The sequence below is a fragment of the Scophthalmus maximus genome, chromosome 11 (genome assembly GCF_022379125.1).
Source record: "Scophthalmus maximus strain ysfricsl-2021 chromosome 11, ASM2237912v1, whole genome shotgun sequence".
NCBI classification, from domain to species: Eukaryota; Metazoa; Chordata; class Actinopteri; order Pleuronectiformes; family Scophthalmidae; genus Scophthalmus; species Scophthalmus maximus.
The window spans coordinates 5,107,136-5,362,545 of NC_061525.1; the positions used below are offsets into that span (position 1 = coordinate 5,107,136).

General features: G+C 44.0%; 11 protein-coding genes, 1 long non-coding RNA gene and 3 other non-coding genes across 41 annotated transcripts; 6 read left to right on the forward strand and 9 right to left on the reverse strand.

The window, feature by feature from the left end:
- Nucleotides 1-15,978: 15,978 nt before the first annotated feature.
- LOC118295771 (SPARC-related modular calcium-binding protein 1-like) lies at nucleotides 15,979-32,130 on the reverse strand. Of its 2 annotated transcripts, none has more exons than XM_035621752.2 (11): nucleotides 31,740-32,130; nucleotides 24,627-24,801; nucleotides 24,022-24,255; nucleotides 23,602-23,637; nucleotides 23,358-23,405; nucleotides 22,964-23,023; nucleotides 22,671-22,863; nucleotides 21,872-21,951; nucleotides 21,594-21,687; nucleotides 19,805-20,166; nucleotides 15,979-16,873 (listed from the first exon to the last, which is right to left on the reverse strand). In XM_035621752.2, exons 1-10 carry the CDS (start codon nucleotides 31,815-31,817, stop codon nucleotides 19,806-19,808), a joined length of 1,359 nt encoding a protein of 452 aa, XP_035477645.2. In that variant the 5' UTR covers nucleotides 31,818-32,130; the 3' UTR covers nucleotides 15,979-16,873; nucleotide 19,805. The 2 variants fall into 2 exon arrangements, with proteins under 2 accessions (XP_035477645.2, XP_035477646.2); XM_035621753.2 differs by having other exon boundaries at nucleotides 31,606-31,744.
- An 848-nt stretch (nucleotides 32,131-32,978) lies between these two features.
- On the reverse strand, nucleotides 32,979-87,626 carry actn4 (actinin, alpha 4). 2 transcript variants are annotated; one of them, XM_035621750.2, is made up of 22 exons: nucleotides 87,226-87,626; nucleotides 54,252-54,366; nucleotides 53,401-53,520; nucleotides 51,589-51,675; nucleotides 50,252-50,339; nucleotides 49,244-49,322; nucleotides 48,916-48,997; nucleotides 44,948-45,033; nucleotides 43,351-43,443; nucleotides 43,018-43,143; nucleotides 42,757-42,861; nucleotides 42,470-42,617; nucleotides 41,949-42,099; nucleotides 41,670-41,778; nucleotides 41,286-41,426; nucleotides 40,937-41,119; nucleotides 40,480-40,614; nucleotides 39,939-40,118; nucleotides 39,595-39,741; nucleotides 37,909-37,989; nucleotides 35,618-35,776; nucleotides 32,979-35,166 (listed from the first exon to the last, which is right to left on the reverse strand). In XM_035621750.2, exons 1-22 carry the CDS (start codon nucleotides 87,349-87,351, stop codon nucleotides 35,008-35,010), a joined length of 2,700 nt encoding a protein of 899 aa, XP_035477643.1. In that variant the 5' UTR covers nucleotides 87,352-87,626; the 3' UTR covers nucleotides 32,979-35,007. The 2 variants fall into 2 exon arrangements, with proteins under 2 accessions (XP_035477643.1, XP_035477644.1); XM_035621751.2 differs by lacking the exon at nucleotides 44,948-45,033 and adding an exon at nucleotides 46,989-47,074.
- Nucleotides 87,627-90,143: 2,517 nt separating this feature from the next.
- On the reverse strand, nucleotides 90,144-108,579 carry zgc:85932 (uncharacterized protein LOC405875 homolog). Its single transcript, XM_035623706.2, has 20 exons — nucleotides 108,264-108,579; nucleotides 105,170-105,239; nucleotides 103,638-103,756; nucleotides 103,381-103,514; nucleotides 101,673-101,844; nucleotides 101,417-101,488; nucleotides 100,972-101,063; nucleotides 100,410-100,484; nucleotides 99,902-100,062; nucleotides 99,228-99,379; nucleotides 97,929-98,137; nucleotides 97,767-97,812; nucleotides 96,658-96,732; nucleotides 96,214-96,274; nucleotides 95,351-95,415; nucleotides 94,899-94,967; nucleotides 93,209-93,287; nucleotides 91,855-91,971; nucleotides 90,927-90,985; nucleotides 90,144-90,841 (listed from the first exon to the last, which is right to left on the reverse strand). Exons 1-20 carry the CDS (start codon nucleotides 108,510-108,512, stop codon nucleotides 90,815-90,817), a joined length of 2,103 nt encoding a protein of 700 aa, XP_035479599.2. The 5' UTR covers nucleotides 108,513-108,579; the 3' UTR covers nucleotides 90,144-90,814.
- trnak-uuu lies at nucleotides 94,590-94,662 on the forward strand. The gene has a single exon. It is a non-coding gene; the product is annotated as a tRNA-Lys (tRNA).
- On the forward strand, nucleotides 97,067-97,139 carry trnak-uuu. Its single transcript has one exon. It is a non-coding gene; the product is annotated as a tRNA-Lys (tRNA).
- trnak-uuu lies at nucleotides 98,950-99,022 on the reverse strand. Its single transcript has one exon. It is a non-coding gene; the product is annotated as a tRNA-Lys (tRNA).
- A 1,431-nt stretch (nucleotides 108,580-110,010) lies between the features above and the next one.
- eif3k (eukaryotic translation initiation factor 3, subunit K) lies at nucleotides 110,011-113,736 on the reverse strand. 2 transcript variants are annotated; one of them, XM_035623726.2, is made up of 8 exons: nucleotides 113,550-113,736; nucleotides 112,800-112,898; nucleotides 112,558-112,678; nucleotides 112,006-112,080; nucleotides 111,412-111,478; nucleotides 111,130-111,207; nucleotides 110,411-110,536; nucleotides 110,011-110,155 (listed from the first exon to the last, which is right to left on the reverse strand). In XM_035623726.2, the coding sequence occupies exons 1-8, from the start codon at nucleotides 113,609-113,611 to the stop codon at nucleotides 110,124-110,126; spliced, it is 660 nt and encodes a 219-aa protein (XP_035479619.1). In that variant the 5' UTR covers nucleotides 113,612-113,736; the 3' UTR covers nucleotides 110,011-110,123. The 2 variants fall into 2 exon arrangements, with proteins under 2 accessions (XP_035479619.1, XP_035479618.1); XM_035623725.2 differs by having other exon boundaries at nucleotides 112,006-112,083; nucleotides 113,550-113,735.
- Nucleotides 113,737-113,763: 27 nt separating this feature from the next.
- LOC118299737 (CSC1-like protein 2) lies at nucleotides 113,764-123,427 on the forward strand. 8 transcript variants are annotated; one of them, XM_047335784.1, is made up of 24 exons: nucleotides 113,764-113,870; nucleotides 113,947-114,022; nucleotides 115,495-115,652; nucleotides 115,769-115,848; nucleotides 115,919-115,997; nucleotides 116,455-116,492; nucleotides 116,640-116,782; nucleotides 116,923-116,974; nucleotides 117,093-117,207; nucleotides 117,433-117,503; nucleotides 117,645-117,725; nucleotides 118,231-118,348; nucleotides 118,526-118,659; nucleotides 118,958-119,101; nucleotides 119,662-119,815; nucleotides 119,913-120,019; nucleotides 120,157-120,243; nucleotides 120,432-120,560; nucleotides 120,823-120,985; nucleotides 121,351-121,456; nucleotides 121,629-121,796; nucleotides 122,240-122,352; nucleotides 122,443-122,493; nucleotides 123,064-123,427. In XM_047335784.1, exons 3-24 carry the CDS (start codon nucleotides 115,515-115,517, stop codon nucleotides 123,235-123,237), a joined length of 2,445 nt encoding a protein of 814 aa, XP_047191740.1. In that variant the 5' UTR covers nucleotides 113,764-113,870; nucleotides 113,947-114,022; nucleotides 115,495-115,514; the 3' UTR covers nucleotides 123,238-123,427. The 8 variants fall into 8 exon arrangements, with proteins under 8 accessions (XP_047191740.1, XP_047191741.1, XP_047191739.1 ...); XM_047335785.1 differs by having other exon boundaries at nucleotides 113,768-113,818; XM_047335783.1 differs by lacking the exon at nucleotides 113,764-113,870 and having other exon boundaries at nucleotides 113,888-114,022.
- Nucleotides 123,428-124,211: 784 nt separating this feature from the next.
- LOC118299748 lies at nucleotides 124,212-125,865 on the reverse strand. Its single transcript, XR_004789935.2, has 3 exons — nucleotides 125,210-125,865; nucleotides 125,038-125,111; nucleotides 124,212-124,833 (listed from the first exon to the last, which is right to left on the reverse strand). It is a non-coding gene; the product is annotated as an uncharacterized LOC118299748 (long non-coding RNA).
- Nucleotides 125,866-125,962: 97 nt separating this feature from the next.
- On the forward strand, nucleotides 125,963-150,269 carry LOC118299736 (mitogen-activated protein kinase kinase kinase kinase 5). Its single transcript, XM_035623703.2, has 32 exons — nucleotides 125,963-126,313; nucleotides 135,440-135,497; nucleotides 136,209-136,299; nucleotides 136,393-136,457; nucleotides 136,613-136,668; nucleotides 136,990-137,037; nucleotides 137,546-137,588; nucleotides 138,007-138,079; nucleotides 138,341-138,472; nucleotides 139,570-139,632; nucleotides 140,006-140,087; nucleotides 140,639-140,755; nucleotides 140,995-141,076; nucleotides 141,569-141,627; nucleotides 142,351-142,397; nucleotides 142,494-142,538; nucleotides 142,793-142,813; nucleotides 142,907-142,946; nucleotides 143,504-143,654; nucleotides 143,895-143,995; nucleotides 144,310-144,354; nucleotides 145,553-145,631; nucleotides 145,749-145,825; nucleotides 146,109-146,169; nucleotides 146,668-146,770; nucleotides 146,903-146,961; nucleotides 147,182-147,282; nucleotides 147,809-147,986; nucleotides 148,191-148,259; nucleotides 148,958-149,050; nucleotides 149,134-149,260; nucleotides 149,686-150,269. The coding sequence occupies exons 1-32, from the start codon at nucleotides 126,209-126,211 to the stop codon at nucleotides 149,780-149,782; spliced, it is 2,568 nt and encodes an 855-aa protein (XP_035479596.2). The 5' UTR covers nucleotides 125,963-126,208; the 3' UTR covers nucleotides 149,783-150,269.
- A 166-nt stretch (nucleotides 150,270-150,435) lies between these two features.
- zmp:0000000529 (WD repeat-containing protein 20) lies at nucleotides 150,436-161,910 on the forward strand. The gene is made up of 5 exons (XM_035623705.2): nucleotides 150,436-151,016; nucleotides 151,128-151,598; nucleotides 153,908-154,090; nucleotides 154,798-156,207; nucleotides 156,802-161,910. The coding sequence occupies exons 1-5, from the start codon at nucleotides 150,795-150,797 to the stop codon at nucleotides 156,847-156,849; spliced, it is 2,334 nt and encodes a 777-aa protein (XP_035479598.2). The 5' UTR covers nucleotides 150,436-150,794; the 3' UTR covers nucleotides 156,850-161,910.
- Nucleotides 161,911-162,894: 984 nt separating this feature from the next.
- Nucleotides 162,895-178,436, forward strand: hif1al (hypoxia inducible factor 1 subunit alpha, like). Of its 2 annotated transcripts, XM_035623708.2 has the most exons (16): nucleotides 162,930-163,038; nucleotides 163,267-163,302; nucleotides 169,374-169,561; nucleotides 170,496-170,692; nucleotides 171,523-171,607; nucleotides 171,994-172,109; nucleotides 172,336-172,520; nucleotides 172,662-172,768; nucleotides 173,204-173,351; nucleotides 173,653-173,921; nucleotides 174,370-174,536; nucleotides 174,632-174,727; nucleotides 175,053-175,207; nucleotides 175,912-176,020; nucleotides 176,540-176,663; nucleotides 177,140-178,436. In XM_035623708.2, exons 1-16 carry the CDS (start codon nucleotides 163,004-163,006, stop codon nucleotides 177,205-177,207), a joined length of 2,085 nt encoding a protein of 694 aa, XP_035479601.1. In that variant the 5' UTR covers nucleotides 162,930-163,003; the 3' UTR covers nucleotides 177,208-178,436. The 2 variants fall into 2 exon arrangements, with proteins under 2 accessions (XP_035479602.1, XP_035479601.1); XM_035623709.2 differs by lacking the exon at nucleotides 163,267-163,302 and having other exon boundaries at nucleotides 162,895-163,038.
- Nucleotides 178,437-179,979: 1,543 nt separating this feature from the next.
- On the reverse strand, nucleotides 179,980-190,092 carry zgc:152863 (uncharacterized protein LOC562658 homolog). 6 transcript variants are annotated; one of them, XM_035623723.2, is made up of 5 exons: nucleotides 189,686-190,092; nucleotides 185,250-185,368; nucleotides 184,072-184,272; nucleotides 181,640-181,784; nucleotides 179,980-181,482 (listed from the first exon to the last, which is right to left on the reverse strand). In XM_035623723.2, exons 2-5 carry the CDS (start codon nucleotides 185,353-185,355, stop codon nucleotides 181,140-181,142), a joined length of 795 nt encoding a protein of 264 aa, XP_035479616.1. In that variant the 5' UTR covers nucleotides 185,356-185,368; nucleotides 189,686-190,092; the 3' UTR covers nucleotides 179,980-181,139. The 6 variants fall into 6 exon arrangements, with proteins under 6 accessions (XP_035479616.1, XP_035479613.1, XP_035479612.1 ...); XM_035623720.2 differs by lacking the exon at nucleotides 189,686-190,092 and adding an exon at nucleotides 187,655-187,860 and having other exon boundaries at nucleotides 179,980-181,479; XM_035623719.2 differs by lacking the exon at nucleotides 189,686-190,092 and adding an exon at nucleotides 187,655-187,860.
- A 2,791-nt stretch (nucleotides 190,093-192,883) lies between these two features.
- On the reverse strand, nucleotides 192,884-226,596 carry pak4 (p21 protein (Cdc42/Rac)-activated kinase 4). Of its 8 annotated transcripts, none has more exons than XM_035623712.2 (12): nucleotides 226,428-226,596; nucleotides 225,681-225,781; nucleotides 204,801-205,037; nucleotides 204,276-204,496; nucleotides 203,848-204,049; nucleotides 203,280-203,513; nucleotides 202,132-202,590; nucleotides 201,625-201,758; nucleotides 200,990-201,116; nucleotides 198,037-198,162; nucleotides 197,796-197,930; nucleotides 192,884-197,576 (listed from the first exon to the last, which is right to left on the reverse strand). In XM_035623712.2, the coding sequence occupies exons 3-12, from the start codon at nucleotides 204,999-205,001 to the stop codon at nucleotides 197,421-197,423; spliced, it is 1,995 nt and encodes a 664-aa protein (XP_035479605.2). In that variant the 5' UTR covers nucleotides 205,002-205,037; nucleotides 225,681-225,781; nucleotides 226,428-226,596; the 3' UTR covers nucleotides 192,884-197,420. The 8 variants fall into 8 exon arrangements, with proteins under 8 accessions (XP_035479605.2, XP_035479604.2, XP_035479607.2 ...); XM_035623711.2 differs by adding an exon at nucleotides 224,850-224,950 and having other exon boundaries at nucleotides 225,681-226,596; XM_035623714.2 differs by having other exon boundaries at nucleotides 226,555-226,572.
- A 6,710-nt stretch (nucleotides 226,597-233,306) lies between these two features.
- On the reverse strand, nucleotides 233,307-252,768 carry ccdc9 (coiled-coil domain containing 9). 4 transcript variants are annotated; one of them, XR_004789934.2, is made up of 16 exons: nucleotides 252,648-252,768; nucleotides 251,582-251,634; nucleotides 251,172-251,276; nucleotides 250,860-251,009; nucleotides 249,592-250,233; nucleotides 249,048-249,131; nucleotides 248,537-248,701; nucleotides 248,223-248,404; nucleotides 247,557-247,618; nucleotides 243,217-243,337; nucleotides 242,680-242,809; nucleotides 241,493-242,018; nucleotides 240,330-240,506; nucleotides 239,717-239,869; nucleotides 235,803-239,396; nucleotides 233,307-235,692 (listed from the first exon to the last, which is right to left on the reverse strand). XR_004789934.2 is itself a non-coding variant. In XM_035623702.2 (15 exons), the coding sequence occupies exons 2-15, from the start codon at nucleotides 251,582-251,584 to the stop codon at nucleotides 235,688-235,690; spliced, it is 2,508 nt and encodes an 835-aa protein (XP_035479595.2). In that variant the 5' UTR covers nucleotides 251,585-251,634; nucleotides 252,648-252,763; the 3' UTR covers nucleotides 233,307-235,687. The 4 variants fall into 4 exon arrangements, 1 of the variants encoding a protein (XP_035479595.2); XR_004789932.2 differs by having other exon boundaries at nucleotides 239,717-239,872; nucleotides 252,648-252,765; XR_004789933.2 differs by having other exon boundaries at nucleotides 239,717-239,872; nucleotides 252,598-252,700.
- Between the last annotated feature and the right edge of the window lie 2,642 nt (nucleotides 252,769-255,410).

Genomic DNA, 255,410 nt, shown 5'->3' on the forward strand with positions numbered 1-255,410 from the left:
AGTAATAATTTTCTGAATTGTTTTCCCTTATAGCCAAGGCTTCCAAGAACAGCTTTCAAGAGGAGAAAATCTTCATCATTGTTGTTTGGTGTGTCATTGTATGAATGTCTGTGAGATTCAATTTCCGTTAAGTTTTTTCTTTTGTCTTTTTGGTCTTATAACTATTTATACATTCATGTGATATCACTGTACCATACATATTACATACCTAACTTGACTGTACATTATAGGGTTGAGGTATGACAAGCATTATTACAGGAGGTGACGCAGGTGGACCAAAAATTGGAAAAAATGGCTAAGAGTTCAGAGAGGGTTAATACTTCCTAAGACTGTAGAAATACAATGAAGTACCATGTCACAGGACAGATTAAATGCATTCACAATGCTGTTGATTGAAAAGTGACCGACACATGACATTCAATAAAAGCGTAAAGTGTGTAAATTTGGCTGTAATGAATGGTGTCAAAACAGAATTCACCCAAAAAATCGGTATGTGGTCCACATTAATAAAGCTGATTTTAATAAAGCTGTGATCGAAACATTTCCGAATCTGAAAGATCATCGTGCCAAGTTCCAGGTGAGGTGACAGGATGAAACTGTCACATGACAGATAGTAGTAGGCCTATTTCATTTACTGCTGTATTTGCTCATGCACTTTATCTGTTTCAGCTCCCAAAAACATGTCATATTTATTTTATTTTCTTAATTGTCTTTTATCTTGGAATTATATTGACTTCTGCGGCATTGGGTTTGCTGCTAGCTGGTATGTTTATGTACTGTCTATTAATAAGTATGTGTAAAATAATAATATGAAAAGTGGCCGTGTCTAGCAATTGAGTGCCCGGAGCCAGTGTCTGCCCCACTAGAATTTATGACCACAGGTCGCTACTGCTCACCGCTGTGCTTTTAATGTGTCTGCGGTTTAATGTATGTAGCTGCTGAAATCTGTTGATTTTAACGATACTAAGACATATAACAAATAAGAAGTGGACTCTCTGTTGTTGGTGGTGTACCTTGAATAGACTGACTTTATCCCCAATTGTCGGTCCAGCTCGTGTATGTAAGAAAATGTGCACAGTTCAACATACATGTGTCTTTAACATCAAGTCTGAGCAGCGAGGTAAGTGAGCAAAGAAACAAAGAGATCTGCTCATATCTGCAGCACACCTGGCAATCCAAGCTCCTGTGGACTCGCATAGTTAGAAAACACTGCCGCAGGTCCTCTGCAACCAATGCTCCCATTCAAACGTATATATAGAACTGCACTGACAGCACAGTGACACAGACACAAAAACAAAGAGGAGGCATGCACACAAACACAAACACAATCAAAGATCCCAAAATAAAATGCTTCAAAACACAATGAGAAAGCTTGACACACATAGACAGAGTCATGAAGAGACAGGCAGACACAGCCCTGCGCCCACACACACACACACACACACACACACACACACTCACAGTTTCAGGGGAGCAGAGTGGAGCAGGAGAAGGAGAAGGAAAGGAAACCTGGAAACCCAACACATCCGTGACAAGTAACCAATAAACATGAGCTTGCAGATTGGTCCAACAAAAAAAATAACCGGTCTGCAGCCTCTTAAACATCTTATCTAATTCATTGTCAGAATGCCACCTTTCCTTTTGGCATACTATCGTAATCCATCGAAGATCCATCAAATTTCTAACAGCACCAACCTCAGAGTGTAAAACTGCCTCAAGACCTTACAATGCACTTCAAGTGCAGCCATGGCTGCTTGATGCAGGCTGTGAGAGAACTGGAGGAGAAGAAACTCCAAACTTCTCTTCATCAGAATGTCAATAAACTGTCATGACTCTCCATACATCAAGCTGATGATAATGCACAGAGAATCCATCAGCTTGATGAACAGAAGAGACATTGATATAACAGGGAGGCAGAACTGAATTGAAAGGCTTGAGTATTCTAAGTTCAATAATATGCAAATGAAATGAATGACTGTGAAAGCTAACTTATTCATTATCACCACACGTTGATCGAGGTGATTGGTCTCACAACTAACGCCTAGCGAAAAAAATCAGTAATGAATTTGCTTGTTCACTTGCTACTGCTACCTCTTCACGCATCAGGCAAGACTGAAGTCATTTTCCAATTTGCGAGCACAGTTTGCAGTTTGCACACACATCTGCATGTGTGTGTTAATACACACAAAATATCATAACTGATCTCAGAACAGTGGAAGCTCCAACCACCAGAGAGCTCTGCATGGTGCTTAAATCTAAATTAAATCAGCCTTGCTTTTTAATTTAGATGCCAGGAGGCCATTTTCCTATTACACCTCAGCGATTGTGCCTTTCTTCCCATCTTTCCTCTGTCACACACAACAGAACATGCACACGGCACTCTGGGAAAACAAATTAAAGCTTAATAAGGGGTCTTGCCAGCAACCGCCTTGTGAGTGGGCGCGACACAGCCGGAGATCTGGCTAGACGGACACAGAAAGGGGAATAAAGACACGGACGGAACTAGAGCAAAAATAAACAGAACATCAGCTCTGTTTATGTGAAGACATACAGCTGTAATATAGATGGAAACATGCTGAGATGTTGACAGAGGGACTCGGGAGGAAGAGTGGAGGAGAAAGTGGAAGTTAAAGGGGCGAGAAATCATTTCTAGCATCCGTCAGAAGTCTTGAGATTGACCCTCCTGCCGTGGCTCCGTGATGAGCTGACTGTGGAGGGCTCTGTGCGTCACGGCTTCATCAGAAGGAAAATCGCTGTCATTGTTTTTTTTCCGGCTGGGATTCCGGCATGTTGGCCGCCCCCTGAGCAATGAGCACACAAAGGCCTCCGAATCAGGTCCACTTGACTGAAGGCTCCCAGCTCAAACAGCCAGTCAACTAAAGCCAGAAAGACCCGGTTGATGGTTAAATCGAGCAGAAGGCGCCGCTCTCTCAAACCAAACTGAGCCTCAGTTTCTTACAATGGCAAATGGTGAAAAAGGGTAGGGTGAAGAATCGGTGGAGAAATGACTTGTGACTTTTTGGAAGGCAGCGAATGCAGAGTAACAGGGATTATGGGATATGGGATTTAAAATTGGCATACACCAGTTTATCATACAGCTGGGAGGAGATTAGTTCCTTCTCTTATGCTCATTGTTAAGGTTAATCTAAAACTGAAATTTGGTGCATTGTCGCCCACTGCAGCTGTTATGAAAAAGTAAGTAAAAAAATAAAAATCGTACATTTTGGACAGACCTATAACCAGTGAGAGCAACGGCTCACGTGACGCGTGCTGAGCGACGCAAACATGTCGACAGACCAGAGCTGTTGATTCCACAATGTCCGTGAACCAATGTTGTCGTTTCTGTGGGAGAAATTTACCGACGAGATAGGGGATTGAAATGCTCGTTCATCAGCGGCTGCCATCTTGGTCGTTTGTGTCAGAAAAATATGCATTATAACTATCCAAAAAGAACATGCTGATCTTAAAGAGAACAGTCTGTATCTTGTATCTTGTATACAGACGTGATCTTTGTATGTCTTGTTGTCCACTATTGAGGTGGAAGCCCCTCAGGGTATGCATGACTCTGCAATAAGACCCATGACCGCCATATGACTGTCTGTGTAGACAACTGTTGTTTGTATGACTTTATCTGTAAACAAGTACCAACCAGATATACGTTGTAAAGGGGAACCGCCCATCATGCTTAAATACCCTTGTATCTCCTGTATTCGTCGGACTACCTCGATACTCAGACACTGTGCTGTTGTGTTGACTTGTCCCCTTGCAGCAAGTATATATTAAATGCCTAAAAACCGAATTCAACTTTCTGTGTTCATCGGATTATCCTAACAGTTTGCAAGAGTTGCTCCTCTCCGCGTCGTGGTATGGACCCCACCCATTATCAGATCAACGGTTGTGATTGGTCCGGCAAGATTTCTGCTGGTTGGAAATCACTTCCCAACGGAGGGGATCCAGATCGTATTCTGGCAGAGCAAAGGGAATAAGCTCCGAGAATTTGTCTGGGGCCCAGGCTACTGTTTGGCACATTTGCTGACTGAATCGATGCTCCCTTTTTTTTCCTTTTTTTTATGTCTGGTGGAGCAGTCCGAGTCACAGCCACATTAGTCTGATTCATCCATTCTTTTTCAAATTTGCTTATCTTGTGCCAGGACAATGGCACGCTGGAGCCCATTCAAGCGCACATGAGGGAAGGGGCCGGGACAGGCTGCCAGTTTACTGCAGGTCACATTCAGACAGACAGACGGCAGCTGTAGCAGATTCAACAATGACCGCAGTCCTGTGTGGACAAACCAATCCTATTTCAAACCTTCCAGAAGTTGAAAAGTGAATCGATTCTTTGCATTTTCACTTTTAAAATTTCACTGCATGAACAAAAAAATCCCCCCCACAAAATAGGGAAACAGTTTTACTTGACGGGGATGACTCTGATTTGAACAGATGCCAAAAAGGCAGTGCTGCACTGACAGAACAAAAAGACTGACAAGGAAAAAATAACCCACAGACAAAGAAATGTACACATCTTCACAATGTTGATCAATGATTCACAACATGCAGGTCAAGACCCTGAAGGATCACAGTGAAATATATATATATATATATATATATTATTCTGCTGCACTTTTTCTCTTATCTTTGTGTTTTACTGAGTGTGTATAGTATATTTATTTGATGAAGTTCTTCATGTGAGGAATGAGTGTGACAATATCTGAAAAGCGTTGGTCATGGCAATTGCTCACAGCAAAATGGTTTATTGATTTTGAGCGTTGGTCGTGTTTGGGTTTCCAAACGAGCTGCTCTGACTCAGACTCAGCTCTGTTCGGGCAGAGACAGTTAATGTCGGGTCCATAAACTCAGATTCCAGTTGTAGGAAGAGACAGAAGAAGAGGAGGAGAAAGGAGATAAGTCAAGTGAGGAGAGGAAGGCAAACGAACAAAGGAAATGAGGAGCTAGACGGTAGATGAAGGAGACGAGGTGAGAGCCGGCGACAACGATGAGAGGGAGCTTACACAACGGGCCCATGTTAGTGAGATGTCAAGACAGGTAAAAACTGGAAAAGCCCTGAGAAGCAAATGGATTCAAGGAAATTGCAGTGAGTGCGAGAAAAATTTATAATGAGGCCGAGGAAGGAGAGAGGAAATCAGGAAGAGCGTGTGCCGTGAATGGAAATGCGAGGAGGAAGAGTTGACGGCAGGAGGAGGTGAAATTGTGCTGCGAGGAAGAGACGACGACAAGACAATGAGGGTGAGCAGGAGAGCCGTGCAGGGACGTTCCAGTGTTTTTCTCCCCCTGGTTTGCACCAGTGTGGACCCCTGGATGTGTCAATGTTTAGGTAATGTGTGACTCACACCTTTCAGGACACATTAATATGACAGGCCGATGACAAGAAGGAATAAAACAACATGCATCGTCATTCTCCCAAAATACTCAGCAGCATGGCTACATGAAGCGGATTTAAAAAAATGAAATGACCATAACAGTTGTGTTGAATGTGTTATTTTTTTTAGTAGCAGAAACAAGAAAATGACCTGGAGATTATGAAAGATTAACACCAACAGCCACTGAAAGTCACCAGCCTGCAGCAGTGGCTCTCTCCATAGTCTGCAGGCAGGAATCAGGAGTATTATACAAAGGCTAAATAAGCACTGACTCTTCTGTCTGACTGTGGTGCATGAACCAAGATGGAGAGCCCCGGAGCTCCCTGTGAGGGCCTTTGACGTTCCTTAGTGTTCACACGTACGGGATCAGCAGCTGAGTCAAGTATGCATGTAAAGTTTGCACAACTGAATGAACCTTGTCGTAAGTCACTACCTGCACAACTTAAAGCTACATCCTCAAAAGAGTTTGCGATACAATTTGAGGTTGTCATTTACTGTATGTCACTATGTCATATAGAAGCTGAGGGTGAAAGCTTTGGCAGCCTTGGACTTTTAAAGGAGGTGAATGTGGCCATTTCCTGGAGGCAGTAGGTACCAGCTCCACAAAAATCCACAGAAATCCACAGAAATAGCAGCAAATAAGATAAGTTTGTTCAGTACACTGTACAGTTTGTGTGGCATCAGTGCGACAAATGGGAATCACCAGTCAGTCTTTAAATCTGCACTTGCTCCGTTTGCACTGAGCGACATGACGAGCTGAGGAGGAGAGATGCAGCAGACGTTTTAACAGTAATGACCGTAGTGGAGGGCAGCTAAGTGTGTGTGTGTGTGTGTGTGTGTGTGCGTGCATTTGCGTGAATTCATATTGACACATGAACTTGTAAAAACTCCACCTGGCTAAAAAAAAGTAAAAGAACAGCGCAGCAGTGAGATGAAAATCAGGGCTGGAGTCGGAGAACATCAGGCCTTTTAAAAGGCCTGTTCATACATCCGCAGTCATCAGAGTAAGGTGAAGGGATGTGGAAAAGGATGTTATGCTGCTCCTCTGTGCCCAGCAGCGACAAGATAGATCAGTCACAATACACACAACCACAGAGGGAATCTCCAGGATGGCCTCTTGCAGTCATCGGCCCTGAGTGACGACTCCGTCACTCCGGAGATCTATTACAGATAACTTGCCAACTTTGATTTGTGTGGCACTTGTCCAGCTTCACTTTTGTTGGGGCCATCAGCTGATCTGCGCCACCGGGCCGTGTGCTCAGTTCTATCACGCTCTTCCTTCAGGTGCCAGCCACCCTGCAAAGTCGTACTTTTCTGCACCATCCAACACCTCCACAGCTTGTACACCACACTCTCATAATGCTGTTGATGATGATCAACACACTTCACTGTTTATTTTGGTCAGAGACACATTTACCAGTTATAGCAAACGGTTGATCAGGGAGCTGTGTGCTTCGGAGAGAACTAATCCTCCAAATCAAATTAAAAACTGCTTTATGAGCATTAAGCAGGGGATCACATTACAAGCCCCAAAGCAACGGGGCTTGTGATGCGGCGTGTTTAATCTATGCAACGAAACATTTTGAAATTTCCCTTCAACACTGGCAACATCCCCTTCTCGTCCGAGACGTGACCCAGTATTATTGATGAGTCTCTGGTCGACACACAGCAAAGCACAAAATGTATCTCGATACACTATATCAAATATATGTGAAATGTAGCCTGTCAAAAAATATAATGTTTCAATACCATCCAGGCCTTATATCCCAATTCTATTGTGATATGAATGAGCATTAAAAAGTTAGAGTGTTTTTGAGTGTTATGAGCTAATTAGAAAATATGAGCAACTAGAAGAAATGAAACAACTTCATACCATCTACTCAATCCATGCAGGAGGGACCTACTCAAATTTGGACATGAGGATCGAGCAAAGTTAATACGTCAAAAAATGAGAAATAAGCTCAACCGCCGTGTTTTAATTTAATGAGCATACGTGGATTCAGCAGCACGGTATCCAACGGAGCAGCGCAACAGCATCTGCAAGCACGCAGGGCCACATGGTTCATTCTCCCAATATCAGTGGTACATGACAATATCAGTGGTACATGACAATATCAGCGGTACATGAATAAGAGCATGTTTAATTTCCCCGTGTGAGTTGCGTGCACCCAGATTTCCTCGTTTATTAACTGCCAGAAGCCCGTCTCCATCCAGTCCTGTGTGAACGGACATACCGCAGTCCTCCTCTTCTTCCCCCCGTTTTTCTCCGGTCTTGTAGCACCGATTTCGATTTTTTTTTCTTCCACCTTTCTGCTGCATAGACAGTCAAGTTTTATTAGGAGACCGTCTCCCCAGCAGTGGATTATTGGATTGTTCCTTTTTAAGTGCTCAGCCTGCATGGAGTTTCTTTTATGTTGAAGGGGCAGTAGGCGATTTAGGAGAGAAAGTTTGTTTCTCTCTTTGTTGTTTTTGTGATTTGACTGCTCTGGCCGGGCCGGGAACCCCTGACCACCACCCGCTAGCACGGCTCTTAGGTGTCGACGTGTTATACAAACTGCACTCGCAGTGTTGAGTGGCGTGGTCCGCACCATTTTTCAATTTACCAGGACTGAGCTGAAAACCCGTAAAACGTGTATTGCTTTAGAATCGCCTACTGCCCCTTTAACTTTAGATTTGATAAATCATCTAATTAGTCTATGCTATTAGAGGACATCAAACTTTATGAGTGTCATTGTTTCAGCTGCTGGGAGCTCCATAGCCTAATAAGATTCCTGTGGTTTAATTGCTTGTTTCATTTCCATCCATTTGGATTGCATAGACATAGACAAACTCATAAACTTAATGTGCTCATCAGTCAGTCAAACATAAATGAAGAAGAAAGTTGATTGCATAAACCTGTTTATTAAACCCTAATAACCAGGTATATTCAGTATAAATAAAATGCATTTTAAACACTGCATGACTGCATGCTGAGTCAGCCTGGGTTTAACTGGGTAATCTTGTCTTGAGAGTTTGACAAGCTTCCGTCTGAACCAGTAATTCTTAATCCTAGTTGTTTCTGCGAGCATCACTAGTGCAGACACATGTCGATGTGAGCGTCAGACAGCCGGGACGCTCAGCAGCTCCTCCGGGTTATCTCCCCTTTTTCCTCCTGTTTCAGTGAGTGAATGCCGGGGAGTCACGGGTTTTTTCCACTCACACGTGAAACATCTCTGCAGTTGTGTGGGTTGTGTCTGTTCGCATGCACCTTGTTATTGACACTGTCGAGTTTTTTCAGACAGAGTATTGTCATGGACAGAAGGAGCCCGGCTACAGTGTCAACTCCTTGCTCACGGACACTCCGGCGCTGCCCAGGCTTTGTTTGTGTCGAGATTGCTTGGACTTGTCTCCGTCTCAGTCGGATTGACTCAACAGCTTCCTGCCTGGCAAAAACTTACTCTGGCAAACGGGGACTTGATTGCTGGTGGATGTCGCAAAAACCACGAGTATTTAAGCGGCACTGAACTTTGAGTGATTTCTGGTTTTGGACGTGACAACTTCCTGACTGTTAAGCAAGCACCATCTCTTTAAGAAGCAAATTGTCTGAGACATGACAAAAAAACCCACTCTACCTCTCAGGGGCTCCAAAATTAATTTGAATTTGCTCTGCCAGACACGTTAACGTCTCAAAGTTTAGTTACACCATTACGTTGCTGGATTCATAAATGACAGATGTAGGTACAAAGTCCTGCGTCTGGCTCCGACCCCCTGTGCTGCCGCTGAGGTCCTGTGGAGTCTCCATCGGTTCAGTTTGTACAGTGCTGCGAGGGGGAGCGCCGATGCCTTCACACTCCGCCGTTAGTCATATGGACGCAGACACTGGTGTCGGGCCCGAGCCCCGGTGGGAAAGAGAGGGCCGGTTGTCCTGGAAACTCCCGGTCACGCTGATCCGCTGAGAGCAGACGAGGTGAGGGCGTGATGCTGACATGCAGAAAAGCAGCAGTGGATTTCTGATTCCTAGAAGGATGTGTAGCACGTCAAACTGAAAAGACCTTTCCGATGCTAAAGAGAATCTAATCTTGCTCTCATTGTGAACATTTTGTCCACTGGTATCGGTACAGTTCCGTCAAATGAATAATCTAAGTAGAAATGTACCAGTTAAGTGGTAGTTCTGGTGCATTCCCTTACAGAATGTATCAATTTGGTGAGTAGGATGGACAGAAATATATAAACCATCTAACAATAACTGTGTTTTTCTATTCGCGATGGGAAAGGTGCCACAGGGGAAGGTTCGCTGGCAGAGGCTTAACGCGGAGCCAATCCCGACCATTACCACTCACTGATGACACAGCAGAACTCTGTCGCCTCATAAAACAAGGCTAGAATAGGTCACCAATTATTCCCACAGATATGAGCACGTCTTTCCTCAGGACGTTTCCCGCTCTTTATGGCCCTCCAGTCTCACCGTCCACATCGATCTACTTATAATTGCTGAAGACCGGTTCCTGCCGACTGGGAATTCTACCGCTGCATTTTCTCACCGTTGAGAGGTTGCCAATATATTACTGCAGCTGCAAACCGAGCCTAACTCTTATTTACCGTTGCGAGGAAGCGTGCAGCACTGGGTTTGCAATGAAACAGTAACAATTTTGAATAGCCTCGTGTATACATTAAACCTCGTCACATGATGCTTTGGATTTGAAAGATTAAAAAGGGAAACTTGAACTCAACAAAAAAAATATCACACTCCCAGCTCATTCCAACTTAACAACTGCAACAACAACAACACCATGTTTCGTAGTTATTCTGAGACACTGTCGTTTTCTCATAGTTGAAAGCTACTTAAGGGCAGCAACACCCGCCGGCGGTGTCACAGCACCCAGGCCCATTGTCATCTTTGTGAGAACACACACACACACACACACACACACACTGACAGCATCGGGACCAACAGACCTCTGCTCTGCTGTTAAATGGCCATTTTATCACATTCCCCTCCTTGAAACCACACCTTGAAATGGTAAATGTGTGTTATTAAGATTTTACATTGACTACTGTATAGCGTGATGTTCCAAGTTTGGACGTGTTAGGTTCACATGCCCTCATTCATGGCATGCCTTTGCTTCAAGCAGAAGATTAAAGTGAACAGGTCAAGGCCACGGGACAGATATCCCCAATGCTAGGAGAGAGTAATATCTCCTGGGTGATGGATGTCTGTCTGGGGAGACTAGTTTCAACCTTCTAGGGTGTAATCTAAATGTGTGTGAGTTCATGGTGCGGTCCCTGTCCTTGGTCGAACCCCCTCGCAGCATGCGGAGAGGGTATCGAAGCAGTGCTGCAATCTGATCCACGCGTCTGAATTCAATCTTCGTCCTCGAGAATCAACTCTGACCAACAATGTGCTGTATTACCATATTTATATAGCACTCTTCTAATCTCGTCAACCACCCAAAGCACTTTACATCACATGTCACGTTCAACAAAATAACCAGGCACATTCATAAACGCTTCTATTGTCTACCACACATCATCCATACATTGCCAGCACAGACGTTGGCGTCATATTTCAGGTTAAGTGTCTTGCCCGAGGACACTTCATTAGCAGACCGGGGGAGCTGGGGATCCAACCATTGATTTATCTGGTGAATGGACGACCCGCTCTACCTGCCGAGCTACAGCCACCCTTCCTCTGTCTTTACAGTCTATGAGCATATATACAAGGAAGAGAGCGTCGTTCGACTTGTGTCATTCTGATGAAGTATTATTGGTGTGCACCATTGTGTGTTCATGTATATGTGCACTCAGCATGTTGTTTTATTTTTTTTTTACGATATGATCATTAGACCATGCGGTTTTTGCATCTTGGTTCTGTGGCCTTGTGAACATAAGATACAGCGAGGGGGGTCAGAAAATGGCACGTATGGATTTTACCGGATGAATTATAGAGTAATCCCAGCATGCAAATGACCTGAGTGTGTGTGTGTCTGTCTTTGGCAGATTTATGCCTTTGTGTCACCTGCAGGTAATATCCTTGTTGTTAGTCATGGGCTCAGTGGACCACTTTCCTTTCACTCAGGTCTGTCGCCCTGGGACACACACACACACCCACGCACGCGCGCACACACACACACACACACACACACACACTCTCTCTCTCTCATAGCAACATCCAACCACAGTAACAATTTCAAACCTATACATTAAAATGCTCCAGCTCATCTATTATTCATTTCTATTTCATGTCATTTACACAATCCTTGTCAACCCCCCCTCTGCCTCTTGCGCCAGGGGCCTCTGACTCTGCCCACTTCCATCTTCTGAGTAGTTTGTATGATTATAAAATCTATACCCGGGTTTTTGTGAAATTCATCATCAGCATGCTGTGCCTCCCCGTCTGTTCCGCCGTGGCTGGTGTTACGAGGGTGTGTCTGGGGAGCAATGCAATGTGTGTGTGTGTGTGTGTGTGTGTGTGTGTGTGTGTGTGACACTGCAGGAGGTTTCCTGGCCTGCTGGTGGTGCTGCCCTCCTTGCTGTTGCCTCAGGGCGACAGCACCATCTGCTGGCCACAGATATATGACCATGGCCGACAGGGTGTGGTCAGCACATCAGGGACAGACAGTGGACAGATGTTTTTCAGGATAAAAAAAAAAGAGAAAGAGAATATATTTTACTGAAAAAATATATTCACCAGGCTTCACTTTGTGCATAGATAATAGGGAAAAAAGCAATACACAATTAAGCCAAGAGGCTTTGGGGAGATGTGGTATGGACATTTGCTTAGTTGCATTGTAATGAGTTGGAAAAAAAGACTTCAATAGCTCCTCACCACCGTGTGTTTGAATCAACGTTTTTGAATGTGTGTCGCTACCTGTCGAATGAAATCAGAATGCCAGGATCGACCTCATAGGCAAATGATTATAATGTACACCAACATGGGCAAATAAGCCCTCAAGCAACCAGACCTCGATTCCACTCGCGACTGGCAGACCATTCACTGCATGTCGTCCTCTTCCTCTCCCCCTTCGATTCCGGTCTCTGTCTACTGTCACGGTCTAACACAGGCAAAAAGCCCAGAATGTTCTCCAAAAAAACGTCATCAGAATTCCTAAAAAGGCCAACAATCAGAAAACAGGCAGCCACTAGCTTTTGTTCTGTAGACGGGACAGTTACTGCAAATTTTCAAAACTAAAAAAAAGTGTTTTCTGATTCACACTAGATAACTGAGGTTGAAGTTAACAGTGAGACACTCCCTGTGTTGATTTAGGACTCGAGCAGTGTATAAAACGGACCTTGTCTGTATCTCTGTAAAACCCAAACCAGGTTCTTTTTGGCACAGCCAGCTCATGCTGACTGTTGGACCTCACGCAGCTCATGCTCATGGGAGACAATGGACACGGTGAACAGGTTTGATCGGGTTTCTCACGCCTCTGCCTCACACCAGAGATCTGGCTGCCTCACATCCTGCTTTACCAAAACCGCAACTTGGTTTGGCTTTAGAAACTAACATTCATCTTTAATTGAGAAATGAACATTGCTGATTGATCAATTCATTAGTTGCTTAGGCTTTATTTATTTAATTATTTTGTGCACAGGAAAGGAAATGCGTCCTTGTCATCAGCCTGAGGAGCAAACAGACTAAAAAGAGCAACACATTCCCACTTGCAAAGACTAGACCGACCTGATTTAGAGTGACACATTTGTCTGTGTGCTCACATCAAGTAACAGAGAAAAATCATCACGAGGAGAACACAGACATCAGAAAAATGAGTTTCATCTCTCGTCTACAACATCACACACTGGCCCGGCTAGTAACCAGGAGGGTTCTTTGCAGTTCAATGATGTCACATCGTGGACTTCTTGGCTTTTCTCTTTTCTCTTCTCTGTCTCTTTGAATCATTGTCATCTTGTCACGTGCAGAGTGCAGAGGCCAGAGACAGACTTTGACATCCACACCCAACGCTCCTCTCTATTCTGTTCCCACGGGGTGTCCCGGAGCTCAGCACGGGGCAGTTGGTCAGAGCCATGCAAAGGGAAAGAAAAGGGTCTGGGAGCTTTTCATGGAAACTGACCAATGACCCTGTAGGATGAGTGTCCCTCATGCTTTTGTTATTCATCGATCTGGATCATTGTACCCCTGATGTTACATCGATTTTTACAAAACAGTCACATTGTGATGCCATTTACCGTTAGAAAAATTTGAAAAAAAAAAAAAAGATTATACACTGAGCTTGAAAAGCTATCGTGATAAAAACCAACCAGGACGCTGTAACGTTGAAACTGAAAACATTGGGAATTTCATCTACAAAATGCAGAACTGTGGAAAGATTCACTGCAAACTGAGACATATGAGATTTTTGAAGCGATTCAGCAGCTACTCAACATCCTAATATTGGGCAATATAATGTATGCCTCTGATATACTGCGTGATGAACATATGGCAACGATTCTTTTCTGCATGTGCTAATTGATGTTTTCCTCATTTACTGCAGATTCATGTGGAATTTCCAGGAGGGAAATCCTTTCCATAATTGTACAGCAATTATATCAGCATCTGGTCAGACAATATACACACCAAGCCACAAGGAAACTCTGTTTCGCTGTCTCGACCCAGCCATGAATATTGAGCCTCATTTTCCATACAGATCTAGATTGCTGACTAGAATTAAAACGTTTCAATTCAAGCCACCTCAGCTTCAGACGCTGCTCACCACACAACACCACAAAGAGCTGACCAAGATTCAGCCGACAAAGACGACCGACACAGGTCGACGGCCTTCTGCAAGCACCCTGGTTGGGCTGATTGTCCTCTCTACATTGCCGTTAGGTGATATTCTTTGATCTTGTGCGCACAAGGTCAGAAAAGATCTGTAGGCTTTCCCTCAGTTCTCACTTAATCAAATAAATGGATAAAAACTACATCAAAATGATAAAAACATAGTGTCAAGTACAGTAAGTTAGCTCATTTTGAGCCGTTAAATAGTTCCAAGCATAGAATTGACTTACTTGGCAAATGGTGTCTAATTCCTGAAATGCATCAATATCAATATAAAACAGTGAGCAGATTATTTATAGTTTGTTTGGACACATACATGTGTCCTCTGTGTTCGCTAGACACCAGGAGGGAGGGAGATTGGAGGGCGACGCCAGAGAAGCACCAATTTCCTGATCTGATACTTATATATATATATATATATATATATATATATATATATATATATACTGCATATATTTTTTTTTCTTTCTTTTTAATTAAAAAGATATGTATCAGCAGTCAGACAGAGCCCTCTCTGAGTTCTATCTAGTGCCCGTGCCAGGTCACGGCAGCAGCTGCCTCAGTCATCCTTCCACCATTAACCAATAACCAGATCAACAGGAAACAATAGAGGAACAGCAGGCCCCATAACAGTTTCCAGTGTGATTCTTCTTCCTCAGTGGAGTCCAGACTGAGCCCGAAGGGCCGACATGACACTGTGGCCCAACAGGCAGCAGTTTTCAATCGCGACTAATGGCAAATCTCTTCTGTCACACAGCCACATCGGCACCCCGAGGGCGGCACAACAAGTGCTTCGCCTGCAAAGGTCAAAGGTCAACGCCGTGCTGCGTAGCGGGCCCTGGAAACTAACCAAAGGACAAAAATGAGAGCATGTTTGACTGTGCATCAAATAAACTCCTGTTTAATGATACCACAGCTTCCCGGACTCTCTCCAAGTGAACGACATCCCACGATGAGCCGGTGTGTGATGTTGTAATGGGCTCCGTAGAGATGAAACGCTGGCGAGCACAGAACTCTCACATTTACTGATGTCTGTGTTCTCCTCATGATGATTTTATTTGTTACTTGCTGTGGGCACACAAATAAATGTGTCATTCTAAATCAGGTCAGTTTTTGTAAGTGGGAATGTGTTGCTCTTTTTATTCTGTTTGCTCATCAGGCTGATAAGAAGGATGACTTCTCTTTCCTGTGCACAAAAAACTAACCCAAACAACAACACAAATCCCTAATGATTACTTAAATTATTGATTAATCCATCCGTCTATTATTTTTTTCCAAATAAAAGACTAATGTTTGTTTGCTTTTGGGTAAAGCAGGATGTGAAGCAGTGAGACTAAAGACTCTAAAGTCTGGCAGGAGCGTGAGAATCCCGATCAAACCAGTTCACCACGTCTGTTGTCTCATCGGAGCTGTTGCTAAAGCCTCCGAGTTCACCCACTCCCACTGTGTTGGACTTGTTCCCCACAGTAATAATCCCAGTTCTTCATATATTGCACCAACCATCAACACAACAACCCCAAACCTAATTGATCCTAAAGTGCTACATGTTTGTATCCAGCATAAACAATCTGAGAAAAAGTATTCAAGTATCTATATTGAAAAGGTGCTGAGATTTCGTAATGAGATGAAAATAAAACCTTAACTAAAAACAACCCAACAGGAGTTTGCAGATGGAAACAATGTACATGTTCATTTGCAAATAGAGAGGGAGGTCGGCGCACGTGACAACCAGCTGCCGTCCTGAGACCATAAAATCTATGGGGGGGACTCCATTCGCATCCACTGATTGTTACTGGCACTCAAACAAACATGGACAAACAATATTCACAATATCGCTGTTGAGATTAATGAAAATGAGACACCACGTTTTTTTTATTTGAAATTTAACCTACAAAAATCAGGAAGTTGCATCATTGTTCTTTGAGGCTCATGGTCTCTTGGAAAAGTGCCGCAGACTGAAACTTTCCTAAATGTAACGTAGAAAACAAATGATCAAGAAGTGTACGCAGGTATGTTACTTCACTGTACTTAAAATATGTGTTTTAAATATTAGAAAGCAATTTAGTCACAGGGAAGGAAGTAAGGATGAAGAGAAGGAGGAGGGAAATGAGGCTAGGGAGGAAGGACAACAGTGAGGGGATCTAACAATAAGAAGCAACCTAGAGGAGGCAAGAAACAAAGGAAAGGAGGAAAGGATCAAGGAGAAGAGAGATTATGGGAATGTGGGAGAGAATATGCAGAAGCATGCAAGGGAGTCAAGGAAATGGCGAGGCAGGGGAAGACACATTGTTGCCAGTACGATAAGAGATGATGTTTGAGTTGCAAGAACACACACAAACAGACAAATCTCATGCTGTTGAATGTGTGCAATAAATACTTGTAAGTAATGTTACATTCAATGTTGACGTGGAGTGATCACACGGATTATATCATAGATACAAAAACACAGTTTTCACTCGCGCAGCCATGTGGAGGATGAGAATGGTCCGACAGTGAAACTGATTAGGAGACGATGAATATTAGATCTGGAGGAGGCGTAATGAGAATGAGAATGAGGATGATGGATGGCGGCAATGTTTTGTCTTTTAATCAGAGAAAATGTGGGGATGTGAGTAATGACGTCTCCGGGATTTTTATGAATGAATGAACAAACGGAGCCCTTAACAAAAATGCCAGTGGAGTGGTAGAGGAGAGGAAACAAGTTGGCCTTTGGCATCGGGTGATTTCTCTCCGTGGCTTTGACCTCGAAGGAAAAGAAGAAGAGAAGAGAAAGACAATTAATGGTGAGACATATATTAAAAACTACCAAGGGGTTACAATAAATCCAAAACTACAGTCCCATTTACTAGGATCAACCAGATCCTTTTCGAGCGGTCGCGTCTCTGCTCTCTCTCCCAGACACACGTTAGCTTCCCTCTTCAGTCTCTGCATCATCAGCAGCTCCTCGCCCCTCGTCCGCCCTGTCGGCCTCGTCCCTGTCCGTTCCGTCAGCCACCAATCAAGTTCCTACTCCTCTGGAGAGCTCCTTCTCTCCGCTCCACCTCGCTGCTCTAAATTGACGGTAGGTGCGAGTGTGAGAGTGAACGGTTGTGTGTCGGGACTGGCTCCAGCCCCCTACCTGCGGTGACCCTTAATGGATAAAGCGGTAGAGATAATGGATGGATAATTCAACTGGAAACTATCTAATCGTTTGCCAGTGCAAAAAACTCAAGACTGCTTTGGTGTTAAAGACGATCCTGAATTACAGTCAGTTAAAATCCTGGATGATAAACTGTGCCGGCATCAGTCGTGCGCATCAAAGTAAGATTTTTTACCTTGAAAATAATAATTTGAGAAATAAAATCTAAACACAACGTCAATTAATTAAGTCCTTCTTTTATTTTAGTTTTAGGCCATTACATTTTTACTACGCAATGGCTGAGATGAACAGAACAAGAATAGACCAGAACCAAAGTTCTATGGACATAATCCAAAATATATAGTTTCCTCGAGGACATTTAGCGTCAGTCTTTAACTCAGTGTTTAACTCAGTCTCACACTCTGTGTCACGTCACCAGTCTTCACTCATCACATCGCAAGTAAACATTGTGACGTCCTTTCTGCTGCTGTTTCACTGTCATACATTTGATAACTGAAGTGTGATTTCAGCTATGATGATCACGGCTTTACAGAATGCAGCTTTTGTAATTGTTGTACTTGTAATCTACTTTTGTGATCAAAATGTGAACTTTTCAGCACTTCGCACGAAACGTAAATCCAAAATAACTGAGAGTACCATGACCCACATTGTGTTAATGTTCTCTGTAATATGTCTGCGCTCTCCTGCATACAGTATGACACTGTACAGTCTTTGCTGGTGAATTGGATCTGTATAGTGAGGCTCTATACGTTCTCTGTATAACCAGATATTTTGTTTTTGTGCAGCTCAACAGAAATGTCAGGAATATTCACGCAGAGAAAGACTCCTTGTCAGTCGTCCGCGGCCGTCTGATTAGCGCGCCGGTGTCACGGCTGAGTTGTGACCGATGGCTCGCTGACAAGCGGGCCGTTTCACCGCTGCCCACGCTTGTTTGGATTTCACGGAGGTACGTAAACACGCGGACACTGGCGGGTGTCATTTGCTTGGCCGCCGGCCCGAAGCGGCTCGGCCTCTCCAGGGAGCGACGGGGGCAACAAGCCCGGGGAGGAGAAAAAGACGCCTTTACCTCGCGCAGCGAACCAAGGAGCCACGGTAACACTGTGATGAGGAGCGGGCTGCCTGAGTGTGTGTGTGTGTGTGTGTGTGTGTGTGTGTGTGTGTTTACTCGGGGCATTACACAGACTTGTATTAATTTTCTGGAGACTTACTCGAAACATAACAAATGACCCAAAAATCCGCTTTTTCCCCCAAACGGAGACAGTTTTTCTCTCCAGATGAACAAGATGTCCACAGTTCACTGGTCTTGAGTCTGACATTTGTCCCCGAAGGTGTCAAAGACCCCCACCACCCACACATACACATTTTTCTCTCTATAGTTATGAGGATACCAATGACGTGAGGCATTCCCTACCAACTGAAAGGCTAACCAATCACCCAATCCAACCATGACGCTCAAACCAAATCTTAACCCCCAAGGAGCAGTTTAAAATTACAAGGACCGGATGAAATGTCCTCACAATGATGTTTTTGAACCAAAATATGTCCAAATAAACAGGGGGGGGGGGGGGGGCTGCCATTTAAGTAAATCTGAATCTATGAATCTGAATTCTACTTTCATCACTGTCAACAGCTCAGTATTAGCAACACAACAGAAATACAGAAGACATATGCGGCATTCGATGGAAAAGGACAAATATCAAAAATAAAATGTTATCCTAGACTGAGAGACTCCTAGAGTGTAAAGGCTGAACCAGTGGCGGGGGCTGCAAATGAACTGCCCTGAAATAAGACAGCTGGAAGACTAAAGGATGAATTTTTGGTATTCATAAATGCATTCAACATGAAAATTACGATTAAACTTCCTCAATGTCGCCTTTACACACATCTTGATGCTGATTCACACACACCAACTGAGTTGTCTGTATCCTGAGCACGTGTGCGCTCTGAGCAGCAGCTGGAGGCGGAGCGGGGACTTGGTCGTGCATCGATCCTCCAGCTGGTGCTCCTGCTCCGACTGTGGTTAACTGGTTGACTGGCCCAGAACAGGAGGCATATATTCACAGTATTTCACAGTAGTATTTCAATCGGGTCTTGGCTTGGGTTTGAAAATTTTTTCTGTACATTAGGATCTATGGCAGCTATTGCCTGAGCGAGTGTTCGGTAATTACATTTGAAAGATGTACAGCTGTAACTTGATTGTCGATGAAATTACATTAGGGAACACATTTGTCCTGATTATATTCTTGTGTTCCCTATAATAAATTTAATATAGAAAATATTGTACTTTTTCGCACATGCAGTATAATTACAGTTTAAGATTTTGTGATTTTCCTTGCACCAACTGAATAAACCTTGTCAATCTCATTCAGCCTTCAACCACCACACACACACACACACACACACACACACACACACACACACACACACACACACACACACACACACACACACACACACACACACACACACACACACACACACACACACACACACACACACACACACACACACACACACACACACACTCCGACTCACTTCAGAGGCCCAAGCAGACCCTCAGCTCGTCCAGCGTCAGGCCCCGGTCTCCGTCCCTGTCACAGTACTGGGCGAACTTCTTGGCGCACCGCCGCGGCTTCAGCCTCCGTCGCAGGAACTGGCGGAGGGGCCGGGCCTCGCGTTCGCTCAGCGTCCCGCTGGAGTCCACGTCCAGCTGACTGAAATGCCACCGCAACACCTCCTCTGGGCCGGGCGACTCTACGGCCTCCGGAGCAGCCGAGGGAGCGACGTTTACAGGTGAGGAGGAGGAGGAGGAGGAGGAGGAGGAGGAGGAAGGAGTGGTGGAGGCTGGAGTGTATAAAAGTGACGAGGGATTATTGGATGGAGGAGTGTTTGCAGCCCTGGTGGAAAGAGAGGTGTGAGAGACTTCAGTGACAACTCTTCTTGAGAAGCTAACAGGCATGAATTTACTTTCTTCTTTCAAACCGTATTCAAAGAAACTCAAAATTATATATTAATAAACAGTATGTACATCTAAAAACTAAAACATAATTCAACAGTTTTCACTCTGTTAGTAGGAGTAAACATCATAAACTGATGGAAAGAATTGTTACAAAACCTATATGCATTCACTCTTTTCAGCATTATCTGTATCATCAGAGTCTCAGGTCACTTTAAGTGGATTAGTATTCACGCCACGGCAGGCGTCGTCCACACAGGACGAGAGGTTGATGTCTCCAGACGCCCCTAATCCCATTTCTGTGGCTCCTGTTCTTGTGTTCCTCAGTGTTTGCAGCTTGATTAAATTCAACCCACCGGTTCTATTCAAGGTAACGAGAAGAACTCGATAAAAATCAAATCCCACAACGATATGGCAGCCTGCTGAAACACAAAACCACCAAGAAGGCTCCTGGGTTCCTTATCGGTTATACAGCGAGGAAAAACAAAAACAAAAAAAACACGGCGTCAATTTTGTGGAACAGTCAAAAAACACAAACACAGCTCGATTTGATTTAACTGCAAACCCAAGGCTATCAGGAATGGAAAAAAAAGATGGATATGAAACCTCAGCATTGTGTGTGCGTGTGTGCAATGTAAGAGGATGTTTGTATTCGCGCTGAGAGAGAGAAACAGAGCGAATGTAAACTGGTCGACTGAAGTGTTGACTGACAGAGACCAACACAGAACAGGGGAACAGGCCGAGTTTGGTTCTGCTACAAATAAGGTACTTGATCAGACCACTGCAGCATAACAGAGGAAGAGTTGTGCGTCCACTGTAGTCCAACATGTGGCAGGTTACATATTCAAGAAGTAAAGTAAGTGGAAATAGAAGTAGAAGTTTGCCTGATTTAAAGTGTGTCGTCCTAGACAAGCGTGCACACACGACGCACAGCTCGCGGTCTGAGGCAGGAGAGTCGTGTGAAGTGAACAAGGTGGCGATAACAGAGGAGAAGAGGACAAGAGTAAGTATGAAAACGTTTTTTGTGGTTGTGATGAACACAATGCAGTTGGGTGAGAAATATGAAATATTAACCAAGACCATGTTTATTTGTCTTTGAGGTTTTAATTCAGGCGCGATTCCCTGATCTGCCCTTGCTAACCAAATCATGATGAGAAAGTGATACAGTCCATTCAGTTATGCTCTTTAAAAAAACAACAACAACTAACTGTCCATTACAATTTTCATACAACAGATATTTTTTCCAGACCGCAATTCAAAGATCAGCCAATTCAATAATATAGCTTGTCACATGTGAGAATGAGGGATTGAATATTTCTTTAATCCAGGCCAGCTGTATTTGATGTGATGCGCTGTATCTAGACTTACTGGTAGGGACTCAGACTCCCAGCATGCTTTGCTTCCAGCTGCAGGGCTCTGACCAGGCTCTGCAGGAACTGCTCCTTCCGAGCTCCGGGACACCCTGTGGGAACATGAATAGAGAGGACAGTTATGGTCTGGATGCCGAAGTCTATCGTTAATATTTACATATTTTTTATTACATTATTTCATTTCGTTTTTATGCAATTTTAGAGCTGAAAACTAAACAAAAAAATCCTGTTGAAATCCTGTTTTTCTGATCATGTAACAGAACCTGTCATATTTACCAGGCAGAGGTTTGTCCCTGTACCTCCGATCTATTCTGTCAGGATCCTCCTCTGCCCCAGTGCAGTCTGGGATACGATTCCTGCAGGGAAACACAAACAGAAAAGGAGCTTTCAATTAACCAACACAGCACTTAAAAGTAGATATAGAAAAGCCAAGAAATGTAAGCTGACTCCTATACATATGTATATATATTTATGTGTTGCTATACATTAAGATAAATCTGTCAAGAGGAAAAGTACAGTGAGTATTATTCAATCTGTGAATCTCTTTCCCTGGTAACACAGATTCAATACAACCAGAGAGAGAGAGAGAGAGAGAGAGAGTACACAGTGCACAAGACACAAAAAACATTATGAGGCCCCGGGGAGTTTTCCTCACGCCAGTCTTCCAAAGAAAACCATCACTTGAAAAAACCTCCCAGACGTTCCTCTCAGGAGTTTGTGAGCAGCCGAGCATCAACGACGCTGAAGAACAGAAGGCCCCGACGGCAGCTCGTTCGCATTTTGCTCCTTTAAGGGAAACTCGACCGAGGATCGGTGACGGTAACTGGTGTCAAAATTGGACAATTAAAAATGAAATGCTTCGGTGCATTATTACATCTGCGCCTGGGTAATCGAGAGCAGAGCGGAGGGGAGGCATATGAGGAACAGAAAAGAAAACCATAGAAGGAAAGGAAAAGGAAAGAAAGAATGTGTGAAGAGGAGGAAGAAAAAAACACAGCGCAAAATGCCAAACCAGAGACTTTACACATCAACGGATGGACTAAGGGCACATCTGACTGACCGATCGAGTGATTACCTCGCAGAGGTGCCCGACAGGGGCCTGCCGCTATCAACCCGGACGCACCAGCAGTAACCTGTGGCGGTGTGACACTGCGCGGGGCTGTAGCGGCCGTCAGCAGTGCATTCTGGGATAAAACGCTCCTCCTGCCAGGCTGCATGCATCTGAGAGAGCAGCGACGCCCGCTCACGCTCGCACGTCCGAGGACTGTCTGCACACACGCACGCACACACACGCACACACAATTAGTACAGACTATTTACCTGACCCACTGTGTAAACTTGTAAACGTCTCACTCATCCAGCTCTTACCTGTGGGTCGTCTGACCGAGTTCATCAGGATGGTCACCCAGATCGGAGGAGCCGTCAGCTCTGGACAAGAGAATATCAAAGTGTTAAAAACAATGTTTTAAACGTGCCTTGAGATGATGGCTGTTATTTGACTCTATAAAAATAAACTGAACTGAAATGAGGTTAAGTTAAACGACTTTGTGAGCATTTGATTTGGTGGTTAGTCGCCTCAGCAAGTCAGTCTGACAGGAGACACACATGACCTACTCTTCCTTATTCTAATAGGTTGTTTTATTGAATCAATGATTGCTTCATTGAACATTAAAATAGTGTCTCATATCTCAGCGTGGTTGGTTAGTGGACCAAAATCGTAGTCGCATTCAGTTATCTCACGGTAACAGCACACGTTTGTCACCTGCAGGTTTTCTGGGGTCCAATGTCGGGCCAGGTTCTCCAACTTCATCTGGAACACAAGACAAGAGAGTGAGTGTACCGCGGACGAGGGAGGGAACAGTCCAGACAGGGCGAGGAAGGCAAATGAAGAATCCACCTCTCTGTGTTCCATTCTTTCAAGCATACAGCATGTACAAAAAATAGATATGTAGAATAAGAAGAGTAAAAAGAGCTTCTGTGAATTTGGAATAAAACATCTTTCTCACCTTTGACTGGAGTCTGAGCCGACATGGTGACGTGATCTGCTCAGGATTACAACAGAACGTCAGAAGTGCGGAAAAATACAAAAAAATCTTTCACACAGATAAAAATCTAAGTAGCAGAATTGTGGCCCTCAAATGTTTGGCCAAGCTCTTCCTGAAAACCGACAGGGGACTGGTTATACTACAGTTGCTCCGTTCGCAAGAGGAGCTTCAGACTCCCAATTAGATACGTAAAAATCCCTTGCTGCTGTATGTCCTTCACACTGAACAGGTGTCAAGCAAACACTCACTAAAGAGTGGGCACTGCGCCGCCACCATCATCAAAAACAAAGCTTTTCGTGCTCCCGTACAGAGAATCTGTGACAAAGGTCGTGTGTTTTTTTCCGCCTGCTTCAGTTCAACTCTGAATATAGTATAGCTGACCAGCGCAGCTGGGGATCAGATGGAGCATCGAGGTCCCACTGAGCGGTTTGCCGTCGGGCGTGGAGCACCAACAGTATCCCGTCTGGTTGTGGCACTGCACCGGCAGGAAGTGGCCGTCCGGGTGGCACTCTGGCACGAACATGGCGGCGGCGGGACTAGCGTGGCTGCCCTCGCTGCGGCCGTTGGCCTCCAGCGCCTGAGCCCGGGCCAGCTGGCATTTGGACTGGCTCAGATCTGAAATAACAGAGACATCATGACATCCTCCAGCCCAGCGTGCTCCCGCTGATTTGGGAGCGTGTGGAGTCTAACTGCTGCCTCGCTGACATTGACGCAGACATGCATAATCAAGATTATCAGATTATGATGATTATAATGCATTATAATATAATGGGGTAATTAATGTAATTTAATCATAATTAACAGCTATCTTTTGAAGAGTTACTCCACACCAAATGTGAAGAAGATTTAAGTGCATTGCAGTTCAATATGAGGTGCTGTGTGAAATTATATTTAAGTGTCGTGTAGTTATCAGGATTACTGAGTTATTGTGGCTCATAAGCAGTATATATTAAGAAACGCTGACAACAGGCTGTGATGGTGTGTACCTGAGCAGTGTGCCCGTGGAGCGAGGCGGAGGTGTGTGTTGATGCACTGCGCCCTCTGGAAGGCACACAGCGACTTGTACAACCTGCCGTTGCTGCCGCACACAGCTCGGTGGCGCCCCCTCTGGCAGTCCAGGACACAGCCGCGGGGCCACATGTTCTCTGTGATCAGAAAGGGCTGCAAACGCACAAACACATGCACTTGATGTTCTTAAGTTCACGGTGTAGGTCTACTTTTACTTCCACGGAGAAAATTACACAATAACAGGCAAAAGTGTGTCCGACTGTCCGTCACATATTCTGACTGGTTCCTGACACAATGACTGTCTAAAACTCTGCAAGTGTAAAGAAGCGATACGGTGATAGGTATTAGCCCCTGCATGGCTGTCTGTCTGTGGGGGATAAATTTGGCTTTCAATGTCAAGCTTGGAAAAGCTGCACTGAGGGAGAGGAGGGGGGAAAAGGAGAGCGGATGACGGAGGGGTGAGAACGCGAGCGACAGAGGAGAGGAGAGGAGGTGTTGGCGTCAACACATGTGAAACATGAAAACATTTCAGGACGGCCGGGCAGAGGCAGGGAGCGTGGGGGGGGGAAGTCTCTGTTTTTCTTGCACCTGACATTTGAAGCGTGAGAGCTCCGACTCGGCAAACTAATGAGTGAATAAACTTCGCCGACTTATGTGGGGATGGTAGCGCCCCCCCCATCTCTGTCTGTGAGAGGAGGAGGAGGAGGGCGGCCGGTTGGCTTGGTGCCTGGCAGCAGGACTGTATAAGAGCTTTTTCACTAATGTAATAGGAGTCTCCGACAGCAAAAATATTTAGCAATAACCTTAATAAAACCTCTAACCACCCAATGGAAACACATTTCCTTCCCAAAAGGTTTACGCAGCCCGATCCTTGGCCGACAGCTCTTATGTGCTGCTATTTCCTCTATTATGGGCTGGCCAATTTAGAAAATATTTTAAGATTCATTCATTGGCTTCAGTAATAATGTTGGATTGCCCAAAGTGAGGAAAAATACAGTTCACTGGATTATTAGTCTCAACACCGAATGGTCTTGGGCACGACCCAGACGCACCAATGCCACCAAACACATGTACAGAGGCTCAGAAGGGCCACGGGGGGGAACGTTTTGGTTGGCGGAGACATTTTCCGTAACTTTTGTGCTCCGTTTCTACCGAAACCTTCCCGTGTCTGACTCAGAGCAACAACAATGAGACTTCAGGCCCAAATCCTTTCAAATAAAAGCCTCATTATGAAAAAAAAAAGAAGAACTTACTGGAAATATGACACCAATTCTTTTACTTCTTCTTCACAATATCGTTTAATCCCCAACTGTGTAAGAACCAACTAGAATTTCTCAAAACTTACTGACACCGTTCGTTAAAATCCCATTCTACAGTGGTGACCAAGTGTCCAAACACTCACAAATGTACAAAAAATACAGTATTGCACCTGACTTGCACTTAGCCCTCGCACCTCATTTAACATTTAGCCATGTTGTGAGTCCTCCACTCTCAAATATCTCCTTCCGAACCAAAACAAAAAGTAAGAAGAAAAGAGAAGAAGAAAGAAGAAATCTTTAAAGATACCACCCATGTGCAATTTTGACCATAACGTAAGATAACATTCCAGTGATTGGCGGTGCTAACTTTGTGATGCTCTAGTTAGTAAATTCCCCACTCATGTGATATGATGGTGCCTAGTAATAAAAAGAGGAGAGGAGAGGGTGATGATCTAAATTATTCCCACGTGCTCCTCTGGGACGCCTGACAACACTCTCTCAGCTCAGGATCGCAGACTGCTTTTGCAAACACATCTCCAAAATATACATCAGATTCGTCACGCGGCCTCACAGACTCACTAAAAACACTCGTACAGTACACACACACACACACGCATGCAAACGCACGTGTCCAAAGTTGGCTACTGACCACACCTTCTCACTCTTCATCAGTGCCTCTTTGTCCATCACCCTCCCCTCTCGTGCCACACACACACACACACACACACACACACACACACACACACACACACACACACACACACACACACACACACACACACACACACACACACACACACACACACACACACACACACACACACACACACACACACGGTGGCCATGGTGTGGAACAGTGTTGACATAATTTAGTGGTGAATGAGACCTCTGTGCCTTAACGTCTAGACATTGACTTGTGTATTGACTGCAGAGATCAATGTGTACGAGAGAGAGAGAGAGAGAGAGAGAGAGAGAGAGAGAGAGAGAGAAACCTGTTATGCTGCTCTCCTCTGTCTTTCTTCTTCTCATTTCTTTTTATATTGTGATTCCGCAACCTGGATAAACGGATCACGTTTTAGTCAATTAACCAATCAGTTAAAGCACAAAAGGAACAACTTTTTGGTTTTAACCTGTCATTATGATGCCAAAACTTATTGCGGTGTAAGGGCAATTGGAAAAAAGATACAATCAGATACCAACATCTCATCCCCTTGGCCACCGAGGCGCGGTTTCCCCGGGAAAATGTACTACTCGGTTTACGGCACAAAGGAACTGCGTCAGCCGTCGCGTAACCACAACAAGGAAGAGAAGAGCGTTGTCCCGGTAACTGTCCCCCAGTGATGGAGACGGCGGACGGTGCAACAGCGTTAATTGACTGAAACAACTCGAACCCTCGCAAGAGGAACAAAATAATCCTGTCGACGGAGAAACAAGAGCAGGTGGAGAGGGAGAGTGATAAAAAAGAAGAAGAGATAAAACACTTGGATGGAGAGAGCAACAACGTGCAGTTTGTCTTCTCTCAACTGGAACAAGCCGTCTTATTAATTTTTACCAGACGCTTAACTCAAGGGTGCTTGTTCAAATTGGGATTTTTGGACAGAAAACAAGTAAGTCAGCCACGAGGCCAACGCTGCCCCTAGTTACCGCTAGGAGCCAGGAAAACTAAGTAGGAGCTTCAGTGTCTATACTTCTTCCTTCTGGAAAAAGTCTTCTCGTAATAAACATGCTGTGAAATAAAGGAGGTGTTGGGAGGAGGAGGAGGGGGGAGAAGGGAGGACTGGAGGAGGGAAACTGGAACACCAAGAGTGAAGCCTCAGTCCAAGCAAAGCACAAAATCAGGTCTGGCCAAATCCTCCCTGCACCACAAACAGCTGACACGCTGAAAAATGTTCTGACTTGTAAAGATGAATATCTCCAACGTGACCGGCCGGGCTGCATAACGGTTAGATAGCAAAAAAAAAAAATCTAATGAAATCATCTGTAGCTGGGTTAAGGCATCAATATTAAAGCTGTAAAGGAAAACTAGAGGTGCGGAAAGGATGGGGAGGTATGAGGAACAGAAAAGACAAAAGTGGGAAGTTAGAGGAGAAATGGAAGCGATGGAGGGAACAGTGGAACTAAAGTTTAGAAATGAGGATGGAAAAGAAGGAGAGATGGAGGGATAGATAATTCCACCACAGAGGAAAGGAATAGAGTAAGTAAAGGAGGATTGAGGAGAGGGGAAAAAAACCCATTAGAAATGATGAGGAGGGCATTTAATGGAGAAATCAAAGAGCAGAGGAGGGGACATTGTCTGAGGAGAAGAAAGATTCATTCAGGGAGGAAAAGAGCCAAGACTTGAGAAAGGAGGGAGGAACGGAGGAACGGAGGAGGGGACGAACGGAGGAACGGAGGAGGGGAGGAACGGAGTGAGGGCGTTTTCACACTTGAGAGTCCAGACCAAGGACTTTGGTCCAAGGTCTGAACCAACGCTCGTGTTCTTCTTACATCGTTAACATTTGATTCGGGTTGCTTTTGGTTTCACAGTGCAATTTTTGCGAGCGCAGCTAACGGACCTCACGTGACATCCTGTCGTTGTCGCCTACGCGGGCTGCGTGTCCCTACGCTCGACTCTGATTGGTTTGCAGAAGGGCGTGCGTCTGACGTCGTGTGTTGTCAATTCGGGCGGGGAGCCTTCTCATTCCGGCTCTTCATTCTTCTTCTCCGACAGCTCGCTGCTTCAGCTTCCCAAAGTCCGAACCATCCCGAAACACTGTTTTCACACTGCTGACGAGCAGAACCAGGGTTCCGTTTGATCCGGACCCCGACCAACTCTTTGGGTCAGAACACATGTCCGTGGTCCGAGGAGCCTTTCACATTCGCAATTTTGCCTTGTGAAAGCGCCCTAAGAGGTATTGAGAGGAAAAAAGAAAGGAATAAAGAAAAGTGAACGGAGAAAGCAATTAAAGTCTGGGTGGAGTGAGTGAACAGGAAAACAAGAGGGAGGTTGGGGGGACGAGAGGAATGAAGGGAGGGGTGGAGGAGGGCAGGAGCCCAGGTGCAAAGTGTTGGGCAGACTGGATTTCCTGTCTGTCAGGTAGAAAATCCAGCAACTACAATAACCTCAGTGTTGAAACAATTACTACCAGTGTTTTTGGGCCCATAAAACGCCACGAGTGTGTGTGTGTGTGTGTGTGTGTGTGTGTGTGTGAGCGTGGACAGGAAGTGAGCGCGCAGCGGCAGAGAAAGCCGAGAACAAGCCGCCACTGTCTCCTCGTGCCTCACACCTTCCAGATACCGGGCGGCCGGCCGCCGTAGGAAAACACACAAACTCATCTCCAGAGCTTTTGCAAAATATGATGCTTGGCGAGGAGAAGGATCGCTGGTGCCGCTGAAAGGTCGGCGGCGGGACTCTGCAGCTCACACACACACACACACACACACACACACACACACACACACACACACACACACACACACACACACACACACACACACACACACACACACACACACACACACACACACACACACACACACACACACACACAGATGTTTCACATCTCAGGGGATTCAGAGATGTGTGTGTGTGTGTGTGTGTGTGTGTGTGTGTGTGTGTGTGTGTGTTCACCTCTTCTGCTCAGTCTAAATGAACCTGAAAGAGACATTCAGTCGGTTTTGTACGTTTTAGCCCACTAACCATAGAGGACCTGCGCTCTACATTAACCTCCTGCAGTTCGCTCAGTTGTCAGATTTATGTCCGACGTTTAGAAGAAGAGCCAGCGAGGTTGTGTTCGTTTGAGCGCAGAATGAGAAGAGAGTCAACCTGCAGAGACTTGAAACTTAGTTGTCACCAATTTCCCACCAAAGTATCTCTGGTTCCACAGACCCTGAACAGGCGGTGCTGTTGAGGGTCCGTGGAACCCCGGTGCTGCTCGGCCTACGCGTTCCGACCAGTTTTGTAGACAAGGATTCGTCTTTAACTGCAGCAGCAAGATGGTGGCTCACCGCACCGATCACCTGCGAGTGTTTGTTCTGATACGACAGATACTGTGTTTGTCGGCAGACCGCTGCCAACTCTTCTACTGACAATTGCTCACATGCCTTCTTCACTAATCCGTTCTTCATCCTCTATTGCCAACAAGTGAAATATGACACGCCCACTGATGTTCGTTGTTGAAAGAAAGTCTGCTACTTGTTTAAATAAGGCGACTTTACCTCTGCCATCTGAACCAATTTAGTTTTGCTCCCCAGAAGAAATTCACTGTATATCTTGCAGACTACTAAACTTGGACATCTCCACCCGGGATCTGCATAGCGTTCACATATTTCTGTACATACTGTACACTCGATACTCATCCGTCTTTACACTTGTCATCGATGTACATGATGAATTGCCTGCGAGAGTTTGCGACGTGTCTGACCTGACCACATTTCATACATCATCACATGTACTCAGACAAATATCACAAAAGTACAACATGCTGTGTTTTCATAAGAGTTGTCTCTCTCTCTCTCTCACACACACACACACACACACACACACACACACACACACACACACACACACACACACACACACACACACACACACACACACACACACACACACACACACACACACGTCTGTTTTCCCTCAGTAGCAAGTTAAACATTGACTTGGCAGCAGTGTGTGTGTGTGTGTGTGTGTGTGTGTGTGTGTGTGTGTGTGTGTGTGTGTGTGTGTGTTTGTGTGTGTGTGTGTGTGTGTGTGTGTGTGGTTGTGGTTTGGTCTTGCTGGCCGGTGTTGCACTGTCGCCCTCCAGGGAGCTCACACACACAAATCAGGGACAACTTCAGAATCAAACATGAGATTATTCTCTTCAACCTGAAATCCAATATGGCCTCTTCCCCCCGCCAGATGAATAATAGCGAGCAGCCCCGGGAGCGCGGCGTCGAGTCTGCTCAGTTTTACTCGACCAATTACAAGCCAAAGTGGATTTGACCTTGGCAATTTGGAGCTATTAGTGGCCGCGGTTCCCTGACAGATATCTAATCACCCAGGTGCCAAACTTTGTATTTGTTATCGAGACTGTGTCTCAGTTTGAACTGGTGCAAAGAATCCAACTGATCTGTGTATAGGACAGCGGCCCATATTTGTGGCAAAAGAAATAAAATGAATCAGGACAAAAGTTAAACAAACAATGTCAGAGCTTAAAGGCTTATTAAAAACAGGAGCTGGAGCCCATGTGGGTTACTATGGGATTTCCCTTCTAAGCACTGCATTTAACAAATAGGCCACTTACTGTACATGCCAACAATCTGTACAGTTGGCAGTCTTTTCCACTGTATGTCATATTGCACTCTCATAAACCTGTGCCTTGCTCGCGAGCACCACAGTAAATCGACAGCTTCCAGGCACAGACCTATGGATGGTAGACGACTAACGGTCAGGTTCATTACGGGTCGATCGGTCGATTGGCTTCTCGATTAATCGATTGCTCGTGTGGTCCATGAGATGGTCTTCCAAACCATGACATGATGTTTTGTTTTCGTCCTCCCGCCAAAGATATTTAGTTCACTGTCATAGAGGAGCAAAGGAACCACACAATATGAAATTTGATATCCACTGCAATCATAGAATTTTGACCCTTTTTCCTCCATAAAAACCACTTTAACCGATTATCTGAATAGCCGACGATTCATTCAGTAGTCGATGACTAATCGACTAATCGATCACCTGCGGCAGCTCCGGACGTAGATCAACCAGGCGGGCGCAGTGCTACTTCCACCTGCTCCACACTCCGTCTCGGACCCTTCCCGGCCACCGAGCCCTCGCCCGTCGGCCGGGGGGGTTCAGAGTTCGCCTCTTACCGCTGTTCTGTCGCCCAGCACCGAGCCGGAGAGCAGGAAGACGAGCAGCGCCTGGCAGGTGGCGGGGAGCCCGGGCATGGTGCCGCCGCGGGGGAGCGCGCGGAGCGGCCGCAGCGGTGGACGACGACGACGAGACTGAAGGTCGGCGAGCAGACAGACAGACAGACAGACAGGCAGACAGACGAGGAGCGGGTCGGGTCACGTCGCGTCCTCGGGAGTCACCGGGCTGCTCATGTCGTCGCTCGTCCGCGCCCTCCAGCTGCTCCACGTCTGAGACCCGCCGCGCGTAAAAGCGGCTCCGAGCGCCGAGCGCGCACAGCCCACTCTCCCCTCCGAGGCGCTGCCCACTTCCGGTGCATGCGCCTACAAGCAGCAGGACAAGTGATGCTCAATTTGCACCCACCTCGTTCAAAACGTCGGCTATTATAAGTGTCACATACAAGCTGTCTTGGATATAGAATAAAGAATGTAGGTCACACAGACATGAGGCGATATCAGATGAGTTTTGTATTCTCACAAAGGTTACAGGCCTCATACACCACCTGAACACAGACCGATATCATACCACTACTATATTATTATATGACATACAGCATCATCTTAAACTTTGGTTTGAGCACCACTCCAACAATGTCAAACTTAAAATATATAATTTTTAAAAAGCCTTGTTGCCTCCTTGGTTGAAATTGTTGGACTGTGGCACACAATGCTCTACATCCACTCCATTCAAGGTCGACTACGACACTTCTCTTAAATTCCCATCACCCATCCTTACCACAGAGATTTAAAGTTTCTTCTGACCACAATTAAAGTTTAATTAAATCAAATTTAACCAGGGAAGATAAAATCGTATGGTGCATATCAGTTAACGGGGAGGATTCTGTTCAATTTCAATATTTCCAAAACCATTTAAACAATTATTAAATGGGAGCACTCGCATCATCAAGTTGGGACAAAATCAGTAAGACTACTTTCGAAATCAGGTTCTAGCTTTTCTGTTGCCTTAACCTTTTAAACTTACATTCAAGTCTAACATGGTAGTGACTGTCCACAGGCTGTAGTCACACACACACACACACACACACACACACACACACACACACACACACACACACACACACACACACACACACACACACACACACACACACACACACACACACACACACACACACACACACACACACACACACACACACACACACACACACACGAAATGAAGACAACGACAGGCAGAGGTATTTTGTAAGGAAACTTTAATGTGTGCTTTGTGAAACTCACTTATCACTTATCATTAGAGACAGAAGGCGTTGCAGTTTCCAGTACAGCAGATAAGGTTTGATATTAAAGAGTACAAAAAAAGGAAAATCACAATTCCAGAGTTCACTTCTCTCCAATCTTGCATGAAAAAAAACAAAAGAAAAAGAAAAGAAACAAGCTTTTGGTCCAAGTCTTTCCTTCTCAGTTCCCTCCCTGTCTGTCTGTCCGTCTCCCCCCTCTCTCCCCCAACAGCCACCAAACACTGGAGCGATCTGTTCTCCTCTTTAATTTAGACAGGGCAGCTTTGCAGGAGGGCCTGATTGATGCCCACATATCTCCCCGGGACTCAGATATTCAACACATTATGATTGCATAGCTTTTTACATAACAACTTCTTTTCTTTTTTTAAATTGTAATATTTTTTATTTGCACATGATGGAATGTTTACATGAAGACCCCTACCTGATCCATACCCCCCCCTTCCTTGCAGTAATTTTGTCCCCTTCTCATCATAGACAAATGTGGGGATGGGGGAGAGAGGGGGGGGGAAGTGGGAGAGTGAGGTAGGGAGAGAGTAAGAGATAGAGGGACAGGGCTGTAGCCACCAATAGGCACGTTTTTCAATTTTTAATAATGTTTTTCTAAAAGTCAAATCAGGAGTGCGCCGTATTGCTCTTACCATGGTGACCAAAAAAGAAAAAGAAGAGACATGACATGTATATATATTTCTGTATGTGTGTACGATTTCCGGTATATAAAAGTGGACCAACACTGACTATTTGTCTTACCCATCATATAAATGTATAGTATTGTATTTAAATAAGCACCTGATGCCCACAACTAGAGGAGAATAGTTTCACAGAAGCAAATATTTGTGATTAATTACGGTATTGCCTTTCATGGGATTTATACAGGAAGGCCACATCTCCATGGCTACCAACCTCTTCCATGAATGTTTTCAATTGCTAAAAGAAAAGAAAAAAACTTAGGAAAAGACTTCCAGAAGCTCAAACCTATCCACTGGTGAAACTACTCTGTGTCGCTATCACTGGCTTTTAAATTTGTTAATTTAATTTTGTTTTACTTATTTGAATAAATGTCACTCTGCTTGACCGTCTGGAACGCCTCTGATCGTTTATTCTCAACAACTGGGACCGTGTGTGTCATTCTTTGCACTGAAAAAATAAGTATGTACAGCGCTGATCCCCGCCCCTCCCGCCCCGCACCGATCAACGTCCCCACCCGACCCCACCACCCACCTGCTCCAGGAAGAAAAAAAGAAAAGAAATAAAGAAAGACAGGAGGAGGAAAAGAGCCGAGGTTAAACAGGTCACCTTATCCAGCAACACAGGAATTATGGGTAAATATGTAATTTTTTTTATCTCTGGTTGTTCATCCCCCCCCCCCCCCAACCCCTGACATCCACAGCATATATCTCTAGGATCTAATACACAAACCTCGCCAGTCACCACGTCAAACCCCACACCGCCCTGCACCCCCCCTGGCAAGAAGAAAAAAATTATAATAAAATAAACAAAAATTAGCATAAGTATCAGATTAGCTTGTGCCCCCTTCCCGCCCCTCAAGTCCTATCCCATGTCCCTCCCCTGTTTGACCCCACAAAGGAGAGAGGGTGAAGCTAAGGACCCGCACTTCAGAGTGCCACCATCCCACAGCTGCCCCTGGATATGCCTGTTCATACGGAGCTTTAACGAAAACGTGACCTTGATTACTCGCAATCACTTTGTGACATAACGGAGCTGGAAAACATTCGGCGGAAGGCCAAACCTAACTACAGTCCAATCAACAAGCTCAGAGCCGTGAAACTTTCTGATGATTTCTAAACCAGCACACACACACACAGGGGCACGTCACAAACACCACTCAAATTCCTCCAAACACCTGATTCCTGGCACCTCCTCCACACGCAGAAGAACTCTCCACCTTCCCTCTTCAATCCCCCCCCCCCCTTTTTTTCTACTCAGCCCTCCTCGTCCTCTCGCCTGCTCTACAGGTCACTCTCTCCATACAGGGCGGTGGAGAAGGACATGTAGTCGAGTGCTCCGGGTACGGCGTCAGGCCCCGAGTAGGGCGCCATGCGGGCGATGCAGTACTCCGCCTGGTCGGGGGGGAGCTCCCTCCTCAGCTCCTCGGCCGTGATGTAGGTCTGACGGACACAGAGAGGGAGGTTCAGTGAGTGGGGTCCAAAATGTTTACCTGGCTCAAGAACAAAACTACACCAGCAAGAAAAAATATATTTTTACAGGACCTGACCCCAGCCCTTAAATCCAATTTTAGAAAAACTGTCATTGTAGAAAGAATTCACCTCCATTTACATAAAACGCATTGTTTGTTGGAGTTGAAAACGATAGATTCCACCACTGCTCTGTGGCAGTCAGGGTTTTGTACACACCACGAAATGTGTAGTGTAAAAATAAAAAAAGACACCATACGGACAAATACTTAAAATTTGCTTTCACGCTTAACTAGTTCTTTCAGTGGCACTGCAATTTCACAAAAGGGGAGAAATATTTTTTTGTGGCTCAAGGTAGATAATGCTGCTGATGATAAACACAGAGTACATCACTGTATGTATACACGCACACACGCTCACTCACCTTATCAGCGGCCAGGATCTTGAAGGAGGCGATGACCTGGTCTGCGGTGTCCGTGTCGGTCGTTTCTCTGGACATGAAGTCAATGAAGGCCTGGAAGGTGACGGCGCCGCTGCCATTGGGGTCCACTATGCCCATGATGCGAGTAAACTCGCTGTCGCCCTGGCGAAAACAAACACACACAAGGAGACACACACACACACACACACACACACACACACAGAGGGTTAACCCGGAAGAGACAGCACTTTGTGCTGAGACATACACAAACACAGACGCAGACGGAATGATGTGTAGAACCCAACAGTGTGTAAAATATCAGGACCGCCGAAGACTGAGCCGCTGAAGAGCAGCGATTGGGGCCCCATTATTTTACGCTTACATAAATCGTGTTACTGGTTAATATCAGTGGGAAACACAGACAGGAAACACAGAGGAGGACCAACACTTCACATTTAACTTAGATGGTCTGCATGACCTACGTCAGTTTCCTTCAGCAGTGCAGCAGATGTACAAGAGCAACACAGATGAGACAACAGACAAGCAGCAGGGGATCAGGGAGAGCGAGCAGGGCGTCTGCAGGTGACAATACCGACGGTGATACTTCAAAATCAAGGAAATAGTCAATAGATCAAAGTGATGATTAAAAAAACCCACACAGTTAAGACTGGGTATGGGTGAATGACACTACTGAGGTTAGGTCAAAATACAAAAAACTTTTCCTATGAAAGCTTTTTTCTACAACATGTTTTCACCATTTACACAAAAAACTAAAATCTTAGTTTTCTATTGACATAAAGCAGCTATATCAAAACAAAAAAACAACAACAACTATACATACAAGTTCAAAATAATTATATTGTGATTGAAGAGTAACTCAATATGGTGAAGACACATTTTGTTCTGTACTCAGAAAGTGTCACGCTTGCCCCAATTGGGAACCGCAAAATTAGTATAATGGCAGACAATATTCAATTGCATCCTACCTAAAGTCTTACTCGAATCTTTCAATTTTAATAAAGTCTCGCAACCTGCAGACACCCTGCGAGAGCAACATGCCAGCAGCAGTACCAGGCTGTTTCCAGTAGAAATGAGTAGAGCCCGGAAGTCCTCTGAGACCATCTGTCCCGATCGCTTCTGTGGGTTCACCACAGCACAGCAAAGGCCGGAGGAGCGGAGGGAGGGAGGGAAGGTGGGAGGGGGTGAGTTGACAAGTGGCAGAGGGACAGAGGAAGAATGAGAGGACGAGAAGACAGCAATGGAAAAGAGAGGAGATGAAGTGAGAGCAGAAAAAACAGAAAGAAACATATCAAATAGAGAAGGCGATTAATGTTTGGGGAGGTGAAGAGAGAGAGAGAGAGAAAAAATCAAAAGCACAAACAGTTAACAGAGAAAGTGTCGGAGCAAAGTAAAACCTGACAGATGGACGAGGGACGAGCAGCACAAAGCAACAGAGACCCCCGGTGGACAGACAGGGACACGACATCTCTGCCCTCCATGCTTACGGACTGAACCCTAACTGACCCCCCGGGTCTGACAGGAGCCTCGGGGCAGGAGCCTCGGGGCAGGAGCGACGGCTGATCACCCACCAGGTTTTGACAGCATCAAGTTTGTCAAATCGAGAACACGATCATGGAAGATATCCCTAATCTAACAGCGGCAGAAAACCGCTTTGGCAGTTGTGACTGTCGGTCCTTTTTTGAATACATTCTGACATAATTATCAATTTTTGTAATGATAAAGGAGTAATTTAGTAGTAATAGTAATTTTCTCCTTTGTCTGGTATTTTTTTTTCTCTATCTGAAAATTTGATTTCCAGTTTTATCCATAAGCCACCTGTTTTGTCTTGAATGTGTTAAGAGATTCTGATCTTACCATCTCACATCGTTATTTCATCTCAAGGCCGTGGTTCACGGTGATTTTAGAGACAGAAGGTCGTACAGAACTAAGACGTTTCTGTTCACTGTATTCAAATACAAATACATGAACCTTTACTCACATTTTCCTATCAAATGGCTTAAGATAAGTCTTTTAAAACTCTTGACGTTTATAGTCATGTGCCGAAAAGGTCGGACTTTTGCAGCCCAGGGTGGAAGTGGCAATCACACATTAATAAATGGAAATGTATTACAGACTTTAAAATCAATAATACTAAATAATCAATAGCTCTCGTTCTATTTAAGATGGAACATTTTGACGAGGTGAATGTGACCGGCAGCGATCTCCGCTCTCCTGCTCAGAGGCACCGACGACCACAGACCCCGCCCCCCAACACCTCGGTCTGGAGCTCCTACCTGCTTTTCGTTCTCCACATCGTAGCCCAGACTGATCAAACAGGCCTTGAACTCCTCGGCCATCAGGGCCCCACTGTGGTCCTGAGATTGGCCAAACGCCCAAATGACAGAGCGCCGCGTCATGAGGATGCACCGATCGCAACACAGGGATGGTGGTGGGTGGTGACCATGCGATCCAGGGCATGCGAGGAGAAGATGAGGACGTGGAGGATGGTGGGACAGACACATTGGCAGACAGACAGACAGACATTCATGGATGTTTAGACAGTGTCAATACACACACAACTCAACAGGGATGTCGCCATGATGACTATGGAGAGCCTACACACTGAAACCATATGTGCACCGGCCTTCATTAGACAACACATCAAGTTATTACTGAAAATACATTGTCAAGTGTAAAATTTCACGTGGCAAACAACAAAACTACAAACGTTAAAAATACTTTCTGACTGATAATACAGGAGCATAATATACATTCAGCCTTTTAACATCAGCTCCACGTGCTTATAAAAAAAGTCCAAACTATCTCAGAAAATTTAATAGCTACTATTTTTTTGAAAACGGTACGGAGTTTGTGTGTTTCTGAGATATCCACTGGTTTGAAACTTGTAAATGAACAAGATGTGTTGGGTGTGGCAGACACACAAACACACACTTGAGAGAGAAGGGGCTGGATTGGTGAGTGACGACAGACTCCTGGAGTGTTTGTGAACCATCATAACAGACGGGTGCATGAGTCAGTGACACACAGTGTGACACAAACACGGTGGTGTGAGATGGTGAATGATGGGGATGAAGGACACCTCCTTTGCATCCTTATGGGGTACAAGAGCTAAAATCATCGGGTTTGAAAACTTCCACAAAACACAAAAGGCCGTTTACACTGAATTAAGCAGCAGTTCCCTAACCCATGACAGATTTATCTTTCCTGTTAGAGAGTGTGACCAGCGGAAATTCTCACAAAAAAAAAAGCCACAACCACAGCAGTCATCATTATCTTTCCATCCAGCTTGAGTAACACAATTCAAGTCTTTCTTCTGAATTTGTGATTGGTTGCCCGCATCTTTTCCTCGCTTTGCCCTCTCAGCTAAAATAAAAGCTAATATTGCCTGTATATGCTGATTCTCCACGTGCTCGCCTGAAAAACACCACCAAGAATACCCGCTTAAATGGGTAGTAAGGGATTTTAATCCATTTTGAATCTAATACACTATGTGCACTACGTGTGCATTTTGTAAACATCACTCCCCGTCACATTAAGAGACGCGCTAGCGACGAACGCTACGACTGACATCGTGTCGGTCTCCCGTACCCGAGGCTGTAGGTTCGAGCTTACTGCCCCTTTAAGGTCTCGACACTCATTCAGTCACATTATGCATGAATACAGAAAAGTCTAATCCTTCACATGAAAACACACAGTCGCCAGGCAGGTACAGGTCAAACTGTTTCACTCAACTGTGGATGAATTCAGGAAATTAAATGTGAACATACATGATGTACACGATGTGCTTAATGATCATATTAACATTTAAAGCAATAGTCTGGGTTCACCTCAGGTATAACCATGTTAAAATAACACCAAAAAATATGTGTATATATGTATATTGTACTTGACTTCAATACTGACACTGCGACACAATAAGTATGAAAAAATATGCGATATGAACAGCTTTGGCCCCTGACCTTGTCGAAGTGGTTGAAGGAGGTGCGGTACTCAAAGAGCTGCTCCTGGCTGATGCCCTTGGCGTCACGCGTCAGGATCTGGTTCTCGACCTCGTTGATGGTTCTGGCGATAGTGGTCAGCAGCTGCTCCCAACCCACACGGAGGTGCTGCAGGGACGGGCAGGGAGTGAGGAAGACAAAGTGGAATAGTGGGTGGAAAAAAGGAGAGAGGATACGTTTTACACCAAAGAAACAAAGGCCATTTTACATATAACTCAATGTGTGTAAGTACATGTGTGTATATATATATATATATATATATATATATATATATATATATATATACACACGTGTGTTTGTGTTACCTCCATTGTGTAGGAAGTGTACTGGTTGTCGAAGATGAGGGCCTCCTGGATGTGCTGGTGGGACCCCTCCAGCTTGTTGATTTCAGGCATGTACGACATGATGGTCGTCTGATAATCCTTCAGGTGGGTCAGCTGATCCTCCAGGGTGCCGTTCATTTCAATGGATCTCCTGCCAATTTCCTGTCGACACGGTATAGTGTGAAGTCTTTAGAAGACGCTCCGAAGCAAAAGCGACAGCCATTTTTACTTCTGCTGTGCATTGAACATCAGTGACCACAATCTTGCTTATGAGTCGCAGCAGCTCAGCCAAAAGAAGTATTCCTGTGCAGCAGAAGTGCTCAAAGCTTTGTGCGACTGTGGGCTGACTAATCCGGGAGGTGGGATTTTTAATCTGAGACTCTTGTTCTGAAGGTAAACAAAGCTAACTGTTTTACACTGTCGGCCTGAAAACTGTGACAAAACTGCACACCACCGAGGAAAGATGAGCAGCTTGAACACAGTGGTGATCACTTGGGACAGAGCACACGCGCTAATCCATTACCTCCATTTTGTCCTGTATGTAGGCACCGACCGCGTTGGCCTGGGTGGCAAACTCGGCCCTCAGAGTGTCGTTGGAGTTCTGCTTGTTGAGCTCTTCCTGCAGGGCGTCGTCACGCTGTGGCACCATGGCCATTACCTACAAAACACACACACACACACACACACACACACACAGACATTAGAAAAACTCAAACTATAATAGAAAAGAAGAAAAAACTGCACTGACAAACACAAAGCACGAGCCAGGAAGTCATTAAATCATACAGCATCCACGGGCCATGTCAAACTCATCAGCTCGTGGATGGTGCCTTTGACTTACAGCAGATGCTGTGACGTCCCGGCAGAACCTCTTTGTTTTCTAATACATCGCGTTAACTCAACCTCACAAATGTGCAAAATAAGCCAAAGCAACAAAGACTGTTAGGTGAAAGTATAGCAAAGAAGACCAGCAGCCCTGCCTTTTCCCATTTGCTGTCGATGCTCTTAGGTGTGATGGTGGTGTAGGGGTTCCCTCCGCTCAGCTTGATGCCGTTGTTGTGAGCGATCTCCTCCACCTGGTCCTGGATGGACTGGATGGCCTTGCGCTCCTTGTTGGCGTCCGAGAGGGTGGACTTGAACTGCTCGTGGGCGGTGATCAGGCCCTGTGGGAGGAAACGCGTTTGTTTTTTTACCTCCACCACACAGTTTTCCACACATAGTTTGAAAATAAATGTTCCATTTGCTGGACCTCAGAAATGTTTTTCCTGAAATGAATTGTCTCATGATTTGCATCTATCTGGATCCACGCTGTGCACGTTTTCCAGTTACCTGGATCTCCTCGATATTGTGGACGATGAACATGTCCTGCAGATCCTCCATAGCTCCCTCCATCCAGTTGTTGAAGGGCGCCGCCCTCTTGGCGTATTCCAGGTAAAGCTCATCTATCGACTCCAGCTGCTTCTCTGTCCTCTGTTGGCAAGAGGAGGGGTTTATGAAAATAAGCTTCATTGAATCAAATCGATTGTTATGGATGTTAGTACTTGATACTCGCAGCTGTTGAAGGACATGGTAAACACTTGGATACTTCGTTAAAGCATTGCAGTTGGGTAACATCAAGCGATGCATCAGTCTCCAATTATCAACAATATGAGGTCTGATCAGACACCCGGTCCCAAAACACATAACCAAAGACGATCACAGACTGGGTCGTACCTCCAGGGACTCTTTGCGGCTCTGGGTGAGGGCGCCCAGGGCGTCCCACTGGTCACAGATCTTCTGACAGCGAGCGTTGACGCTGGCAGAGTCGTAATAGTCCAGCTCGCTGGGCAACACGCAGAATGGAAGAGAGCGGTTTATAGTGGACACTCATGCACACACACGCTATGATCTCATGCTCATCGCTGTTCATTTTCAATCATCAGTAAAAGTTTGTTGCTGTTTTTGTTGTCAGTCGGTGTGCAGCCAATTCCGGGGACATTTTGGAAGCCTTACTTGAGCTCCTGTGCGATGGCAGCGATCTGCTCCACTCGGTCCTGATGAGCCGCCAGGTCGCTCTCAAAGGCCTCGTGTTTCCGTAGCAACGCCTTGACTTCTGACAGGGTGGAAGTCTCGTAGTCCTTCTTGGTCAGCATGGTCTCCTTACCTGCATTCACACACAACTTATTCATTTACTGGATTCCACCTGGACGTCTCACTGTGACGGTGAGCCTCTCAAATGCTGGTAGATGGTAGAGGAGCCAATTACAGCAATTTGGCTGAAAAAATACTGTAGGTGGCTAAATTAGTGCTTTAAATGTATGAGCCAATTTGGGCAATGGTGATAAATATCACCTGCCCTCTTTGAGAGAAAGACAGACTTGTTGAATCAAAATCAAATTTGATTCTAACATTATTTTAGAGGAATTTGATGATGATCTGATTTTTGTGGTGTGGGCAAAAAGTTTATCCAACTTGATACGCAAATTAAAAATGTTGTTCGCCCAGCGTGACTGTGAGTTAAAGCATTTACACACCATCGGTCCAGGATTCATGGATGGCAGCCTTCTGGTGGAACTTCTCGGCCAGATGTTCCAGTCTCTCCAGACGTCGGATCTCACTGAGAATCCACTCCTCGTAGCCTTTTTCTGCTCCTTCCAGAGTGTGCCATGCCCCGTTGATATCCTGGGGACCAAACGCATATTATAGAATTACTGATATTAAACCTTCATTGTAGAGGAGTGTACCGGCACCCGTTGCTCTGCCTGCGTAGGTGATGTAATGTATATTAAAACGGCCATCAAATCTGAATCTGAATACATACGGACACCATGCGTCCTTCTGATGGCATGAAGGCAGGCCTGTTGCTGAGTCTCAGTTTGGTCTGCAGAGTGTTGAAGCCGATCTCCAGCTGACATTTCTCTTGGACCTGAAGACAGGAAGAGAAAAGTCCCCTCACAATGTTGGTGAACAGATTGAGTGGATATAAAAGCAGTGAATGCACCACCAGGCGGACGACTTAACACAACATTAAAAAAAACTATTCTCATATACTGCTCTACATATTTAAGAAGTTCATCGAAACCTTTGGTGGTTTGTGGACACAGCGGTAGTCTCTGAAGTCCTCCTGTTTAGCCTGCATATCATTTACAGTCTTCTCTTGGGTTCGGTTCTCCAGCCATGGGATGGTCCGACGGATCCACTCCAGCAGCTGGAGGCAGACAGGAACACAGGGAGAAACCAGTCAGAAAAACTTGGAAGAAGGATCTGAAACTCAATCAAAGATTGAAATTCTTTCCACAAAGTCTTGAGTGTTGCAACTATGGTGTTAAGATTGGGAACACAAGGGACCTCAAATTAAAGCAACACTACAGTAGGTGTAAACATGCTGATGAGTTTTTTAATGTTCTGTACTCACGTCGCTGGCCAGTTTCTCGTAGTCCTCCATCATATGCTCGTTCTCCTGGTTGACAGCCAGCACTTTGCAGATACGATTTGCGGCCGTCTCAGCCTGTCATGGAGACATAGTGATGAGCGGCGCTCACGGTGACCGGGCCAAACATCGTCATCACCGTGCCCAAAGCTAAGTGAGAGCATTCGCTGTGGCCACATGTTAAAACACAATGCTGCACTTTAAAATCTACTCTATTGTTTTTTATTAGTATCTCAACCTGAAATTTCATTAACACTTGTAATAACAGAAGAAAAAGAGAGTTGTTGCTCTCTAAATTTGTGCGTACACACTCCACACACAGGCAGTGCACTGGAATAAATCTAAACACGAGTTCAGACACACAATATTTTTAAAAAGTGCAAAAAGACAATCACTGCATCTGACTGATCTGAAACATGCTCCAGCTGCTGATGGTTAGTTGAATGTGCCAGAACCGATCGGTGTGTTTTAAAGCTCCATGCGTCTCCCGTCACAACAAGGAGTCAGTGCACACGTCTAGTTACAGGTTCATGTAGCGCTGAGGTCCACATCAGCAGGTCTGCCTAGGATATTACACTACTGTGCCACTGGAAATAAAACACAGTACACAGACTTTGGCAAGTTGATGTATTCTGTAAAACAATCTCACAATTTCTGTTTGGTTGCTTCATAAATGCCTAATATTTCCCTTTTTTGGAGCGTTTTCATCTGTTGAGCTAATTCTTTTACTTTTAAGTCTAAACTAATACATTACAAATATATGAATCACATCATATGGCAAAACAAACATTTTGAATTGAAAAGTGTTAATAGCTGAAAAGAAACTGGAGAGACATAAACAAGTGTTTCCCCAAACAGGTCTGGTTTCACAAAAGTTCCAAAAAGTATAATGCTCATAATCTTTTATGTTTTAATGTTTTCAATGGGAGAAATACACATTGGTCTGTTTGTACATGCATTCTGAATTGGGATTTTCATTTACAGTGTCTTCAGTTGTCCAGAGGAAATATATTATTCCTCATTGAGATCAATTTGACAGCACAGGCAGACCATGGTATCTATTCAGTCAGAGAGCTCTCCCTCACTCCTTATGGACCATAACAGAACAAATATGAATTTGGGAATTGAGGTCCAGACCATAAAGTTAATCTCTATTGGGAAAACACAGGTTGTGTCTGATAAACACCGAAACAGACACCTCAGTTCTGTTGTTCCCCTCATGGTCCTAATCTCCAAATATTTTCTGCCCTTCCCCACGAGTCCACAAAAATATGCTGTTGAGCATCTTTCACCATAAAAACTGTAACTGATTGTGAACAATGTGAATTCAGTTACACTTGGATCCAATAATGAGAAATGAAAAGCAGCTGAAAAGCTCCGTCTAATGATGGGGAAACTTTCTAATATATTCCCCTAATTTGACCCATTTTCTGACACTGGCTGATATTTTTACTACATTCCCCAGAGGGCTGATGTGTCTTTCCACTCTTGCTGTCGAATGAGTAATGGGAACCCTCTGTGTGTCTTTGGAGGAGGGCGGCAGGGCAGTGTTTATTGTGAGTCTGAAGCGTGATGCGCTCACCTTCTGTGCACCAGAGAAGGCATGATAGAAGCTGGAGACATAGGTCATTATGGCCTTCTCATCCGGCCTCAGCGTGCCCACGATGTCTACCGCATCACCCAGCAGGACAGAGAGGTTGAGAGGGAGAGAGAGAAAGAGACAGAGTGAAGCCAAAGCTACCCAAAGCTGCATTAGTCCCCGGCCTCCCACAGGATGAGGGAGCGGAGGGAGCTGGCAGGAGTTGGTCGGGGAGAGAGTGGCTCCCTCCTTAGGTCCACAGCTTCAAGGTACTCCTATTACACCCCACCACCACCGCCCACACTCCAAAGCGTGGGTTGGGATGTGATGGGGGACGGGAGGGAGGACGAGTGACCTCTTGTAGAAAGTTTTGGGACACTGGGGCCACAAGGTGGAGGTCGGGACACAAACACATCACACTGGTGAGTCTTTGTCGGGGCGAATTCTCTCAAACAGCTTATTCAAACTCTGACGCAGGTCATTCATTTTGGTTCGGCTCATTTGGCAGGTGACAATGACGTCATTTCAAATCATGACTGCACTGAGGTCTGAAACTGCAGGACACAGTCCGTGTTGGCACAGAGAGGGAAAAACAAAAAGGACCAGAACCGCTTACAGACATGTTTTGGTTCCAGCCTCTCAGATTTGAGGTGCTGCTACTCAGCTACAACAGCTAATTTGGAGAAAACCCTGAAGAATCTGGGCAATTTGCCATCTTTATTTATCCCCCGCCCCCCGATATTCTATAGACCAAATCACCAACTGATAAATAAATGATAGAATTATCTAAAATCCTAACATGGTGATATCAATTTGATTCAAACACCCAATACTTCAGGTGTTTTAACAGATATATACATCAAAACAAACACCTTCTTACTGCTTTATATTATCTAATAATGTTTTTTACTCCTAATAATAATGATAACCCTGCACAGTTTCAGGGTCTCAGAGCAGGTTTTGTGCCGATTCAGTATAAAACTGGATGCCCTCAAATGACCAAAATGAACAAGATGAAAAACCAAACACAGCAGATGTTGAATAAACCCTTTCAAAAAAAGCTTCACGTGGATATGGTTGTGTGTGGTTTGTGTCATGTCGGTCAACAACGAATAATGCTGGTAAAAGCAGTAAGTCTGGAGATTGAAGGGTTTGTTTCCAATTGTCCAAAGTTTGCTACAAATACAAACTTTCTCTGGAGCTTTGATTCTGATTTTGTGTAAATAATGACTAGAGGGAGGACAGAGACAGAGAGAGAGAGAGAAACACAAACACGTTCTGACTGAGCCAGAAAATAATTAATTAGAGGAAGAGGAAATAAACAAGAGACGCATCCAATGGGTTCCTGGCAGAGGCCTTTAGGGAGAGGGGAGGGAAAAAAAGAGAGGAGCTGGTAAAGGAGAGAAAGAAGCGATGGAAAGGTAGAAAGATAAGAGGAGTAGACAAGTGCATTACAGAAGACAGCGAAATACAATTAAGATCCCTCTTCATCTGCAGCTAAAATCTAAATTATACCAATTTTATGACTTGATTGAAGACTAAATGTTTTCTTTCATCTGTCGGGGCTGTGTGCAAAGGATCAGGAATCGAGCTCTGACAATGTCATGAAATATGAAAAGGGCTGTAACATTTGTGCCAGCTAAAAAATAAAACCTTCATCTGAACTGTATAGAAATTCCGAACAGGTGCAGCTGCGGAAACACAGATGTAGTCTGGGGATTGTCAAATAGTGCAGAGAACAATCATTGACATCTCTACTTCGTTGTTTTGATGAATAACCCAGATGTTCTAACAACAATTACAAACACAGCTCAGCTATGACAGCACAGGAGAAGATTTACTCCTTTCACCAGCAAACTTACATTCACATTGTTTGTATTTGTGTGTGTGTGTGTGTGTGTGTTTGTGTCCCAACAAATCCATTGTCTTTGATGCGGCCGAGGTCTTAGTAGCGCTGTGGAGAGAGTGAGGCCATGCTGGACAGGAAGCATCACCTTGTTAGTAACAGAGGGTTAGAGGTCAAGGTCGAGGGGTCAGAGGGTACCTTCTGCGCTCCAGAGAAGGCATGGTAGAAACTGGACACATAAGTCATTATGGCTTTCTCATCTGGGCGAGCAGTGTTCACAATGTCTACAAGGGGAGACCGAGGTTATGAAGACACACACACACAGGCAAGATGGAGGACGAGATTATACACAACAGGACACTGTTGTATGTAGGAACATACAGTCATGCTATACAGGCTGACAAGCACAGACACACATTTAACAGGCAGCTGTGGCTGTTACCAACCGCTCAGGATGATGAAAGTTTCGATTCACAAGCAAACAGAGCGAGTACAAATACAGGAGGGCACACGAACAATTAACAATACCGCACATACAAGGGTCAGACTCGTATATCACTTCATTCAAAACACAGCAGTAGTCTTGTATTTTCAGACCTGTGTTAGCGATGGAGAATGGTCGGGTTGCGCCCACTATCATTCTGCTATAGGGAAAAAATAATGCACCGCCTTTTTTTTCCCCCTGTGAACCAATCAGGATTGGTCTTGGGCAGCACTGAGCCCAGGGTGCAGCGACGGTGCCCCTGCAAAATAGCGTCGGGATTGGGGTTTTGGGTGTTACATTTATATGTGAAGTGGCGGGCATTGTCAATATATTAGGCTGATTCCCCACAAACACCAAAACAGTCAAAACTACTGATAATTTAGAGGTACATCATTTGATAATCGTGCTCCACAAGTGAAGCCGGCCTATACTAAAGCTCTGGAGGCGCCCGCTGGACGATTTGCTAACAGGAAGGCTCGAGTGGAGTAGAGTGGATCGGCCCAAGTCCAGGCACCAGTGCATGCCACTGCCACAGACAAAGGATGTTGCTAATCAACTGACGGCGGCCATGTAGATTGCAGCTCGGAGGATGTTGACGTCGTTTCCTGTGGCGAAGGGGATTTCAAAAACCAGTAGCACGCAGATAACGGAGGGGAAGGAGGGCCAATGGCAGGCTCATACGCTCGGTCTACATCCTGTGAGTCAGACTACTTCTGCAGGGACGGAGTTTCCTCCCTCATTAAAGTTCCACAAAGAACAAAGAATGGGAGATTTTAGAGTAAAGTTCTTTTTTGCAAAGTTAATGATTCAGCTAATGACTATTTAGAGTGTGCTCACTCAATATGGACATCAGCCCTCAGTGCTCATATTGGTCTACCACACATACAGCAGCACACACACACACACACACACACACACACACACACACACACACACACACACACACACACACACACACACACACACACACACACACACACACACACACACACACACACACACACACACACACACACACACACACACACACACACACACACACACAGACAAAGACAGAGACACATCCAGACAGTTACACGTGATTCACGATGCAGAGCGTTACAGGACACAGAGGAGTTACAGGGACAGGATGCAGGCTCCGCTGCAACAGCTCACACACATTAACAGGCACAACGGTGGATTTGAACATCAGCGGCCATATTTACATGCACACATCAGCACAGTGCGGGTGACAATAAACAGTGAGACGATAAATAAATTATTGTGAATTTGCTTCGGTCTCAAACACAGCGGGTGATCTGAGCTCATTGACTGTTAAAGACATCAGAACATATTTACATTTTAAGCAGTTTAATTCATATAGTATGTACACTATGACATATGTATTTAATGACATTCTTCCTAAACCAAAATATATATATATATATAATATAACACAATATATTAAAAAAATCTGAATTATTTGCTGTTTCAGTGTTTTGGAAAAACTGGAGTATTAATAGTAACAAATGTTAATTAAAATGAGTCTCTTAATCAGAACACTCGTCTACGTACATGATGGGCAAAAGTCACCTTCGTGTGTGCATGTAAATACAGCCGGTTGCTGACAATCATAAACGTCATAGTAAACGTCAGGCCTACCTTCTGCGTCCAACATCTTTGGAATGTCCAAGTGCTTCTCAGCCACCTCAAAGGCATTGTTCAGATTGGTCACTGGGTCATCCTAACCAACCAATCACAGCGTCGGAAGACAATAAATGTGCAGATCAAGAACAGTAACTCTTTTTAATTATTAGGAGAATTATTACTTAACCACTAGTTTGCTTTGCTTTGACTTTAAAACATTTGAATGTGGGCGGTGTTTGAACAGAAAATGTGAGTCATAATGATTAGCGTTAATCTAGTGTAGTGTAGTGTGTGTGTGTGTGTGTGTGTGTGTGAGTGTGTTTGTGTGTGAGAGGGCGTCTACCTTTCTGAGGCTGTCGTAATCAATGAGATCAGGTCTGTGTCTGTGGATCAGAGCGTTGAAGGCGAGACCGTCCTTCCAGCTGTTGGACAGAGAACAGATGAGACGAGTGTCAGGCAGAGATCATCCCATTGGCGAGAAGTCAGAGCAGTGATTTATTTGCCTGGAACGGTGACTGACAGCGAGTGTTAGCAAAACTTTGCATTCACTACTGGTAGTCGGGTTGTGACTCATGTTTCTGCGTCAGAGTTCACAACAATGTCAGCAGAGTATTGGTGCAAACAAACAGAGACACGAGTTTTTAGATCAACATCTTTTTGAGTAAAAAGGGTCTTGGGTAAAAGGTTGACAATCATCCCATGTATGTGCTGTATAGACTACTTTTACAAATGGACATATACTGCACAATAATCTGTAATAACTGTATAATTATATACTTTTATATTTTAACAGCTTCTGAATTCTTCCCGTCACATATTTTATTATTTTTACATTTTTCAAACACACTGTTGTGTCAGAAAAATATGGCCAGTGCCTTCTCACTAATTTACAAAGCAGCAAAACATGTTTCAGTTGCTCCAACAGAGGGCGGAATTTCCACAGAATTACAGTAGTTTCTTTGAAGAATATAAACATTTGTAAGATTTCATTTCAGCAGCACCTGTCCACATCCATATAAACACACCTACACTTCAAAACATATAATGTGTCTGTGTGTAAAGTTAAATGCCCTAAGCCTTTGTGCTTTTAACATTTTATTTTTATTTTTAATATATGCCAGTTGCTGCAACCAACTCTGATACCATTTTGATTCTTTGCAGACCACGGCGAACCATAACAAATGTTATCAGGGTTTCACTGTGGAGTCCCATGAGAACCTAAATCTCTTTCAGAGAACGCTCCAACTTTGCAGTAGACAGTCAACAGCTTTCATCCAAGAATAACACTAATGACCTTTAAAAAAACGGACCAACCCTATAGTGTGTGAATATGTGTGTGTGAGTGTGTTACCTCATGTGGAAGTTCTGCACATTGACATTCTTGTAGGGAGCGGTCTTCCTCTGGCACCACAAGAGAAGACCCTCCTTGGCAGAGGTCTCTGCAAGCAAGACGTGGAGGAGAGAAGACGTAGAAGGTCGGAGGAGGAGGAGGAAGTGAGGAGAAAAGCAGGTCACTACATTGGTCTGCAAACCGTGAGGAAATGTCTCCTCCTCACATGGAAACAAGTGCTCCAATTGTTTGATTCCGTCAACGGTGCAAAGGCAGACAGAAAAATTAAATTCTGCAGAAGCAGTTTTGACAAGAGTTATATATAAACTGTTCCTCAGGGAACGGACAATACTGAGGATGTTGTTGTTTGCTGCATGTGCCTGAACTAACATCACCAAAGTATCAGTCACTTGGGAGAGGGTGAAAAATATGATTCAATATTCCTCGTAGTGGATTAATTCAACACAGACAGTTTTAATGAGCCACCACAGAGTAATTACAGCTCCAACTAATTAATGACTCATCAATGCAAAAGAAATGCAACAGACAAACAACCTTCTGGAGCTGGAAGCAGTGAAGCGTAGATATGTATTTGTGTTTTGGGATTTCTGTTTAATGCCAAACTATTAGTTGTTAATCAAATGGCTCCTCGTCAGAAAATCTACGCAGACGAAGATTATCTGCTGTTCGCATTGCATCAGCGTCCTTGCGTCCTAACCGTAACCGTAGCTCATAAACAAAACTAAGACAGATTATTTAACATTTAAATGATTGTTAAATAGAATACAGAATTACATACAGAATTTAAATTATACAGCCTCTTTTATTACATAAGATGATGATAATAATAATAACTTTTTCTACTTCACAAATTTGACAAATTTGACGCTAGACTGTTAACAAATCTTGTTGGCATAATTGTAACTTGTGAACCCGCCGCATGGGACATGACGCACAAAACTATCAGGGTTAAAAGGGTTAAGGTAAAGTAAAGGGTTAAATGTATTTGTCAGAAAATAACTGATAATTATTAATATTGATGCACTATGAATAATGTTGTTTCTTATTTCTTGGACTAGTGATAATAATACATATTATTATAATCATCAAGTAGTTTCACATCACCGTCAGTCTTAATGAGCATTCATAGAGACCACCCCGGTGTGTGCGCGCGCGTGTCTAGCTTCGTTACTTCCACTCTAGTTCCCACAATGCATCCCCAATGCGTGAGTAAACACCAAAGATTCCTATGAGCCTTCGTTGGCTAATTAATCCTGAAAACCTGGCTGCCAGTCAGGCTGCCGCTGTGCCCTTCAGCAAAGCACTGGTCTTTATGCAAATCAAAGTGGAAGTTGTACCTTCTACAGAGATATCCTGGATGGCGAAGCGGAGGATGATGGTCCAGATCATTCCCAGGGTCATCTTCGCATTTCCATCCACAATTTCTGTACAACACAGAAACAGAACACACACAGAAGGTCACTCCAGTACACTCCAGAGTCACTGTGGACCATACATCTCGTCTACTAGTGATGTTTTTGCAGTCGTCCATCTGCTCTTTCATTTAATAACACCAACAAACCCACACAAGTGCACTTAATGTCCCACGGCTGCCAAATCTCCTGCTAATGTGTGATGCCTTAACAAAGATCTCTCATGAAATAAATCATATCTTGGTAGATGTAAATAAGACAGTCAAGGTGGTGCTTGTAAGACAAATCTAATCATTCATTATTTGTAACTGTATTTAGTAACACATATTTAGCCATTTGAAAAGGACAAATCTCTTCATTTAATACATTTCTGTACTGTATGAACTGACTTTGTGCTCAGATGAAAACAACATTTACAACAGACAGATATTTGTCGTGTTAGTGAAACACAGAGACGCGAGGAGCAGGACAGTAAGTCATGTGCAGTGACACGTTTGAGGGCAGGCATGTAGACGGGCTCAGATTCCGCTCATAGCTCAAACGCATGCTGACAATGTTCGTCCTGCTTCGTCTACCTGTTTATCACCCTCGCTGTCACCTGCGAAATTTGTCATTCCCTCAAACATTCTTCATGTTTAATTTGATCTTCATCTCGACCCTCAGTTGATTAGAGTTCTGCCTAAGTAACCTCTTCTCGTTCAGTCATTTTTTTAGTTAAATACACTGTGAGTTAGCCTGTGACCAAGCCTTGTCCTCCCACAAACAGGTCTCATATCCACCCTGTATGTTATTTTTATTGTACTTGTTTAAAGGGTAAATCAAGATGAAATGGAGGTCTGGGAATGTGTCGTCCTCCTCTTTCATCTCGTCAACACGGCCCCTCGATTTATTTTCCTCCTCCATTTTCTACGCCTGTATTCTTCTCTCTGTCTGTTTCCAGCAGATGACCTTAAGTGGGCTGCTTTCGTGGAAGGCCAGAAAAAAAAAAGTGGGTGAGTGTGTTCAATGGTCATCAGTCTCAGCAAGGCCATGCAGCAGGAATGTCAGGCTTGTCCTGATAGAAAATCTGAAAGGTCACTGTCCCCCACTGTGTGTGTGTGAGAGAGAGATTCTGAGCAAGCGAGCAACAAGTGCTATCATTGAACAAATCTTTAGAAAATAGCATCGCCTACATGTCTACAAAAGTGAAGAAACTATGTTGTAATGAGAAAAAAGTTCCCAAGTGTTCAAACGCTGCAGAGGGTTGAAAAACTGAACCTGACCTTCAGAGAGGCTTTCTCACTGCAACTGCACCATATACAAAGTTTCATAGGAAAACATTGAATAAAACCCTGAGCTGCAAGTTCTATTGACTCCAAAGCAGCACGTCCTGCTGTTCTGATTCTGCTTTTAATGAAACATTACTGTAGTCTACTGTAGTATAAAGTGTACTGTAGTTGGGTTCGATTTGGTCGCCAGACGATCAATATCCAACAGTCCCAAACAGCGGCTCTGGCCCGAGGGTCCGTGCTCGGTGGCCCTGTTCAGTCATTCACCCATATGCAAAGGTCAAGTGTGGAAAACTGCACTAAAGTTCTCTTCCTGTCTCGGGTTAAAACGTATGAGAAGGGTTCCGATGGGTGAATGACATACCTGTGGTTCACGAGGAAGAGATTCCATTTCACTCATTACATGTTAGCGCCGGCTGTTTGGTGTAGTGTGCATCCATTTCCTTGTTATGCATGAACGCATGCTTACCCTCTGCTCCAATAGAGACCAGCCTCACTCCCTTGCTGGCAATAAAGTCCAGGGCTTTGTTCACGTTGTTGATCTTGTGGACCCTCATCTTTCCTCGCTCAGGCTTGGGTAACCGTTCGCCTGTGGATACACGGGCGGGGGGGGGGGGGGACAAAATCAAAAATTTTAAGAAGTGAGTGCATTAGCTCCTGCGGTGTTTCCACGGGCTCAGCAGAACGACAGTCAGCCAGGACGGTTAGAGTCACAGCAGCGACATCACAGCGTCGCTAATGTGGAAAAAGGAAGACGCATGCGAGTCCAAATTTCATTATGAGAAGACAGCAGTTGAAATGATTATCTACAGTGCCACTGCCAACAGGAACAGCTTCCCCACAACAACCTCCTTGAGAGGAACACACACACACACACACACACACACACACACACACACACACACACACACACACACACACACACACACACACACACACACACACACACACACACACACACACACACACACACACACACACACACACACACACACACACACACACACACACACACACACACAGCCTCTGATCCATACAGAGGCTGGAAACTGTGAGTAACCTCACCCTGACTGGACAGTCATGTTGTGGATCTTTAACATCTGAAAACAGTTCTCCCTCAATGTGTGTGTGTGTGTGTGTGTGTGTGTGTGTGTGTGTGTGTGTGTGTGTGTGTGTGTGTGTGTGTGTGTGTTTCCATTTGGGGCTTCTGTATGAAACACTTCCAACATTAAGCATATACCATGGCCTGTCGTTTTTGCTTAATCAAATCAACAGCTTGGACCGACCTTCTGGTGACTTAGAGGTGGTGAACTGAATTACCTGAGATGACCTCCAGCAGCAGCATGAGTTTCAGTCCATCCCTGAAGTCCTCCTCGATGTTTTCGATCTGCGTGCCGGACTTACGTAGGTGGGAGTTGCACCACGCCGTGAAAGTCTGCGGGAGACAAAGTGGTCCATTATTCAGAGGCTGAATGTTTTTCCAGCTTTCACGATAATGAAAAAAACACTTTGAATTGAGAATCAAAGAAAATGACATTGAATGCACAGGAAGGGAGGTCAGGAAGTTGATTTGGTAAGACAGGAAGTAGCAGAATAAAACGGGGGAGAGGGGGGGGGGACACTACCAAATGAGAACTACCATTGATATAGTACAATTCAAGCTTCATGTAACAAAGATGAAAATAAATCAGAGGCAGTTACTCAAATACACAATATGTCCACTTTCTAAGACCGCTTTACATCAAACTATATTTCATCTCGGCAAGAGAAACAGAACTTGATTTCTCTCTTTCATTAACTTCCTAGTTTCTTAATATTTCTCCCCCGACGGCATTTTCAACAGACACTGAGTGAAGAAGTCCAGCCTTTGTTTCATCCTAGGGCTCAGTCCCTCACACACACAAAAAATACACACATCACATCAGAAACTACCAGAGCAAAACCCACACTGACATGAAGAGCCACTGGTTAAGAAACGCTGCCATTAATCCTGCAAGCCCAACAGGAGGATCCCCTCCACAATCTGAGAGGCAGACGGGGAATCAAACCGACAAACATCTGTGACACGTGTAATTAAATATCAGAATGGTGCACCAGATCACAAACATAGGCCATCTGGCAAAAGACACACACCAGCACAAAATCACACACATCAATAGCGGGTTGGAATCCGTGTTTTTGTGCTTCTGGTTAGCCAACATTCTTTCACAAATGTGTTTCGAATCATTTTATTTTGAAGGAGCTCGTGGCACTGAGGTAGGCACGGGACTGCGGAGAGGCCGGCGCGTTTTTCTACAGGCGCTGTCACGCCACTCTCCGAAGACCTCGGTTAGGGGCACGTTGTCAGAGCAGTGTGTCAAAAACACTTCTCCTAACCTGCGACGTGATTTAGGGGGAAACGCCTTGAAGCGGCAGGTGACCGTGGTAAAGTTCTCCACACTAAATGAAGCCGATGCTGAAGCTGAAGAGATTTAAATAATATCCATCGTGTACAAATGACTCCTGAAATTTTTTACTTCTTAAGCCTTTTGGGTTCAATCGCCAGAATGTACTTCAGCTGAAATCTAAGCTCAGTGTTAAGAGGCAGTGTCCATGATGATAAGGAGGGAAGAGGAAGGAGGAGGAGGAGGGGAAAGACAGAAAGTGGAGATGGTTTCCCAGCAGGAACACACAACTATAAATGACCAAGAGAAAACTGACTTGACAGACCATAGGCCCACAACACCAGTTATAAACGCGTTACTGTGGAAATGTTACAGCTTCTGAAGTAGTAATAATAATAATGTTTGTTTATCATTATTAAAAAGAACTAATGGTTACAGCTTCCTAAGAGAGAACCTCTGACTCCCTCAGTCTCATGTCTGTTATATCCAGTACACTCGACCTCTGGTCAAACAAAACTAACAGTTTGTTCATGTCGCCCTGGGCTCGGTCCCAATTTTCAAAAAATATATAATAGACCAGTTGTTGATGGAAATATTTTTTAGCAGTGTTGGGGGTCAGTGCACCTTTAAACTGAAACCCACACCAGCCACAAAAGTGCCTCCTTCTCAGGGCACAAACTGGACACAGGGGCACACAAACTTTGAGGAAAATATCACTATTGAAACAGAGACGTGAAGGAGGATCAATCCAATTTTCTCTCCCAATACCTCCTCTGTTTCTCCCCCTCTCCCCTGCGTGGTGCGTTCAACAACATTATGACTGGGTGCTGCTCGCCGCCCTGCCCCTCTCCCCACCGCGGCCACCGGCACAAAGCGCCCATTGAGCCTCACGGATAATAGCACCCTTCACTCTCCCTCGGCCTCGTTCTCCCTCACTCCGTGTGACCCTCCCCTAGACCGATACCAACCCCCAACTCATCCAACACACACACAATTATAGAGTTCCCTCTCCGAGACTGGGGCAGGGCAGGGCAGGGCAGGGTGGGAGGAGGAGGAGGAGGAGGAGGGGGAAGGAGATACATTTCACATAAACAAACAGACGTACAAAGTTAGGGGGGCGGGAGGAGGGGATGGGGAGCGGAAAGACAATGCCCCCTCTTCCACACCCTGCCCCTCCCGCACAGAGTTAAGAACAATGTGGCAGGAAATGGCACTGCAATGACAGGAAGTCCCAGCTTAGTTTAGCACGGAGCAGAGTGAAGACGTATTCATCATTGTCACCGAGCGAAGGCCTCGGGTCTGTCATCATCGTCAAAAAACACATTTGATTTAATATTATAGTTCATTTGTTTGTGAAAACATTCAGGCCTTATCACCAACGAGACGCGGGTTACATTAATGAAACAGATGACCTGGATGCTTGGAGACTATCTCTGACATGAACATGATGAATATCTCCGAATAAAAAACTAATCGTAGGTCAAGTGCTCTTAATAATCATATATTTTTTATTGTCAGATGAGAAAATCTTCCATCTTTCTCCTAGTGATTGCGCATTTTTGTACCCAGAATGTTAAACACAGTAATCCTTTAAATTTCCTCCAATTTTTTATACAATTTTGGGGATTTTGGGGACACAGCGCCAAGACATTACATGTCCAAGAGCAGCATGTTATGTTTTATAACAATGTAGATCCCCGTTATCAAATCTGAATCTGATCGCAGCCTTGTGGAACAAAGACGGGAAGAATAAAGGTTTCTGCATGGTGCAAACATCCGATTTAAAAAAGCAAGTTTAGGCATGTGAACTGTATCAGAGAGCAGCTTTAAAAGGAAGTAAAAAAAAGACACAAGTCAGCCATCTTCGAGCAGAGCCACTGACACTGGGAGTGGTGACAGCGACAGGCTGAGACTCGCAGAGATCACTCTCCATGATCTGTGCAACACAAAATGCTAAAGATTATACAGCCGATACTCTCTTTCATCCCCTTGGTCCACAACTCGGAGGTCAGACTGACACTGAAGTACTCCGTGCCTTGCTCAAGGGCACTTCAGGGTTGTCCTTATCTGAGCTTGGAGTAGCTCTGCACGCTGCCAAGGGAGGGCTGTCCTTAAAGGCTGTTCTGAGTCTGTGACGATATAAGGGAAGTGTGGCAAACCTCCCGTCATTCAGGTACAGCGAGGTGTGGTGCTGCCGTTTGAAACGGTTTCCTGTTGAAACTGGCACGGGCACACGCACACGCACACACACACACAGCATAGTGCTCCGGTGGAGACACTGAACACTGGAGCACAGTCCTCTCTCGCCCTCATCGTGCTCCGTTTATTGATGGGTAGTGAGGTGAGTTGATACAGACGGTGCACGGGTGCAGCATGTGACATCAGCAGAGAGGTGAATTGACCAAATCACTCTCACTCTCTCCAGGAATCAGGCTCACTTCACACGGGATGAGTGCCAGTGAAGCCTGTTAAGGCTGTCCTGTGTTGGCCACACACACACACACACACACACACACACACACACACACACACACACACACACACACACACACACACACACACACACACACACACACACACACACACACACACACACACACACACACACACACACACACACACACACACACACACACACACACACACACAGATCAGAGGATTTCTGACCTGAGCTGAGGACAAAGATAACGAGCTGAACGGCCGTGTGGTACAGAGGAGAGCAAGGCTGGATCTGAGCGGTAAGAAGGTTTTACATTTTAGGAATGAAGCTTGTGCCCTTAGCTTCTGGTATCTATTACATAGCACCTGTAGCCACGGTGAGGAAACATCCTCTGTGATTTCTGCGACATGCATCAACAAGGACCCGAGTCTGATCACCGTTTAACCTTCAAACATAAGAGAGTTGTGTTTTAAAGCAGCTTTCAGCAATTCTACATACCCATTGACTACCAACCTGCTGGCTGCTAAACGTGAGGTAGTAGGGATATTCTTTTTGTCATTTCTCATGCACAAATCCGTACCGACACCTCTTTTTTTTTTACGAGTGTTTAAATCTGAAGCCTGTGTAGCAGGATGAGAGGAAGGGTGTATATTTTCACAAGGGTCTTCACATACCGACTGTGTCTTTGATAGAAACTGGTTCACAGTGTGACTTCCACATTCTTTATTCAAATTCAGCGTCCTTTTTTGTCTTCCGTCTCGTGCACAATTGGTACCAGTGTCCACACGGAGACAACAAATTGGTGGGTATGCGAACGTACACACACACACACACACACACACACACACACACACACACACACACACACACACACACACACACACACACACACACACACACACACACACACACACACACACACACACACACACACACACACACACACACACACACACACACACACACTAGGGTCAGTATGACCCCAACAGTCTTTCAACTCCAATTCCTTAACTGGGCCTACAGGGTCAAAGGTCAAGGGTCAGATGGATAAACGCAAACATGTGAGCAGTAACAGACAAGACAAAACACAACCTCAGAAATTTAATGAAGTTAAATAAGCTGATGCAGCATTTACAGCTTCTTCTGCTCTCACACACACACACACACACACACACACACACACACACACACACACACACACACACACACACACACACACACACACACACACACACACACACACACACACACACACACACACACACACACACACACACACACACACACACACACACACACACACACACACACACACACACCACTCCTTGGACAGGAATGTGCTTATGCGACACAGGAATCAACATCTAAGCACACGCAGGAACACACACACTTTGTATCGCTCACTTGAACTATTACAGGCATGTATATATGCCAACTATATTCACACACCCAATTTCTCAACGCATGGCTGATTTTTTTTCAGACTATGTACGCACCTTGATTGTATTTGTACATATACCTAAGAGTGCACCCCCCCCCCCCCAACACACACACACACACACACACACACACACACACACACACACACACACACACACACACACACACACACACACACACACACACACACACACACACACACACACACACACACACACACACACACACACACACACACACACACACAAGGGTGTGTCTTCCAGCACCTGGAAAGAATGAGCCAGGTTGAACACAATGTTACTGCCTTGCATTCTCTGCATGACGCCAGCAGTGTGTGCGTGTACGTTATGTCGATTACACACCCTCTTTTCTTTGCAAGCACCCATGAGCTCACTCTTTTACCAACTCCTCCACACACTGACTGTCTGTTGTCTCTGTGGCAGATCGTCATCTCTTACTACGTCTCACACACACACAAACACGCCACATCTATTAGAAAGCGTGCGCAGAAAGAAAAACGTTAAACTTCTTTAATGCTGAAGAAAGTTTTTTTTTTTTTAATGAAAAGACAACTGCATATCATACCAAACTTTGAGCTGACTGTACTGTTATAACATGACTTCTCTCCAGAAGTTAAAAAGATCTCACAGCTTCAAGCCACACATGTTATTCAAGGTCTTTATCTGTAGGCTGCATGTGTTCTCAGCATATCTCACTACAATGAAATGGCCACGCGTACACAGACCCACGTACACAACCTGATGTATGTACAGAGCACAAAACCACACATGAACTTCACACGGTCTCGATGTCAGTCGCACCCTCTCAAACTGTGCCTCTCTACCGGCTGCAGACAACTAGTACAACCGGCGTTGGAGCAGAGCGGGCAGGCAGGGACATGCAGCGAGGTGAACTCCGGAGGACAGAAACAGAGGTGTCGGTGGCAGTGCTGGGCATCGCTGAAAACACACACACACACACACACACACACACACACACACACACACACACACACACACACACACACACACACACACACACACACACACACACACACACACACACACACACACACACACACACACACACACACACACACACACACACACACACACACACACACACACACACACACACACACACACACACACACACACAGGTGGTGACACATGATGATGTCTGTGCCGAAGTGTCAAAATATTTAAAAAGTGCAAGAGGACATGCCACAGATACTCGGGGAGTTTAAAAAGTGACTCGGTCACCTTTTGTTCCGCTGGCACAGCAGAACATACGGCGATGACATCAGGCATCAAGGTGTAAATTTGGCCTTTTGCACGAATGCGGTGTGACACAGCATCGCGTCAGAATGAAAAATAAAACAAATGTATAACGCCAGCAGATGGCAGAGAGCAGAATTACACTGCTGGTAAAAGGAGTTATATGTGGACTTGCTGGCAGGAGGTTAAACCTCAGGGGACTTGGACAAAGCCATACTAAACTGGACCAGCCAAAACCAAGCTGGCCTGGCCCTGTGAATAAAGCTCAGTAACTAGTCTGGCCTGGTCTGGCGTGGCCGGGCCTGACACAAGGCCTCCTTTTCTTAGAGGCACCTCAATTAAAAAAAGGCCTGTGGCGTGCGGCGGCACCGCTGGCTTTTGTAACACACTTTTGCCTCAAACGCTCCAGACGACAGGTTAGTCTTTGTGCCCCCAACACACAGACCGAACAGACTCAACACACATAAGGACACTGGCAGGGAACGTACAGTACCTGCATGTACATTTAGGATGTATAACCATGAGAGTTACCCATTTACCTCCAGCACGTACCATATGTGACTAATTCTCTAACACTGGTGCCAAACTTTTACACAAACAATACTGTGCATCTTTCAATCAGTCACCGAGGAGATTCTCCGTTTCGGGGTCACAACTGCACTTTACTAACAATTAATTTATTGAGTCGAGGGTTTAACGAACCATTACATAAACAGCACCTTCAAACACAGACTCCCCCCCAAAATCCATTTCAGAGGAAAACATAACAACTCATTTTCCCAACCAAGAGTAACTTAAACATAAATCTAGAACCACAGTGAAAATACAAACACTCAAATGTGTATTTTGGGGAATAGCTCAAACACACACAAGAGTCGGTGCTGGAATACAACACCATCCGTCGGGGAGCACAGCGGGACCTGGGAGGGCTTATGGTACATGAGTGCATGTGCTTGTTCGACAACTGGAAAAGAGCTACAGCGCTCGGGTTAAAACAGCCTAACGGCCTCTAAAATGACGAATGATGAAGATCAACGGGAATGAAGAGTGGTGCTTCTACAGAGAGAGAAGAAAAAGCTGGCCAAGAACGCTCATGTCCAAAATACTAGTGGTCACCAGAGGACTGCTAATCAGAATAAAGATGGCGAGGAGACGGAGACACAGGAGAAGAAAGACGCAGCAGAGCCCTGCTGCTGAGGCTGTTCTGGGCTCATTATCCTCTCAAGTCTGGACAGGTGATCATTAACATGTGTGTGTGCACACACACACTGAGGGAGCCTCCCTCCTGCTTCATGTGCTGACAAGTAGTCAGTAATGCAGAGCTATAATATGGGGACAATCTTTCACACACACATGCACACACACACACGCACGCACACACACACACACGCCTCCCAGGGGGAGCTGACAAAACATGTAATTGCTGTGTACTCGTTGGCTGGTCCGTTGCCCCTCACATATGCCATTATACGAGTCAACAGCTTAACGCTGGCTGTTTTCAACAAGCTTCATCGACTGTGTCCAGCCATACACGCGACTCTCCGGAGGAGCCTTAGGCCCTGTCTACACGAATGCGAATTTGTTGTAAATACGCGGAAGTCTTGCACGTATGGGCCTCCCGTCCAGACGCACCCGGAGTTTTCGCTGCCTGAAAACGCACTCTTTTGAATCCAGGACCCGGGGTGGAGAAGATAAATCTCCGCCCCCCTGCGTTTGTGTATTTGAGTTCGTGTGAACGAAAAAAGAAAGGAGGAAGCAGAGGGAAGAGGGATGTTTATAGATGAGTGCAAGGGGAAATGATGAATGTAAAATCAAAAGGGGGAGCAAGTTCCCTCCTCTCCAGGAAGTACTGAGGATGGAACCAAAAACGTTCAGATTACTTTGTGCGACTCAGAGGAGATGGAAGAAAAAAGAGTGAGAGGACACAGGAGAGGTAGTGTCATAGAAATAAGCGTGTGCTGTGTGTGTGTGTGTGTGTGTGTGTGTGTGTGTGTGTGTGTGTGTGTGCGCGCATGTGCTGTGGGTGCGTATAGGAGCAAATTTAACTGGCTTTATCTCACAGAAAAATGCTTCCTTTAGTTTCACTCATTCCCTGGCCTTACGTGTTTAAAAAAACAATTGGTCATTTCACAAAAATGGGGGGGGGGGGGGGGGGGGGGGGGGGGGGGGGTGTCAAGCAATGTGGTTATTTGTTCATTTATTTATGTCTCTTCCTGTCTTTGTTGCTCAAAGAATCCAGCCCCGAGTCAGGTTGCACTGCCACAGACAGAGAGTGTGTGTGTGTGTGTGTGTGTGTGTGTGTGTGTGTGTGTGTGTGTGTGTGTGTGTGTGTGTGTGTGTGTGTGTGTGTGTGTGTGCGTGCGTGCACATTCCGACCTTTTTTTCTATTTTAGGATCAGCATGGTCCTCTTACAAAAAGAACAGTAAAGTATTTTGACACAGACATAACATAGTAAAAAAAAAAGAAGACAAAACTTATGTCAACATTCAGATAATAACCTGTAACTGTCCGATATGATTCTCACTTGTTTCTGGTCTAATATTGTGGCAGATTTATTCATGCTCCTGTTAAATGAAAACTGCCGGAATTCAAAAACATCCAGGGTTGGTTTTTTTGCTAGTTTGGGCAGCGACTCAAACCTCAGCCATGAAGTCATTTGGAACATAAATTTGATAAAAACACCACTCCCATAGCTGTTTGGTCTGTCCAACATAGAAAAAAAATAAGAGATGCCAACCCTTTTTTAAGGCCTCTAACACTGTGTTTGCATATTTCAACACTAAATGAGGCCACGTCTTCCTTCTGTGTGTCAATAAAAACTGCTTCTGACTTTGAGGCAACATGGCTCCTTTCTACATCACATGGTTCCAGTGTTGCCCAACTGCCACAAAAGCCCCATGTTAAAGTCCTGATCCACTGCCTCTACATTTGAGGCTTTCGGCTCACACATTGGACACAAACTGTTTGAAACTCTTCTTCTGAAATTTCTTGAAATGACTGATATTAAAGGGAAAGTGGGTAGGTCGGGTTTGTGGCTTCCACAGAGCAACTTGTTTTATTTTACCGATTTGTCTATTGCGTCGCCTTCATTACACTAATCCACAATATTATATGTGCTCCATGCACAAACAAGAAACCTCCCAGAGCTTAAAAACACATAAAAACTCCAATATGTGTGTGATCATTCTGACTATTAGAATCCCACAATCAAGAGGTGAAAAGGCCAAAGCTGTCAGCCAAGATAAGAATAGACGATGTTCAAACATCTTATGTCCAGAAGGACGGGATATTATTCTTATTAACTTTATTATACCTTCATCCAACACTTAATGAGAGTCAATAATATCAATGTGTCTCCGACCGTACAGTTTCTCTGTGGCGACTCGGTGCAGTAGGAGACTGAGGGGGTGGAGAGAGGTTTATTGAGACCCTGGGACTTTTTGCAGGGACACAAGATATAAAAACAAAAATTATAAAACACACCAAAGGACCATTGTCTTATAACAATAGATCAAACAGAAGCTAAGCTGATTTATTGTCACGGACTGTTTCTTTCCAGATGTGTATGACTGTGTCAAATCTATAGATTTGATATATAGATTTTTAAATCTATATTTTTCTGTTGCCTATTCTCGCCGGCACTCACTCCGTTGGCTTATCTGGAAGATGTGGCAAATCCAGCCAAATATTTCTCTTTCATATTCTCCTTTTTTTTGCCAAGTCTGCACAGCAGGGAGCGGAGGAAAGGATAAGGCAAGAGTGAGGAGAGGGAAGATGGAATGAAAGAGAAGGAGGAAAGCGGGCAGAGTCGGGGGAAAAGGGGAGCATCAACCGTGCTGAACACGACAGAGATGTCAGGAATGCCAGCTATGTTCTTCCTCCCTTCTAGTGCATCTTCATTCTCTCCTCCTCTTGCCCACTTCAGCGCCTTCCTCATTTGGTTTGCTCTCTCTCTCTTTATCCGGAAAACGCTCAGTGTTGGCGCCCGTGAAGTCCAGAGACGGAACAATCATCTCTGAGCAGACTTGTCCTTCCTCAAATCTCTGTTCTGCAATCGTGCGTTTGGCAACGTACTGTCGTTTCTCTTTCAGACATTTGGCAGGAGGACGGTGAAGTGGATCCTTGGAGTAGTAAAACAACTCCGTCTACTCCAAGTCAAGAATGTAGAGTCACAAGTCTGCGACATCTGGTAAAAGTCAACATTATCACACACTGGAGGAGGGACTAAAAGTCAGCTTGGGTCCACATTCTGGACAGTTTTTAAACTGCGTTATCTATGATGGAAAAGTTTTGAACCGGTTTCAAATTTACAAGATTCTTTTAATGGATATTTCAACTGAAGCCTCTTAAAATAAAGCCATTGGGAGAGAGGAACCACAACCGATACTATATAAAAGACATGCAGGCACTCATTTGGTATTCCCTGATGCAACAGTTAATCAATGAATCGATTAGTAGTCCACTACTAAATTAATAGCCAACTATTATGATCATCCATTCATCGGTTGAAGTACTTCTTATGAAAAAAGTCAAAATTCTATGATTTCAGCTTCTTAAATATGAATATCTTCTGGTTTCTTTATGACAGTAAACTAAATGTGTTGGGATTTGGTATACATGATCACCTTTTTATGACTTTATATGGACCAAACAACTAATCAATTAATCAAGAAAATAATCGAAACTACTCATTAGTTGCAGCCCCTACTTCTTAACTCAAAGGACTTGTGACCGCCTACCTCTTTTCAAAGATGTGAAGTAGCGATTTCAAGTGGAGCCCGACCGATATCAATCAGCCAATAAGACATATCTGCCAATTTGAGCCTTTCACAGATATATCATTATTGGCATTTATGTTTGCCAATATGAAAACGTATTTCACTGAATAAACAACGCAGGGAAATGTGCATCTTTACATTTAAGGTTTAAAGAAATACTTCCTTCTATCCATCTATTCATACATACATACACATATATATTTAAAGCCCAAACAAAAATCCCTATCGAACGGAGACAAATTTAAATTTAAAGGGTTAATGGGCTTCTTTTCTTTCTTTCCACTGTTATATCCCTCCTTTCCACCCAAAACCACCAGCTCAGAGTGGAGCGTGATGCCACACACAAGATGGGACAGAACATTTTAGGGGAGCTGAAATAAAGGAGGTGGATAAGATCAGCTAAAGACGGAGCGAGAGGAGAGGAACGACAGGACAGGAGACAACAATCAGATTCACGGAGGAGGGAGTCAGCATTTCTCAGCATGCATGTCTCCCTCCTTGTGTGCGTGTGTCTGTTTCTCTCGTATCACACCATCACTTCTTTTTCCTGTCAGCCAATCAGCAGCGAACTAATCCACTTCCTGTCTTAAGAGGCACAGCACAGGAAGCCGCGGGGGCGGAGGATGTCCATGTTATTCGCCAGGAATGCAGTGAATGAGTCCAACTGTGCAAGATGTAAAACATTAACCCCTGAGCAGGGGATGGAACCTTGTACAAACCAGCCGTCGGAGGACTTGCAGCCTACTGTCCGACAAAGCATCACAACCATACCGGGCGGAACAAGGAAAGTGCACAGGATGTTGGCGAAGGCCTGCACGCCGTGCTGACTCACATCATCTCAGGTGACTCATGTAGAAAGCCGAGTGGGGTCGGCGGGAAATCTACCGCTAACCGCTGCAAGGCTTCGGAGGCGAGAGGTGGCGTTCAACAAGTGTATTCCATTTTTTCGCTAAGGCTAATTGCGCTTTGAAGATTTCACACCTGCAATTTGTTTTTGACAGAACCAAAGTGGCAAAGTTGACCTTTTTATTCGCAATTTTTGTTCATTCACGGTCACGTTGCTCATCAACAGCCACGGGGTGCAGTGGGAGATATTCCAGCCCGTCAGACATTAGTAAACAACAGTTAACAAAAACTGAACTAGGGATAAAGTAACTATTATTTCCCACATTAATCTGTATCAATTATTTGGTGCTGGTGTTGTGACGCGGTGCTGACTGAGGTGAAGGTATTCTCACATGAACCCCCCCGAAGAGGAGGAAGTGTTCCACTTCAGTGTGAAATAAAAAAATAAATACGTCTCTGCTAGAGGCCATATAACATGTACTCTGATGGGGAAAACCACACGCACCAATCGCTTCACGTGACAAATATCTAGCTCATCGATGGGGATGCAGGTGACACAACAGTCCTGACTTCCAGAAGCCACACCTCAGGCACAGACCAGGTGGAATAAAAAGGTGTGGCAAAGGTCGGGGTTGCAATGATTGACACCATTTTACAATGGAAGGGGCGTACATGCCGCCCACGAGCAGCAGCTTCATGACTCAACCCGGCCATCGTTTCACAACCGACATGCGAGTTTGGAAAGCTTCACACGCTCTTGTGAAAAAACTGACACACATTGCCAAGCATGACTTCATCTTACCCAATCCACTTCGACTGCTTAATTCGAAATATATATTTGATGTTTCATGATAGCGGCGACTATTTCAGAAGAGTGATACCTCCTTGAAACAAATTCAAATGGTTTTAAAGAAACACTCGACTGCTGTCAACAAGGTCCTGGCTCTGTATGCAGTTGCAGTTGTTCACCCAGATAAGGATCCCAGCTCAGACCGGGCCAGAGTCTGCCACACAATGGAACTGGCCCTTGTGTGCCGGGCACACACACCAGAGATAAGGGAATGGAAAAACATTTTTAAAACATGTTCATGTCCAAGTTAATCCAAATCAAAAATGCCATCATCACCTTTCAAACAAACTGCTCCTACTTCCTCCGTCCTCCGTGACCCACTTCAAGTTTTTAAATGTCAAATCACAGGGGTGAACGAGCCGTTATAGGCGTCCCCTGTATTCCGAACTACTGGTTTTATGGACGGTCATTTAGAAATATTATCCACTCGCCGAACCATATTTAATGTAACTTCTTGTGGTAAAGTGGTGTCAGAGTAATAAGTAGAAACTTTATGCAGCGATGATGACCTTGGGACCTATGCAGAGACGTGTTGCACTTTGACTTTTCACTATTCAGGCAAACCAGGTTAAATTATCACAAGTCAATAGAGAGACACAGAATCAAAACAGGCTAAAACAAACAAGCAGGTCGGACTGTGAATGTTTAACTCTGGAGTCTCTAACAGTGTAACCTTTGCCTCGCTGCGATGAAAATGTGGCTCCGTCCAGTTGGTCGTTTCCCATGTTTCACCTGTCCTGCAGGAGTTGGTCTGGGCAGCCAGAGCCACCGGTAGCCAGTTCCCCGTCTTTCACCAGCCCGCCCTCCCGTTAGAAAACCAGAGCTCTACAATCACTGAATGAGCTGAGGTCATTATTATTGCACCCCCACTTCTGTGTGTGCGTGTGTTATTCACAGTCCCAATCAGGAGCTTGGCAGGCCTGATAGCAGTTGGCAGGGCGAAGCGTCAGCTGTTTGTGCCGGCCTTCCATTAAAACCGCTGGCTGAATCTTTCCAGAGCTCCAGGACAGTTCTGCGGTTCTGTTGTTGATCAGCACAGGCAGGAGGAAACCGAATCACTCCGGCGGCTTTGTTAGAAGGCGCGCAGTTGTCTTGATGCCGGCCGAGTCTGACTGCAGCTCTGTAAACATGTTCCTCTATGTACAGAATGACGATATTGGACCAAGTTTAAGCTGCACGAAAAAAAAACAACATTTCCATACTTTAACACTTTAATATTTTCAATATCATAATAATAAGTGTTTAAAATGGAATGTAACTACTGGTTAACCTCAGGTCAGTCTGGATGAGACCATGAGGAAAATGTCAAGAAATTAAATCTCAGGGAATTCGTTTGGGCTTAACCCCAGGTCTCTACAGCTGACGTGTTTAAAGCCCAAGAAGCGTGTGTTTCTGCGGACATGATTAACTGGCATGTGAGAGTGACTTACTCTGCGTGTGCGTGGTGCATGGGGAAGTGAGTAACCACTTCATGTTGGGAGTGTCCGGGTACATGTACCTCGACATTTGTGAGAAACAGCTGACTGAACAGAGATAATGACTGACGCCACCGCATTTACCGTTCACACTTCTCATCCAGCCGTTTGACCGACATGGGCGTCATCATTACCGGAGGTCAGGCGTGACAAACGCACTTTGGTTTGCACTGTATCATTACAAGCTCTATATTTTGAGACGTTGGCTAGAATACATACGAAAAGGGTCTCGTGGAAGACGACCTGTAGCGCCTGCATCTGACATTGTGGCTTCAAGCACAGGACGTAGCTGCACGTTGCTTCGTCGCACTGAGGAGAGTCTGTGTCACAAAGCTGTGTTTCACAGTGACAGTTCCATTAAACATGCGTGATTTTTCAAACAGAATGCCCTCGTCAGTCAGACAAATAACATCTCAACTCATCCCCTCGTCCCTCCATTGTGCTCTTCTACAATACACTTATTTTTTGCCTGTGCAATCAAAGTTAATATCATGAGGATAATAAAATTACTTTGTTCTATATTGACTATATTGCAGACACAAAGTCTTCATGTTTAGCCTGTTTTTTAAAAAAAAAGTGTGCGGTAAAACTATAGGCTCTCGTTATTAAAGGCAACCGGTGCTGGTTTCCTCACACCACTTGTTAGCTGAGAAGAGTCTATTTGCAACAGAGACCGATACAAAACCATCCGAAACCCGTTAGAGGAAGTTGTTGGTCAAAAAAGAGAAGTAATTGTTGTTAAGTGTGGGAGAAGTGAACTGTATTCATCGAGTACTCACGGGGCAATAAAACCTTCTATTCCCAAAAATATTACCCGACAAGAGCACTCGGGAGAGCGCGGACCTCTGCCAAGGCTGAGCAGCCCCCACCACCTCTAGAGGCCCTGGATCCCTCGCAAAATGGTTACCTCCTCACTGTCTAGCGTGTGAATGTGTCAGGCTTTGTGTGAGTAAACGCCACTAAAGATAGAATGATTAACCGCTAAACTCAGCGACCAAGTTACTCAGCACTGGGTTATTTTTATCATTATGGGGGGGGGGGGACTGGAGCCAAAAAGTGCTTGGCTGGCAGCATCACGTCGTCTACCTCCGTCAGCTACAATCAGACACACAGCTGACAATTAAGTGATAAAGCCAAGGTCACGGCAGGTTGATCGTCCCTCTGACACCTCCGCGATGATGTTTAAGGCAAACAGGGAGGAATGGGAGGAAAGGAGGACAGAGGGAAGAGAAAGAAAGTAAAAGGGAAAGCAGGAGAATGAGACAAAAAGCAAATTAGTGTGTGTGTGTGTGTCTGTGTGTCTGTGTCTGTGTCTGTGTGTGTGTGTGTGTGTGTGTGTGTGTGTGTGTGTGTGTGTGTGTGGTATGAAATGCACGGAATTTCAGCAGCTATAAATCTTCATTCTCGGCCTTCCCACTCAATCAGGAGTGTTTGTTGCCCGGGTGCTGCTGATCTCAGACAGAACCGGTGATGATAGCCGACATGTATGAATGCATGAGCCCCAGACAACAAAGAGACCAATAGAAGAGACACCAAAATGTTTCCTACTACAACAAAAGCCAATATTAAAAGAGTGAATCATGTGGTGCTCGAGAGACAAATTAAGATGAAGGAGGGAAAATAAATGGGAACACAGAGGTGTAGAGGTGTGTGTGTGTGTGTGTGTGTGTGTGTGTGTGTGTGTGTGTGTGTGTGTGTGTGTGTGTGTGTGTGTGTGTGTGTGTGTGTGTGTGTGTGTGTGTGCGTGCGCGTGTGCGTGTGTATAAATGTGGCCAAACGGGAGTTTCAGGCTGGCCCTGTTGCCCGGCATTAGACAGCATTGTCGCGGTAACAGGCTCTTCCTGCCCCTCCTCCTTTCTGTGCGCCTTGCACACTTTTACCTTATAAGGCAACGCATTTTACTGCCTGTCACGGCGACAATGGTGATGTAAGAGGGCAGCAAGGTGCACCCCCCCCCCCCCCCCCCCCCCCCCGCTGACACATGCACACTGAAAGTGGACGCGTGTGCAGAATTTTAACAGAGATGAGATGAACATCACCCACTTTCGGAAACACACTGTTGATCCTTGAAAAGTTACCTGACTGCAGCCATGGGCACTGCGTCTGTCTGTCTGTCTGTCTGTCTGTCTGTCTGTCTGTCTGTCTGTCTGTCTGTCTGTCTGTCTGTCTGCGTGCGTGCGTGTGTGCGTGCGCATCTGCTCTCTGAAGTGCAGGAATGTGAAACAAGACACACAAACACCTTCTTTTCTTCCCCCTCGCCTGAAACGAACCGGAGAGAAGAGAGCGGATAGAAGGCACAGAGGAGCAGGAAAGTGGACGTAGCTTCCTGAAGCTGAAGGAAGTGACAGGGACTTGAAGCAAAGAGGCGACATGAGTTGGGGGGGGGGGTTAAGAAAAAGAAAGTGGTGCTCTGCAGTAGCACCTCCCTACACCTTTCTTGAGCAGCAGACTCAGGTCACATACTATGTGTGTAAGCAGTGTATGTGTGTCCTTAGGTGGCCTCGACTCCCATTTGGTTAATTCTAAAACCCTTTGTGTCGGTCACGTAGTAGTGAGGTTGAGGAGTTTTTCAGAACAGGTATTGGACATTTTGTACTGCTTGCTCACGATGAAGAAAAAGAGGCGGAAAAACTTGCAGATCTCTGACTGACCCCAGTCAATGGAAGTTATTTGACTGGGGCCTAAGTCTGGTTACATCTACTGTCTCCAGATTTTTCCACAACTCATGATAATTTGGTGTAAATATCAGACTGACAGGATCCAGGCAGTACCCAAGTCAAGTGTTCAAGAGACAGACATTCAATTTACAAATACTCTATATAAGACATTTGAATAGTTAATACTGTACAAATGACGAAATGTGCTATGACAAACGCAGAAAAAACTAAATCATTTCAGAAAAGGTAGTCGGCATTCACTACATTTTTGTGGTGGCAGGAAAGATAAGATCTTCATAAGGTCACATTTCTAAGTTATGCAAACTGTTTCCAGACATCTCAGGGACTTCCTGACGAGTCATTAGGAGAGAAGGGAGGAGGAAGGAGGAAGGAGAGCTCGTAAAGGAGCCGAGAGGGTCCAGACCCAGTACAAGGAGCGGCACATTGTTCCTCTGAGTTTCCGCTTGTTGATGACCCGTAAAAAAACACACACACACACACACACACACACACACACACACACACACACACACACACACACACACACACACACACACACACACACACACACACACACACACACACACACACACACACACACACACACACACACACACACACACACACACACACACACACACACACACACACACACACACACGGCCCTGTCACACATTCCAGAGCTCACCCTGCCCTTCATGGCTGCATGACTCACGGGCCGTACGCCTGTCTGACACATCCACAGTCAACTGGATGCCAAAGCAAATGGACATGCAAATGGACATCAATCGACCTCTGAGTGTCGCGCCACACATCCAGGAAGGCCATGAGTAACGGTCAGGGATTCCAAGGCAAATATTTGGTGTTGCTTGCTACTAGAAGTAAACTACTCTGTGTGTGGGTTGTTAACACTTTTTTTATCGTCACAAACCCTTGAGCGGACGTCCTCCCGAAAGCTTGTTTCGTGGTTTGTTTGTGGTTGTTAAGCTATGAGGCTAATTGTGATTTTTGAACACGGCCTTTACAAATACAATTTGGTTGATTGACTTGTAGAAGAAAGATTCACTTCTGAATTCTTTCTGAGCCGACATACGACTCGCAAAACCTAAAATGGTCACACGATGATGATCATGGATCCACTAGCTGACCAACACTGCCCAAACACACATTTGTGTCAACACACTCCTCCCACACTAACCTCAAACCTTAAGTTGATTTAATGCAGTGATCCTCGTGCCCTAGATAGACTTGTGTAGACCGAAAACACACACACGCACACACAGTCCCTCCCCAAGCTCCTCGGGGTGCGGGGCTCAGTCATGGCAGCTAACACCATGTGCAAGTCGGTCTGTGGGGGGGGGGGGGAATCACAGCTCCAGATCAATATAATCCCTTTAAAATGAATTTTATATTATAGCAACCCCCCATTCTCTGCTGTGCATAAAGCAGTCCCAGTGCAGAGAGTGAATCAGAGACAGTCTGATCCTCTCAACCACTTTGTTCAGTCTGCAAAAAAAAATCCCAAAAACCTGGACATCCTGCAACCATGACTTTTAAAAACCAGCTGCACCAAGTATAACAATCAGTTAGCTGAAAGGATTTTTGCTAAACCGGACATAATCTGTATCTACAGTGTGGACAGACAAACAACCACACCATATTTTGATACAACACTGAATTAGTGCCCGGAGGAGCATTCGTGGCCATTAATGTGGTGTTGCACTTTTCTCAAAGCTCGGCCGCCTTCAGCCAGTGTCGTCCACCTGGGTGGCTGAAATCGACACCGGCTTCTCAACACTCCACAAAGTTCAACCGAGTATTTGACACACTAAGCAAGTGGCTCTGCATCTCTGCTTTCAAACTGGATTTCCAGTTGCAACACTAGTGGGCTGTCCGACACCGGCGTCACCATCCCGATGGCTTATGGCTGCTGATGGGTTGGAGATATTTTTTCTAGTTCTACAGAGCGTGGTGATATCAGGATACCACAGCCTCCATGCTGGTACCACGGCCCTGCTTCAGAGCTACTCGGCTGCCTGAGGCGCCTCTGCGCCTCCTGTGCGTAGTATGAACCAGTCAAACTCTGGTGCTCTTTGATCTCCACACTTCATCCATGCCTCCTTTGTTGAAAACACTTCATTCTCCAACCTCTCGTCCAGAACAGTGAATCCGTCTCCCTCGCTCCCTCGCTGTCATCCTTCAATAACATAGACTACACTACTTCCTGGATATAATGTGACAGTATGGTAAAAAGGCTTATTATAACAAAGCCCAGCCGGAGACCTGCACCACTGCAGCCTTAGACGTGAACACGGATGTCACATTGACGGCAGGAAACGCTGCAGCGCGGTTCTCACGCTGCATCCTCGAGCCATCGCGTTTCCGCGGCGGGAGGTGTCATAACCAGAGCGCTGAGCTCACTCGAACGCGCCACAGACGAGGCTGTGTTACCCTGAAGCTGCTGCAGGGTACCGGGGTCTGTGTTAACTCCTTGCACTCCCTGCAGTGCTGCGAGTCGGACAAGACAGCCGACAGAGGAGGCATTGTTAACGGAGGGAGCGCTGGCTAAGTAATCCTCTTCGGGCCAGCTTTGATTGGATCAGACAGGATAGTGGGCTGGTGGCTGGTGGCTGCGAGGACTGAGGACTTCCCTGACCCACATTGAGACGCACACACGGAGAGCGGGACGACTTGCTGCTACAGCTGAAATGTCAACCCACTACTTTTAAATGCAACACCAGCTCGAGAGACTTTGAGACTCGTCCACCACAGCAAAACATAACTACCTCTTTTTTTTTCGCAACACTTTTCCCCCCCTTTTCTTTGTGCAATAACTACACAAGCATAAAGATGGCAGCGTCAAGTTCATTATTCACAACCATTTTAATGCCACTGATGACAAAACTGCAGACAAACTCTTCCCTGTTCTGTACTTCTATATAGTGTACAGTAGGACTGATTGTAGGCCTTCCCTGGTGTATTGACTAGAAATGTGGTTCATTAAAGGCGGGAGTGACACGCGCGCGCACACACACACACACACACACACACACACACACACACACACACACACACACACACACACACACACACACACACACACACACACACACACACACACACACACACACACACACACACACACACACACACACACACACACACACACACACACACACACACACACACACACACGTCTGCCTTTCTGGCGTGACTCACAGGGCACGCCTGACTGTTTGCCTTTGTGGTGACTTTATATCTGAAACCTCAGTCAGAGCCTTCCTCCCTTCGTGTACTAGAGGAGGACGGACACAGTGCTGCAGTCACTCTTCAACACCTCAACTCGTACTGAGTCTCGCTCAATCCTAATTTTTTTCCCCCTGGTCTCCGATGCCAGTTTTATTTTTCCCCACGGAGCCATTTAACAATTAAAAACCCAGGAAAAAGAACCTAATCTTAGCATATAATAGCATGTTTGTCCATTGCAGATACACTTAATAATCACTCTTCCATCGTTCATCTCCGCACACAACCATTTCAAAATGAAAGTCAACTCCCGAAGACGCTCAATTCTCCACGCTGTCACCGGGTAAAACCTGAAGTAAAGTAGAAACAACAGAAAGAGATCAGGCAGAGGAGAAGAATCCTCCTGCTTTCCATTTTGGTTTCAAACCCCCCGAGGGCCAGCAGCAGGAGCAGTGTGTTTGGATCGTCTGTCTTTTCAGCTGCATAAACTGGCAGTCAACCTGCAGTAAGTGTTTATCAGCCATCTGTCTCAAGCTCGGTGCATTTCTCTGCTCGCCTGCATCAGAGTCTAAATGCAGTCTTACACTCGCAACCCCCCCAAGGAGAAAAACATCTGCATGCGTCGTGATTCTTCTATCGTCCCTCTGCAAAATAATAAAGAGTCATCATGTTGTTTTAGGCTCAACGAGAGACATATTCAAATATATAAGTGCACAATTTCAAGTCTTGAGATATTTGTGAATGATCATCTGAGCTCGTTGACGTTGAAGGCCTCGAGAAACAGAAAACCCAAGACCCTACTGTCCATCCATATGTCTGTGTGTAAAAGCTCTAGGCTTGCGGTCTCAAAGGAATCCTGAACTATGAAGACAAAAAAACAAAAAACAGATTGAAGTTATGAACAGGCCCCAGGCTGGTGCTGGCTGGGGAAGCATGGCCAGAAATGTATCGTACAACACAGACAGAACCCCCGGAGCTGAACTGCTAAATCACACAGAAAAACTATTTTGGCATTGCAACGCCAATGGTCAAAATCAAGCCCGGCCGTGTCCTTAGAATAGAAACACACTCCGGTTCGCCACTTTTGTCTGAGCCCGTTGCCTTAACGACCGCGGCAGAGCCTAGAGAAACGCGAGGGAAGGAGGAAATGTGGAGGGGCAGAGGAAGAGTGTTGGTTGTGTGAGATAATCTGGTGAGCAGAGCGCGCTTGCTATAAATGAAACCTGAAGGCCAGGCACCAGCAGTAAATATTTAATGCCGCCGTTATGTGCACTGAAACCAACACGGACTCCATTCATAGCGACTGGGGAGGTTTCTCCTTCGGATGTACAAACCCAGAGAGAAAAAAACGTTCCCCAAATTTCTTAATTCGTGATTTCCAGTTGCAAATCATCTGGCTCATATAACCGAGGATGTTTTGCAGATTAACATTTGTTCGTGTTTTTACAGGTTTTTATATGTGCCGTGTCCAATTCCAGATGGTCGTCAGGCAGCAAAGTCCCGTAGCATTCAGGAAGTGGTGCGTTTTTTCGGTTCACGGTTGTTCTAGCTGAACACGACACAAGAAAAAGTGATTGGTCAGCGTTAGAAGTGATGAACTACTGTAAAGAAAGTCAAACTCGCAACTGTACACATCTACTTCTTTTCAAGAGATCCACTGTGTTGTCTGTATATCCCACAGAAGTGCAGTTAGTGTGTGTGTGTGTGTGTGTGTGTGTGTGTGTGTGTGTGTGTGTGTGTGTGTGTGTGTGTGTGTGTGTGTGTGTGTGTGTGTGTGTGTGTCCCAGGAGGCCTCTCCTCTTCACCTCTTTGCCCAGTGCCCCAGTTTGAAAGCTGTTGAATAATACAGCAGAAGCTCACTGAGGGAAATCAGAGACGGCCGCAGAGGAAACGAACACACACTCCGTTTGCTCGATCTTCACCCGTGTAGCGGTGTTTTAAAAGCCACTGTGATGGATGGAGGCTTTGTATCTTGAGACCATGACGAACACTAATCGATGCCTACACATCCAAGCAATGAGTCCAATGTGGATTCACATCATTTCCACAAGATAATAACAAATATTCTGGAATTTATGTCTATACGTTTGAACATAGTCACAAATGAGAATGAAATCGGCTGAACAGCGAAGATGACGAAAAGTAAACGAAAAAAACTGGGGTAAATTGAGGTCTGCAGAAAAAGAACAAGTGACAGTTCTGTTTGGAGCAATAAGAAACTCACACCACGATGCTTTCCAACAGCCAAACACCCTGAGGCTTTTATTCTGAAGTAGCTGTACATTTCTGTACATCCAGTACATGTCAAAACAGATATTTTGCTGCACCTTTTCTCAGAATTTTTTTTTAAAACAAGATATAATGTTAAGCAATGGCAGACAGCAACAAGATGGTTAAATCGGACCTCTGAAGATTTTCAATCGGACCAAACACATTCAGCACCAAAAGGTATTGAGGTTTGAGACCCACCTGCAGAGTTACTGCGTGTTCAGACATAAGTAGAACCAAAAAGCAACGTTTTGGAAACAACGTCCCGGTTATTAAAATGTCCAGAGGCTGCATTAGACCAACATCGTTCAGCTGATCTTAATTTAGCAGTTCAGGTCTATTTGAAGTTCTGACTGTCAAATATTTACAGGTGACTGGAGGAGGGTGGGATAGTGTCTGGTGACAATTGTTTGGTGGCGGAGAACAGTCGATTATTACGGTTACACTTCAATGCTGGTTTCATTGCTTCAGGACCCCAGAACAGCCGTGGGCCTATCACACTGAGGCAGACGAATGTGGCACAAAGTGCTCAACCCCTGATCCAGCCGCATACTCCCCCCCCAGATGTCTGCTGTGTGTGCGCATATGTACGCATGTCCCAGATGTAGCATGAGGCCTTACCATCCCCTGCTCCACCTTTACTACCAGACTGCTGTGGTATGCTGTTGTGCTCCCTCGTTCGTATTCCGTCTCCCTCCCTCCCTCACTCACACACCCCAGAGGGAGCAGAACCTGTCTAGGTGTGGCCACGCACGCAGAACTGCATCAAGGTGTATTCTACAGAACAGCATTGTTCCAAGAACATGGTCTGCTTGTTGGATCCTGACCTGACTCTGGATGTACTGAAGAGAAAGGCCAAGCTGGAACTGGTTAAATCCATGCATCAAACTCAACTACACTTTTCATTCTACACGTCTTCTATTAGAAGCTCCGCAGGCTAAATTCAGATTCTCTGTGACAAGGCGTCAGTTCCTTGTCGGCTTCTGAGCACTTCAAATCAATTCACTGTAGTTAAAACAGTCATGTAGAACTGTTTGGTTAGTTATCTTATCTCCCATTCATTTCTTATACGAAATGACACAATTCATTGTCCCCATGGGGCAATTGATCTTGGACTGAAGTGCTGCATACGTAACCGACTCCATAGAAACATAAAGCATATATATATATATATATATATACACAAAGCATAAGTGCAGTCAACCACACATTGCACATTTTACATTTTCACACATTTATTCATTATTTTACATTGGAGTACTCGCTATATCACCTGCCAAAGGGTACGAGCTCATAAGCTACATCCATATTAAATCAATATAAATATGTATTCGTTTTAAAAACAAAACGATCTCTGTCCACACAAGCATTTTAGCATTGTATCAATTTTAATGTCCCTGTCCATACTAACACACCTGAAAACGTACATCACGTGACCATTCATGTACACTGGGCATGTGCGTGCCAGTGTAAACAGGAAGCAGACCATCAACTCTGTAGTCAGTTGCTTAGTTACAGAAAATACTATAAAACAACAAACAACAAACAACTACAATGAAAAGGTTTCTTTACTCGGGCCGATGACGAGGGGGAACTAGTACTGACTGCAAGTGTTCACAACATTGGTTCACTGGTAGGCGAGTCGCGACCGATAAGAAACAATGAGGAAGTTAATATGCGGGGGGACTGTGTCATTGTTTCCAAACGTCTTCGCCTTTGCCCGTCCAAACTACAACGCAGTCCAGGAGTAACCGTAGGAGAGGTGATGCATTTTAAAACAAACACATAATGAGATGGGTCAGGCGATTATTCTATATGCTTGAGATTGTCTCATGCAGACATCCCACACCTGACTATGGTCTGTAATACAGGCTGGTAGAACAAAAACATAATCCTCTGGTCTGCACCATACACCCTTGAGGCCATGTAGGAGTATAATCTCTGCTGTAAACGAGAACGATGAGAGATTACAGCTTCTATTAGGGATTTTTATGACACTAATTGTGGGGAAAAGGTGTTTTATAGCTTTCTGACTGGCATCTCTGATTACTCCAATAATTCACTAACAATCGTCCAAAGGTATCTCACATGCCTACCCTGCCCACCTTTCTGTTCATCTCAGATACATGTCATACTGGCATATTTAATCTGGTGATCTGAGCTGGGAGATAATCTGTGTGTTGAGTAGTGGTGGGGTGGTCTGTCCCCCACTGGCAGATGTTGCTGAATTGTCACGCTGGCTTCGAGAGGACGACCAGATTAAGGACAACCTCCTACACTGAACAATACATACTTGGTGTACACACACAGGCAATGGGTGCCGACATGACGTTCCATCCACGCTGACATATAAACCATTAAATAGACATGACATCTCCTCTGATAAAAAAAGAAATTCGTACCTTAAAACCTTTAGTCCTTGTAGAGTCACAGGTAAGTGAATTCGGCAACAGCTGATCAATATTAGAAATAGAGAGGGGTAACAAACAAATGGTTTGGTCCCCAGATTGGTGCAAGGGTTGGGAGTATATCACATATTTCTCTTTAATCCCTTACAACACACACTGTCTGTTGAATTAAATGATGTAGGCCACGAAGAAGGACGCTTTCAAAACAGTAAGACCAATAAGATGAAAAATAAATCTTGTATTTTGGTCAAGCGCAACACTGAACAGCATGCATCGACTCGCCCACAAACAAACACATACATCGAAAGGAAATGCTTTTTATAAGGTGTTGAAAGAAAGTGTGCTAATGTAGGCAACGCACATTTAACTATAGCCTCCAGTGAACAAGAAGGCCTCCCTTACAACTTCCGAAGACAGACCAAAATAGCGACAGTAAGAACAAGGTTTCACTTCTTTCAATACATTCAATTTGTATTGAATTTGATTTTGAACACACTCCCTCTCTTCTCTCTCAGGTGCAGGATGATAGCACAGCTCTGGAGTGCCGTTTCCAAAAATACATGGCCCTGCAGTTCAGAGCGGAGCGGCTGCAGGCTCACAGATACATGTATGAACGCTATCTGCATTGTGCAGCCATGGAGACAGCACAGAGACTCAAGGGCAGCCAGAGACAGTCAAGAGGACACAGCAGGTGAACGGTGTCGCAGAGCCACCGGCAACATTTCACACTGGTATCTTACCAAATGACTGTGGTGAAGATGGGGACATTTTTATTGCGTCATATTGGACATATTTGCAGGTCTTAATTAAATTTTCTCTGCAAAACACTGCAGTGTCCTCCGATCTGGAAAGTAACTGCAGCAGTGAACACAGCACGATGCTCTTGATTGTTTTGCATCACAAGTGCAGCCCGATCTAACACCTACAAACGGAGGGGGTGTGGTGTGATGCCACTGTGATTCTTCCACTGAATCACTACTGAGCCGTTTGTTCAGGAGGAACTATAATAAGCATAGATGAACTACGGCTTTGTCTTTTTTACTTCAGTCTTCACTTGATTTCCCTGTATGTTAGATGGACCATAGATGACGGACAATATAATTAGGAAATAATTTTCTCACACACACACACACACACACACACACACACACACACACACACACACACACACACACACACACACACACACACACACACACACACACACACACACACACACACACACACACACACACACACACACACACACACACACACACACACACACACACACACACACATCCACCCGTGCAGAAGGTGAGGACATGAGACGGGCCCACGCTTGTTTAACTACACTGTGTTTACCAGAAGCCTCGGCAGACAAACCCACAGCTAAGTGGCTCTGCTGGAAAACTAGGGGGGGGGGGGGCTCACTTTCAACCTACAGGCATCGCCCCCCTCTGCAAGACCCATAATATAACCGTGCCCCCACACTTCACACTCATAAACACAGGCATTTAAACACACACACCTTTCATTCTGCTGCTGTCCATGAAAAAAACAACGCCCCCTCTCCAACTTCTCAAATACACTGGGTCTCTGCTGAAATAAACAAATGTTAGAACAATCAGCTCTCCATATAAAAGTCCAGTAGGAGTCTGACATTAGGCTGCAAGAGTGATGATCCTGCATCACTGATGAGCCCGTTGCATTAATCTGTGATGAATTATCATTAGTGCAACGAGGAGACGAGTCAATAGTGCAGAGCTGCCGCAATTATTCTTATCATAGACTATCGATCTATTATCTAAACATGGATAACATCCTGGAGCTTATTCTGTCCAACACGCAGATATATTTAGTTTGCGATGACAATACAGAAAGGCAACAAATCTTGCAAATAGAAACAAAGTGAGTTATCAGTTTGATATCTTTTGACTTCTTGTCAATTGTTTCAGAATAAGCAGCACCTCTGTGCATTGAAGTGATTTACATCGAGCAGTGTTCTTTGGATAACAAAGTACTGTGGTCAACAGAAATACAAAACGGCAAAACGTTGATCAAAAAAAAGTAAGTTAGTATGTTCCTTTAAATTCTTGGTTGAGGATACACTTGAGGGGAGGGGGTGTCTGAGCTTCAAGCTAAAACCATCAACAAGAACACTGGCAGCCGACCAAAAGGAAATTCTTAGTCCTTGTTGTCGCCAATTTCAATTCATCAGTGGGAAATGCCGTTTACTAATCCTCATGACTGCAAACAATAGCCAAGAAGTAAGCTTGTGTGGCAGCCACAGTGAGTGCGAGAGAGCCGAGGTCGTATCGGCGGTGAACTGAAGCCGGGGATTTTGCGGCTGTTATGACATGCGAACCCAGCCGAGCGCGTTCTGCCCCAAAATGCAATGCACACAAAGAGAGTGGGAGAGAAACAGACCGTGAAGAAATCTCTTTGAAACAGAAACACATTAGGCTTCACCACCTCGACACACACACAGGCCCCACAACCGACCAATGTCAATAACAGCCCTGGGCTACACGCGAGCTACGACCTCTCGGCCGATTGGACCGTGCGTCTGCAGCTCGGCGTGCAGGGCTGCTCCGGTCTGCACTGGGAACCCGGAGCAATGTAAACGCTTCCATCACAGGGCGGCGGTGGCCGAAAAACTTTGCTGCACACAAATATTTGGAGCAAAGATTGGCGCCACAACATCTGCAACATTGTAACAGGCTGGAAATGAGTGCCCCCACCCCCCAGTGAGCAGCCTCTGCCCCCGAAGAGGATTCTCCCTCTCGTGTCTCCACCACGTCGACCACATCTGCAATCCTGCAAACCCCCAACTCTTTTTTTTTTTCTTTCTTGTCTGGCAAAAAAAAAAAAAGCAGGACACCCCGCCCCCCCTTTAGTAAAAAGTCACCTCCCACTATCCTAGCAGGCTATAATGGGCCACCAAAGGAATGTCTCCCCTGCATGCTCTCTCACCGCCACCAAAGGCAGAACAGAGAGAAAGACAGCGAGGGGGGGGCTGAGAGGGGTTGCATTCCTCCCTGCTCTGTCGTCTCGCTGGCTGTCTGCTGGACTGACTGGTTCGTTGTTTAGGTCCACAAGCGGACTCTCGATCGCAGTCAGCTGAGGCGGAGGGCTTTCCCACAGCTGACCTGGAATCAGCTGGCAGTGAGGGAATGACCGAAGACCAAAACTTCCACTAGGCCAAAATGCATGTGGAAGCCTACCGAGAGAAAACACGTACAACAATTTACTTCTTCAAGTTCTTCTCTAAATATTCAGCTTTCAAAAGTGAAGTGAAGATTGTCTGTAAGCGGAGGAACTATTTACTGAGTTAATCGCCTTAGCACTTCCTACAGTTTGAATAAAAATGAACAGAATTGTGTTGAAATAATGAATAGTTATTATGTTTAGAATATTTTAGAATTATTTTCCACTTTTGAAAGAGGAAGACATATGCTGCTGGTTTCACTGTTCACCCGAGGCAAAGAAAACCGAATTAACAGATAAACATTTGCGATTAAAGGGGGAAGGACTCACTAACTACAACTACTACTTTCATTCAAGAGATGAGCCGCTTCCTCGTGCCGGCCACATCCCAGTCAGGTTGGTCCAGCTACCAGCCAATCACAGTCACGGAGAGACGGACAATCAATCAAAGCATTTCCTGCTTTCTTTTATAACCTCTACAAATGGACCATTGTCCATTGTTGTTCGGCAAGCAGGCCATTTAGCCGACCTTCCTCAGACTTTTTCATCTCCCTTCATGTTTTTGAATGTTTCTGGAACAGGAACGCAGGCAGCTCGTTATGCAGCCAGATCTTAGCCAAAGTAGTAACGATTGCAGGATGCATTGTTTGGTCCATTTGTCCTGGCAGAATCTCACTCGCAGCTCCTCCTGGGCCAACCCAAGACCATCTGAACTGACTCCGCCCGCCCGCCCGCCCGCCCGCCAGCTACACAGAATGCATGTGAAAGTGGGCGCCAGAAGAACAAACTAACATTGTGTCCAGCTGCCCACCTTGCCTGCGATGGGAGGAAAAAAAAATGCCGCGTGTGTGTGTGTGTTACATGTGAGGGGAACTGGTGCGGTATGTCAAGGGAGGCTGACGACAAACAAAAGACTGGAAAAAATAGTGATTTCTTGTGTGACAAGAATAAGTATAAACGGAACCTAACTAACCATCTGATTCAAAAGAACAGAAAAATTATCACAAGATACTTCAAATGATCTCATGTCGTGGTCTTCCCACGTTTCCATCAAATACAACTGCAGGTCTGTTCAGCCGTGAGTCTATATCACAGTCTAGCCTCAATCACTGCAGTGCAAACTGACTGCAGACTGTCAGTATAGGAAATGAACACAGATAAAACACAAGTCAGTCAACACAACTGATGCTGCCACCGGAACACATCATTTTCCACGATTAGTGCGACACACAAGCCAAGGGCAGGGAATAAAAATATTAACCCAGTTAATAAATACCAGAACTGCTATGATATTATTGTTTTGTTCTATTAACCCAGCATCGCTGCATCAGAGGGGGAACGGTGGAACAAGCGCTAGTGATTTCAAAAATGCATCACCTTGACAAATGCTGCAGACTGTTCCAGGCCCTTCGCCTTGTGTACTTTACTGCTTTCCTTGTGAGCTTATCCGCCCACCCCGCCGCACTTTCTCCCTGAATCATGACATGAGAAAATATGCGTGGCCAAAATGTCGCTGAAAAAGCGGGAGGCACAATAAAAAAAAAAAACTCTGATGGCGGCACTGCGTACTTTGACATGTTCCAACGTGTGGTGGATCCCCGAGGACGGCGGGAGAAAGACTTAATAACATGTTTGTCAGGGGAGAAGCCTCGGCTGCAACGCACCGCCGTTAAACTGGACTCTGCTGGGCTCAGTCGGGCTTCTCCGGGGTGTTGAGCAACGTTGCTCAAAATGGACAACTGGAAACACACCGCAAGGACAAAGTCGGCCTCTGCCAAGGAAACACAAATTCACACTGCGCAACGTGGAAATATCCCAACGACGAGACTCCTACAACAAGTTAGTCTTGTGCAGAGTGAACCCTACGTCTTCTTTTTAACGCGACAACTGCATCTTCTTTTTTTTGTCAACTGAACAGAGAGACGAGGCCCGTCCGTGCAGATTAAAACTTTTTTTATTCACAAGCAGATAAAGTCCTAATCTTTGGAGGGAAACATTTTGGCTCCATTATATAACGTGAAAACTATGTTCTACCTACAGTGTTTGAATGTCAACTGCTGCCTTTATCACATGACATCTCACTGCCTCCTTCCTCAGTTTTTCCTCTCTCGCTCACTGTGGACAACATATAAATGCAACAATGCAAAAAAAAACTAAAAGTCCCAAGCATTGCTGTCTTTTCCCCCTCTTGTATTACTCAACATGGTAAATGTGCAAAAGTCAGCACGGTGGAGAAAAAAATAAATGATCTGCCTTCAAACTGCCCCCATTTTTGACTTTACAGACTCGCCCCTCATACCCTACAAGGACAAACCATTCCCACACTCATTAGATCCACTTCTCTCTTGATATTCCTGCGGGAGGCGTTTGCTCCCGTTTGCGCAATAACTGGCACGGTGAGCGTGAATACACCGCAGGAATTTCCCCCCCCCCCACCTCACTGCAACCGGCACAGCTCGAGCTTGGAAGCGGGACACGTCCCCAGCCTGTACCCTCCTCAGTCAACTAAACGCCCATCAGCATCCACTGAGGAGTGTAGATTTGGGAATGCAGAGGAGTTGAACCTCGGCCCGGGTTTGCACAATGAGCCTTGCTCTGTTAATGATTGGTCGGATAAACCCTCCTGTTAATGAAACTTTGACCCCTGCGAACTCTGGACAAACAACGCAGAGTGCACACGCAGTCGACTAAATGGCATCAGGTACAGACGGTGGACCGGACGCGCCAGGTTTGACGGTGGCGGACTGCAGGAATGTCCGAGGTTGGAAACTAAAATGCTGAGTGGCCTAATAAAAATGCGCAATTCAATGCTTGGCATGTTGTCACACCACTAGAAAGTATGCCAGTCATCCGACTAGTGAGTGAACAAGGTAGAGTGCATAGCCTGGTTAGCACTGCACGCACGCACGCGCACACACGCACACACACAATCATTCCACACCGTCAAGTAATGGTTCTTCAAATTACCCTTGGTTAAACTGCCTCTCCACGCCCTTATGAGAATTTAAAAAACTGCATATAATTTGAGAGATTTCTTCTCGCAGCTATGATCATTGAGCATGGAGGTTGCCCAAAGTGGGAACACTGGGTACAAGAACTAGGTCACAGTGGACTAGAAACTATTCATGGATGGCTTTTATTGCCATCCGAGAGGAAAACTGTGCACAGGTAGCAAAGTATTTCTCCAGACGTTGGCATCAACCGCAGCCCAGCGGCATATATTACAAAAAGACAAAAACACGTCAACCAGGAAGAAATTAGATGAAATTAGATGGAGAGTAGAGGAAGATGGGGGGGAAGAGCAGAGTTGTGTCGTTTGCATGACAGAAGTGGAGACGGTTGGGGTGGTGTTTGGTTAGGACCCAAATAAATCCTGTTTCCAAGTGGTTTGGTGTCTGAGACTCACGCAGAACATTGCTGAAGCAGTTGAAAATGTGCAGCACAGCACGTGGGCGTTTGGTGAAATGAGTGTGGCGACAGAAACTCGCGTATCGCAGGGGCTGTTGAGTAATATGAGTAAAAGCAGCAGATGTAACTGTTGCCTGCATGTACAGTGTTGGACATGCTCGACACAACATTCGCTCGCGATTGCCGCTAAACCCCTTTTACACCAACGTGGAACCAACCGAGTGGAGCATTGTGACCAAAAGCAAATCCGTTCGGAAGCCGAAACTATTCATGAGTGGACTGCGATGGCGGCAGTGGGCGTGGCACATTTGAACGGTGGGAACGAGGATAAAACGGGCAACAATGAGGAAGGGATGTGAGAAACAAGAGTCAGAAAAAAAGCATAGTCTGACGAGAACTAACAACAGCACCAACGCTGGCAGGTAATCGGGGCGATCCGCCATCTCGCTCGCACCGCTCCCTTCTGCTGTGTGTGTGTGTGTGTGTGTGTGTGTGTGTGTGTGTGTGTGTGTGTGTGTGACGCCCTTCGTCAACCACAATCCCCTTCGACTGCAACGGTTTCCGATCGAAAAACTGGTGGAAACTGGCAGGTTTCGCGGAAGTTCCCTGGAAGATCCTGAACAGAACCGGGCTCAGGAACCAGAGCTGCAGTATGTGGAAAAAGGGGGTGTGTCGTCTGCAAAGGGCTCATGCTGTCATTCGCTCTCGAAAATAGCTGTAATGCTTCAAATACTCTTGAGGTTTTGGAAAGAGTTGCTAATCACATCAGGAATTCCACCAGCAGACCACGAGTTTCAGTGACAATGTTCCCCAGATGCCTTTGAAACGACCGGCCCAGAGTTGAAACTTGCTCCAAAAAAAAGGACAGAATCACGATCAGTTTGATTCAACGAGATGACACGATGAACCGATGCCGTGTATCGGCCCAGAATCACCATCAGTTTGATTCAACGCCATGACACGATGAACCGATGCCGTGTATCGGCCCAGAATCACCATCAGTTTGATTCAACGCCATGACACGATGAACCGGAGGCTGTGTATCGGCCCAGAGCACCGCGGTATCGGTCGGACATCGCGCATGCGCCTCGGCGATCTCATCGGCCTCCGAGCAGCCGGGGCAGGGGAACACACAAGGCGGGACATGGATAACCTGAACCATCCAGAGAAATAAACTCTGCACAAATCTGCACAATCACAATTTTTGATTTTGTATGCAACAGTGCGGCGCCCTGTTTCCGCTCGGGGGGGGGGAGAATCACCTTTCACAGAGAAAGCAGAAAAGCAGCAGCTAAATGCGAGTCACACTTTCTCATTCAGGGAAGGTGAATTAGAGGAAGAGCCGATCGGCGATTAATCGGTGAAACGAGACACCGAGGGGAGCCGGGCTGGGGGGGTGCAATGGCTGACATGAAGCGGGGCACTGGGTGCAGCTGCGGGGTTTGTGGAGCAGGTCCGAGGCCCGTAGTCGGGTTCTGACCTCCACTCCCCATCCCATCCCTGCCCTGCCCTGCCATTTTCTTTCCGCCCGCCTCCGCCTCCTCCTCCTCCTCCTCCTCAGCCCGGCTCGGCTCGACTCGACTCGGTTCGGCTCGACTCGGCCCGGGCCCTACTTCGGTGTCCTTACCTTCCTCTGCTGTTTCTCCCAGGCCGGGTCCAGCAGCAGGTCCCGGTCCCAGTCGTTCTCTTGCTCCATGTATGTCTGCACCTCGCCCGTCGAAGATTGGTTATTGGCAGCGTGGTAATCTACCATGTCAGCAAAGAGGAACCCGAGTGCGCCGCGGAGCGACTGTCAGCAGTGTGTGCGTGGGGCGTACGAGAATAAAAGAAATCAAATAGAAATAAAATTGTTGGGGGGGGGGGAAGCAACTACGTGCCGAATCGGAGAGGCGGGATGGGGAGGGATACACCGCCGCGGGACGTGTCCGTCGTTTCTCGCCGTGAGAGCGCGCGGAGCTGTGATGAAGCCCCGGTGTGTGCAGTCCGAAGAGCCCCGCTGCCGCTGTGAGAAGAAGAGCTCTCCCCCTCCGCACGGTGAGGCTGCTGGGAGGAACCGGCCGCAGCGACGAGCCGGGCGCGCCGAGGGAGCGGCGCTTCCGGCGGCACCCTTCAGAGTAAACCAATGTGCCACTTTATCGACCGCTTCCATGAAGCACGCGTAGATTCTTTCTTTGTTTTTGATTCAGTTTCCTTCATGTCATTGTTTTTTGGGGCTTTATTTTTTTTTTGTTTTTTCTAGGATTCACCAGTTTACTGCATACGTTTTTTTTTTTTCTTTTTCCATTTGTTTTCATCAAAACCAACATCATATGTTAATAAATTAGTTATTAGTCGTGCGTCATTAAATGCGCGCCTCCACAGTAAAACATGTGCATTTATCATTGTTTTTTATCATTTAGCAATTTTCCATTAAGAGAGTCTCTTGATGGTCAGTGTGAAGTATAAATGCAGTGAGGTTTTATTTTGAAGGCACCGTCGCCCATTTCCTGGTACAAACCCCCGCATTTCTGTACACGTCGAGCAGCTTCTTACAGGCCCAGACAGCTCATGAATATTCATGACCCATTTTGGGCGTGAGCTGCTGAAACGATGAAACGTCATACATCGGAAATATTAAAAACTCTGCAAAGTTTAAAACAATAACAGTCAAGTTTTAAAATGTTATATGTTTAACATTTCGACGGTTAAAATAAACACGTAAATTAACCGCAAAGTTTCTGATTTAAGATTTGTCTTTCAAGAGATTTCATTATTAAGTGTCAGGCAAACAAATTATGACATCTTTCTTATCAAATCAATTCATGTATACTTCAGAAATCATTATGATTATCTAATGCATAATTTAGCACTGAAAGAATTCTATTTGTTAATGATTCAAAGAGACGAAAAACCTGGTGTTCCGAAGGTCTTGACCTCTCTGAGCATCACAAGATCGTGTTTTGAGGCCAGAGGATGCTGAATTGAATCGCAAACAGAAACATTGCAATAATATAAAACACCATTCGATGATGTAAAACATCAAATAATGTCCAGTGTCCCATCCTCTTCTGAAAATGAAAAAAACAAACATTGAAACAACCTGGAGAGGGAAATCAATCTTTAGTAGATGAATTGTGTGCAGCGTATGTGAACACCGAGGGGTCATGATCCAAACACTGACCCAGAGAACTGACATCATAAAAACAGGAAGGCCTGAGCTGCAGCGTCATCCATCACATCCGCCTGGGCAGAGGCTCCGGCTGGCTCGCGGGATGACTGTCCCGTCTGCAGGAGCCACCTACAGAAGTAGGTCATGCTCAGCCTGTCCTGGCCCATTAGCGTCACCGCGGCCCAGAGCAGCATATAGACATCAGCCTCGATGCTGCCATGTGATGCCGCACAGGGGAGCTCTGCTACCAGCAGCTCTACGATTGGTCACAACAGGCCCGGGTCACAATTGCAGTCTACTCTGGTCTCATTAGCAGGAACAAGACACTTGCTAATAGATGCATATTTGCATGTAATCTTCCAAAAGGGTTTTCAATTCAAATGCTACAAATATATGTCTTTGACGAGTTTTGACAGGAGAGTTGGTTCACCTTAATTACAAAAATTATATTTTGTAACTGAAAATCTGTGTCCGTCCATGTAAACAGTTTCCCCAATAGTCCCCATGAAAGGTTTATTCATTTAGTTATTCCACAGGGACACTTCTGGAAATAGATTACTGAAATATTTAGATGCAACGTTATACGAAGCTGCGAGCACCACAAACAAGACAGTTCTCCTCTATTGTATGGCAGCAGACAGCAGAGAGATATCTCAAACCTTACGGCAATTTTTTTTTAAATATCTGCAAATAAAAACAAAAACTTGTATGAACATATACCAGAGGAGGGAACTGCTGAATTTTTTTTTTACCTGTAATTTCACACTGCCATAACACAGAAATTGCTTTATGAGACAATTAAAGCAACATTTAGTTCTTTCAAATTTCATACAGGGATGCGAACACACACACACACAGACAACCTCGGTATGTGTACAGTATGTTTAACTATTCTCATTTTAAAGAATGATGCTGGTCAGTCCAGTCGAGGAATAATAAGTCTACATTTTCAATCATGGCCTGATGAACTTCAGTGAAGTCAAAAAAGATGGAAGAAAACCGGTAAAACCGAAACATTAACACACAGAAGAGACATTCGTGTAAATACCTCCGACAGAGTCTGAAGTCAGAGGGCGTCGTCCTTATTCATGACAGACTCGTGCTTCTTTTACAGTAGTTCAGACACAGCCAGGCAACATTCACATTCACATGTACAGCCCGTCAATCTTAATCAAGTGAAGTCAAAGCAAAGGGAGGAACACAAGGGAATTTGTTATCTGGTTCTGTTTTTATTTGTGTAAAGTATTATTTTAAACCTATTGTATGCCTATTATCCTGTTGTTTAGTCTCTATATTCTTCAAATGGAATTCATTTCAGCATAAATTATGTCAACACATAATTAAGAAAAAATGTATATAACAAAGCCACAGGGGGGAAAAAAGCACAGCCTCCTCTATTCTTTTCTATTTTCTTTATTCAAACTGAATTATGGCAAAACAATCATGAGTTCAAAAGTACGTGACATCCGAGTAAATGAATGATTTAGTGACCAGGCGTTCACATGCCAGCAAGTTGCCAAGTTTTCCACTTCAGCTTTAGAGCTTGAAGAAAACATAATGCATGATAGTATTCAAATGATTCGTTGAATGCGTGATGAACTGCTTTGTATGACTATAGCTGTTTCAACCCCAAATAAAGGCACTATTGACAAGAATCAGTTTTATTGTTTAGCTCTTCATTTTCCTGTTATACCGGAAGGGGTGGAGTAATAATATCCCAAATTTAGGTTGAGAAAAGATGCGAGGCTGAGACAATATCCTAAAGTTCCATTCATTAAATCACTGCGGTGATAGCTGCTCAGGTGTCACCAACACAGAGAATCATAAAACTTCACTTTCCGTAGCGACAGCACGTCTGTCTTTGACTTTTGACCCCGGGCGTCTCCGTGACTGAAGAGCGATCATACAGATATTTTCCGTCGTTACCGTGTGACTACATGATGACGCCATACAGGAATTTCTTAGCACAAAGCCTGTGAAATAAAAAAACACACGTCGAGACCATGCATGAAAAGATGAAAGGACAGAAAGAGACTAAACGAAGCAAGTCCTGGTGAATCCGTCTCAGTCAGTTGTACATGGTCATGTGGAGCCACTGGAACCGAGGAGAGAAACGTTTAGTTGTTGATTTTCATGTCTCTGCTGGAATGCATCTGTTAATATAGCAATAAAGCTCATACCTGTCTGTAGCTGACCGTAATTGTTTCCATTCCCGCCACGTCGTACGCTTGAAATTTGTCTGCAACAGACAAAAGCAGTGTGCAAGTCAGACACAGTTCAACTGTGGAACACTAGTGTCAAATTTGCCATCTGATTTTTTATTTGTTTTCATTGATATGTGTTTAAATGTATAAATCTCTCAAAGTCAAGTTGCAGTAAGACATTAAATATCTTATTTTTAGTCGTAATATCCAGCAAGGTTGATTCATTCGTATAAAGGCAACTTTATTTTCTCAGTGGAAAATGGCTTCCAACAAATTGTTTTCATTGTCTTCCACAACCTTGCCATGGAGCTACTACAGTGTCTTGTTCACTTGTGTCTATTCAACAATTGAAAGGATGGTGCATTTTTCTCATAACACAAAGGTGCATACAGGGTTTTTTACTTCATAAAAAAAAAATATATATATATTAAATTAAACATACAAGTTTCTTAATATGATAATCAACTGCAAAGACCTCACACAGATAACTAACGAATATTCCTGCTCGCAGCCTCTCCCTCAACATCAAGCGTCGTCTGTGCAGTTTTTCTGTTCTAACTTGCGCACACAAAAACATCTCTCTCCTCTCAGCTGTTATCTCTTCCTCTCGCATCTCCTCCCATCTGTTTCCCACGCCTCCCCCGTCACCTCCGCCACCCTCCCTCCCCTCTCTCCTGCTCCCCTGTCCCTCTTCACAGCCTCTGCATCATCATATTGTGAGAAAAAAAGAAGTGGTGATTACCAGCAGGAATGTGCTAGACAGCATTGTTTTGCATGCGAGTACTTCGGTGATTTGAACGTGTTAATGTTCTCAATTCGTCGGATCCAGAGCCTCTGCACTTAAAAAAGGAACGTGACAATGTGCCGTGTGTCTTTTGTCCTCTTCCCCGTCCCCCTCCCTTACGTATCATGCTCTCCAGCTTCATCACCAGGTACAGGAAGCCGGGGTAACTGATGGTCATGTCGGGCTCTGTGTACCTCAGTCCGACCAGCTGCATCACCAAATCGTCCACGGTGATTCCTGGAGCAGACACAGAGCCAGGTCAGAATAAATAACAGTGGGCAGCACAGTTTTCTCCCGTTGGACCTCACACATCATCATTTAACCATTCTGATATCATTTAGTATTTCGTGTATTTTAACAAAGACACATACGACAGCTTTGATTTACATTCTATGTCATCAAACTACACAGAGCCGGCCCGAGCCTCTATGGGGCCCTAAGCTGAAGCAGAATTTGCTTCCATCAACTGTTTGACTGACTATGGTGGCATCGTCCTTAAAGTTACATCTAGGCAGCCGCTTAGTTGGCTTATGCCTTGGGCCGGCCCTGAAACTACAGCAAAATAACATATTTGTATTTTTTTAGTTTAAGTTTTTTGTTCTTTCAACCATTCCTGTATTGTCAAAGTAAGGAAGCCAACTCCCAACACTTAGGGGAGGGTTTTTCTTTCATCGTGTAGAATAAATAGACAGAAGGAGTTACTCATTAATAAGCTCATGTGACTGAAACATGACCATTGTAACCACAATGAAAGGAGGCAACTGGAAAAGTTTTCCATCTTAACAGTGCTTGAGAACTCGGCTTGTGAATTTGTGAAAACATTTTGTCTTCACGAATACACCCAGAAATGAAGTGCTTGAAGACAACATGTACGTTGTCTTTGGTGGCCTGGATATCTCAGTCGGTTGATCTGTGTCACCAACACAGACACATATACTCTTGACTGACTGATCTATCCACCCTGTGCTATAATCCTACTTTAGTATAAACTTACTTACTTGCATAAGTAAGTAAGTTGCATTATCTGAATCTTGACCAAGAGGGATGACCCACCACCAAAATGAATGCAGGGTCTTTTGCTACTTGAACAACCACATCTGAGTATTAATGAATTGTGCTTTTAATAATGATGACTTGAGAGACTAACCCTAACCCTAACCCTAACCCATAAAAATGCTTATACTTGATCTAATTCAAACATTTCTGTGAACACCGTATATATGTATATGTGGCTATTGTCTATGATACATCTGCTGTATTTCGTTAATGAACCATGCAAAGAAGTAAAGAGCAGTGGTTTGGCTCCTCCTGCTGGTCACATTTGTCATGACAGACGTGGGGCCTGAACACGAAGGCTAGATTCCAACACAGGCTGGAAACCTGTTGCACATGAAGCACTTAATGCCGCCGAGGAACGTTTAAAGTGTGAACGAAGCGTTTCCTGATTTGCGCCACTGTGTGTCCTCAGTCTTACCTGCCGCCTTCAGAGCAGGAGTGACCTCTTGATACTCAAGGCGCCGGGTTTTGTTCTTGTCGAACACCAGAAAGATGTCCTGAGGAGAGATTGAGTACAGGAGAACGAGTGCATGAAACACTGCAGATGAACCGACCATAATTCAAGTTCGACGCCGCACAAACCTGCCGTGCAGTTTTGGTTGAAGATGGGAGAAAAACTTGAAATTCAACTATGACAACCTATTAAGAATGATTGTTTAAGCGAATACAATTTGTTGCTTGATATTCTAATTACATACAGCTAGGCAATTGATAGATTTTTTGACATACTGGAAATCTCAGTGGCAGTGAGTATGTTCAATGGCAGCAAAACAAAAAGTGCACCTGCACTATCTAAACTATTTCTGTGTTAGATGTTTGTCAGTTAAAACATATGCACAAACACACACACACACACACACACACACACACACACACACACGCACACACACACACACACACGCACGCACACACACGCATGCACACACACACACACACACAACTTTCTACTTCTAACTTAGTGAGTGCACTCATTGGCATAATGCATTCCCTAGCCCCTTACCTTACCTTAACCTAAACAATCACAACTTAATGCCAGACCCCAACCGGACTCTATCCCTAATCCTAAAAGCAAGTCTTACCCCTCAAACAGCCCTTTGAAAAACTGAGGACTGGCCAAAATGTCCTCACTCTGTATGCAAGACCTGGGGTGAGGTCAAATTGTCAACTTGGCTTTCGAAGTTTCCTCAATCTTGACGTGACCCGGATGTACTTGATCAGCAGCCATGATAAGAGCTGTCCGGATTCTCTAAATGCATATGAAAGGTGCTTCTGTGCCTCCTTTCCCATCTCCTTTAGCATAGGGTACACTGGAGCTTCCTATGCGAAAGGATAGGAGATAAAGACGCCCCACAATTCATTGCGGCAGCGATATTTAACGTGACGCGCCGTGCACGAACGTAAACGATTCGATCCGAAGTAGAAGTAGAAGAAGAAGAAGAAGAAGAGTACGAATATGACCCAGAAGAGACGCACGTCATCATTTAAGTTACTGTTGCAAATGAATCATTTACATCTGATGTCACACGGTGGTAAAACACACTGAATAAAAATGCTGGATGGAACCGCTGCGTTTTTTTTTAGTCCATCTCCGGACATTTGTAGTTTCACCACGACAGACGCACGTCAAACAACCACATGACGTTTTCCACTGAGGTCAAGGAATAGTAGATAGGAAGGACAATTCGACCGCACCCCTGTCATGAACCACCCCCGTGGATTAGCATTTACCATGCATTCCCTACCCCCTCACCCTCCCTAACCCTTATTCGTAAACAAACCCTGTCTGCTCCCTCTGCAGAGCCCGGATAGCTCAGTCGGTAGAGCATCAGACTTTTAATCTGAGGGTCCAGGGTTCAAGTCCCTGTTCGGGCGACAGAAGTTTTAAAAAGTTGTAATCATAGGCCACGAGCAGGATAGCAGCTGATACTTAACAACCAACATGTACTTAAGGCACTTCACGCTAACTTTCACAAGACCCTCCCTTCACTGTCCATTCACAAGAGGGTGAAGTACCTTAAGGATTTTTTTCTGCGTCTTCGTAATTTCAGCCATGTTGGCTGATTGATTTGCTCGTTAATGTTACTGCTGCAGTATGTTGATAACCTTACCGTCCACCTCTTGATCTTTTCCCACAGACTGTGGAACTCGTGCCAGTTCAGCTGAGCGATGCCCTGGGTCTGGATGAACCACTGGGGTCAAGGAAATGAATCAGACAAATCCCACAGCTCTGAAACGGGAAGTTCACACACACACACACACACACACACACACACACACACACACACACACACAGCTGAGAGTCAGCCGGTGGAAAATGTACAGTTCAGCATCAGTGAATAGATAGATACTCAATAAGTTTCCTGCAGTTTGCATAGAATGCTTCAAAGTGCTAGGAGGAGTTGATGCAGCATGAAACTTTATGAAAAACCCAAACAAGAGAGTACTTTCTACATTTAAATGAATCACGTATTATCAGAAGGGAACGATGTTTTTTTTCTTCGATTTCTGAAATTGTGTGGTTGTTCATGTATATATTTTTTTATTGTTTTTCCAAGGATACATCCATGAGGACCACCAGGCTCTTGCAGTGCTCCAGAGCCAGGTTCTTCTCACTGCCAGCCAGCACTGAAGACGACAGGTAAAAAACATCAGTGGGGATTTTAACATTCACAACACTGCATTAAATCCTGATGTAAAATAATAATTATGAACGTGTACGAGTATGTCTGCACTTCAAGATGTTCCTTACGTTACTGTTCAGCTGCTTGTTGCAGACTGTATGTTAAGGCACGTTTAAAGTCAGCTGAGGCTATTATTTGATTACTCATATTGCCATGTTAACGAACGCCACATAGCTTATTTCGGTAAATTCGGGGTGTGTATCCCCAGGACAAAAAAATTGGTGACACCATCCTTTAGTCAAAAACAAAATCCCACCGGTGTGCTTTATACATTCATCACACCAATTCATCACAAAAGCTGCTTTCAGACATGCTCTGAAGTCCGGGCGTTTTGCAGGACTCTTCCGGAGGGTCTGTGCGTGAGAACACAAATGTCCGCGAAATGTCGCTCCGGACATATTCCAGAACTTTTCCTGCCAGCCCCCCTAGTAAAATTTCCTGAAAATGTCAGAGTGAGCTTTCATGTCTGAAAACAGCTACACAGTAAATACACAAAGACACGTCCTCTTGTTCATAAGGAAGCTATGCAGTACATCAGCTTTCTTGATATGGCGCCAACACTGAACTATCGGTCACCATCTCCTGGAGTGGTAACCGGTCGCAGCTTTTTCTTATGATGCCCCTCGCTGGTTACTAACGTCTCAGTGCACAGCTCCTGCAGGAATCGTCCACCGCTGCTCGGTGCACAGAAACAACACCGACAAGACGAGACTTGAGACATGAGACAAGAGAAGTCACTCACCTCCTCCCTGTATGACCTCGGTCAGGAGGCTGTGGAGATGCGCTGGTTTGCAAAAGCCCTTCTGATGACACAAAACAGGAAACATTGACCAAACAAGACGATCGCACAGACATCTCTACTGACTCTTTATACATCCATAGTCAGATCAGGGCTTATAGGCCTTTCAGCTTGTGGATTAAACCAGTATTTGGACTTCACATTTTACTTTTTGTGTAAATCATCTCAGAGCAACAGCAGGATGGGGTTTGCCACACTCGAGGAGTTCTGAGAATAGACATTTAGGTCTGACACAACATTTAAAGTCTTATTTGTGTCGTTTTTCCAGTGTTGAGCACATTCATTTGGCCTCCTCAAAGTAGGTCACATTTCATGGCTATTTGCAGATGTCATTTTTGACCCAGCTCAGGTTGAGACGCACTGCAGATGTGTGCAGGTGAAACTCACTTTGTTGCAGTGCCTGTCGAACAGACGTCGGGTAGATCTGGGAGACGGGAGAGCAGCCTCGTGAGGATATGAAAGCTGCAGAAAGAAAATAGAATTGAATGAATTTATAAACAAACTGGTTTTTTTTAAACAAACCAATACCTACTATGCATATTTAATCGAAAAATTGGATTAACCTCAGTCACGCCAAGTACCGTACTGTAGGTAGCGCTGAATTATCAACAACATCGTGTCACGCCATCATGTGACACTGTGGTGGAATCCTTTTTACAATTCAGTTGGCAGTTATCCACAACATTTATTATGTAAAGAACCAGCCACGTGGATAAGCAATTACCATACATTCCCTACCCCCTTACCCTCCCTAACCCTTATTCCAAAAAAAAACCCTGTCAGGTCACTCTGCAGAGCCCGGATAGCTCAGTCGGTAGAGCATCAGACTTTTAATCTGAGGGTCCAGGGTTCAAGTCCCTGTTCGGGCGGCGGTAGTTTTAAAACGTTTGAATCATAGGCCACAAGCAGGAATAACAACATGCAACTGATACTTAACAACAATTACGTGCCATAGTCATGGTTACATACCAACATGTGAACTCAAGGCACTAAACTAACTGTCATAAATAGTTCCCATGACTGTTCATTCCCAAGAGGGCAAAGGACCTTAAGGAAACAAAGAAATGCTGAAATCACCAATTAAAGTGCATCCTAACATGCTATATCTACATTTTAAAATGTATCTACTCTATGTGCTAATGTAATGTATCGATTCCCCTTGCAGTAGAGTGTGACTCTGGCTTGTCTTTTATCTGTGGCATTGTGTCACAACTGTCTACATCAACCGTTATTTTTGAATATACTTCATTTTGTCAATTTCCAGTGCAAACACACACACACACAAAAAGAGTGTGTTTATCAGCATCATGTATTGGAGCCACAGTCTGTTACTCGACTCTCCAATCTTCCATCTGAGGGTCCAGCAGGTGAGAGAAGCCTTGAGTTGCTCCGGGCTCGACTGAACTGCTCCAGCATGGTCACTCCTCTGACGTTTATTTCAAACGTCAACATCACTCACCATGTGCATACAGAAACAGTCTGAAATTGTCTCCTACCTCTGCTTTTAAAAGGACGTCTTGTGGTGCCGGTTTTTGAACTGGACTGTGAAAAAAAGGAAAGAAAAAAAAAGTCTTCACACGTATAGTAAAAAAACCTCTTAAAATACTCTATCATCAGCTCGACAAACGTCAAAATGCATAGATCACCCCACGACTCACGTGGCTGCGTTGCCCTGTTCTGTCAGCACCCGGAGGAGGAACGCTCCCTGCTGATTGGGCTCAATGGTGGAAGGGATGATGATGTAGGAACCCGGCGGGAGGCTGCCGCGGAGAACAACCTCCCGGCGCGAGGAGTAATGGGGGGTGCAGAGGACAGGGCGGAGGGCCTTCAGGTCCTCGAGCGACAAGTACGGTTTTGTGGGATGGACCTGGTGAGACAGCACAGATTTATAACGAATGCATGTAAAGCTATAGTTCTTGATAATACTAAAGTACTAGATACAGCACTTCCTATCCGGGGCCCTGTTACTTCCCCAATATATATGCTCTCTTTACTGTTCACGTTTTCTATTCCACTGCTTTGATCGAATGTCCCGAGAAATCCTAAAATCAGAGATCACAGAATGACATTGGATCATTAGTTTTGATACTTAAAAGATCACAGAAGAGTTGGGATAGCTCGGCTGGTAGGGCGGCAGATATCTAATCTGAGGGTCCAGGTTCAGGTTCCTGTCCAGATGTGGGTGATTTACTTTGGTCACTTTTCAACAAGGTAAGTTATTTCTTATTTGTTCTGTGCTGCTTTATTCCTATGTGCATTGTAAAAACACCTTGTAACCTTGTTTACAAGAAGCACTATAGAAATAAAGCTTGATTATTTTATTATCTGAAGTCTACACTACAATCACATCTCCAATAACATAACACTCTCAACATAACACTTAGTGACCTCCAGTCAGCGTTGAATCTAAAATCTATAAATGACATAAATTGCTTTTAATCTATAGTTTAATTCACCGTTAAAGTTGAACGATGCCAAACATTGCATTATTTCCTTATTTTCATTCACAATTCCTTTCAGCAATTGTGAATGAATGGTACAGAGAGCATAATAACAGTTAGCGTGAAGTGGCTTCAGTACAGATTTTGTGATGTGACATTAACACAGTAGGTTTCTGGATCTGAGTATCAACTGCTGAAAATTGTCCCTGCTACGATTCCAACGTTTTAAAACTACTGCCGCCCGAACAGGGACTTGAACCCTGGACCCTCAGATTAAAAGTCTGATGCTCTACCGACTGAGCTATCCGGGCTCTGCATGGCACAACAGATCTCTGGTTTTTCAATACAGACTGAGGACATTTTGCAGATTCCTTTGTTTATCAAACTTGCATTTAGTTGTGATAGTTTAGGTTGGGGTAAGGGGCTAGGGAATGCATTATGCGAATGAGTTTCCTCACTAAGACAGAAGACGAAGATTGTGTGTGCGTGTGTGTGTGTGTGTGTGTGTGTTAGTACCGGGTATATATGCAGGGCTATGGCCATGTCTATGCCTCTGCGTCTGTGGTGTTTCTGCATCAGAGCCAAAACAAAGGAGCAGGTCTTCTTATCGTTGCCACCGTCCACCTCTGACAGGTCGAAGTGGAACTGAGGGTTCCACCAGAACGAAGCTGGACACACACACACACACACACAGGCACATGATTTTAAATACCACAGTTTGATGCTGTACATCATTGTTACATTACTGACCACTGGTAGGGTTTAAATACAATTCTTTAAAGGTTTTTCTTATTTACAGACACAAATGCCATATTCATACAACGTGTATTTGGAGCTCAATGCGGCATAAAGACATGTATGCTCTCAGGAACATCATAATCACTTCTCCAAGGACAAAACAGATGTTTGGTAGCAGTTTTTTTGTCCTCACAAGGTACAAATTCATAATCAGTAGCAAAAAGCAGCAGCAAAAAGTAGAGCAGGACTGGAATAAAGAGCCTTGAATATGACAAAATCTAAAACAGAATCAGAAATAAAGGCCTTTTACTAATAAACGCCTGGATCTCTCTTCAGCTAAGGTGATACATAAAGGCCACGATCTGAGAGTTAAGACATACACAGCATTCATGCATTCAAAAGACAAGACATTTTCCTCATCAGTCGTTATTATGTATCATCGTTTGCCTCACCCCCAAGGGGAGAGCCCCCCGCTGTGATGCTTGGCACCCAGTTCCCATGAAGCATTATGCAGGACCACGGCAGCACGCTGGAGCCCCACTTTGGGAGGCTGCTGGTCAGGTGACAAACCTCCATCAACTCAAATTGCTGCCGGAAGTCTGACACCGACATCCTGATCGAAAGGAGACAGATCACTCATTTTTTAAATTTGTCTAACAACATTGAAACGCTCAATCGACAGAGGCAGTAGTGTAGCAGCAGCTGTGTTTGCATGGCTGTGTACCGCTGTCGTTCACAACGCCACACTGGCTGCCTCTTTCTTTTTTGTCCTCCTCTGTGAAAAAGAAATGGGTCAAGGAAGAAGCAATGTCGAGGTAAGAAGACTCGTTTGCCTTGTGGTTCCTGTCGGGGCAGACACTCACATGTCAGAGTGGCTTTGATTCGCGTTTGCACAATCGCACGCGCTAAGAGGAAGAATCTGTGCCGATGTGCCGAAGCACAATGATGCCACTAACTCACCAGAACTCGCCGTCCTCCCGTCTGACTCTCTGCAGTCGTTTCTGCTCCTCGGTGCTCACTTTTTCCCACTCTGGACTGGAAAGGGAGGGAGACACAGAGACACTTTAGTTTAGTGCAAACAATTTAAATTATAACCTCAGAGATATCAGACATCAGTCAGGATGCATGGATTCATTATGAGTGAAACTGTTCAGGTTCGGTTCAAAGTGGACTAAGGAATACTGCCACTGCATCAACATTGTTTTTGCATTATCTGTATTTCCTGTAGTCATTTCTAACTCTTTTTTGTTTTTTCTGATAGACCTCAGCCCTTTCTATTTTAAATTTGACATTCAATTTGGGAAACAGTCACAAAGAGAGAGGAGAGGTAAGAAACATGAGATTGAGAGGGGTTCATCAACAACCACAAACACAAAGAATTCCAGGTACTTTTAGAGAGAAACATTCCACTAATCCCGCAGGTTGACATGAAGTTTTCTTCATTACAACATTTTCATTCAACGCTTAACAAGGTGAGTTGTCAAATCGATTGAAAATCAGACTTATGCAGGCTTGTACCGACCCTGTCACATCACTCCAGGCCCCCAACCACTCAGTTTTGCCCCAGGGGTTGAGGATTCGCACCAAATCCTTGGTGCCATGTGTCATCTTCACCTGGCAGAGACGAAGAAAACGGAGACAGAGAGAACGTGTGAGACCAGTGCACGTGCACAAATCCTCCATTCCCGCTCATCAGGTTTTTGGTATTTGTGGGTGGAGCACAAAGCCTCCTGCTGTCTGAAGTGTACACGTGCATCTCTTTTTGCAGCTTTATATTTATAATCAAAGTTCAGAGTTGTGAGATCAGGCTGTGACCCAAAATCATTACAAGCCAAACGTTACCAGAATTGTGTTTCATTATTTTTTCGCAGAAGTCTGCGAATACTGCCTGATTCAGACTCTGTGAGATATATGAAATAAGGATCTCATCAGGTAGACAATTCTTTAGCCTGTTTAGAGACAATTACCTTTTCTACTGCAGTCAGAGAGTAGGCATGTCTGTACATGATCCCCAGTTCATTCCTTTTTTCCAGGGGACCCTGGGGAGGGATAAACAAACATCCGCCCACGGTCAGGACAGAAGGAACAGACAAAACAACATGACTCACCAATGTCAATGGGAACATGCTCGGCTGTAGAGTTGCCCATCATGGCCAGGGATCTAAACCAGCCTAAACTAGTGGGCTCTTTTACCTCTGGTGCTCGATAACGTTGTCACTGTACCTGGCAGTTAAAGCAGTTGATGAGTGCCCCTTTAGACAGAAGGTATCTGAGGAAGGTCGGCAGGTCTCTGGGCAGCGAGGCAATCTTCAAGACCTCAGCCACCCCGCCTGTCATGTCAACCATGGCCTCGTGAGGGAACCCCATGTCCAGTGATCTGTAGCCACCTTTCAGCCTGGGACAGAGAACACAGGGAGAACAAGACCATCGGGCGGTTTTCAGGTGGTAAGCGGGCAGACACGTAACTGGGCAAAGGGTCAAACAAGTTTTATTGAGCATTCCTTGATCATCACAGGAAAACACCATTGGTGAACAGATTAACAGCATTTCTTAGTGGGGGACACGTTTTTAAATCAATCACAGAATTTCTGATTTAATCTTTATGTGATCAGCAGCAGTCTCGTTGAGATTAGGATCTCCTTTTCAAGAGAGACCTGAGAACAGGAAACATTCCTAAAACAACAAACAACACAATCATACAACAACAAGGAATTACAAACAGTTAAAATAATCGAGAAAAAAACCCCCACCTGATAATAAAGCTTTCAAATTTCTAAGGGTGGTGCATCATATCTGAAACCCGTTCTGCCAACATGAGTGTGTAAGTGAGGGGTATTTAAAGCCCCAGTGTGTAATTTGTGTACTTTTCTGGCGGCATCTGGTGGTAAAGTTGCAAACCGCAACCAACAGAGCAACTGACAAGGGACACTTTACAGTGGCGCACCGCTAATTCCTATTCCGGTTTCCTGCAGCGCTGGAAAATCAACGCAAATGCAACGTATTCTAGAACGTTTTCTGCAACCGTATTTAATGCTGCATTCCATTATACCTCGGAACTCGGACCCCGGAAGTCGGGGTGGTGATTTTTTTCCGACATGGAACACGTACGCAGCACAACACGATGTAGCAAACATGGCGATTTACACGGAGGTCGGGTCCCCCTAATGTAACCATATTTAACTCGTTCAAAGTTAACGGAAAAAATATTGGTTATTTGTTGCAGGTGAATATACATGTATGAACACAATATATTCAATTTCTGTGAATATGTTTCTTCTAAATATTGCACACTGTAATTACTGGATGTGGCATTATGGTTACTGCATCTTACTGACAGCAGAGATGTGATGTGGTCTGGAAGCTTCAACAGTATAGGGCTTTATAAATGAATAACATGAGATGGCTATTTCTTCTCGACTGTAAGGAGGTCCATCCAACCGAATGACAGAGCACAGTGATGAGTACGAAATATTGCATTTGTGATAAAACATAAAGCGCTATGATTCACCGGGTTTAACAGCTGAAGTGTTGATGGTGCAGTATGACAATACATCATATACCACCATAGTCAAGGACAGACACAAAGATCGACTGCGCAATAGTTTTTGGGCTGGAGGCAACATTTAATTCTATATAAAAAGAATTTTTGAGTTAACTGTTGAATAATATGATTAAGGATGTCCTTTTTTTCATATGCCCTGCTATAATTGCTTCGCAAGACTAGAAAGTACAGTTTAGCCGCAAGCATAAAGTGGATGTTTTGATTTGACGTAAATTAAAAGGCCATGGGAAAAAGGTGATTACCCTCAGATTGTGCAGTTGCATTCAAATGAGGGGATGTGCACAGAGACACACACACACACACACAAACACACACACACACACACACACAAACACACACACGCACACACACTGACTGACAGGGACTGACTTGGCATAAGCCTTCTCCAGCAGGGAGCTCCAGAACTCCTGTTTGTCAGGGGAGCTGAGGAAGAGGAGTTTGTTGTCCCTTGTCGGCAGCAGGTCATCTATCCTCACCTCCTCCCACAGACCATACTGCCAGAACTAGAGAGGGAGAGGGAGAGATGTGTTTCATCGCAATGCCAGTAAACTGGGCCACTGAAAATCCTAAAGAGTTAATTTAATTATTCCTAGTCGAAAATGTAGTTGCAGCATTTAGGTATTTACCCTGAAAGTGAAGCTGCCGTTGTAGCCATCCTGGAAGCTCTGTCCTGGAGGCATGACCTTGATGAGTAGAGATGAGTGCATAGCGAGGGAGGCAATGGCAGAAAGTAACCAGCAGTCATCTGAAGAAAGCAAGTTATGGTCAGGGTATTAGGAAGGTGCAACCCTTCAAGTCTGCGTTTTACTGATTGTCATGAACTGCAGTTTCCATTTTGGAAATGCTTCTCCATGTGCAGCCATCTTTTCCCAGATTTCACATTTATGTTTTATCAATTTTTTCCCATAATCCTTTGTGCAATAGTATTTTTTCATATTATCTTTCTTCAGGTGGAATATACTACCTGGGGCCTGTAGAAAAAAGCAGGATTCGCATTTATCGGGGTAACTTCAGGTTTAACTCTGCAGTGGGTTCGCTTGTTACCAGGGTAAATCCCCATGGTAACTTATGATGAACCCCTTACGTGTTCCGGAGCAGGCATAGACTGTATATAAAAATGGATGTAGTCACAGTGACGGAAGCCTGTATTCTCTGGAACGACCAGCAGAGGGCGACTCCTCTGGTTGTTTCTATAGAAGTGGATGAGAAAATGACTCACTTGATTTATAACGTCAGTAAACATTTTGTGGAGTTTGTGGTTCAATCTCTATATTCAAGTCTTCTCCGATACAGCATGATGTTCCTTTTGTAAATTGTGGTCTCATTGAGAGTATAATAGACGATGAAGCAACAAATGCATTAGGGCGCGGATACCGTGTGACTGATAGCTTGTACCATCCAATGGGTGCAGGTTGCAGGTGGAGGTGCACATGCGGTGGACGAGCTCTCAGTCAGCCATGTGTACAAATTTTGTTTTAAAACAGAACTTGTAATCAACAGAGGGAGAATTTATCACACCCTATAAATACATAGACTCATTCGTTTTAAAGTTTATTTTGAATTCAATAGTGACGGAATCCCTGACACCGTTTTACTTGCTTATTCTATCACTGCAGCTCGGAACAACACGAGGAGACTCTCTGACGGTAAATGGAAATGCAAATGATCAGAAAATGATTCGAAAAAATGATCCACGGTTCAGTGTGATTGACCTCAATACACATTAACTTCTTCTCTCCTCTTATCAGGACAACCAACAATGTTCGGGCGAAGTGAAACCTGATAATGAAAAGATATCTCGGGTATCATGTACCTGCTTCCTAGTACAGACTCCTGATGAGTCACTGGCAGATAATAATACCAAAGGATGTACTGTATGAAATGAAAAAAAAATTGTGTGCCAGTTGTCTAATTCTGCTACTTGACAGTCACTCAAAAATAAGCCCAGTTTCTAAAAGCGATAGCTTTCTAAAAGTATGTGCAACTTTTTAATGTATCTATCTGACATAAAATAATAATATTGCATTATACTACATATTACTAATTTGTTACTTCAAAGTTACAAACTGTCCGGTGGAAAAGTGTGCCACATGTTTCCTTGACTCATCCTGTCATTAAGTAGTGTATAGTGCAACACCAACAGTAGTCGTCTACTTACTGAGTTTTCCCTGGCGGATGTCCAGGCGTGTAGCTCCTTTGACTATGAACTGAGGCGAGGAACAGAGCTCCTGGAAACAGCAGCGAGGAAAAGATGATTGGTCGAGAAATAAAAAGGAGGAGGGGAAAGAAGAGAGGAAGGAGAGGGAAAAAATGAGAGCGGAGGTGGAGAGGGACACAGATCATAAAAAAACAGGATTGTACATGTCCGAAAATACAATGCCAAAGGGAATGGAGTCTAATCTAGAGTCAGACAGAAAGACTGAGAGTAGTTTCATCTCTGTACAGTTGTTGTACGGCTATCATCACTTTTGTAGCTAAGTGACTAATAAATCTAAAACGCTCAAAATACTGCATGTGATCATCTAAATTTAGTCTTATCTCATGTATTGCTCATAAACAGATAATTGAGATAAGACTTCATATAGTTTCTACAAAACCGGTGAATACTGTTGGTGTAGGTGACAGGCGAATGTGTGTGTGTTTTTTCCACACGTCTGTCCTTGTTTTTGATCTTGGTCTGCGTTTATGAAATGTCGGCACAGGAGGGGACTCGCACGTGAAACATTTATTCGAGAACCATTTGTTCATGCAAATCCACAAAGCCACTGTCAGTGCATGTAAAGAAAACCCCAGCGATTACAACCGGAAAACAGATAAGATGTGAGGCGCCAACGTCGACGGGTGGAACCAGTCCAACACCCCTTAGAACGTGAACATTAAAGGTGGATGAGCTGCCAGGCAGACGGTGATCCAGTGACCCTCACCTCAGTTTACACTAAACAAGAGGTTTCATGTGATGTTATTATGTCGCAACTGAGGGCAAGTTTCAAATCGCATATTGGATCATGTTTGATTATGAATTAGATATTGTCCACACACAGAGGGGAAAGGGGGGACAGTCTGCACAGCCATGCTGAGTGCAACCTATGTGAATCTTGTTTCCTTTTTGTGTAGCTGTGCGGCAGGGGGGTCTTGATTTCAATCAGGGGTTAACGGGGCATACGGCGTTCTCGCTGGAGCTGCAACAGTTAATCGATTAATGGATTAGTAATCCATTATTAAATTAACCGGCAACTATTTTGACAATCGAATAATCGGTTCAAGTATTCTATTTCAACTCAAAGTTTCCTCGCTCATCTATGATGGTGAACTGAATATCTTTGGTGTGTGGACAAAACAAAACGAAACATCATCTTGTGGTTTTGGGGAAACGCGATCAACATTTTTCACTACTTCTTGACATTTTATGGACCAAACAACTAATCGCTTATATCGAGAAAATAATCGACAGGTTAATCGATTATGTAATTAATAGTTAGCTGCAGCCCTAGTTGTTGTGGTTTTCTTTTTCTGAGGTGCGAATAGAAAAGAAACACTCACTAAACTCAAGACATGACACACTGTGGAACTCATTGTAAAAATCTGCTATTGATCTAACCAGTATCAGAAATACAAGAGGATAGTTTAGTGGCCTAAAGTCTTCCTGAAATACAAACTACTATAATGACCTTCCTCCCACTAACGCTACTTACAGGAGGTTTTCATTTTTCTTCTGTAGATGTTATTGACTCCACAGAGTCTGTGGGTAAATAAACCAGCCGGTTTTATCCTGTACCCCACTGTCTGGCACTGCCCTAATTCAGAGAGAAGAGAAAGGAGAGTCTTTGTTTGCCTCCAGTTGCCCCGCAGGCCTTTGTGTGCATTTTTTCTTTACATCACCACGTGATTTATTTGAAACCCACCCAGGTGCAGGTGCTGCTCTGTCATCTATTGAAGAATAACTGTCCAAAACCCCTGTAAACATCATGTTGAGATGCAGGAGTTGCTGCTGTTGTTGAGATGCAGGTTGTAATACACGACCACTGCACTTCGACTGTCTGATATCAAATTTACCTGGAGATTCGTAAAAATGCGTCTGTGTTTGAATCCATGTGGGACTGACCACATTGTTCCTGTCGTTATCTCTCTGTTCCATAATGTTTTCCTCATCACTTTTAATGTTTCAATATTTGATCTCTGTCTTTGTTTCCCAGCCTGTCGTGTTTCCTCGTGGCAGCTTTTCCCTGTAAAGCGCCTCGTGTCACGTTGTTTGTTTGAAAAGTGCTGCACAATTTAGAACGTGATCATTAATTGAATGACTATAGTTGACCTTACTGATACGTTACCTTTTTCCAAACAGTGATCCTGCTCTTCAGTGGCCTGTTACAATCACTACAGGGCAGAGTCAGACTGTAAAAATGACTATATTACTCAGCAATGAGCGCATTAGTACCTTGTATGAAGAGGGTTGTGTCCGCTGTAGTTTCTCTTCAGTAACTTCAACTATCATATGCAGTAATGTTGCGTTTTAGTGCTTTATAGTATATCTCATTTTTGCACAGACACTTATAGTGATTCGCGTTATTCCTTGTAAGTCAGCCTCCACTTGGGGATAAATATCAGAAGAAATAATCAGGTTTATTTTTGTTGCTTTCATCTTTCACTTGTGTCATTTCACAATCTCCCTGACAAACATTTTGATTCTTTAATTTCTGCTGTTCGTTGTCTTTTCTTCAGGCGAGCATTACCACCACGATGCACATTATGTGCCTCTTTCTTTTTCGGTATACTTACACATTTAATAATGATACGTTAATAATAATGATAATAAAGTACTTTTTACCACTACAGTGTCATTTAGCAGGTAAAGATAAACATGCAAAACATGTGATGGTAAGCTCATATATTATTATGTATTACTGTAACAGAAACTATCCAACAGCAAGTAGTTGGACATTGTATCATTATGTATTAGAATATCAACTAATAGTGATATCATGGCTGTTTTAATAGAGGAGGTAAAGCGGATTTGAGTTATAGCCTGTACGGTTGGCTGCATTTATGTCTAACGATACTTTAATGCATTTTATAAGTGGATGATATACTGTATGTGTGTATATATATATATGTGTGTGTGTGTGTGTGTTATATAAACGTGTGAAATCTCCAGAGGAAAACTATAGCAACAATGGCTGTAAAAAGAAAAGTGAACTAATGAACTAATACTTCACATCCAGTCTAGTTTTTATGTTAATCTTCGCCTCCTCGTTTACCTTCGGTCGCTTCCACTGGACCCCGGAGTGCATCTCCAACTCGCCCAGGGGGAAGTGATAGTCCACGAACAGCCCGTCGCGGCCCACCGTGCCGACGTCGCCGCCTTCCGGAGGCATGTCCCCGCTCAGCAGGTCCGCCAGCCAGCGGCGGGACTGCGAGCCGAGCAGCTCGTCGGAGCACACCGAGTCCACGTCGTCCTCGAGCGGAGGCCCGGCGCCCTCGGACGACACGCTCGACGACTTGATCATGGTGCGGCTGAAACCCAGGGGAGCTCCAAGCCTTCGGACCTGTCAGTGTGGCCCCGTCGACCAGGTAACAACCGCCACACGGGCCACGCCCCCGGCCACGCCCCCAGCCCCGCCCCGCCCCGCGCACGGATGGATGGATGCTCACCTGGGCGGAGGGTGTGGAGGGCGAGGCTGCTCCTGCGGGTCGGACAGACACTCCCGACTGTTGCGGCCTAGTTCCCACACAGTGATCCAACAGAACTTTCATTATTGTTCCTTGTGAGGAAGTTTCGAATAAAGCGAGTTTCGTCCTACCGGGGAAACACAAGAGCAGGGCAGCGCTGATAAAGGGTGTTTGTGTTAACTTGAAATAAGTTTAATTTTTTTATTATACTTGAACTAACTTTTCTGAGAACCTGTGAGTTGAATCTCTCATCATATAATCCCCCACCACAGAGGAAATAAACATATTTTCTAAAATGTCCAACTACTCCTTAAACAGCTTGGGAGGCAGTGACAGATGAGATACTATTGCAACATTTTTCACTTTGACACAATAAAACACTTGACAAATCTATTAACTGCTCCACACAGACCGTCACAATACATTAGTCCATTCCATTAATCCTATTCAACTTATTTGATCACTATTGTGAATATCAGGTGATTATTCAACTCTGGTCATTAAGACCAGAGTCCGACCGATATATCGGCCGATACTGGCCTTTCACATTTTCCTCATCCAAGTTTGTATTTGTGATTTCTTTTTATTTATAGTTATTTATGATAAAGCTAATGGTTAAACTAAAATACCAAGACTATATATATATATATATATATATATATATATATATATATATATATATATATATCTCTCAGTATCGTAAATCTTGTACTCCATAATATGGAATCGGTCGGGCTCTAACTTTTTTCCCACCACTTTATATTTACACAAGGTGTAGGTAATATTAGATAACATAATAAAGCTCATATATATATATATTCATATCAGAAAATGTTGGGGATGGACCAAAAGCAACAGCTCTTATTAACAGGAGAATGAAATTACACTACGAACTGTTTAGAGGTTCTCCGGGGGATTTGACCAGACGGACGGATTTCTGTCAGTGTCTCCGGTTCAGTTGCGGCAGCAAATGTCATTTGATCACTGTCTCTGTACACACTGTGAGGCTGTAATCCTAATGAGTGTGTGAAACAAGGGGAAAATTGCTTATCCCTTCATCTATGAAAGCACTGCATGAAAACACAATGCAAAAACAACCATTACACAACACCTCACATGATTAGCTATAAGCCTGGCTGCACTGATCCATTCTAATGTTGCTTCATAGTCACGAATAGCAAACAGCCACACAAGGAAGTTTAATCATTTCTTGGAAGAACAAACATTTCTACTGAAGAGTTAAACATGTCCTGACACAACTATGTCATAATGAAGCAACAAACATAACGAAAACATTGACGAATGTTCAGAGAGCCACCAAACACAGACCCAGGCTGTAAATGATAAATTACTTTTATTGAGAAAAGTGTGTTTATGAAAACAAATTATCTAGTTAAATCTGCCTTGACTGATGTGTGTAATGATGTGTGTGTGTGTGTTTGTTTGCATCACTGAGATGTAGCCATGATGCTAGATACACCTGTGAAAAGAGGAATAGAAGAAGTAGAGGGGAGAAAAAAGAGAAAAACAGAATGGTCATGATTTCACTTCCAGCCACAGACACAAATTATATATCAATTTGAAGGATCATAAATGCCTGGACTTCTGTATGAGACGAACTGACCACATTTAATCCCAGTTAGAGTCACAAGCTCTTAAATCCAGAGTAACCCAATTTGATTCAATCTCTACTTTATTTCCTCCCTTATTCGTCATTTAGATCGGCAGTACTCACTCTCAAAGTCGATCTTCTCCACGATGTTCTTGGGCTTGACGCTCTCCTCCTGGCTGTAGATGAAGATCTGACCGTCTTCATTCTCTGTCCAGCCGTACTTGTTCATCCAAACTTTCACCTGTGTGTCTGGACGAAGACGCAGACAGTTAGGATAGTCAGTTAAGGGAACTGCTTTCCTTTGCTTCAGTATTAATAGAAAATCTAATAAATACCAATAAGTGGAGCTTTAAAGTCTTTTCTAAAAGGGGCAACCACTTGTCTTAAGTATGAAGATACAGTCTCTATTGAGTTACTCTGTTTTCAAGAGTGTTTCTCACCAATCAAAAGAATTAGAGCACCCCCAGTTCTTCAATTTTTTAGTTTAAGCAGTTCAAGGCGGACTTTTTGAACAATGTTTAATTTCCACTGAAGAGAGAAAGTCCTGACTGTGTTTGGTTGCTGAGCAAGTCAGAATTTTTGGTCTAATTTTTTCAACAAAGAAAATTCAATGATTTCTTCTTAAACTGTTTATTTTCCCTATCCTTTAATGCCACTGTTCTTTTAGACATTCAAATATGTTCATTTCACTAAAAAAGGAGGTGCTGTGAAACTATTTAACAGTAATTTACCGTCTAGCACAGTGATGGGTTTCTTATTGAGTAAAAACAGGCTGTAGAGCAGAACATGGATAATTCAATTTGTCTAACTCTACGGCAGGTTTGTGTTTTCAGAATTCTTACCCAGCGGATCTCCCAACATCTCGGCCAGTAACCGGTGCTCAATTGTCTGGTAGGTAATGCCCACTACATGGCAGATGACTGAAGAAGAAGATGATGAGATAAACAACAGCTATCATAAAAGTCTTGAAAGCGTTGAAACAAAGACTCATCTTGTTCACTTAATAAGCAGCTATTCACATTGGGTGAGGTCGCTTGCAGTTTTTCCTTCCAGAGCCTGTTCAATGAAATCCCCTGCTTGTATTTACTGAAAGGATTAATGATGAGTCAGACGATGGTACTCACACTTGCGAACGGAGTCCTCAAAACCAGTAATGCCGTCGATGAGCTCCCTGTTCTCCTCAAGACTCGTCTGTCAGCGACACAAAGGAGGACACGGTTACATGAAACTGTTGCACAACTTTGGGAAAGAAAAGCAGGTGTGTTGCAATAAGGAAATCTAGGATGCCCTGGGCGGATCAGCAGGAGGTATTAAAATGAATCTGATGATAGATTACTCATCAATAATAACCCTGACCAATTTCTGTTACTTCCTTGATCCCAGGTACAACATATTGAGTAACACAGACACTGTGAGGCTTGTGTTTTAATTCCATTTTGTGACATAATCACAAAATTTCCTTTGGTGTAAAAGGAGTGCTGTAAACATTTCGTCTTGTCAGGGTATTATCATGCTGTTGTCAGTGTTTGTACCAAATAATTATTTGCTGTTTATACTCTTAATGTCAAGTTTTTCCTTCAAATTGCCCAACTACTAGGTATCTGTGGCCAAAAACGATCAAATAAACACAGCCCTTTGAAAAGCTGCACATTGAGAAAAGATTGTGTGCAGCTTCTCGTGTGTCTGCGTGTGTGTTTGTGTGTGTGTGCGCGTCATACCCAGAAGCTCTGGAAGTGACATGTCTCCAGCAGGTTCCCCAGGTAGAGGATCTGTCTGATGGGACGTTCCTCTTGCTGCGACACAGTAATCAAGGAAAGAGACCCCGACCCCAAGACAGACCCTCACAGGCCACTCATTCCACACACACACCCATTTAGGCACGCTGGCACACACACTCCTGCATATTCAAATTATTTCACCAGGAACCTGCTATGAGGCACTTTTTTATTTCCCCCCGTGATTACACACTGACTTAGTTCATCAGAGACTCTACGGTAAGTTTTTTTTTTTACTAGTTGCATTTCTAATTGTATCTTTGAAAGATTCAGATAAACTCATAGCACAGGAGAAGCCCCGGTAAAAACGAATAAGGCTTCACAACTAATCATAATAGCCCTAACTTATCAATAACCATTTTCTGTGAACCTGACCGTATTGGTGTGCTGCCTGTGTGACAGTAAACTGCAGATGTGTAAACAAGCAGAGGCGAACCTGAGTACGACCGTCACATGATATCACCGTTGATAAATGAATCGGCACCAAAGGGATACGTGTGTCTGGTCAATCATGCACTTGCAGAGAGTGAAGTCGGTGTGTGGCAGGTTGGTCAGCGCCTTCAGCAGAATCTGTGAGGTCACCTGAGTCTGGAAGTAGGCGGGGTTAAACTGGTACCTGCACAAGGGGGAGAGATCGTTCTCACAGGGGGCTGGTCGACTCAACACACTTTACCAAGTCAGTTTACAGTTGAGCGGTGACATGTGTTGGGCTCCAACACAGTGACGGTGTAACTTACAGCTTCAGGACAGCCAGGTTGGCCTCCAGGTCATAGGAGTTTTCTTTAGCTTGTGTCTCCACATAGCGCTCCAGCGTTGCAAGGTTTTCTGGGTTGTATCTGAGAGGAGAGAATAGGTTGTTTAGATGGCCTCCGGGTTTTTCTGTGTTATGTTTTTGGTGAAATTCGTTGACTGACTGAATCTTGATCACTTTAATTTGTACCTGACTACACATACTGCCTTTACACAGGACTTGTCAATCAGAGATCGGCCAGACTCGTGCATGCTTTATTGTTGAAGACAAGTCTTTTCTTATTCCGGCAAAAGTCTGACTGCTGCCCAATAATTAAAGGCTGGGTCGGTGAAGACGTCAACCAAGTCTACGTGTCCCCCTAAACCTGTCGGTCTTGGACAGGTTGGGATTATTAGATCAGACACTGAGCTTATTTTCACCTCTGACTGAATCATGAAGAACAACAGTAATGACGCTGGTGTTTATTTGTCTGTTAGCTTCCTCCACACAACACAACGTTCAACAAAACACGGAATTGTAACTCATCATCTAATCAGGAGACCACATGGCTCATTAAAGTAAATATGAGCTATGGCAAATGGGTGATACGTTCTCATTAAGCGATCTTTAATCAGGGAAAATGTTAGCATTTAACTCGAGCGGAACAAGCTAATGTTAGCTTAAGCGTTAGCAACCAGGCTAAGCTATCGTTAGCTCGTCCGCCCGGTTATCTGCCGGTTGTGAGGGCCATCCGTACCGGTCAATTCCGCGCAGGAGCTTCCCCACGTTCGTCCTCATCTGCTCGATCGGCGACGACATTTGGTCCAAAGTTTTACGGCAAACGTTCAAGGTGAAAACCAGAATAAACCCGCACGTGGGCCAAAGAGCGGACGAGGGAACCGGGGCGGAGGGAGAAAGGGGTCGGAACGGAAAGAAGCGCGGAGAAAGAGGAACGGAAAGAGTACGGACCCAAACTATCGAGGGACCGCTACCAGGGAGCATCGCGCTCATATCTGCCTCCCTGTGGTGTGGGGGACTTCTCGTTCTTCTTCTTCATCTTCTACTATTACAACTACTGGTGAATAACAAACCACAACAACAACAACAATCTTAATAATAATAACTTCCATTCTGTGCTATTTCTTGACCCCCAGATTAACAGTAGAGCTACTGCCTGACGCCCTTCTGAGATCTTAACCCTTTTGACAGTGTCAAAATCTTCACTTGTTGGTGAGTGGAGCAACGCTTATTTGATTTTTTTTTACATTGCCAGTGAGCTACTTCTAAACGTCGATATTATAGCTCTGTGTGTAATTAGAATTTTTTTCTCATTCCACCACTTCACATCTTGTTGCACAGTGCCTATTTTAACCTTTTTTATTTACGTACTGTACACAGATAACGTTAGCACATACAGTTACACTGTAACTCCAGAGTTAATACGCTGTGTTGCACGTCTTGATTACAGTTTTGCCGTTATGCATTGGGGCGAGGAAAGTGTGTGATTGACAGCTAGTTCCGTCCAATGGGTGCAGGTCACAGGTGTAGGTATATGTGTGTATATATATATAAATTCCATTCTAGTCTAATTTTTTTGTCTGTCTTAGCTTGGTATGTGCTTTTGCTTTGACTGTCCAATGATACCACTCATTCGAAGAGTGATCCTCTCCCTCACTGAAGACAATATCAATATCCGCCCGTTCCCTCTCACGTCAGTGACGTCGGGGACGATCTCAACGCTGATTGGCTCCCGCGAAGTTGCGTCGCGCGAATGAGATCTAAGGGAACGAAGTGGTTTTGATTGACTTTGATGTGATCGCCAGACACCACGGTGGATCACTGATGGGTTCATAAGGGACGAGGAGTGAAGGGATCGATCGTAACTCGTCGGCCAGAGTTAATCAAAGCAAAGCAAACTTCCCTGTTCGCAACAATTAGGCTGTTTAATGCAAGTCAGTGACTTTTAGTTCGAATCTCGGCTTGGCAAGTGAAGCCACGCCACAAATCAGTTAACACCCTGCAGACTGGACTACAAACTGGAGGAAACAATTGAGTTCCGTTAATAAGTAAAAAGCTGCTACTTGGCTGTCGTGATGAGAAGCCCTCTTGTCTCCTGGTTCTCCTGTGGCACGTCAGCTCGCCCCTGCTTGGCCAAGTCATCAGCTCAGAGCTGAGATGATTCACTGGTGCACCAACTAGTGGACGGACAGAATATTTAGACAACAAAAAAAAAGTAATTCTAAAGCAATAATATGAAATGTTTGCCGCTTGCGGGTTCTCAAATGTGACAATGCAAAGCAAATCGCAGGTTTTGAAGATGTCACGCTGTGCTCTGGGAAATTGTTTCAGGCACTTTTCACTATTTGCACGTTTCCAGAAATAATAGAAATGATTGATCGGGACAATTGCAGCCCTACTACGGTGTTAAGGTCCCAAATGTAGCAGCAGGTCATCATACCAAGTTCTGTTGATCAGGGTCTGTGTACATGCTGCACAACTCATGGTTTGACCCCCCTGATGTAGACATGATCCTTTATTTAACGCAGAGTTACTCTCCTCCAAGTTTACTATCCCTTTTCCTTTCTTTTTTTTCTGCAAACATGTCACATTAGCTGGTTCCAGCCTCTCAAGTGTAGTGACTTTTTCCTGTCCCTATATCTGTTTGAGTTGAATATATCATCCTTTGTGTATTTTGTGTTTAGGCAAGGCAAGCTATTTGAAGATGTGGTCGATCTTGAACGAGACGTCCGACCCCAGCCCCGAGAAGAATATAAGCTGCTTCGCGCGCAACACTGTACTCAGGGGACTTCCCTTCGGGGGAGTGCCAGTTGTGCTGGTGCTCGACTTTCTTGTCTTCCTGGTATGTGTTAAAAAATTATTTTCCAATAAACATCTGTTCAAGTATAAAAGAAAGCCTGAGAAAGTTCTCTCCATGAGGCCACAATGTGCTACAATGACTTTTCTTGTCATCTCCAGGTGCTCCTGGTCATCTTCTGTATGATCAGGAAGAAGTTTTGGGACTATGGGCGTATAGCTCTGGTTGCCGACCAGGAAGGGTGAGTCAACAAGCAGACAAACGCCCTGAAAACAAAGTGTAAAGTCTAACACTGAACGTTGGGTTTTCAGCTCCTCAGAGGCAAAACACAGTCGCCATGGACAAATGCCATCCCCCAGGCATTCTAATGATGACATCAAGTTTGAAAAGGTGTGTAAAAGTTTCCGCACCAAAATGAATATTCATAAAGCGTAAACATTTTGTAGCAATGACTGAGTTAAGGTTGTTGTTTTTTTAATCCCATCTTGACAAATCAACACTGCATACGTTATTTTTTTCAGTCAACTGCCCTCTAGTAATCATTGGACCCACACAGAGGCGGCTGTGGCTCAGAGTCGGCCGTCCACCAATTTCGATCCCAGCATGCCGATGTGTCCTTGGGCAAGGCACTTAACCCTAGATTGCCTTTGCTGGCTCTTCCGGTCTATATGACGAGAAAAACCCTATATACATACAGTCCATTAACCATAGCTACACGTAAAGATCAATGACCTGACATCCTACTGTATGAATATGGATTTAGTAAGACCAGGCAGAACCGACCCAAGAATACTTTATCAGTATAATTTCTATTGTACCTTAGTGTAATCTCTCTCTTTGTCTTTAGGGATTCTGCTCTTGGCTGCCTTACGTCATCAGGATGACGTGAGTGACTCTGTGGTTTGATTAGTCCTTTGCTGGTCTTTGTTTCTCTTCTTGGTCTTTGCTGCATATACAAGCCATGTGTTGGGTTCCTCTAATCAGTGCGTGTGTGTGTGTTTGTGTGTGTGTGTGTGTGCGTGCGCGTGTCAGTGATGAAAAAATTAAAGCCAAATGTGGCATGGACGCTGTCCACTACCTATCCTTTCAGCGCCATCTGATCTTCTTGCTGTTCATCATGGCTGTGGCCTCCCTGACAGTCATTCTGCCCCTCAACCTGAGTGGAGACCTCCTGGGTTGGTTCCAATTTTTTATTGCAGGGGAATTTGCCTGAACCTTGGGTTGCCTTTATTTTTCTTATTATCTTTTTCTGTTCACATTCTTGTCTCTTCTTTCCCATGTTTTAATTAAAAAAATTGCTGTTGATGTGTGTCAGGTGATGAGGCCAGGGATTTTGGAAGGACAACTATTGGAAATCTGCCAATTGGGTAACTACTGTAAAAGAGTATGAAAAAAAAAAAGTACAAAAAGTAAAAGCTTGTATTTCAGAGGAGCTTTTTTGTGGTTTGGTCACAACAAAATGTTTTCTTGGTGTCTTGCTTCTAGATACAACCTTCTGTGGCTGCACACAGTGTTTGCAGTTCTCTACCTGGTCCTGGCAGTTATTCTGCTGCGACGTCACACATCACGAATGAAAATCATAAGCAAAGATATGGCAAATGTATGACTGCTTAGGACTAGACTATATGATTTGTTTGACGTTATCGGTCTACGTGTCCTCGCTAGTCCTCATTACTTGTTTGACTTTTTCAATTTCTTTTTTTTTTTCAATTTTACATTGCATTACACCTGTGTATGAGGAAATGACATGGAAGCCATGACAGATTAACGTGTGGTGAATCACTTTAACCTGAAACCTGACTGATTGTGACTTTCTCTTTTGTAGACCAGAAAGACCTTATTAGTGTGTTCGGTTCCCGAGACGGCAACAGAAGAATCTGTGAGACTCCATTTCTTGTGAGTGTGCTGAACATCCACATCCACTTGTCCCCATCTTGCATACGGTTGACTTCAGTCGTGATGCGTCACACACTTGCATGTTACCATGAATGGCAGCCGTCCGCTCCGCTCCTCATTGTCAGTACTGTTTTTGGACAGAGAGGCGTACCCGGCCTGTCAGGTGACTGACGTGACCCTGGGCTTTGACGTGGCCCAGCTCATGCATCTTGATAGCGAAAGGTAAGAAAATCAGAAGTAAGTAAATGAAACAAGAATAATCACGGGACTCTCGTCCTCGATGGCGGGGAGTACATGTCAGCAAGTGCACTTGAAGAGGCCACAAAGTCGTACAGGCTTATTCCCTAAACTATTTTTGGTGGCGGTTTGTGCTTCTCATAAATATTGTTCATGTTGACAATGAATCAACATCTGCACTGTGTGAAATTGGTGGGCTCGCAGCTACACACCCACAGACAGAACTATCACCTGTACCAGGAAGTCCGCAGAGCTTTGAGCCCCTTTAAAGATCATCCTTTTAAGTTTTCTGGGCGACAACTTTACTGGTCGCTTCGACCTCGTGTTGACTGTTCAGTATTTATAATGGTTCCATACGTTGCGCGGTTGCAAGCATCGGCGTGTGAAGTATACTCTCAATTTAGATGCGCGTGTTTTGAATGTTGAGGCTGTGCAGGGCTTGTGTTGAAGTGAACACAAGCTGTATTCGTTTGGGTTTTTTCCACCCCAGGATAAAAGCTGGAAAAAACCTGCACTACTACGAGTGTGTCCTGGACCACACAGGACGGCGCGAGATGATTAACGCCTGTTTGGGTGGGCACCTAATTTGCTGCGCCAACTCTGAGAAGGTGAGATGAAATAACAGTTCATACTGGGTCTCTCTGGGTGCATGTGAACTATTTTACAGCAAGATTTAGTTTATAAAAGGGCTTTGGGCTCTTGAAAAGCGCTCTATGAATCCAATTTATTATCATTATTATTATTAAAACATGAAACATCTGTTGTGTCCGTGTATTCTTATTCAGGTTGACGCCATAACGTACTACAGAACTAAGGAACAAGACCTGCTGATGGAGTTCACAAAGCAGGTAGAACTGGTGCCACAGCGCCCCCTGGGGATCGCCTTCGTGACCCTGCTGAACGAGGACATGGCCAAGTTGTGAGTAGCTTTTTGTCAGTGCCCTGTGTCTGTATTTGCAGGCGGAGGAAGATGCTGCAGCAGCATCTGTGACATTTGATGAAACGCCTGGGACATGATAATGTAATACAACCAATTCTAACTCCAATTGTTTTGGCTGTTCCTCTTTGCCAACATTGCCATTCGTCAACATTGCTGCCTGTCATTTCCGCTCACTTTTACCTTGTGACCTGGAAACGGAGACGTTCGCCTTCGGCGCCTGTTCGTGTCAGAGGCTGCTTGATGTGCGTGGCTAACCTCTGTCATTTACCCACCTCAGAATTCTGAAAGACTTCAATGCATTCAAGTTTGGCGGAATACGCAGCTGCTGTCGGAAGGAGCCCCAGCTTTCATCCAGGAGTATAGCTCTGACGGTGAACAGGTGGAGGATCAGCATTTCACCTCATCCCAAAAATTTGTACTGGTACGGTCTGAGACACCAACGTCTCACACAACACGCGCCTCATGTGGATCGATGCGACTTGTTATTCACAACACTGGTGCCAGTCAGTGATTTTTAGGGGAATACTAGGGGGTTATTGTTTTTACAGAATTCTCCTGGATCACTATTTAACATATGATCTTACTCACACTTGTCATATTGTAGTAATATTGGTACCATGAACATATCCCCGTTAATGTTGTGACATTGATTTCAACCATATCAACCAAAGAACTGACGATGCACTGCGGAGACTACAGTACGTTAAAATCGATAGTTTGTCCCACTCCAGTGTAAACCCTGCTTAGTGTCTTTCTTAGTGGATTCCACACAATCTGCTAATGCACAGTAATAATGTCACCTGCAAAATGTTTCATTTATAGCAAAAATATCTGCAGACAAGTCATTGTGATTCAGTTGTGTAGTGAAGAGGAATACAGAGAGGAATAGGAGTGTGCCCCCCACTGTTATGTTTTCTCTACTTTGTGCTGCCTCTATGTGTGTAACCTTTTTTTTCTCCTATTTTCCAAACTGCCGCACAGGGAAAATATGTCAGTGCCGGGTTGTTTCTGGTTCATACGCTACGTGATCATCAACCTCCTGCTCTCCTTCCTGCTCACCTTCCTCACCACCCCCACCATCATTTTAAACACCATGGACATGTTAGACGTGACCAAGCCCATCGAACACCTCAACGTGAGTCTCACACACGCAGACACACACGAACACACACGTGTCAAGAGATTGCTTCGAAGGATTAGGAATCTACAGTTTGTTTTGTTTTTCACCTCAGAGCCCCATTATCAGTCAGTTCTTCCCCACCCTCCTGCTGATGACCTTCTCTTCGTTGCTACCCACCATAGTCTATTATTCTACGCTAGTAGAAAAGCACTGGAGCAGGTATCACACACACACACACACACACACACACACACACACACACACACACACACACACACACACACACACAGTGCAGTGATTGGTTCCTGTTAGCTTCGAGGAAAATGTTTTTATTCCAGTGTCGTCTGTCTCCTCAGGTCCAGTCAGCAGCGGAACATGATGCGTAAGCTCTACTTCTTCCTGCTCTTCATGGTGCTTATCCTCCCCTCACTAGGACTCACCAGGTACGTTGTGTTAATAATTCAAAGTTCAGCAATTAGTGTAGGTCAAACACATGTAACAAATAGGGAGCTTACACACGAGGCGTGAGGAGGCATACGATGTGAATCCAGCGTGTTAATACAGTATCTGTCCAGAGTAAAACGCCAAAAGGATAAAGTGCAGATCAGCTGTTTGTTAATTTTCCTCTCAGGCCAAGTGCTGCATTTTCATCAAGTTGGATTCATGGGGAACCGTGCCAAACAATCTTTTCTCCTCTTCTCAGCCTTTCAGTGTTTTTCCGCTGGCTGTTTGATCACACGTTTATCTTAATGAGGTTTGAGTAAGTAAGACCTTCTTTTTCTGCTTCTTGCTTTTTAAAATGTTGATCCAAAATGTTGTACTTTCATTTCAAGCATGCGCCAAGATCCTTTAATTCCCCTACTGAGTTTGGCTGTTTATTTACAACTGTCTCTAGAGTTGTGATATGGACATGGTCAGACAAATGTGTGGGGGAAACACAAGTATGTTCTCCTTTTCTTTAAAGTTTTGTCCTCATTGGTTCCACTTTCATCTGCATGTTTTCTTCTCCTCCCTTACACCAGGTGTGTGTTTTTACCTGACCGAGGGGCGTTTTTTGTGAACTATGTGATCGCAGCGGCCCTGGTGGGCTCTGCGATGGAGTTGCTGCGGTTGCCGGGGCTACTGCTGTACACCGTTCGTTTGACGTGTGCACGTTCTGCCGCGGAGAGGAAAAATATCAAACAGGTTCGGAACGGCATTGTCCACAGAAGCAATGCTACACCAGAGCACAGGATCATGCTGCCTTAGTGAAAATGGAAACATCACAGTGCATGTTTTGTACTCCTTAACTGGTTAACATAATTATAATATAATGGTGACCATATTCAGAATAAGCTTTCTCTGTGAAGCCATTCAGGGCAAATCTTTGGTCAGGTGTTCCAGGCTCTGCAGGATTTGTACACAAGTGTACATAGGCCTGTAAACAGCTGGACAATGTGTAATATAATTAATTCAAATTATTCTCATTCTACCATTCAACTAGACCAGTGTTTTCTTTATTCTCAGCCTCCTTTCAACACTTTTCTGAGCTACTCGACTTCTGCTTACAGAACCAGGCCTATGAATTTCAGTATGGAGCCCAGTATGCCGGGACCCTCTGTGTGTACACTGTCATTGTGTCTTACAGCATCGCTTGTCCCATCATTATGCCTTTCGGTGAGTAGTTAGCTGGGCTGGACACGAACATGCACTCCTGCACACTCGAAGCATTCCCTCGTGTGGATCTGTCAGACTTTGCCAGAGACCTCAATGTCCCTTTTAGACTTTTATGCATAAGACCATAAATCCAGGCACTGTGGTGTTTGTGTGTGTGTGTGTGTGCCATCAGGTCTCATGTACATGCTGCTGAGGCACGTGGTGGACAAACACAACATGTACTTTGCCTACCTGCCCGCCCGCCTCGACCGCAAGGTCCACGTGGGAGCCGTCAATCTAGCTCTGGCCGCACCCATCATGTGCCTCATATGGCTCTACTTTTTTTCCGTCCTCAGAGCAGGTAAGAAACAAGTGTGGGCTTTACCTGAAAAAAAGGTCAACGCATATGGCCGTTAATCAGTAGCGCTGAGCTGCTGTATATCTAGTAATATTTTTTTTTTTAAAAACCCTGTCAATACAGAGGCATTCAAGACAAAAGCTGTAGCAAGTGGAGATTTTATGGCATGTGATCATTCAACATTCATGTACAGAATTTTACTTGCACAGAATTTGTGTTAACATTTCTATTTTTAATATTGCTCACGTGTTAATATCTCCAAGTGACCATCTAAAAAAAGTTATTTTTCCAAAAGTTTCCAACCATGATTCCACAAGTGAACTGTGGGCCAAATGTAAGACGATTAGAATGCAATTATGCGTGGGTACGATGTGGCATGCTGCAACATGATGATGAAAAAAATCATCCTGTGACTATTTGTGGTCTGTGCCCGTGTGGTGTTTCAGGCTTGAGGGCCTCCACGTCTCTTTTCACCCTGGTGGTCCTGTGCATCACTGTCTTCATCTGCCTCAGCTACACCTTCGGCATTTTAAAAGTCTTCAGCCCACACAACTATGCGGTGAGCATTTGCTAATACTTGCATATGCCAGACACATCTTTGGCCGAGTGAGCCCACGTAATGTTTGTGGGGGGGGGGTTTTGGTTGCAGGAGAAAGAGGAGGACGAAGATGCAGCAGAGTTAGTGGAAGAAGACACAGAGGTATTTAACTTGCTCTATGATACATTCCACGGCATGAATAAGGCTCATACATACTTAGGTCCTGTTTAACTTACCTTGAATTTGCTGTATATTAATTCATACTTGTATTTGTTAACAAAGTAATCATTAATTACCTTTGTCACAGAAATAACTACAGTGAACTAAACAAATGAGTTCATTGTAAAATTGAGGTTCAAGGTTCTGCTATTGTCGTCCCATACATGTACTTGAAATAACAAAATTGTCGAGACTCAAGTCCAAGTGCTCAAGCAAAATGAATAAACAATGAAATAAATCATCATTATCTAAGGTAGAGAAAGAAATGTCTCGAATAAAGAATCAGCAGAATAGAATACCTTCAAATCTTGAGAGAATTCAAATGGAATAATACCAGGTCTGTTTTAGTCCCTGTTTTCAGAACAGTTCTAAGTGCTATATGGAGGCAACTTGCTTGTGGTTCTTGAAGACCCTACACCTTTCTTCAGGCGTCTTCACTTCTTCACTGGATTTTAGCACCTTGAGAGTCGGCTTCCGGTGCTCACCTCTGTCCTTTGTGTCGTCTAACTAAAGGTCTACCTTCCCAGAGTGCTTTATCACAAATCACTCGCCAGCACCACACAGGCGGTCCAGTTTGAAGAGTTTCATGAGGAGTCAGGCGGCAGCCTGACCCGCAGCTTCAGTCCAGAGGAGGAACCTTCAGAGTTGAGCGAATCAGAGACGACCGAATCAGAGTCGACGCTTTAGAGTCAGAATTCTTTCTGATGTCTGATTGTCAATCTGCTTCCTCAACAATGTTTTCAGTTCTGGTCTCTCTACTCTCCCCCTTCTTTACCATTTCTCTCCTCTCACCCCAAGCGATGTATATACATACATAGACAGACCAGATTAACACACAGGAAAATGCAAGACAATAAAATAAACTCTTATCTCTGAATCTAGTGATGTCTTTATTATTTGACTCTGATACTGTATGGCCTTATGTCACGTCTGCCCATGTTTACCTCATGTTGGCTTGACCTCTCATTTGTCAACCAGATGTAGCTATATGTATATATAGAAAGATATATCACTTCTCATGTAATGTATGTGTAAATTTGTTGTATGTTAATTTCCTGAAATGTTCTGTTTCTTGTTCTGACAAATTTTAGATTTAACTGCGTCGTTGTAAATAAATGTCTATCACTAATATATAGAACTTTTTTGTTTATTTTGCTTATTTGCAAATATACACAGTTACCTGTTTAAATTAAAATGAACAGTATTTAATTTTAATTCATTTTCAAAGTGTGTCAGGCAGAGACAGGTACAGCTCTGCTCTCTCTCTCCTCTCCTCCTCTCTGGCCACACCCTCTCTAAATAAATAAACAGATAAAACTATGAACATTGACTTTGCCCTCTGCCAAAATTATTTCTCCGGGAAAAAAATATTAATTCATTTTAGCTCTGAGACGGAACGATTGACCGTTGGATAGGGTGACCATATTTGAAAACAACCAAACTGGCACATTTTAATTTAAATTGCACAACCACATATATGATCTTAGTTCTCTCAGTGTTCATACTGCACAGGTCACCAGCATCAATATATCGGTCTATATATATATATTTATATATATATATATATATATATATGTGTGTGTGTGTGTGTGAGTGTTTATATGGTAAAGAATGTAATAAAAGGCATTTTGAAGGTATTTTATGGTGTTTTTTTTTCTTAATAAGTATCAATCCTCAAGTTATTGCCAAAAAACAGTATTGTGAAGACGTAGGTACCTCTGACCTTTCCCCTTTGATCATCAAATCACTAATCACTTGAGTCCATAGGAACCTTTGTACCACATCAGAAGAAATCCCCTCAACGGAAATCCTTGCCATATGAAAAGATATATCAAAGATATATCAAAGATGTAAAGCCTGCAGTTACAACCGTACCCTAGTGGAGGCATGAAAATGAAGTGTCGTCAGACAGTGACCTCTTCACTCCTATGAGAGTTGCTCACTGGGTGCATATACTATGATGAATGTTTTCACGCTTCGTGGGTCCAAGGGCATTAAAAGTCTTTCCTGTTGAGTTATATTAGGAACAGCATGCTCAGACTGGGTAGCTTGTCGCTTTGCTCTAGAAACAGCCTCAGTTCTTTGCCAGTCCATGTCGGTCCACGTCGATATGATCGGACCAATAACGTCATCGGTCCTACTTCCTGCTCCAGCGGCTCAGGGTGGGTTGAGTTCGTTATTTGCAGTAGGTTGGCCCGTGTTGTGCATCAGTCTGTCGCATGTGGGTGAGATCAATGGTAGATATGATTGTTGGCAGTGAACCTTTGGCAGTCGAGTCGTCTGCTGTGCGCAGAGAAGAGGGTGGATGAATGTCAAAGGGGGACGATGGTATTATTTTATGATGATGAGAGATACATTCTCTTATTAATTTTTTTTTGCTAAACCCTTTAATGAAAAACACACTCATCGTCCTGGCTTTTAATCTTTGTAGTGTCTCTTAATAGGAGTCAGATCAGTGGGTTAATCATAGAAACTTACACAACTTACACAGTCTTTTTTTTTTTGTCTCTTTACAAACTATCACACGACAAGACGAATCTTCAGAGATCCAGCGGCGGCATCTTGGTGCAGCAAAAAGTAAAACAAAAAAAGAGTGAAGAAAAAAAGGAGAAAAAAATGCAGCATCAAACAGGAAGTTATTGAGAAATCTGATCCATACCTTCTCTGCTTTTGTGTGCAACACCAGTTTATAGCTCCAGACTGAAATATCTCATCGACTCTCCAGAGAAATCCAGAGAATAAATCCCAACGCCCCTGGAGGTCCCTTGCCTTTTCCTACAGGGTCACATGAGGGTCACATTTTATGGTTTTCAAACGAGCATGCTGCAGTGCTGCACAGATGAATGAGATGTCACCACATCATTCAGTCCGTTTCCATGCCTTAAAGTCCTGTTAGTAAAAAAATCATTTGAACAATGTCAATTGGATCATTTTCAGATTTGATACACATCTGATAAAGGCATCTGAAGTTGTCAGCCGGATATGGTGAGTGCCCCATGTTTATCTGCGGGGAAATGCTTCTGAACAGGAAGTTGACATGGAGCACCAAGCATGAGTGACTCTCTTGCAGAGCTACAACACACACACACACACACACACACACACGCGCGCGCGCATGCACACCTGAAACAAATGTATGTAGAAGCAAACCATCAAAATGGTTTAAACCTCTCTCCTCTTGTCTTTCTCTCTCGTGCATGCAGACACACCCAAACAGAAACTGGATTATGCAGATGAGCTGAGAAACATTGTCTGAGAGAGAGAGGAGAGGAGGGTGTGAAACAGAGAGGGAGGTAGGGAGGTAGGTAGGGAGGGTCGACAGCATGTGTGAGAAACAGAAACAGGAAGGTGTGTGTACGTGTGTGTGTGTGTGTGTGTGTGTGTGTGTGTCAGCAGCTGAACGGCACACAAGTCAGAGAGAGAGACAGAGAGGCAGTGACTGTCTCTTCTCAGCCGCACACTTCTGAGAGAGTCCACTGGTTTAGTCGCTGGTAGACGTAAATGCCACTGAATGTGTGCGAGCGAGTGAGTGTGTGTATGTGTCCGGGTGAGTGTGTGTGTGTGTGTGTGTGTGTGTGTGTGAGAGAAAAGAGAGCTAGAAAGAGAGAGAGAGACATGTCTGAGGAGGAATACTTGTAATATTGGACTTCACGCGGACATGGACCAGCACAGTGCAGCTCTGGATATCTCCACCAGGAATCCTCAGGATGATTTTGAGATCCTGCTGAGAGTCGGCGGGGGAACCTACGGAGAAGTGTACAAGGTCAGAGTTCAGATCAGCTGCTGAATGTCTTGGATCACTGATCACGAGAGTCACTTTAGCTCTGAGAGTGATTTCCACCCGTGGCAAATCTGAAAATCCTTTTTCCCCCCAGATGATTGAAAGAACCTTCGAAAGGGAATTAAGAGTCTTTTCAAGCTGATGGTGTTGTGCTCCTTGGGACTCTCTTGAGTTTAGAAGGAAATATACGTGTGAATTATTTTAGCTTCACTGATCCATTGCAATCACAACCTGCCAGCCATGCACGAGGAAGTTTTTTTTTTTTTTTTTTTTTACAAAAAGTGAAAGTATTCTTGTCAGTAGCAAAAGAAGCCTTTTCGAGAATAAAGCTGCCGCTGGTGCTGTCTCGTAGATCTTCTCTTCAAGTGGAGATCTTTGTATTTTCAGTTTTGAGCGACAGTGATGCCTCTTTGGGGATTTTAGGGAAAAATACGCAGAGCTTTGTTCAGATGTGATCCAAGTAGACCCTCGGCTCTTTCACTTCTCTTCTCTGTCCCTTTAATGTGATTTTATTTGTATTCTGGTTAGATGTTTTCCTCTTTATTGTTTGTCAAAGTCTCTTGAAGAATACACCTGAACATGAGTGAAAAGCTTTAGAGATTTTTCAGCTGCTGTGTCCCAGTGTTGAATGAGAACTGGCCTCATAGCAAGGTCATTGATCTCTGAGGTTCATACACTCTATCCCATTTTCTGTACACGCAAATAAACATGCATCCGCCTGCAACACTGTGGCCTCACTTGGAGTTCAACAATGTGACGGTCCGACCTTCAGCACGCTGGCGCCGAGATCCACAATATGGCATATTGTTGAATTTATTTATTGTTCGCTTATCGCCATCTTCCACCATAGAACACGTTGTCCAACTATGGTGGAAGGCGATAATCGGTATCTAATCGGGTGCGTGATTGCAGTTTTAACTGGTGAGGTATTTAGGTGCAACAACACAGTGGAGGTGGAATTTTGCTCGTAGTGCCCGGAGTATGACAAAAAATACATTTGAAAAATCCAGTGCAATTTGCCCCTTTCAGTCTTTTGTAACTCTGGGAAACTCTCAGACCTCACTGATATCCGTTTTTCATCAAAAACCTGTTTCCCTGCAGCGGCACATTTCGAGAACCCCAGCGAGGGAATGTGATGCTTCAAATCTGAACCACATTCTTGGGTAGTTTGACATCAGACCTCAGTACAAAATACTGGGGACTGAATATCAAGTTTATTTTCTCTTGTCTCTGCGTAAACCGTATGGAGGAAACAAAAAGACCCGGAAAGAGAGTGGTGGCGCCTCCCCCAACGGCGGGAAAAACAAGTACCGTAACTTATATAACTTTTATTTGACAAAGTTGTTTGGCAGAGTTGCTGAACAGAAGAAAGTGCCGTTTTTTTAGTTAATCACAGATGGCAAACCTCATGGAGGTGGACGGTTTTGTCAGGATCTTCTGGTACTTTCCACAAGGCCTCTCACACCAGATACAATCTGCTACGGCAAGGTTAAGTAAGTTGTTACAAGCACAGCTCACGGCAGAGTTACACTCATCGGTGTGGACCGCTTCCCGCTTTTCCACTCGAGTGCCCGTCACCGAGAAGCAGAGATTTATTCGCGAAAAGCAGCAGGAGAGAAACATGATCACTCAAACATGCCGAGGCCTTGGACTCATTTATGGGGATCTACTACGCAGAAGTGACGGCGCAGTGCCGAACCAACCTGTTAGGACTTCTGGTTTCACAGGGTGAAAGGTTCAGTTGACGCTCTCAGCATCATCGAGCACAGAGAGTTTGACACCGTGACACTGTGATTCCAGACTGCGGGGGCCAGGTTGCTCGGATGAGCAAGCGAGGCGATCAGCTCTCGTCTCGTCTCATAGTCCAAGTTTGACGTTCTTAGTCAACGGACTCCCCAAGAAGTCCCAGTGATCTTGATTTGCTGACACAGAAATATAAATACGTTCACCGTGCACTGGGTTGAAGGTGCTTACATTGTGGGGGAAGCACATTTGAAAACAAACAAAAAAATCACTGCGGCGGACTGTGGTATTCTTGACAAGAGCAATTCACTTAGCACTTTATCAACAGCGGCTGAGGATATCTGTCAGCCTTTAGCCACTACCATGATAACGCCATGAGGATCCGTGTCCACGTGCAGCTTTTACCACAGCCCTGGTTCGAATAGTTTGCCGTCACATACCGCAGTGAGACGTTAGTTTGAGGGATTTGATTTGGACAGCGATACCCTCATGGTCCAAAAAAAGCAACGCGGCGCAGCAGCAGGACCACAGCGACTATTGCACTTCAGTCGTAGTAGTTGTGCAGAGCCGTGTTGCCCTATTGTGAATGAGGACTGGGAACTGTTTTACATAACAGACGGAGAGAAAAAAAAGAATGCGTGATCTCGTCTTGCTTACATTCCTGTCCGGTGGATTTGTGGGCCATTTGAAACATGAAGCTACTTTTGTTTGTTTTTTTAATTTCAATGGAAATTTATTCAGTTTAAAAAATAAAAAACTGTATAAAATGTACATGTAAAATGTCATGCAGCCTGTTTGCCAGAGTGCTATAATACTGGTCAAATTGAACATGTACAGTGCGGTGTCAATTTCTCTAATTTCCAGATCCGTTTTGCATTTTACCCCCAAATCACTTAGATATGGATCATACATAATTGTAAAATCGTAAAACCCCCAAAACTCTTCTCTGGAAAGAGCCCCTTCACCTGGACTGTGTGACGTGTTGGCTGGACAATTCAAAATGTATTGATCTTGACTTCAAAATGATTAAGAATGGCATTTTCTTATGGTAGCTTTGTTTTGGGTAATTTACCGTTGCTCTTTGCTGCCCGTCTGCATTTTCTGTACACTTTGACGGCTCTGAGGAACATCAGGCTTCACAGAGTCAAGCCGGTTCATCATCTCCACTATGCTCAGAGATAGTTCTGCTATGAAACACGGTAAATTGTACATGTTGATAATGCAAAGCAGGATATCTGTAGTGACACACTTCCTCTAAACAGGTCAGTAGACTCCACAGTTCTGCTTTACAGAGAGAGAGAGATTTGAAAGTTGTCTTTTTTCCCCCATTGCACCACATGATCAAACCTAATCCCACATGCAGTAATGTTTTAAAAAAGCAACTGAGACCTTGTGACAGGTGGCACAAGCATACGTTTTTCAGGTTGACGTGTATTATTACTTCGGACGTGGCATGTGATCAAGCAGCATTTCTGCCAGCTGAGACGTCACAGTTCTCTTCGGTGTTCATCTTCAAACTTCCTTTCCGCAATCGTTCACCAGCGTGTTGGAAATAGCACCTCGTTTTACCTGTTGGACAACATCAGGCTGTGGATGGGCTGTGACCAAAAGTAACAACTCAAAGTATTTCCACTGTTTTCCAAAGTTGAGTTGAGTTCACTTTGTTGAGTTCATCCAAGCCGGGGATTCACGTTATGAACGCACAGACAACCGGAAATGAGCAATTAACAAATGTTAAAAACGTCGTAAAAACAAACTCAAAGCAAACTATCCATGATGTGGGTGGGCAGGCATTATGCCCCATAGATAACTCTTCCAATAGCTCGTTAAAGGTGACATATTATGCTCATATTCAGGTTCAAGTGGACATTCTCAGATTGTAGGCGGGGTTACCCCAAAAGAGTCCAACTGTGACATCAGAGTGGGAGAGAAATCAGAACCAGTTGTTGAGAACCAGGCTGTAAGGTTTAGCCAGTAAGGTGGTCATTTTTTTCACAGTTTGTCGGCTCCACAGACACACACATCGTTTGTACAAACACTGAAACATTGATTTTTGCATAAAATGTCACCTTGACAATGATGCTTGATGAAAAGTCAGAGGTTCGCTGATGTTAATTCAGTGGAAACTGAGGAGACCATGAATCATTGCAATCCATCCCATCACATGTCACTAAACAACAAGGAATTCAACATGCTGGCGCAAGAGGAAAGGTCAGAGGTTCTCCGAGGTCAGCTGGATTCATCCTTCATGGAAACCATCCAAGAATTTGTTGCGATTTTTCAGTCAGCACCGAATTGGTGGTTTGACATTGTCATCCTGGTTGCATGGGTCAAAAATGACAGACACACGGAGAACTGCTCTGTTATCAGTGTTATCGGAACAATAATAATATATCTCCGAACAAGACCTAAATGCTAAATAGCACTTTTCTTTTCAGATTCTACACATGACCCTGAACGCAGCATTGTGGTCACATGACTTTAGATTTTGATGATATAACTTGAACTTGAGTCATAAAAGACATGTGACACTTCTCAAAGTCATTATCTCACTATTCTTGGATCCTCCACATATCAATCAGAGAGGACAAAAAGTCATGACCCCTAGACGCCACATGTACTTGAGCAAATGACTCACTCACTGTGACATCCTCTCCTAAGTAATGTCTCATCTACAGATTACGGTCGGTCTGACTTATTCCCAATGTGCTACACTCAGCGGTGCTCCGAGCCAGTTACTGTTAGAGGTTCTGTAACCATGTCAGCATCTTCCCCTCCTTACAGTAAAGGCCTGACTGCTTATTTGACATGGCTTGTGCTACTAAGGTGCAGTTGGGTGTTGCTGTGCACCGCGGTGCAACTTTAGTTCTCTGGCCTGTCGCCTCACAGAAGCTGTGGGCTGCACCTGGCATGTGTGTGGAACCTCAGAAACAAAATAAAGAAGTGAGATAAAGTGAGCAGCGCACTACGTACGAAATCTGTCACATTTCTGCTTAATCTGTGTGTGTGTGTGTGTGTGTGTGTGTGTGTGTGTGTGTGTGCGTGTGTGTGTGTGTGTGTGTGTGTGTGTGTGTGCATGTGTGCTCAAGTCTTTGACTGGTAAAAACTATACAATCTGGACTCAGGACAAAAAAAAATTAAAGTCAAATCAATAAGTCTGCATACTATCACCTCGGAGTCTTTGTGTGTGTGTGTGTGTGTGTGTGTGTGTGTGTGTGTGTGTCATCCCAGAGGTCACTAAAAAGGACCCCCCCCCCCCCCCCCCCCAACACACACAACACACACACCCCTGGCTGATTACCAGAAGTGAAAACACATTTCAAGATGGAAGATGTCGAAGCGCCGCGGCTTCCGACGTGACGTCCAAGTTTTGTTTTAGAATATTTGGTTGTGTACTGATCATTTGTGAACTGTCTTTCCTCTCGGTGACCTCTCTTATGTCACACACACACATACACACACACACACACACACACACACACACACACACACACACACAGACACACACACCCGCACTATGAATGGAGTTTCCACTGTCATCGTTGCTTGCATTGTACTTGCCTTTCAACCACTCACCGCCCTTTGTTTGACTCTGCTGTACATGGAAGTACAGATGGTTTATGACAGACTGGTTCCATTTCCCTGGTGCGAAACCTTTGTGTGCCTCATTCTTAACTAGAAGTGTTGTGTAATAATCTCCGAGGTACTGCCCAGGTGCACCTAACCTGCTCTCTATCAAACACGTTTCTCAGAAGGTTTACTCATGCTTTCTTTGAAGATTGTCACACGGCTGTGAACTCGGATGCAGCTAACAGAAAACCCCTGCTGCCCAGTCTAAAGCGCATGTGCATGTCAAGGTCAAGAAAATTAGCACAATTCAACAGTATGCAGTACTACCTGCAGCACTAATCCCAGCTACCTTTGATATTGGCAGATCAGATTAACACCCGGCTTTCTAGCTGCTTTTATTTGTGTTTGGTTTGAATGTATGTGCTTTGTGAGGCAGCACATGAAGTATAAAGGCAGTGGTTACAAGCTCAGATAAACCACACGTGTGAAGTTGGAGCAATGAAAAGTTGATTTTCACCGGGTGTTGGTGGAGACTACACCAGATTAAGGCCGGTGAAACTGCAAAGTGAATAGGTCAGCTCACCTAGATAGCGAAATTTAAAAAAAACCCTGTATTTTCATGCAAGACCCAGAGTGGCTGTCGGGTGCACTCGGAGACTTGAGTGCTGAGTTCCCCCGAGGCGCCGGATAAAAATGCAAAATGCAGCTGCTGCCAGTCTGTCACTCTGCCGAAACCTGATGGTTTGGCCCCTGCCGTCGTCTAACGTGGAATGCAAAGGACAAAAGAAATGGGGGGAAATCTCAGCAACCAGCAGCTAGGGGCGCCCTCATCACATGATCTCACCACTACCCCCTCTGGATAAGAAGATCATGTTCGGCAGGAAATGTGCATGCTTGGAAATAATATTGAAAATACAAAAGCCGTGTCGTGTTCTCTGGCAGGTGGACGACGTAGTTACCAACCAGAGCTGCATGATGATCAGTCAGAGCTCTGAGGAAATACCAAGCACAAAAAAAACAGCAACTCACAGTTAGTGCAAACACTTTTCATTTTACTATACATTCTTGCAGCCTTAAATATTGAAGAGTGCAGGGGACAAAGGTTTCTGAAGCAGCCGTTGTGTGTAGTAATAAAACTTAAAGCTATTAATCTGATACAGACCACATCCAGTGCACATGTGGCTTTTTGAGATTGACCAGGGCAGCTGTCATATTCCCGGCCTGACTAACAGCATTATGCCAGTCTGGCCCTGAGTTCATGTTTAACTCGTGCATCTCACCCGTCCAACATTTATTTCCAGGAACAACAACTGGTGACAATCTACAGACCTGATTGTATTTAGTCGAAAAACCAAGTTCCGAAGAAAGTTCCTCAAGGTCAATGTGCGATCACTGTTTCCGAATTTGTCAAAACTGTGAGCACGGCTAATTGTATTCACCTTTGTCACATTGGGAAAACTCTGGGGGACAAATATCATAACGCCTCTGCACATGAAGTCCAATGTGTTCAGAATCAGCTCGAGAGAGACAGAGGATACAGCGTCAGGCTTCGGTCATAGTCACATACAGTGAGCCTCTGCTGAAATCCAAAACGCCTCTTATAAATATGAATGTGAGCAAGTTGTTTATCACCGTCCTCCGCTGCGACCACAGCACTCTGACTTTCCACGTGGCATTTCAAGGTCAAACTCAAAAGCGGACAGACTTCAGGTTCGGAACACCACCGACATCAACGCATCTCCGACTGTGAAATGTCAGCTTCCATTACAGTTCACAGCCGTGAATTTTTCCGTCAAAATGAATGTAGTGACGTTTGTGGTGGCCCCTGCTTGCCTGTTGTGAAAAAGACATATTTTCATTTGGACAAAGTGTATGGCTCTTTTTTTTAGATTTGGCGCTGTAGACAAAAGTGTCCGTCAAGCATTCCTGTGTCTTTCGCGTAAAGGCCCCTCTCGGGACAGCAGAGTTTCCACTGTCACTGTAAACTGCGTGTTCTGTTCTCACTGTCTGAGTACACTTACAACTGTATTCCATTACAGGAATGAGATAATGTGAATGAGGGTATTTCCTCAGAGCGAATCAAGTGGGTGGGCTGTGAGTTCTCGTATCTACACTACAGACTGGACAGTATGAAGTCATCTTCTCCCTTCACCGAAGAGCCTTTGTACGCAGTGACAACATGAGTTCATTCTTGATTCATCTACCTGTAATTTTGTGTTGTGTGTGTTTTCATCTTTGTTGCTCAGTGCTGTGGCGCTTCTTTACTGACCGCTGTCAATGAAACATTCTGGGTGGAGACGGCGGGATCTTTTTCTTTTGATTTTCTGCTGATGCAGTTTGTGTTTTTTCGACAGTTGGCGCCATTGTCTTTGTTGTTGTGAGCCGTTGGGCCTCTCATTCTTATAGTTCAGTTAGGACCACTGTAGTCAAAATTGCTTATGTTTGGCGGTATGGCTCTGTTCTGGGACCTCCCTGCCCTTCCATGCGCGCAGGTGGAAAGCCTGGGATAGGGAGAGCACATCTCCCTCCCCATCCTTCCACGAGCCTTGGATGGAAATTGAGGCAGGGATGTCAGCAATCCAAACCCCCGTGCAGAGCAGGGCAGGCATCAATGACAACACATGACCTTGATTGAAGTCAGACACAGTATGACAAGGAGGTGCTGGGGTGGAGGCGGGTTGTGAAGTGGCGTGCAGCAGAGCAAGAAGAAGAGTTGGCAGGTTCAGGTAGCTTGAATAGAGCGTTTCCAGTTGAATGCGTCGAAGAGGATCAGCTGATGTGGGCCGGTGTAGAGATCTCAACTGTCAGCTGATGTGCTGCGTAGTGGCGGCGCTCGACCTCATGGCCAAAATGCATCACAAGCTTTGTTTTGTAAAGTGGTTGTGGGATTATTGAATCAGTCATAAGCCTTGGTTTGTCCTCATTATCTCACCGTTGTGTTTGTATATCTTGTGCTCCTGCTGCAGCCTAGAATTGTAAGTGTCCATAGGCCCCACTCTGATAAATGATAGCTAAAATCACAACTGCTTCCGCAGCCTTTGGACGCGTGTGGAGGTTTAACCTACTTTCAATAGGCAGACAACTTTTACCCGGTGAGCTCTTCTCTCAGCTTAAATCCTGCTCAGGCTGGGTCTTTATGGTCTTTTACACAATAATTCACTGCGTGAACTGTAAATACTTTCTTACTACATTAGAACTGGCGGTCGGCCGCAGCGTTTATGTTTAAAAAGTTTAAAATGTCTTTCTCTCAGATCTATCCTGTAACATCTTTGTAAAATAGACTTAATCACACCCCACGCCCCTTCAGAAAGGGATGATAAAGAATGAAAAACGGTATAGATAATGGATGGATGGACACTGGCTCTTTGCTACTAGTTTAACAACATCTGGATAATAGAATGGAGTAGCTACACAATATCCTAGCAACTAAGACCCATTTAGAAAAAATATGTATTTGTAAAGTGAATTTTTCTTCATGGTTTTCTGTGTATAAATAATGTGAGAAAACAAAGAGAAGTGACACTGATCTAATCACACTTTTAAAGGTCAGCAAGTTTGTGTTCGCCTTCCTGCATGTGTGTGTGTGTGTGTGTGAGGCACATTCTGCACATAAGTATTTGTGTCTGTAGTGTGGTGGGGAGCTGTTTGTTACACTCCACTGAACTGCACAGCAAACTGCACATGCAAATGAAGCTGACACATATACCACGTTCACGGTGTACTTACTGTCGTCAAGTAACTGACAGCCACAGTGTCAAATGTTGACGTGCTTTTTGTTGTTGTGTGTGTTTTCAGGCACGGAACAAGCAGAATGGAGAGCTGGCAGCCATCAAGGTCATCAAGATGGAGCCAGGTGACAATGTTTCTATGAAAGTTCCTCTTTTCATTTGTATTTTATCTGAAAGTCATCGGGACTCATTTTTAATGAGCAGCCACATTTTAAAACAAAGCGTGTAATTTCTCCAACAGTGACACATGGATTTGTACAGATTTTCCCCTTTTTAAACTCTACGTTTTCGTAACTGCGCAATTGTGTGAGCATGTCCTCAGCTGAGACTCCAGTTATTACAGTAACACTCACAGTCCACAGTTTTGATATGGAAAATTGATGTTAAAACCAACATAATACAATTATAAAATTGCAATTAACATTCATCACTTCTGCTTTTTCACAGTCATGTATTGCCCTATGTGTAAGCTGTGGATGCTGATTCTTCATTAAATTATTTCTCAACATGTTATCACATACTACATAATAATTGTTTTCTTCAGTAACGGGTCCTCTGTCTGAGCCACAGATAGCCGGTCACAAGCTGGTTCATCACTGACAGTCAAACCCAGTGAACATCTAACCGCTTATAAGCGTTTTCCAAATCACCAACGCGCATCATTTTCTAGTTTATGCAAGTTGATGGATATGGGCCTCGCACACACACACACACACACACACACTTTTGATCTCCAGTATTGTAACAGGTTTACAACACAATGCGTTACCCCCTCTGACTTTACCTGAATGATATTTATGAATATTTATGCATCGTGTCTCTGTCTGGTTCCACAGAGGATGATTTTTCCATCATCCAGCAGGAGATCGTCATAGTAAAAAGCTGCAAACACCCCAACATAGTGGCATATTATGGCAGCTACATACGGTAGGCTGTCTGTTACTGGGTCTACTCTCGTTCTCGTATTGCAGTAACCATAGACACAACAGTTAACTCAGAGACTTCCTCTTCTGTCTGCAGAGCCAATAAACTGTGGATTTGTATGGAGTTCTGTGGAGGAGGCTCCCTCCAGGATATCTACCATGGTGAGGGAGTGTGTGTGTGTGTGTGTGTGTGTGTGTGTGTGTGTGTGTGTGTGTGTGTGTGTGTATTGCACTATGTGTAAGCTGTGGATGCTGATTCTTCATTAAATTATTTCTCAACATGTTATCACATACTACATAATAATTGTTTTCTTCAGTAACGGGTCCTCTGTCTGAGCCACAGATAGCCTACATCTGCAGGGAGATGCTACAGGTAATTGCATTATTATTATATTTTATTTTGTATTTCTTTTCAACTTGCTGTGTCACATTTTGGCTTTAACTGCACGATTTTGTCTGTGTGTGTGTGTGTGTGTGTGTGTATGTGTGTGTTTGTATGTGTGTGCGTGTGTGTGTGTGTGTGTGTGCGTGTGTGTGTGTGTGTGTTTGTATGTGTGTGCGTGTGTGTGTGTGTACGTGTGTGCGTGTGTGTGTGTGTGTGTGTGTGTTTGTGTGTGTGTGTGTATGTGTGTGCGTGTGTGTGTGTGTGTGTGTGTGTGTGTGTGTGTGTGTGTGTGTGTTCGTGTTCGAGCAGGGCCTGGATTACCTGCATGCACAGAAGAAAATCCATCGAGATATCAAGGTCAGTATATCAGACAATGATATGGCACTCTTTGTTTTGTATATTGCACAACAGTACATTTGTGCTTTGCCATCTACAGTATCCAATTGCTGCTGGATGTATGACCCTGCATGTATGAATAACAGTAACTGTAATGTGTATAGAGTTATTATTGTTCTGTATCTTAAAATGTGTAAAGCTCATTAAAAAAATATTCCAAGACTTTGCACTGCACATCATCATGATTAAAAAAGTATTTCACGGAGTGACAGGGTAAATATTTACTTTGAAATTCATGGACACTTACTGGAGGTAGTGCAACAGATTATTCAAAGAAAAATACTCAGTACACTACAGAAATAAACGACTTAATCAAAAGTCCATCAAACAAAGTACAGTCATCAGATTTGTATTTCTATCTCATGATGGTTGACTTAAAGATCACTGAGTGGGTGAAGCAGAGTCTCGGTATGATAAGATGTGTCTGTGTGACTGCGTTGAATTTGACCTTGCCCTCTTTTGCTTCCAGGGTGCCAACATCCTCCTCAATGATCAGGGCGAGGTCAAGCTGGGTAGGTGGATGTTTGCGCGCTTGTCTGTTGTCTGTTCTGCGCCAGTGTGGTTAGGATGAATCATCTCTGGTGTCTGGTTCAAAGACGGTTGATATGTACGTTGTTGAAGGACTGAATGGGCCTGTGTGTGTTTTTCACGCTGGTAGAGAACTTATTTTCGTGGGGGTCTGAATCGAATGCAAAACATATTGTTTCATTTACAGTCAACTCGATGTCAGAGTTTCCTGTGAATACACCATCCGGGCTGACATTAAAGGAATAAATACTGAAGAATACTGACGGACCTATTCTGACCTGTCTTGCTAATTACAACAGCAAAATCAGCAACATTAAGAAGAAAATCCTTCCAATACGACCAGCGTTGAATGATCGTTTAGCATGTTTTTCATTTGTACCTTTTGCTTCCTCTGTTGTGTAGCTGACTTTGGGATCTCAGCTCAGATCACTGCCACTCTGGCCCGGCGGATGTCCTTCATTGGGACGCCATATTGGTAAGGTCAAAGGCCGGAGAAGAATTTCTCTGGAGTTTTAAATGTTTTCCTGCAAACACCTTAAGCTGAACACTTAAAATAATTTATTAACAAACAACATTATTTTTTTTACACACACACACACACACACACACACACACACACACACACACACACACACAGGTGAAAACAATGGCCTGCTCCTGGCTATGCCAGCGCACTGGGTGAAAATCACTTCTCAAAAGTTGAAGTCACATGTTTCTGTTCCACTCCCGTCCTCAGGATGGCGCCAGAGGTGGCAGCGGTGGAGATAAAAGGCGGCTACAACGAACTGTGTGACATCTGGTCTGTGGGCATCACAGCTATAGAGCTGGCAGAGCTGCAGCCGCCAATGTTTGATGTCCATCCTCTGCGGTAAATACACATATGAAAGATCATAAGCATATGTACACCTCTCCACCTACTGTGCATGAAATATGAACACAGTATAACCGATCATAATCAACTATCAATTATCGATAATTTGGTTTTGTAGCAGTTGCCTAGTAATATCTTAATGGAGTAAATATATTATGCTGTGAATGTTTGATTCTTTCAGACCATTGACGACGCTGCAGTTTACCACTGTGTGCCGTCTGACCAATCCGAATCAAACACACAGATTGTACATCACACACAGGAAGTTTCCTTTCCGATCAAATCCCCGGATGAACAACGTTGTCACTTGTCATTGTGATTAAAATGTACAGTACGCATTCAGTCGATTCTGCTTCATAATCAACTGTTAACCAAACCACGGGTATTTTGGATTTTAATTTTTACAATGCCAGAGAAGATTTATGATAATTTAATAAGATAAAAGGCTCAAATACTTTGTTTGTCCAAACGCTTTTTAAAAAATGTTTTCCTTCCTTTTCCAAATTATTTTTATATCATAATACCCCGTGTGATAGTGCACCTTGACTCCACAGTCCCCATCCCTCACTGACCCTCTGAATAATATATATTAAATGGTTGCTTCACCAAAACGATTTTGAAGTAACGTCTCTGAGATTTCTGCTTCCACTTTGGTACAATTGAAGTGGATGGAATTTTATTTTTGTTGCTCACTACTGGAAAATTACACATAGATTACACACAAGATCACCCCCGCTCTGCAATTTAATATGTAACCCAATGGCAACATCTCTTTCTAGTTCTGGTTATTCTGGATAACACATCGTTTCAGAGGAACTGTTTTGTCAGTAGGAAGTACAGAAACTGTTGAGCACCACTATGTGAAACGGAGGGGGGCACACCTGTTTGCATCTTTGCTCCAGTGACACGTTAGAAATACGTCCACACGTGACAGACAGAAATAGGCAGTAAAAAATGAATAACAAGAAGCAATTACCGGTACATTACACTCCCACCCACACAGGTCCACCTAACGGATATGTAGATATGTACGTGACATTCATGCACATGAATATTGTTGTTGATTGTTGCCGCCTGTTTTTTTTTTCTTGCAGCGTCCTGTTTCTCATGTCCAAAAGTGGCTACCAGCCTCCTAAACTGAAGGACAAGTCTAAATGGTAAATAAAGACTTACTTCATTATTATACTCTATGTATTGTACTTATCATATTTCATCATTCGATCATGGGAGCAACTTGATCCTAAAATATCAATCATTCCTCTAGGATCAAGTGCAGTTTTCTGGTCTTGCACAGATGTTTTCTTTGTTTACAAATATGAAAATTAAAGTGAATGAAAGTTTCAGAAGCAAAAGAAAATCCATAAGAGCCTCCTACTGCTGTATTAATATAAACTGGTAAAAAGGATCTAAATGCAAGCAATTATCTATATGTGTATACTGCATGTTTGTATGAAGAAATGTATGTGGGTTTTTATACAGTATTTAAGTTCCATGTTATAAAACGCAGTCGACGCATATTTTCGTCTGCAGGTCGTCCACTTTTTACAACTTTGTCAAGGCCATGTTGGTGAGGAACCCGAAGAAGAGACCCAGCGCCTCCAAGATGCTCTCGGTCAGTAGGGTTCACAAACGCTTCAGTCTGGGTTGTTTCTGCATCAGATTGACGGATCAATTGAGCCCATCAATTATTGCTTATATGATTTTGATAATGCATCACCATAGGACAATGAAAAGAGTCACTTGAATACCCTTTGGAGAATCTGCAGTTTCCTTTGACCTTGAGTATTTTATCACTGGTTTATCTGTTTGACCCACAACTTTACTGTCCAGGTTCCTCGCCGCTCTCATAGTGTTGTACTGTACGTAGCACAAAACAGCAGCCAGACAAAGTTGGAGACTCTTTAAATGAGCAAGTGTTTGTGGGAAAGTTATCCAAATCATCTTAAAAAGTGTCCCACGCTAGGCTTGTTTCTGCAAACCCCCACAACTCCGTTTTCTTTAAAGCTACTGAAGTGAATGCCATCCAGTCTCAGTCAGGTTTGAGGCTCTCCTGTGCCTCGGCCTCCTGTAAGGCTTCGTCCTTACTTGGACTACTTCTTCTAATCTGTACAGTTTGTCTCCTTCTCTTTTCTGTCTCCTCTCCTCCTCACCCCGTCCCTGCAGAATGGATTTTTGACCCAGCACTGTCTGAACCAGGAGCTGACCCTGGACCTGCTGGAGAAGTTCCACCACCCTGAGAAACTCAAGAACTGCCTGGCAACAGAGGACGAGGAGATGGAGGTTTTTAACCAGATTCTTTATAACGCTTTATTTGATCAACTGAGATGAAGCTCTTCAAAAAATGTATTGAAGAATCTGTTCATGGCCATCACGAATTAGTCAAGATATATATATATAATGAATGTATCCTTTAAAAGGAATTAGCAGTAAAATGAAATGTTCTAACCAGTGGTCAGGATGTCTGTCCAGGTCCCTTCCCTCTTCTGACTGGGATGAGTGTCTTTTGTTGTTGATTCAAGGTGGCAGTTCCTGGATCTTTAAGGAGGATCCAGTCTATCAACAAACACAACCAGGCAGAAAGGACAAACTCTGACATAAGCTGTAAGAAATCACACACACGCGCACACACGCGCACACACACACGCACACACAAACACTGTGACTCTTTCTCTGCTGAAGAAAGCAAACTCTGATTCACTAAAGTATTATATTCTCTTTTGGAAATATTAGCTCAAAAGTCTGTGTATATAATACAGTACAAAATTAAATAAATCCTCTTATGGCAACATAAATTCCCATGTTTGGTATGTCCGTGGAGAGAGAGATGATGATATTCCTATTCATCATCTTTCATAATAATTTTCTTTGCCATTACATCTGTTCTCAACACTTAGTTTTACTGTATTTATACACATTAGTTTCAGGCCTGTTGCTCATTATTTACTAGTTGATTATCATGCAATAATGCAAATGTATTCTGTCCTTGCTCTGATCTCAGTTTCTAGTGGCCGAAATGTTTTGACAATGTTGAAATGTAATGTTGATGTGAAAGGGTCAGTGTGGGAAATCAATTAACTTGTGGGGGGTTTTCAGTGGATTTTCAGCAGATCTACACTCGGAGGACTTTGACGAAAGACTCACCAAATGTAACGGTGAGCACAATAACATTATTCCATTACGCATGTTGTATACGAATTACATACTTACAAACTACTTTTATGTATTAATCCTCACACACACACACACGCACACACACACATTTTATTAAAAAAGCATGTGTGTACTGTATATATTTGTATTGCATGTTGAGTATGCATTTGTGAACCTACAGTCCATACTGTCATAGCTAAATACTTTAATAAAGTACATACATAAAGCATAATGTATACATACAAAATTTACATACATACATACATAGATATGCATTACACTGTGCATAAGGTTCTCACAGGACACAGCTGAGGATGTGTCAGTCTGCCTTTATCACAGTTATTATTTCCAATGAAATACTTTGTTTGTCTTCACATTGGAGGTACGGTTGACACAGTTTGTAAAAAGTCAACTTTGCTGATACTGGGCTCATTATTATGAACAGAGATTGAATTGTGTTATGTCCTGTAAATGACTGGACTCATAGGAGGTGGACTTAGTGTGCAGGAGCCCCCGTTTGTTTCCTGGTTTGGGATCTTAGCATCATTTTGAACACTACCTGATTGTATGATATGATTTTTTTTATATCATTAACCCACAACAAATAAATGCTGTGGCTGAGAATTGATAAATTTTGGCTTCTTTCCTTTGTATTTTTTGTCTTTTTTGACTGTAACCTCTTTTGAAATATCAGTCATGTGTGTTGTTGTTGTTGTTTTTAACAGTTAAGGCCTTCACGGGGATCGACCAACAGTAGCAAGAGTCCAGGGAGGCAAGTGGATCACCAGTCAGTCACAGACATGTGTGACACATTAAACGCCAATATCTGAGTCAAAGATCTCACCTCTGTTCTCTCTTTCTCTCTCAGGGATGAGGACACAGACTCGGACGACGACTACGATGACGTGGATATGTAAGAAAACACACGTTTAACATAGTGCCACAGCAGAGCAAAGCTTACGAATGCATTGTTCCGAAACACCACAGTAGTTTGTCAACTGTTTTATAATGTTCAGAGCTGAGCTGATTCGTTCAAGTTACCGCACCTGAACCTCAGAAATATTTTATTGTGCATTTGTCTCCCTTTTCCCATCCGTAACTTCCTCATGTTTTTCTCTCTACATGCTTCATATACACACCTTCTCTCTCGTCTTTTGTCCACCTCAGCCCTACGATACAAGCCACGAGGTAAGATGAATCAACACAAACACAGATGTACTCATGTGTACGTGCATAATTTCGACACAAGATTGAACCGACAGTTTCTCTGCCACCATGCAGTGACACAGCTGATGACATCCCGCCTCCACTTCCCCCAAAGGTGATTATTGAGTGGACAGGGGACAGGGAACTGTAAACTGTTGTTTTCTTGCATTGTCATAATCATTATGTAAATGTTGGTATAATAATATATTAGATATGTCCTACTATACGATTTTATCACATTCATACAAGTGGCAGAAATTTGAATACCTCTCTCCGTGTTAACAACACATTTGTAAAGAGTGAAATAAAGTATTTTAGTATTGAATATTAGTCAGTATGTTATTTGACCACCAACTATTAGTTTATTGTTTTAACTAAAAAGCATTGCCCAGTTAATAGTCTGTACATTTGATCACATTTCTGTGATCTGACTGTACCACTGTTGGATGTAAATCATGTCAAAGATTAGAAGAGAGGTCGGCGTAGAAGAACCCTAACCCTAATAATGGTGTCAAAGGTTAAGGTCCCTCATTAGCAAACCTCCCCCTGCTCCCCGTCATTTGTAATAGTTTTGGAAGAGAACATTAGGCTGTGTATACTATTTAAAATGTATATGCCGAGGGAAATCAAGATTCGGTCGGTTTCATGTCCACACGTGTCCCTGTCACGCAGCCCAAAGCGCGGTCCAGCTCGGAAGAGAGCATCGCGGGGGACGATGATCGGGCCAGGAAACCCTGCTCTCTGTATACCCCCGCCCTTCTCAGGACCTCCAGCGGGACGCACGTCCGTCCCACACTCCAACCACGCTCCACACGACACTCTGGTGAGTTACTGTACCTCACCTTTATACTGTGTCACCCTCACACACACACACACACACACACATACACACACACACACACACACACACACACGTCTATCTGGAAAAACATGACTGATAACCAGTTTAGACAATTTTAGCTGCTGCATTGAGATATTTTTTCTAAGTTCTAAGTGCAAATAATGGTTTCAGTATTGTGTGTGATAATGGATATGTGTGTGTGTGTGTGTGTGTGTGATCCAGACCCTGCGTCCTTATATGTCCAGTCAAATGTCAACCCGCCAGACCTCCTTCCTCCTGAGCTTCCTCCTAAAGGCATACGCAGACGGCAACCCCTATCGAAGGTATTTTTTTTGTACCAAGCACCACTGTGTCTGAGAGTGCCTGCCAACTGTTGGGAGTGTTGTTTCGAATAAATATCCCCACGAGAGCAAATGAGTTTCTTTTTGGAAGTCCATATAGAATTCAGTGATCAGCGCAGGTGTAACTGGAATGAAATGAGATGTACATGCCAATATGCAGGTGTAGATATTGGAGGAAAAGGGACCACATGTCTTTTTTTTTTTTAAATGTGTCCTTTACACTTATCCACATCTTCTGTCCTCTTTCCCAATGTGTCCTGACACACTCATCATCGAGTTTTCCTGTTTGCTCTCAGGACCTGTTTGCCGAGAGTGTGAGCCCCGTCATGAAGAAACCGCCCGTGAGTTTCTCTGCCCCTTCACATCATCTCCACTATCAGACATGTGGGGAGATGATTTCAGACTGATGCACACATGTGAACAGTACAGTATCTCACCCCATGCCAAACGCTGTTTAAATAAAGTGGGTTCCATATAAGAGGTTGGATCCTCAAGGTCTGAGACCAGCATCAAAAATTCCAAAAAGGCCCGTTATTTACTGCTCTCTCCTCCTTAGACCACTATGCAACAGGTACGTATAAAGACTGACAATAACATAACACCATAGAAACTGGTTGAGCAGTATGTAATGGTGGTATTATATTGGTATTGTAAGCCAATATGTTTGTATAAAGTAAGAAAATTCGAATAAAGGTCATCAATATTGATTATCAAACATGAAAAGAACACAACACGTCGTGTACAGCCATCGGTTTCTGGGGGTTTCTGCACACAGCAGATCACTTTCAATTCAACATGAGAAACTGTGCAGGTGCAACGAGCTACGGTTGCAGCCGCGTTGAAGGGCCACGACACTATAAGGGATCGCAGTGTGATTGGTTGCGCGGTAGCTTTTATATTTCCGTTTCGCCTGACAGTGGCATGATATGTTTTGGAAAACCAATATATTCTTCATTTTGATAGGCAACGACAACGAACTCTGACCCTAACCCCATTTAAGTAAGACACATCATTAATACGAGTATAAAATCATACAAAAATGAATGGAATTATGTCCGCCATCTTGAGAATTCTAAGAAAAACGCGACGCTGCACATGCGCAAGCGTTGAACCGATGAACGACCTCATTCCATGCATGTTGTCGGTGCCTCGATGCAACGGGTCTCAGATTTCAGTTGCTCTTACTTCCTGCTTGCACAGTTTTGTCTATCAAAGTAGACAAAACAAATTTTCTAATTTTAATCTTTGTAAATATCAAACCTCAGACGTGTTATTATAATTATTATTATTTATATTACTATTGTGGTTGTTGTTGTAGTTATGTTCACATTCAAATCATACATTCTTACCTTTTTGTCATGTGGTCATCACCTCATCGACCTTCACCATGATCACATTAATCGTTTTGTAGGAGCACTGTCGGTGTTTATCTGTCGATAAAGCAGATCAACACAGTTATTCTGGCGTGAGAATTCACACATGGCTTGAGGTGGTATATCATAAAATGAGTTATTTAATGTCCCCCCCCTCTCTCTCCAGGTCTGCTTTAAAAAGATCTTCCATGGCTGCCCTCTTAAAATCAACTGCTCCACGACCTGGGAAAACCCAGCTACCAAAGGTTGTGGCATTAAATAAAGATTCACACTGTGAATTCTCTGCTCTCCTTCGTGTCTTCTCAACAAAACCTTGGTTGCATCTGTCTGACCTGTGTCTGTGTCTCCTCTCTTGACCTCAGACCAGCATCTGATCCTGGGGGCAGAGGAGGGGATCTACACTCTCAACCTCAACAGCTCAGAGACCACGATGGAGCTGGTAGGATCTTTATCCTCTCTGCAGAACTGAATCTGTGTTTTTTTCGAAACTTGCATCTGGTTTAGTTGGTAATGTCGTTGTGGCCGATTGTTCCACTCCCAAGGCAGCTGTGATGCAAGCAAACACAAATGAAGGTGTGTCTGACAGAAATAGACAGACTGAAATAGTCACAGAGTTCTCACAAAAAAACTAATACCATTTAAACAATTGGAATATTTTTGAGAGAGACACTGAAGCTATAGGGAGGCAGCGGATAAATGGATGTTTTTTCTTTCTCTTTCAGTTGTATCCCGGGAAGTGCACCTGGGTCTACACCATTAATAACGTGCTCATGTCCGTATCAGGTAATCTAAAAAAAACTCTTTTAGCTGTGTGTCTCTATTACCTGGGGGCCCGCCCTCCCCCCGAGAAAAGTGAATATACTCAGAGGTCTCACTGGAAGTTGCAGAGCGTATCGCGGAGCTGCAAACAAAGCAGGGGACGTTTTCAGTAACAGGTGAAAGGATGTCTGACCTTCTCCATCTGCTGTAACAGATTGTAGTTTATTAGTCCTTACTTGAATATGCTAGTGTTCAAACGTTTTGACAGTCAGACGGAAAGTGACCAAATCTACAGATTAATGCTCCTAAACCTGGGCGGTTCAGCACAGCGCCTAACCCGCTTGCATGTTTTGTGCACAGTTACATGGATTTAACGGTGGGTCAGGTGGTAAAGTCAGGGGCCTTAGTGTTAGTCTGTCCACTTGTGTTCGCCCCGTGACGCCTGCAGCCCCCGGAGACTCAACAGGGGGCTGAAATCAACTGAGACAAACTTTGAAGCCGCGTCTGATTCTGTGTTTGTAGGTAAATCACTGCAGCTTCACTCCCATTCACTGAAGGAGTTGTATGAACAGGCTCGCAAAGACCAGAGGATGGTTGCCTTGCCGACTCACAGACTGTTGCCTAGGTAACACTGGTCACTCCCTGGATGTCATTTTGCATCTCTCTCTCTCTCTCATGTTTGATTTTAAAAGTTTATCTCGAAAAACGCGCCCCTCGTCTGCCGAGTAAAAACTGATCCAATCTGTTTCATCTCCAGGAAACATGCGGTGACGTGTAAAATCCCTGATACGAAAGGCTGCAAGACCTGTTCAATTGGTGAGACCAAATACTGCATGATGTCTGTTTTTGTTTTACGTATTGAATCGAGGCGTCAATCCCGACAGGCCGTGTTCAGATGTTGAGCTATATAGTTGGTGAAAAGTATTAAGCTGGATCAGAAGGTGATTCCTGCAGATACAGTACAGGTACAGTAGACAGTTTGACAGTGTTGAGAGAGATTACAGTAACGCTGTCGCCTGTCTCGTCCCTGTTACAGGTAACTTGCAGCGAGGCTGTGTGTTCCTGTGCTGTGCTCTGGAGTCCAGCGTGGTGCTGCTGCAGTGGTATGAGCCCATGCACAAGTTCATGCTCATTAAGGTATTAGCATAAAACTTTGGCTTATTTAAAAAAAAAATCTAAATATTAATAACATCCAAAGGAGGAGTGGTTCCTTTGATAGAGTCTAAAAAAGAGAGAGATTTTTCCATCACATTGTGTCAAAACCCCAAAATTGCTCTTCCTGTTAGGTTCATTTGCATGGTAATATATTAAAAATTGAGAAGAAAAAAGCAGAATAGTGTACGGTAAGGAAGGAAGACCATGTATGGTGCCATGCCATGTGTTTCTCTTTGTTACTTGTCTGTTTTTCAGTTTTTCACCTTTTTCATTGGATGTTTAACACTGACAGCAGCTGATGAAATGAGTGCTGCCAGGGAAAGCATTGTATGGTCACCATTACCTTTCTGAGTTAGAGTTAGACCTTTGACCAGAGAAGGGACTCACTGATGCCCTGCTGTGGCGCAAAGGTTCAAGGTTGCAAAACACAGCTAAACACCAAAAGCCAATTCAAACGACGATTAAACTCTCGCCTCGACTTCCATCTTTGCACTTCCATGCCCTGCAGCATTTCGACTTCCCTCTTCCCAACCCCCTGCGGGTGTTTGAGATGGTTGTGGCGCCCCAGCAAGAGTACCCGCTGGTGTGTATCGGTGTGTCTCGGGGCTCCAGTCCCAACCTGCCAGTCAATGTGGAATACATGAACCTCAACTCCAACACGTCCTGGTTCACCAACTCCGGCCTGGGTACGTCGAGTCTGCATTACTGTGTATATTATAAGACTTAAGAATACAAGGAGCTACAATCTCATCATCATGAGCGGAATTCCCTGCCAGTGTTCTACATTTTACATGTAACACCAATGTCTTTGTTGTCGTTGATGACGGTGTTGTGGTGACTGTTCGTGTGTGTGTGTGTGTGTGTGTGTGTGCGCGCGCGTTTTCTTACAGAAAAACCATGCCCAGCCGCAGTGCAAGTAAACCAGTTGGACAGTAGCTCACTCCTCGTCCTCTTAGAAAGTACGTTTTACAAGTTTTCTTTGAACATCTATTATTTAAGGACTTTCAATTCAGAATATTGACACAAATATCTGTACATTATTCGCACATGCCAACACATCAGTGTTACTACATCAACAATGGCCACAAAATGATCAGAAAGCTAAATTGACACCTTTTTTGTCACAATGAACTTTATCACCTTAACAATAAACCCCACCCTTCCAAAGCATTTGGTGGTATTATGATACCATATCTATTATGATACCATATCTATTATAGTTTGAGGTCGAATTGTTGCAGCAGCCTCTCGCACGAAGCCAGAAATAGTTGCCGTTCGTTGGACCCAAATGCAGAGGCAGGAGACTGATGTAAAAGTTAAAGATGACTTATTGAGAACACAGGGGAAGATGGTGATGGCGGAGGAAGGGTAGGCAGGCATCAGGGTAACGGCTGACGGCGTTGAATGGTTTTCTGTGACGATGAGAGGCTAAAGATGTAGAGGGCGTGGCTTGTGAGGCAGGCTGGGAAGTGTCAGGCTGCACAAGACGCCGGAGGTCAGGCAAAAAACACTGCAAAAAGTTAAGGTGTTCTTAATGTGATCTTACATAGTGTGTACACGCTACATGATGTCGTCTGTGTTCTGTCTACTCCCATATTTCCACACTGGTGTATTCTGGTGGTAGCCCGACACTGAAGCCTCTTTGTCTGCTCCACAGAGTCAGCACATATAGTTGACCTGAAGGGAGAGCAGAAGAGCAGCAGGCCTCTGACATATGAGACCACCTTCTCTCATGACGTCGAGTCCATAGGTGAGAACGTCCACTGACCAGCCAGTGATGGTCGGTGTGGTAGATGGATGGAGCTCAGTACTGACTCTGTCTCGTCTGTCTAGTGTATTTCGAGGACACACTGTTGGCGGTGTGGCGTCACGGCTGGCAGAGGAGAGGACAAGGTTTCACCGAGGTGCTGGAGGAAACCACCGACCCCAGGAAGACCTACAGATTGGTGCAGTCAGACAGGTACGGCGCGTCTTCGGTTGCCGCTGTGGTGTCTTAAATTTCCGCAGGTTTCCACTGGTTTCTTTGTCCGTTCCGACCGTTTGTGGAGCCCCAGAGTCGCTTACCACTTACAGAGTAAAGGTTTCCAGCTGATGATGGTGCAAGATAATAAGTTAAAGGCCCACAACAACTTATCCCGACAGGGGGCATGGATGTGTGTCCCAGATCACACTAAAAAGTCAAATTGCAATTTCATCTAGAAAATGTGGAAATATTCTGGAGTTGCTCCTTGGACAGATGAATTTATGTAATCTCTATCCATTCGAACATCAGATTAACATGGTTATGTTGTGTATCTACCCCCATTAAAGTTTTTTTGATTGTGTTGACCCAGGGATAAACTCGGGTATATCTGTGCTTGACATCCTCTGACCTTCTCACTGCAGGATGGTGATTCTGGAGACTCGTCTCACGGAGGACCAGTCAGGGCTGTCCAACCTGTACATCCTGGAAAATGCAGAGAGCTACGTATTGCTGGCCTGACTCTCCTGTCTGCTGGCATACAGTAGGGCATCGTGGGAAAACGCCGTACTCTTCTACACGGATGCCTCTACCTGGGAATTGCAGCATTCAATGGGAGGAGGATGGACAAGGGGGGCAACCACATTTGGGTTTGTGATCATCTGTAATCATTAACTTTGATGGGCATGGCTGCGTCCCTGCCACAGTATTTCCCTCAATCTGGGGGAGTGATGCTCTTTTAAATCCTCATTCCCTACTTGGTTTATGAGATGCAGAACAATCTCCAGAATCCAGACAGCTGAGATGACCCAGTATTGGTAATGAAGGAAGGCCCCTCGTCTGGGTCTAAAGAGGATTCTGCCACAGTATTGTTGATCACAGAGGCAGATGCCTTACAGGGACTGAAATACTTGGCTTTTCAAAGATGCCACATACAAGAACAATGTGCTGGATGGGAAATACACACCTCCTACTGACATTAACATTGAAATAAAGTGAATTAACACAACAGATGAGGTGAACTTTATTGATCTTGGAGGGGAAGCGAGGGGAAAGTCAGTTACCGTTAGTGAAAGGAAAAGATACTAAAGTCGTCTCTATTAGTGTGTGTGTGGGTGGTGTGAGTTGGTCACATTTGACACCTGTGTGTGTGTGTGTGTGTGTGTGTGTGTGTGTGTGTGTGTGTGTGTGTGTGTGTGAAAGTGTGAAAGTGTGAAAGTTTTGGAAAAAAGGGGAAAAGACAAGTGCGAATTTCTACTCAGTAATATCTATATTCAATAATATATGCATTTAATTTGAAGACACTGCATTTGGTTAGGTTTTTGCATGAATTATAAATTATACATTTTCATTTGTAAATCCGGGAAAGCAATTTTTCTCCATAGAAAGACCCCGAGGTATCACAGCAATAGAGGGAAAAAATGTTAAAGCTGCTTTTTTTTGTTGTTGTTTGTTCCTGAGGGTGAGACTGTGAAGGTTCTGTACCAAGTCTTTGAGGTGGTGCTGTAGAGTTCCACGGTGACAGGTGAATGGGATGGATCATGGAAGCTGTCCGGGGCCGGGACCGGACCCCCTCTCTTTGTACGGGACATTCGCGGGAGTGCGCAGGGCGCGCCGCGCCGCACCAGCGGCGACGGCGTCACACGCACTTTACGCACGCTGGATGGACGGAGGCACAGACGGATCCGGCGGAGGACGATGCTCACACCGGCTCAGAAGAAGGGCTTTGTGTCCGGGTCCATCCGCCGGGGCCGATGTAAGATGCACCGGAGCAGACCGGGCGTGCTGGTCGGCCTAGCTGCGCTCGGCTCGCCTCTCCCATTTCTATTCTAGTACTTTTATTTATTTATTTTTCATTTTATTGCAGCGATATTATTTCCAGGTCAAAACCCTCAGTTTCCTGTGCGGCTCGTTCGCACTAAAGATGGCCGGAGATGGCGGCGCCCTGAAGGATATCAATGAGATCAAATCCCAGTTCCGCACCAGAGAGGGCTTCTACAAGCTGCTCACCCTCTCCGACTCGCAGCAGCGCGGCGGGCTGCCGCGCGGTCCGTCCGCCGGGGCCGCGCTGGGCCCCGGGCCCGGCGCCGGTCCCATACCCGGCGGAGGGGTCGGGCTGCTGCAGGGGCCCGGGGCCGCCGCCGCCGCCGCAGCCGCCGCCGCCGCCGCCTCCTCTTCCACCAGCGCCGCAGCCAACTCCTCTCCGACGGGCTTCCTGCCGCCGGTGCGCGTCTCCATGGTCAAGCTGCAGCCCGAGGACCCGGGCGAGGAGTCGGAGCGGGTGTGCTTCAACATCGGCAGGGAGCTGTACTTCTACACGTACACCAACATCAAGAAGGTGAGGGGCCCCCCCCACTCCTCCCTTGGCCCGGATGACAGATCGGATGGTCGGGCTCGTAGCCGCGCCTGCGATGCTGTCAGCTCCCATTTCCTTTAGGATTTAAAACTGAACCTCTGCTGAACATACACACACACACACACACACACACACACACACACACCGTACATTACTACTTCCCATGCAAAATAGTAGGCTGGTGATAATTTGTGAGTGAGTGGTGCATCATCCAGATTCCAGAAGGATGCACTGTGCCACTGGGAGCCACAGCGGAGAGCATCTCTCCTCTCACTGCATCTCACCTGGACCCATGTCAACTTCACCCCAGTGATCATCATTGGGAAATCTGTGCTCGTCCCCACACGTCATACAGTTTATGTTTGGAGTTGCTGTGTGTCTGTGCACTCATGTTTGAAAGGAGGGGGGGGGCTGAATATTGCAAGGGCATTTAGTCCCCAGCAGATGGTTTACAAAGACAGAGATACTGTTGATTTCTATTAAACGGAAAACCCTCTTCATATCTCTCACTGCGCCACAGACTCTACTGTCTTCCCCCCCCCCCTTATCAAAAGTGTGGAAATTACAGATGACAGTTATTCCCGATGCTTTTATTTTGATGTGTTGCCAGAATTTGACATTTTGAATCAGGTGTTGCCATGGTGGAAGGATTACTGTCTGCATGTTGCTCCTCACAATGCTCGTGTTTGTTTGTTATTGAGCAAGAATCCAATGAATTTTTCGCTTCTTAAAGAGGGATGGTAAACATGCACTTAGGGAGAACTGGAGGACGGATGTAAGAAGCTTGTCCTCTAAAATGAGATGGATCAATGAGAGAAAATATTGCAATCGGCTGCGTACAGAAAAGTCAAGGCCTCTCTCTTTCACTGCACACCGTCTGTGACAACTTTAAATTGTGGGTCTTGATAAAATCACTCCGCAAGTACCACAAGTGCAGTTTATTCGTCGGGTTATTTTGGGCTTCACTATTTCAATGAAGGTGCGTGCAGAAGGATGAAGTGGCTGATGCAGTACTCACTTGGTGTGACCGTAAAGCGTACATATCATATCATTTAGTCAGTATGTGCATTCATTCAGGCAGCGATATTTACCCCACAACCTCAAATGGTCTTGTTGAAGTGTGTTCTGCTGCACAGTGAATGATTTACCCGTGGAATAAGAGGTAAAGCATAAACTGCTGGGATGCACCGATATGATTTTTCCCAACACCTAGTATCAGTGTCTGCTGATACTGAGCACTGACCTGATACCTGGCATGTGGGTCTATACACATGTTCCTTGAAACAGTTGTAACTTGCTGCGATCCCTCCTCCTGTGCAGACTGGGCTATCAGAGAATCCTTTCCAATGTTCTTCCAACAGAGGACAAATTCCGCGCTCATGTAGCTCTCCACCAACCGACAGAAAACTTCAAAGTAGCTTCGGGTAAACTTTTGTGCACAGAGCCAGGATTGTGGATTTTGTGTCTCACTTCATTTCGTCAGTGAGGTCAAATATTTGAATCAGAGCGATTAAATTGCTTTTAAAAGATTTTCAATTTTAAATCTGATTGTTTCCTGGCGGTTAGTTTATAAAGCAGAATCAAACACAGGCACATCTCTGCACCAGATGGACCTTTTTCAAAAGAAGACAAAAAGAACGTTAATGTATCAGTGCTTTTTGAACATTTTCATCATATTCTAAAAAAATACCTTGATAAAACTGATAACTTCTGGTCACTATGACCGTGATGTTAAATATTTTCATCCAGTTACATCTCTAGTTGTCTCCCTTAGTGTTCTGTGAGTGTCTCCCACAACGACCTCACCAAACCCCCAGACGTCAGTCGTGCTGTCTGGTCTGACCACCAGACAGCACGACCCCAAATGTTTCCACTGCAGACACACGCCGGCAGCCATGCTGCTTGCTGTTCTTTTGTGACCACCACCGCTGACGGAAATAAAACATCAGCATCTCAGAATCTTGTTTGCTGAATTTCTCTGCACAAAGTAGCACTAGAAAAGACACCATTGCTACTTCATTCAGACACCAAAATCTGATGTTTATCTTTGACCTCTATAGATGAAAAATATCGCCCCATCAAAAATGTAAGGGCCCTAGAAAAATATCCGATTTTTTTTGTCAAAATAAGGAAAACCGTATCACCAAATAAGAAAAGATAAAGATGTGTTGGATAGAATGTCAGTGGATGTTCGTTACTGCTGTTTTGTTGTCCATTTCTGTTCTCAAACGAAACCCCACCCTTCACACCGCTTCATGAATCACGGTTGTCTCTATGCACTTTGTCTGCAGGCTGTAGACCTCAGCAAGCCAATAGACAAGAGAATCTACAAGGGGACTCAGCCGACATGTCACGACTTCAACCAGTACTCGGCCACAGCAGAGAGCGTGGCCCTCATCGTGGGTTTCTCGGCCGGACAAGTCCAGTATCTCGACCCCATCAAGAAGGAAACCAGTAAACTCTTCAACGAGGAGGTATTCTATTTTTGTCTGCACATATTAGTCTCCTCTGTGTTGGGGGAAGTGGACGGGGTCGCAGTTCTTTGTGTTGTTGCGATCAAAGCCTGCCGTATTTATGAACAATTTTTCATTCTTTGTATGGATTGTTTTTGCCCTAGTTAAGCTGCTGTGTAGCCTCAGTGTTGTCACCCTCTTAACTTCACACTCTCTTACTGCGTCTCCTGAACTGGCTCTGTACGTTTAATGGGATTCCCTTTAATGGGATTGCCAATTAACTTTAGGAGATTGGTGTTTGGGGCTGTGTGTTTGTGTGTGTACTAGTTCATGACCACTTTGTGTTAAGCGTGTCTGCTGAATCTATTCACCTCTGTGGAATTTCCTTCTATACATCTTGTTCTTTCTTCATCTTCAATCCCTCCCTGTTGGTTTGAGTCTCTCTCTCTGTCCCTCCCTTACCTCAGCGGATGATATTTAGTTTTTCTAGATCATGCATTTGTTTTTAGAGATGTGATGTTTTTACTTTGAATCTTCAGGAATGCAACCCCCCCCCTTTTTCTATCGGAATAATCTGAAAACTGCCTTGTATCTTCTCTTTTGCCGCAACAGGAGATTCTTTTCTATTTTACCAAAAATCTCTTTCCTCATCTTTCTCTCTCCGCCTTGTCGTTCTCTTTCCCTCAACTACCCACCTTTCCCCTGTCCACCCCCTTCGTGTTTTCCAGAGGTTGATAGACAAATCCAAGGTGACGTGTCTGAAATGGCTTCCCAAGTCAGAGAACCTGTTCCTGGCCTCCCATGCCAGTGGCCACCTCTACCTCTACAACGTGGACCACCCATGTGGCACCACGGCTCCACAGTACTCCCTGCTCCGGCAGGGTGAAGGCTTTGCGGTCTACGCCTGCAAAACCAAGACGCCGCGCAACCCACTGCTGCGATGGGCAGTGGGTGAGGGGGGCCTCAATGAGTTTGCTTTCTCCCCAGATGGTGTGCATGTGGCGTGTGTGGGCCAGGACGGCTGCTTGCGTGTCTTCCACTTTGACTCGATGGAGCTGCAGGGGGTAATGAAGAGCTACTTTGGCGGGCTGCTGTGCGTGTCGTGGAGTCCAGACGGGAAGTACCTCGCCACAGGCGGAGAGGACGACCTGGTAACTGTCTGGTCATTTGCAGAAAGTCGAGTGGTAGCAAGGGGCCACGGCCACAAGTCCTGGGTCAATGTGGTGGCATTTGACCCCTTCACGACCTCCCTGGAAGATGATGAGCCCATGGAGCTCAGCGGCAGTGAAGAGGACCTCCACCAGGGGGCGCCAAACAATTCCATGCACTTCGGCCGGGTCAGAACAAGCAGCACGTTGTCGCATCTTTCTCGGCACAGCTCTAAAGGCGGTGGTACCGCCTCAGTCACATACCGGTTTGGCTCAGTGGGGCAGGACACCCAGTTCTGTCTGTGGGACCTGACGGATGATGTGTTGTACCCACGCCTACCGCTGTCCCGCGCCTTTACTAACACTTTTGGACCCTCACTCGCCAACTCTGGTAGTGGGGTGGTCAACAGCACCTCAGGTGGGGGAGGAAATGGAGAGGTTGAGGGGCACCATCACCCACCTAACACCAACACTGGCACAGCCATCCCTCCAACAATCCCCTTACCGCTTCCCCGCTCCCTCTCACGCTCCAACTCTCTGCCCCACCCTGCCGTGGCAAATACCTCCAAGGGCCAGGGCGCCTCGGAGGGCGGCGGGGGAGGGGGAGGAGGGGGCGGGACGGGCGGCGGAGGAAACAGCACCCCATTCAGCATTGGCCGCTTTGCCACGCTGTCGCTCCAGGAGCGCAAGTCGGACAAGTCCGGCAGCAGTGGCGGTGTGGAGAAGGAGCACAAGCGGTACCACAGCCTGGGCAACATTAGCAAAAGCAATGACAAAATCAACGTGGCGCCGAGGAGCAACCGGCTGGACGCTGCTAAGGTCCTGGGCACCACACTGTGCCCACGCATGCACGAGGTCCCGCTGCTCGAGCCGCTGGTGTGCAAGAAGATTGCACATGAGAGGCTGACCGTCCTGGTGTTCATGGACGACTGCATCATCACCGCCTGCCAAGAGGGCCTCATCTGCACCTGGGCACGGCCCGGGAAGGCGGTGAGCCCTTTTTAAATCAGCTCTTTTATCAGGAAATCATTGGACTATGAAAGACATCAATAATTGTGGTCAATTAAGTTAAAACATGAAGATGCCAAACAGACAGAAGATGGAGAGTTACATCATGTCCAGTTATCTTTGACGTATAGGTGGAGGATGATTGAAATGTTGCACATTTTCTTTTTCCTGAAATAATTTTTTTCTCTTACATAAATTAAGAGAAGAATTTCACTCCTGAAAATGGGCCATTCCCCTTTTCTCCAGTGTGGTTTTACTTATTTCAGGACATTCATTATGAAATGGCTATTAGCCTACTTATTGAACTGTTGGTTCAGTATCCCTGCTTTGTCAGTAAAACGTGAGTTTATTTCTTTGCAGGTCAGTCATAAGTTGAGTAGAGTTTTTCACCTGGTGGATATTTCAGGCTGCACCTCTCCAAAATCTAAATAAATGACTCAACAGCTGGGGATTATGTTACCTCTCCTCTCCTCAGCAACGTCCTATCCACCTTCACTTGAAAGTGAAGTATAGATTTTCTTGTTGTCACTTGTCTTTAATCTTCCTTTATGTGTTGTCTTTTTGTCTCTCACTCAGAACTTGACAGCACAGAATGGGAACTCTCCAAGTGGCACAGTGGTATAGCTGGAGGAGAAGCTTTTCACTCATCCCTCCCTCCTTCTCCTCCCGTGCTCTCCGTCGTCCTCTCTCTATCTGAAGCTCCTCTCTGCTCATCCTCAGAAAATGTCAGACGTGCCCAACCCACAACTGCAGTATTATGCCCTCACTATAACTCTCTGTGCTTGCCACGATCCCAAAACCTGTGTCACTCTAACTTAACTCTCACGGCAGCCGTAGTTTGTTGGGAAAAACTTCTGAGGCGAGCAGGTAAACGTGATGGTCACAAAGTTCGCTGGAAATTTAGCGCCGAGCTTTGACCTCAACCCTTTCACACTCTCTGGGATGAACTGCAGGAAAGTCCCTGCTGCCAGATATCAAAATCCGAGTTGGTTATAGCTTGAGCCCGACCAATAATATTAGCCCATTTGAGCCTTTTGTATCAGCGCTTGTGTTTACATTACATCACAGGTGCTTTTGTCCGAAGCGACTTACGATAAGTGCATTCAACCATGAAGATATTACTCCAAAACATACATAAACATTGATCAAACATTTTACCAATATGAAATCTTTTACTGTACAAAATAAATAATGCAGAAAACAAAATGTAAAATGGCTAAAATGATGTTGATTTTCTGAAATCAAATTCTATATATTTGGTTGTATTTGTGTTTTCTTTTTGTTTATGATAAAGTTTATGGTTAAACTAAAATATCAGGCCGCAATTACAATTATCTTTGTGAAAAAGGTTTGATAAAAACCTCTTTGGAATTATTGACGCATATAATATAAAAGTAAATACATATACATATATATACATATATATATATATATATATATGATGTTTCTGTATTGGAAATCTTGTACTCCCTAACTCCATATCGGTCAGGCTCTAGTTATAGCAGATTATGGTCTACGGACATAACCCATATATATATATATATATATATTCATGGGTTATGTCCTCTTCACTGCCGCCACTGGTCAGGTGTCCACATACTTTCGGCTATATAATGATTTTTAAACTTGAACCTGGATTCTTATCTGTCGTACAACAGCAACAGTAATAACTGTAATAACAGTTGTCCTCTTTAACAAAATTCTGATTCACAGATTCAACAGTACTTTCAGTACTATTTGTTTGTACATCATCGAGGCATTCTTCAGCTCTACTGTACCTTGTATTATTGAACTCTTTCCTTTTCCAAAGGTACATTTGGGTTTTGAAGTGTTAAGTTAGGTTAGTTTCATCATCCAGACTTGAGGGATTATAGTAGAAATCTGCTAAAAAAACAGAAACAAATAATTTGACCATTATCTAACTATGTATTTTATTGGGCAGCATGAATCCTGATGCAGCACACACTGAGCTTAGTCCTCAGGGTTTTCCCATCTCATGCCACCGTGAGAATCAAGTTTTTCTTCCCAGCGCTTCTGCCTTCACCTCGCTCCTCCTTGTTCCTCTGCAGAAGACTGCATCAGACAAATGGTTAGTCCTCTCTATGCGTTACCCTGAAGCAACAAGGAGCGAATGGCAGGCCAGGCTCAGTCTTCATTTGTTCTCCAGCCCCGCCTTCATCTGACCCCTCCCTTTTACCCCATCATGCCACGGCCATTGAATTTAAGTTATTTATTTTATCACAGGACTGTGTAGTAATTTATACTGTAAATACTGAAAATACTCTATAAATACAAAAAGGACAAATGTGTATGGAAATAATGACTTGACAGCAAGGACTGAAGAAAGAGATGAGGAATATTAATATATGAAGATACTTCTATTGTACATAAAAACCACAGTTAAAAGTTGAATGTCTGCTGTTTTAGGGAACTTGAAGATGTCAATGTGTTTTTATTTTGTGTGATAGAGTTTCTCCAGTTTGTCCCAGTATGTGAGCGGGGTTGACTCCGGAGGCGGAAGCAATTCGGGGTCCGGTGTAACGTTTTCGACAGACTGGCCCGAGTGCAGAGAGAGCAATTCAAAGTGTTTGCTCGCTGTACATGTCAGCTGACTGTCCAAGTGAATAGGTCCAAATAATACTGATTGTGCTGAACATCATACGTGGACGAACGGCATCTTAAGAAAATATCCTACTCACAAACAAACACACACTCTTGCACATTCCGCCGAACATAAAACGGCTTACACACACATGCACGCACGCAACAAACACAATCCACTTGTTGTGTAGCATCATACAGTACACTGTGTCTTGGACTCCATTCCTGTTGCACCTGAATTGCCTCTTGCAAGAATTTGCACATACAGTAAATCCACAGTACATCCTGAGCTGTCATGGCTCTCTCATAGGGGATCTCATAGGTTTGCAACTTGAGAGGAAGCGACTCTGCGTCAACATTTAGATTTATTGCCTTTTGTTTGATTAAATGAAAAAATTTGCCTCAGGGTATCGTTAGACTAATTTGGATGTTGATTGTGATTATCGATTCTGGTGCTTAATAAGTCGTTGTTCAGATTTCTGGCAGATTCTTTTTGAGGAAGAGAAGATATTATTTCGGGCTGCCTGCCATCACCCTCTCAATATGTATTTTTGTGATTGTTTTTGGTTAAAAGGTCAAACAGAGGAAAACAAAAAAATTCTCCCTCTTGGCATATACAAGTTTCAGTATTTGCTTTTTTTTACTGGAGATGGACATCAACTGATTTGGAGGCATTATAACTATTAAAAAGAGGACGTTAAAAACTCTGCATTCTTATGCTGCATAAATGCCTTCTCATTGGACACGTTTCCTCTCATCATAACCGGACTGAATATTCATTTTGCTTCAAACTTATGCTCAAGTCAGAGGATTTCTCTTTGGAGGGGTTGTTCTTATCCAACCAGTCAGCAGTGACCGGTGTACAGTATCTGAAGCAGTCAATGTTATGACCCATGCGAGCAGCGAGGGCTGGCGCCGTCTGGCTGACTGTCGGATGAGCAGCTCACCACTTTGGTCTAAACTGACAACACACAACCGTTTGATGGATTATTATGGATTTCTGTTCAGACATGCACTACTTAATATTTTTTGTGACCGTGAATCTTTTTGTGAGTTCACTGTTTCTGTTCTTTTGGGTCCAGATGTTTTCAGGACTCAATATGAGGAATTGGGGAAAAAGTTAGCTATAAATCTGGAACTGGTTTGAATTCAGAGCCACTTGTCCACTCCCAGCTCTATGACTCGCAGATTATCGACATGCCTGCATGCCAAAACGTCCCTGTCCACTTCTGAACCATCAACCAGATAGAAAGGGCTGCTGATGTGTTTCTGAACAGGGCCTTGTCTTTTGTGTTCTTCTTGGTATGCCTCTTATTTTGGACCATAACAAACCACCTCCTAATGACTCCTCCATTACATGTACAATTACTCAAAGCCAACTGAAACCTTAGTGCAGTATGCCAGCCGTATTTTTTAACAGCCGTTGTTTATTCTTTTGTGTATGCATTTTTTTGTTACCTCACTGGGACCTTCTCTGGTGTACAAGCCGAACCTTGTAGGGACCCAATGTCCCAATAAGAATAGCTGCACAAATGTGTGTGTGGGTAATATCCGAGAGTGCATCCTATAAATAGCAGGGGATCATTCAGGAAAGCAGGATCCAGGGTTATGCCCTTGCTGCAACAGACCAACCACCAGTTTCCTTGCACTGCAGTTTGAGAGTGTCGCTGCAGCCGATACACACTCGTCTTTGTTGTCATAGCAGCAGCATGTCAAGTGTAACTCGAATGAGCTCGTGGCTTTTCAGGTTTCAGGGTCCATCTTGGCTGTAAGGCTAAATTCATGCTTCATCACGTCTGAGACATGAGGAAAACTTAGAACCTGCAATCATAGACCACAAGAGAGTCTATGGTCTGTATGACACGTGAGAAACAACATAAAACACAAAATACTGACAGCGTCAGTCGGCCAGCCAAACACACCGGCGCCATCTTACCTCCCACTTGAACATTAAAATAGAACAAATGTGCTTCGAGTGAGTTTTTCTTCTCTTTATCCGTCTTAACCTCTCCCTTGTTATCGTTTCTCATTTTTTCCTTTCATTTTTTGAGTGTGTGTGGGATTTTTAATGTGCAAACGGTGATCACGGTTGTCTTATCTAGCTCTGTGTCAGGGAGAAGGGAAGTTCAATCACACGTGATCAAACAAAGATATATTCGTGACACATTTTTGGCAAGTGTCTAGACATGATGAGGATGTATTGTATTTGAATAAGGGGCTTAGCATGGCACAGTTATTTGGCCACAAAACACTCGGCTTAGGCTGCACAAGCTGTTTGAAGGAATATCACAGTGACTTTGCAATCTTATGTCGAAGAGACGTTAAACAAATTTCCTGTGAACCTGAACAGTTTTAAATAAAAGTGACTGCAGATGTACATATCTGCAGGTGCACAGCTCCGACACGACTCAGGTGATCTTTGGAGAACAGGACACAAACACACTGGTTGCATTAGACTGCAGCATGACGATGACCCGAAGGTCATTATAAAATGATGAGCGAGGATAGTGCTTCATTAAATACTACCTCGCAGTTCATTCCCGAAACAAACAACAATATTTTCTGGAACAGTCCTTAAACACTACAAGTCACTGTGTACGAGCAGAAAGTACAACATCATCCTGCATGGGCCGAGTCAAGTGACACAAGAACCTGAGTTGACGCAATCTTCAAAAGATAAAAGAATGCCACAGTAAAGTGAAAACTGAAAACTTACCTCCCAATGCGACATTCTGCACAGGAGCAACCTAAATGTTCAGTGCCAAGGGAACAAATATCATTCCAACTGTTGTGTTAATTTTTGTGTTTTTAATTTGACATTTCAGTCTGAAGACTAAACAACACAGTGTAAAGGCATTGTGTTTTTTTTACACTGTTTTTATTTCTCTGTGTGTATGAATGTGTAAAATAATGCATTCTCCTTTATCGCCATACAGTCACCACACGTACACACACTGACCCACACACACACAGCACACACGCTTTCACACACTCTGTTCTGGTGGAAGATGCTTTAGCAGAATGACGTCACTGTATCCAGTTTGTTTATGGAGATCTCTTATTAAAAGCTAAAGCTGAAACAGCCATGTCTGTCTTTGTGTGTGTGTTTGTGTGTGGTTGAGCACTGAGCGGCTGTTAAAACTGATATAGATAACACTGATTATTGATTATTGTAAGCAATAATAACATTATTTAGGTTGAATATCAAACCAACATTAAATAATACCTTGGTACATATGTATAATTGGATGAATATCATCCCTGTTTCTTTCTGTTATATGACATAATTGGCCAATTGATTTACAATCCATTCTTAGTTTAACGACGATAGTAAAGCTATTTTAATTCTTTAGATACTCACGTTTAGTTCAATGGATGTATTTTAGAAATAGTTTTTATAATACCTCCATACTCGGAACTTGGCACGGGTCGTACACGTTGGCTGCGCTGCGTGTCATCGGCTTGTGAGTCAGTGTTACACACCGGAAGCCAAATGAGGCAGTAAAATAAAAGCTCTTTAAAGAGGATTTTGTGATCGGATGTTTAAATCGGTGTTTTGTGTGGGGGCAAGTTGAAAGGTTACCGTCCCTATTATAAGTGCATGGTGTTTTTCGTAAATGTCAGCATCGTTATCCTTTTAAACATTCGGCCATAATACCTGAAAAATAATACCTGAAAACACCTATTTGTGTACACAAGCTTTAACATATGCATAACAATATCTATTTAATATATAATGGTATGTTTGGCTGGTAAAAGTGAAAGAAATTAAAGCTGATTAATATGTATGACTATGTGGTGCAGTAAAACTTGCAACATTTTAGAACTACTAGAATTACAAAATAGAATTCAAATGCTCGAGTAAAGTACGCGTTTTCAAAGTCTTGTGCAGTATTTTGGGGGGAACGTACTGTACTGCAAAGTACTCTAAATGTAAAAGAAGAACTTCATTGTACGACTAAATGGCTGGTGGCGAATCTATGAATACCTAAATTTATGAACAACACGAATCTATAAATCCAGCAGCTGTCAGCTGCGAGACTTTTATTTTGAAAGCAGCGGCGGCGGCGGCGGCCTCTTCCTCTTCCTACAGTACAGAGTTGACACGGAGGGCTCTGACATGTACAGTCTGTCACCGCGGCACAAACAATAACTGAAGCGCAGTCTCGCCGTGGACATGGAGGACAAAGACGACACCGTCGCGCTCGTGGGGTGAGGAGACATTGACGAAAACACACACGACGTGTTGTTGTTTTGTCTTTTTAAATCCGAGATGTGTCTCGCGTCGCGTTTGTGTCTTTGAATCTGCAACTTTCACCTAACCAGTCCCAGACGTGAGCCATAAGAAAAATAAAAAAACGACTGTGGAAAATAGCTGACTGTGCACACTGCAGCCTGGCTTCGGGTCACACAGTCACACATGACTGTTTTGTATTTCAGTGGTACACAGTGCCATCTAGTCCAGGTGTCGTCTTGGTGAGTGGAATTCTGCAACACATATACCCTGGATGATGACAGGGTGCAATTAGTATTGCTGTGATTTATTTTCAATCAGATGGGATGTTTATTTGTCTACAGTCGTGTGTGTGTGTGTGTGTGTGTGTGTGTGTGTGGTGGTACCATATGAGGGAGAGATGCCTAACCTGAGATGACCCCCTCCTCCTCCCAGCAGGTGGAGATAGAACCAGCTGCCTCGCTGAGCAAAAGGGGGAGTGAGCACAAAGTTCAGAGCGGTCTTTTACACAGTCACATTGTCGGTTGTTTTCTGGGTCGAGTACATTTATAAAAACACCTCACACCAATGGTCCCGAACGACCTCTGATCTGTCAAATCTGAGATCTGAGATCCAAGATGGAGGAGTCAGTCAGTGCTTAGTCAGTGAATTTGTGACGGACTGTGACTGACAGATGCTGAAGTTCGCATCCGATTCGCAGCTTCCTAATGGGCTGTTAAAGGGAAAGTTGAGAGGAACTTAACTTACAGTGCTGAGCGACCTGCCCTCCGTATTTTACTGTAGGTCCAGATAGAAAACCACAATACCTAGACTTGTCACATCTGGACCGGGATGTCACGGGGAGGCCAAAGATTCTTTAAAACATAGTTTCAGATTTGTAAAACCTTTATTCTATTCGTGAAAATGCCAAAAAGGTTGATTTTACCACCTTTTTTTCGTCATGAGACCATGTTGGAGCAGGTCTCTCTCAAAAACCACAATACCAGGACGGGTCAAATCTGGACTAGATTGTCACGGGGAGGCCAAAGATTCTTAAAAACATCGTTTCAGATTTGTGAAACCCTTTATTCTATTGTTCGTTGTTAAGACGTCATAGTGCAGGGAAGGGGTGAAAGCGGTCGTGTCAGTCTGGGCGTCCTGTTGACGTCACTGCTGATCAGAGCTGGAGAGTCATAAACTTGGCGAGGGCCCAACGGTTTCACAGGGAGGAGATCACACCCGGACCAGCTACCAAAACAAAATAAGAGTGTAAAACTATTCCCTGTGTGCTACAGTGCTGTTAAACATAGCTGTTTGTGTGTCGTGTCCAGTAGTGCGGCAACTAGTCATTTAATGTAACAATGACGTCATCAAAAGTCTTGTTTTGTCCAGTTTTTTTGTTAACCTGAAATCCTGCAGAGCGATGCAGCTGCCTCTGAGACGGTTAAATGACGGTTGATGATGCAAAGTGTCAATGATTTGTAAGTGTCTAAATGTCAATTTACTCATCACCACGTAATGAACTATGACTGTAGAGAATAGTGAACTAGTGATTTTGAGCTCCAGTCGGTGAAAAAAAGTTGTTGCTATTAGTGTTTCAGATGCCTTTTTTTATAGCTTTGTTGTAGTTAAGAATTTTTTCAAATTTCTTTCTTATTATTTGGAGTTTTTGAGATAACTTTGTGTGTGTGTGTGTGTGTGTGTGTGTGTGTGCGTGGGCACCAACATACAATCCTCCTTGTTTCCACACGTTGGTTTGGCAAACAGCGTGTTCCAACACAAACAGCTTAGTTTTCTTATTTACGTCATGTAAATAAGAAAATGAGACACGTGTGTGTGTGTGTGTGTGTGTGTGTGTGTGTGTGTGTGTGTGTGTGCACAGTATTTTGGCTTTGTTTTGGACTCCCTCATACTTTTCTCCACTCTCTGTCTGTTGTTTTGTTCCTTTCATCTGACTGTGTTTCTGTGCCCCCCTCCCAAAGCCCCGGTCAAGGACAGCCGAGCACACTGTGTTCTCTGTGAGCCTTACATGCTGGTTTTCCTTTGCCACACCCACATCTACAGTGTAGATTGCAGTGTGTGATTGTGTGTTAGCGTAAGGTGTGTGTGGGGGGGGCGGTGTCTGCACTTGTATGGCCGTATTTGGCCTCAGTGTGGGTGTGTTTTCCCTCTCTCTCCTCCCCTCGGAACAGCTTCTGCTAGTAAACAACGTGACCACAGTTTGTTCTCCAGCGCGCACACTCACACTGGTGTCTGGCCCCAGAATTCGGGCCTTGATACGCCTCCCACACACACAAACACACACAGAGGCCCAAATAAACAGACGCTCGAATTGAGCAATAAGGAATGGTGGTCGACGTGCAGCCCTGCTCTCAGACCAAGGACACGCTGTCCTCTGACGCTCCTCCCAGCTGGCAGACGTGTTGTTGCCGCGCAAGTGACCGTCAATGTGTACAACTCATCATTAGCAGCAGAAGTAGCAGGAGCATTGTAAGCAGTTGTAGTCGTTATGGTAATACAGTTGTTGTTTTTTTCTTTTCCATAAATGCTCCATTAGGTTCTCGACCAAAATCATTATAAGCATGTCTTTCCACTTGGCAACGCTCCCAGGCAGTTGTCAGTTTGGGAACCACAGTCTCACAAAGTCTTCCCAACCCCCCCCGACATTCCTCAGGCAGCCCTGTAGATCCCATGATTCGAATCGTCTGCCAGTGAGTCGTGAGGCCACCCTGCAAATGAAGAAGATTATCTGAGCCAGGTGGTCGGTTGGTGATTTACGACATGTCAACAAGGATATGATAGCACTTTGAGATTGCTTTTAGCAATGAAAAGTGCTCTATTAATGAAATAATTTATTATTATTTTTTTTTTTTTTTCTCGTAACAATTATTATGTTTATAGGGGTGTGTCTGAATGCCAGCATGTGTTCTTTCATGAGAGTATGTGTCCATAATGATCACAATCTCTGTTTGTGACCTGCTTACATGTGTGTTAACGGCAGATCCACTTCCCCTCAGATGTAACGCTCAATAACCTCAAATATAAAAAACAAATACTTGAGATACTGTGTCAGATGCTGTTGACATGTTAGGTATCAAAATGCACATGACCTTTGTATAAACTCTTACTTTATGTAGTGTGAACAAAACGATAATGATAATGAAAATATTAATTTGTATTTTTTCAGGAAAGCAGAAGAAGAAAGGGTTAGTTACTACATCAACTAAAACATCAAATTCGGCACACAGTGTGTGATTGACAGCTGGTCTCTGATAAATGTGTTTACTGTAATAAGTGATTTGCAGCAAAGATGATGCAAAGAAGAAAGGAAATGAATACAGAATTTAGACCAGTATTTTGATGTGCATTGTCAGTCCTTGAAGTCCAGTCAGTAGTGTGTGTGTGTGTGTGTGTGTGTGTGTGTGTGTGTGTGTGTGTGTGTGTGTGTGTGTGTGTGTGTGTGTGTGTGTGTGTGTGTGTGTGTGTGTGTTTCATGGACTTCATTAATCCCATCTCAAATATTCTCACAGAGTGTTCCAGGTGGATTAGCTGCATGTTATGCGGTTATGTGGGGAGGTGTGTCAATCCTTAACAGTTTGCATGAACATCGTGTGCTACTGTGTACTGAGTACACTCTTGTGTCACACACGCTCACATCGCGGTGACAACACTCGTGACGTGAATGTTGTTCTTCCACTGCACTGGCGAACCTTTTACTCCCGATGCGGGGTGATCACAGATGATGTTTCAAGTGCGGCAGGTTATTGCCTTCCTCGCAGGAAGTGTAAATTAAAAGAGAAAAAAAAGTGCGGGAAACATGCAAAAGCGCTCAGGTTCTCTGTTTTCCTTTATGAACTGTAAACCAAGATCTTCTTGGTTCCATAAAAGGTCACTGTTTCACATGCAGCTTCATTTCTCTAAATGAACATGGGACAACAGTAAAGAATTCACTGTTGGAGTTCCCACCTATCAATCACTAGGTCCATCCGGACGACGGAAAATGGCACAAAAATCCCTTTTTAAAAGGCAGTTCAAAATCTTACAGTGAATACTTAATGTTCGCACTCTTTATTTACCCTGAAATAACTGTTAGCTATTGCAGCAAGTAACAGAAAGATGCTGAAAGTTTGCATCCAATCAGACTGTCTGATTCTCCTGGGTCAGTGAGTAAAAGAGTGATAATAATGAGGGAGTTCAGACGTTATTGAAAAATGTTGTACCATTACATACAGTGTTGTGATACTGCATCCATCTGTTCATATTGTACCATGTGTTGTGTTTCACTGTCTGCCGTCTTCAGATTCTTTGTAACGTCAAAGCCACAAAGTTAATTTTTAACCGGCATTCAGCTGTAATCTCGTGCCCCTGTTCTTGCGCTGTTTGATAATTTATCCGTTGTCCAGTTCTGCATTTGGCCTGAGTGAGCTGGGAGTGGTGATATAATGAGGCCTGCCTCCATTACAGCTAACTCACTTTGTTGCTTTAATGGCGTAAAAGTATCTGTAGGTGTGAAGGGGCAGATGACCTTTCGTGTGTGAGTTTGTTTCAAAGGGAGAATGTTTGTTCTGCTTTTAATGTAATGTGATTGTGCAACCGGCCAATGTGCAACACACTGCGTGAATGAGAATGACATAAAAGCCTGTTTTCGACTTGGCAGCACATGGTTTTTGATGGAGGCCAAGGCAGTGCAGGGTGGAATGAGGGATGGAAGAAGGGAGTGGGGGGAGATCTGGACAGTTTCCCAGGAGCTGAAATGTTCTCTTTGGTTTTGGACATTTTTCAGTGCTGTTTCCACTTTGATCCAAGAATTCTCATAGAGCTGAACTCTCTGGTTAGGATCATCCGTGGAGATGGAACCATTAAAAAATGACCAAACATACATTTACAGACGGGCTGACACAAGAGCTCGAGGAGGAGTCAGACATGTGCCCAGGACAGAAATGAAGAAATTTACTGACTCAAAATTGTAGTCAATTTAACTTGAGTCATACGTTTTTAAAAAACATGATCATATTGATCATAGTATAATTTAGGAGATCATAGTATAATAATACTATCATGAAGTTTTTGCGATGTCGAGCTTATATTGTAGGCTGCACGGTGGTGTATTGGTTAGCACCTTCGCCTCACAGCAAGAAGGTTCTGGGTTTGAATCCCGGTTCAACCAGGGCCTTTCTGTGTGGAGTTTGCATGTTCTCCCCGTGTATGCGTGGGTTCTCGCCGGGTTCTCCTTTTCCTCCCACAGTCCAAAGACATGCAGAATGGGGTTAGGTTGATTGGAGACTCTAAGACTGTAGGTGTGAATGTGAGAGTGAATGGTTGTCTGTCTCTGTATGTGGCCCTGTGATAGGCTGGCGACCTGTCCAGGGTGTACCCCGCCTCTCGCCCAATGTTAGCTGGGATTGGCTCCAGCGATCCCCCGCGAACCCTTAAATGGATAAAGCGGTAGACGATGAATGAATGAATGAGCTTATATTGTGTATATTGTATATAGGTCCTGGTGATTCTAAGATCCAGAAGTTAAAGTTTTTGCTTTGAGAAGACAGGTATTGGAAGTTGTAGAGGCAAAGAGAGACGTGTGGTGAAGTTGGACCTGAGAGGGAAGTTGTTGTTTTTGAGGAAATGTGTTTTAAGAGGGAAAAAAAGATTCTGTTGATTCTGCAATCCTCACAGATATTTCATGTATTTTTGTCACACTTTTTTTTTTTGCCTCCCTTTCACAGATTTCTTTTCTGTTATACAACATATTTACCTCTGTTCTCCTCTGATCCTGCTCTCTCACACCATCTTCCCAACCTCCCTTGCTTTTTCGATTTTCAACAAACTTGGTGGGAATAGTACTAAGAGACAATGTAAAGCTTATATTGATCTCAACATTATTCCTATGTCAAGTGATGTCATGAAGAAATCACTAAGTCATAAAATGACATTATGCACAGTTCAAAAATGTATTTTGTGAGGTTTCTCTGCATTCTTAAACAGCTCTTTTACAGTACAGATTGAAAAACAATCTATCATCATATGTTGTCATGACGTCACTACAAAGTCAGAAAATGACTTTAATTTTTGCAACAAATAACATTAGAGCCCTGGTCTACAGTCATTACGTTTGACCAGTTATTAGTCTTTAAATGGTCATGATGACGTCACTATGACATAGCATTATAACAATATAGAAAAGTTAGGATTGCTTGATTGGGACACACAGAGCCTTTTTGGTTCCTCTCGTTTACTGTCATCCTGTTCTTCCGTTCCTGGTTTCATATTTGCTAATCCTGTCTGGTCCCTCTATCTTCATCCTCCTCCTCCTCCTCCTCCTCCTTCTCCCCTGCAGGGGCAGTTCGGAGCAGAGGAAGCTGCGCTCCCGCGATGCAGCCAGATGTAGGCGGGGTCAGGAGACGGAGGTGTTTTACGAGCTCGCCCGCACCCTGCCGCTCCCGCGCCGGGTGTCCACCCAACTGGACAAGGCTGCCATCATGAGAGTCGTCCTCAGCTTCCTGCGCATGCGCAGCCTCCTGCAAGGTGAGAGGCTCATCACACAACCTCAACGTTCATATCAGGTTCCATCATGGCTCCCTCCGATTTCATTGAATTAAATCACAGTGAAATTCTACACATTCATATTTGTAATATGGATGATTTGGCCTGGATTGAATGATTAATGGATTTTCTACTTTGCTCAGAGATAAATGAAATCTAATGACAAAGGTAATATTGTCAGGGCTCCCTTTTTAATAAAGACATGGAGATTAATATCTGCTATCAAAATGTCAGGCTTTATTCAGACCCCAGCTGTCGGTGGTTGGATTCAGGTCGGGTTTCATACACAATCCTTTGAGTTGCTAGCTCTGCTGTAATTTCTAAAAAACAACAAGCCAGCTTACATGAAGGAATAAGGAAATGTGAGGATACTTGAGTGTTTTTTTTCTTCCATAAACCGTATCTTCTGTATGTTTTATGAGCTCAGACTCCATTGGAACAGCAGTTCTCTGATGTGTTTCGCCCCCAGTGAACTGGGCGTTTTTTTGTGTGTTTTTGTCTCAGGTTGAGTTATATTTGAAGATGTGAATTAGCTCAGTGTTGTTTTGTTCCTTCAGGTGTGAATGAACTTATCAGTAATGAAGGGACAAGGCGTAATTTTGGTGTCTCTTCTCAGAAATAAAGAAATGTGGTTTTGCTGACAGCTGTATTTATAATCAAAAATGTATTCACTGGGTAAAAAAAAGGAAATTACTCAGTTGTCTTAACTGTTTTGTCTTAACCCGTGTGAAATACTTAAGATGGGTTAATTACAAGGTCTGAAAATATGGTATCAAACACTTACAGCCAGGCGGCGATTAGAAATATTTTCTGTTCATGAAAAACCAACCGTGGTGTACAGGTGATAAAAGACACACTAGTATTAACCATGCCTGCTCCGTCTGCCATAATAATCACCTGGTCTCTCTAACAACAGATGAGAATCAGAAAGAGGGCCCTGAGGAGGAGGGGGACGACGCCGGCGCCGGCGGGAAGGTGGAGGAAGAAGAGGAGGAGGATCCAATGGACGCTTTCTATCCCCAGACGTTGGCCGGTTTCATCACGGTGTTGACGGAGGAAGGAGACATGATCTACCTGACGGAAAATGTCAGCAGACACATCGGCATCACACAGGTGCGGCATGAACACAGCCCAGCAGGACAAAAAGAAGACCAGTAACTCATATTTCCTACATGAGCTTTTATTAGCAACATTGAAACATTCTGGTATGAAACATTATACAGATCATATTCCACCAGGGTGTTCACAGGTTAAGTCGCCAACGCTGTTTCCCCTCATCTCGAACCTGCTCACTTCAGTTGTTCTTTCTCGAATCTGGTTCAGCTGTTGTTCTGTGCGACTGTCTCCTCATCCGCCTGTGGTTTTAACATCCAACTGGCAAGATGTAAATGTAAAAGAAATCATTACTCTAACAACAGCTGTAAAAATAGTTTTTTTTTCATTTCGTAATTGTTTTACAAGAAGACCACCATCAACAAAATAACTAAAACTGGGTTTCTCTCACTCTAAGCCCTGGGGACAGTACTGCACACAGAGGACGTACTGTATCTATTCTGGGTTGCCAGCAGGACGGAGAAGCCATCCCTCAAATCTATTCTTGGCTCTGTTTTGAGATCAAGTTTGTTATTTTAACGATGTTCTGATAACTGAATACAGACAAACAGAGGCGGCGTGCGCTGTCCTGCTGTGTACTGTAGCTGCAATGATGATGATGATGATCACCCTCTGCCCAGTGGTTTCATTCATTTTCAGTCAATAAATTCTTTAGAAAAATAAAGAAAGGAAAGAAAAAGGAGGATCAGATAACTCTTTAACGAAGGCACCAGTCGTGAAAAATGAAAAGTGAATATATTTTTCCATGGAAAGATTTTTTTTAACTTAAATGGATTTCAGCCGTTTTTTGTGTTTCAGTGAGAGTTGTTGTTGATTTCTGTTGTCCACAGCTGGAGCTGCTGGGTCAGAGTGTTTATGACTTTGTTCATCCCTGTGATCAGGAGGAGCTCCGAGACCTTTTGACTCCACGTCCAGGTCAGTCACACCGATATCACAGTGAGAATCATTAACAATGGACAATGTTCAAGACTTCCTCCCAAAACCAGCCTGGACCGATGTTAACAGTAAACAAACAATTTGATCTTGGTTCGGTTATGTGAGAAGAAGATTAGAGGCTTTTTTTTGTCCCCTGTCTCCAGTATTTGAAGGATTATTCCAGTATTTTTTATAGCCTGGGACCCAGACGAATTGTGGGAGCTTGGTCTGGATCTCGTCCATTGGGAAGTGATTTCCCTCCGGCAGAAAAAACTTGCGACTTTTGTTAGCAATCCAGAACGAGCGTTTGACTAAAAGAAAGAAAGAACCTGAGGATGAGCAACTCCCGCGAACCATCGGTGTAAGCTTTGTCGTGTTGCTTTCAGGTTTGAGTATGAAATCACAGAAAGAACAGCAGATCGGAAGAAACTTCTTTCTCCGAATGAAAAGCACGCTGACCAGCAGGGGGCGCACCGTCAACCTCAAGTCTGCCACCTGGAAGGTTGGGTTTACCACTGTAATATTTCGGCGTTGTTGAACAACTTTAGACACTGCTGCATTTGTTAAGTTTTTCTGTATATCAAAAAAAACATTTGTACTGAGTAGATGGAGGTATTATTATATATATTATATTATAAGCCCTTATTGTAGAAATGTACTGAATAGGTTCATATACGTTGAAACAATATTCTGTGCAACTCTGTTTCTGTTCGTCTCTCTCTCTCTAGGTTCTCCACTGTACAGGTCATATGCGGCGCTTTGGCGGCAGCTCAACGTCGCCCTCTGCAGCCACAGTGATGACCCTGCTGTGTGAGCCCATCCCCCATCCGTCCAGCGTGGAGTTCCCTCTGGACACCTGCACCTTCCTCACCCGCCACAGCATGGACCTGCGCTTCACACACTGCGAGGGCAGGTAGGAATGACGCCGAGGCCTCACCTTCCACCTCTCGCCCTCCGGACGGGAGTCGAGAGAAACAGAGCGTCGTGTTACAGGAAGAGAAAGGACATGAAATCTCTTTTGTCCTCTTTGTTTGTTTCTATCATTTGTTTTCAGTGTTACAGAATTGCTGGGATACAAACCTGACGATCTGATTGGTCGCTCAGCCTACGAGTTCCATCACGTGCTCGACTCTGATCACGTCAACAAAAGCCTGCTCACATGTGAGTTTGCAACTACATATACATGTTAAAATCAGTACTAAGAGGGACACGAAAAATATCTGAAGGTCAAATAATGTCCGTACACATCCAGATCATCCTTTAAAGGAGACATATTACACTTTGTGTTTTATAGTTTTGTCTGTGTATGTAAAAGTTCTGCAAATTAAAAAAGCCTAAAGTCTGTGGTGTCTTTTGTTTCAAGGATTTGTAGATTTTTTTAAGCCAATAGAGTGAATTAATAACCTAGGTTAAAAAATCAGAGCCACTGTTATTAGACTGCAGACTATTTTTTATGAGTCTGTCAATAAAGTAGACAGGACGTGTCAGAGTTTAGGCCTTGCCAATGCTGCAATCGTCTGGCACTTCGTGTGTGTACATGGTGTCCATCCCTTTGTCGCCATCTCTTTTCTGTCTGTGTCCCTGTCCCTCGTGTAGTGCTGGCCAAGGGTCAGGTGAGCACCAGCCACTACCGTTTCCTGGCAAACAGCGGTGGCTTCGTCTGGGCAGAGACCCAGGCGACCGTCCTCTACAGCAGCAAGACCTCGCAGCCCGAGGCCGTTGTCTGCCTCAACTTCATACTCAGGTACCTTAGGTTGTGTCATACAATATAATATAATATAATATAAAGGCTGAAACCTGAGCAAGGCCCGAGTTCGTATTTGTGGGAGTAACAGAAGAAGTGGGAGGTCAAGAAAAGGTGTGAAGGAGAATTCGGGAAAGACAAACCAAGGCGCTGAGAGAATCAGATTACGCATACATTTATGTATGAAGTCATTTGTTGTGAACAAGAAATTCAATATGCTTGTCCTTCAACGTTACTTTTAGCTGGGCAGATTTGAAAGGGACGATATCGACCCCCCTCTTCTCCTCTGTTTCTTCCGCAGTGCCGTGGAGCAGCCAGACGTCGTTTTCTCTGTTGAGCAGATCCGTTGTGGCTGCCTCCCTAAAGCTGAGCCCCACTTACCAGCGCCTGACTGTGAGACACCAGACAGCTGTGACTCTGACGGTGACAATCTGGCCGATTCCAGTCGGACGGAGGATGCATGTTCGAAACCCAGCAGAGCTGCGGAGCTCCTCTTCAACCCGGAGGAGCCGGAGGAGCTTTTCCAGTTGGCTTCTGCGGCCGGGGACGCCATCATTCCACTGACAGGAGGTGAGACGGATGAAAGGCATTCATATTTACTTCAGGACTAGCAATGACGGTTTCTCACAAAGATATGTTTTAGTTTAGTTTTAGCTACTGAATCTTACAAATTATCACAAGTAAAAGTTCAACTCTTGTTCAATCTGTAGCATGTTTTCTGCAAGACACAGGATATTCACTCTCTTGTGCTTTTGAGACACAAAGAGCTGAGGCTTATGGGAAAGCCAGTTTTCATAGACTTTGTAGTGTCTTATAATAAAAACGTCATTAGATTTTACCATATAATATTTAGATTGTCTCATTTTACAGAGGGGTCATCTTATGGTTTTATTATCAAAGAGCTACAGACATGAACACGGGTGAAATCAAATCAAGTGTCTTTTCTTTTCTTTTTTTTTACTGGTCTATTCAACAGGTGGAACCTTTTCCAAGCTCTTTCTGTTTCTGTCACCGTCAGGTTTTGTCGAGCTGTCGTTCGTAAGCCCACCCAGTCCAAACTCTGTGCCGGACCACCCTCAGGACCTGTGCACTCCGCAGCTACGACAGCTCCTCACATCCATCTTCAGCCCTGTCATGCCACCAGCTTCATCATCATCACCAGCCTCCTCACTTGATTCTGATTCGGTAAAAATACGAGTCTTAAAATCTTTAAAAATCTTCTGACGATGAACATTTAAGTTTAAGCTCGATCTTTCTCTTTATCTCTGTCTGTCCTTCAGAGCCCCTGTGAGGAGGAGGTGATGGACACGAGTGAGGTGGAGAAGATCTTTGCCATTAGGTCAGAAGATCGTCAAAAGGAAAGAAAGAAACTGGAGGTAAAAAAACTAAAAAACACAGAAAAGTAAAATTGCCACAAAACTTGTCATAACCAAATATGAAGAGCATTAAAAACTTCTTTTAAAAAGCATTTTCGAAATGCTATACAGTCGTTATTGAGATGAGTTCCCATGACCAAAGTTGATCTCAGTGGCCTTGTGGTTAGTGCGTCGGTCTCTCATACCCGAGGTCATAGGTTCGTGACCCTGCCAGAGCAGTAAACAACAAAGAGAGAAACAAGCTCTCCTAAAAACACTGTCTTACTGCCCCTTTAAATGGTGTTTGTTTTCCTGTCTGCCTTTTATCTTCTGTGTCCTTTCTCAGCACACGGAGGGGATGGATCTGGACATGTTGGCTCCTTACATCTCTATGGACGACGACTTCCAGCTGACCGTCCTCAGCGGTTTGCCCGAGGATGCCGACGAACGTTTGTCCGATCCTTCAGCTGCGACTCCTGCAGTCACACTCAGGAGGAAACGGTAAGACAGACGTGTTTAGTTTGTAGGATTTAGGGGGATATTTCTGTCGTATGATCTGGGAAAAGAGGGCAAAGTCACATGATGTAATGAAGGATGTAAAATCAAATACGAAAAGATGAGATATCAGTCTCCTGCAAGTATCACCCTCCTACATCTGTCCTGTCATGAGGTGATGAATGAATACCCGACTGTGTACAAGCCTTTGACGATCAATCACATCTGATATGATTAAAGTTAACAATTCAACAACATTCTTGGAGGATTAAATGAAACATTTCTCCACACATCTCCACATTTAGTGGGACAGAATATCTTTATTTTATTCTGAGGGTGGAGCCAGAGGAATGGCCAAGTTGTCCATTAAATGTTGAATATAAGAAAACTTTAAGATTATTTTCATTGTTGATTAAACTGTCGATTAGTTTGTTTGGTCCATTAAAAATCACATAAAATGACGATCGTGTTTCCCAAACCCCAAGATGTTGTTTTAATTTGTCTACCATAAAAGATATTCACTTTACTGTCATTTAGGAACAAAGAAACCAGAAGCTGAAATCAGAGAATTTCCTTTTTCCCCCCTAAAAGCTACTTAAACCGATTCATTGATTACCAAAATAGTGTGTGATTAGTTTACACTAATTCCCAAACCTCTAAAGAAAACAACACCTAATGTTTTACAATCTGGCACGGTCTCTTTTCTTAAGGGCCCATAACCCGGATGAGATGCCGTCTCAGATGATGAGTCAGGACAAGAGACAGAAACAAGCTCCTTCGTCAACAGATGAGGAACTTCTTCTCAGCCACGGATTGCTGGTGAGTGGGAGAGTAGAGGGGAAGAAGGAATGAGAGGAACACGTGTTTATTCAGCACCTTTCCGTTCGGGGTGCTTTGGAGAATGAGGGAAAAACAAAGCCAGATCATTTGTCTGCCTTGAACTATCCACTGATTTTGAATAACGATTCGACGTTCCTCCGCATTTTTCTGAAACGGGCGAAAGTGTCAGGGAAAAGTTCTGCGGGAAGATGATGTTGTGATGGAAGAGGTGTCTTAGTGTTGACCTTTTATAAGAGGAGAGCACAGTTGTGACAGAGTAAACAAAAATCCTTGTTAGAAACAGTAAAGGTTGTTTCTAAGTTCAGTTTTACGTTTTATATCAACAGATCATTACTCAGGAGCTTTTATCCAAATCCATCCTACAGCATTTTTTACTTTTTTAATGACAAAGCAGCAGACAGGATGCAAAAAAAAATAACCTCAATTATTACCTGCACACTGAAGTCCTGTTTAGGCTTCTCTTGTTCCCTCTGACCTTTTTTCAAACTCTGTGTTCAGGACTGTCTGGAGGAAACCGACCAGTTACATCTGATCCTTGACCCGGGCCCAGGGTGTCGGAGCCGGCTACTCACAAACAGAGACCCCATTTTAGGAGGCATGCAGGGACTTTGTGAGACTGCAGGTACACACACATACACACACACACACACACACACCCTCAGTAACTGAACGGTTTCCAGTTCCCAGGCCTCTGCTGAAAACAACACCGTGGTGACATGACACCCTCTGGTGGCCGTAATGAAGGCCTGCAGCTGTAAGTGAGACGTGAAAATTCCAAGATTCCAGGAAATATTCCTGGATTAGGTGCTAAGATCACAATTAATGGTGCACTTTTTATTTATGTGTACACTTTACTCGTGTTTGTTCAGGAGGGAGAGAGTGTGGGAGAGGAATCTCAACTGGTTGTTCAGAGCCAGGCTGTAGGGTTTAACCAGCTCACAAATAAAACAACAGGGTGGTCTTTTTTCACAGTTTGTGGGCCGGCAGGCTCCAAAGATACCCACATTTATGTGAACACAAACTGAAAGAGCGATTTTTGCACAATATGTCCCCTTTAAGTCAAACGTAACAGTGTTTGTCTCCGTTTCTCTCTCGCAGCTCTGATGAGGGACATATTCATACCTTGCCCACCTCACCTGTCACCGCCTCTCTCGCCCATGACCTGACAGAGCTCCTGTCAGTCCAGAGTTGGTTCGACTTATGCGCACAAAACAAGGAAGTCGACGCCGGATCCGTCTGCAAACGCAGCAGCCTGAGCGTGTACATACTGCACACACACAACATGTATTCACAAGAATATAGACTCGCACACACGCTGCATTACCCTGCTGTAAGGTTAACCAGACCTCTTATTGCTTGTAGCTGAACTAGTCTCTCTCTCTGTGAAACAAGAGCCAATGACGTGTTGTAGATCAGGCAGGAAAGACTACGACTGGTGATGTTGCTTTCCACTTTTTGGGGGGTCTGATACTACAAAGTCTTGAAGTTTTCCTTCTACTTTTACATTGTATCAATTGTTTAATGTGAGAAATCATCAGTACTCGCTCTGTTTTATGGAAACAGCAGGTGGTGCTAAATATTTTTTCTTTCTGAAGATGTGAAAGATTAAAAATCGTGCAAGGGGTCAAACAGCGAGACAGATTTATTTTTTCTCTCTCTCCGTGCAGTTGAATTTAATGCAACTTTCAAGTTTTAATTCATCTGTTTGCCTGTTGTCACAAGTGAGCGAGTTGAATTTGTTTTCTCTTTCAGCTGGGTTCAAAAAAATCACTCTCACCGCCGTATTCTTCATAACAATCACACCAATAAACAATCACGCGAATAGCAGTGGCATATTTTTACGTCTTTTTATACGCTTGTGCTCGAGTTTTTGTAGTTTTTCTTTTTTTTAATGATGCATTTACTTGGGAATTCTCCAGTGGGAATTTTATGACCGTCAGCTATTCATGAGTCAACAAGCAAATGTGCAAGTTAGTCATGATGTTTGTCCTCCTGAGCTGTCGGGGGGTTTTATCTCGTCCAGCACTCCCTGTGATCTAATGTGAGGTCATTGGTCACAGAGGAAGTTTGGTAACTCGACTTTCAAACCCATCGCTTGTGACTGGGAAATGTTTGTATGTCCACAGTTAAAAACCCAATGGCACCAAAGTGGACTGAAACAAAACGTGCACCATGTTGATCCATGCTTGTATTCTCATTGGAAATGAGCTTAAACACTAGTATTCATGTTTTTATCATCCATAAGTTTGAACTGTATTACTTGTTACAAAATGTGCCTCGACATATCTCAGTTGAAAGTAGACTATAGTGCTTTTTCAGATGCAGAACACACAGGACTGTGACTGTTTATCCTGTGTGGTGCGTTCTCGAGTTAAATAAAGCCGTTGAAGAAACAGCCGAAGCTGCCGTGTAATGTGTGTGCGGAGACAAAACATCAACCTGACATCAAGCAGGCGTGGCTCCGACTGGAGGCCCGTCAGTACGTTTTCATCTTCCCACAAACAAGCATTTCTATCTATTCTATCCATCTGATCGCCTGACTGCTGCGGCAACAGAAACACAGTCACAGTATTGTTGCTGGAAAGTATCTAAGCACATTTACGCAAATACTGCTCTTTTGTACTGTTTGGAGGAATGTGAACTAAAGTATTTTTATTTTCTGCTACTTCATGCTTCTACTCATCTACATTTAAGAGGGAGACGATGAATATTTCACTCGTTATTCATCGGAAAGCAAGTAGTTACTTTACATTGCGATTGTACATAATGTATGATAAGATTATATTTCAAATCACCGGGCTCACAATGTCATGACCTCCACCAAGGAGGAGGAGGTATTTACTGTGTGGATAACACAAAAACTACTGAACCGATTAGCAACAAACATGGTGGGAGGTGTGGGATGTGGGCAGGGGAAAAAAATCCGACATTTAGGATAGATTGGCTCCGGCAGAGGTTTGCGCCTTTTTGCTCGAGCTTTACTATAAATAGTGGAAAATAGAAACCTTAAAATAGGACGCAAGTAACTTCTGTCTTTTCTTTCTCAATGACTTGTCCTCATCCATCCATTCATCTGACTGTAACCACAGCTCTGTTTACAGTTAACAGCACCGACTCTTCTCCTTTTCATTTCCTAACAACAGAGTCATTTAACCCAACTTCTCCTTTTGGTCAAACTGGACAAACTCCTCTCGGACACACCCAGGATTCACAATGAGGGCAGGACGTTTTGATTTCTGAATCCCCACCTTCAGCGAAGAATGACTCTTACAGGAATGATTTCGTAACATTCTACTTTCTGGAAACGCTAGAAATAATCCACTGCCGCGCAGGAAGTGATGCGTGTGACGTTTATAAAATAACAACTAAAAGACAAACAAGGACACACTTTACACTACGAATACATAGTGGTGGAAAATGAAAGAACATTTGCTCAAGTACTGTAATTTTGTACAATTTTGAGGACCGAATTTGACATAATTTTAGGTCCTGTGTGTGTGTGTGTGTGTGTGTGTGTGTGTGTGTGTGTGTGTGTGTGTGTGTGTGTGTGTGTGTGTGTGTGTGTGTGTGTGTGTGTGTGTGTGTGTGTGTGTGTGTGTGTGTGCGCGAGTGCGCGAGTGCGCCTGGAAGGGAAAGGCCGATCAGATCAGGAACAACTTTATCTCATGAAACTGGTTAAGCAGGATGTGGAAAAAAAAAAAACACTTTTTATGCAGACAACTATCTGTCAAACCTGCAGCTGATCTTTTATTTTTTTATTTTACATAAAATCATAGCCTTAGTGGAAACAATCAGAATTTGAGTAGATTCTTGAAAAAAAAAAAATGTAATTTGAGAAAATTGATTAATTGTGTGAGAATTAAAAACTATATCAAGATGTTTAAAACGATGAAATCAGCATTTTCAGCAACTCCAGTAACGTCACAAACAAGACAGGCTGTCAAACAAAGAAACATTTATTCATAATACCCTACTGTGCAACAATACATTGTAGAAAAATAATCATTTTGTAAATATTACATTCAATATAATAATTAAGATTTATTTTTTAAACACAAAATGCAACATTAAATACATTCAAGGTCTGTGAAGGCGTCAGTCGCTCTGCAGGAGTCACAGAGTCACAGACGGGGAGCCAGCGAGGGGAAGCGAGAACACTGGCAGAAGTCACTTTCAGGTTTGTTTGGGGATTTGGTCACACATCTGCGTTTTTCTGTTTGTTTTTTTAAACCCGTGTGGATGATTCATTTGACAGAAGCGCACACGAGTGTGTCTCTGTGTGTTTTACTTCACACTGAAAGACGGTTGTGTTTCCAAGCAAAATATCCGCTGTACACAAAAATTACCTTTTAGAAATGAACATCACAACACGCCGTTCTGCCAAGTCACCATGTGTCGGCGAGATGTCTGTGCACCAAATTAACAATATGTGCATGACAAGCTGCACTAAAGTCTCAAATAGAGACGGAATAGAGAGTCGGTTGCCCTGGAAACGCATAGGTTTCTGTAATAGCACAGCACTGACTTCGCCTCGATCAGCCCCATCACTGACGGGGAGGATAGACGACGTCTCCAGAACAACACTGAAAACACACACACGCAGGCACTTACACTTTTATATTACTGCTATCCAGTGAAAACGTCATACGTTCCGGTTGATTTAGTTCTTTCATCTAAAATGAAGGATTACATTTTCACTTTAAATTACAAAACGAGGCAGTTTCACTCCGGAGAGAGGACGTTTTCCCCTGACAGCAGAGACACGTGTGCACATAAACTCCCCTCCTCTGTCACACAACATTCTGTACAGTCAGCACTATACAATCAACATCTCATTAATAAATGCACTTCAGTCCTCTTCAGTCGGGTCTTTGGGACCTGACAACTGGCCAATCAGAGCTTATCCGCTTTGTCTGAAAGGACCGAGCGTCCTGATGCTGGCGAGCTGCAGCCACACAGGGAAAGTGCAGGCGGCAGGAGTCTGCCGTCAGTCCATGTTTGTGCGGTACTATTTCGCTGTCATCTGCAGAATAAACACTGCAGCAGTTCGCTGTCAAACAGAGAAATTCAGTCGCACATGAACCCGACGGTCTGTCGATCAAGCGTCCTTGTCATCCGAAAGAGCAACGTGCAGCCGTGGAACGTCCCTGTCACTCAGCCCGTCTCCGCCTTGAGATGACTGGACGTCCTCGTAAGGCGGTGGGGGGTTGTCGGGGCTTCGGGAGGACAGCAGGGGCCGGTGACTGCCGTCCAGGTGGCTGTTGAGAGAGGACTGGTGGCAGCCGGGAGCCTCCTGGGCCAATAGGAGCTGGGTGGGTCCGGATGCTGAGCAGGCGGGGAGGCGCTGCCCCCAGCTGCCGTACACCGCCTCCTCATAGGAGGGGAGAGAGACGGGGAGTCCGTCCACCATCAGGTCCAGCTGGTCGGAGGATCGACGGCTGCTGAGAGAGAGACAGAGAGACAGAGAGAGAGGTGTATGTTATGTAGAATAAGCAGATGTGTTGTAGCCCGAACCTCCTGACCTCTAAATATAAAATCACTTGATTTCTTTCAAGAGAACGTTCACCAGTGTCTCCAGTAAAATAATCTTCTTTTTACCTGTGCGATTGACAAGGGAAGAGGCGGGACTTGATGACCAGACAGGCCGTGGTGGTGAGCAGGAAGATGGACACGCCCACCGCTGTCGTGGTCATGCTGGGCATCGAGTCGCCCGGCCTGTCGCTGGGGTTCACGTTAGGACCCTCTGGTGAGGAGAGGAGCAAATGTTAGAGGAATGCAGGAAAGTCTGAGTCAGGGCATTGGGAAGTAGTCACGCCGAAACATTGCGATGACACGTATCCTGCTGTCTCAGTCCGTCATATCTTGACCGAATGATGTTGAAATTATATTCATGCACCAAATAATTGGTCAACAGAAAATGAATTCACAATTCTGGTCAGTGATGGATTGTTTGAGCCATTTATCAAACAGAACAACCAAATTATGATATTGCTTCCAGCTTCACAAATGTGGGAATTTGCAGATTTTTCTTCCTCCTATAAAAAACTATTTGAAGATGTCTGCCTGGGCTCTAGAACCTTGGTTTTGACAATAATACATGGAAGGATTAATTAATTAATCAATGAATAATAATTGGGGAAAAAACAACACAACCCAGAATCACAGGGTTTGCATGAAGTTTTCAGAGCAATGTTTTGGTGTTTTTTCCCTAACAACATAATAGTTTGAAATACCTGAGGCAATAAGGTGGAATTACCCGTGCTGTGGGGAAACTCTGGTATTCTGTGGTGGTGTGCTCAACAGATTATCTAATACACGATCTATGAAAGGAAGCTTCTTCTTTTTTTTAGCCAAGTTATGTGGTTTCTCTGTGCCCCTGACGATGCAGTGGTATGAGCTTTCCACGAGGCCCTGAAGGCGTCGACGCAGGGGAAATGTTTAATGCTTATGATGGTCGCTCTGCCCGCTTCCTCTGTCGGCGCTCTTACTTCCTGTTGCAGCATGCTTGAGTGAATGACAACAGAGGAAGTCGGAACTGGTCTGAAGTGCAGTAAAAGCTTCTGTTCGCCTGCAGAGCGTTTCAATGTGTTTGCGTGTTTCTGTTAAGTAGGTCAAAAGATAAACGCGAGCTGCTGCTGCTGCCGCCGCCGCCGCCGCCGCCGCCGCCGCCGCCGTCGGGTTTATCACAGACGGATAAGCCTCAAAATGATCGGCACTTTGATGATTATTGATTATAGTGCTGTGGGAAACCTGACATCCCCTGTCACCAGAGACTTCTCTTGCTGAGCACACTGGTCTAACGTGACAATTAGCAATAGAGAGATTCGTTTGTCGAATCGAGTTGTCGTCGCAGAAACATTCAAATGAATACCACCAGAAAATGATCCCAGTATATCAAGCATTTGACATAGAGACTTTGAGATAAAAGCCCAGTGGGCCTGAGAGTTCCTCCCGCCTGGCTGCATCTCTTAACCTCAATGGGAATCAAACACCGTAGCCGGCCCCCAACAATGACGCGCCGTCTGCGCCCTGGACACTCGCATTGCAAGGAGGAACTGTCATAAAACGGCGTATCGGTCTTTAAACGGTCTGGACCGCCGCCGCGATGAGTCACGAGTGGATTATGAACTAAGGTCACTGCCGAGGAACGCCGTGACGTCCGCTGGCTGCTGGGAAACGTCGAGTGGTCCGAGTGGATCTGCTTACTAACAGAGGAAGGAATTTCAAAGTCACATGACTTGTGTCTTCGTTGCAGGAGGATTTTTTTATCCAAACTCCAGAGAGAGTGGAACCATGTGAGGGAAACCTGGCTGCTTGTGTTCTGGACTGAAACTATCTGGGGAGGTGCTTCTTGTTTTAGCCGCTCTGATTTCCTCTTGAACCCAGAAATCGTTTAAACTCTCAGACACTTGAAACCCCAAGCCAAGTCTTCACCACTGACCGTGATGACAATAATGATGAGGGCAGCAGCACTTTTAGTTTGTTTCTTTAACTGATGTGAAAACTCAAAGGTAGCGTGACAGTCGGTCAGGCGCTTGTTTCCTTATCAGCACGTTACCTGTTCCAGATCCTGTGTTTCCAGACCCTGCTGAGCTTCCTGTCCTTCAAATGTCAAAAGCTTTTACCAGCTGCACCTCTGGACACACGCAGGGCTGCTCACATATTATTCTGAAAAAAGGTTTTCGCACATTCCCCGGAGTCGAAAGGTGACAAACTTTGTCTGATCAAAGCAGAAGCAGTAAATTCTGACATTAAAGAAGAAGAAAAAAAATCAATTTTTTTAAATGACTTAAATGATGAATTGATAGAGACACTGATTGATGGACTCATTTATTTGCTTCCAAGGTTTTTTCTCAGGCGTTCAGTGGATTAAGTCTCCCACTGAACATGAATTAGACCTTATAGGGAACTGTTTGCACCTGAATGGTTAGTAAAGACAAGTCACTTCACATCAAAACCAAATCGGTTGCAGAAAAACAACGCATCCTCGACAGACACTCAGAAAGCTCTAGCGCTGGTACTCGTCTTACCTTTGACGGGGATGCAGGTGGGTATCGGGGGCTGCCACCTCCCCTGGCGACACCTGGAGACACGGGCCTTGACGATGTGGTACCCGGGCTCGCAGAAGAAATGGATGGAGCTCTTCTGGGGGAAGCCTCGACACGGAGACGGATCACAGCGGAATCCCCCATGTTCCGCCACCAAAGGGTGGGAGCAGTTGCTCAGTCTGCCTGCAGGAACACAGAGCACCGTGATGAGAGCAGTGGCACGGGGATTGCATCATTATTCTATAGCCGATGTGGCAATTATTCATAGGTTTAAAATGTCACAAGCAGAACGTGTAAGCGATGCTTTAGGACGATGAGAACAGGAGATGAACCGCTCCCTCCCGCACGCGCTCAGTGTCCATCGGCCGCAAGTGATGGTCATTGACTGGGCAGCGTCTGACTGTGTGAACAAAGCACCGGGACGACCTGAATGTCCAGCTGCATGGTTGTATTGTTCAATGTTTCATTGCTCTGTGAGAAGAGCAGCATACAGACACAGCGTCGAGGTGAGAGGGCGATGGATGACGACAGAGTCTGACGTAGGAAAGAACTGTGGTACAGTGTCAACAAATGCTGATATGAGGGGAACAAGGCCGCACCGAGGGTCAGATTGTATTCTACGTTAGGTTTGCACGCTGCGTTCATTCAGGAGGAACCTTACATCAGAATGTTCCCCTGAGACTTCTCTGCTTACCCAGTGGACAGCTTTTTTTCTCACGTTCCACCTTAAAAGTCTGCACCTGCAGAATTATGATTTCCAGCGCCCACGCAAACATATTCCGCTCCCATTCCTCAGTGAAGGGGTCACGAACAATCGCCTTTTTCAAAGGATTCCGTAAGAAAATCCCTCTGCACAGTTTCATTCAGTTTCATTATTAATAAAATGCAGCGAGAACACTCGGCTCATAAGTACCATTGAACCCAAGACGTTTGTATTCGCTGCATTTTTTTATTGTTCTCAGATAACGAACTGTGTTTCCTGGTGATTTTTAATTTTAATTTATTATGTCAGTTCGGTCATTTCTGAATTTTCAGCCCTCCACTCACTGCAGATTTAAATCCTCATCTCACTGCTAAAATGAACAAAGTGGAACCACAGTGACTGAATGAAATAAACCGAAGCCAAAGAGAGGTTTGGGCAGTGAGGTCGGAGGTCATACCTGCAGCGAGCAGCGGTGAGGAGGCCAGGAGGAGGAAGAGGAGGAGGAGTCCACAGACCAGACTGATGTGTCCACACAGACATGGATGCAGAACTGACGGCGACATCAAACCAGACTTCCTGATGACACAACAGAGATTCAAAGTCAGACAAATCACACACACACAGACACACACACACACACACACACACACTGAAGACATGTCCTCTCCTCTCTCACGAGGAGCGATGATGTCATTTAGTTGGGAAACGCAAGCGACGTCACAGCATGTGAAACACTTCTAAATGTGTTGTCAGCTGTGGACCAGCCTGTTGTCTGCTTTAATCCCGAGAAGACTGACAAAGCAAACCGACCCGTCACCTAGCTTCACGAGCTGAGGTGATGAAGGTCGCCTTCACCTTACTCCAGACAAAATATCTGAATATGGCGGCAAGTAATGGTCATCTTCTAAATCAACTGATTATTTTCTCAATTCATGATTTGGCCTCATCGGAAAACAGTTCAAAAGGACTCACAATGTTTTTCAAGAGAGCCTGAGGTCAGGGGACGTTATCAGGTTGTTTTGTCCAAACACATAAATATTCAATTAGCCATGAATGAAGACTCAAGACAAGGAAAATAATGTTTCCCCCTTTGAAAAGCTTAAACATCAGAATGTTTTGGTGTTTTAAGTTTTAGAAAAATGATCTTAACAATTAACTGCTGTAACTAGGTTTTTTTTTTTTAAATCTGTGAGTATTTCACAGTTACCTCATTCATACAACAAAATGACTGTAAAGAATCACGATAGTGACCAAAGCTATCAAACAAAGCCATTTCTCCTTAAATCCAACCTGGTGGCAAAACATGTAAAACACTGCATCCCCCCAAACAAATGTATCAATCTGGACTTTGATAACCATGATATCACATTACAGATCAAATGATGTTGTAATGTTACAAATAATAAAACAACCTGTAGTGCAAAACATAAAATGATCTTAAAGTATATGAACATAGAAATACATAATAACAATGTGACAGTAAATTACTAATATCAACAAGGTTGCTTCTGAAATCCATTACCAATACCAGGACTCGGGACAGTGCCGCAGCTGAGCAACAATGAAAAAAACAAAAACCTTCTCGACGCTGAAACAGAAACTCGACGCCCCGACACTTCGTCCAGATGACTCGCACCACTTTCATCCCAAACACACGCTTCCTGCGATGAGCTATCACCCAACAGACCCCGACCTTTGCCGGAGATCCAGCCTAAATGCCACAGTGTTTTCAGTGTGCGAAAATGTTTGTGTGGTCGTGCCCTGCTCTCTTTGGTGTGTGTTTTGTGCTTCAGTGTCGCGAGAGGTGCAAGTCATCTCAGGGGCAGCGAGGGAGAGCCCCCCCCTCAGAGGATTCAAACATTGCAGAGGTGTAACAAACCAACACACACACACACACACACACACACACACACACACACACACTCAGCTCCATCTATCTTCCATGACCACAACCTGCGTGGGATGTCTGCATCTTAGTCATCGTGACACTCGGTGATATTATAACTCAGGTCGAAATGTTTGTCAAGTTGAATAAAAAAGGGGGGGGGGGGGCAACAGAATCGTCATGACAACGTTGAAATAAAACGCTTCTGTCTCTTCGTGTGATAGCTGCACGCTGTGCACACGACTGCCCGTCGTCATTCAGGCCACATTTTCATGAGTTTATGAATAGGAAGATGTGGCGCTTCAGCACCAGCACCAAGCGGAAACACTCATTATTCTGGCAAGTCTCGAATGTCAGCGTTCCCACTGAGTTCGAGTGTGGTGAGCTGGTACAGTCTGGCACTGCCCGGATGCACAGTGGTGAAGACTGGAGGCTGCATGAAATTCAAGACTTCACATCGCGGAGCATCGCGTCAGGCGACTTCACACCGGGAGAGGCCGTGTCGTCCTCTGTTGCAGCTTGGGGCATGCTTTGCCCTTCATCAGGGGTTGTATTATCTTCTCATCATCCTCGTCATCATCATCATCTGCATCCTAACTGAAGTAGACTTGAGCTTAAACAGAACACAACATTGACTGAGCTCATAACAATCGCAAACCTGTAACGTTTACTGGCAAAAAACAGTCAGGGATCACATGATAATCCCACTCTGATCATGTGCTGACACTCCGAACACGGATTTAGACTAAATGTTTCAAACCAGTATCACACCATAGTAGCGGGGGCTGCCGTAAACACTCTTGGAAATACCGTCTGGCACACAGGAAGTGATGCATTTTCTGTTTCCAGCCACAACTTGTTTTGGGCGCAAACAGCAGAAGAGCTCGGAAGTTTTGAGGTGAGCGTCGATGGCACGGACGGCAAAAAAAACCCCACCAGGCAAGAATCTTCCACAGAGGAACCGGCGCCCCCGTCACCTGATCTCTGGGAACCACCCGAACACCAGCGATGAGCCGGTTGACTGAGTTGCAGTTAGGTTGGTAGGTGAGTAGCTTTGAGTGTCTTCACCCACTGAACCATATCCCACAGTCTGGTTGATGAGTAGCTGCGGGGGATGAATGTGAACTTTGCTCTTTCTGCTCCGGTGCTTTGCAGTACAACTGAACATGTGACACAAACAGGTAGAAACCCACAGGATGTTCCTGTTGTCCTTTATTGAGAACAGACTCTAGTTCAGGGGTCGACCGATACGGCTTCTTCAGGGTTGATACTGATTAATAATAATCTATCAGAGGCTATTAACCGACATTTGAAACTGATATTTTTCTGCAGTAAAAAATTTAAGTGACACAAACTTAACTCAACAACAACCTTGTTGAAATGCCTTCAAGCATATCTTTAATTCACAGAATCTTGCAACATGAACAAAAAGGGGGTGCGTGGGGGCGGGGTGGGCCAGAATACCCACCAAAACTCATGTCGCCCAGTTTCTGTTATGATGTGTTGCCGCAGATTTTCATACACTGACATCAATGTTGTTTTAGTTTTTTTATGGCTTAATCCATAAAACACTCCATGTTCAAAGTGAGTGCTGGTTAAGCCCATAAAGTCATAAACTCTAATACACACAGTCTCTCAATGAAAAAAAAAAAGCATAAAACATATTTACTTAAGTGATATTATAACTGTAAACCCATCATGACTGTGAAGCTCAATCAGCTTCGCTCTCACAGTTGTGTCCCACACAACATGGTCCAGCAGAGGCTTCAGCGGGTAAATCGGACACTAATGTTCACATTAACTTCTAAGACATACATGAATGTATGTATTATCAATCCCACATATGATGGTGGTGTTAGTCTGAACAGGCTTTACAGACTTTGACTGCACAGAGAGCTGTTTTCTTTCCTTACTGTATCTACTGTGTGAAAGCATTGATGTAGGGGGCGGTGAGCTGCTGCACACGGTCGTCCCGACAGAGATAAAAGACGTGGCATGTCATTGAACTGAAACGCAGCAGCCAGCCGAGGGCTGAGGGGGCGAGCGCCGCACTTGAGTCTTATCTCTGGGTCAAGTGGTGCCACCCGAGGTACGAGGACGAAGAGTCACGGCAGGGCAAGTGCTCACAAGCAAACACGTCACACACCATAAAAAAGACAACCAATAGCACAAGGTTACCAGACTAAGATTCTATTTACAAATACTTTCAATATCAGTTAATATGACAATCAGATTTTGCCCAACGCAAAAATGTGATCAATAAACTGTGTCTATAACCTCCCAGAGGCTGAACTGGCAGGACTGGTTGTTGACCGTCAACAGGCCAAAGAAAACTGATTCACAATGACGCGAAACAAAGACGGTTCACAATTGAGAAGGATTTAGAATAGTGAAAATAAACTGTGGGCCCTATGAAGAAGCCGGCTGGGGCCTTTTTGTAAACCTCAGGTGCCCTCATGCCAAGCCTTGAAACACCTGAGGTGCTCTCATCGACTCCTGGATCATCTCCATCGGCCCAGGGACCAACAACCTGGCCCCTCCTCAAAGACCCCCACAGACAGACAGACAGACAGACAGACAGAGACCAGGTGAAGGGAGGACCTGGACACGGCAGGCCTCAAGTTTATTATGTAAAAACGCTCCTTTGTTCCTCAGCAACAGAGTCCTCCTGCAGGAGCCTCTGTAACAATCCTGTGGTCGTGGACTGTGATGCGTTCAGGGTCTCTGTTTTCAGTATGCCCTACGAGGTTTTGATTCTCTGATAACAAATGATACAATGTAATGTGGTGAATGAACTCAAAACCACGAGACCGCAAATTTGATCTTTACACTATTATAAGATGAAGATTTAAAAATAAAACACCACGCAGACCAGAGGACGGACTCACAGATGGGTCATGTCTACAACACAATTATCGATCTTTCTCCGCTGAGGCGGTGAAGTTCAAAAAATAAAATAAAAATGAATGCATCGCGCAGGAGAGGTTTCCCCGGTAACCAAGTCTCACCTGAGAGCCGCGGACCGGGGGACCGGAGGACCGGAGGACCGGGGGACCGGGGGACCGGAGGACCGGAGGACCGGGGACCGGAGGACCGGGGACCGGGGACCGGAGGACCGGGGACCGGGCGGCGGCGGCGGGGTCCTGCTGTGACGCGGCGGCTCGGGCTGCGGACGCGGTTCTCGTCCCTGTTGTGTTGACGGACAGACGTCGGCACTTGTGACGTGAAGATCGGTCGGATGTCGGCGTCGGCGATCAGCTGACGATCGCTGCTGCTCCTCGCTGCGGCTGCTGCGGCTGCTGCTCAGCAACAAGTTGGACCGTTTCGGCTGCTGCTCCCTGACTCATCGATCAGCTGTGCTTGTCAGCGACACCCGGGCTTCTGATTGGCTGCTGAGGGAACCGACAAAAACCGCCCACCTGCGAGACTCAACCATCACACACACACACACACACACACACAATAGAGTTATAACAAGACTGAACAAGACTGATTAGCACTGAACATACTTTATAAACTTTATAAATTATTGTTTTCTACATCAATGATTGGGAATAAACCAGGGGTTTATCACTGAAATCATAATCTGGGCACAGTGAAGGCATGCACATAATCTTTTGAGCTGTTTAACAGATCATGTGAAAATTTCAACCTCCTTGAGGCGGTAGAGGAAGTCTAAAGTCAAGTGATCACAGCTGCTCTGAGGATTCATCCTCTGGGCACCTTGAACGTGTCGCCGGTTGTCTCTGCCAAATCTCCCTGCAATCTATATCAATAATTGAGACATTTGACCAAAAAAAAATGAAGAACACCATCCTGCTGATGGCCCTTTAGGTAAAGTCAGGGGATCCCAAACATCAGCAGGGTTCCTCCTCTGGGGACCATGAAAGTCTGTACAGAATGTACATTTCAGTCTGAAACAGAGAGCTGTAGAGGGAACAACAGCTGACCAAAATCTCCGTCCCTAGAGCCACACTGCAAGCATGGCTAAAGAAAATGGAATGCAAATGAGATAAACTCTTTCATTTGCTTCTGGTTTCTTTCTACACCCCTTAATTGAATCAATGAATCCTAATGTATCACACGTTCATTTTCATTCATTTAACTGTTTCTATACGTCACCATGGTCCCAATAGGTGACCTGGTTTCATTTTTTTTGACAGAATTAATGTGCCAACTCTGTATTGTCTTGTGAAACTGACATACCTCACCAGGCTTTATTGACTCTTAACTCTGGGGTTTTCTACCTCAAACTGCAACATGTCCTAACTTCTTTATTTTCTGTCCACACACACACACACACGGAGCACAAACACGGCTGTCCTGTGGCCTTTGGCGGGCGGTCATTGTTTGGAAAGGGGGGCGGCCCTTTAGGCTGACTGTGCACAGTGAAAGCTGAAGAGCTGCAGCCTGCGGAACTCACTTCTTCACGGAAGTTCTAAAAATACTACGACTTTGCTGACTGTTGCTGCTGCCGTGACACAGCAGAGGAGGAGAATCTTCCGTTTTTTCCACTCAGGATGGGGCCTACATACAGCATCAGCTCACGAGGCAGCGTCTGGGAACTGCATCAGACCTGTAATTAGGCTCTTGGCTTATTTTAAAAGGACGACTTTCAGTTTAGGCCTCGTGTTATGACAACACCTGACGCCGCGCCGCGTCGTCCTGCAGCTCCTGCAGTGACAGGTGGATGCCAACATCGACAGGTCACGCGGGAAAATCGCCAACTATGGGGGAGAGAGAGAAAAACAGAGTGATACTGACGTGAGGTAAAGTGATATGAACACGAGGGGAGAGGTGCTCAGTGCATCATGGGAGTTCCCGCGGCAGCACTAGGGTCATTATTAATAGTATTATTTGGTGCTGCTGTCATTGCTCTTATTCTCAACAACATAATTTCATCTCTAAGTTTCACCGTTGTTTTTTCCCCTTATTATTATTACAGCTTCCAAGAAGGACAAGTGAAAGCCACGTTTGTTGGTATAACGTCCTCACCCGTCTTGCTGTGTTGAGGAATTTCATGTATAAATTTATGTGTCGGTTAACACACTCAATAATCTGGGATCACATGAGCCTCAACTGAGACTCCATGTGGTCTCATTTATGTATTATTGTTCTGTTATTTAATTTTTATAATGGTTGGGATCTAGTAGTCTGAAAAAAAGCTAACTAAATTAAATATTATTGTATCAAATTTCTCATCAGTGCTTAAATACAAGAATTACAAAACTGTCCCGGGTCTCTCTTCTCTCCTCTCAACCCAACTGGTCGAGACAGACGTCCGCTCATCCTGACTCTGGTTCTGTTGAGGGGTTCTTCTTGTGAGAACCATAGGCTGTATATAAAAATGAACATAGTCACCACCGGTTCCGGAAAAAATGCAGTCAATGCGTAACCGCCTGTATTCTATGGAATCACCAGCAGAGGGCGACTCCACTGGTTGTAAGAGGTCTGTTTCTATAGAAGTCTACGAGAAAATAACTCTACTTCTCACTTGATTTATAATGTCAGTTAATATTGTCCTGAGGAGTTTATGGTTCAATCTCTAGTTCCATGTCTTCTTCAATACAGCATGATGTTCATTTTGAAAATTGTGGTCTCAGTTAAAGTCAAATAGATGATTAAGCACTGTGTGCATTGGGGCGTGGATGCAGCGTGATTGACAGGTAATACGGTCCAATAGGTGCACGGTTGCAGGTGTAGGTGGGTGCGTGTTGGGCGACCTCTCAGTCCGACTCCAACCCCCCCAGTCCCACACCTGGTTCCCAAAAAACCCCCAAATTGGCGCTGGTCAAAATGCAAAACGCAAGGATTCAAAACAGCAGATTGCAAAAAAACAATGGGTGACGTCACAGTGGGTTTTGCCCCTTGGTTAAAACAGGTTTTTTTCTCTCCGCCCAGGGTTTGCTCAATGTGGGAACTTTTCTGTAACATTTCAACTTTTTGACCTTCCTATGTAATGTGCCTTGACATAGCATATGTTGTGATTTGGCTCTATTAAATGTCCCATGAAGGCCACCATGCGGAGAATAAATGGTTTTGAGTTACAACGTGATCTGAGTCTGATGCCACACTCAGGTTCAAGTTTGCATTTTTGGTGCATGTTGGTTTTGTTTTCCTCATTTGGGCCTTTTCTGGATGTGACCACCTCTGCGGAGAACATTATTCAAACACAACTGTTACAGAAAACACAAACACACCATGAATGACTTTTACAAAAACTGTATTTGCAAAAAAAATAAGTAAAATTTGCAACGTGAAGTCTGTTTTTTACAAAACCAGTGAAATTTACAAAAACAAAATGGTGCAGACTCATTTGTTGGAATCTGATGTAGTCTGACAAAATGACGTCAACACAACAACAGACAGACAAAATCAGCTTTAAAACAAGAGGTGAGTCGGTGAGAATCATAACAGTCTATCAGAGGAAGAATTCTTTTGATTTGCTTTTTTTTTTTTGTCACGTATATTACAGCGTAAGCAGGTTGGTCAGTAGTGGTCACTGCCTCAGCAACCGTATGTTCACCGTGGAAACCAGAGGTTCGGTCCTGCAGGGTTTTTTTTTTCCAGGAACCAAGACTCCTCACTTTACAGGACAATCCAGAAATGTCTGTCAAGACGTCCCTAAGCAAAACACTTAACCCTGAACATCAGCAATTGAACTTCTCATTTGGCGACAGGTAAGGACACCAACAGGAAACTTTTGGAAGCTCTGTTGTGTGAAGCAGCGAGATACTGACAAAAAAAATAATTGAATGCCAGCAGTCCTGCTTCTTGAAAAATCCCTTTTCGCCGTCACGACACAACCGGGGTGAGAAGTGGCCGACTCGGAGGCACTCGGTAACCACATGAGAGAAAAGACAAACAAAAAAACAACCTCAATCTTCTGTGGTCGGCAAAGTCAAAACTGTGAGGAATGTCAACGACAGCAGTCACTTTAAAACACTTCAGCCAAAAGACGCAGACGCCACTTTCATATTAGCTGAAGACTTCTCAGAGACGTGAGATGGGAGAGTGAAGCGCCACGAAAGTCTCCTTTCACCATCACTTACAGTCATAGTGCCAAGTCAGAATCCTAATCCATCAAGTAGTGATTGTAAAGTGTTAAGGCATGAACTCGTGACTACGCATACATGTCCCCACACGCACACACACACACACACACACAGACACACACAGACAGACAGACAGAGAGGACAAAACCCCTTCACAGAAGCACATGTACACGTACACACAGCAGTAGAATGTGGTCCATAAAAATATTGTTACAGTCGTCCCAATAAGCGACATCAGCCCGACAGCATAGAGAACAGATCAGATATTTTCACATTGACAATCAAAGGACAACTGATCGAATTTGGGATGGGTTTGTTTAACCTGATCGAAAGGCAAAAAGAAAAGAGACCAAAAAAAAAAGACAACAGGGACAAATATACAATGAGCATAAGGCCACAGTGTGGAAAATAAAGAGACTCGAGTGTTGAGAATAAAGTTGAAACAATGACAAATATGTTGTAATACACGGTGAATAAAGTCGGAAAAATTGAGGCATAATAATTTGAGAAAAAAGCATTTTGTCAATGAGATGAAACCAGTTGGGTTCAGTCCAAACTCGCTGGGAACAAGTAAAAATAGAAACTGTGGGCGGTCTGGACTTTCATGACATGCTCAAATGTTTTTTCCAATTTATTTGAGCAGCACAGTAACATTTTCCTTTTTTCATTTATGATTAAATCATTATCAAAATATAACTTTTTCAAAAAATATTTGGGTCCCCCCCCAAAAAATATTGCAACTTGTTTCTCAAAAAATATGACTTTATGCAAAAAATCTTGCCTTACTGTGGCCTTACTAATCAAATTTTAAAATCCTAATATTGCCATTTTTCAACATTTCACCAGCATTCCTTGGTAAAAAGATACTGCGGACTCGGATCTTGAGGATTCAACTGGGGTCAATATTTTCTTTTAATTTAAGATTCAGATTTTGAGGAAACTCTCTCTCAAACTAGAAAATAAGAATATTTAGTGTCTTATCTCAAAACATCACAGCTCCACCTGATTGTCATTCAGTCCATCGTTTCATTCGGCTCAGCTCATCCTGGCTACGAGTATGAAACATCGCACACATACACATTTGCTGAAAATGTACAGTTACCAGAAATTTCTAGGAAGTCTATGTTTTTGAAGCGAAACAAAAAAAGTGGTAGGGACAAAGTTTACCTACGTTCAGCCTGTCGAGGCTCGAAACAAACTTTGTCCTGCAGCAACTCCAGTCTGGGCACATACAAATCATACTGAGTTTTTCGGGAGTGGAAACTCAATTTTTCCCTCGTCTCACCTATATGAAAACAGCAAGAGGGCATTTTTAATGTTGTTTTATGAATCGACCATATCCACAGACAATAGAGGTAAATTATGCGGAAGTACGACAATAGGTGGAAGAGGTTGAAGTTACGGACAAAGGAAGTATTAACCCAGGAAGTGATAGTTCACCATCAGCAGGGGAACTGCAGTACAATGTGTCCACAGCTGCAGTATATAAGTGTGTAGAAAAGTATTAGTGTGTTTTGTGCAGCGTGTGTGTTGCAACCTCAGTTTTGAATTTGCAAAAGTGACTATTCCCGACAGGTGCCAAGCCTTTTATAGTTTGATGAAAGGAGTTCATTTTCAAGGAGCACCCGGCAGGTGGGATGTAGTCTGAGGTTCAGAATCAGAAACTTTCGTCTTTCAAATGCTACTCGGCCGAGGTCCGGTCGAAACGAGAGGAGTCTCACAGCAGCAGCTACACTGGAAGACGTAGAAGGAATGGAAAACAGCAGCGTTGGCCCAGAGAGGGGAATGTTCCTGCGGGCTGTGTATATGTGCGCCTCGCTGTCTTCGTTCCCTTGAGAGGGACGAATTCTTAAAAGAGCAACAACCTCCTTGATGCTCTGCAGAAATGACCGCTCATTGCTACATGGTACAGTGTGTAACTACAGATGTCAGTGGACAAAAGATGCCACGCGGGACAGAAGAGGGCGTGTAACAACCAGACCTGGGAGAAACCGTCGTTAATTCATTCAGCGCGCTGAGGGGCTGTGGGTGACGATTGAGCAACACTCGTCACTGGCGGGTGATATGAATCTAAACAAACCACTTTTCTTCCCCCTGATCTGTAAGCGTCCTCTGTGGGCCGTGTACAGAGTAAAAAGGGACTTGGTGGATGACAGACACCTACAGGTTGCTCCTTTTATGCTCGTACAATACGAGGTGGATTTATGGTCTGGCAGACGCATTAACTAGGCAATCGGACATTAATGGGTTCAATGCCGTAGCAGCAGAACACGATGGGCACTCCTTCACGTCAGCAGCTGACCATTTAGCGACAAGAGCCGCCGCTGTGTGTTTGATGAAGGAGAGCGATTGCATTACAAGGAAGCTGACGTGCACCGCAGAATGAAAACAACTCGCCGACTGCCTTCATGTACGCTTTCTACCTCAGAACCTTCCGTTTTCATAATCGAGTTACCAAACACCTCGGTGAAACCCAGCTGAGGCCTGACAATGCAGAGCATTCTCATACTTCCTCTGCTGTGAGGTTCTGTCAACCTTTTCTGCTTAACTGAGGTTAATGGTCAAAGCCTTTTTCTGGTCTGGTCTAAAAAAATTTTTTGAAATGTCCATAGTGTCTATTGTCTGTGTGCTGGAATCAACTGTGAGTGCAGCTTCTATCTTTCGTCAACAGTGCTTCAAAAAATCATCACATCTCACTCTAAAATAAACAAATCATAATAATAATAAAACAGAATCACAAAATAGAGATAGTAAAACATCAAAAGTGATACATCTCTCTATGTTCATTGTACTTACACAGGAAAATAAGAAGAAAATATGGGGACATTTCATCTGTAAAAAAAAAAAAACCACAACTCCAGTGTTTACCTTTTGTTTTAGTGTATGTTTTCTTGTTTAAAACAGGAAGCTAGTTTTTTTTTTATACGGCTACAAAATAAAAGTCCATCTGGCTCAGGTATGAGTCAGAACATTTCAGCCCTCAGTAGTAAGTTCTGGGTGTGACGAGGCTGGGATCCGTGGGTGGGTGAAGTCCTGGTAGAGAAGAAGATTGGGCTTCCAGAACGTCCAATAGTGAGATTAAAATGTCGCTCAGACTATCTCTACAATAAGCCAAGAGGCGCCTGGCTCCTTAAAAGTTTCTAACTCGTGTGCAAAACCCAACCTTCACACTTAAAATCCAGGTACGGTCCGAATAGAAACAAAATAAAAGCAGTCACAGTCCTTAATCTTTCCAGGTCAGGCCCTTCAATCAAGACTAAATGTTTATATGATATCAGATGAAATCATTCGGCAGTTTGTGGCTTCTCTGCTGCTCTCTACTTTCACAACTTAAAGTGAGAGGTCTCTCTCTCTCACTCACACTCACACACACACACACACACACACACACACACACACACACACACACACACACACACACACACACACACACACACACACACACACACACACACACACGCACACTCACACACACAAGCCATGAAATGCTGTCATTAACTGTTAGCAACATATTTTTCACACACGCACGCAATCATTTACACACTTGCCACAGCACTCAGAGTTTAGCCTGGGCACAGAAATCTAATCTGTGACCTCTGACCTCTGTGGGGGGGCACACATCTGTGTGCAAAAGTATTCCGTTGTTCGATTTGAACCTGCACACTCGAAGGTCTTAGTGTCACAAGTCTCATCTCATTCTGTTCTGCCTCATCAGAGGAACGATGCAAGATGGCGGACCCGCCTTCGCCAGGAAGGGGTGTTTGAGAAGCTCACTGGCAGGGCCCCTCTGGGCCGGGTCTCGCACCAGCATCCTGTCCAGGAAGCCCTTGAGCACGGGGGAGACCTGAGAGAAGGCAAGGAAATGTCAGACTTTGTGAAGACAATGTTAGATTGTGATTACATGATGACAGATTTACATGAGCACAAAAGTTTAAAAGAAATCCGTTATCTCTCCCACAGACTACATATATATTTAGAGCAGCAATAAAAAAATAAAAAATCTAATCAAATGAGTGCTGCGAATGGTGGTGCATTCAAGTGTGTTCAGTTTCTGTCTCTGTACCTTGTGCAGATTCTTCAGTTTGGGAGGCAGGTTGTCTCGAATCATCTTCATGGCTTTGAGCGGTGGCTCATTGAAGTACGGTGGCTCACCATCCACCATCTCTATGACCATGATACCCAGAGACCAAATATCCACCTGGAGGGACAGTGAAGGGACGGAGGTAAAACACAGGTCAACAAGACAAGGAGACATGCTCGTTCAGATGATCAAATAACGGTCAGATCCGGAGCAAACGTGTTACCTCTGGTCCATAAGGCAACCTGGAAATGAGTTCTGGTGCCATCCAGTACGGTGTTCCGACCAGAGACTTTCTTCTCTGCACTTCCTTAGACACCTGGGCACAGAAACCAAAGTCTGACAGCTTCACCTGGAGATAAGAGACAGTTGGAAGGCAGAGAAAAGAAAACAAAAAAGGTACAGGAATGTCAAGATCATTTTCATAGAAAGTACAGAACAAAGAAAACATATCCACCACCTTATTAACAATTTAACAATTTTAATGCTTGTCAAAGCAGGCAGAAAAAATTCCTGAGGCTGCTGTTGGGCTGACACTTATCTGAAGGATGTCTGGAATAGGGCTGCAACTAACGACTATTTTCATTATCAAGGAATCTGTTGTTTATTTCTGGTGTTTCCCAAACCTCGAGATTATGTTTTGTTTGGTCCACACACCAAAGTTATTTAGTTTGTTATCGTAGAGGAGGAAATAAACCAGAAAATATTCACTTTTAAGAAGCTGATTATCAAAATAGTGGCTGATTAATTTAGCAGGTGATTATTAATTGATTAATGGGTTATCTGTTGCAGCTCTAGTCTGGAGCTGAAGGGCAGGTGGTTGGCAGTAACTTATTCATTGTGCATATTATCATAAATTTGTTCAACATAGTAAATTTGACTTCTGATCATGGACAGAGGAAGAGAGGTTCACTGTGTTTCAGCTGCATAACGAAAATACTATTTGGATATCTGAGGCGCAGCTCGTTGTGCTTCACTAGTTGAGCAGTCTTATCTGTGAAGTCAAGCCTCGATGCCGCCTGCCACCCATTTCTGAGAACGTTTGCATATGGCTGCTTACCACCTGGACAGAGAACCAGCCTGAGGCAGCCTGCCGTCCTCCGCTGGCTCACAGAGAGAAACACGTATGACCACATGCACAAACACATACACTGTAACACCAACAAGCTGAGCTTCATAGGACTAAGACTTATCAACAAAGTTTTTCTATATATACAACCTCAACATTAAATGTGTTAATCAGCACACAGGTGCATTGTGACAACACAAAACACCAGCCCTACTGACGAGAAACAGTTCAGACTCTGTGTGGTTGGATTCTTCGGCAAGCAAAACCCCGAGCCAAAAGCTCAAACCCAGCCCGTAACATAACAGCTGGGGTTGTTTTTTTTATTTAGAAACCTTGCACTACTTTGAAATTATAAATGTCCAGTGTTTATGTATGTACGCACATCCAAAAGTTAGATGAAAATAAAAGGACACAAAGAAAAAAAAGTGTGAGGAATTATAAAACCTCATGTGAAGAGTCAATTTCCATCATCCAGAGGAATAAAGAGCATACACCCGTCACATACACGCAGGTGGGCCGAGATCACTTCATAACTGAGCAGAGTGACACTTCTCCTCTGAGAAACTTATTAGCTGGGACACGAGCAACATGGAGATGGAGGTGCTTTTTCTGCCCCACAGAGCATACGGATGTCGAAGAAGAACTTCGGTGTTACTCCGCAGGCCTTGCCTGGGCCTTGCACACAGCTGGAAGCAGAGACAGTGATGAGTGGAACCACAGACCTTCAAGACGTCAAACCACAAAAAATCATGAGCCAGCATCACATACACTGTGGTTTGCATGATGGCTCATCTTAGCAACGAATGTGTGACTTGCACATAGAAGGTAGGTATGCTGTTATAAATACAAAAGAAAAAAATCTACCCCAGGCTAACGTATTATAATTCCACCAACATGTGAATTCATTAATAATTTTAATAATTAATTACAACATTAATCATGTGAATTAAAAAGTAGGGGACAGATTGAGCCCACCATGGATGAAGTACAGAGTGAAAACTGTTGCTACTGACAGCCAACCTACAAAAATAGTTTACATCTTGATGACACGATGGTCATCTCTATGGGCATGTGCTGATTGGCTGAAGGTGAGTGAATAGGAAGCAGGATGTCGTACCCGGACCTGACATCTAACCCACTGAGTCACAGTGTCTTGTTCTCACTCGTCACCTCTGGGCAACGCCTGAAACACTTGAGTACAAACTCAAGTGTTAGGGGCAGAGACGTTGTATGTCCTTTGTTGACTTGAACCCACCAGTTGCTGAGTTCTCCTTTTCCCTGGTGTTGCTTTGCAACCATGTTGGTTTCGTAGAGCAGAAAGCAGAAACTTTCTTGTTTGACTCAGGCTCTACAGTCGCGGTTAACAAAGAGGTATTTAGTTCCTTTTCCCAGCAGACATTTTCCTTTTATTTATTTATTTTAAAAAGTGTCCAGTTTTGTCAGCGGCTGCAGTGCTGAGTTTGTACTTAATCCTGTGAGACAGAATCTGAATGGAAGTAAGCAAGGGGCGGCTCTCTGTTGATCATCTACATGCCACAGGCCACTGAAGAAAAAGCACTGATGTAGCTATTAACATAATAACTACGATTAATCTCAGCATTATGGGGTGAGCAATTCTAATCCAGTTCACTTGCAACATTAAGTCTCTCTCTAGAATCACTTACTCCACCTTTAATTATCGCTGCATTCAATTCGAGTGTTCCACTACTTTGCTCTGGTATTATGCATACCTAAATGGCTTACTAAAACATTGAAGTGGAACAGAGCCATGATCTATGTTATTAATGCTGTTGGTTCAAAATGTCGGCTGTAGAAAAGGCCCATTGTGCTCTTGTGCTGTTAAAAATGCTGCCTCAGCCACAGTGTTATGGTCTGACCTTTGTGCTGCTACTATATAATTTACTTTGTGTCTGTGAAATCACATTAAACTCTTCTTTGCTGTGACTGGTTGGCTCAGAAAGATTTTTTTTCCTGCACTCCTCTGAAATTATAAGAGAAAGCTTGTTTTAAAAAGAAAATCTTTTTTATAGCTTCAATGTCTTATAATAATCTGCTCTTCCTGCCAAGAAAGATCTGAGAGGCAGCTCTTAGTTGGGAGTGTGGTACATACCCGACCATCATGAGTGAGGAGGATGGAGTCACTCTTTATGTCTCTGTGGATCACACCCTGCGTGTGGAGGACAGACAACGCCTTCAGGACAGACAGACACACTGTGGCGATCTGCTCCTCGTTCATCCTGGAGAGGGAATGTATATGTCAGTTTTGGACCGTCACTGGACCGTCAGGTGTGAGAATTTCTCCAGACATGTTAAATAATTTGAACAGTGTGTCTATGATTAATCATTTGTAGAGATACAGGCAATCAAAAGAAGCAAATATCGGCAAAATCTGTCGTGTTAATCATTAAAGGACGTGCATTGTGCAAAAAAAAATGGCCTCTCTCTCGGTGAGGCAACACTGCCCCCTAATGGATGAAAAAAGCTTTTTGTGAGTGATGGATTAAATGAGGAAAATTTATAGAAGAAATAGAGAGAACAGTAACAATAAAGTGAGTGAGTAGGTCTTCATTAGAAAGTTAGAATCTTAAATCACATGAGAATACATTAGATAACATGGACTACAAGGTCGCGTGTCCACCCACAATGGTTAAAGCCCTTGAAAGTCACCTGTTGCTAGGTATATCGAAGTATGTATCTCAGGTATATATCTCGGCTCGGTTCTCACAGATTTTCTCTCTTTCTCACCTGGTGTGTGTCACGATGTCAGTCAGAGCTCCTCCCTCCAGGAACTCCATGACGACCCAGAGCTCGTCTCCCACCAGGTAACTGTTGTACATCTCCACCACGTTCTCATGGTGATAGTCCCTCATGATCACCACCTGAAGTTACCATGGAAAAAGATGAATATATTACTCATTAGAAAGAATGGCAGGGAGTACTTGCAGGTGGAGAGACTATTAAGTGTCTGTAAGGTCGATACTGCATTGATCAAGGACAGCAATAATGCTGAACAGACACATTGAAAACATAAGCTCAGTCAAATGTCTAACAAATAACGTGACCATTAGCTGTTCTGACCCACTTTGATTTTATTCAATGATTTATGACCTATAAAGTCTGCATGAGCGTGAGACAAGCTTTGTCACTGCTCAACTGATCAGGTGATATATTCCGTGATCTCATTCAGTGTGTTTGGAGTTCTTTGAATCACCGTTTCTACCAAATATCATTAACTAAATCATGAACTGTTACCTCGTTGAAGAGGAGTTCTCTGCGCTGCTGTTTCCTCAAGTCCATCTTCTTCACAGCGACCAGTTTCCCCGTGGTCTTCACTGTGGCTATACACACGATCCCTGTGGACCCCTCCCCAATCTTAATGTAGTGGTCCAGGTAGGTCCGGGGGTCGCCAGGATCCACCACCATCTGTAGCGCCGCTCTGAACTGCTCGTGGGAAACCCTCTGGGGCTCCCTCTGTGGTGAGCGGCCCTGTGACGGAGCACTGGACGCTGGTGGCCCAGGGGGCACTGGGGGCCTTGGAGCTGGAACGTTGGGGTGAGGAGTGTGTGGATGCTGGGAGGCGTCAGGGGTCAGGCTTGGGTGGGAAGTGTGATGAGGGTGAGGGTGACTTACAGGGGGCTTAGAGCTGGAGGAACCTCGGCTGGAGCCACTAGAGGGGCCATTTTGAGGGGAAGATTCATGGTATCGAACCGGCTAGAAGAGGGGAGACAGGAGAACGTCATCACAAACACACCAAGTGAAAAGCGAGAGGAAGGTGTCTTTTCAGGGTTGGCTATAACTTACACCATCAAAATATTTCCATATTAAGCGGGGACAATATATATTTAATCTTGTATAACACCGCATATCATTTTATTTTAGAATATCAAAATATCTTGGGTTTTTTAGCTTTATAGAGGAAAAATTAAATACCTGGCAAACAGTTACAGTCCGGCTCACTGATTAGCTAAATTGCCCGCAGTGGCCCAATACATATATGTAAGGGAAAATCTTTGATTATATCCAAAGTACATAAAACAAAAATGGAAGATGAACTGCCTTCAACACAGTTTCAATTTTCTTATTGAATAATTCTGTGAAGCACTTTTCACATCGAAGTTCTGTCTTTAAGAAAAAAAAGAATTTTTAATTGCATAAATCAGGACATTATCTCGCAAGAAGCACGATAAACAACTTCCAGAAGAGAGAACCGGGACAGAAGTAGATTCATCTGACCTGGAGAGCAAAGAGCACGTTGGTAACAGCTATCATCCATCAGCAGGCTGCTCAATTTGCACCTGTCTGCAGTTTTTCCTCTCAGTCAATATCTTCCCTTAGGGCTGCTGCCTATTGTTGTGCCTGTCCTGCTTGGGAACAGTCTGTTTCCATGCATCTGTCCCTACCTGTTCGGTGGGGCTGCGTCCGCCCTCGCTGTCTGTCCTGGGGTAGGTGTTAAATGGCCTTGTGGTCTGTTGGGCGCTCTTTATAACGCCCTCCGTTACTTGCAGGTTTGGCGTGCGTATGTTGGGCCCAGAGAGAGGCCTCTTGTCCCTGGGAGATTGGGGGCTGCCATCCCGTGTCATGTAGCTCGACTTTGGCCTGTGATCAGTGGGTTGATCCCTGCGGACCACCTGCTCCTGAGAAGAGGCATGGGTTGGATGACAAATGGAGCAGAACGTCAATTTAAGCAATTCCAAGACACTCAAACTTTGGTACTTTTCACCAAAATGAACAAGCCTTCACACACTTGCTCATTTAAGATTTCAAAATCAATAGCTGCCATTTTATTTAGAGTGAGGATAAATGCAAACAAGGTTAAGACTTAATATACTGGTTTAGAAGACTGCAAGGAAAAAAAGCCACGTTAGTCCAACAGCAATAAACTATTAAAGTAATGATTATTATCATCAACAAATGTAAAACTGTAGGACTGGTTTCATCTTTGACACAGGATTCATGTTTGGTTCTTACATGGTCCCGTGGCTCTCTGTCTCTGTGGGGGGGAGGTGGAGGGCCAGAGCCTGGTCTGTCCCTGTGGAGCTTGCCAGGTTCCTGGCCACGGGGCTGTTGCTGGGGCCGACCCTGGATTCCCTCATCCCTCTGAGGAGGACGGGTTGCACGCTGACCCTGGCGGGAGTCACCTCCGCCCTGGTGTTCTGGTCTAGGTCGGTGACTGAGAAGCAAATGATGCATAGATCAGTGCATATACGTGTGATACACGCTCAAGGGCTTGTATTGAAAAATTTGCTTTGTATCATAAAATTATCATGCCACATCTGTTTGACGTGTTGCTTATGATAAACGAGCAGAGATAAATATAAGATTATTGGTTGTTTGCTTGTTTTTTTTAAGATCATCTGTGCCTTCGCTCAATCAGGAGCAGCAGTTTAATACCTTACCCGTCATGTCTTTCTGGGTGTGAGTAGTGTCTGTGGTGAGGATCTCCATTCTCCTGCCCCCCTCCTCCTCCTCCTCCTGAAGAGCTAGAATCTCTGCGAGGTTGAATGGGAGGGCTTCCATGTCGCAGGGAGTTGGAGCGAGTCACAGACATGGTGTCAAACTCATCCAACAGCCAGGTCAGAGAGCCGTCCACCCCCATCTTGTTTCCACGTACAATTGCCTGGAGATTTTTGGGGAATGGGAAATACAGTTGATTGTGGATGGCAATGAGAGGTATATTAATTTAACAAAGGGTTTGTCAAACTGTGAATAGGCTTTAGTTTTGTCTTGTGAAAGTAACTATGCAAAGTGATTTTTGCATTTTTGTAGAAATTCAGAATTTACTGTTTGAATTAAATTTGGCTTTCGAAGGCCAAGGCTGTGCAATTCTAAATACAATTATATAATCTATAATCGAAATTCATTATGTAGCATGACATTGCACGTCAAAGTTTTAAATATCATTTAATCTTCGAGCATCACACCTTGCGCGGCTCGACAGTGGTGATAACAGTCGCGTCGATGAAGGGTTTGGGCCTTTTGGCCGTGTCTTCGATGAGCGATTGCCATTGCCGCGGCAACCCGACAAACTTCTGCTCATGCTCGTCAAAGTCTGTGTGCACGCGATGCTCAAAGTTGGATGGAGCTGAAATCTGGATACGAGACTTCTTCTTTTTGGTGAACATGTTGGTGGGCGGGGTGGCTGCAGCCTAGCATCAGACCTGCAGGGAGACAGAAGGAAAGAGAAAAAATAAATAAAATGCAAATTGCAAGGGGCATATGTAAAACACACCGCACGTACATGCACTTGCGTTATTGTATCAATTTTTAAAATAGTTTGGGTTAACAAGTTGCGAGTTGCTATCCATTTCAAAATAATGCAAGCATAATGATAGAAAAACTTGAGGTACAGCACACAACAGTAGCATCTGTTTGGCTTCAGGTTCTTAGTGTCACACTGCTATGTGTTAGTGGCACACCCCTGCCCCTTTTCCTCCTATATCAAGTCAAAATGTTTCCTGTGGAAAACAAATGGAAGTTTCATAAATTCTGTACTTTTGACAAAACTACTGGTCTCCCTCTAAACCGGGTTGAAATGTCAGTGGATAACAAAAGAGACACTCCCAGTGGTAAAACAGGGCCGTCCCTGTGATCTGTGTATTATGAGCAGAAGCAGGCCCTGCTGGGCGGCTGAGGAGAGCGGAGCAACATGAGAGGTGGGGCAGTTGGCCTGTGAAATTTTGCTACACTCTTTCCTACAAAACACTGTGTCCCACACATTTACTCTTGAAAAGGAAAGAACAAAAAACAAAGGGAAGCTAAAAACGAGGTCATGAAAAAGACACGGGGATGCAAGTAGCAGAAAGGGACAGGCGGATGGTGTGCGGGTGAGCTGCGTGAGGGCGATTTGACATTAGTCATACTGCCAAGTGTAGACTCTGCAGTGTTAATAAAGTCTTTCACAGCGGGAGTATTTCAAGTCTAGCGGGACACACCCAGGAACAAACTGAGAGAAGTGAGGTTCACTGCCAGAAAACGCAGCCTTGACAGCGTCAACGCAGAACTTCAACACAGAACCATCTCAAACAGCACAAAGGAATCTGGAGAAATTGCCAGTATCAACATTTATCATGTGTGCTAGAATGTTTATTGTCATTTGTTGAGAACAAGATGAAACAAAATGAAAGCAAAAAAGCGAGAAAACAGGAGAGAGCTGTGACAAAATTAGAATAAATACAAAACCAAGTGTATTCATGCAATAGTGATCAGCAACACTGCAAAGTGCAGTTCGGTCCATATTACGACACATCTTCAGTGATCTCTCTGGGAAAAAAACAGGGCTCATCTCCACCCAGCCGTCAGCTCTGGTTTCTGTTGCCATTAGCAAAACTTTCTCAGAACAGCAAGCGAAGTTACAACACTAGTGATAAATGCCTCATTCCACTCATAATGAGTCTGGTGACAATGGGAAAGAGGCACATAAATCACTGTAGAGGCCCATCATTAGTGTTCAACTGCGACAGCAATATAATCAATCAATGCATCTGTACTCTGGAACATAGATAGTTACTATGGCCTTAAGTATGGAGGAAATGAATCAAGTCTGGAGGAGGTGGCTGGAGAAATGATATTACCTACAGAGGACAAGAACAAACCAGTATGTGAGGCCTCCGATGATTAGATATACAACTGGAAGGATGGGAACAGTATGAGCTGGAAGGGAATGGCTTGAGTCCTAATTTCTTATTGAAAACACAAGGAGCTTTAACTGTAAATCAGTATGAAATATTGTCATGTGGGGACTGAGGATGACGTCGAGTGCGTCATATTTACAGACAGTTGTCTGGCTGTAAATCTCAGAGAATTGTGGCTTTCAAATCCTGAGAAGTTTCGCTGCAGCTAAAGACATTTGGAACTCAGAGTTAAAAAGTATGTCGGCGAAAAACAGGACTGTACTGCCACTCTCAAGCACCGAGAAACAATAAGGCCAAGTGACGACAGCAAACAGATCACAGAAATTTACTCACTAGGTGGCAAGCACATGGTTGACTGTAGTAGTACTGTGTGGGTGGAAATGGGGGGTTTTTATAACCATCAGGAGATAATAACATCAGAGAGGTAAAGAAATTGATGCCAGCAGAACACAAGATACCACCCATTCAGCCTAGAATGGAGTGACATTGTAAATATATTCTGAATTGGATGACTAAAGTCACTTTAATCCAAGCCTGAATGAACAACTCATAAGTGCATTCAAATTATTGTTTTTTATTATTTGTGATAGATTTTCCCAAATGACACCAGCTTCGGACCGACATTAAGATAGTCGAGCGGGTGTCAGGGGCACAGGTGAGCTCCAGGAACACTGACCAGGAGAGTGATTGACAGCTTCAGCAGGTGTACAGTCCAACCCCCAACGACCCAGACAGCCCGGGGGGCTCAGTCTCCCATGCCCCCCCCCATATCCCTTTCGTCACAGGAAAATGGGAGCAACAGTTGTCTGCTCCTCATGGCCACTTAGATTTGTAATTTTTTAAATTTATTTAATGTCTTTCCTGCGTGAATTAAATGGAAATGTAGAGACCAAATTGACCGTCCAATCGCTCAGACAGCAAGCACACAAACCATTGGTGGAGCTGACTGAACGCCCCATTTCTATCAGGGTTGATTACAAGTCTCTGCATGTTCCGTTTGGATTCTGATCTTTTACTGTAAAAAAAAAAAAAAGAAAAAAAAAAGAAATATCATCTACAAATAAATCTGCAAGTTCTGACAATGCAACCGAGTTTGTTTCCTGACAAATACAGAACACAATGCAATGTTAAACCATTTTACAGGATGAAATTAAATGTATTTAATACTTGAGATTAAGATGTTGGGACAAATTGTTTTTTCCACATTGTTCCTGTAGGTCTGGAGTATTTTGCTTAAGTTGTTACCTGTGTGTGACAGTAAAGGTTCACACAGATCAGGAGGTGAAGTTCAAATGTATGTTCTGTAAATAAGATTTGGCTCCAGACATATAAAATCTTACAGAGAGCTGAGTCTAAAACAGAAAAAAGAAGTACACTGCTGCACCCAGCCACCCACTCGAGCAGTGTTAATGTTCTCTCTTGCGCGCGCACACACACACACACACACACACACACACACACACACACACACACACACACACACACACACACACACACACACACACACACACACACACACACACACACACACACACACACACACACACACACACACACACACACACACACACAGATTAAACCACAAGCTTTAAAAGGGCCCCTCCTCTCAGAGAACAAAACAAGAACAAAAATCACAGTAGTAATAGTTTTGCCGTCTCCTCCTCCCTCCCACTCAAAATCCGCCACTCTCTTATCACCCCCACCCTCAATCTACCCAGTCTCCCTCTACCCCGGCCGTTCCCCTCAATCTCTCCCTCCCTGCACTCCTTCCCTCTTTCACAGTCTCCCACCCTTCTCCCATTTTCCCTGTCTCTCTCCTGACCACCAACACCCACCCCCCAACCCCCCTCTCCTCTCCTTGTGTTGCTCCACTGCGGCTCATGTATGCCTGGCTGAACAGTGAGAAAGCCTGTCCGGTCAGCGGGCCAGAGCCAGGCTGATGAGCTCTGGATGAAGCTGCTGTCCTCTGGCCTGATTCAAGTATTGCACATGGGTGGTCCGCACTCGGAAAGACACCATCAGTCACAACAACACCGTTTAGCTGCAATGATACAGTTGAATATGAAACACTTCTGTATACAAACCAGATCCAAATTCATGAGGGCAGTGAATTTATTGGGTAACATCATTTTCGATTCTTCTTCTTGATCACTAAAAGCAATCCTAAACCTACCCCATCATATTGGCCACAACCCATCATAGTTAAGGAAAAGTTTTAAAAAAAAACTATTACTTTGAAAAAAACTTAATTGGCAATGACAGAGAGGGTGGACCACACATTTCCTCCCTCCACTCTAATGATTTTTTGTGTGGCTCCATTGAGTCAAACCATACATATTTATCTTCCCAAGAGGACACTGAAAAGCCTCGGGGTTGAGAGGGCCAATGTAAACACACTTCAAAAAGCCAAAATAAATCTTCTATAGCCATGGAGGATTTCATCTTATTACACCAACATGTGACAAAGCAAATAAACCCATATAATGACTTGTTAGCTTGCAGTTGTATGATGAAAAACATGAGCAAAAACTGAATCTGTGGAGACCAGCCACTGTAGCTGTTTGAGCAGATCATCCCTTTCATTATATTAAAAAACTTATTTACAAACCACCTAGTTATAGTCACTCAAAACATAACAGGGAGGATACTGATTCTTAATTTCAGTATTCTGAATATGTAATTTGAAGAAAATTATTTATTTACCACAAATCAGAGGCCATTAAGTTTTTCTGACTAGACCCTGTGTCTATTGCAAAATACCAATGCTTGGGAATAAGTTGAATCAACACATAGAAACCCTCTTTGTTTTACATACAGGCAACCAGGAGTGTAAAATCTCATTATTTTACAGCCGACCACTTCCAGAATTGAGACAATGAATAGCCTCTGAATGATGGCTGGTCACCTAACAAAGCAGCTGGTAGAATACACAAAGTTACCTGTCAAGACAGAAATATTAAAATGGCAGAAATTCACTATGTTAATTTAGCATACTTTTTTGCCTAAGTGGTCCTTTAAGGTTGGAGCACATTAAAAATGAGAAACAACTACACAGGTAAATAAAGAAAGAAAAAATACCAAGGCAGCAGCAGCATATTTCAGGTTACCATTGTTGTTGTGGTGCTCCTACATTAGCTTGCTGCTGCTGCTGAATCAGTAGAGATACTTAATAGCCTGTTCTCTCACTACTCACACACACACACACACACACGCACACGCACACACACACACACACACAGGACAACAACACTCTCTCTTTCTCTTTCTCTCCATGTTCCCAGATTTATGAAGGGCTGTGCAAACACACTGTACACTGTTTGACCTTGGAGCTACTGACTGCTGTAACCAGGCCGATGCTTGTTCACCAAACTGCATGTGAGGCATCCATGCTGCACAGTGGGTCTGCTTACATCTGTCTACTATAACAGTTAATGAGTCGGTTAAGATACGGAACGGTTCGGCTGGCTATCAGCTGCTTTGATGGAAGGTTGACGTTTTGGGAACTTGAGCGGAATAACCGGCTGACGAGTTGATGGCCAGCTGACGTTGGCATTACAAGATGTCCCACGCATCAACGGGAAAAAGCGACTGTAAGTCCTTTCTTTAGAGCAGATGCACCCAGAGGACCATCTGGTCAACATCATCACACTCATAGAGTATGCTCCTCGTCATTCAGAGTCCTGCCTCACACAGCTTGTCAACACGGGAGTGAGAACCTGGGCTTTCAATAGTTATCACTCTTACATGTTCGACATCAGCTGGGACCGCATATCAGAAACTCATCTCATGACCGAAGAAGTGAAATACGAAATGTTTGGAGTTGACATTTTGATGGAGTGACCGTGATGCAAACCATACCTCATTGTATATTCTGGAAAAACAATAATCACTGAGGAGCAACCTGAAATCAGTACACTGATGGTAACTGATACAGATGAGAATTATCTCTATTAATATCTATGACCACAATTATGAGAAGTACAACTCAAGAGAGAAAATCAAATCAACTAAATGTGTAGGGAGAATTTAAATATTTGCTTTGTGAATGTTACATGGACTGTATTCATATAGCGCTGCACAAGTGTTATCGACCGCCCGAAGCACTGGTGGGATAAGAGACCCATTCACACAACCTCTCTACACACAGCGCTTTTGCTGCCACACATCTTTCTCACACAGCCGCCGGGGGGCAACTTAGGTTGAAGTGTCTTGCCCGGGGACACTTCGGTATGCGGACTGGAGGAGTTGGGGAATTAACCATTGACCTGCCGGTGTCAGTGACAGAGACAACCAAAGCTGTGCATGCATTTCACAATCTTGACATTGGATCCAAACCAGCATTCAGAACTAAATCATATGCTCTACAATAACAGATATCTCAGAGGTTCCGCAACCACATTCTTTGAAGCTGAAACAAGAACAAGCAGATATCGCTTATCAAGCACGTGGAGGCCCATCCTCTCTATGTTTATCTCAGACTAGGAAGTTCTTTTGTTGAACAACCAAAATAAAACTAAAAATGCATGGAACAAACTTCCTGCGCACGAGAGCACAAGTACCAAACTTCCTACTGAGCCTGACGACAACAGCACATTCCCACCGCCACCCGCCTCCATCTCCATGTGTCACCTACACTCGTGCACAGAGAGACACATGACCCGGACAGCCGAGTCCAACAGCTGTCTTGACGGGAGAAATATGATCAGAGGTTTGAATGGCACCGGGGAGAAAGAGGGAGGGAGGAGACAGAGAGAGACAGTCACACACAGACAGTCGGCTCCCAGCAGTCGCTGTCACAGTTATCAGCCCTCACGCCAGGCAAACAATACAGTTGTTATGTTGATTCCCCCCCCTGACTCACAGTTAATCCTTGCTGTGGGACTTTTTGTGCAGGCGCAGATTAACTTTTCCAAACGTCCCAGAAACGCAGCACCAGAAGGTTGTTGGGTTTTTTTTTACCCTCAACTCGTTCACACGCGACACATAACCAGTGTCCGTGTGGCGACGGATGAAACGTGTCGGCGGATACTCACTTTGTTGTTGTTGTTGTTGTTGTTGTTGTTGTTGTTGTTGTTACAGTCGCGGCTCCTCTTTGTCCAGCCAGCGGCCGACACGCGATCCACCTGATCTCATGTCGGAAACGCGGCGGAGGACGAGGGAGCGACGCTGTTTCCGCGAAGATACTCAACTCGGTCCGGCTCGTCGGACGCGTCGTTACGTGATCGCAACAAAACAACAACAAAAAACAACAACAACAACAACAACCCGAAACGGCCACGATAAGAGATAAACACACGCGCGCACACGCGTCCAGACTCCACGGTGCTGTCGCTCGGCGCTGCAAACACAAAGTGTGTCGCATTCCTCCGGTTTCAGCAAAAGAGCGGCCCAGTATCGTGACGTCACCGGGGGGGGGCGGGGTCCTGTCAAAAGTTATAAATAGTTGTCAAGACCGTTGTGAGTCTGCCCGTGAGAGACGCCCGCTGCTTCACGATCGATCCGCCCGCTGGTCGTTTCCTCGGTTAGTCGTGACACATGTCTAGAACTTGTTAGGAAACTGGGATTACAAAGAAATGGCCCCAGTCGAGTTTCAGAGTGTTCTGTTTCGTCAGACACACGTTACAAACCAATCTGTCCCCGTGGCGTTAAACGAATCGGACATTAAGTCCCTTTCTACCGACTTGCTATCACGTGATGTCGTCTCTTCATATCTGCTTTCAAACAGGTTTTTTTTTATCTCGTACTCTTCCTGTTGTTTTTTTTTTATCTTCCCTTCTTCTTCTTCTTCTTCTGTGTTATTGTGTGCGCGCCCCGGAAACTGTATTGTTGGTGTTGTTTTTATGCGAACGCACATTGTGAAGCTGCTTCTTAAAAGGTGCTATATAAATACAAATGATTAATAATATTAAGACCATGTTAATAGAGATGTGGCCTTGATTATTCATAAAACACATTCATTTAACGACATTTGTATCATAGTTTGACAGTATTTTCCACCACGTCGATACACGATTTCAGGAAAATGGTATCTTAAGTGATACATTTATCTAATAATGAAAATAAGAAAATGTATTTAAAAAAAAAAGTGATTCTGTAATGACTCACTTTGGCTCAACAACTATTGCTATTTTTGGCAGTTTGAGACAACAGCAGGATATTATGGAATACCATGTCGACCTGCTCACATAAACATATTATATCACCAAAGTCACAGAGATAGTGAGCCATGGCCAAATGAAAAAGACACATCATCGTGAACGCAAATAATGATGATGTGGGCAACTGTGATCGAGGAATCATTGCAGCGTTGTCGGTTTAATCACATACATAAACATTTCCCCACTTCCTGGGGAAAAGGAATAGATCTTTGACTTTGTGTCTGCCTTGTTGCTGGAAGTGCTGCCAATATAAAAAGCCCCTTCATGGCTTTAACAGACATCCAGTTAAACCAGGAGATATAAGATACCTATTATACTCCACGGGGCTCCGAGTGGCTTCCCAAGTAAAATAAAATGCAGTATACCAGTTTTTATGGATGTCTTATTGACACACTAATGACTAACTTTACAATCATCATAAAAGGTATTTCCGCTAAATGTAAGGGAATCTGTAACTGAATGAATAAAATAAACCATCATGCTTTAATATTGCATAAACCAACCTTCACAGCAAAACACAGCTTCTAATAACAGTTCATTTTCAAAGCCAGCTAAAGGGAGAACTGCGGGACATATCTATTTGCTTCATTATCTATTATATAGTATCTAAGAGACTACAAGGTGTTAGCTTCAAAAAGGCTTGTTGACGTCCCTTGGAGAGAAAAAATACATCAGGAACAGGTCAATTCAATGTATCAAGAGCCAGAAACGCAACCAATCTGCCAATCCCGAGGCAGAGTTCAAACAAAGCACACAGTCTTGCAGCCAATAAGGGCTGACTTCCAGAAGCAGGTTGTGGAATGTGGAAAGGTCAATGATAAAGGCAGCAGAGAGAAAGAGAGAGAGAGAGAGAGAGAGAGAAATGTCGGAAACACAAGCTATTTTGTGCAGATTTCAGCTCACTCACTTGCTCACACACACACACGCACACACGCACACAACACTTTGGATCTTTGCCTGCACTGATACAGACCGAGACAGAAATATTTTTGTCAAGTTCATGAGCTACCCAAGTTCAAGGATGAAATGGAAGTTATGTCACCTCAAAAAAAGAATGAAAAAGCATTTAAACACTGGTGCAATAGAAAAAATATATATAAAACACTAAGAAAGGTTCTGAGACAGTTAAGACAAGGCATCCAAAATACGAGCTGTCTGAAGTATATTTGACAATTAGTGACAGTTTCACAAAAGAAATCTGACAAATTGTAACCCAATTCAATCGATTTTGGATTGAAATAAACATAAGAAGGAAACTAGTCTGAGGCTTGGCACAGTAAAGGTTTGGAGAAAGGATTTGACTGTACATGTTGGGGTTGGGCAATCGAGAGGAATTGTCAGGCACTGCCAATTTCAAAATGTCTGAAGTTCAATTTAAAGTACAATTATCCCCAACATAACAACCTTTTTTTATTATCTCAAAACAGAGATCAAAAAGTCACATGACAAGTCTACTGATTGTTAATGGTGATTACTGGGTTGAAGGATGAGATAAGTGGACGTCCCCCCTCACTAACAAGTACACCGGCTGGCTAAAGAGCTATGGTCATTTATTGGTGTTAAGGTGAGGCATCAACCCCGAGCATGAATGATAAAAGTGGCCATCACCACATGACGTACAAAATCTGAGTGTCTCTTCTGTGTGTACTTATGATCTTTAACATCCTAAGGCGAGGCAGATATATGGTGATCTGTACAATCTGACGTTGTGCAACGTTAGGGTTATGTTAAAGATCAAAGTGCACTATAAAACACAGCCTAGCATCAGCCATCAGCTGCTGCACCAGCGCAGTGACGGCATGTTGTTGAAAACAGACACAATGAGGTAACATTGTTGTGAAAGAAGTCACACACAACACGTCAATCTTCCCTGTCATTAGCGGGGCCAGTCATCGCTCCATCATGGGGTTGGAGATGAACTGTCTGCAAGACATTCGGCCAAACACAGCAGACGTGTGAATGTTATTCACATTAGAGACACAGTGGAGGTAAGAAATTGCGACCAGGCGCTAAAAATCCTTGTAACACTGGCTGTGAAAATATGTCAAGGAAAGTGATCATTAAACACTTCCCTCCTTCTTCAACAGCTAAGTGACAAATATTCAAAGTCTGACTCTGGACATTGTCATGTCAAAAAATATTCCAGTTTTCCAGTAGTTCCCTCAGAGATCCCTTCTTGGACTGGTTAAGAAAATCTAGAACCTTCTTTGAAAATAGCATAACATTTTTTATGTTTTGATCAAACTCAAAAGGATGAATGATAATGGAACGTGATTCAATTGCAGGGTCTTGAGAAATAAAAGTGCATCTATTTACAGACAGAGAGCTGCAACAAAAGACCTGCATGCATCATCCGGAATCTTTGCGCATTATTAGAGTGACATTTTTTTTAAACAAACAAAAAACGCCTTTTCCCCCTCTTGTTTCGGCTCCCACTATAACATTAGTCCATTCTCTTGCATTGCAACACCAGTACAACTGAGGCGATACACAGCCGCCATGATCCAGAACTCTCTGTATTGTGTGCGTCACCATGGAGGTGCAGGCCCAAGCTTGATTTTTTTTTTTCCCAGCTGAAATGAAAACAACTGTTCATGCAAACACAAGAACAAAAACTCCTCACTGTTGCTGGATTCAAAGAACAAGACAAATAGGGAAAGAGCAAACTGAGTATTGTTATACAAGGCTCCACCGGTGGGTAAAACCGTGACCAACAATGAGAGCAATTTTGGGCTGCAGGGACTGTTTCATTCGGTTTATTGTCTTGGTCTATAAAATGTCAACAACAACAGTGCAAGATGCCATCACAATTTAATAAAGCTTGCTTTGTCTGTTCAAAATCCAAATATGTTCAATTTACCGTAAAATAAACCAGGGAGTAGAAGCAAATCATCATATTCATATCATATTTGAGGAGTTGGAAGCAGAAAAAGTTATAAAGTAAATGAATAATTTATCATCAAAATAGTTACTTTACTTTCTGTAAATTCATTAATGGACTAATTGTTTCAGATCTAAAGAAAATTACACAAAGCTCGCCTGAAACCCTGATTTGGTGGTTGAAACTAAATGGCTAACATAGGTCAGTTATTGTTATGATATATTGAATATTATTTTATTCATACGGTGTTCTTGCCTCTGTTCCTGAGCACCTAGAGGGTTTTGTTGATGTTGGCTGCTGCAGTCATTCCACAGAGGATTTTTGTTCTTCCTCCAAGGCAATAAGCCTGGTCCTTTCTCCCCGTTACAGGGAAGACTCATAATGTAGGTCCCCCGCCCCCTCTAACCCTTCTCTTCCCCACCCAGGACTTATTTAATCTGTTTCCAGTCAGCTAATCTTGATCCACTGTCTGCAGGCACTTTAAAGTTGTTGTTTTTTTTTGGATGGGTTGAATTTTAAAGGAAATGTCAAGGAGCAAGCATAGCCATTTTATGTGAATTTGTCTTAAAATGCTGTAATATGTATGGTTAGATTATTAATTTATCTTGTCCAAGATCATTAAAGAAATTAAGGAATTCAGCAGACATTAACCAAAAACAAAACAAGAGACAGAGAGTATGAAAGAAAAGTTCATCCACACAAGTTCTTCTTGCTCTCTTTTCCAAAATGTTTTTTTGAGGTGGAGCAGCGGAGTTTTTACTTTCAGTGCTCCACTGCTGTTTTCTCTCAACAGATCTGTCTTCTTTATTTCTTTTTGCTGAATCTGGCCCAGTGTTGGCTCAGCACCTGGCCTCCACCCTTCACTCTCTGGACTCTCCAAAAGCTCCCACACCTATCTGGACGCATCTTTGCTCTCTTTCCCTCTCTCTCGCTCAAACTCTCACACACACCGTTTTTAGCCAATGCCATCTTTTTCTGTGAAATCTGATACCAGGAGGAAGATGAGAGACTTAATGTTTCCATGTTTGCTCATGCTCTGCAGCATAAACTCAACCAACAAGGACACAATGAGGAAAAGTACCACTTATTTGTTCATGTGATGAAACAAATTAAGACATGGTTATGAATGGCCATCATTAATTACCAGAGATTAAAGTGACATGTTCAAACGAATCACCAAGTCTTATCAGCAGCTCGTTCGCTTTCTCTCCCTATAACTAGCAGAGGTCTGGTTACTGTACAATTTTACATGTTCATTTTTCTCCATGTGTCACCGTATTTAAATAATGTGCTAAAAAATATCAGACAATTTGAATCATGAAAATCTTTCCCATGCATGTCGATATTTCCCAGAAAATAATAATAACAATAAATAATTATTATGATAATAATGGTAATAATAATAATAATAAAGACTATTATAATATTGACACAATCCAATAACTGTGTTTAGTAAGCTGTATGCCTCAAGGTATCGTCAAGCTTTGATTCAAATATTATTTTTCTTAATTTGTAAAAGAAAAAGGAACAAAAAAATCACCTACATATAGAGAAACTGGCTAAATGTGTAATCTATCAGGAAAAGAATATATACAAACACATAGAATGACATGCAATCTGTATTGGACCAATGTCCGAACAATGGTGCAGCACAGCCGGATAATTTTATTTTCTCTTTCCACACTTTTAATAACAAGGAAACTGAAGCAGAAAATGGAACCAACAATGTCTGACAATAAACTACCACGCACTGCAAACACTAACTCCAATGTGCATGGAGCTTGTTCATACGACCATTCACAGCTTTAGCCTCAGCTGCCATCTCATATGTTGATGTGAAAGCTGTGTGAATTGCAGCTGTGTTTGTCCCTCTCTCCCTCTCCCCGATGGACCCCGAGGTCAACTCACATCAAACTAATGATAACACCCCTCCTCCCAACAGCTCTGCCCCCTGCTGGACTTGCCTGTCGACAGTTATCTACAGTTCCGACTGTCTCCGCCTTCGTGACTTGACTTCTCCTGTGATAAACACCCTATGTTTGAACTATTAAGAGTGTAACCACATCTTCAATGGCTCCCTTCAAGCTGAAAATGTTGCTGTTGTTCACTTTGCTCCCAGAATGTGGCGTCTCAAACGCAGCTCATTTTCCCAATCAATTTCTTAGTTTTGATACTAGTGAATCAACCATGGGACACGGACTGACTTGTGAGTGAATTTGGCAGACCATAGCTAAGAGTCTAATTTTAATAGGAAATAGGAAATAACTGGATAGCAGGGAGGGGTGCACAGAGCTAATTGAAGCCTCATGTCTGGACGAGAAGGGGGGAAAAAGCATATTGCTTGAAAACTAAGTTTATACAAAACATCACATGGTGCCCTTGGCAAAATAGTTAAACGCACAGCAGCATGAAGTTTAATATTCACTTACCAATTTATTTAGAAAAGTATTGACAGCATGGGACCCCGGCAGAATTCTCTGCCCATTGTTCGCAATACGGAGTTACAGTGTTTTCCTCCTGTTTGGGCAGCAAAATACTTAATGCTTGTGTGGCCATGACAGATATGGAAAACATTTATGCGATGGAGGAGTGTTTCAATTTGTTTGTTTTTCATGTTCAATTAGTACACTTCACAGCTGACAATCTGAATTGTTTGACAACTTCCACCAAGCTTTACAGCTCTTTGAATTCAATTTGAATTTACTGTAAGGATAGCCCCTTGAAATGCACCATCTTGTGGGGGGTCCCATTAACACAAAATAAATTTATCCAACACATATATACAAACAAAAACAGCAATACATGACCAGCATAAACAACAAGAACAGAGACGAAAGACAGCTCGCTCATTCGCCCCCCCCCCAGCCCTCAACTGAAAAAACACAATGACCCGGATAAGAAATAAATCAATTAAACGAATAGCATCAGCATAAAATCCAGTGGGAGTAGTTTGACTGGCAAATGAGGAAGCATAAAAAGTTGTTTTTAGATGAGAAAATAATGAAGCCCTGAAGTCCTGAAGCCGCGGAGTGAGGAAATGGATCTAAGAGAAAGAGGGAGATTATTCTAGTCAGATGGAGCTTTGTATAGGAATGACCTGCGGCCGATTTCTTTGAAAATTCTACAAAAAAGAGGGAATATTGCACGTGTCTGAGTGGATATGAAGAGCTATATGGAACCAGAAACTTGTAAGCAGTTTGAGGCTATATTAAGAGATTCCACCCCAACTTAATTAACACGATCAATTCCATCCATCAGTGGCCTTGTTGTCGAGGGTCCATCCCTCACTTTGTTGCTAATTTGACAGTTGAAGCGAATCCACGAACAGCATTACTTTGCATCACTATAACTTCTCAAGGTTCAAAAATCTGCGGACACAAATACCAGTGCCACTTTTGTCATCTGCCGACCCGTGGCTCCCGATGAGCTGCCAACCCGACATCTTGTTGCTTCCTCTTCTATTCTAGTTATCTTGACTGAACTTGCAAATCATGATGTGTAGTGTCGGGGCCTATGATTGATAAAGAGTCCTCGCTGCTGGGCTGGGGTCTGGTGTGTATGTGCAGGAGAAGAGTGACCCCCACCACAGCGCTCTGGCATCCCAGGAATGTGTGGTGTGCCCAGCACGAATCACACAGCCTTGCTGACTTGAGTAAATGATGTATTTTTTCACATACGAAAGCCTCAAGCGTAACACACAGATACATGAGACCTGCTGAGAGAGGGGTGGAAGATCAGAGGATGAGGAGCAACGTTGTTCAGGGACAAAGGGTGGGGTCTGGCAGCGGAGACAGAGACTTAATCAACTGTCAGACAGACAATATCCTCTTTCCTCCTTCAGTCTGCCCAGACTGTGCGAGGCCGAGACACACGATCCCGTCTCTGCTTCACAGGTGAAAATGAAAGTGCAGCGTGTGTGTGATCCGGCGGCTGAACCTGTCGGGGCACACGCACCGTGAGAAGTGGCAGTGAAGACGGGTAGGTAGAGCCAGTGTGTCACCTGAACCGGGTCGTCCCCTGGATTGGCCTTTAAGCCGCCCAGCGAGCTCACAGGGTCTTAGCACAGAAACGGCCCGAACGTGAAAATTAGCTTCGTCAGTGGGACCTGCGTCTTTTCACTGTTTCAACAACTTTCACAAGTGGCTCGCCGCCACCGTGTGACTTCATCATACCCTCAAAACAACACGCGTTACGACGCACTGCAAAGTAGTTTCAACATTACACACAAATACATCCATCCATCCATCAATACACAGGCCAGACAGAAGACGGTCTCCGGTCTCCCCCGCACCACTGGCCGTACCTGAAAGCAGCTAACGTTAGCCACTGTTAGCAGCTAAACCGGGAGCAGAGACGCGCCACAAGCTAGTGCACAACACGGCACAACTGCAGTATTAAGAGCCAGCGTGCTTACTCACCCCAAAACTCCCAGGAAAAAAACGTCGTTTCTGCTGCCACCGCAGAGTGGAACTAAACTCCCCTTCTATTTAAAACAGCAGAAGCGGACCAACTTTGGGCAAACTGTGTGACATTAGCCGAAGTCTCACTTTCCCGACGCCATGTTGAATGGGGGAAATACTACATCCGGGAAACTGCAGCCAAGCACCATGGCAACCGATTTTGCGACGCGCCGCTGTGGGATTCTTCTTCTTCTTGAGTTTTTTGGGGGGGTTGGCAAACAACAGTTTGGTGCATTACCGCCACCAACTGGTATGGAGTGGATTCCGCTAGATATTGTTTACTATATTTCAAAATTAAAAATTAAAAAACACTCATATTCTCAATTAGATTAGTTTTGTCTAAGGTAGTTATATATGACTTGATAACATTCTTTTGAGTTTTTTTGTTGAAAATCTTTTAGAACTATGTTTGTATCTTTTGGAGGCTTTGAAACAGATGCCTTCTTTCTCCAGGAGTCACATTTACCGATATTATGTTTACATACTTTGAACAGTGTTCTGTTTAGTCCAGTGTGACCAAACAAAAAAGTCTTGATATTATTGTCTCCTGTTCCTTCCTGCACATCTCATGTCTCCCACTTTTTCTTTTGAATTCTTCAAAACCATTGTCCTTTTTCTCATTCTCCCATTGCTTTTGGCACTTTTCCTTCAATTTATGCTTAATAATGCTCTTGGTTCATGTCTTGCTTACATTCACTGCCAAATCAATGTAATTATTCTTCTTTGCCTCTTTTGCAACCTTATCTGCCATTTTTATTTCCTTGGGTACCAATATGTGTTGGTAACCATAAAAGGATTACTGTAAGACCCATCATTTGAATTCTGTAGATTGTTTGTTGTACTTTTACCAGGATGTCTGGTCCGCTGTCGGAATGACTGTGCTTTTAACTGGTTAATGATGAGATTGAGTCTGAACAGATGATGGCTCTCAATGGGCTTGTATCCTTTACGCACTGCACTGCCAACAGTATTGAAAATCAAACTAAGAGCAAACAAAAAAAAGTGTAAAAAAAAGAATCATACCAAATTGATATGTAAATGTGATCATCAGGCTGTATTTGTTAGGGCAGTGGGTTATAAGAAGGTTAAAGAGGTCAAAATATGCGTTGGGATCTTTCCCATCTAATCAATTTGCTATTAGCACCCATAGATTAATGGATTGGTCCCACTTCACCCCCTTCCACATACATGCACAGAGCTAATCTGCAGTAATGTACTCACACAACCGGGACATTTTAAACTGCAGTTCCTTGTCTGCAGTGTCTTGTAATGGACTTCATAAAAACAAAGTGCAAATCGAGACTGGTGGTAGGGCACTATGGGCAATGTTGGTATCCAGCTGGACTGACACTAGACTGGGCACCAGAAGACAGTGAGATAGAGAAACAGATGGGAGGACTGAAGTATGAGAAAACATAGAAAAGGTTTCCAAATGTAACATGTGTTACTGATCCATGTTAATGTTTCAAGTGCAAACGATATTTTATATCTATGTCTCGCCCAAAAACAAGTTCAAAGTAGCAGGCCACGTTGGAAGGTTTCAGCCTGTAGAAAACAGCTACGAGTCAACGCCAAAGACTCAGGGACAACACAGCACAGAGAAAAAGGTCATCTAAGAGGTTGAGGAGATACAGTATGGATACATAGTGAGGAGGTAGAGCAGTTGAATGACAGTGCTTCAGAGGCAATGATCAGATAAAAGTGAATCCAGGAGAGGCCCTCTGAGGAACAGCTCTGGGTCCGTTTAGAGCATCCATGGAGCTTGTAAAACCAGAGAGTGGGCTTGATGCCTCTCTCTGAATTGGATCAATCAGGCTTCGTCCTGTGTGAAAGATAGTGGGTGACCTGCTTTCAGTCGAGCATGTGAAGAATTTGACTGCGATCTGGAGGAGCTGCTGGTTGAGGAGGGAGATGATGGTGGTGGCGAGGGTACCGACCCATACTGAGAACGGGACTGAGTAATAACAGGCAAATTGTTGTGATCGTTTCAGAGCAGATCGATTATTTATTAAACCTGTATAAAGCACAGATTTTACAGGTTAAACGAGAAATGCAAGCCTGAAATACTTTATCGTTTATTGCGTAGGTAATTGCTAACGCCACATTTTAGAGGGGAAAAACAACCCGATGTCTGCGCCCTGCCCTGCTTTTACTGCTTAGCAGGACAGCTGTGATTCTATTGACAGTTTGTTCAATAAGTACAGGGATGCACAGTGTGAAATAGTGCTGCCTTCAGCAGGCCTCATAAACTGATTCCAGACAGTGCAAAAATGTCCAATGGTGCCGGTTGCTTTGTTTGACAAATCAAGCTGCATGACACTGCGAACTAAGTACATTTACAGGAGCACCGCTCTTTAGTTTCAATTTCAGGCCACTTCATTATCGTACTCCACCGCAGTTCAGGGGGAAATACTGTAATTCTTAATCCACTTAGTTTATCTGACGGCTTTAATGCCGGAGGTTATGAAATGTCATGCACTGATTTGCATTTCCTGTCAGATCGCTACAGAAAAAGATCATATCAGGTCAACTCTTAAAGGGGACATTTCAGAAATGACGTGTGTTTCTCACACTGTGACTCTCCGGGACAGACATACAGAACAGGGATTGTTATTATGGTAACCGCAGATGAAGAGATGAAGATGAACCAGGGAAACAGTTGATCTCCTTCCACAGGTAGATAAAGGCTTTTGTGCGGGTCATGAAACACATTTTTATTGATAACCACTTTTATGCTCGTGCGTCTTATTTAAGACCACTTGACGTTTATGCATCAACCATCAACAAACCAGTTGTATAGCAACCCTGACAAAAAAGTTTTGTAAAGTGTTATATGACATAATTGACATAAGTTATTGAGTTAAAATGTTCAAAATAATTAATATTTTCTCAATAATTCCACGTTTTTTCTCTCGTCTTTTTAATTGAATGTATTCAACCATGTGTAGAGTAAAATATGCTGGTTTTGTTAATATCTGAACAATATGCATCAACACATAACTATATTTACACATTACACATCTGTGTTAATCTATCCGACACTCTCACCGTGTTAATATTATTGACACACTTAGTGTATCACAATTAACACAGCATGTCATCCTAAATTCAACCCATTGATGTGTAGGATTTTTCACATTCTTGGTAAGAGATATGTCATCAAAATGACTTTCATTTCAGGTGCAACAGTAAAATGCCCTTTACCTATTAAAACATCAGTAATAATAACACAGTAATTTATGACACTGCAACTCAGTTTCTTTCCAATAAAAACGTTTATATAAGTTACACATTTTTGATGGAGGACTTTTACTTGGAGTAATGGAGTATTTTCATGTTGCTGCTGTTAAGTTGTTTATTAAAAGACACGAAACGCATCTGTCATATGACTGACTGATTAATACTCATTAAAAATATAAAGGTAACATCATATACGTGAGCCTGAGCAACACTGTAATCATCAGCTATTGTCAATATACACTCAAATTCATACGTACCTTTATGTCTACCTCGTGATAACCACTGTGTGGGTCATAATGGCTTAATAATATAGATTCTACATCACTGTTCAGGGCAGCATTTAAATCCTCACCTACAGGTTTTATTCTGTACAACACTGACCTCTAGTGGTCAAATGTACACACTGCTCGGTACGAACCAATGGTTTCCAGACAAGAAAACCAACTTCACATCAGGTTCAATCTGTCAGAAAAGTTTTTTTTGCGTGTGCTCTAATGATCAGGACTTCCCCAATGAGTGAATCTTAATGAATAGATGAATGCATAGTTTTGTTTTTGAGTCTGCTCACTTACATGACGCAGCGCTTACAGAATGTTTGTGTCTGGACTCGGCAGCCGGGTCAGAACAGCCTGGAGCAGGTGTTGAAAAAAAGAAAGAAAAATCACTTGCAAAACTCTTTGTCATATGACAGTAAACAGTTGGTTAGATAAAACAAGACGTTTGAAGACGTCATCTTGGCCTCTGCTAAATTATAAAGGGCGTTTCATTAATTATATTCTACTACAGAGGTATTTTGTCTATTACATTTTATGGACAGTATAGGTGTATAGGTCTATGTTGGCATTGTTGGGTGACATAACTGTATCTGTGCTCCCTTTTTTTTATTTTTTTTTTTTGTACTGTGAAATTTCCCAGAGTCATACAATGTGTGTGGGTTTAAATTTTAAGTCCAGGTCACGTTGCCAAGCCAACAGTTTAAACGTCAAATTGTGATCTTCTTCACATCAGGCTGACTTCACAGTCGAATGTTTCGCATGACTCAGCCTCTTCTACTGCTTTTTTTTGGAACCGCCATCGCCTGATTTCAGCCGACATGGAGAGCTCCAGAGCCGAGGTAAGACTTTCTATGCAGAAGTGTTACACTTCATCAAGACCACCTTACATGTTCTCGCATCTCTTCATCTTTTGTCAAAAGCTTTCAAAAAAAACCTAAAAAAACCAACTAGAGTAAATCATTTTCAACAGACCTCTCACATTAGTCGTCTGAGGGGACATTTGGTGTCTGCATGTATTAGGGATATTTTGCTGTATAGGATGTTTCACTGCAGGCTGATCTTGATACTGTAAAATTACATGAACCCTGAAAATTAGGACCATATTCTTGTAATTGTAATCCCTTGTTTTGTGACGTGACATTACCTTTGTTTTCTCCATAAATTACGACCTCAGCATTGTAATATTTTGAACCTTTTCCTGTAAAAGTGGCCCTACAGGCCTACACTCTGTCGTGAAGAGCAGACGTGTTTTAGTTCAGCTCAGATTCAGTACGAAGGTGAAGAGCTCCTGTCTTCTTGTGTGTGGGACTATGTGTTTGAGTCACCTGGACAAACTCCAACGTACGCTGGAGACCAAGCTGGCGTCATGGAAAGCCTCTGCTGGGGGGTCCACGCCCTCCAGGGGGAGAACCAGGAGCTGGCCGCGCTAAACGAGACGAGGGAGGAGCTGGCCATCAGAAGCCTCAGATGGGAGCTCGAGAGGCACAACCGAATTGATAAGATATACAGTCTTTTGACTGCCAAAAAAGATATGGAGATCCTGGTCGAGGCCATGGGGGGTCTAGTACAGCCTCAACATTAAAGGCAAAGGGGGGTGTGCAGAGGCAGGACGTCCTGCAGGGGTTGCAGGCCACAGTCAACGCTCTGGGGGAGTGCCTGGCAGCCGAGCATGAGGCCAACATTCAGAAAATGGAGGCGCTGCAGCAACGGGTCATTGCAATTGATCAGGAGTTGCAGTTGGTCATAAAAAAGCAGGACTGGCTGATCCAGGTGTCCGGGATGGAGAACAAGGGGCCCCAGGTAAAAAAAACTTGAGCTCGTTTTTGATTTGAATAGTAACTTTACTAAACTGTCAGTCCTAATGCAGATTTGTATTTGTCATCGCGATACAGCAATGTTGTCAATACACCTGCTTCTACAAGGTTTCAGATATTTACTTCATAAACAACATTTCATACATGAGAAATACCACCTTTCAGTGGTAAAAGTTTAGTACTGCAATGTACATGGATGGTCCCCACTGTCGTGTGCTGCTTTTCTCAAAAGATGTGGACAAAAAAACCACGACATAAAGACATTAGCATGACAGAGGTTTAAGTTAACTGTTTCTTACATTGCTGTGATCCACAGCTGAGCAGTTTGATGAGGGGACTCACCGTGGTTTCCATCTTGCTCTGAAGTAATGAAAGTCCTGATTGGATCGCGCAGGGCAGAGCTTCATCATCAATCCCGTCAGTGATCACTGGCCGGATAATTACTTGAACGGGGGGGTCAAGTGGATTGGACGAAGGTGGCGAAGAAGAAGGAGAAAGAGAGGATTCACTGTAAAATATATTCCGGCCTATTTTGTCGCACCCCATCAAACCAGATTTTATTGCACCTAAATGCCTGAAAGGTAAACTAATGAAATCAGACGTAATCTAATGTGATGTAAACCGAATCAAAAAGGTGTATCGTCAGGCCAGCATGGATGAAAAAAAGAAAACACACTTCATAACTCACTGGACATGCTTTTGGAATAACTCAAGCCACTTAGAATACATGAAAAGTAGGAAGAAATTCAAAGTGGATTTTTCAGGGCATATGTTCACATTTGTGCGATTCATTGTGACACCATGTTGTAACTGAAGCTTTTTTCTTTAAAAAAAAAACAGGTGTCTCTGGATCATTTTCTGGAAGGTTTTGATTTCCTTTTTCTGTTTTTAGTTTTTAAACTTCACTGAGATAATAATAAGGGTGTACAGGTTTTAAAAAAACAAAAAATGGGTGGGTTGTTTTTCATATGAAAATTGAAATTCAAGGCGTTTTTCTTTTTCTTGGTCAATGACGGACGAGCGAGTTTGATTATTCATTTGAAAAAAGGCCTGTTTTCTCATATTTTCAGACCGGATGTGTTCATTCACAAGGCAAGAGACGACGCTGAAGTTAGCTTCCGATTCCCGGCTTCTGATTTGTCAGTCAAGGGGAAAGTCAACAGTGCCAGTGGAGATTGTACTACGAAGAAGGATTTGCGGTTATCGAGATAACTACAGGTCTAACTCTGAGTTTTCCGTCCTGCGAAGCTGGTTCTCTTCTTACTGGGATAAATGACCATGGTATGCTGAGCGGCTAACTTCTTCCGGAGCAGGTGAAGTTCGAGAGATAAAAGGGATCAAAGCGAGTCACTGGTCCAAATTACTGACCAATCAGATCACTGGAAAAAAAACAGTCATCATTCTACACGATCCTGACTGGGACAAAATAGGTTAGAGTAGCTTAACATGACAAATAATGAAGTGCAACAGATATTGAGCTCAACAGTTACCACCCACTCTTATATGGATACTCCTTTTATCTGGAAAGTCTCCATTTGGAGGGCAATCTAGCCCTCCGCCTTAGCCCTCCCCCTCGATGCCAGAGGGAATTGAGACACCCCTTACCACCCTTACACGTGAACATGCAAAACTGAGGGGTAGGGCTAAGGGGTGAAATTGGATTGAGCCTGGATATACTTTGGACATGCGTCATCTTGTGATGCACCCGGACACATCATCAGTGATGTGACCTGGGGTCATCAGGTGTTTCAACAATCAGACAGCCTCACCCAGGCGACCCAGCCGGGGGGGTGATCAAGCCCAGGTAGCACTACCCCACCCACGGTTCTCCTCTCCTGATCCACAGCCACGCAACTTCTGCCTCAGGTGGCCAAATTCATGGCCCCTCACCTACTGGCCTCTGTGATGCCCAGCATTTTACAGGCCCTGCGGAGGGACTGGCCAGCTAAGCCATCTGTTCACACCTTGCTCGACGCCACAAGTTGCTTCGGCACTACTCCGTCAGCTTGGTGTACACTTTGCCTTCTTTCTGTCGTTGGCCTCCTCAATTCGTCCCCCCCAGGGTACAGTAAGTTCCAAGAGGATGACCTGCTTGGAGGCTGGTCCTGGCAGCTGCTGTATGCTTCTCCCCAGCCCTGAGGAAAGCGATGGTCTTCTTCTCTGGGCGGAGGCACTTGCACTGGCAGATTCCAACTGCAGACGGTGTCCGCTATGGCCTTTCAGCACTTGGTCATTGTGCTCAGCAGTAGCGCCCCTCGCCCAGGGCTTTTGGACAGCAGCTGAGGATGTGCTCTAGGGTCCCTCTCTTCAGGCACACAGGGCAAGGGGGTGACTCCACCTTCCCCCAGCAAAACAGGTTGGATGGGCTTGGTAAGCCATCGTAGACAGCCTGGATTAAGAACTTAATTCGATGAGGCTTGGCTCGGCCCCCTGCTGCTGCATTTCAACCATCCTGCTGGCTCGCTCCCTCCTCAACTGAAGCTCGCGCCACATCCTGAATTAGATACCGCCTTTCCTTCTCCTGTGCCTTGTCATGGCGGGGTGTCCTGCCGCTGCCCAGGCCAGCCCTTCCACGAGACACTGTGCCTTAGCCGTGACTCAGCAGCACCCACGGCCTCTGCTGCCCTCCGCTTTCGTCCTGTCCTGACCTCGATGCCAGCTAGAGAGAAAAAGTTTTCAGCTAAATTATGAGCTGACGGATGTAACAACGTGATGCCAGGATCAAACAGCAGACATCACTACTGGGTGTCAGACACTGGGGTTTGAGCAGTGGCGGCCAAAACCTTTGCTGCCACGAAAGAACAGATTCACAAATTCTAAATCTGTCTGAAAACAATAGTCAGGTCCATGTCAACTGGACTTCCTAATGTCCCCTCTTGACGTGTTGCCAAGGTGCAGTGAAGGGGGACAGAACTCCAATGTGCAAAAATGTAAAATAAAGTTTATTCGAAGCCAACAGGGGTTTCAACAGCGAGGTAGACACATCAGGAGGGTAACTTCCAAAGTAAAAGGTGTTTTGTGTGTGTGTGTTACTGTCCCTCCACTGAATCTCAGCCGTGTGGATTTGTTCCCCATCATACATCAGAAACATGCTAAATAGGGGCCAACGGTTGCAGCAAAAAATTACTGTGTCATTGTGCATGTTGACACGTGTTGTTTTTAGACAAAAATAACAACCTATTAAATGGTTTCTAAAAAATGTTAAATTAATGAGAATTGCCACGAATCTGAACTCTGAGTGCTTTCTGGTGTTTCGGCTCTGGACCTAACTGTTTTGCCGCAGTATTGAATATGCTTGATTCTGTTTTTGCTTTCAGTGCATGAGTGATCAGTCTGCCCGCTGTCCCTCCCCGAAGGCTCCACAATGGACAGAGAAGCGCAAGTTCCTCCTCTATCTCCCCGATTGATATCGTGCCCCATGAGCAGAAATCCAGAACAATGTTCTGTGAAGGAAACATACAAGGGCGTGGACACAATAACAGAAACACCCTGAAGCATAAAATAATTTGCCGCTTCAGAAATTACACCAGAGGTGAATCATCACCAAATTTAAAATGAAAAGCTGAATAAAAAGCTTGTATTTATCTTGGGATTGAAGTGTACACGTGTTGTGCACCAACTACAGTGGTGCGTCTGTCGTGTGTGTGTGCACTATATGGCATATTTTAATTTAGTTTCAATATTTGCATTTCACTGTTATTGATTAGTCTCACAAATTTCACATTTATAAACCACCAGGGTGATAACAACAACAACAAAAAACAATCCAATCATTTAAAAATCATTTTAAATGACAGAAAAAGTGCATCAGAAAAACTTAATACCTTTACACATCAATAGATGATACTACTGACATACTGACAGCCCCATTGAAAGGTACGCTAAGAGGAGTGAAGTTAACATGACGTGTCACACACAAAATAAGTATCACTGCAAAAATCTGATGGATTTCATTCCAACATCAGAACAGACTTCACAAACACTCTTCAATCTACCAAAGCAGGATAAAGTGATGGACACAAGAACGGTCAGTGGATTGCCGAGGGCCGAGGACCAGCAGCTGTCTCGCTGTAGAGAGTGAATGAACTCGCACAAGGATTATTAAGTATACATTTACAGATGTTTTTATTTGTAGGCTACAACAAAGTGGATGTTGGAGCATGCCACACAGCTTTGCTTTGTGAGAGCAGAAATGTTTCAAATGTAAAGTTAGAACGCAGCGAGGCCTGCACCCTCATCGCGTTCATCTCTTATCTGCTGACAGAATGACGACACCCACACTGGAATAAATGCATAGTTTATTATATCATAACAATATATCCTCAAGGCTACATCTTAAATAAAACAGTCTAGCAGATTTAGGGACAGTGGGGCACATCAGGAACAGGAACGTGAGGTGAACCAGCCCGCGTCATCGAGGCGAGGTACAAACGTGACATTGCATTGAATTTTTTTTACTTTCTCTCGCGATGCGAGAAAAGAGTTGCTCTAAAATGGTAAGATTGCTGCAACTACTGAGAGTATACAGAGTGATCCCCTTGCGTTTCATACAGCTACGAGCTACCGGAGATCACAAGTTTAGGCTACTTCTGCTACGGTACAGTATCGCTTGAAGTTCCTCTAGATACCTGAATAAAAAACAGCATCCAGCTGCGTAAGAACCATAAAGAGTTAAGAGTCAGTTGTTGCTCTCTCTAGGCATATTTAATAAATAAATATCCATCAGTGCAGGAGGGTGGAGCTCAGAGTGATGCTCTTCTGTGGTTCTTGAACGGGGTTGGGGTTGTGAGGGATGGGGTGCAGTGGGATCTTTGGGAAATACGGGGTCCTTCTTGGTTTTACTCAGTCCTCAGGCGTTCGAGAGGGGGCTGCATGGCGTTCTCCAGGGGGTTAGGGAGTTCTCGAGAGGTTGCAGTGTGATTTCTTAAAGGGTCTTCTCAAGTACTTGGGAGGACATCTCCACGGAGGTTCCACGGGGGAATTCAAAGCTTCTGGGTTGATTCAGGGATTTGAAGTATCCCTGATGGGGGGGGGCGGGGGCTTACATTGATAGGTTCTTGTGAGATCCACGAAACACTGACTGGGTTTTAAAGGTTATTCAGAGTGTTGAGAAATTGTATATTTTAAAAACACAGACAAACATGTAAAAAATAAAAAAAATACCAATGTCCCAACCACATGTTTTGCTCCTTATCAATGTTTGTTAATATTGAGTCAAATCCAATCTATTTCCAATCCACGCATGTTATTGCACAGCAGCAGATCTTGACATGCGAGAAACTTGAACCAGAAAACTTTTTGCAAATTTTGCTCAACCTCTGCAGTTAACCGATTATTACTGCTTCAGTAATATTTCACTCTAACATCTGTTGGGACAGAAGGACAGACATCTAGGACCAGTTTCTTTGATGGCTTCACTGTAATATTGTGTAGCCCATAAACTGTGAAAATCCTTTAGTGAGATATACGTACAGTGGATCTGCTGACAGCTTCTTGTGATCATCTTCGGCATGAAGAACAGCCGCACTTTAAAAAGCTCTGGCTCTGGCTTTACCTGTGAAATTGGCCCTGCAAGAGTCTGGGCGTCTTAAACGTGCATGGTTGAGAAGATGTCCGTAGTGCATGTCTTTCAGAAGAACCACAATTTTATCCCCCGCACACAGTAAAACATCTCAAACACCGAATCAACAATACAACTTGACTTTACTTTAAACATCCCCTTTATATAGATTGCTAACTTTCAGCATCTCTTATTGGACAGGAGAGCAACTGAACCCACATGTCCTGTGGGTTTGATGCAAACCTGTCAGCTTTGGGGGTCGGGGTATAGCTGGCAAAAAAACGTCCGCCCCCTCCCCACCTGCATCCTGCATGCAGTCCACTGATGCCTGCACTTGCCCCCTCTGTCCTCCCTCAGCATCCCGACCTGTGGCCGCAGTCATGTCCCTCCGAGCGCCGTCCCGCTCTCCTCCATCCCCGCCGCAGGCGCGTCCCAGGTGCGCGGCGCCCGTCACCTGCACAGCGCGTGCACATGTGCGCGTCCGTCCGCACACGGCGTCACTGGTTCGTCGGCGCGCACCCGGTACGGTTCGTTGCGCCGGCGCCGGCGGTGCTGTTGTACTGCTGGTCCGGTGTCCAGAAAAACACGTAGTAAATCACCAGGATGAACGCGGCCACGGACACGCAGAAGAAATAGGCGATCGCCATCGCCACTTTCACCCAAATCTTAGTTGACATGTTGGCGTGCTTGGCCCGCAGCTCGCCGGGATAGCTCGGCCTCCGCTTCATCGCCCCGTTCGGCGCCTCCGCGGTCACGGTGACTTGTCTGCCAGCCGCTTTCATCTTGGTATCAGCGCAGACCCCTCATCCGGCGATGTCCCCCCCGCCGAATCTTGTGCGTTCATTTGAGTCCGGACAGCAGAGCCAGCAGCCCCCGCCCCCCTCTCTCCTCTCCTCTCCTCTCCTCTGGACCGGTTGGAGGACGCAGTCTGAACTGCTGCTCGGGTCCTGCTGCCGACCCCCCTCCCGGTGCCTTGTCCGCGGGACGATGGAGCTGTCTGACCCGAAGTCCTCTGTGCGCACCGGGCAAATTGAACTCAGGGAGGCTTCTCCTGGCATCAGCTGGATGGGACCGCTGTCAAGCTGACCGGAGGTAAGGAATGTGTTTCCGGCAAGACTTTTCAAAATGAAACAAACAAATTAAATGAAATAAAACAACTCTGAATCAAATCACATAAGCTGTCGAGGAGTAACTTTGGACAAACTGAGAGGTGAAGTACTCGATTCTCAATATCAAGGAGTGAATGATTTGTATTCACCTCCATATACTTATGAAGTTTTATACAACATTCATAGCTTGATATTTTACAGCCTAATTTATGGGAAAGTAAAATGATCGATGCAGGAATTCTAACAGCCTATAGCCCACTCTAATTGAAGGGGATATCTGATGATCTCCCCTCATTTCAAACATCCTGGCGTTGGGACATTTAGTTTAGATTGATCAATTAAACATATACACTTCACTCGCAGTAAAAACCTGTAATGATAAATACTGTGACAAAAATCCCAAGGCTGCACCTGGATCATTAATCCACTGTGCTGGATTTGACGCTACGGTCACAACGATCACAGAAGATGGAGGTGGAGACACCTTTCAAACTCTAAAATCTACACTCACCCAGTTTCATTTGCACATTGGAGTTAAATGTTAAAACCTGCAGCATTCAAATAATATGCGGTACATGAGAAATATAGTATCGGCAGTATATTTGTATTGACCCTTAATTCATTCCCACGTTTATTCTAACCCAGTGCAGGCACAGTGCAAAGTATTACTGTGACGACGGTGGGAGAACGATCAACTCTTATTCTGAAGGGAGGTTCGCCGCGTTTCCCGGCGCTGCTCGGTGTGCCGCGGCGCGGCTTGACGTCGCTCCGGACGAGGAGGGGCTGAAAGTACGCAACACCTAACCATTGGGTCATAGTTTGAGGGGAAACGTCCCGCAGCAGAGAAGGAAACGGGCGCGATGCAGTCGCAGAGCACAAACGATCGCCGCACAGCAGCTGGTTGAGACACAACAGAACGACACACACGAAAAAATAAAGCTCTCCCTGCGCAGACGAGCCATAAGCTGCAGCCATACAAAAAGATGCAAGCGGTGCATTGAGTGTGGATTCTAACCGTCATCATGTGCTGTAAGCAGGCGATGCAAAGAAACCGTGCGACATTCTCCTTCCTGTCCTGCAGCAGCCAAGGTCACAGTGACGCACAGAAGCAGGTTCAATCACAACACAGTGTTCAGTATGTGCAGGAGGCAGAATGGGTTCATGCTGCCTGGTGAGCACAACATGCATCCACGTGTCTCTGTGTGGTGGTGGATTTAGAAAAGAACAGGGAATATTAGGCAGCACTGTACATTATGTCCATCTGTCCCACACCTGCAGACAAGAAATAAACACAGGACATCAGCGAAAGAAAATATTTATTGGCTAAATGAGAGGGAGAGAGAAAGAGAGAGAAAGAAAAAACAACACCTGATAAAGCAATAATGTACTTTACATTTCATAGGGGTACACTTCATTTTGGAAAGCCGTTCCAACATCTGGGCTCTGTGTCTCCGACGTGTGAGCTGATGGGGGACAATCGTTTCATCAGTGGCTTTAGACAACATTAAAAAGCTATGACTTCAGATTCATGCTCGACCTGATCATTCTTTTGCGAACAGAGCGTTTCCCGTTCCAGAGTGATTTAATGTATCAAACAGGAAGACACGGCAGAGATGGGTGTGCAATGAAACGTCTACTGTTTTAAATACAATCGGCCATCGCAGATCAGAAACAACAAAAGAACCATATGCACACAAACAAAAAAAGCTACCAAGTTTGTCCGTAGCCCACAGGCTACATTTTGCACAAACACCCAACTGTGGAATGTTCATCTCCATTTAAAAACTGTACATATTGCAGTTTCCTTTCACTCCCAGATGCGTCACCTTCACGTTTCCGCCTATACAGAACACAAAATCATTAAAGTTTCCTGTCTATCCCAGTGTCCTGAAAAGCCACAGGCGAGCCGCTGCAGCTGAAATGATTCTCACACACACACACACACACACCCCCCCCCCCGGGACAGTCGAGGTATGAGCGAAGGATTCCATCCCAAAATAAACTGTCTATTGAGGAAACAACCTCGACTCTAATAGTAATAATGTCAACAGACTTTACACAATTGAATGCACGTCATTCAAAAGCTGCAATTTCCAAACAGACAATATTTATTATGGCTTTTTTTATGTGAAAATCAATAGCTAACTAATATATTGTTGAGTAGGTTTTATTTTCAACATTGTTAAAACATTTTTGGACGAAACCCCTGATTTTTTAAACACAAACTGTCTATTTGAGTTGTGACTTGACGGAGTTCTCTAAAGAAACTGGCCTCCGATGCATCACAGCCCATGAGACTCGCATTTTCTGACGATGACACAGAGTTACACTGTTCAAAAAACAAACGGGCCGATGGCTCAGAGTACATGATTGGTATTTTGAGACGAGCTCATGGTGTGAAGACGTCACAATGATCTGTCAAAAGTGCCCTCAAGCAAGAAACATGATCGTACGAGTTCATACAGGTGACAGCCTCAATCAAAGATGACAAAATCATTCATGTTTAACCCTCTAACAGTAAGTCGCCCGCTCTGAACCACACACACACACACACACACACACACACACACACACACACACACACACACACACACACACACACACACACACACACACACACACACACACACACACACACACACACACACACACACACACACACACACACACACACACACACACACACAGAATGAGGCATTGTGAACAACCTGCAGTGAAGCTCATGTAAAAACAGCGCATCAACATATTTTTCTGGGCTAAATAAAAAGAAAATGTCGGGGGGGGGGGGGGCTAATGCGGAAAACAAGTATATTCCATGTAAAACCTAACAGAGTAATTAAAAGCGACAAAATAAAAAACCCAGAGAGCAGTGCGGAGCGGAGGGTGGAGTCCCACTGCTGCATTACAAACTAATGGAGCTAATGGAGCCGAGATCCCCGCGAGAGAAGAGTCGGAGGCCGTGGAGTTGAAAGACAAAAGCTCCGAGCGACTGCAACTACTCCCATTAGTTTAAACAATACTGTGTACAAAAATTTAAACTGGCTGAGAAAAATACTGACAGTGTTCAGTGGGGGAAGGTCAATTTTCCACATGAGCATACTGATCATTATTCAGATTCATTGCCAAAGGTAGCTCACACTAACAACAGTTACAATCTCAAAGAGGGGAAAGTGAGCTGGTTGCTTGAGTGAGGCTCTGAGGGCGACGTACGAGGGAGTTTTTCCTCAGGAAGGGTCTTAAACGATCATCTGTAGTATAACCTCTCTGGTGTGGACCTCTTTCTCAGCTCAGAAAACCCTGCGACTCCACTGTGAGAACATAAAAATGTCAGTTATTGAAAACCAGTGACTGCCGGCAAATTTGAAGCCTGATATTTTATAATACAAAACATGGCGACCACCCAGAGGTGATCAGATTCATCGATCCAAAAGATTTTTTTCTTTTTTTAAAAACAGCTCAGAGACAGAGCACTGTAAAAAAAAAAAAAAAAAAAAAGCCAGTCCATGGTGGCAATGCACAATCCCATCCGCTTTCCTGCTGGTTTCACGTTTTTTCCTTTTTGGGATTTAGATGTGTGATGGCCAATCCAGTGACGAGCAGTGTGACGCCCTTCAGCCCTCTCCGGGTCCTCTCATCTCTCCATCCCCCCTAAGAAGTGAGAGCGTCTGTTCCTGGCAGCTTCAGTCTGTTGATACAAACAAAAGGAGGAAATGGTGTAGGTGGTGGGTCACACATATGCTGGTCGTATGCGTCTTCCTGTGTCATTATGCTTTTCACCAAAGCACATCATGGTACCTTAAATGTGCACATTTTCAGATCTACCAGCCCCGGGGGAAGAATGTTTTCAGTGACTCCTCATCCATTATCGCCATCACTCTGCCCATTCAGCTATTCTGCAGCCGAACGGGACAAACAATCACCTGCCGAGCGGCGGATAATCAATACTGAATCATGCACCGCAAAAAAAAAACGCATTAGCACGTCCCGATCTTTAAGTCACAAATCGGCACTTTGATCACATCACATACATCACATCCTCAATATATATAACACGTTGGCGCTGAACCCACATTTTGGGACGAGGGAGAAATGATGAAAACATTTCACTCAGCTCAGTAGAACATCCATCACCATCATGTCGTGAATAAGAGGCACAGCCACAGTGTTGCTTCACGAGAAAACTGAAAATTTAACAGCAACATGATGTCTGTCACTCCACTGGTTCAAGCACATGTGGATTTGGGGGAAAATAGTGAATATAAAAGAATATGGTTCATAAATAATTATTGCATAATCAATCAACTGATGACGGGTTTTATGATAGATTCATTGTTTGTTCATGACATAGAAAAATATTTGTTCTTGAAATATGACTTTTTGTAACTTTTCTGTTTTAGGTCACGGCAAATCCTGAAATTTGGGGATTTGACCAGTTGTTCAGACAAAATGAGATTTATCCTTCACATGGAAACTTGAGTGTTATGTGTCAACATTGTTCGTCTTAAGGGAAATGTTTGACATTTTCTGGGAAACGATAAGATGACTTCAGCTGGGCTCAGTACACAGATAGTTCAGGCCCAACTCGGATTCAGCCCCTGGAGAATCGGATGAGAATTCTGGTGTGGAACCTTGGTCGGTACAGATCTGCTGAGCGATAACCTCCATAACATTCTGCAGTGTGACGTGCCACTATTTTCAAATGTAGTAGTGTGTGAATTTTGAGATTGGAAAGAAGAATATCTGCAAAGATTCTCTAGTGCGTTATGAATGCGCACCGACTCCAGCTCACTGGAGCATGTTTAGTGTGTTTTTATTGGGGTGTTTGCTGGTACTAGAGTGGCTCACGTCATTCGTCTCCATCCACAGTCAAGACAGTCCGCTGTGGCGCCTAAGAAACATCACGTGACTTAATTGAATCAGACTTCAAATGGTTCATCTGTTCTATCTGCTCCGTCATCTGCTCACCAGGCCGCAGCTCATTTCCTCTGAAAAGCCTTTTAAATACTTAATGGTGCCTCTAATTTCCCTGGTTTCCTGATCTCCACCCTGGAACACAGTCACACAATTACATCGGCAGGCGTGTGTGCGCATGCACATGCACACAATTGCACAAAATGGCCAAATGAGTTCATCCGACTTCGGCCGTTCATCAAAAATGAGGGTCACCGGACAAGTGTAAATGCTGAACAGTGTCGCTTTGTGCACCAGAGATCAAAAGCATCCTCACAATTACAATGGTCACACTCATCTGGCTTCACCATGTTATACTAATCACGAAAAATGACAAGTCTTTGTTACTGAGTGTGAGTAAACAGGCCGATATGCAGACTCAGCTGGACCCAATCTGTTCGGGCAAAGGCAACTAAAACCAGCAGCAAATGTTTGACATTATCACTTAATCTGCTTATTAGATTTAATAAAACATGTCAGAAAGAGTCAAAATCTTTTGTCTTGTTTCAGCTCCTTAAATGAAGCACCGCTTCTATTTTCTACTTCGACTACGGCTGATTATTCATGTTGACCTTTTGACCTTTTAAGGGCCCATATTTTGGCCATTTCCATCTTCTACGAGATCTATGAGAACAAACCCCGTGTCTGAACTCCGTCGTAGCTCTAGCCCCACTGCCTCAAAAACGCCCTCTGCTCCGGCTAGTCACCTGGCCCTCTCTGTGATGGGTTAAACACATTTTCATGTTAAAAGTAAAATGATTTCCATCCAGGCTCTAGACCAGAGTTTTAAAACTAAGACGTGGCGAGCAGCATTTTACCAAACTCCTCAGTTTTAGGTGCAAAACTAAAACTGACTAAAACTTTTCTTCTCGTCAAAACGATGATACCACAGCCACTGGGCTAAGTGGTTGTGAGGAAAGCAGCTTATTACACGACTTCCTCTAGTCTGTGGTTGAGCCACTTAGTTCACTTCTAAACCACAGCGTGCAGAACAAACCAGACAGATGATGATGTGGTGATGTCTTTTTCGATGAGCAGGGTCTGACAAGGAGTCTAACCAGGGCGAGATGAGATGTGCACACTAATGACTTATGGTACCATGAGGTCGTTTGGATCCAAGTACTCACCAAGTGGTAATAATATCATGCGCCACTAAAGAAGAGTCCTTTTTTTTATGGATTAGATCTGAATTAAAGTATTTCAACAGGGGAAATCAAATACAATCATGTTCAAACATATACAGCAGGGGGAAAAAATGAGACACACATTTAGTCATTAACATCCCCAGTGAAGCCACACAGAGAAACCTGATAGTGTCAAGTTCTGACAGGAAGCAAATAGACCGGCACATTGGAAGCTGACCAGGAAGCAGAGAGGACAGCCACTTCACGACCAAATGTGTATTAACAATGTCGATTATTATCGACGTGATATCGTTTTCTGGTCCAAGACAATATATGATTTTTTAAAAAGTGGAAGAGAGAGAATGAGAGGCTGCAGACCAAGGGTTCGTAATACAGGCAGGATTTCATGCAGCACATTCAAGCATTTTCATCACAGTCATGTGTCAGGGTTCCTACACGTTTTCCATTTCAAAAATTCCAGACTTTATCCAGACTTCTCTGTGGATTTTTCAGACCATATTTGACATTTGACAAAAATATTATATAAATGATTATGACGTTATTTTATATAATATTATCATACAAGTGAATATGTAAATAAATAATTTTAAAATCCAACTGTTACCATATTACATTCTGACTGTGTAGCTATTATTTGCACTTCAGACACAGAAAGTCACAGTTTCTCCAGAAAGTTGATTTTGATGTTCATGTGCAGATTGATACTGAAATATTGATAATTCCAATTCTGACGTCACCTGTTCTCGGACTGATTCTCAGATTTAAAAATTGATATTCAAACTCAGTAATTTTGTTAAATGTATATTTTTATCATCAACAGGGGAAACAACAGTACAAAGTAACTAGTTATCACCAGGATAATCTAAATAACGCCTGGTTGATAGGATCCACTTATCTTTCCGCCTGTCATAGTCATATCTGAACTACGGCTCTGTAGAGACTGTAGTAGTGGCAGGTACAGAGAGTGTGTCGCTATGGCGTTTATCACTGGGAAAATGATTGACTAGACTAGAGAGTTTGAGACGGAGCATCTGTATTCTTTGGATTTACGTCTGTTTAGACTTCAGTCTGGAAAAACAAATATTCTATACTTTTCCATACAGCGTAGGAACCCTGACAAAGGATGGGAACAAAGGGGAGAAGGTTTTCACATGTCGAGGAAGATGAAATTGGGAGGAGGAATAGGGGCAGTAAACACACACATTAAAGGAGGTGGAGTTAGTACTTTCAGTCCATCACAGGAGGAGGAAGGAGACAGCCAGGACGAGTTTCAAACAGGAGTGGTCCTGAAGAGCTGGAGGAGGCAATGATCCTGTGTGAGGTTCGTGTCAGATCCAGAAAACAGGCAAATCCTGTGTTTTTGTGTAAAATGTTTGTCATGCCACCAAACAACTCCCACCATTATTCTTTTATAAGTGGAAGGAACAAAAAAAAACAAGCAGAGAGAATGAGCGAGCCACAACAAGGGAATTATAAGGATATCAAACAAGCACAATCACAGAAAAAAAATAAGAGCACAGAAACAGAGCAAGTGAAGCGCGAGGGGACGTTAGAAATATGCAGGGGTTTTCTTAGAGTATGTCACCGTCTCAAAGTCACTTATAAGGACCACACCTGAGGAAACCTGCTCAGAGGACTCCACTGTTTCTGCTGGCAGAGCAGCATCGGCCTCAGCGGGTGTTGTGTCGTCATCCTTCCCTTCTTCTGGATCAGAGGAGCTCTGGTCAGTCTCCAGGGCAGGAGGAGAGGGAGAGGTGCCTGGTGTGTCTGCTGTCAGAGAACAACAGAAGAATGATCAACAAAATCAAATCTGTGTTCAAAATCAAATCTTTATGTTCAGAGTTTTGTTTGATGTTTATCCACAGCAGCGGCATGGCTCTAGAGATGGCGATCCATTCATGGTCTTTGGAGGATGAATCCTCCCGACTCCTTACTTAAAATGTCATGAGTTCATCCTCAGGGGGACTCTGATGACTTCAGTGATCATTTAATTCATACGCTGGTGATGACAGCCGTCAGATCAATCAGGTTAAGATCAACGATGAACTGAAACTTGGTGTAAGGCAGAGGAAAGCCGCATATTTACCACTCCAAGCTACATCTTTCAACATTTTAACATTGTCATTGTTGAGTGTGTTAGCATGCCAATATTAGCAATTAGCTCAACGCACCACTGTACTCTCCCTAAGTCGTGTTTGGTTGGTTTTTTTTTAAAGATTTTTATTACCTTGTGACAGAGGAGCGGGAGCATCCTGATCCGGTGTCACGGCAGCCTCATTGATCTCTGGGGGGGCTGAGACTGAACAATCAGAGTGGGGGGCCTCAGGTGGTGTTGCAGGGGGGGAGGGTGTGGGGATGGACTCTGTCAGAGTCTGCTGGGCATTTTCTGGAGGAGAGGAAGCGTCTGTGGCGGAGCAGACAGAGATAGTGAAATGGACAGGACAGGAGGTGAGGATGAGAAAGGAAGGAGACGGTGAGGAGGCAGGATTGGAGAGCGTGATTGGAAGGAAATAGAAAAACACCAGATAAGACCAGAGGAAAATTGACCAGAGACAAGACAAAAAAATCAAGGAGACAGAAGAGGAGAGCTGCATTTCAAACAGCGATTTCTGCCTCAAACCAACATTCTATTGAGACAAATCCAGGAGAAACATGAGAGGACAGACAGTGAGAAGAGTGACACGCTTCGCTTTGGTGAAAATACACCAGTATAGGTTTCCTCCCTTCACACTGTTGTGGTTCCTAATTCCCTGCGGGACTCGCCACTTCCTCAATAAAAAGAACTAAAAGGTTTCAACAGGAGATTGAAAAAATCTGATATGAGCAGAATATCTACTCGTGGCAGCAGTGTCGTGACTTCAGCCAAGGGTCAAAGGTTAGAAGTGGAGAGACAGCAGAGACACTGCTCACACACTGTTATGGGAAAACGTATCTCAGCATGATACACCAGTCAGCCATTAGAGAAATCTGATACATACACTGACTGCTGTAGTAAAATGTCCATATTCAGGTTCCCTGTGCACTGTAGAAATCTCAAGGAAAATGTCCAGTAAGAATAGTCAGAGCTGAGGCTCTCACCCTCTGCAGCTTCATGTTCATTACTAGCAGTCTACAAATACTGTGTATGGAGAGTGAGAGTCTGACACATATTGCATTTTTAACTGTAAAGTCTAATTTATTGTTGAATTTTAATTTAATTTAAATATCAGCAGTGACATTTAGTTTATTTTAATACCGCTGTGAAATGTAATAAAATGAAGTGCAGCACTGCTGTATATTGTGAGTGGTGCATCAATATCCACCAGCCTCAACTCGCAGCATTAAAGATTCGGAAGGATATTACTGTAATAACTTCATATTATGGTTTGGGTGTGGGGGCAAGTATCTTACCTGTACCCTCCTCTTTCTGTGGCGCAGTGGGCTCGCTGGAGCTGGCAGCTGGGCTCTCTGCCTCGGCCCCGTGGTCCTGGTCCTGGTCCTTCTTCTGGGGGGGGCTGGCCTCAGCGCTGGGGGGTTTCAGGGGGCTCTCACCTCCCATGCTGCTCCGGGCCGAATACTTCTCCATCTCATCCCCCCAGTCTGACACGGGCTGGTGGCCGTCCAGCGGGGAGAAGGGGCTGAGGGGTTTGCCGCCCTCTGGAGACTCCTGGGCTGCTGCCGGAGGGGGGATGTATACCTTGGGCCTGGGTGTCCTCTGCTCTTTGGGGCTTCCTGTCGACGTCCGTCGAGAACGAGGCGAGGGAGACATAGGGGAGTTGTCTTTGCTCTTGGCCGCTTTCTCTTTTCCGGCGTCTTTCTTCTCATCGCCCCTGGAGTCGTGCTCTGAGTCGCTCCCTTCCTCCCCATCTTCTTCTACATCACTGGCATCCTCCCAGTCATCATCATCCTCTTCTCCATCTCCATTATTCTCCTCCACCTTTGAAAAGATGGAAGGAGGGGTTACTGGCAAAGTCACTCAAAAAAAGTTTGATATCTTAAACCTGCAATAGCCGATTCTTTGGCCACTCGAGTGAAGCAGAAACAAGCTGTGGATAAGTTGAACCAAACAGATGCCCGTTTCCTCATCCAGCGTATACGGAGTTAAAATGCAGTGATGTTTCTGGCCACATGGTGAAGGAAAGATTCACTCTCCTTTTAGCCTTCAGCTTCAAACCCCGGAGGGCAATATCAAGATGTGTGGCAGTTAAATGCTCCACAATGAAAAAAAATCAGTAGTGTTGAGACAGAATTCGCAGGGCAGGGACCAAAACAACGTGCTGGACGAAGATGACATTTTCCATAGAGCTGAGGGGAACTGATTGCAATGTAAAAGATTGATTAGAGCTATTTTAAGTTTATCTGTAAAATGATGGTCGATTGGTTCTCTTGTGTAAATTAATATCTGTGCTCTAGATGACTAAACTGTGGTTATTTTCATCTCTAAATCAATTTTCAGCTAAACAAACTATAAAGGAAACATATCAAACCTGACCATGTCCAGTCTACTGTCTGGGTTTGACTGCAGCTGCTACCACATGTGCTGTATAATTACACAGAGGAACTTCTCTTGTATTATTTATCTAGCTGAAGCCCTTTACCTTCTGTGCTGTGGAACGTTTGGGCTTTTCTTCCTCGCGCTCCTTCTTCTTCGTCTCCTCCTCACGCTTTGTCTTGTCCTCCTTTTCCTTCTCCTCTTCTCTCTCTCCTTCCCAGCGGTTGTCATGCATGCTGTCAAAGGCATCCGGAGAAATCAGAACACTTGACAAAGAAACAACACACAAACACACACACAAAATGACGCAGTCTACTGAGTAAGTACTAAAAAATACACAGAATTCCCACGATGCATTGCACAAGACTTAAATATTAACACTACGATTTGTCAATTGACATTAAATTAATCAAGTATAATAATCATTTAATTGCTTTAGGTACTTTATTCAAATTAAGGGAGAGGGAATCTCAAGATTCCTGTACTGTGTGAAGGGCATTTGTCATTTATATTTTATAGACAGATGAATACTTAAATAACTGACAACCAAATGAGAAAGTCCTTCACCATCCATTCTACAGTAGACTTACTGCAGTTCAATGTTTGGGCACATTGGAGGAGAGACTGATGCAGTCAGATTTACCTGTAACTCTGTTTTGGTCCTCTGCCCCTCCCTCTGCTCCGGTCCCCTCGGGGCCCCTGGGTCCTGCCCTCGGACAGGAAGTCGCCAAATGTCGTCGCCTTGGGCGGCCGCTTACTGTCATCTGGAGGAGACATTAATATTCAATGTTAAGAGGGAAGAGGAACCAAGAGAAGAGAAAAGGGGAGACTAATGTGTTCATCATTGTTGTTTGGCTCTTTTTTTTCATGGTTCTTTTTTAAATAATGAATGTTCACCGTACCTTGGGTAAACTTACAGTATCGTTGAATCTACATCAACCCAAATTATACATCAAGCTAAGAAAAAAAATGCATATTTTATATGTTTGTTTGTGTTTGTATAATGTTCTGCCATTTCAAGCTCTGCTTCACCCCTCTCTGCTGCTGCAGCCTGAGAGTGGGTGTCTCATGTAACGACAGAAGTCAAGGTTTGTGTGATGGAAGCAGTCGGCGATAGAAATTTGGGACGAGGTCAAACGTCAGTTCTTAGCTGGTGGGTGACTGATGGCTCCAAGTGTGGGGGAACGAGAGAAGATCTTCCAGATTTTGATGCTTCATTTTGTTTCTTGTGCTCTCATTTCTTCATCTTAAGTGACAGTGAAAAAGGAATAAGGAGAACTATGAGAACTATAGACTGGCTTTAATGATACGGTGTGCAACGTACAGAAAAACATCTTCTTAAGAAGACTACACTCCCCCATGTAGTGCTGCCTTTAAGTGGAAGGTAGCAGTTATACTGACAGGAAGTTCGAGCAACCCATTTACTGTATATTAAAGAGGGTATGGAACATGCCCCCGTATTTTACAAAACAGTTCGATGGCCACAACTACATTCTCCAAGATGATGCCACTGTTTCATCTTTTAAAAAAAAAAACACACGAAGATTATGACCTTTGTGTGCGGTTAAATTTCAGACCTTGAGTTTTGAGCCACAGTTCAATTCATACCTCGGTTTATTAACTCGTTTTCTGGGCAGAGAAGACCCAAAATGTTGCTGACTAAACACTGCTGACTTGAATATGCCTGAAGGGAGTTATTATCCATCTGAAGATTATTGAACTCAAGTTTTACTGCAGGCGTGATCACACGATCATGATTGAACCAAAATAGTCTTGTGACACATGGACAACACGACTACAATAAAATAGGTGTAATTTAAAATATTTAAAAATATAACTTGACCTCTTTCCTAAAATAATCATAAGAGGAAAAGGAGAGGATGAAATAAGAGAGGATTAATGAGAAAAATGTTAGATGCTAGAAAAGATGCTAGTTTGGAAAGGATGTAACAAAGGATTGAGGGCAGAAGGTGGGGTAAAATAAAAAAGGAGTAAATGAGAGGGAAGATAGAATCGTTGAACAGTCGACACAAGGATGAAGGAAACAAAAGGACAAAGAGAAGTGAAAGAAAAGTATAGCAGGAAAAGAAATAGAAAACAATAGAGTTGTGAAGGAATGAGGAGGGAAGAAGAACAGAAGATGGAGTAAGAGAAGAGAGAGAAGGTCAGAGGGTGAATGCTCCGATAGGGGAGGGGATGGAGGGAGGGAGATGGATAAGCGCTCAGAGGGGAGAGAGGTGGGGTGGATGTGATGAAAAAAATTAAAAAAAAGGTCAGAGAGAGCAAAAGCTTCAAGCATAAAAGAAATAAAGGGATCAGTGAGTAGAGATGAAAAGAACAGAGAGGATGAAGATGAGGAGATTGAACAGAGCAGCCAGGGGCCGTGAAGAGGACACTCGAGTCATTCCAGAAATTAGAAATGGTGAAGAAAAAAGAAAAACACATGTGGGGGGGATGGGCGGGCACACAAGTGCAAGGCGAGCAAGTGGAGCCTTCAATGTGGGGCAGGTGTGAAGCCATAATCCGTAATATACACTCTAGGTCTGGCAGGACACAGAAATAGAAGCAACCAGGACTGAACAGCAGTTCGAATTAATCTTGGCATTTGTGTGAACCTCCTCACTAGACGAGGAGTCTGGTGCAGATCTGGTGAAGTGCACGTTTTAAATTCAAATGAAACACTTTATTCATAACCAGCAGAGCAGGTCGGATTAAGTTATGAATTTTATAAGACAAACATTGGGCTCTGCTCTTCATCACCGTTTCTATCTCTAAACATAGAAACAGCAAACGTCACCCACAAGGTACTCTGAGAAGGCGATGCAAATGCCAAGACGTATTTACTAACGCTGCTCATATTCCCGAGGTTTCTGTGTGCAGTAAGGAGCCTCTGAATTGTTGCCAGCCTCAAGCAAAGATGAGCAAACGCTCACGGATGTTCGCTCAACTCCAAAGCAAAACCCTACGACTGGACTGTGGCTGAGGTCGAACTTCCCATTTCACAGTCTATTCACTTGGGGTGTGAGCAAACTGATTTAAAATCATACAAATAAGTAAAAAACATTTACTCCAAGGTCCAAATATATATTTACAGGTTTTCAAAAACAAAATTTAGGAGCTTTAAAGTTCATTACCATGGTTTATTAGGCACACCAACAGAAAATAAAGTGTTATATTAGTAATAATGTTATAAGGCAGAATAATTAAAAATAAACCGGGGATAACATGGGTTTAGTCGAATACTTTGCATAGGACTTGTTCTCTATTCATTTTAATTATTTAATTTAATTATTAAATTGTATGTTTTAATGTTCCAACAGAACATAAAATAAGTTAATCACCGTCTTTGAGACAGTTTGAGATGTTTTTATTACGTTTGAGTTGGCAGATTCTTACACTTGGTACATCATGGTGAACCAGTCTGAGTAAACAGAGACGCAAACTACACTTAATATTAAGATAATATTTGAATTAAGGCCTAGCTTGATGGAAATCATAACTACAAGAGCTGCTTTGTGACCGTCAGGAGGGCGAGTCAGGTTTGTGAGTGAAGGGTGAGTTTGGTTCTGGGTGCAGCTGTGGAGCCTCAGCCACACACACACACAGGGAAAAAAACAACACACACAATGCAATCTCAGTCCCATGCTGGGGTCTAACCTGAGGCCCTGCCCCGAGGCGCTGTACGAGTGTTACGCCCCTGGGCTGCAGAGAAGACACACACACACAAATTACATTGAATCTGAGACACATGCGCACACACACAAACACTTCCCTATTGTGTGGTCTCAAGACTTTTGGACTCCACTGTACCCATTTAAAAAAGAAATATAAAGGCCTTCTGAACACTTGTGATGATACAAAATGTAATGATTGAGTAGGCCTGGACGTATGCCATGTTAGATTCAAAAAACTAAACAAAGCCCTGTTTGGAGAACGAAGCACATTTACACCCTGATTGTCATCATCATTCATCAGCAAGACAAAAAAAACAACTTCTGTCTATAACTTAAACTTTTATATCTTTGTTTTATCAATCCATTCTTGACATCTTTCATTTCCTGACGATATCCAGCGTTTATATTTGCATTTCAAGCACCAACCAACCAACCGGTATAAAAAAGCAGCAGCATTAAAGATGCAAAGCCACTCACACAAAGTTCAACGTGTTTTGCTGCACCATGTCGGATATTGTGACAATCATGTCCTGGGATTACAACAGTCCCACAGTAAATTATTTTATCATCCCGATGACATGTACAATTATGTCATTTAGCTCATCAGGAGGTGACTAGGCACAAAAACTTGACTAGTGGACATTTTGTAAAAATAATACTATGTTTTATTTGTTAGGCACTTTTCATTGTTAAAAAGCAATACCAAAGTGCTAGCAATCTAAAATTATGTTAATCTTAGTTTTTTATAACAAGTAACAATAAAAACAATCTTTTTTTCCCATTTTTAATTCAAATCAGAAACTTTCCCAGCAGAGAACATTAAGGCTCAAGTAAAACAATTAATATTAAAAATGTGTCAATATTTGAGGCAAATAAAATATTGGTTCCAGGACAAGTTAAAATATGAATTTTAAAAGACAAACATTGGGCTTTGCTCTTGTGATGGACAGCTGGGGTTGGTCTGAAAGCTCCTCTCAAATCAGCACGGCTGTGGCTTATGGGGTTGATGTGGACTCCGGGGAAATACAGCGAGTATTTACATAACAAGGTTAATAAACCTCCATTTACATAACAGCCTTAATTCGCTGGAGGAGCAAGATGGAGTGTTTGTTGTATATGATGTGTTTATGTGAACACGTGCAAGACGAGGGGAGACTGCTTCTGAACTTGTCCTGCCAGCGGTTGTGTTACCATTGCAACAGCACATTGTGTGTGTGTGTGTGTGTGTGTGTGTGTGTGTGTGTGTGTGTGTGTGTGTGTGTGTGTGTGTGTGTGTGTGTGAGTGTGTGTGTGTGTGTGTGTGACTTGCCTCTCCTGCTGCCCTGCTCAGACGTGATGCCCTCTGCAGCCACACATGGGTCCTCTTTGAACCTGTGAAAACAGCCACAGTTAGACGCACACATCGGCGCAAACACGTCAGTGTCTTCATCTTTATCTCGGCTGACAGGCACTCAGACACTTTCTATCGTCCTCACCTCATATCTGTCCCCTGAGGACGAGGAACTTGCTGCTGAGGACTTAAACGATTTAGGTTCTTAATTCAAATTTCAACTACAAGGGATGGTAAAAAAACTTTAGGGTCTGTTGTCAAGTAATTCTTTCAAGGTGCTTCTCTCCTTGCAGGTTAACGTCCACGGGCCTGAGCTGAATGTGGTTATATGTTGCTCCAGTCAAGAGGTCATATGCCAGTTTATTCTGACACAGCCTAGGTAAATGTTATTTTCATTCTCTTGTCTAGATCAAAATTCTGCCTAACCACACCAGCTACTGTTAACCAGGGCTGCAGCCCCACCTAGTGGAGAGTGGCTGAGAGAGAGCAGTCAGAGTTTGTTCAATATGTGCACAGATGCAGGCACTCAACAGTATGAAAGAGAGGCTTGGATCAGCGCCTATTACAACACCTTTCAAGCCCAGTGCTCTTTGTCGGGCAGCAATACAGAAATCCGGTCAGATAACCTCCCCACCCCCTTCTCACATGTTCTCGGTCTTCTGTGCGTCCCACTCCCGTCTCCACTGGCCTGTGGCGTTGCGATGGCGCGCTAGTCTCTCCTCGTCGATCTGCTCACGCTCCTTCTTCCAGCGCAAGTACTCTGCTCTCTCCCGGCCGGTCATGGACATGGTCATGTCCACAGAGCCTTTTGGACCAGGCCTTCGACTCTGTAGAGACAGAAGGAGAGTGAAATTTGTTGCGATAAATGAATAATGTTACACTAAAAAATACAAACATGTAAAAAAGAAGCTCCTGAACTTGGTTCTTAGAAACAGCTTTTAAAGAATAGCATTACTCACAGTCCACTCTTTCTCCAGTTCAGATCCTGTCCTAACATTGTCAAAGTCCAGCCCCCCCCAGTTCCGTACGTGTCTCCTGCTGCCCTCCTTGCGGTCTATGTCAGGCACCGGACCTGAACGTCTCGGGTCATCCAGGAAGTTGCGGATTGGCTTGTCACCATCCACCTGAGAGGAGAAATTCCTAATGTTACGCTCGGTCTGATTAATGCGTTAGAGATTAAGTAGTGTCTATGCAGAACACAATTTACATTGCTAAGATTTTAATACTTGTTTCCAGCAAAAGACTCCAAAGAAGCACAATAAATGAACCAAATGGGTCCAGATATCACTACATCTATAAAGGAAAATATGAGGGGTGCTGATTTAAGGATCAACAAACATGAAAGTCAAAGAAATGTGATGGGAGGGAGGAATTTTTGTAGTGTCTGTGGTTTTGGATGATCTGTAGAGAAATACAAAGCACCAGAACTTGCAAATCATCCAATAAACTAAAACTTAGTGACTCTCATACCCGCTGTCCTCTCTCATACTCTGCTATTTTCTCCATTTCTTCATTCATCTTCTCAATGTTCTGTCGTCTCTTCTCCTCCCATTCCTGTACAAGAAACAACACGGGGCCACAATCTTAGTTACAGACCATAATGACATATTGAAACCAACACTGGACGTGAACGTTGGTGCTCAGACCAAACACAGCCCCGCATTAAAACAGGGAGGATTCAACTACTCTACTAGAAATTTCACAGCAGCAAATATTTTCTCTTGCTAGACAATAGAAAATGTATTCTAAAACAGTAGAAATACAGTGGTCACATATATAAGTAATCCACTAGGAATATGTGCCTGCATTGTTTGAGCCTTATTCACCTACAAAGGTCTGATCCCAGCCTTATTCATACTTCACCACTCTCCTAAGGTAAACTGGTAAAACTGTATTTAAGTGTTCAAAAAAAGGAAGCACTGAGCGTATAAGATCATGCACAACCTGCTCCTCAGATGCAGTTTCAATAAAGAGAAAATAGCTCCATGTAAAAGTTCATCTGCATTTACTGTACCTTTGATTTTCTATCCGTGCCCCCTGGTGTCACTCCTCCTTCTCCTCCTCCTCCTCTTCCTTCCCCTTCTCCTCCTCTTCCTCCCCCTTCTCCTCCTCTTCCTCTCCTTCCTCCTCCTCTGCGTCCTTGTCCTCCCAACTCCCCAGGTTCTCCGCCTCTGGGTGTTCTCGGTTCCCATTCTCTTCTCTCTTGACGGCCTCCTCTCTGTCCTCCCCGACCTACTCGTCCCGACCCGGACCGTCTGGGGGGGCTTTGGCTGTCGTTCTGTCCCCTCGGGCCGTCGTTCTGTCCCCTCGGGCTGTCATTGTGCCCCCTTGGGCCTTCATTCTGCCCCCTTGGGCCGTCGTGTTGCCACCTCTGGCCGTCTTTCTGCTCCCTCGGGCCATCGTGTTGCCACCTCTGGCCGTCGTTGTGCCCCCTCGGACCGGCTTGTTGCCCCCTCGGGCCTGCTTGTTGCCGCCTCGGGCCGTCGTTCTGCCCCCTCGGGCCGTCGTTCTGCCCCCTCGGGCCGTCGCTCTGCCCCCTCGGGCCGTCGCTCTGCCCCCTCGGGCCGTCGCTCTGCCCTCTCGGGCTGTCACTTTCCTCTGACAACTTCCGGCCGCGAGGCGTTCCAGATTTCCAGTCATTCACAACTCTTTTCTCCTGTAAGAAAACACAGGTATAACAGTACTGACAGTACCTTACAGTCACAGTACCATATTTTAATGAATGTAGCCAGCATGTGGAGCAGGGGCTCTGAACATGATGTCCTGGTCTCAGCAAAAATGAAATTACCCATTCATACGAATAATAAAACATAATGCTCTAAGGGTTATTATGACTGAGTTCTGAAAACTTAGCAGCCAATTGAGTCCCAAATATAACCACTGTACTGTAATTTAAACACACTCCATATCCTCAATCTGAAGAACTGTTACAGAAGAAGACTAATCTGGGCTCTGGATTATGCAAAACTACAACATGATGAACTCAGAGAGCGTCTGGAAGGTGATGAACAAGAGAGGGAGAGAGGGAATCAGTTTTTAAATGTGCTATAAAAATAAAATTGGCATGACTGTCTGCAGGATTTGTCATAAAACATGTGAGAAATTATCTTTTCTACAGCTAACAAAGTAATAGGAAATGATGAAAAGATGTGTCATACCATTCTTATAGTGTACACTGTGTATCATTGCAGTTTTAAGGGATAATTAGGATTAAGTGGTGTGAAAAAACCCTCCCTCCAATGATTTTTTAAAAAAAGGTTGAGGATCCTCATCATGTCTTACCGCTGTTGGTTTAGATAGGTCGACTGTGACTGTGAAGTTTTCCTTCTCCGTCTTCCTCCTGTCGGCCTCCGGCTCGTGGGGACGGGGTTTCCGAGGTGTTGTCACGGCAATGCCCTCCTGCTCCGCTTTCTTTTTGTCTTCCTCGATTTCCTTTTGAGATCACATGAGAGAATAAGTGACACGACTCTCGAGATTTTTTTTTATCTTTTCAGTTTAATATGTTTAATTGAAATAATCAATCATCTTTGTCTCCCTAGAGTGATGGGTGGGCACAAAGATATATTTGGTGTGAAAAGCCTCAGCTCTACGTACCTGGTACCTCTTGACTCGAGCTTCGTTCTTCTTCCTCAGAGCTTCGATCAGTCTGTCCAACTCTGCATCCTTCTCCTCCTTGGTCTTGAGATCCACCGCCGAAGACTGCCAGAGAGAGGAGGAAGAGGAGGTGAGCATTGAAATGAGGAGAAAGACATTCTGTCCTAAATGACACAAACTGGACCAAATGAAACACTAGGAAATGTACAGAAAATTCGGGCGTCCATGTCCCTACACTGGACTGGTATGTCTCCAAAAAAATAGTTTCCTTTTGTCAAATACCAAAAATGCATACATGAAAGAGCAACTTGATAAACATAGCGGAGTTGTGCCTTTTTCCTGCCAGTGTTTACACCACCTTTACCATGAGTTGAATCACTGTCTGTCATTTTTTCCCCTCTCTTACTTACCATAGCTGCCTCTGACTTGTCTTCATACACAGGTGGCTTACTGCTTGTTACTCCTGTAAGGAGGAAGATGAAGATGATGATGATGCAGTGCAAAACCAGTACATGATTGACCCTCTCATTTGAGAAAAACTAGAAACAGCATAGAGCCTAAAAAATGACATAAGTAATCATTTGATCGTCAAATAGGAGGAAAAACAGATTAATTTCCTTTCAGTTGACTAATCGACATATCCCAGAAGCTCTGGTTTCTAAATGCATTTCACGAAACAATGATGGGGACACACATGACACCTACAGTGCACACAAACCATATTATTTTTTTTATATTTAGAGATTAGCAATTAATCAGTAGGAGAGGAGATCGAATGCAAAGAATCTCCAATGAGGCAAATTAACTTTACAGAAAAACGTGCGTCTACGAAATTGCTCATTGAATTGACTGGTTGAATAACAGCGAAATAAACGGGCAACTACATTTAAACCTATTATTATTATTATTGTCATTTGATCGCGATCCTGAGATTGAGCAACAACACTTTACATAATAAACACGAGCGGCCCCACTTTTGCTCCAGGTGCGCGGGGTCCTGCGGGTGACGCCTCTTCACTTTCGCCCTCACAGGTGAGGTCACGGGCCGGCGTGCGTGTGCGCGTGCGCGAGGGAGAGACACACCATGAGCCAAACTAAGAAATCCTGCGCGCGCGTGTGTGTGTGTGTGTAAGCGTATTGGAGCTGCACAAATCAAAGTCACCCGAGCCACAGCAGCTAGTGGAACACACAACACGCGGACTGTGCAGATCGTTCACCGCGTTGAACTACAACTGTTTACTGATGAACATCTTCACTGATCCATTTGTGTCTGCGTGGAAGTAATGCAAGCACACCGAGCCATGTCTGCTCACGATACAAAGGCGCCGAACAGCCCCGCGCGCGATGGAAACACGCCACACCGCCGACGGCAGAGGACGACGAGCTGCTAAACGACCCGAGTTTAGGTCTCGCCTCCTTCTGGTACCTGTTTGAGGGGAGTTGTAACGAGTGTTAAGAAGCAGCGTAAGGACTCACAGCGTCTTGCCAATTCCTGCACCTCAGAGCGTCTTCATTATCCGCCTTCCTGTTAGCCGCGGCTAACTTCCTGCCAAATAAAGACATGCTCTCGTTGGTTTTAAAGAGACAGCGCTGTTTAATAACCCCGTGGTTGCGTGCGTCTGCTATGTCACTTATACGTATAAACCGGTATTTAAATAGTAAATTTATGGAATGAACACAGCCTTGTAATTACTATATGACAGATTAGGTAAAGAGCGACGCAGAATGAAATCCAAACTTGTTCATATTACGTAGTTTTACGTTAAATGTAGTTCTCAAATTGTCCACCAGATGACGCAAGCGGCCAGCAAACGAACCTGACCTGATAACCCCGCGGTAATGACGTCAGTAAAACTTAATAATCGCATGCACAGGTTGGTAGCTTTTTTGTTATTAATATATTAATATACAATGATTATTAAATATATCATATGTTATTATCACCTTATATATTCAATACAGTTCCTATTTGCCACTTTGTATTCTTTATTATATAGCCTTTTTGTCATCCCAACTTTATACATATACATATTCTTGTATGTGTTTGTCACTTAGACTACTGCTGTTCATTTACTACTTTACCACGTATTAAAAGTTGAAAAGTGAAAAAAAAGTTAGGTTTGGAAAAACATTAAGGATACATTAGAGAATAATGAGATAATATGACAATGTGACGGTTGGATATTTATTTCATTTTGATTTATGGGGAAGTTTCTCCTTTTTTAGATTTTCAATTCCTCTGCTTGCTGTATCCCTTTGTTCCAGCTGTATGTGGTCTCTTTCTTCTTGTGCTTTGCTAACACTTAATATTACCCAATTAGTAATAAAGTAAAATCAAATAAATCCTGTCTCATCATATCTTATCTTATCTTATTGTATCTTGTCTTATCTTATCTCATTCAATTATACATCCCAATTTCCTGGGATTAGGTTCTTGTACTTTACTTGAGTATGTCTATTTTATACTACTTTGTAATTAGTTACTAGTTATAAATTAGTGACAACGTAACAGAAACAACATATTAACAATAACAGTAACAGTATATAGAGAAATCTAGTAAACTGCTGAGTCAGCAATTGGTTTTAATAAGCAAACTTTTCAGTTTGGCTTTAGAGAGATTAAAAGAGCTGAAACTCTTTGCCTCTTGTTCAATCTTATATGGATCATATTCCTGAATACTTTGCTGATGGCACTTGCCATAATAATTACCATACTTACCTACTTGTTCAATTTCAAATGCAAACCATCACTTTATACACACTGTAACATGAAAAATCACACAGTGATCTTTACTGGATTATAACATAGCACACTATGACGAAGCATAATCCAGTGGCGTATCATCTTTCAGTAGGATGACGCGCTTGTTTTGAACAAGTGAGTCCAATTAATCTGGACGTGACAACACACAGGTGAGATAAGGCTGGTTGTCCTCTTAACACACACACACACACACACACACACACACACACACACACACACACACGAAGACAGACAATTATGATTTGCACGCTTTCCTTTAGATGTGCCTTCGGGGATCACTGTGATGTTTATAGGCTGTTTGCAGGATGTTGAGTGTAGGGGATTAACCGAGGGATGTACAATATTGATTATAAGTTAGGTGAGCTGAATAGAAAGCACTGTGTTTACAGCAAGTGTTTCTGCCTCTACAGCTTTAAAATATCCCATTCTCTCTCTCTCCCTCTCACACACACACACACACACACGCACACACACAGAGAGAGAGAGATAGTCGACCGTCCTGTGTGACCCAGTTTCAGCCGACACAGTCAAAACAAACAGTCGCACTGTTGTTAGGCAGAACACTGAGTAATGACCACACAGGATTTGTTAATCACTTGATAGGATCGCGCAACCAGAGCTGGGAACCTGGGCCATCGTATCACCTGCAGACATACACATGGGGTCTGCTGCCGGGGTAAAGGTGGAGACGAGGTGGAGACGAGGTGGAGAGAGGTGGAGGAACACAACAGACTGTGGAGTCAGTCTGGTGTAATGTTACAGAGAGGGCCAGTGCTCCACCTTATCAATAAAACACAACACAACTTTGCATAGCCTCATAGGACAAAAAAAAGCGCACGTGTTGTGTGATGTGACGTGGCACAATTTGCAATTTGATGTAACCAAACATGTTGTTACATTAAAGGTTGAGACCAGTTCCATCTCCAGCGGTGGAGAGTGACGTCAATGCAAACTCCTATTGTGCTTCTTTTTCTATCACTTCATTGCTTCTACTCATTATAGACATGTATTATATTATATTATATTATATATAACTTAATATAGCAGTATAATGTAATGTAACCTGGGGAGATTCGACCACCCACGGCGTTTCACGGCATTATTCTACGTATATTATGTAATACCCGACTGAACGCCATTTTCAGTCATGTGATGAAATATGTGATGCATCATATGACATGACAAGAGATGATGTATGATAACATAACATGACACAGAATTAGATTTGAGATAACGTGACATGACATTGTTATATGATGTAAGACAATATGGATCACGGGAGCAGTAAATATGTAGAATATAACAGCACAACTAGCAATATGTCAAGTTCCCTGTTTGTTTTACCATCTAGTACTTACATCAGCACATACTATATAAATTATGCCAACACACCCACACACATACATAGATACCTCTACTATTTGGCTGCTGATGTATGAATTATGATCCCCAATGCCCATGTACGCTGCACTAAC

What these genes read in the sequence shown, in the direction of transcription:
- LOC118295771 (XM_035621752.2), bottom strand. Translation starts at nt 31,817, where the DNA reads ATGCCCGGGCTCCCCGCCACCTGCCAGGCGCTGCTCGTCTTCCTGCTC. An exon ending in CTCGGTCAGACGACCCACAG is followed by an intron (nt 22,864 to 22,963) that starts GTAAGAGCTGGA and finishes GCGTGTGTGCAG; the next exon opens with ACAGTCCTCGGACGTGCGAG. An exon ending in CTGTCGGGCACCTCTGCGAG is followed by an intron (nt 21,952 to 22,670) that starts GTAATCACTCGA and finishes GTTTCCCTGCAG; the next exon opens with GAATCGTATCCCAGACTGCA.
- actn4 (XM_035621750.2), bottom strand. Translation starts at nt 87,351, where the DNA reads ATGGTAGATTACCACGCTGCCAATAACCAATCTTCGACGGGCGAGGTG. An exon ending in GCTGCTGGAGGTCATCTCAG is followed by an intron (nt 53,521 to 54,251) that starts GTAATTCAGTTC and finishes GTGTATCCACAG; the next exon opens with GCGAACGGTTACCCAAGCCT. An exon ending in ATGTGGAGAACGAAAAGCAG is followed by an intron (nt 35,777 to 37,908) that starts GTAGGAGCTCCA and finishes TGTTTTCGCCAG; the next exon opens with GGCGACAGCGAGTTTACTCG.
- zgc:85932 (XM_035623706.2), bottom strand. Translation starts at nt 108,512, where the DNA reads ATGATCAAGTCGTCGAGCGTGTCGTCCGAGGGCGCCGGGCCTCCGCTC. An exon ending in TCCAGTGGAAGCGACCGAAG is followed by an intron (nt 105,240 to 108,263) that starts GTAAACGAGGAG and finishes TGCTGTTTCCAG; the next exon opens with GAGCTCTGTTCCTCGCCTCA. An exon ending in ACGGCAGCTTCACTTTCAGG is followed by an intron (nt 103,515 to 103,637) that starts GTAAATACCTAA and finishes CTCCCTCTCTAG; the next exon opens with TTCTGGCAGTATGGTCTGTG.
- eif3k (XM_035623725.2), bottom strand. Translation starts at nt 113,611, where the DNA reads ATGTCGTCGCCGATCGAGCAGATGAGGACGAACGTGGGGAAGCTCCTG. An exon ending in GATGTTGGGAGATCCGCTGG is followed by an intron (nt 110,537 to 111,129) that starts GTAAGAATTCTG and finishes GTCTTCGTCCAG; the next exon opens with ACACACAGGTGAAAGTTTGG. An exon ending in GGAGAAGATCGACTTTGAGA is followed by an intron (nt 110,156 to 110,410) that starts GTGAGTACTGCC and finishes CTCTTTTCACAG; the next exon opens with GTGTATCTAGCATCATGGCT.
- LOC118299737 (XM_047335781.1), top strand. An exon ending in TAAGCAAAGATATGGCAAAT is followed by an intron (nt 117,208 to 117,432) that starts GTATGACTGCTT and finishes TCTCTTTTGTAG; the next exon opens with ACCAGAAAGACCTTATTAGT. An exon ending in AACGAGGACATGGCCAAGTT is followed by an intron (nt 118,660 to 118,957) that starts GTGAGTAGCTTT and finishes TACCCACCTCAG; the next exon opens with AATTCTGAAAGACTTCAATG.
- LOC118299736 (XM_035623703.2), top strand. Translation starts at nt 126,209, where the DNA reads ATGGACCAGCACAGTGCAGCTCTGGATATCTCCACCAGGAATCCTCAG. An exon ending in GCGCCTCCAAGATGCTCTCG is followed by an intron (nt 140,088 to 140,638) that starts GTCAGTAGGGTT and finishes CCGTCCCTGCAG; the next exon opens with AATGGATTTTTGACCCAGCA. An exon ending in ACAAGTTCATGCTCATTAAG is followed by an intron (nt 147,283 to 147,808) that starts GTATTAGCATAA and finishes CATGCCCTGCAG; the next exon opens with CATTTCGACTTCCCTCTTCC.
- zmp:0000000529 (XM_035623705.2), top strand. Translation starts at nt 150,795, where the DNA reads ATGGATCATGGAAGCTGTCCGGGGCCGGGACCGGACCCCCTCTCTTTG. An exon ending in CGTACACCAACATCAAGAAG is followed by an intron (nt 151,599 to 153,907) that starts GTGAGGGGCCCC and finishes CTTTGTCTGCAG; the next exon opens with GCTGTAGACCTCAGCAAGCC. An exon ending in GGGCACGGCCCGGGAAGGCG is followed by an intron (nt 156,208 to 156,801) that starts GTGAGCCCTTTT and finishes TCTCTCACTCAG; the next exon opens with AACTTGACAGCACAGAATGG.
- hif1al (XM_035623708.2), top strand. Translation starts at nt 163,004, where the DNA reads ATGGAGGACAAAGACGACACCGTCGCGCTCGTGGG. An exon ending in TTCACACACTGCGAGGGCAG is followed by an intron (nt 172,521 to 172,661) that starts GTAGGAATGACG and finishes ATTTGTTTTCAG; the next exon opens with TGTTACAGAATTGCTGGGAT. An exon ending in TGCCTCAACTTCATACTCAG is followed by an intron (nt 173,352 to 173,652) that starts GTACCTTAGGTT and finishes TTTCTTCCGCAG; the next exon opens with TGCCGTGGAGCAGCCAGACG.
- zgc:152863 (XM_035623719.2), bottom strand. Translation starts at nt 187,845, where the DNA reads ATGTTCAGTTGTACTGCAAAGCACCGGAGCAGAAAGAGCAAAGTTCAC. An exon ending in CTCACCGCTGCTCGCTGCAG is followed by an intron (nt 184,273 to 185,249) that starts GTATGACCTCCG and finishes GTGTTCCTGCAG; the next exon opens with GCAGACTGAGCAACTGCTCC. An exon ending in CACCTGCATCCCCGTCAAAG is followed by an intron (nt 181,785 to 184,071) that starts GTAAGACGAGTA and finishes TCTCCTCACCAG; the next exon opens with AGGGTCCTAACGTGAACCCC.
- pak4 (XM_035623712.2), bottom strand. Translation starts at nt 205,001, where the DNA reads ATGTTCACCAAAAAGAAGAAGTCTCGTATCCAGATTTCAGCTCCATCC. An exon ending in ACAGAGAGCCACGGGACCAT is followed by an intron (nt 203,514 to 203,847) that starts GTAAGAACCAAA and finishes GCCTCTTCTCAG; the next exon opens with GAGCAGGTGGTCCGCAGGGA. An exon ending in GACATCGTGACACACACCAG is followed by an intron (nt 201,117 to 201,624) that starts GTGAGAAAGAGA and finishes TTCCCTCTCCAG; the next exon opens with GATGAACGAGGAGCAGATCG.
- ccdc9 (XM_035623702.2), bottom strand. An exon ending in TGAGCAGGGCAGCAGGAGAG is followed by an intron (nt 243,338 to 247,556) that starts GCAAGTCACACA and finishes TGTCTCCTCCAG; the next exon opens with ATGACAGTAAGCGGCCGCCC. An exon ending in GGACCAAAACAGAGTTACAG is followed by an intron (nt 242,810 to 243,216) that starts GTAAATCTGACT and finishes TGCCTTTGACAG; the next exon opens with CATGCATGACAACCGCTGGG.